This window comes from Tachypleus tridentatus, chromosome 9, assembly GCF_004210375.1.
Source record: "Tachypleus tridentatus isolate NWPU-2018 chromosome 9, ASM421037v1, whole genome shotgun sequence".
NCBI lineage: Eukaryota > Metazoa > Arthropoda > Merostomata > Xiphosura > Limulidae > Tachypleus > Tachypleus tridentatus.
Window position 1 is genome coordinate 81,190,155 of NC_134833.1, and position 217,998 is coordinate 81,408,152.

Consider the following 217,998-nt stretch of genomic DNA (forward strand, 5'->3'; position numbering starts at 1 on the left):
CTGCAATGAAAAGTACACAAGCAAGTAAAGTGATACTAGTTGGATAGGTATTTTAAAATATTTTCAATCCATACTTTGATTGGCAAATTTAGGTTGCTTCATTTACCTATATGAATTGCAATGCCAAGAATTGAAAATCATTTAAAAATCTGTCTAGCTTTTATCATTTTGTGTTCATGTACTTTTTATGGTAACATTTATTTCATCTTGGATCCTTCTTATTAGCAATTCTCTAAGTAACCTGTGATCCCCACTTTCCATTCATTTTTTTCCCTTATATTTATTTGTTCAGCTTTTATATGTTTATGGAATAGACACATCTATAAACTCAGTATAACCATATCTCTGATAGTTATGTTATCTTGTACAATAATTAAAACCACAATCACAAATTTATAAATTTATTGTGGTTTAAATTTTGTTGCAGGATCTCCACTTTATATTGAAATTCATAATTTTTAATAGTCCTGTTCTTTATGATTTATGTTATCTCTTTCTAAAGTATGTATATTTTACCTCTAAAAACTGTGTTGTGCCTATTCATTAATGTGCAGCATCATTTATTGGGTTCATAGGATATTTGAGTATGTACATGATATGTTTACCATTTACATTATACCTGTATATTGTATAAATTTTGACCAAAATATCAAAAGTGGACACCCATATACCAGTCAAGTAAACTGAAGAAATCTTGTAGGGATAGTAAGAGCTATCTTGGTACCAGCTCCACTGATGTTGAAGAAGTTAAGAGTAGAAAAAGATGCTGTTTTAGGAAATGTTGTATTGTTATACAGATGTTAATGACCTTTTCAATGTATTATTAGTATATATGTGCATGTTATATTAGCTTGAGAAATAATTCGTGAGCGTTTTTAAATAATTTCATTCAAGCATTACATGCAAGACTATACAATACTTCAATGCATGAACACATTACACCCAAAACATTTATTATGATACTTTATTTCATGTAATACCTAGGTATATAGTATGCATTGTTGTAAACGAAATTGCAAGAAATTAAATGCGAAAAGCAGATTGTATCGAAAACGCTCGACTTTGTCTACTTGACATTCCATTTAATGAGCTGAAATTGAAAGCAAAAATTAAAGACATGAAAATCAAACACACCATCTATTAGAGCAAAAAATTATCTACCAAATGACATGAAATATTTTGCGAAAGCGTTTCATTTATGAATATATTTTTTAACTTGAAAAAACGCTCACGAATTATTTCTCAACCCAATATTATAACCAGTACTTTAAATGGTTGGTTTTTGGCATAGGAATTTGATAAGGTGATTTTTCCCAGCACACGAGTTTTCTGGAATTCTTGTTGATCCCAACTATTACGTACTACTGTATTTAAAATGTTTATCAATCACTGCACTGAAATTTTAAAAGTTTATATGGTAAAGACACTTAAGCAAATAAACTCTGAAACACTTGAGGTATACTTAGGTGAGTTATAAACCCAGTGTGGTTGAAATTGGGCAAAATAAAGGAGACTGATACAATTGTTTTATTTTGAAACAAAAAAAAACTTTAGTAATATTAATGTCAAATGTTCTCTGACCTTACCTAAAATATCTGGCTTCTCTCTCGTATGTATAAGGTATGTGACAAATCTGATCTTAACAAAAACAGTTAATAGAAACTTTGGCTAAAACCAAACTGAGTTTTGGATTATATTTAATCGTAAACTTCACTAGCATTTCTAATGTCAAGTAGCTCATGTAATTGGCTCTGTCCTCTTAAAGTAAAAGATAACTAGTGTTTTCCAGCATTGTCTTCCCATGTGATTACGTTTGTTAGCCTAAGTATTCAATGCCAGCTCAGTTGTTACAATCATCTGAACAAAACAGTCTTAAAAAGAAAATTAACCTTTAAATGATTGAAGCTAAGCTGTACCGAATATTTTAATATTTTACCTAAATATAAAGATACATTAATTTTGTAAGTGATGAAAGGAAAACAGCCATAGTATCTGCATATTATGTAAAAGTGACTGTTTTTACAAAGTGTGGAGAATTTTTTCTTGTCTTGAACAAGACTGATATGAGAGAAAAAAACATTAATATACTATAATAATTTTAGTTAGTTATTCTCTTGAACTTTCAGTCTTGGAGGGTTTAAAATTTTGTCTTCTCTGGAAGAAATGGACAGTTCGATAATTTGTCCAATGTCATTTACTTAGTATTTGATTTATAAAACACCATGTATTTCTTGCTCTTCTTAATTAGTAAGTTTAAACATTTTTTGTTCAATTTTTTTGCTAGTATGCATTAGTGATCATGTTAACATGTAGCATACAGAAAACAAGTTTAGACTGCATGACCTTTACATTTATGTTACTCGTACCTTGTCCAAAGTCATTCATCTTTAATTGTTCTCACAAAAAGTATTGCTTGTGTTAATGGGTCCTTAAGTATTTCATTTGTGTAAAGACAGAAATATTTCAAAACAAGCTTAAATTTCTTAATTGGAATGATCTATTCACCCTTAGAGATTTAACCCTTTCCAAATGAACATGTAGTAACTAATTCAGGTTTCTCCATGTCGTTTTATTTGCTGCAAATCTTTTTCTCATTTACAGAAAGAAGTGCAGATGTTTTATTTTTGGTGCATCTGTCTGGCTGAACTGTTTTATGCCATATAATTAATAAATTGTTTTGTCTGCTGGTAAATTCTTGTGTCAACTCTTTCTACAATTCAGTGAGGTCAGAATTCAGATTAACTCTGTGCAACAGATTTTCTTCTAAACCTTTTGTTAGAGTAATTACTCTTTAGATATAAGTGTGCCGGAGAATGCTTCAGAGTAAGATTGGAGTTTTCTGTACTTTGAACTTTGTTTCTTAAATTCTGTTACATTCTTGTGGAAACTTAGTTTGAACTTTGTTGAAATTGTAAATGAACTTATGAGCAAGAAATTAACATGATTTCTGAAATGGTATAGCCCAAGAAAAGTTGTTTGTTTGGCATTTTATGATCCAAGCTAACTAGGCTATCTGCGTCTCTTAGGAGAAGTAATTTCTTGCATACAAGTCTTTCAATGGTTATGCCAAAGGCGATGTCCTCAGTCGAAATTTGACCATAAGTTCATGGAGGAAAAAAAACAGCCTGGGATTTTGTGAGCTGTGAATCCAGTTTTACTCATCTTTAATTTCAGCAGAAATAGAAATGAACAACTAAGAATGACTGGTAACTTGCAGGCTGGAATTCTGGTAAAGGAACTGGGAGGTATTTGTAGTGCATTCAGATTGTCATTGATCATTAGTGTAGAAACTGCACTTACGGTCATTATCATTTGTGCCAGAGCTGAATGACAAAGTGTTTACCATGCCAATATGTCAATTAATTGGCAGAGAACAGGGACAATGGGTTTATTGGAATTTTGAAATTCCTAGATATTAATAGAAGCCAGTATCTAAGCAAGTTCTCTGATGTACCAAGGATAAGGAGTTGGTGGAAGTTAATTATCTGTTGGCAGAAAATATTCAGTAATCGAGTTTTTAGTGAACTGTCAAACAGCTTGCCCTGTAGTTTTAATGTTAATTGGACTTACAGCCAAATATTAATCTTGGGAGTCTTATGGAAGTAATATTAAAGCCAAGACTGCCAATATTCACTCGTTCCATCAGCTGTAGCCCTTTCTCAGTCAGGGAGAAACGGTGAAAGTTGAAGCAACCCATAAAGTGCCATTTTTGTTAGATATTAAAAGTCCATTAATATGGCATCATGCTTACCTAGCGCCTCTAACAGAACCACAAAACGCCGAAACCAAGGAAGACTTTCTTGGAGCTAAATTATGTCAAACCATCAAAGAATCCTCAGGTGGCAAATTGTGTTCCTTTGTCAACTTTACAACTATCAGAGATGCTGAAACCAAGACCACCAGTCTATACGAGCGTGGGAGTTTTTGCTAGGTCCATGCAGAATCTCCAAAATTAAGAGGGACCTGGTGAAAGCTGGAGAAATGGATAAGAGGACAACTGAGAGGATATTTTTTTCCAGTTATAAAAATTAAAAATGTAGGAACTTTACTAACGTTTCTATATGTGTGAAACACTATATAAAACTAAAGGTGTTTAACAGAACACGAGAATGGCTGTTTGAAAACATTAATTCCAGTAGTCTAAACTAATACATTAATGAGACATTTACAATGTCTTATGTACTGGGTAATTTTGGTTCCTAAAGCCTTCAATGTTCCTACCATGCGAAGTCGTGTTCCCGAACGTAATAGTGATGCACAATTTACTTATTAATAACCAGATAGCAAAGTAGTGTTCTGCTCTGCATGACCTTAATCATCCAAGCGGGCCAAGTAGTTAAGGCATACGGCTCATAATCTGAGGGTCAAGAGTTCGAATCCATCTCTCACTAAATTTACTCGCTCTCTCGGCCGTAGGAGCGTTATCGGTGATGGTCAATCCCACTATACGTTGGTAAAAGAGTAGCCCAAAAGTTGGTGGTGGGTTGTGATGACTAGCTGTTTTTTTCTAGTCTTACATTGCTAAATTAAGGACGGCTAGAGCAGATAGCACTCGTGTCGCTTTGCACGAAATTCAAAAACCAATCATCCAAGTACAGGAAGTTCTCGATTTACGCGTTTTTGGATTAACGTGATTTTTGAGCGATTTGTGTTTTGTAACGATACAAAAAGAAACATTTGCTCACCGTGTGCTTGAAGGTTTAGCCGATGCAGACGCTTTATTACAACAACACGACGCACTATAGTTGAAGTGTTGTTACAACGGCAGTAGTCAGCTAGTCGCGGGGTACGTTTGGTCATACAACGAAGTCATTAAAATGAATTTATCATGTTTCACATTGAAGTTGATGTTTTCTGTAGATATATCATGTGGTTACCATCAGCATAGGCGGCACTCCTGCAGTATATTAAGACTAGATTAATACAATTCCCACTGAGATTGCACGCATCGTGTATACTTTATCAGAAATAGTGTTTGATTTACGCAACCAATTCCTGGCACGTAACTATAGTGTAAATCGAGAACTACCTGTACTTACAGTAGCTCATCCTTTCTCTTGGGAAGACTGATGTCATCTCCTTCTGTTGATGATTGCTGTCTCTTATGGCAGTAGATATCTTCAACTTGTGTACTTTCTCCAGTGGCATATTCAGTCTTTTTTGTGTCACAGTTAACAATGATCAGTCTGGCGTAGGGTTCTGCTATAATGATTGAAAACAGTGTGGGTATTTTACAGTTTGTTTTGGAATTTCGCACAAAGCTATTCGAGGGCTATCTGTGCTAGCCGTCCCTAATTTAGCAGTGTAAGACTAGAGGGAAGGCAGCTAGTCATCATTACCCACCGCCAACTCTTGGGCTACTCTTTTACCAACGAATAGTGGGATTGACCGTCACATTATACACCCCCACGGCTGGGAGGGCGAGCATGTTTAGCGCGACGCGGGCGCGCACCCGCGACCCTCGGATTACGAGTCGCACGCCTCACGCGCTTGGCCATGCCAGGCCAGGTATTTTACAGAGTCTTCACTACTCGATGAAATGACCTTCAAACTGCAAGTCATCATAGCCTAGTTTACCATGCATGTTGCCTACCTGTTGAAGTGTAAGGTTAGGTATTGCAAGGTACAATACATGCACAACATTGTATGATTTCCACCCGATCACTTAAGAATTAAGATTATTCGTTTACAATAATATCAGCTGAATTGAAAGAGATTTGTAACTTCCACTTTTAAAGCTATTGGACATCATCGCCAAAGCTCTTGGTTTCCATCCTTCCCTTTATACATCGATCATCATTTACTAGTTTAAGTTATTTATGTACATCATTCATTGCACTATGTAACACAAATTTTGTTCCTGGATAGTATGTGTTATTTCTTAATTGCTTATGTTGTAAAAGTACAAAAAATGGTCATTATTCCCTTTAGACTTTGCTTTTGTCATTTGGATAATGAAATTTAGAAATTAACCTATTTTCTATGCAAAAACGGGCAAATTTGCCCATTTTCATTTACATAAGCTCTGAATGAAACAACATATGAGTCAAGATCTTCATGTATTTATACTAAACTTATACAAAAATGAATAAAAAACTTTGGAAGTGAGTAGTTTTTCGAGATTTGCGACTGTAATGTAAATAACTTTCACGTATTGGTCCCCAAATATAGTCTTCCATCATGTTTTTGTTATATGCTCCTTAGTAGCGGCCAGTAAGTCCAGTATATCTTGGTGGAAGCGCTCGCCTTGCTCCTCTGAGTATGTTCCCATGTTCTCCTTGAATTTATCAAGATGAGCGTCAAGAATATGGACTTTAAATGGCATTCTGCCGTAGTTCTTTACCAGAACATCGACCAGTTCCACATAATTTTCGGTCCTGTGATTGCCCAAGAAGCCCCGAACCACTGCGACAAAGCTGTCCCAAGCTTTTTCCCTTTCTACTGATCTTCTTGGGGAATTTTGAGCACTCCAGGATCTTCTTTATTTGTGGTCCAATTTTATGTGCAATGGTTGGAACAACACCTCCTGGAGGTTTACTAGTGGCTCATACTTGATATTGTGCCTCCCCACAGAGAACTTGGTCTGTTGTGGCCAGTGCTAACTGTTGTAGTGCGCTGTATCAGGAATGCCACCATTTTGAAGTCTCCAATAACCTCCTAGCCATTGGGGGGTTATAATGTGATGGTTAATCCCACTATTCGTTGCTAAAAGAGTAGCCCAAGTGTTGACGGTGGGGGTGGTGATGACTAGCTGCCTTCCCTCTAGTCTTATACTGCTAAATTAGGGACGGCTAGTGCAGATAGCTCTCGAGTAGCTTTGCGCGAAATTCAAAACAAACAAACAAATTAATCGTTCACGCACTTCACACTTCCGTTTATCTCTCAACACTTTGCTATTCACATTGTCTTTTTCTTGAATAGCACTATCGTAATGTAGTAATGTCAGTTTCATTGATTAACTGTTGTGTGGAAATATTTCATCACTTCTCTTGCAGTTAATTAAACTTGGTTTTTCGGACACTGGATTTCAAACTCTTCATTTCTGAATTCTAGAACATTCGCATAAATCCTATTAGTTTTTTCTAATAATTTTGATTTACATATTTATTTTATGATCAACGGACCTCGTCAATTCATTGAATTAATTTCATTTTGATATCAAGCTATCATCAATCACTCTACCTCCTAAATAGATGGGTTATCATCACATAATTCAATCACTTCAGTGACCTCTAAATAAGACAACTCTATTGTTGCCTGGCCCTGTTCGGGTTTTATTTTTATTTTTGAATTTACACAACCAATTTAACTTCCATAATGTCATTAAAGCTAATTTTCCACATACTGTGTATAACACTATGCTTACTAGTATTACCACCAAGCATAATGTTACAATTACTGAATTAATCAACTTCTATTTACCAGTCTTACTTCCTTTTGTTGTAGCTCTCAAATGTTCTATGTGTTGTCAACATTCTTTGATACTTAACCCTACCCTCGAACGGGAAAAGTTTCAGATTTCCACTAATATTTTTGATAATCCTTTAAGATCTGAATCTACGTTTATGTTCTGAATTAATTGTGACTCTTTTATAGTCAATAGCTCTTACCAATCAGATACTCTTATACTTAACGGAATTCCTACATATTTAGTTTTACTTCTAAAACTAGAGGGTAATGTAACTCCTTGGTTATAAGTAGAACAATTTCTAGCCAATCTAAGATATCCACTATTCTTTAATTTAATTACTTCGGTTCGATGATCTAACTGATTTATATTTGACTTGGAGCATACTATTGATAAGATAAGTTCATCTTTTACACTAAACAACCAAGTTCCTGGGGTCTTTGTCTTATAGAACTAACATGATTTAGGGATAATTATTCTCTTTTTCACATGATTCAGCTATCTTATCTTTAATTCCTGAACTAGGGTCACGTACTCTAATGGATCCTTCTATGAATTTTACAATGCCTTCTGTTATTTTTACATAAGTATGCTGATCACTTGACACTGCAAGGTGTGGGTTGTTATTTTCCACGGTGGAGCTAATGAATAGTTTAATGCTAATGGTAAGAGTACAATTTTATACAAGTTAAACATTTTATCAGTTGCTTTCAAAGGTATCTCTATAAACATTCTTAGCGTATCCCTCGCTGCGGCTGTCTTCACATCAGCCCAAGCATAATACATATAAATCCTTTTCACTATGTGTAGGAATTACAAATTGTAGGTGCGCAGGCAATTTTCCTTCAACTTCATCTAAAACTTTCTCTAATTTATTTGAAGGTATAAAGTATAAACTCAACTTTCTGCCTGCAGCTACATGCAATGTTTGTACTAATTTAGCTAACTCAGTCCAACTAGACTCGGCATGGCCAGGTGGGTTAAGGCGTTCGACTCGTCGTCTGAGGGTCACGGGTTCGAATCTACGTCGTATCAAACATGCTCGCCCTTTCCGCCGTGGGGGCGCTATAATGTGACGATCAAACCCACTTTTCGTTGGTAAAAAGTAGCCCAAGAGTTAGCGATGAGTTGTGATGACTAGCTGCCTTCCTTATCGTCTTACACTGCTAAATTAGGGACGGCTAGCGCAGATAGTCCTCTTATAGCTTTGCTGAAAATTTAAAACAAACCAAACTAGGTAGTAATGGAGAGAATGGCTCTGAATCGAATGGTAACATATGTTGGCTATTATAACTGATATGACAACAGAAATAACCACAATTATAAGTATTTGTCAAGTACAGACCTACTGAGACCTGGAGAACGAGAAGTTCACAAGTGTTAGGGATTCATATTGTATAGATAAATTGGATACGAAAATATGTAAATCATATAGAAAATCACTTAATCAAGGTATAGTTTTACACTCTGTATCTAAAGACAGTTTTAAAGAATGATTCATAATTGCTCAGGTAGCACTGACTCTTTAAGACCTGCATATGTGGTTGAATTTCTGAACAGTTGAAATCCATAATTTTGTTACTGGAGACTCAATTCTTGACCCTTCTGGCTATCTTTTTTTTATTATCAATTAGCTAGTAATGTTTTCTATTGAAACCTTCAGTTACAAATTGAGTTTCATGAAAAAAATCACCTAGTTAAAATAATCTGAAGTAGCAGCAAACTGTTGGGAAAGATGAGACATTCGCCAATACTGGGGAAACAGGTTCAATTGAAAATACCACTTCTCCAAATATCTTAAACCAATGCAATCTCATGACAACTAGTACTAAATCAATAATGTGTTATTAATCCTTATCCTAATCTGTTTCGTAAATTATTGATATAAAACAGATAATAATTACATTTCATTGTTTGTTTGTTGTGAATTTCGCGCAAAGCTACTCGAGGACTATCTGCACTATTATATTTCATTAACTTAGTCCAGTACATATTATAACAGTTGTTCGAGCAACCTGGTAATATGAATAGCGTCTCAATCACTGCAGTGTCTGTCGTGTAGTAGCAATCAGTTTAATAAACCCTGGTATTGAACGATAGGCTTTGTCAATACAGGATATAGCAAATTTTATGTGGCTGGTATATTTTGATACATTCTTTCTTTCATTTACAAGAACCAAATCATTCCCAACAAAATACATAATATTTTTACTACTACCTATCAGACTGCTTTATTTCGGTAGAAACTAGATTGCATTAAGCTTCACAGGCTGCATTGTTTCATGCTTTTAAACTGTTTCTTTCATTTCACTGTTATTTTATTTAGTTCAGTCTTCACGGGAACGTTTTAGCATATACCACTGGCCCAAATCTTAAGGTCAATGAACATAAAGAAAAAATATGCATTTTGCGTTGTTAGACTCAACCACTTATTTGAGTAGAGCTTCGAAAGATGTAAATAAGAAAAGGGAAAATAAAAAACTTTTAGCATTTAATAGGGAAAATGTGAACACTATGAAATTAGCCTAAATACTGAAACGAAATTTAGTCATTTGTGTTCAAGCATTAATGTTGTCAACATCTCCCACTGACATCTGTGTTACATTGGGTAAAAACATGGCAAAGGCTAAAAAGTTGACAGAGTTTGAACGTGGCAAAATTGTCAAGCTGCAAAAGCAAGGTCTTTCTCAACGTGCCATCGCTGGTGAGATTAGGCGTAGTAAAACTGCTTTTGCAAATTTCTGAAAAGACTTTGAGGGATACGGAACGAAAATTTCGCCGGCACTGAGCAAAATGATTCGACGGGTTGTCTGGCAAGACGCTAGCCGATCGTCGAACCCGATTAAGGCCCTCACGGACGCAGAATGCAGTTCAAGAATAATAAGACGGCATCTACGAGAGAAAGGCTTTAAAAACCGTAAACGTCTTCAAAGGCCACGTCTCCGTCCACTTTTTTACGTTCCTTATTTGGTGCTTCGCAGCAACTTTGCTGTTTCGTGGTGTGGAAATGAGAAAAAATTTAACCTGGATGGTCCAGATGGCTTTCAACGTTACTGGCACGATAAAAATATCCCACTGGAAACATTTACTACACGACACAGTGGAGAAGGTTCCATCATGATCTGGGGTGCTCTCTCCTTCCATGGAACAATGGAGCTTCAGGTTATACAGGAGCGTCAAACAGCAGCTGGCTACATTGGCATGTTGGAGAGAGCATCCTTACTGACTGAAGGCCCTCGTTTGTGTGAAAATGATTGGATCTTTCAGCAGGACAACGCTGCAATCCACAATGCCCGCAGGACAAAGGACTTTTTCAAGGCGAATAACGTGATTCTTTTCTTATTTACATCTTTCGAAGCTCTACTCAAAAAAGTGGTTGAGTCTAACAATGCAAAATGCATATTTTTTCTTTATGTTCATTGGCCTTAATATTTTTGCCAGCAGTGTATGTTTGGGATATATATCGTTGCTTCTACTACTGTTCTTGTATTGTTTTGATAGCAGATTTACTGGGTTATTGTATACTGTTATTTACTCATCCTCTTAGGTGCTTTGAAAAACATTTATCTATTTTTAAAAGATGAAATTATGTTTGTAAACATACTGAATTTTTTTCTTAAAAATACTGTTTTACTTCCCCTTTCTACAAAGTGGTTTCATATTATAGTTGAGTATACAAATTACCTCGATCTTATACTTTAATTTTGAAAACGCTAGGGGGCTATGCTGATATCCTTATCAAAAAGTCTAGTCAGAGGTATATTATTTATATTGGCAGTGAATGTAAGGTTTCTTGCTTTTCGGGAAAGAGTGGCGAAAACCGATGTACTGCAATTTCGGTGAAATCATAACTAACAATTATAATAGACTTATAATACTGTAAAATTTTAGTCTCCGCTATGAAGATGGAAACAGAATTGAAGGTCTTGACACTAAATTGCTGGTAATACTAATAATTAGTAATATTATGTAAAGACTTAACACATGATATGATAAGTTTATATGATACAATAATAATTATTAATATGGTAATATTGATATCTTAGTAAAACTTTTAATGCATATTCTACATTTAAGCAGTTAAAGTGCATTACAAATAAATCGGGTTTAACGACTAAACTTATTGTGAAAATAAATTTGTTGCTGCAACAAATCATGGATAGTACACGATACATCTGATGTAGTTCAAATAGAAGTCTCGATTAGTTGATAAAGATCTGAATTATAAGGTCTGACTAGAGCGATTGCTATCTCTCTGTTTATCTTCATTTTTAATAGTTCCATATCAATATAATAGTAATATTAAATAGTATATGGGGCAGCACTGAATGACTGATGGGTCAGAACAGGTCTCTTTATTTTTAGATTAATGTGTTATTGGTACTTTTCCTTTGTAATGTTAATACTTTTGTACTTTTGACATATATCACTGACAGTACAGCAGCATGACATCTATTAGCAAATTGATTAAAATTAGGTAGTTATATAGAGGATCAGTTTGAATTAACTGTAGTGTTTGAGAATTTCAGATTCTGTTCAAAAATATTTGTCACTTTGGCTGCCATCTTGTGGTTGTCAGGTTTAAAATAAGTAATTAAAATAAAGAATGTTTGACATGTTTTATTACTGTACTGAAGTTTTAGTTCATTTATATGCTGTTTTAGATCATGTATTTTCTCTGCTGCCACAAATGCTACAAGTTTTTACCATATTCCATTCCAATACTACAAAATACTCATCACTCTTACTGTTACCTTTTGTAAATGTTCATGTTGCATTAAATGCTTTATGTGCCATATCTTCATGAAAAGGTAGTGAAAATGTTGGAACAGTAAGTGTACAATGATTCATCTAATTATGTATTGTGTGAACCAAAGTTATAAGTTGAGGAACAATTTAAAGTTATGGTTCTGGCTTTATTTAAACTTTATTTCATCATTTGTGAATTGTAACAAGTTAAAAAAAAAATAGTGTATTTTTTATTATATAAATATTTACATAACATAAATGTTAGACAACAACTTTTGTCTATAAAGGCTGAAAAGTAAAATATTTTAATGTACTCTTTACCGTCAATTCATTTTTTAAACTGCTGGAAAGTATTGACTTCTAGTACTGCCAAAAGTAACTCATTCTTCACGTATCTTGATTCATATGCTGCCTGTCTTTTCAGATATTAAACTGTGGCCTTTCCTATTATTTTTAAAATGTAGCACAAAGAAACTGTTAGCCTGTATCCTATGGTTTCATTGGAAAATGTTGTGAACTTCTGAGAAGATAACTTGCTTCTGCATACAGTTTAGCTATCTTCCTTGTACTCTCGCCCAAGAGACTTGTTCTCATCTGATGCAGTATTCCAACTTTGTTGTTTGCTTTTGATGTCTAATGCTGAGTGACATTTTTGGAGCAACCCTGACTCTACAAATTTTTTGGTATAAGTGTAGAGGGGGTGGTTGAACAAGTTTAATAAACAAAACAGTTGAAATGGTTTTTGTTATCAATGAAGCTCTGGTTGGGGTGATAGCCAAATTCATCTTCGAGAACCCTAATTCACATTCACTGGAAGAAATTGGATTTGAACTCAGAGCATGTTTCAAATGCTGCAGTTTTTCCAGAACTGTAATTTTGATAAAATACTTAAAATTCACAAAACATATCTTTTTCATCTAGTTGAAGTTTTATTGATAATTTTCCCAGCCAATATTTTTTTTAATCAAGCATGCATGCACACTGTGCTGAATTACCATCTTCACTATCAAGCAACCTGCTTTTTATCTTTTTTTCAGGTTCTGTAAAAAGCTCTGATTAATCAGAAAATCTATTTTGCAATCTTTGTTTTGAAGTGAAACTCTTTGGAATTGAAGGTTTTTAGTAGCATATTTATAATATGGGCCTGGCTTCATTTGTCTCTGTCTCAAAATTTGATGAAGAGCTTTTATCTTTTGATCTGCCTTGTCTATATTGTGTCCTTGTAAGTCCAAACTTAATTCAAATAATTTTTGTCTCCTGTTGAATCATGCTTTGCTTCTCCAAAATGTTGTGCTGACTCTTCACAGTTTCTTAAACAGCTAAATCTGACTAGAAACTAGATGATTAAAGTTTGGGCATTTTTTGAAAATTGAATTTCTAACACATTTGTGCACACTTTCAGTTCTTTAATATTTCTAGGTTATGTAATACAAGACAAAGTTTATCAATAAACCCTTTAAATCTGTTGATTGCTGCAACTGATTCAACAGTGTCACTGTGACAGTTCTCATCTGTGAGTAGCAAAGTGTCTCACAATTACAGAAGGAAATTTGTCTTTTATCAGTTTCTTAACTCCACTTTTATTTCGCACCATCATGCACATACCATCACACACTACGTGGAGTAAATAACTTTTCAGGTGCTATTCGTTCATTTTGTAAGACTGAAAACAATTAAGTAAACAATAATAAAAATTATTTTGCACTAACATTTTGAAGTTGGATCAAGTCCAAAAATAAATTCAAAGTCAAGTTTTTTCTGTTATCTGGGACATAGATTTGAACATACAATATTAAGGTACGTTTTGTACTCAAAAAAGTTGATTTGTTGATTAGCAATGAAATTCTACTTTTTGATTTAGTAACTATATTAATTAGTATTTTTTTCATTTCATCATTTATGTGATTCATAATGTTAATACATGGGTTTGTTGAGTAAAGTATATGGCACATGTCAATACAACTTAGATCTTATAAATCTATTTCAGATTCAAAATTTGGAAATGTTAGTTTTTCTTATGTTATTTTATGTGCTGTGTGAAACGTATCTCAGAACACCTGGTATGGATATTAACACTTTTATTGATAAGGAGAGAACAACATTTTGACCTTCTTAGGTCATCTTCAGGTTAAGAAAGAGAAAGTTTCTCTTAATCAGTAATCATTTTTTCACAAGATACTATTTTCAGTCCAAGAGTTCTAATTTTAGAACTCCAAGAATCAGCCAAGTTTCTAATTTTTAATACTTAGGTCAAAGTACATTTTACATAAATTATTTTTTTGATCAGCAGTTCAGCAGCTAGGGCAGTCATTGGCAGATAGCTTGTAGACACTGGATGGACTAAGAACAGAAACTGTAATTGATATTGTTAGTTCCTGTTCTTGGGTTACTTCTTGACTTATTCTAGTTTTCTTACTCACAGAAGGTGAAAAGAAGATTTTAATTCATTTTATTTATATGTTGGAGTGTTTTCTCAAGACATAATAAAAAATGATGTACACTCTTGGTCACAATAAAATCAAAGCACACTAGAAGAGAAACACACCTGCTTCAATCGGTATAACCACCTTTACCAAGCATGTCAGACCAAAGAGACTCATACCCGAGACTTGCAAACAGTGCATATTTTTATTTTGGCAGAGATGGTTCTGTGCAATATTAACGCAACTTGTATATGCAAAAACCGCTCATTTGGGTTGAGAAAATATTTTACGCAGAACAGCGAACAACGTTTCAACTTTCTTCGGTCATCGTCAGGTTTACAAAGAAAGAAAGTGGTAACTGACTGGAAGCTGACCACATGTTTGAAAGGGGTTGTGTAACTGAGTGTCGGAATGTAGAGGGCGATATTAGATGTTTGAATATATAATTTTATTTATTTTATTAATTAATATAGGTATAAAGGCGTTCCTTTATATTGGTTTATTTTGGGTTTAAGTTGTTGTATAAGTAAGGCTTCTTTAATTTTGCATTTGTTTATGTTTGTTTCTTTATTTAGTATTTGAGTGTTTTCTATGGTTATGTTGTGTTTATTTGACTTGCAGTGTTCGAAAACGTGTGAAGGTGACTTTTTATGTTCTTTGAACCTGGTTTCCATTTTCCTACTTGTTTCTCCAATATAGAAGTCGTGGCAGTTATCACATTGTATTTTATAAATAATGTTGGTGTGGTGTTTGTCAGTGTAGTTTTTACATAGTATAGACCTCAGTTTTGTGCCTGGTTTTTGAATAAATTTGGTATTAACTGGAATGTCATATTTTATTACTAGTTTTTGCCAAATGTTGGTTAGTTGTCTGATGATGTCGGGAATATATGGTATGCAGCAGTATATGGTTTTGTGATTTTTTGATTCGTGAGATATATTTACTTTTGTTGGTTGATTTTGCTTTCTGTCTAGGTGTGTGCGTATAATGTTTTCTACAGTTTGTAAAGGAAACTCATTGATGTTGATGAAGTATTGTTTTATTTTGTCTAATTCATTGTTAATTTTATCTGGTAAGCATAGTTTTATGGCTGTGTTTATTTGATTTCTTATCATGTTGAGTTTTTGTTTTGTTTCATGTGCTGAGTCCCAAGGAATGTATAGTTCAGTATGGGTTATTTTTTGGTGGATTTCTGTTTTAAATTGTGTGTCAGTTTTTGTAATTTTGAGGTTAAGAAATGATATTTTTTAATTTTAGTAGTAATTTGTTTAGTTGCGTCTCGTGTGTCTTTGTTAGATTTGTGTGTATTGGTTTAAATTTGTTCGTGTCTGATAGGATGTTCTTCATTTTTTGGATGTATTCATTCGTGTTCATTATGACTATAGCGTTACCTTTATCTGCTTTTAGAATTTTTATGTTTTTGTCTTGTTTTAAGTTTTTAATGGAATTAATGTCTCTTTTTGTAAGATTGTTTTTTAGCTTTCTGTTTTGTGAAATTATGTTGGTGGTTTTGTGAGAAAATTCTTTGAAAAAATCATTTAAGATATTGTTTTTAGGTGTTTCTGGAAAATATAAATTTTTAATTTTACCTGGGAAGTTTGGGTGTTGGATGTCAATAAAATTATCTAAGTTGTCTTCTTTCTGTTGGTTGTTTCCTTGTTTTTGTTTTCTGTAGAAAGTATCACAAGTCTCCTGGCTAGATCTTCTAAACATGTTTTTATTTCTATGGTTAGAATGTACCTAGGTGCTATTGCGAAGTTGAGTCCTTTGTTAAGTAGATGTGTCTCGTCTGTGTTTAATTGTTGGTCGGATCTGTTAATTATGAGGTTAGTCAACGGTTTCTCATGATGTTTTTCTGTTGTTTGCATCTTAGTTTTTCTAGTTTTTGGTTGTGGGAGATCCTTTTTGTCTCTGTCGTTCTTAGTATTGATTTGGTTTATGTTTCGTTGTACAAGTCCGTAAGTCTCTGGTTTAATGCACCATGCCAGTTGATAGTCTAGGTTCATTTTTTGTTTTTGTAAGTCATGTAGTTCTTTGTATTTTGTGTTCAACATGGCTTTAAGTAGTTTTTTCTGTAAATTTTGGATAATGTTTGTGTATTTATTAAAAATTTTTAAAAGTTTTACCTTTACAAAATTACAAGAACCAACACACAATTTAAAACAGAAATCCACCGAAAAGTAACCCATACTGGACTATACATTCCTTGGGACTCAGCACATGATACAAAACAAAAACTCAACATGCTAGAAATCAAATAAACACAGCCATAAAACTATGCTTACCAGATAAAATTAATGATGAATTAGACAAATTACAACAATACTTCATCAACATCAATAAGTTTCCTCCACAAACCGTAGAAAACATTATACACACACACCTAGACAGAAAGCACAATCAACCAACAAAAGTAAATATATCTCACGAATCAAAAAATCACAAAACCATATACTGCTGCATACCATATATTCCCGACATCATCAGACAACTAACCAACATTTGGCAAAAACTAGTAACAAAATATGACATTCCAGTTAATACCAAATTTATTCAAAAACCAGGCACAAAACTAAGGTCTATACTGTGTAAAAACACCACACCAACATTATTTATAAAATACAATGTGATAACTGCCACGACTTCTATATTGGAGAAACAAGTAGGAAAATGGAAACCAGATTCAAAGAACATAAAAAGTCACCTTCACACCTTTTCGAACACTGCAAGTCAAATAAACACAACATAACCATAGAAAACACTCAAATACTAAATAAAGAAACAAACATAAACAAATGCAAAATTAAAGAAGCCTTACTTATACAACAACTTAAACCCAAAATAAACCAATATAAAGGAATGCCTTTATACCTATATTAATTAATAAAATAAATAAAATTATATATTCAAACATCTAACACCGCCCTCTACATTCCGACACTCAGTTACACAACCCCTTTCAAACATGTGGTCAGCTTCCTGTCAGTTACTACTTTCTTTCTTTGTGAAACTGGCGATGACTGAAGACGGTCGAAACATTGTTCGCTCTTCTACGTAAAATATTTTCTCAACCCAAACGAGCCGTTTTTGCATATATATTTCTCTACAAGTGGGTTTTCTCGACATCACTGATTGATGCAACTTGTCTTTGTAAACTTTATGATTTATTTTATTTGAACAAATGTACAGTCCATATCCTCAAACTGGTCAACTTAGCTTGTAGTTACCTGTTTTTCAGTCCCAAGTGGTCTCTTTTGAACTCAGTGTTGTTTCCATCCAAGTCAACTTTCACTTATTGCTGCCCAATTGAAACTTTGTCAAAGTGATGCCACTACAATATATTGACAGTTCGTAACCATAACTAATAGGTATTAAAACCAGGTGATCTTCAGGCTCATTAATTACTTGTTGGTGACTATCTTGCTAGTTTGGAACCCATGAATATCCATCTCTTATTGTTTGCTGACCTCTGGTCACAGTTTTCTGCTGATAAATGGATTCTTCTGCAAGTTCTCTTTCTTGGACTTTCTCTCCACTTTTCTCCCTCTTTATACAATTTCATTTTTTTCCTCCTACTAATTGTGTTTCTTTTTAATGTCTCCAGGAGGCAATTTTGGATCTTTTGGATAAACAAACCATCAAGAGGGCATATACCCTTTTCCAAGTTTTTTTACTGTTATCTCTTTCTGGTTCCCCAAATGACTAGGGATTGGCTTCTGGTAATTGTTTTCTCTCAGTTGTTTTTTGGTTGTTTCACATTTTTGGATGAAAAATTTTGTTTTTCTCACTTGGTCTTTTTTGCCTGAATGTGGATGACTAAGATTGATGCATCAGTTACATTTCTTCACATCCTGATTGCTCTGTCCTTCAGATATTTTTGCACTTCATTTACTAAAGTTTTATGTCCAAGCTCTACCCCTTATATATTCAACCACTTTGTGAGAACCTTCATTTGTCATCTTCGTGGTTTATAGGGTGGTTTGTCAAAGTATCATATTTTTACACACCCATTTAGTATATTATTTTATAGGGACTCTGGCTTTCCTTAGGTCATACACATGTGCTCTCCCTAATTAACATTGTGCACCTAATGGAACCTCATATGATTTATTGCCCTTGATTGTTCACCTACCCAAGGAATTGTCATGGTGGCTTGATCATTCCAATACCACTTCCTTTCCATTTTCCTGTTTGGACCTTTATTTGTTCACTAATGATTCCCTCTCAGGTTGGAGAGCATATCTGAATGATAATATGACTTTACGTCTTTTCACATAGGGTTAGAACTTGTTTTGTGTCAGTGTGCTCAAATTACTTGTTTGTTCACCTGTTTTCTGCCATTTTGTTTTCAGGCTTTGGATCTACTCTTTATCTGATTGTGTATCATTTGCCAGGAGTTATGAATCTTGTGAGGACTGCCTCTTCAGTTGGACTTCATTCTTTCAGTGGAATTGTCTTTCCACCTTCTCTCTGTTGGGCATATCGCACAGAAGCACCTTTTCCACTTTTGCTAAATTCTAGGCTGAATCATCTTTGGTCTCTTGTCCCCATCCTTCAATTCTAGCTATTAGCATTCTTAGCCAGGACTGTTCTCATTTTTTAGTGTATGCTTGCTCTCCTGTTTTCCTACCTTGTCCTCACTTTGATTTGTGATACCCCTTGTTGAGCCCTCCTGGTGGCTCCTCTGTTACTGTTCAGTATGGTTGAGGTGAATGCACACATTATGTGATACTTACATACAATCAAAGCCTGTTCAGTTGAGTCAGTGTGAACACACAGTGTTAATAAATTGTTGAAACTGACATGCACTCCTCTGCAGCCATAATAGGCATATGGGCAGTGGAGCATACGAGTCACCAACTTGAGGATGCTTATGTGTGAAATAGTTAACTTACATAAAGACACCTAATTACAAATCAAATAACTATATACTGTTGAACAGTTCATTTATATTGAAACTTTCAAAGTTGTTTTGTGATAACCCTACTTCTAAATTGAGTTCTTTTTTTTGAAAGTCATGTTCATAAATACTCTTACTTTTATTAATACAGATACAACATTAGTTATAAATTAACATAAGTTCTCTCGGTTATAGTCATTATTATTAGTTATTGTTTGTTAGTTTTTCTCTTTATGGGATTGTTAATCATCAACTGAAGGTTTTTATTTAAAAATCCAAACTTATCATAATTGGTTTTGAAAATTTTGGACTAAAATTTTATTATATCAACATGTATTAAAACATCAAACCTGATCATGCAATGATCACTTTCCCCAAATGTCTCATTTAAAATCTTGTAATTATATCTTCCTTTATGGTTAACAGTGAATCCTAAAATTATATTTTACTTGCTTGGCTTTCTGACCATTTGGCATAGAAAACTGTCCTGTGGATCACTTCAAAAATATCTCCCCCTCAACTATTTTACTTCACACAGTTTCAATCAATCTGCACCATTAAGTCTCCTTTGAACACACTTTTAGGTGTAGCCCAAAAACTTCACATTTTTGTACAATTCTTTTAACTAATGAGCAGTAAAACACACCTCATTTTAAAATGTAACTGAAGCCTTAATTTATATCTTTATAATCACTAAGTTTCAACTTAGTTTATTACCAATATTAACATACAGATTTTTACATGTGATAGTACTATTTTAAATGAAGTCCAGATAATTTTTATCCAAAGTATGTGAAATTCCCTCACCCTTAACCAAATTTAAACAGTCCATAATGGAGTAATTTTGAGCTTCTCCAATCTTTTTTAACTTTCAAAAGCATTTGTATGAATTAGTGTTCATGTATACAGATATATTACTTTTGGTAAATATTCCAATTCTTTATTTCAGGGGTATTGTAGGATTTAGTCGAGATAGAACAAAGAGAATGGCTGCAATTGCATCTCACCTTGCCATCTCTGATTATGATTTTGTATTCCTTCAAGAAGTAAGTGGAGTAGCTGTAATTTTTCATTTATATGCAAGATTTTTTTCTTGGTAATTTTCTGTATAAATAATTAATGGCTAATTATGTTCAATTAAAATAAATTTGTCATATCACAAGTACTTAGATCTCTTAAACTTGAAGGATTTAATATCTTTCTTAGACAAAATATTTCTCTATATTAATTATTTTCCAGTAAAGCAATGAAATCAAATGTGATATAAAACCTGGAAGTGTTTTTAAATATTGAAAAGTATAGGTGACTGAGATACTGATATCTTTCTTTTGACCTGAGAAATTTTAATTATTGCTTGTCATAGTAACAATTTAAATGTTTACAAATATACAAGACTTTGGATCCTTTCTAATTAAAGTTATAGAGTGTGATCATTCTGTTACAATTAACATATTTAGAAAATCCTATTATAATGGAGCTTGTGATGTATACTTCCAAAACTTGGATTGTGGAATCTACTGCACCAACCATCACCAATTATAACTTGGCAGTAGTTTTATAGCTGAGAAATAAATAAAACAATTTCTAGAATAAAATTGTTTCAGATTTAACAAATAAGAAATTATAAAAAAAAGAAAAGAGTAAGTTTCAAATATAAAACTGACAATTTCTTCCGGTTACATTAATATAAAAAAGTTGTAAATTAGTTAAATTTTGATTATTCTAAAGATAAAAATTAATATAGAAAAATAGGTATAAGCAAAATATGAAATTCTACAAATTTAAGGGATCTAAGGGCTTTAACATTACAACTTCATTTAAATTGAACATAATTATCTGATACTTTTGAATAGAAAACAACATGATACTCAGTGGACTAACATTAAAAGTAAGGTTGCTCTCTAGAGGCTTTATACATAACAGGTTTTTAATATGCAAGAATCAGAAGATACAGAACTACTATAAATGATGAATTAGTAATGTTAACTAATGATCTGAGGTAGTCATTAATTTACTGATTTTGTAAATCCACAAGAAACAATGTCTATATGTAGATGCCAAGTTTTACAGTATGATGACTATTAAATTTAAAAGTATCTTATTCAAATTTCAATTACTGGAGAACTTTCTTGTTACTAAAATATACTCATCCGTATGTTTATTGTTATGATGTTTATCCAAAGCACCGAAAAGTTGCTCTGCAGGAATATACAAGCAAGTTATGTGATATTTAATATTTCAGTTGACAACTAGTCATTTTGGTTAAATATCTTTGTTTTTCTTTTATTGAATATAATAAGAGAATAATAATGCTTTAAGCTAATTTCATTTTCTAACTTGAAATAATTATTACCATGATTCCTAACAAAGGTGTAGAAACAGAAAGAATAATTTTTAATGTAAGTGCCTGTATCTTAATTCTGAAAAGATAATTTATTTTTGTACTGCATTGTATGTGTATTTATGAACCATAAGGAAATTGTAGTTGAAATAAGATTCAAATTTTTTCATAGAACATTCTATTTCCCTAGAAACATGAGATGCTTGAAGTAAATTGTTTTGCTATAAAATAAAGTACATCATTACATATTTTATGACAGTTTTCCCAAATTTCAGTATTTATGCTTATTAATGTCAGAAAGTACTGAAATAATTTTATCTTGAAAATTTCTGTGCATAAGATTAAATTACTTGTAAATGTAATATGACATAAATTTTTGAGCTATTAATTAGGATCTGTACTTTCTAAAAAAAGATTCAAAATTATTCATTGTGATTATATCCTGTAGTACAGACTTATTAATTGATTGCATTATGGCAATTGATTATTCTCACTTAGATAGTTCAAGTGATTGAAAATAATAACAGGAAGCACTAATTTCTATTAGTTGATTATTTTTGTGAGCTGGAACACTGATTTATTAAAATGAGAAACTTCGAATTAATTGAAGATAATAATAAATCATAATGACAGCAGTGTATGTTTAATATAAAGTTCGTAAGGACAACAACCAATTGAAAAGGAAAATCTTAACTGTATCTTTCAAAACTATAATAGGCAAGAAACTACTGAAGAAAAAAATCTCTAAAACTGAGCACAAAATATTTTGAAATATTAGAATTTAATAAAGACAACATTGTTTTATGCTTCTTATTCAAGTTTTGAGTATCCATATTGGTAATTTGTTACAATATAATTGTTTGAAGACAAAATATATTACTTCTATTATCCCAGTTGTAATTTTAAGTATGAATTTTGTTTTAACTGTTGTTGAAAATTATAAGTTGTCTATACAAAGTCAAGTAATAATTATAATTCCTGAATTCATTATGTGAGGTATTTTCAAAATATTTGCTGTCCTTGGTATTTCTATATAGCCATTAGAAATTTACAAAATCTTTGCAAAAGGTACTGTCAACAGTTTTTGTTTTTTTTGCTTTGGTTTAAAGTGTACTTTAGAATTCAAGCTAAGATAAGCAGCGATTATATTGATTAGTGTTGCATAAACTGATCATCTAACCAAAATTACTGTTGAATTGATTTATAAAAATTAATATTTCTAGTTTATTACTGTTTTCAATTATTTCAACACCAATTAATCAAAATTGTGATTTAATCTATTCTGAGAAAAACAATTATGTAATTGAAATTAGGGATTCAAGTTGTAATTTTTCATTATCTTAACTATTGAAGTTATTGTAATATTGCAGTTGGTTTTTGTTAAGTGAAAAACTACATATGGATTATTTGTGATCTGCTCCTCTCTTCTTTTTGTTTTAACTTCAAGTTTGTTCAACTTTAATGATTTTAGAGAATGGGGCTCATGATTTTGAGGGTCTCAAGTTAGGTTCCCATTGCAACCTTACTTGTTCACCTTGTCTTTTTGTGGCCAAGCTGATCAATAACACCTCTTGTCTAGTAGTTACAAGGACAAAAGTGTTCAACAGAAATGGTTTGCTCTTGGTGAATGACATTTGTTACTTGAACGTAAACAAAGGTAATTATAGTGATTGTATAATTTCTTTAAGGCAGCCATTTAGCTCTTCAGTACACAGGTGTGCCAGTTTGATATACCTGTTGAATGGTTTGTTTTACTGCATTGTAAAAAAATACTGGATGAAATTGCTTGAAAATTGAGAAAACAAGTAGAACAAAATAAAAAATGTATATTTTTGCATGTCATATTATTTTATTTGTTTTTTGCTTAAAAAATAAAAAAGCATTCATTGTGATCTCAAAAAATAAGTAATAGTTTATTTATTTGATAAATATTTATTAAACTAAATATTGTTTGCTCTAAAGATATTTATTACTTCATAACTGGCCGTTATTGTTTACAAGTGAGTCAAGAACCACTGTTTTATTATGTTATATGTTGAATTGGATGATTAGTGGAATTTGATGATTGATCATCAGGTTTCTCAGTCATTCTTGCATGAAACTTTGATGGAAGAATTTGAAATAGTAATAATTGAGAAGACTTATTTTGATTAGTTGATTAAGGTAGACAATCTTTAATTAATTGGAAATGAGAAATCATAATGTTAATGCTTTGATTAGTTTAATCTTAATAATTATTGAAATTGGTAACAATTAGAAATGCTAATCTTAAACAGTTGATTAAATGTATGACATTAATACATTTAATTGTAATTTTAATTATTTAGTGCAACACTAATTGATTTAATCAATATTCAGAGTTACAGTCAGTTATATTGATTAATTGCATTAGTCACACAGCTCCAATAAAACATTTGAAATTTTATATTTATTTATATTTCTACTATTTCACATTTGTTTTCAGTGATTTTCTTTGCCCATTCAAGATGTTTGTTAAGCTGATAGTCTTGTGTAAATATGGTCTAAGAAACAGTGGCCTTGAGGGCACTGTTTAATTTGATATTGTTGAGTGCAAAGTGATCTAAGCCAAACAATTCCCTGTCTTATCTTGTTTGAAAAAAACAAAAACACATTTGTTTTGAATGATTTATGAAGTACTTTGTGTTACCTACAAGTAATATTAAGATTCAGTTCTTTTAGACACAAATTAAGTGAAATGCACTAACTAACATCAGTTTACAAAATAATGGTTAACTACCTAACTAGTTTTGGCATACCATGTAAATCATCAATATATGCTTTAAAATTTTTTACTTTATTTGAATTAAGATAAACAGTGGCTTATTGTAAAGGCATTTCTTTTTCTGTAATAGTATATGTTGTGATAAAGTATTTGTGATCTTTGAAACAAAAATTTAAAAAGTAATTGTGATAGTGTGTGTGTTTTTCTTATAACAAAGCCACATTGGGCTATCTGCTGAATTGTGGTAGAAGTATGCACAAAAATCTTCTAGCAACATATCATTAAGTTAAACTTTTATCGGTTTGTTTCAGTTTCTACATGACTCTTTACATGATTGAAATAAGAGAGGTCAAATATTCATTATATGTTTCAACTAATAGCTCATTAAGTTATTTATGAAAGCTGAGATATAGGCAATTGCACCAACCATGACAATTGATTAGAAGGTACAGTGATTAGTTAAAACCTATAAAACTATACTTATATTGAAGTTACAAGGTTAAAATTAACATTTTGTTTAAAACTATAGTGACTTTCCTCTCAGGGACTATGAAACCTGTTATTTCAGAAAAGAATTAGGTAATTCACAAACAGAAAATCAAAATTTATAGTTCTTAGAAGTTTATGCATAAAATTAAGCAGATATTTTCTGTAGAATAAATTTCAGTTTTGAAATGCAATAGATTCTTCTTGAGCAAACATCACTTTAAGGAGATCACTCCCACATTATAGGCAAAATATTAGTCCTGACCGGTTGTCTGTCTTTATCATTATAAAATAATTCTCCAGGCTGACTGGACTTATATTCCATACTTTTAATGAAAATAATGGACAGTTTAAACAATATAGAAGGTATTATTCTTGTAAAGAAGACACATTAGTGCTTACTGAAATTATAGTATGTTCCACCATTGATGAAATTCTTCTATATGTTTGTAACCCATTTTGCCTACCTATTATTATGTTAGCATAATTTGCTTTCTTACTCAAGATATTGGTGAATTTGATAAATGCATCTTAGAAGCTCTTCCCCTCTCTGATATTTAAGATTGGTAATCAACTTTAGATGGCTTATGGATATAGGTGTATAACAAATTGAAAGAATAAGCTATCCCCTACATACATCTTAAAAGTCAGTTTGTTTGGAGTAAACCATTAATTGGTGGAATTGCTTGTTCTATGATGATCATGTTTCAGTGATTCAAGTGTTAGAGGAATTGTTTACCTTGTTTACAGCTTACTTAAAAACTTAGATAAATCAAAGTAGTTTAGTGACATTATCCTAGTGACTGGTGTATATTTTGTGTTCTAAAAAGCATGTTTGAAAACCAAATGAAATACAGGGTGTTCAGAAAGTCACTGTGCAGTTTTGAAAGCAGCGATAACAGCATTCATTCAGTCTATTTGAATCCAGCAACTGATAGCGATGTTTAGAAACAAAATAAGAAGGATCCAAGTCTGTATTGATACCAACAAGGGTCACTTTCAACATTGTTTATAATTGTCATTCATATTTACCTCCTGTATTCTATATTGAAACATGTTTGTTAATAAATACATTTGTTCAGTGACTTTCCAAACACCCTGTATTTTATCTTGGACACGAAAATTAGCAAGAATCCACAAGATTTACAGTGTAATGTCTAAAATTTTTACTTAAATGCAAAAAAAGTTCAAGTATGTAGTAAGTGCTACATATCTTTGTTATTAAGTGTATGTTTCCATTATTGCTGTAAATTTTTGAACAAAGTAGTAAACTCTTCTCAGCTATGTGTAATAAAACTCCAGCAGAATGTCCAGAATTTCATAAACTTGCATACTTGATCACTCTGTAAAAGATACTGAGCAATTACTTGATGTTTAAATTTTCTGTGATTTATTGCTTTTGATGCAAGAGTTACTGCTTAAATGGATACAGAGTACAAAAATATAACCATAACTTAAATGAAGTACATATGAAACACTTGGTGTTCATTTAGAAGTAGTTATTGTTAGCATAAAAATCACCTCTATTACATTAATTTCTGCCTCGGAGATCAACAGTCATGACAGGTGCTGTTGTTTTTAGTGTTATTAGGAACATCTGAACATTGCAAAGTAATATCAGATAAAATATTTATGTGCATATATGTTTGTTTAACTATATGCTGTACCGTGAAACACACACAAATGTCTGTATCTTGCCATGGTTTTGGGGTATATTTTGAATGTACATGAATGGTAAATTTTTATTTTTTATAATCAAGGGAATATGACATCAAGGTTCCTGTGGGGTTTTGAATTCTTCTTTTTTTATCATTGGATTTTAAGGAGAACTACATTTATCCATTTTATAAAAGTTAACCAGAAAAACAACAAAAAACATGCATCCAAACAAACTTACTATGAGAGGTCACCCACATGGAAGTGCTGTTGCAGCAGATCTTGATTACAAATGCATGCAATAAAATACATTTGTCTCATTGCTTTAGTCGAACATATGCATGGCATCACTGGCTAACATAACTTTGGATGTACATGTACATCTTGTGGAAGAGAATGTTAACTCAGAGTGATTTAGTAAAGGCTTTGAAAATTTGATAGGTTGTTAGTGAAAATACTTTATTAAAAATTCTGTATTTTTTTTGTATGATAGACTTGAAACATTACTCAAAATTTGCCAAATATTGTGAAGACGCAGTAAATCCAGAACTATAGTGAACATTATTATGTTTAGCTTCATAGATGTGGGATCAGCCAATTTTACGGAACCTGTGAATGGATGGTTAATTAAACTTAGTTCTGCTATAATAAAGGGGTTTTTCCCATGCGTAGTCTTTCATTCATAAATAAATGTAAAGGAAGTGGACAAAAAAAAAGTGCTCCCCTTTAAAAAATTATATTAATATGTTGTATCTTTTAGTAGATAACAGAAAAATGTGTAAAATTGTGTGTTTTTAGAATGCATTTGCCATCTATTCAGATATCTTAAATCTTAATTTTAACACTTGGTTTTGTAAATACCTGAAATTTTCATGATTTTAGTTACATTTTCTCATTAAAAGTTTTGCATCTGTTGTTGATTCTTAAATCTTATTCCAATTAGCCTACAAAATGATCAAACAAGTTTCTCTGTAATTATAGATTTGTTAGAAATAAGGTAATTGATGTTATGGAATGGCCTGGTCAATCACCTGATATCAATACAATTGAAAATGTATGGGATGAGGCAAACCAATTAACAAAAGATGAATTTTTTTGAAGTACTCAAAGAAGGATGGCATTCAGTCACTTGGGAATATCTGCACAAACTTGTTGAAAGCATGCCATGTTGATCTGAAGCAGTACTGAAATCCAGGGAAATGCTGACTAAATATTAACTTGTGAAACTGGTTTGTGTTATTTTGTTTCATTTTTATGTTCTATTAGTGCATGTATGTTACATATATGCTACATGGGTCCTCCTTTGTTTCCAGATATCACCCAGGCAACTTCTAAGTCGGTTGAACCTGTACAAAATGACAAGGATTTTGATTGTCTTTTTTCACCTTCAGAGTTTGCCATTCCTTCTTATTCACAGCCTGAGGAAACAACTAGTTCTAATTAAGCCTTTACAGATTGTGTGTCTCAGGTTTGTGATATTTAATCCCTCTCCCCTGTCTTTTTTTCACATCATCCTTCCTTATTGCATGAACAAGCTTCCCAACCATTCTTAGTTTTTCTTTGCTCCCCTGATATTTGGAGGAGAGAAGACAAATGTCCTTTCTTACCATAGTGTAGACTATATGTTTAGATCAATAGTTATTAGGTTCCTTGTTACTTATTTAGGAGACAGCTCCCAAATCAAATGTTAGTCTTACCCATCCCCAGTGCTCTTGCTTTTGTCTTATCCTGAGGGGTTTTCTGGATATACCCTTACATTTTCTTTGCCACTTTAGCCTGCATTTTATCTTCTGCTCTGGCATTACATCCCTGGTTTCTTTGTTGTTGGGATCTTATTGGTCAGGATTCAATTTTGGTTCAGATCAATTTACCCTCAATGTATCTCATGGATTTATGCTGGTACCTTTTCTGAAAGTATCGAGCCTTGGATGGCATCAGTCTGCCAACATTTCATCCTTATGATTATTTTAGTCCATTTGTCTTTGTCAGATCTTTGTGCTCTCTATTCCAGTTTCCAGTTTTTTCCCCTTAACATCTCTTACATGTTCCATCTGATAGGGGTACTTCCTCTAGTTGTTTTCCTTTATGATGTACCTCCGTTGCTTTCAGCACCTGTGACTAACCTGTGGTCTTGGGTTCAATGGGGGATCAGCTGTTCAAGTTTCTTCCTTGCTGGTTTTCATTCTTCAATGACCAAAGGGTGGTACTGATTCTGTAAGAATAATTTGTTATCCAGTTTCTCCTTATCCCATTTCCTTTCCTCCTTGAGATCCTGTGATCTGCCAGCTTCTGTCAGAACCATTCAAGAATTGATTTTGCACTGGACAGTCAAACTTGTTCCCCACTTTTCTGGGATCTTAAGGATGTGGTTGTCCATGATTGTATTGGACCCTCTTGGCTGTGCAAAACTATCTGCCATGGTCCAGTGATCTGTATTTTCGTATAACATGTCGTGCTAGGTTCTTTCAATTTAAATGTGGATTGTCTTTTGTGTCCCAACCAAATCTATCCAATGGGAGTGGGCATCAGTTCCACTCAATCTCATGGATCTTTGCCATCAATGGAGTTTTTCTCAAGTGGATGCTTTAACAACAGATCTCAATACCAAGTTGCCCCTCTTTTGGTTATCTGTATCACATCCACAGGCTTTGGCAGTTAATACCTTTAGTCAGGATTGATTACACAAGTACCTTTATGTGAATCATCTTGTTAGGTCCTTCTCATTGCTCCCTATTGACCAGCTCAACCTTGGCTTCTAAGGTTGCAATGATTGCTTTTATCTCTCTTCACACAAGTACCTTTATGTGAATTCTCTTGTTTGGTCCTCCTTATTGCTCCCTATTGACCAGCTCAACCTTGGCTCCTAAGGTTACAAAGATTACTCCTATCCCTCTTCTACTTTCTCCCTCCCTTTTTCTTCAATCTCAAAGCCTAGCTTTTGTCCAGTCCTTGGCAAGGTGACCAGGTTTCACATGTCAAGCTGCTTCCTTGGAAGCTAGTTCCATATGGCTGTTTTCCATGGAAGTATACTAATACAAGTGAAAAGTCTTCTGATATTTGCCTACAAACATAGAATTTCCTGCTGATAAGCCTAATGTGGTGGGATTTCTCACTTGGCTGTTGGACTATGGGACTTTGTTTTCCCTTCTATCTGGAAATTTGGCAGCCTTATTCCATACCTTTAATTTTTCTCAATATCATGAGGTTTTTACTTTCTCTGCTCTTACTATTCTGCTTCAGTCCTTCCAGCTACATTGCACTTCCAGTCATCCTACCCTTCCAGATTGGGACATTAATGAGGTCCTACATCCCCTTACTTTTGCCTTCATTTGAACAGCTTTTCTCATATTGTTTGTTTTATCTGCTTCTTAAAATATATTTCATTCTTTTATTAGCCTGTGAGTGGTTGGATTTGTTTGCCATTGATATTTCACATATCCTTTATTACCCTACCTGTCTTCTCCTTTACCCAGATCATTAATTTTTCATGAGAACCTTGGGAGCTTTGGAGCATTGTTCCTCCTTTTCTCCTGTTTCTCTTCTCTCTCTATCCTATCTACACCCTCAAATGGATCTGGATAGGCTTCTATGTCCTTCACTGTTATATAGTATATGCTACTAATATCTTTCTGGGTACATGTTCCTGACTTTTTATTCCATGGCAATGCTCCTCTATTCATGATTTTTCACCTTCTACCCTTACCAGTTTGGTCCACTTTTTGGTTCAATTGTTATATTCGTTCTTACCTTCTTCAGCCTATACCTTATTCCAGGTATTCTTCTATCAGAGGAGTGGTTCTCAACCTTTTCTGACTTGCAGCACACTACGACAATCTGAATATTTTCATGGCACACCTGGAAAGCCTTAATGATTTTTTTAGGTACACATTATATGGCAAGCGTTAAAAGCCTTAGAACAAAAATCACGGCCAAAACAAGCGATAATAATGTCATTGTGCATCACATTTAGATACACGTAACACAGAAGAGTTAACTTAAAATGCCTTAGAACAAAAATCATGGCCAGAAAAAGTGATATTAATGTCATTGTGCATCACGTTTAGATACACGTAACACAGAAGAGTTAACTTAAAAAGTCTTAAAACGAAAATCACGGCCAAAGCAAGTGATATTAATGTCATCTGCACATTGACAATACTATCGTTTGCTTTGGCCATGTCATTTTAAAGCTTTTTAACAATTTTGTGGTATAGCAGAAAAATCAAAATTTTTATTTTTACATATGTTTTCAATGTGATGCTTGTGCCTGCTTTTAAGAGCAAATCAAATTGAAGTGAGGCTCTTACATAGACAAAGAGGCTCACATTTCATCATTGACTGTAAGAAGCCTCTCTCTCTTTCTAGCTTTAATTTCAGTCAATGCTGAAAATCCAATTTCACAAAACCACGAAGATTCAAATGAAAGCAGAACTTCAACTGCTTTTGAACTGATTGCAGGATATGAATTTTTAATGGAGATCTAAAACTCATCCAAGCTCTTTTCGAGGAACAATGACTGATAAAATTTGTTTCGTAAATCAATGAGCTGTTCTTCCTCCTCAGTTGTAAGATTTGTTGTCTTGTTGATTCTGAATGGATAGGTCACCCAGTTATATTCGTTGACAGCAAGTGACGGGAAGTAATGTTTTAGTGCGGATTGTAGGTCGCTTAATGTGTTCAAAATTTGAGGGACAGTTTTCTTCCTTGACGGACAATCGTTAACAGAAGGAAAACATTCAAGGACTCCTTTCACTATAGTTCTGAAAACATATTTCCAATAAATACCACCTCATCACATGATCCCAGCCATCCTTCCCATTTCTAGTGCACATCTTACTTGTCTTATCAAAGAATGAAGATTCATGAGGGGTAATTGCTACCTATTAATGTGTATCATCCCTTCTCCATGTTGATGGAGGAGGGTTTTTCTGCTTAATAAACATCATAATGCTTTGGCACAAGTTTACATGAAATCACGTGATATTAGGTTGGAGTTTTCATAAAGCTAGTGACTTGCAAATAAATTTTTTTAGCAGATAGTGCAGAAGAGATAAGGAAGATAGCTAAATTGTGTACAGAAGAGAATCTATTGGAAATACATTTTTAGGTAAGAAAATGTTAACTTTGTGAATAGAAGTACATATAGTGGTGAGTGATCACTTTTGTAAATTCACCTGACAAGAGTCCAGTAATGTTATATGAACCCACGATGTTGGTAATAAAACTTCCACATATAATTTGCAGTAACACTTTGTAGTAGTTGCATTACTGATATATCTTGTAGTATTTGATTAATAAAAGCAAGTTACCATTTAAAGTACAAGTATTTAATATCTCGGAGATATTTTGCTACATACCTTGGCCACATTTATTTAGTAATGAATAACATGGACGAATGTAGTTGAAATATTTAGCAATTTTTTTTATTAGTAACAAATTATGATTTATATGGTGTTACTTTTACTGATGCGTAATAATGTTTCTCAAATGGTCACAGTTGTGTATACTCTATAATTGTATGTTATATGATTTACTAACCCCAATAAAACATTTTGCTTGATAATGTAACATTCTGTTGTATTTGGTAAATTACCATGGTTTTCAGCTGTTGTTCTTTCTTCATGCTTATTGTACTTTGCACTTTTAGGGAATATTTTATTACAATTATAATAATTCTAAGAATTAAACATGTTATACATTACATTTATTTCAATTTTAATTGTCTTTATACTTTTATGTCTTAATCTATGCCTTCTATATAAACTCGGGTAGGTAAGCAGGTATATTTTTCACCCACTTATTCAAGTATTTGTTAGCTTTTAAATTTTTAGGCATTGCTTTTATTTAACATATAAGTGATAGTAATGAAACTGTTAAAAAAAACAACTGAAGTGATAAATAGAGGTTATAGCGTAAACTCTCTTAATGAACTGTGGAAAGTGTATCCTTAATGTAAGGACTTAGTTTTTCATTGCTCTGAATATATATCAGAAATTGGAGAGCCTTGTTCTGTAAAAACATTTTTGTGAATACCATGTGTGTAAAACAGTCTGCATATAAAGGAAATATTAAATATTCACATTTTTCTTCATGTTCTTCCTGAACTTGTATTTGTATTACCTGTCATCCAAATACTTTAGTCTGTAACATTCAAAAAGCATTAAAATATTAAAATGAGCAGATGTATTATATGTATAATACATGTACATGTAATTGAAAACATTTTTAGAGATATATTTGTAACAGGTCTGGAGCCAAGATGATTATCAAATGATTAGCAAGAAAGTTTCTGAAGTTCTACCATATTCATTTTATTTTCACAGGTAATGAATTACCATTGAATATTCTTACTTAATTGATAATTCCTTTACATAGTTTGATATAAAATGTAATAATAATAAATTTTCTAAATATTTTCCATTTGCCAACACTTTTAGAAGTAGATCTAAATAGAAAATAATTTTTTGGTTATCTTAATGTATTTTTTACATGCTACTTCAAACATAAAACATGATAAATTAATTGTATTCTTGTTTCAGAAAAAAAAAACATATTAGAGCAGCAGACTAAATCACTTAAGATTGGCAATTTCTCAAGTGGTAAATTTAACACAATTCACAAAGAGGAAATTTTTATTTTCTGCCTCTTACTACATGACATTATGCTGTGAATGGTTGAGTATGTTATATTAGAACAGTTTTGGATTTGCAATCCACTAAGTCGTATGAAAACCACAGCCAATATGAAGTTTCATGGAAACTATGTATCAGAGCTACATTGACAGTGTTTAATATTTTGTTGGTAGTTTGATGCTACTAAAAATTGATGGACTTTGAGAATGGAATGTAATGGCCATTTTTGTTACACTATTTATGCTCTCAGATCATGAAGATGCATTTAAATTAGGGATTCCTAACTTACAAGTTGAGGATATTCCTCATGCTTAATAACATTGGAAAACAAAAGAATATGGATCAACAGATTAGTGTAGTATTTGGTAATAGGTTAGAATCCATAAACACACAGATCAGTGGTAAAAGGCATTCATGTGCTACAGGCAACATGATGAAGATAGATTTCATTCTGAAAGAGCATAAGAACTTCGGATGTACAACAAATCCATTCAAATGTTACATACTTAAAGCAGCTTAAGTGTACACTAGATATTAATGACATTCTGTCTAAAGATGTACTGGTCAAATTGCTGGACAAAGCTAATTTGAATATTTGTACAACAGTTTCTGGATATCTATTCTAATACAGTAATTGGATTATGGAAATTTTGCAGGGAAGAGCCTTTCCTAGGATGCAACAGACACATTACTACTGTTTTTGTTGTGTCCAAGCTGGCCTGATGAGTTTTGGGTTGAGTGAAATACATCATCATCATTGGAATACTATTGATATATGCTCTTTAATTCTTGAAAATCCCCAGGGAAAAGGGAAAGAATGCAGTGTTAAAACATATCGACCAAATGCTAATGTTTATGGAAAAGTACAAGTGATTTAATACCTGTTTTCTTTCTTCACTTCTGTTTTTCTTTCCTTCATTGTTCTAGTTAAATATAATTCAACATGACCTTTCAGAGTCAGTGCTAATTTTCCAGATATTTGAGTTTATCTTTTGAACACTAGTATACTTGAATACCATGTTGGCTTATTAGATTGAAACTTTTATAAGTTTTTAATTTTACACATTGTTTTATCAATGGTTTTTCTAATCTTTTTTGAACTTTTTTCATTAATTACTGTATTTATGCCTTTTAAAAGTTTTGTATTTGAAGCTTTTAGTATTTTCTATAATATTAAATCTGTCTTATTTCCAGCTGACTTTCTTGTGTAACTTTTTTGTTAGTTGAACCAAAAACATGTTTTTTATTCTTATACTGTTTCTTCATTTTTTGTGTTATTTTGACAGCCATATTTTAATGTCAAACTTCTAATTTAAAAACTTCATTACTCCTAGTTTTTAAAGTTGCCAATGGTTCTGTTATATGTATTCTAAAATATACTTACCATCTGCTAACAGTATAGATATTCTTCAACATCAGTTTTGCCTATCTAATCATTGGTCTTGCATTCTTCATTCTTATTATCTTTTTAAACACCTCACTTAGATTATCACACTTTCTTGACAAAGTATTTATCATGGGATTTCTCTGAAGTGTTACACATTGCCGAGTAAAATGTAATTTCAAAGAAACTCAACAATATATAAATATGTGTGTGTATGTATATGAACCTAAATTAGATGTTATATTTGAGGGTATGAATTCTAATATTACTGTTGTCATAAATGTTATTTGGTGTCTCTCCATGGTGGTGGGGAAGGTATTTTTGGTTGGAGTTGTTCATGTTTTAATCTGCTGATAGATTGAGACATTCAATTGGCTTGGGGTGTTGGTTTTTTTTCTTAGGGCTTCTGAAATTGCCTCTTTTGTTGATCATTGGCAGGATTTGGATTGTTTTCTGACACTTCACTACAAAGGCTCCTCACAAGTCCAGTTTGGATCCTAGTCCTTTCCTTGTATTAATCACGTGGATTTGCAAGATTATGGGGCTTTTCCTTGTTCCTCTTTGAGTCTAGTCTTCCCTTGTTGTGGGAGGACTAGTTAGTTTTTTCTCCTCCATAATTTTTCTGCTTCAGGCTGGAAAATTTACTGTTTTCTTATGTGATGGGTAGATGTTGTATCCTCCTTGTCTTCTTGCTTGCCTTGGTTTTCCACCTCCTGATGAAAGTATATATGGCTGCAGACATAATGATTTCAGAAGTTGAAGTCGTTGGCATGTTTGTAAGGCTTTTTGTTTCCCTTTAGATCCTGTTTTGTCCTTTCTTTCTAAGTCTCTGGCACATAGGAATGGGATACATCCATCTCTGCATTTCTTTGGTTGTCTATTTCTCACCTCTGCAGTTGACTGTAATCTCAGAATTTGGTTTGGCTTATCAGGCATGAAAGTGTTATGTGACCCACTTTACCTCCATTTGTGGTGATTATCTTCACTTTCAATGTTTTCAATGCAACTCTTCAGTTTTCCTTTATCTCCCCTTTTACTTAGAGGTAGATTCCCAAGCATCAATTTTTCATCTTTTGGTTTTTTTAAGTGAGGTATGTTTTGAATCTCAGCAGATTCAGCACATTTGTTTTTTATGGTCATTTCATTTATCCAATGGGGGGAAGTCTTTTTACAGGCTGATATTCAGACTTCTTTCAGTGCTTTTTCTTTTACATTCCTTACATGCTTGAACAGCTTTCTTCTGGGCCTTATTTCCTAACCCATGACTGTTTTTTACAAAATCTGCTGGAGATAATAAGGAGGAGGAGCTATTTTTGTTACAATCTTATTTCTAATTTCCAGTTTCCTTTACATCTTACTTTCACTTGATCTATCTTTGTGACAGGTGTGCTTCTCTCAATCCACTTCCACACTAGCAACCAGTTTGATTATTCTTATTACTGATTGCAACAGTCCTTATAGAAATGAGGTGTTCTATAAGACTATCTATGTGCTTACCAAATGGTATTACTATATTATAATGGACTGTCATTTGTGTACTATCATGAGTAAAACTAAAGGGGATTTTGCCTACCCATGTGAATCATTGGACTGAATAAATGAGAGTTGTCTACTTTTAAAGCTTTAGGGAACTTGATTCATGTATTGCACTCCTCCTCAGGGCTTCCCAATGTGCATTACCCTCTCTGCTCCAGATCTTACCACACTTTGTTTCCAGTCACTGAGATAATGGACAGAGTCTTTTCCTACAGAGTGTTAGAATTTGTTCTTCCACTCTTGGAGAAGAAGGCAAAGTTGGGGTCTTCTTGCACTCATCTGTGGATGTTTTTCCTAGATATTGGTAGAATAGGTGCCACCCTATGCAAGAGCCTACTTTTAATTCTGGTTCAGATTTGACATGAAGCTATCTGGTTGGGGGTGCATGACCCTTCTCTTTGATCAATGCTGGTTTTGTATATTGTTAATGGAAGGAAATTCACTATCTCCTCATAATTTTGTATGAGAAGTGGTCCCACCCTAGGTCCTTGATTGAGCACAGGTTTTACATCCTTTCATAAATTCCAGAGGCAAACAGAATATTTCTTATCCACTTGGCTGGGGAGAGAGGATGGGTTTATAATACTAGACTGGATGAATTTTGTTCCTTTGGTTTAATACAGCGTGCATGATCCTGTCATTCTGAACCTGGGATGTTGCCTTTTGGACTTGTTTAGATGGAGAAAGTTTGTTCCCTTCTTCCATACTTTCTTGTCATGATTGCAGTGGTGTGAAAAACATCACTGTTTGGCTTCAGGTAGGGATCCAAAACACAAGTATATATCTATAGCATTGCAGTCCAATAGCCTTAGCCCCCCTCGGTGTGGATTTCTAGATATGGTGAGGGGACTTCCCAGAGAAGGTTCTGTTCTTTCAGTTTACCTCCTCTAGGATCTAAACCTCTACTCATATGTTTGCTGTGCATGGTGACCTGTGAAGGGGAGGAGAGGATCCTGGTGGTTGAGGGGTCCAACCCTAACACACCACTTTTGCCTTGATTTTCTGTAGATGGGCAGCCTTGGGGTGGCTCCCTTGGGTCAGTCGGCTGGTTCACTTGGGCTAGAGTCAACCAAGTACCAGTGATGGATGTTCTCAACAGATGTTGTAGACATTGTATTTGATGCTGGTGCATCCCCTCATAGGGTTCCATGGTGGGTGGGGGTCAGTGGGCACCAAAATTTCCTTTTTTTTATTATGGATCCTCCAAATAAAAACTTAGAATAGTGAAAAAACAGTACATAGGTAAACTACCATGTCTTGAAGATTCTGAGCAGTGATCTTTAACATCTGTAACACCTGTTCATCATTTTCTTATACTACATTCTCTTTCAGATGAACCTTTAGAGCAGGTGTCTCCCTTTTTCATTCAGAAGAGACTAGAGGGACTTGTTGGCTCTCCAAAGTCAGTAAAGCGATCTAGTAACGTATTGGTGGAAACATCCACATCTCAACACAGTGAACTCTTTATGCATTCAAAGGCAATTGGGGATATACCTATTGAGGTTACACCTCATGCTACTTTGAATTCATCATGAAGAGTTATTGTTGAAAGGGATTTGAAGAACATCCCTGAGTCAGAGATTCTCCCTGGTTTCTCCACTCGAGTTTCTGCAGTGAGGTGTATCTCCACTCACAGAGATGGAATTATGATGCTGACCAATATCCTCATTCTGACATTTACATCACTGTATCCACCTGCTACCATGAAGGCAGGTTATCTTAATTACAGGGTGCAGTCATACATTTCAAATCCTCTCGGATGTTTCCAGTGTCAGCAATTTGGTCACTCAAAGACGTCACGTCATGGTTTCTTGACACGCTTGTTGCAGTGGCAAGGAACATGATGCCTTAGAGTGTGAAACAGACCCTCATTGCATCAATTACAATGGCTCTCACCTGTCCTACTTTGTTCTTGCCCTAAATGGTTGGAAGAAAAAGAGGTGCAGTATTTGAAAACAATCCATAACATTACTTATCCTGAGACTCTAAAGTTGCTGTCCACCACTTCATCTCAGACATATGCTGCTGCACTTCATTCCACTACTACAGTGGGAATGCAGACAGATCTCTCTCTGCCTCCAAAAGAATCATTCTTAAAACAAGTGAAAAGTCATTTGACCTGCATGGTTAAAAAAGTTGATGAATTAATTTCAATACCCATCTCTGTCCCTTCCATACATTCCAATGAATTTCAAGACCCACTTCTTTTGGTTCCAGGTACAGGCATTTTTTTGGATACATCATCTTCTTCCACCCCAAGATGCAAAACATTCATTTGTTCACGTCCTCAGTCACTGCAATCCTCTTCCAACAGCAAGGACCTGCCCAGTTGAACCAGGGCAGAATCCGTGAAGGTCAATATACTTCCCTCAAATAAAGACAGTAAAGAAAAAAAAGACATGGCCCTAAACAGAAGGATTATCCACCTAATTTACCTACACATAAGTAAAAGTTGCCACAATAGAACTGTTGAAGTTTACATGCTAATCTGGATGATATCAAAGCACTGATTGCTTCCTACCATCCTGTATGTCTTTCCTTACAGGAAACATTTCTGAAACCTGCTGAAACAGTCACCTTCTAGCAGTTTTCTTTGTACAGAAATGACAGGCTTTGTGATAGACAAGTGCATGGAGGGATGGCACTGTTGGTTGATCAGCATGTACCCTCCCTGTCTTTGCCACTCGACATACCCTTGGAGGCCATAGCCATCCTTGTTTCCTTGGGTCATACCATCACTGTTTGTTCTCTCTACCTGTTGCCTGGAGAGACATATGATCAATCAGCCTTGATTCTCTTATTGAACAGTTGTCGTCTCCCTTTTTAATCCTGGGGGTCTTTAATGGACATCATCCCCTCTGGGGAAGTGCTGATATTGGTAGGAGGGGTCGCTCTGTAGAGCATACTCTCTCTGTTCACAACCTTTCTTTTTCAGTACTGATTCTTCAACTTATTTTCATGCACCTAGTCAGTCCTTTACTGCTATTGATCTCTCAATTTTGTTCCCCTTCATTCTTCTTCCATTTTTCATGGAGGGTTCACAATAATCCATGAGGCAGTGATCATTTTCCTATTATTTTGAGAGAGACTGGCTGTGGAAGGGGATGCAGTAACCAAGACCCCTTAATTTCAACCCTGAGTTGTGGAATCTTGGCTACCTGGTTGGGGCTCATACACTCTTGATACAAAAATTCATTTCTGGGTGAAAAGCATACCTGTTCTGGATGTAGTATAGTTCTCTCATTTGTGTACCACTTTTATCTTGATACACCAATGTTCTATGCTGATAATTTCTCTATGAATTCTTGCTATATTGTTAGCAGATTGTAAGTATGTTTTGGAAGATAACATTTTCCTAAACTGAAAATGTATTTCCAGTAATACTTGCTTTCATTGACACTTTCTCACCATGTCTCCCTACTAAGAGCCAGTGTAAGTCTAGGAAAAGTGATTACATCAATTAAGTGAGGTGCTTGTATACAGTACTGGAATAAAAGGCACACCAACAAGGATGGAAAAATTTGCAAATTAGATATTACTAAGGGCTTAAAAGACGAGCATTAAAGACTGGAGCATGCAAGACCAATGTTTAGATAGGTAAAGCCAGTGTCTAATAACAGTTATATTGTCAGTAGAGGTATTATAAGAAATGTGTTTTCAGTTTATGGAAATGTTAACTTTGAGAAGTAGATTTTTTTACCTATGAGATAGGACTTGTTTACATACATGGGAAAATTGAGAAGGATAATCCAATATCAATTTGATGAATTTATTAAACTTGTTTGTATATTGATTGCTATATTAGTTTGTTTTAATGAGCTTAAGATATAGATTTGCTCATTGTGTGAAACATTTTCTCTCTCTTTCACTATATTTTCTTGTATTCTGAGTTTTAGTGTTGAAGGTACCCATAAGTGAAACAAAATTTTGAACTGTAATTCTTTGTACCTTTTGAAGTCCCAGTGTTCATATTCTAAAGTAAATCATGATATAAATTGAAAGATAAATAATTTTGGAATCTTATATATTTTTAAAACATGTTTTAGTATTTGATGAATTATCTAATTTACTTTTCTTCCAGTGGAGTTGTAGGAAGTGGAGTTTGTATCTTATCAAGAAGCCGTATTATTGATACAGGGAGCCATGCTTTTAGTCTTAATGGATATGCTCACAAGATACAACATGGTGATTGGTTTGGAGGCAAGGTTGTGGGTTTGTGCAAGGTGCTTCATCGTGGAATTCGTATAAATCTGTATGTCACACACGTAAGTATTTTGTATGTTATTCACTCATATTTTCATAACTTATTTTTTTTTGAAAATTACATTTTGAGTATTATGATAAGCAATCTAGGTAGTGAAAAATTACAGCTTGTAATTGCTGTATTAAGAATTATTTTATATAATAATAAGTAATCATTTTAGCTTATGGAGTTTTAATTTTTATAAACCACTGGTTTTCAAACTTTATGAATCCATGGAATCCTCTCTATTTCATTCATTCTGTTACAGTACATCAACTTTTTTTAAAAACCTATTCTGTAATATTATTGTTAATATAAAATTGAAACTAAAAAATAATAAAACTGAATGTCAAATGACTTAAAAGTTTTAAAAAATACATTTGGTCCTTGATGGGTTAACACTCAGTAATTGAAAAAAAACTGCTATTATTTGTTATTTTTGTATAGAACCCCCAATGATCTTTTGCAAAATCTTGAACTTACAGGGAAATCGGTTTGGAAACTGCTACTATGACTCATTATACATGCATGTAAAAATATACATCTTTATTACAGTTTCATGCTGAATACAATAAACTACATGACCAATATTTGGCCCATCGAATTGCCCAAGCTTTTGAGTTTAGCCAGTTTGTTCAGCTGACCAGTGAAACTGCTGATTTGACCATTATGGCAGGAGACTTTAATACTGAACCTGAAGATCTTCCATATAGAATTATTCTTAACAACACTGATTCTCAAGACACATTTTTAATGCAACCTACTATTAGTGTAAGTATTAGCTACAATCATTAAGCACTTACTTTCAAAAGCCAACTCTTTAGCTATTAGTATCAGAAAATTTTTGTGATTAGCCTACACCCAGGTGAAATCAGCACAAGTAACACTGGGAAATATTTGTTGTGTTAGTGTGTATGGTCTACATTCCAAAGTATACATTTACTGCTGTCATTCCTTGAGAATATAAAGATTTATGTCTTGTTCCTTGCAAGATTTTCCTTCTCTGATTTAATGTTATAGCCCTTCATTGCTACATTTTTATTGTGATGTCACATTATAGTATGGTGTGAGCATTTGGTAATGAAGTTCAGCTATGAAGGTTGCTTGAGGTAACAGCTAAATACCTGTGGATAAAGCAGATTATAAACAGTGTGTGTGTATGTGTGTTAATGTAAAGAAATTAAAGTTGTCTGAGGAGTAATTTGTGGTTTTTTGAGATACTGATTATCTTGAGCTCCTGTGGATGTAAGTGAAGAAATCTAATTGAATGTTTAGAAGCAGGAGTTTATTTTAAGGTGTTTTCTTTATTCCTGAAAAAAATTGTGTTAAACCATATCCCTTTTGGAAGCTACAGAAAGTTTTATCTTTTACAAGACCTTAAATAAGCTCAGTTAGGTTTAGCAAGTATGACAGGCAACAGCTAAATATTTCATTGACTCAAATCCTTGTTTATTGAATATTATTAAATCAATTGTATCCAAACAATGTGTACATGTTAAATAATTTATTATGTTGTACAATGAATCTATATTTAATACTTATAAACTGAGCTTAGCCAAGAATATTGTTTGTAAAAATAACAGAATCTGTCTTGACAAAGGGAATTTTGCACAGTGAGGTCCCACTTCATATGATAAGTCTTCTCCAGTTTTTAATGCATTTGTCATAATTTATACTTGGAAAACAACTACTGCAATTTGAAGAATAAAGTATCAAAGAAATATAAATATTCCAGTGAATATTAATTGAGTTTAAACTGACTTGATGTGAAAATGGAAATTTCTGTTGAACAATAAAAATAATTTAAATTCAAACATAAAATGAAGTATTTTTAATATGTTTTCCTTAAAGTGTTTAAAAACAGTTTTTTTTAAAAAATTTAAAAACCTAAAAAATGTTAGATATTAAGTCAAATAGTACATTTAAAAAAAATAGAAACTGCAGTATTTAATTCTAAGTTTTATGCAATTTTAAGTATTTCTTTTGTGAGAAGGAAATCAGTAAAGGGATATCATGGTAATTCCACAAAAACTGTGTGTTGTGAGACATACAAAAATGTCTAAAATAACACCTGACCATGACTGGAGAATTCAGTTGTGGAAACAACATGAAAATAATAATACACGTAATTAAGATGAGAATAATAGTACGAATAATTGTGCTATTAGTAAAGGGATATTGGTGACAATCATGTGATCTAGTGCTGAAAAAATACCATCAACATTGCAATTAATTCCACTTATTACTGCTGAGGTCTATCACTTTGTAGCAAATGAGTGAGTTTACCTTCATTGCATCAGTTCTTTACATTGAATATTGTAATAGGAAAAATGTATAAATAACTATTATGGTGCAGTACATGGATTCCAGTGATTATGAATGGTATAAGTAGTTGTTAACATGAAGGTGAAATGTTTTATAACTGTTCTTGTGGGTTGAAACACTTTTATATGTGATATCTTTTGAAACTTTTTGATAAGATTCTACATGTAATGCTAAGTACTATCTAAGATCCTGCATGCATTGTTGAACAGGTCATATAATTGTTTAAAATTGTTTTTGTCTTATGTGTGGGGGAAAGAGTAGAAATAGTAAGTAGATGTTGGTCTTAGATATAAATGATATTCATGGCAAAAAGGAGTAAATTATCTTACTTTCCAACGATATTAAAGTTTTCAGTAAAACTGATACTTTTATTAATCTGTACAACTTATGATTGTGTAATAATTTTACCTGGGAATGTTTATCAACGTTATGTCCAATGGTGTTGCCAGACCAGTTAGCTGATAATTTGAATACAGGTAGAAGAGCTATTGTTCATTTATAACTCTCATGATATTTTAAATTATTTCAACAGTACAATAGATAAAGTTTAAAATTGTTTTTCATGATTTTTTTAAAACAGGATTCCAAGGTCTGTATTGCAACTTGTGGCCACCCAAGGAATACTTACACATCCAAACAGGAATTAAGTGATGCTCCACAGGGCATACGGATTGACTATGTTTTTCTTAAACATGGGAAAGGTAATTTTTTATTTTATCAAATAAAGCCAAGAAATTATCCATTGTTATATGTGCACAGTTTTGAGAAGCCTACACTGAAAGGAAAGAAAATAAGTTCAAGTTTTGTGAAGTTATATTTGACATCTTAGAAACAAACTGACACTTTTCAATTATATTGTGTATGGTTATTGTTATGAAGAAAATTTCCAGTTGTTTTGATAAGTTAATGCCATTTTATTAAGGCATGGTCTATTGGTTAGTGTATCTGACTGAGAACAACAACAAAACAAAGTCCAAGAATTCATAGCCACAAAAATTTACTTGTACCTCAGGGACTTGAACATGCTATAAAGGTGATAGTCAAACACAAAAACAACTGTGTCTGGTCAGATGAGAGTTGTTGACCAAGGGTTAGCATTAAGTGCTATAGATTAACTGCCTTTCTTCAAGGTTTATTCCCAAGTTAGGAATGATGGCACAATAACTAATCCTTCTCATGGCTTTATGTGAAGGTTCTAAAAATGATTAAGAACTTTGATGTAGATGTTAAATAATCTTGTAAAGCTTGAAGCTACATTCAATATTTTAACTACTTTTTATCAACCTAAATGAATAAACTTAGTATCAAAACATATTTTAATAAGGCAGATTTTAATATTATCCAAATTCTTAATTTTATAAGGAAATATTTTTAAAATTCTCAATTTTCTCTAATATGAGAATTGACATTTGCTTTCCAGATCTTTCTTCTTCACCAATTTATTTATCACCCCTCTGAGAAATATGGAATTAAATATCATTTACTAATTATAATATAAACATTACTCAGGCAAAGCATAATTTTTAAAATCTTTAATTTTATTCATTAAGTCACAAGTTAGAAAATCAGACCCATGCCACACCCACCTCCTATATCCTCTATTTTACAAATTGCCAATAGTTCTTTCTTACGTTTTATGCTATGTTATTTAATGCTGGTAGAAAGACATAGTTTTAGTTTATCAAATTACATTACATTATGACTGTTTCTGTAAAACAAATTGTCTGTTTTCTAGTTCAGTTTCAAATTTATTTTAACAGGAATCATATTGGCTAGCTTTCCCAGGTTTTGCAAGACTTATCTCATAGTGTGAGATTCAGAAAAATTATAATAATTATAAGGCATTTTGTGCTTTTTGTGTGTTGTTATTCAGGTGTCTTAAGTGCATTATTTAATTAAATACAAAATTTAATGTAGTAGTATAAGTATGAAAAAGTAGGCTTGAGTTTCATTGTAGTCAACAGCTAAAAAAGAAAAAAGACCCAGGTAAGTACTATATTTCCTGTTTACATGTGTATTCTTTATTTATTATAATAATAATAAAAGTAACTAAAATATAAAAATAAGGAAGTTGTTAGGTTAGATTAAGTAAGATAAAGGAATAAAAAGAAATTATTTACAAGTTATGCATGCCAAGAAGCTTGTGCATTACATAATTCAATTTGAGAAGGTGAGTTACATGTTCTCTGAGTGATTTATAACTTGTGTGACAGGGTTATTTGTTAGAAATGGTTCAAAGGGCAATAAAACAATGAACCTTTAGTGGAAACAAATTAAATCAATACTAGAAACTTCAGGGAGATAAAAAACAGATAAAATATCTTTTTTTCTGAAGAAAAGTATATTTGTGTAGGTGGTTATGCAAATAAAATTAGACAGTTTGTAGATAAAGAAAAATATTTATCATCTTAACATGAAAATCACTTAGTGCTCTGAGCAGTTAGAACTTTGACCCCATATATTCTTCCAGAAACATTTAATAAAATTACTTCATTAAAAGGTGAAATGTTGTGCAAATACACAAAACATATTAGAATTATAGTATGGAAACTAAGGGTCAGTTTAGGGTTACGAACTTGGCTGAATTGGCCTACCTCTTTAGTGAGAGAGTTAAGGGACACTGATGCAGTTATGTTAAATGCAATATTAAATGTAGTGGTAAGCAGTATTGTAAATAAGAGTATACCCTAAACAAAATCTGTAATTGTACAGGTTATAATAATAATAAATAACAAATGTTAATAAGTAAGTATATGTATTTTACTTACTACTTTCCTTGTGTTAAAAAAAAAAGTTATATAATCATTTCTACATTCACAGTTAATTCAGACTGGTTATGAAAATGTACTTATTTAAAAGAACAATATTACAGTAAAATTCTATTTTAGGTGTAGAAACTAAATGCTTCTCTTGTGAAACACCTCTGGAAAAAATTCCTGATGGAACAGTTTCTTACTCTGATCATGAAGCTGTGGTTGTAAAACTACTTGTCACTAAATCAGCTTTCTGTGAGTATGGTGTTTCTTAAAGATATAAAAGTAATAATTAATCATGGCTTCTATGAGAGAGAAGTTTTATTATAAATCAGTAACTTTTCATAAAAAGGAATGGCCTAGTAATAATTAAATTAGTCATTGGTTTGTTATCCTGATAAACAAAACTGGAAAATAATTATCAAAGGATATAGGTTTTAAAATACTGTAATTTTCATGTGCTTGTAGCTTTGAGTGTACAGTTACTTCTTCAGGCATCTACTCATAAGTTTTTTATCCTCTTATTTCACTTATGTGGCAAAGTCAACATGTTACAATTTATATCCAGTTTATACACTTTATCTTGCTAACCTTAATGCAGTATGAAAGAACATTTTTTTAAATTCTCATGACAAAAAGTCATAACATTCATACAGCTGTTATAGATAAAATAATGGAAGTCTGTCTTTTAAAACCTTATTGTGGGTTAGACTACAGTATATCACTTCATTTTTGGTTATGTTAGTTCTGTTCAGCTGATGCTGTCTTGATGAAATGTATGTTTAGGTTTAATTTTTCTTGATAATTGTAAATATTTATTTCATTAGCTTCTTTTTCACATGCAACTGAACGTAACAAACCTTAAGTTTCATGTCATACCAAAACCTAACTTTTACTCTTGGCAGGCTACTCTGTAATATTCTAAATTTAAAACAAAAGTTTCTTCACATTAAAAAAATAAGCTTTTAATAACTAAAGATAATCCTTTTATATATATTTATGTTGTTGCTACATATCTTTCAAAAAACGTAAAAGATTGCCCTAACTGGTGTCAGGTTATAATCCACAGCATAAAATATCAAATATTTCATTTTTAGTCAAAAACACTGTGAGACAAAAAATAAAATAACGTATAAAAGGTGATCATGGGTTATTATTAATGAATTAACTAAAGCAGAGTTTGAAATTCCATAGAAGCTTCTTCAACAAAACTTTCTTATATTTGTTTTTTAGCTCAAGCTATGTATCATCCTATCATTAGAAATGCATATTTTAAGAAGGGCAAAAAATTTCCATCCAGTAAATAGATGAGTCACTAAGGAATCAACAATTTGTAATTTTATGAAGCTAAAATATTTATCAATAAACGGTTTCAGATTTGCCGATGCAAAAATCTTCAATTTGAAACAAGATGCATTGTTCGTAATCAGTTACATTCAACAAAGAGCAATTTAAAATGTGGGTCTAATATTACAGTAAGTTACTGATGATTTTTGTGAAAGTTTTTCTTTTATGCTCTTTAATGTAATGAAATTTGTTTAATAAAGTAATCAAACTAATAATGTATTAAATCCATGTACTTAATATTATGGTATTTTGTTTATTATAATGACTTGTCAGTCTGTACATCATAACACATTGTTACCTTAGGTTCATGAATAGCTAAGCTGAAAACTGTCAGTTATGATTAAATTACAAGACTGAAGTTTATATAAATAACTTGAGAATAGCAGTTTATAAATATTGCATCATTATATAATTGTGCAGTCATTGGGAAACAAAAGATACATATGTACACTTAATAATGATTAATATACTTCATTTATTTGTACTTAGTATTTTGAATTTTTTTATTTCTGTGTCACATTTTGACTGTAACTTCTGAAATTTCCTTTTTTAGTTGAGGAGCCTGAAGTGAATAATGCTGCTCGAATTACTGTTCTAGAAGAAGCTGGCTACCTTCTTAATGCTAGTCTTGTATGTCTCAGGAAAAATTGCATCTTCTACTTCATGTTGTCTTGTTTCCTGTTATGCCTACTATTGCTCAGTACTCCATTCAACCTTCCCTATGGACTGAATGCAGTCATGATATTTTCAAGAATAGTGCTATCCATAGGTTTAGGATTTTGTCTTTGGATGTGCAGTGTGATGAATAATATGGAACAAAAGGCTCTTCTGGGTGCATGCAATAGTATACAGGTGCTCCTAGCCTCACTAAAAGAGGATCGTGGAATTGAGTTTGATACAATGGACTTGAAGAATCCAACCAAGTATCAAACTGAATCTAGCTAACTGTATACCTGTCTTAATTTTTAGGCTTACTGATTCATTAAATAAATATACTTAAATGTGATTAAAAAAGAATCAGTGCAATTTTCAGCTTGCATTCCACAATTATTCTTAATGTTAATTAAAATTAGTGTAGAAGGAATTCCGGCAGAATGTTTCAGTTTGGTAGATTTAACAGTTAATATATTGAATTTTTGGGTGGTACGTAGTATATGAATAAGTAGTGCTGATATATTTATAAATGTTAAGTATAAGTTTTAAAGACCTTGTAACTTGTGTAGGCAGTTACATGTAGAGTGTCAAGTGCTTTTGGTTCCCCAACACTTCTTCATTGTTACTTTGTTACCAGGATCTTGTATTTGACAATATTGAGCTTCTTTAATTTTTTTTATGATGTGAAAGTTGTATAACTCTGTCTTAAAAGGACAGGGTTCTATTTTCCACATTTATGCAGATGCTTTTCCTTCAAGGAAGCTTAGTTTTGTTGCTAATGCTATTCTGAAACCCTTAAAATTTGGGTGAAATAACCACTTTAAAAAAAAGCTTTTGACACTCTGATTTTATTTCATAAATGGTTATTCATAAACACTATATCAACAAAAAACAGTTCTTTCAAAAAAGTTATTACCATTATTTAGGTAATATGGACACTGTGTTTTATAGGCAAGTAAAATATATTTTTATTAACATAATGAATAATTTAGTTCATTTTCTCAGTTTCTTTTGTGGTTAACACACAAATCCTCACTGTTGAAAAGGACTTAGCATTCTGTTATTTACTGTTCATTCAGCTAAGGAATTTTCAGTGTTTGAGTTTATATAATATCAATAACAGGAACATTAATTTTTCATATGACCTTGAACGTAAGAAGTTACTCCAGCAAAGGAAATTTTGAATATTTTTATATAGAATTCACTGTTTAAAAGAAAGTATAGCACCTTACAATATATTCTAATTGGATTTATGGTTTTTACAAGTAAAAGTATTTACAAGGATAAACTAAAAAGTATTAGGTTAAAGGATTTAATTTTTGTAAATATTTTTTTAACTCCCCTTGTGAAATATGTAAAGCTGTTTTTAATAAACCACGTGCACTTCCACCGTATGTGTCACACACACGCATTACATTATTCAAAAGCCAATAAATTTAAGTGGGGACCAGTTTATTTTCAACTAACATATAACTCTTTGGTTGCAAGTTTAACAGGGATGAGATAGGGCAACTAGAAAAATTTTGAAAATTAAAAGCTATAGTGTATTTTTCTGTCTTTTTTGCAAATATATTTTAATACATGAAGCATGTGAATTTGACAGTAAATTACCCGAATTTGGTTTAGTCATTTAACAGTGATATGTGCTTTTTAGTAGTTTCATGTATCAAAACTGGGGAGAAAGTCTTTAAAGTATAGTTTATAAGTTTGCTGCATATTGTTTATAAAGCTTTTCCATGTAAATAATCTTTTAAATGAATTATTTTAGTTTTGACTTCACTGCATGTGGCTGATTCCCAGAAATAAGGGTTGAATGTGGTCCAGTTGTTAATGAATGAAACTGTGGATCTGAATTTATTTGGTTTAAGATGTATTACTGCTAAAAAGAAAAAGAAACTGTATTCTGCACTTTAGTGTAATGGCTGTGTTATAAGGGTAGCTGCCAAAACTTTCTACTTGTATACGACAAAAGTAGTCCAGGAGTTGTTAGTGGGTGGCATAGACTAACTGCATTCCTTCTAGTCTAGCATTTCAAAATTATGGGCAGATAGTGCAGATCATCCTTCAGTAATTCTGTGCAAAGTTTAACACATGAGCCCAATAAGAAATGCAATTTCCAGTTTTTTCTTCATCCATTCCCACTTTAATTTTAACCAAACTGTCAACTTTTCTACCCTTTGTTCCATCAGCTTCTCTGTAATATTTGCCATTTTTAAAATTCATTTCATATTTGAATTAAACTATGTGCAGATTTTCGAAGAATATTTTGCAAGAAAAATTAAATGAATGTCTTTTTGAAAGATTAGGAAAATGCATATTAACTGGATTCTGACTGAAAACTGGGATAGTTATATGCAGAATATCAAAACAGATAATATGTGGTTATGAAGGGTATAATTGTAAAGGCATTTGTTGAAGGAAGCTCAACTTTGAGCCATGTTTTATTTTTAAATTGTTGTTGGAACAGTACAGGTAATAAAATACTACCTCCTTAACCATTATCACTGGAATGGTGTGTGTGAGTTGTGCTCTTGAACAATACTGGACAGTATTAAAAAGTTGGAACTTTGCTAGTTAGCAAAACAATTGAATCCTTATTCAAACAAACTAGACTTTGAAATATATTACTCAGATTGCAACATTAAACCACTTTGCTTGCTAGGTTTTCTTCTATAAGGACATCTTTTATATTAATGGGAGTGACCTGTTACATAGTAGTGAGAAACTTGACATAAGTAGATACAATTGTGCAAAATTTCTTCATTTTTGGTTCTTGTTTATTGTTTTATTTGTAGATGAATAATTTTTATGGACCTTGTGTAATGGTTCTTCCTTAAAGATGGACAAAGTATGATAGAACCCTTCTAGAAACAACAATATTGGCATTTAAATGATATACTTAATTATGGTCATTATACACCTTTTATATCTAATAAAACACTATAGATAACCTAGAGGTTAATTCTTAATAAAATTTGCATATAATTGAGCTAATGTTTTCCAGCTTTAATTTTACACAACACTATCTCATACCTAACCACTATGTCATGCCATACGTTGAATTCTTCTAATGGTTGCTTCTGTCTGTATGTGTAAAAATGAGGGAGTGATCTTGGTGTTTTAAACACTTGCAAAGCACCAGATACTGAACTATATAAAAGAATACTTCAAGCTAAGAGAATAAAAACTTGGTTAAAATATATTGTTTTCATTGCATACCTTAGAGCAGGAGTTCCCAACCTTTTGCTACTCGCGACATGAAAATGTAATTGATGAAATAAAATTAATGTTATCCCAAGCTACTTCTAACAAGGCTACGACTCCCCTGCCAAGGCTTCGCGACCCACCAGTTGGGAACCCCTGCCTTAGAGTTAAAGATTGGATTTTATGCATCAAAACGTTTCAAAATTGAATTATGATTAAACTTTGTTGAGTATTTCAATTATCACTAGTTATAGTCTCAGTTAATAAGTTTAGTAGTCAAAATCAAAGCAAATAAAACTGTCATGTGTAATTTAAACTTGCAAATAGGCCATCAAGTTTAAATATTATTAAAAAGAAATTCTAACAAACTTAAGGAAGTAATTTGGAAAGGGTTAAGTTTTGTAAAATCTCCAGTAATTACATTGTATTTATATATAATAGTTAGAGAAGCCTTACTGTTTCAGGTGTGAAGTTTAAAGAAGTTACAGTTGGCAGAAACAAACAAACAAAGCCCGAGTTATACCATCAAGTTGTTAGTTAAAATCTTTACATGGTTGTTATTTGTTTAAAGCTATTCTGCATATTAACTTCATGTATGTGTGAACATCTTTTGCAGATTTTATAATGTAAGTTCTAGATAATTAAGCCAACACTGATTTCAGTTATTATTAAATATAGTAAGTTACTTAAGTTATTTTAATTAAACTGTAAAAAATGGAATATGTTTTTGTAATATATTGTTAAATATAAATATATATACACATTCTGAAATACACAGGTTGTTGAAATTAATATTCTAAATGTAATACATTAGTAGATTTTACTAAACATTTATATTTCAACAAACAGTTTTCTTTATGATAGAATTTGCTGTCATGGGTTCTAAACTAATAATGTAAACTGGTGAAGGACAATGAGGTAGGTATATATTTATAGTAAGTAATAAACTTGTTTCTATTTAAACCTAATCATGTTTTTTTTTAAATTTACACATTTGAATGGATATAAGATAATATCTAACCTTTGAAGCAACTTTTGTGTTGAAAGGAATTCATTCTTTATTGTTAAGTTTTAATACAAGTAATGCATTCAAATAATTACAACAGTATGAAGGATTTAGTATATCTTGTTTTGTCCTAAACATTGTGATGAACCAAATAAGGTTGTTTATTAGATTTCTCTGTATGCTTCCGGAATATTGATGTCAAAATGCATATTTATACTTTTAATATTTAGAAATAATTTATGGGTGTGAAATAATTTTTAAAATGATCTCACTGAATGGATATAATTGAGGTTAAAAATGCAAGTTCAATAATTCATAACTAAGGAGCTATGTGGCATCACAATGTAATAAATGTGTCATGTAGTAGTGATTCCATATTTAAACTTTTTTTTGTGTTAGTAGTACAATGTTTAAGTAGCATGTATTCAATTAAATGGAATTCTTGCTCAGTGAACATGAAGTTTGTCTTGAAAAAAATACTGAAATTTGCTTAAAACTTGGACAAAATTTCATTTGTTGACAAATAAATTGTTTCCAACATACATGGTTATTTTTGCAGTAGTTTGTCTGTCATATCTGTAGGATTATTAAGTTTTTTTCACCCACTTGGTATGAATGTAATGTCCTTAAGTTACTGGTATACTCATTTGATCCTATTTCACTAAATCAAACTCCAGTTCCTGAGAAGGAAGTTCTGAGAAACTGTTGTGTTTGAATATGCAAGTCCCATCAGTTTAGTTATATATGTAACTTGAAGTCCATTTATTTCACTCTAAATGATTAACTATTTTAAGTGCGAGAAGGGCAGTGTGTACAATCAAACATTTTTATATATTACTCTATCATAAAGTATGATAGTGGTTCATAATAGGGAATGCAAGGAATTGCACAATAATACTAATGGGAATGTTCAGGGAAAAAGCACCTTAAACAGTAAAGATGAGCTCAAACAACACAAACCTTTTTTGTTGGCTGTAGACATATAAAATAAAAATCGTGCATGATAGACTTGCAAAGAAAAGAAAAATCTACTGAAAATGGCCTGTTTTTAATGTTACTATTTTCTTGCTAGCCTGCAACAAAAACTGCTTGGTCTGTTGTATCCAAACCTTTTGTAGAATACAAAATAAGATGTCATGAGTGTTATAGGGGTATTGAAAAGTCAATTTGTTTGTGTTTTACATAAGCTAAAAACACACAATTCTTACATTTATGATATCATTACCCTTAATGGTAACTTTTAAATATCTGGTGTTCCTTTTAAAAGCTTAAGTACAGGGTGAAAAAGAAATTCAGTAATAGATGAACATTAGATGAATGTAACATTGAGATACTAAATGTTTTGTGCACTGTACAGTCAATGTATCTAGGGAACCAGTCCCTATATTATACAAGAAATGAAACTGTATCAGCTAGCTACTAGTTATGTTTATTATTATTATTGCAGTGTAATTCTACGTAACAGCACAGAGCCAAAATATAAGTTTTTAGTTTGAGAAAATAATGTCTACAGTACGTCCAGCCTTGTTTACTTACTTTTATTCATTTTACAATTTTTATTTCTAGGTTTTTAAGTTGCCAGTTTTTTACTTCTAATAACAGTTTTAGGCATCAATGCATGGGAGGTAATCATCCAAGCATTATTAAACAAGGTGGTGCCAAACAGTCAATTGGTAAGTTCAAATTGCTGTCAAGATGGAACAATATATATTGGCAGTGTGAAGGTTTGAATGTCAATATTGTTGCTGAAACTTTTTCTTTTGTTATTTTTAGGTGTTAGTTTCCCAAGGACAGGACCTTGAATGACTTCAGTGATATTTTTGCAACACATCACCTCAATCCACACCATTAATAGTTATGTTTTTCTACACCTTATTTTTCTCACAAAAGGTTCAGGTTTTTCTAACATTTTCTTTTGTACAAATAACCAATGCTTTTAGTGAGAAGTAAGATGCAGTTTAATTAATTTTGAAGTGAGAAATGTTTAGATATGTAAAGAGAACTATTTGCCAATAATATGCAAAGTCAGAGTTTGAAAAATCAGAAACAGTACAGTGATGGGGAGAAAAACCAGGTGAGATGCTAAAATAATTGTTTGGCATTTCTCTTGAACTTAGTATGTAAAAGTCACTGGATTCTACTTCTGATAAAAGGAAATAAAAAGAAATAAAAGATAAATAAACATACCTAAATAAATATTTGTTGTTGTTTTCTTGGTAGCACTATTTACTGCTTCCAACATTGCACAAAATAAAAACTGTTTATTTATGTGTGTTGCTTTACTTTTTATAACCTTGTATTCAATTTTTTTAATGCTCAGTCTTGTTTAACAACAGTCATTAAAGAGCCTTCCAGTGACACAGTGGCATGTTTGCAGACTTAGTGCTAGAAACCAGGTTTTGATAACCATGGTGGGCAGAACAAAGGCTCAGTTTTGTGAACCAAGTAATGTGAAAAACTTTTATAAAGCATCTACAGCTGAGAGTGTGGAGCATACTCATTGATATATCAAACCTTGAACTCTTCAATCTACAACTCAGCATAGTTTAGCTGTGTGCTTAACAAAATACAAATAGAAACACAATAATTGTATTTCTAACTGGTCTGATGACAAATGTTCTTGATGAAAGCCCTTTCTATATTTATGCTATTATCAAAGGATTGAACTTTTCTCAATATTTATTTCTCTCTTTTCTGAGAAGAGTGATTGTTAGTATCCGTAATCCTGGTTTACTTAGTGGTACTTTAAGATTTTTTTTCTTTGTTTTGTGATGGTTTAAGTCCAAAGGCTATGATGTGATTATTTAAGCCTCTTCCCTTCCACGACTTCTGTTTACTGTCTTTGTCAAGATTATCATCCCTTTAATGTGTCATCTTTGTTTCTAATCACTTGTCAATAATGATAGCATTTCAAATGCAGACTTTTACCTGCTCAAGGTTGTGCTTGCCTATTTAGCGACATGATGCCTTTTTTTAAATTATTTTTCAAATCCTTATTTTTATCCACCATTAGTGACAGAAGAGTTGGGCAGTGATTCCAAGGTTTTCTGGATGTATACCACTGTTGTGGAAGACCCTCTGAGCAAAGTCAAGGTTTAATATGTAAACATTAATGATACATATGTAAAACTTAAATGTCTTCCAAAAAAATATATTCATCTGTAGATTTTATAACACTAACCCGGAAGATGATTTAGGAAGGTTGAAACATTGTTCCCTCCTTATCAATAAAAGTATTAATACCCATACCAGCCATTCTGAGATGCATTGTTATTTCAAGCGGGTTTCTTGTCATCAAGAACTATTAACATGTTTGTTCTAGAAATTGGAACCATTTTCTCATCCCTCAGTATATATTTAGTTATGTATGGCATGCATGTATTGTAATAATGATAGCATGACTAAAATATTTAGTGATTAAATGTTTAAATATATAACAAGGTTTCTAAACCCAACTAATATTTTACTGAACACTTATGAATAATGTGATGTTGAAATGTGCACATGTTTGTTCTGGATGAGACTTGGTTATCTGCTTCATTTTAATATAGTTGTAGCCCAAAACATAAGCTTTAGTTTTGTATATGCACTACATGAAATAAAAATAAATAGGTACTTAAATGTCTGTGCAAAAGCACAATTATTTCTTTGTTCAAATTGTGTAGGTTATCAACTGGTGTTCAAAGTGATATTTTGAGTTTGAAAAAAAAAAAAGTGGCTCCTATTACTATTTCATGTCATTTTTGATCTTACCCATTAAGTTGTTTATAGACCACAAAGAAAATAATAAGTATTTATATTAAGCTAGCCTATTACCCATGGCACCAGTGCTCACTTGGAGTGCCAGCAAATAGGAGGGATGACAGTGCACAGTGGCCATGAGTGATTTGTAGCCTTGTGTAGTAATCTCTGTTTATTTTTTTTTTCCAAAGAGAGAAACATGCTAAATACTCTGTAAATGTTGAATCTGTGTGTGACCTCTTCACCTTTGTTTTGCTCCACTATGTGCAGCAAATTCAGCTGTACAGTTTGTTTCTGTACATTTGATTGGAGAAAAATAAAGGATAGGAAATGCACACAAAATAGGAAAATTGTGACCCCTGTTGTGAATCCACATGCATGCAGTATAAAAATTTTGCATAGTTTGAGGTACACATTACGTAATAAAGTTTTTCCAGTATCGTATACAAGTTTAATTATTATGTGATAAATAGTATTCCAAACGAATTTACTGTTATAATACACTTTAATTAGTAACATTGCAAATAGTCCACAACCAAGTACAAATTGCAGTGACAAACCTCAAATTTTTTAAGTTTAAACAAAAAGTAGTATATTCTACATAATTTGTTCTTTTATCAAACGTGTTGCTCACTGTATAAATACACTAGCTGTATGATGGAAGTTTCATTAAAGTTATAAACACAGCTGATATTACATAGCCTTCAAAATGTTATAGCTATAAGGAAATTTAACTAGAAGTTTACCTTTACTAAACTGTTAAACATCTTTCCTATACTTACATTGTAAGATAAAATGTGACCATGTGATAGTTTGGATGAAAAACATTTAAGTCAATCAAACAGTAACTTAAAAATCCTAATAATAAATGGTAAGGAATGTGATAGCACACAAATTATAATAGGAATGTAATTTGTGATTAACAAAGCAAAAGGTAGAACTAGATATTGTTTAGATCAAGATTTAAACTTAATATGTAATAGCAGATATTACTTGGTTTCATTTAACCATATCATGACAGGTGAGAACCTTTCAGGTATTTAGTATTTCTCAAATTTGATATGTATACCTTTTATTTAACAATACTTTGATTGGGCCTGGTGGTTAAGGTAATCAAATCTCCATCACACTAAACATGCTCGTCCTTTCAGCTGTGGGAATGTTATAATGTAATGGCCAATCCCACTATTCATTGGTAAAAAAGTATCTCAAGAGTTGGCAGTGGGTGGTGATGACTAGCTGCCTTCCCTCTAGTCTCACAATGCTAAATTAGGGACAGCTAACCCAAATAGCCCTCGTGTAGCATATGCGAATTTCAAAATCAAAACAAACGGTACTTTGGAATTGATATTTTATCATGTGGAATACACAATATACCTGCATATTGTTTTTAGAATTATCCTGCCCATCTTTTATTTGCTAAGAAACTGTCATCCCTTGAGGATACAACTAATGAAGTTTTATTCGTTTTATGTGTGAACATTTATTATTGCAGGCAGCTGTAAAAGAAGTGGGACCAACTATGAAAATAGCTACAGCAACTGGACTGAGCAAAATTATAAACTATTTCTGTTAAAAAGAATACAATTACAAGAGAAACTGATTAGGACTGCAGTGGAATTAATCACAGGTTGGAGAAGCTGTTTATAGTTTCTCAAATCTATATTCTGTTTTTGGAAATGATTATGTAAAATTATGACAATCTTCTGTAGCAAGAGCAGCAACTAAAATCCTTATGTATTGAATATTATTGTTAAATTTATGGTATTCATGCAGAGCACATAAATAATGTATAATTTATTATACATACAGTAAACTCTCATTGTTTCGAAGTCGCTAGAACCGAATATATCACTTGTATCGAAGTTGTTGACTGGTCCGGCCAACTGTCCATATAAATAGATAGTAACAAAAGCCCCTTGAACCGAACTGCATGTATCGAAGTGTCGGCTTGTAACGATGTATAATTATAGTCCCTAGGGTGTGAAAAGCATCAATATTACATCCTTTGTATCGAACCAGGTATGAAGATATTTATTTTTCTCTTCTTCCCTAAATTAATTGTCACCGCTGCCGACGCACGCCACACCGCTAGCAAGTGCAATTAGTCAGTCTCCCACAAGAACAATGTGTGGTGCCACCATCAAAATCTTACACTTGAGAAATAGCGGACTGCAGCTGGGGTAGTATATTAGCCTAGCAATGTTTTTACAACAATTATGGTCAATACACTTTAAACCCCTGCCCGCCCCAACTCACCCGCCCTCCCAGCAAAAATTAGCTTAAATATAAAATTTTCAGATTATGGCTTGAGTAGATTATGCCTAGGCAGCCTGCATGCTGTGGCCTATAAAAGGCTAATCACAGTCAAATTAAACAGATCATTAATCATTGATCATGGCGAAGCGCAAGCTTGTATCGATAGAAACTAAAATTGCAGCAATAGAAGAAGTTGAAAAAGTTAAAACAAAACAGAAATAGCAAAAGCATTTGATGTGCCTCTGAACACTTTGTCAACATGGTTGAAAAATAAAGAGGCCATATTGTCTTCTCGAGACAACTTTTGTCCCAATAGAAAACACATGCGAACTGCAAAACATTCTGACCTAGAAGCGGCATTGCTTCTGTGGTTCAAAAATGCTAGATCAGAGAATGTTCCTATCTCTGGGCCTGTTATGCAAGCAAAGGCAAAAAAACTTGCTGATCAAATGGGAATCACTGACTTTTGCATGAGTGATGGGTGGTTAACCCGATTCAAAAAAAGACACAACATTCAATTTCGTAAGATCTGTGATGAGTCTGGTAGTGTAGAACCAGAGCAAACAAACCAGTAGACATCAACAACACTGCCACGCCTGCTAGAAAACTACAGCCCACGGGATGTCTTCAACGCAGATGAGTCTGGCTTATTCTTTAAACTTCTGCCAGACAAGTCTCTTGTTATCAAGGGAGACTCCTGTCACGGCGGGAAGCGAGCGAAGGAGCGGCTGTCTGTTTTGGAATGCGCCAATATGGACGGCACCGAAAAGCTTCCTTTACTTGTCATAGGTGAGTGTCAAAAGCAGGTAAAAATATTTTCCTGTGTTTTCTATAGATGTTGTTATTTTATGATTTTCTTCAGATTATTGACATGTAAATGTTTCATTTTTAATTTCAGGACATTAACCATGTACATTTTCTTTCTTTTTTTTTAGGAAAGGCAGCAAAACCGCGTTGCTTCAAAGACGTCAAAACCCTGCCAACACCATACAAAGCCAACAAGCGAGCTTGGATGACATCACATCTATTCACCGAGTGGCTGAGAGAACTTGACCGAAAGTGTGTGCTGCAGCAAAGAAAGGTCCTTATGATAATTGGCAACTGCCCCACCCACTCCAACCCCACTGAACTTAAGGCCATCAAGCTGGTGTTCCTGCCTTCCAATACCACAAGCAAGACACAGCCCATGGACCAAGGCATCATCGCCAATCTAAAACATCATTACCGCACCCTCCTGCTACAGCATCTTATTGATTCAATAGACAATAAAAGTGTTTTCACTGTGACTGTGCTTGAAGCCATGCGACTGCTACGCTCTGCCTGGTCATTGGTAAAGCAATCAGACATAGCCAATTGCTTCAGAACTTGTGGCTTCTCCTCTCCAGAGCCCGCAGAAAACAGTGAGGACCCCGAGGATGACATACCATTGGCCCAGCTCTTGACACGGCTGAATGACAATGGGTTTACGGTGGATGGCACAGCAGAGGACTACGAGACTGCTGATAATGATCTGATCACTAGCGCGCCCCTGACAGACAGTGATATTGTGGCCATGGTGCAAAATAAACAGACACCAGAAAATGACAGTGAAAGTGAAGATGACAACAATGAGGAACCCCCCCATCCCAACACATTCTGCAGCTTCAGAGATATCTTGAACACCAGGCTAACGCAGGACAGTTTATCTCTCAATTAAACATGATGGAGCATTTTGTGACCAAGTGCCAGAGGGACAGCATTGTGCAATATTTCAAGTGACTCCAGTTAGACGTTCTTGCTGGTGTTTGTATCCTGTACATTATAATTGCATATGTCTATATTATGAATGTTATTTTTTTTTTTGACAAGTGCTGTTAATTGTCCTTTTGAATTTCATTAAATGTGTTTTAAGTGTTTACACACGTGTGACTTCTGAGTCTTTAATCCAATTACCGGTACTGCAACAGCCGTCAGTTATAGGGCCTACCATTACCAGACTTGGCTAGTGAATGAAAAAAAAATCCTTTTCAACGAACAATTCTCTTTGGTCCCTACAACTTTGTTACAACAAGAGTTTACTGTACTTAGATTTTTGACCTGACAAGTTTGAAAGTGGAGGTTTTCCATCAATAAATCTGCTTATGTAGTGCTTTCTATGATTTATAATAATGAATAGTGACTAGAGAAGAAAGATGACTGAATATATGAAATGGAATGTTAATGTTTTTTCTTAATGTTGTAATATAAATTATACTAAAATTTTTTAAGCCAAGTTTGGTTAAGTATTTCCACTGCAAGACTAAAAAAATCCATTAATATTAATGATGTCCCATCCAACTTTGGAATTGGTTAGATTCTAAAATGTTTAACTGCAGATATGAGTGAAATATTATGTTGATTATAAACCACAAATTGACCACATTTTTTTTTTACATTAAAATGTATTCATGTAACTCTGTTGTTTGAGAATAAGTAAATTTCCATACACTTCAAAAAAGTTACCTGCTATTTCTGATCACTAACAGGGAAATACAAATTTATCTACCTCACTCACTATTTCTATAATAGCATTATTAAAGTCATGTTTTTAAATGTACATTTTTACTAAGGTGCAAGGTTGAAATGAACTAGTATTAAAGTAATGCATAGGTATAAAAATGTGATTTACTATGATGAAAAACTAAAATGTCACTGGAAATGTATTTTCAAACACAAGGATAAAGAAGGTAGTTGTTAGAAAAGAAATTCAATCTTGACTTGCAGACTAGGTGAACCTAAGATTCTTATTTCAACAACAACGTAATATAAACAGGTGGTTCTTAAGTTAAAACTGTGTTTTACTAGTTTACAAGTGGCAATATAACGTTATTTACACATACAGATTTTTTTGTTAATGTGCCCTGAAAGTGACAAAGACAAATTCAGAGTTGGTTCCAATGACAAAACTGTCCATTTTCGTTTCAACAACTTTGCCAAGAGAAGTGGATTTCTACACATGTTTTCAGCTGATCCATTATTATCACACAGTTCTTTTGAAATTACCTTCTGAGTGACTACATTTGCAGCAAGTAGTGTGTTTCTTAGTTTGGTTTCAGTTAAGGTGACATTTTCTGATAGCATTTCTGAGTCATTCATCTGAAAAGAATGCTGTATACTGTTACACATTTGTGATGGATGTTTTTAAAGATTGCTAAATAACTTTTATCCAGCTCTTGAACATACTTAAATAAACAAACAAATTTCTTGCTTTTATAGTACAGTTGACTAATCTACATTGTTTAATTTTTTTTCCCCTCCGAAGATTGAAATACTTATGGAGTGATAATATAAACAGTTTATTTAAACTCAAACAACTGTACAACTATTATAGTAGGTAAATAAAGTATAATATAACTATATTTTATGGTAACTCACTCTTTTATTAAGATGTTCCCTGCATTTAAAAAGACCTGGACCATCTGACACATAAACTCCTGTCCATTTCTCCCCAGTGGTGTTCTCGCAAGGAGCCGACTGATTGTGCATCCTACTCAAGTTACCTGAACCTTTATTGTTGATGTTTAGATTCTTTTCTGCCATGATCGAAGATGAAGAAATTAAAGTCTTGCCAACCTGTTCTGCACCTTTCATGAGTTTCAGCAGTTTCACCTTGGTACAAAAAAACAACAAAGATTAAGTTCCTCAATTACAAGGAACTAGTGCTAGCATCTATTTATGTAACAATAATTTTTTATATTCTCACTCCCACTTTTTTTTGTTACAGCTTTCACTGGCAATTATGATTAACATCTACAGAAGCATTACATAAGAAGTGTCTTTATTAATGGCATTTGTATGACTTGATATTGCCCAAATCTATTTTATTTTAGTACAACTGAAATACATACTGTATCTACTAACCATCCTTGTTCCTAGGCTGAAAAAAAGACAAAGTCACAGATAAGTTATATTTACTAGCAATGTAGAAGGTAAAAATCTTTCACATGGAGATTACAAGAAAAAACTATCTTTACTTTCTAGATAAATATGAAAAAATATATTTTTATTTTATATTTCTCTGGAGTGTAAATGTAGTTTTTAACTTTCACACAAATAGGCTAAGTCTTAGATTTCACTTTATTGTAACTTGTTATTCCAGAAATAAGAAAATTTAAATTTTCAATTAGTTGTGTTATGGACACTACTGTCTTGTAAAATCTGATATATTTACATTTCAACTCTTTCAAAAATACTCTTTTTGAATGGAGCCCCTAAAATATTAGAATCAACAGTCTACAATTCTTACAATATTTTGTATGTTTTAATAATATGATATTCTGCACAAATACTAGAATGTAGTGGAAGTCTGACTGTAAATACCATTACTTCATCTAATGTTTTTATCTTTTCAATTTACTGATGGCTTTATCGCTTAATTATATACTCTTCAAAAAAAGAAACGCAAAAGGCAAAATTTGAGACAAATTGTTAACAAGTTTATTCCGGGTAGTTCTGTATGACATGTGTGAAACTTTGCACATTCGCTGCTGAACATCCAAAGTCTGCAAAGGCGAAGTCCACACTCACTAAGTGAAGTTTAACGTCACTCAACGTCAATAACGAGTATGCCCCCGTGAGCATCAATAACTGCTTGGCATCTCCTGCCCATGGAAGCGATGAGATGACAAATCACATCCTGTGGAATGGCTGTCCACTCAGCCTGCAAAGCTGCTGCAAGTCGAGGTTGTTGCCGTTGCAGATGTCGGTCCAACTCGCCCCAAAGATGTTCAATGGGGTTTAAATCTGGTGATCTGGAGGGCCGGGGAAGAACGTTGATGTTGTGGTGTCTCAAGAAGACAGTGGTGAGTCGGGCTGTGTGAGGACGGGCATTGTCATGTTGAAAACGTCGTTGACGTTCACCATGATGGGTTGTACATGGGGCCTAAGAATCTCGTAGACAGTTGCGTACAGTCTGATTGGAAATCCTACACAGCCCTGGTATGGTTGAGGCAGTAGACGTCGCATTGGTGGTCCTATCCCGAAGGTGACATAACCGGATGTAGCGATCTTGTGCGGGCATGGTCACACGAGGTCTGCCAGATCGTGGACGGTCACTAGTTGATCCATGTTGTTGGTGACGATTCCATAGTCATGTGATGGTGCTTGGGTGGACATTCACAGCTCTGGCAACATCTGATCGAGATTCGCCTGCTTCCAAGTGACCAATGGCGTTGTTGCGTTGTGCTTCAGTCAGTCTTGGCGTAACTGTATTGCGTGTCGGTGGCTTAACACTGAGCTATGGAAACTGAGAACCCGTCACTTTTATAGGGATTTTTCACATGTTGCACTTGCAGAACATGCAGATCTTTCAAACAAATTTATTGGACACGCATGCGTTTTAGCAAAAAATCCGATGTTTTCCTCCGTTTTCAAAGTGCACAACTTTTATTGTCATTTTGGTCTGACAATCAGTGCCTTAACACGTGTAACATCACACAGTCTGAGCTTGTAACGTTATTACATATATTTCTATTTAAAATATAAAAATATCCCTTTTGCGTTTCTTTTTTTTGAAGAGTATATACACATTAATCTTTTTCATTCAAGAAAAGATTACTTTCACTCAGAAGTGAAATAATATAAGTGTATAATATACACTCAGAAGTGTATAATAATATAACTCTATTGTAATTATAAAACTAGTTATCTTCCAATATTTCCATTAACACTTAACCAACAAAATTAATTAAATATTTTTGTCACAGCTAATCAGATCTATAGCTTCAAACTTTTTCCTAATGAAAAAGCAAGAAAGGTAAGATTCCATATTATTCACCTAGAAATGCTAATGACCCCAGATCCTGCATCACTGTTGTTCATTTATTTATGGTAGTATTGCTGTTAACAAACATGGTTCTTAAAGAAAGTTAAGATTTAAACTTTTGTTGTTGCTCTTTTTCCAAAACTAAACTATGCTGAGTTGTAGATTGAAGAGTCCAAGGTTTGATATATCAATGAGTATGCTCCATACTCTCAGCTGTAGATGCATTATAAAAGTTTTTCACATTACTTGGTTCACAAAACTGAGCCTTTGTTATAGCAAGAGCTGGCTGTTTGCTCTATCTGGTCACTAATCCAAAAATAGGTAAAGCTGCATCTAACCTGCCTTTATTCCATATGCATATAAGGTGCCATTCATATTAAAAAATAACAAAACTGAATCAAAACAATGAATAACACCACAAATAAAACAGCTTATTAACAAAAGTACAAATGTAATATGCTCTTGATGTAAAACTACCATGTTAAAAGATGAGCTCTTGAAGCACATATTTATCTACTTGTCACAATAAATACAATTACTGATGGAATAGGAAATAGTTAAAAATGGAAATGTTTTAACAAAAACTACAGTTAATTTACCTGAACATCTATAGCATCAAACTGCCATTTCCATTTGGCATTGTAAAGAAACTGACGGTGGTCAAAACGATTATCATCAGGGCTGTAGCTTTCAGCATGGTACGATGGAGTTAAAACAGTCATTTTATGACGATTAATGGCATAATGACGGAAGAAAAACTTGACTTTCTCTGCAACCTTTCACAAAGATATTTTACCCATCATTAAAGAAAATATTTAAATAGCTGTAACATAAATTGGTGAAGGAACTACAACATTTCTATTTTGAATAGTTTATAACCATGAATATCTAAAAAACAAATTATGTATTTGTTGATCATAATTTAAAATAAGTAATATTTAAATGCATTTTTAAAATGGGTGAAAAATTTTCAGAAAAAGCAATTCCACTCCATCATTAAAATAAAGAAATGTAATGTGATGCCAGATCACTGAAAAACTTCCCACAATTTTTAGATAGATATTATAGTAATTTTTCCTACACAATTCATGTGGTGACACATTATACTTTTTGTTTGTTTATTAGGATTTAAAGAAAGCCTAAGAATGATGTTTTTACAGATAGAAATATTCCTCGTTGGAAGCACAAAGATTAGTTTTCCAATTTGCAATAAAAAAAAAAAAGAACATGATGTCATATGTGATTGCATTGATATACTAATAGCACTACACATTTATGACTGACGAGATTCTATTTGTAAGTTAAAAAAGTAACATTCATAAAATTTGGACATTATGAATATCTTTTAGGTATATATTAACAAGTTGGCAGTAAAATGTGCATACTCAGTCATATGAAAGATTGTGACCGGACTTGCAGATTTAAAATGCCATTATTTTTTTTAAACTTCCATCATATCTTCTGAACAACCACACAACAGTTCTGGAAGATTTACCACCATTAATATCAAATTCAAACCTCAAATTCACATGTAGTAATTTTGTTTTTTATTATAGTGTTATCTAGTATTATATCACACTTCATGAATTATTTAGTCCACAATCAAACAGTGTAAGAAAAATCACAATAACAATACATATGGCAAAATTAGCTCTGTTACCTCAGCTGGTGTAAGTTTGTCCTTCCATAAATGAATCAGTTTACAAAACATAGAATATGGTCCACAACCATTCTGCTTCCTCAAACGTCCATACATGCTTAGTTCAGCATATGTCATCCCCATGTCTTCCTAGAATTACAAAAACAAACTAAGACACTGCACATTTTTATGATGTATTTTAATGTGATGATCTACCTTACTTTGAAACATATAAATTAAAGGTGAATAAATGTATCACAGAATTTCCATTTACAGATATACTGCTGGACTGTTTTCTTTTTCTATGTATCAACAGAAACATTTTGTGAAGTTAAAAAGTCAATAAACTTAAAACTTGAAGCACATATTAACTTGTAAATTATTATATTATACCAAGCTAGGATTCTGACAAACCTCATCTGTTTGTGCCAGTTTTCCTTTTGACAGAGGTTCTAGTTCTGCTGTAGGAGGAGCCTCGAGAATACTGAAACATGTAAAAAAATAGGGTAAAACAAACCAAATTTGCTCAATCTAAGTGTAGGCAAATAAATGCTGCTGAATTTAGGATATATATGGTATGATGCATAACACTACTTTTTATTTATTTAGGTTTGCTTTAACAGAAACCAAACCAGACAATTCTGTTGTTGTTTAGGATCTGTTGAAACACTAAAATTTATTTTATCAGAAATCTAAAAACATGATTAAAGTTTACACTTTCAAGTAAATTTAGAAAATTAAAAAAAAAAGTTACAACAGAGAATATCTATCTAACCCAACTGTTAGGCAATGAAAAAACCCATCATCATTTGAGTTGAACATGCCTGTTCATATGGATATGACAGGTTGCAATATATATATCACTGAAAGTTAAACTGTTCAGAAATTAATGTGTGCTGCAGACACATAACAGCCAAGTATCTGATCGATCAAAAGTTCTGACCAGATGAAACGCTTAAATGATCTACAACAAATTGATACAACTCTGGTTCAGTTATATATCACTTTTCTTGCTTCTCCATGTACTTAATTCACACATGCTTTCATTGAGACATAAAAAAGTAAAGAGTAAATACTATGAATGTAAGCTCTGAAACCTTAAAATTTAGTATTTGTTCTTTGGGGATCCTGCCCTTCTTTTAGATATAAAATTATCATCTTTGAAAGTATGTGAAACTTCTTGTTTCTGTTTATTACACGTATAACAGTGGTGTAATTATGACAGCTATCAGCTAAATATAGCATTTTGTTGTTGTTTTGTTATCTATTGTGTGATGATGCAATTAAACTGTCCAAGGGTGTAAAAAATAAAACAAAAATGTGCAAGTTTATTTCTTTCGTAAAATGCTAACCGTGTAAATGTATGTAACATTTAATCTTTCAGCTATGACATTAGTACAAGTATAGTATGATGCATTAAAAACAGCATCTTCAATGTCTCATCATGTTGAATGGGGGTTTGAGAACATTCTGAAGATAGTCAGTGTCCACTCTCTTCTGAAAGAATTAACATGGAGAGAACAATGCACTTTAACCTTATGATTACAAACATTCCTGTAATGCACGTCATAAAATTTTACTTTGCTACATTAAAAATCTAACTCAGCAATCTTACTCTGAACATATATCGATTAAAATTAGCATTAAAATTTACATTACAGTTTTAATTATTTTATTTCAAAAGAACCTTGAAGAAAAATTCTTAAACTTCAGAAACTTCACAAATTTTTAACTTTTGGACTTTGTAACTTCAAAACAATTATACTAAACCTTAGAGGAAAAAAGAAATACATTTCTTGGAATTTTTGACAGATGCCATGCCTACTTTCTACACGTAGAGATGCAATTTCTCAGCCAGTTATGCTTGGTTTTCAACCAATAGAAAGACCACATTTTAAAATATCAAATATTATCTCCTAACACTTAGTTTAAAACTGTCACAAATAATTCTACAAGGAATTCATCAAATGATCTTAGCATTGTTGTTGCTTTTATCCTAGCTAGCTCTTCAGCATTGTTTTGCAACTATACATAGGTTAGTTGCATAAACATTTACATTTTCTTTATGTTTTAGTTTTATATTTTATTTATTTATGTCTCAGTTATACTTTAAAATGCATATTAGATAGGTTTAAACATTTTTTTAAAATATCATCCAAACTGCCTCAATTTATCCAGCTCAGTTTATTAGTAGGCAAATGTTTCAATGTTCTGATGAAGGCTAGAGTGTTGCTGCCTAAAATATCCTGACAATGCTTGTTGATGTGTGTTACAATAAATTCAAATGGAAAATAAAATATCAAAAATGAACTATATGTGTGAAAGTAAAAACTTACAATTAAGAATATAACAGAAAGAATATTTTCAAGATGATAACATCCAAAACATTCAGAGGTTCAAGTTCAAATGACTAAATTACAAAAATAACATATATTTATTTAAAGTAATTAATTAAAACAATATGATGTAACATGTCTCATTTCAAAATAAGGTAAATATCCCCCAATTTTATACCCATGAAAACCAACTTCTTCAACTTCAATTTTATATAGTATATTTAAAATAAATTTCATTATATATGGAAAGTGGCTTTTAATCACTTTAAACTTTAAAGACTTAGGTAGCTGTATCTAAGCAAGCAGAGGGTTCAATGAAAGTTAGTTAGCATCATTATAATAGAGTTATATCACAAGACCACTTTTAACAAATTCCTGTTGAAGTAGCCAGAATAATGCAAGTAAATTGGCCAAAACAACCCCATAAACAAATAAACCATCTGATCAAATGAAAAGAAACAGATTTCCAGTAACAAAATGAAGACAATCGATTCAAATAATTTAAAATGTATTTCTTCTGGTAAAACAAATGCAACACATTTGTACAGAAAAAAAATATCAGTGTTACAATTGGGAAATTTCATTGGCTAAACCTCTTAATTAGTCAAGAGGCTAGTATCTCACTGGCTGATTATAAATCTAATTACATGTTTCATTATCAAAAATTTATGATGAAAATAATGAAGGTGTAACCAATAATCCAGCAGTTAATAAAGAATAGTTTTGTCATTTGTAGACTTCAATTTTCTTCTTGAACAATGGTTTACAACTACAGTAGTCCTCATGCAAGACAAAAATTCACACTAAAGTCTTAACTTATGCTTCTTCAAATGTACATTAAACAACGTTCAAAGTTACCTTAATTGATAAAAAACATTTGTTCAGTATATGAAAAGAAGTGAACAAAAATAAGTTAGTAGATACAGATTATTGGAAACTTTTTGTTTCTTATTATTATATTTAAAAATTTCATATAAATACAAATTGATAAATTTTGTAGGTTATTTATCTCATTAAACAAAGTGTAATTTCAAAACTGAAATATAACAAATTAAGGAATAATTTGAAAAAAATCAAAAAATCACTCACTCATTAACTGCTGGTAGCTTAAACTTTTCTTTAGCAAAATTCAAAAACCTCTTCAAATCTGTTTTACTTATACCACCAATTGGATTTATATCTGCACTGGAGCAGTCATACTTTGTCATATAGCCTCGCAACCTGTAGAAATATTAGAGGGGTTTGTTAGCCAGTTGTGGCAGTTCCATCTAGAGACAGAACATGTAATGGAAAAGTTATCAAATTACTAGCCAAAGTATAGAAGAACTTAGTGGATATGAATATATATTAAAAAATATTCTCCATATGTAAGAACAATTACAACATTAATATAATGAATATATATTAAAAAATATTCTCCATATGTAAGAACAGTTACAACATTAATAGCCACTATGATAGAGCACTTAATGCATATAAATAAAATAAAAAAACAAAAGAAAACATTTTCCACATGTAAACATTGTTATTAGATTACTAGCTACTTGTTGCAGGCCCTTAATGAATATAAACAGATATATATAAACACAAAATTTTCTATATGTAAAAACAGATATTAATTGTGCAACAGATTTACCACATTTATTATACCTATGCTTGTTTCTATAGTTTTCTTTTTGCATGTGGTGTATATTGTTAACTGTGTATTGTGCAAGTTCTGCCTATTCTCAAAACTTGTAGAGAAATCTTCAAAGGAAGAAGCAACAATATTTGTTTACAAAAACACATTAGATTTTTGTTGCCAAGTGAACTTTGCTGAAGGTTCTAGATTCACATTACTTGTATAAAAACAATGCACCAAAGGAAAAATATTACTGGACAACTACAGTCAATAAGCTATAGGCTTAGGAAGCTAAAACTGTGATTACCATCTATTATTTGGAAAACTACAGAATTTGACCAGGAACATTATAGATTTCAAACATTACAAACATTTCAGCTTCAGTGAATTACTTCAGACATTACTGTTTCCACAAGGACTTTAAATATTCTTCGATAAGAAGTGAACTTCTATCCAGTGTAAGGCTAGCCAAGAAAGACATCATTGGTTTATGTAAGGTGCAACAGTATCAACCGAGAACTAATATGCTCGTCATGGACTTGGCTCATTGATAGAATATCCAGTTTTAGACTATATATAAGACTCAGTGTTGTCTGTAAGTTTGTAAAACTGTTGTATATAAACTATCATTTGTAATAATTAATAGTAATAACCATTATCATAAATTGTATTATTTCTATGTTTGTACATTAAAATAAATAGCTGTGTTAAAAAAAAGAAATTGTATCTATCAATCTTGATGGCAAATAACATAAATTTAATACATATTAGCACTTAATTAACTAATAAATTCAAATCCAAATTTTGATCATTTGAAATAGTTGTATGTATCATATATAACGTAATAAATCAGAGGAGACTCATCTGAAATAAATAATAATAATATGTAAATATTACTAAATCTCTTACATTTTATATATAATTTACTGCAATAATTTTTCCAGATTATTAATAGATATACTTCTAACAAAAAATAATTTATTTCTTACCCTTCATCAACATTAGCTGATCCTAGAACAAGTAAGCCTCCTGGTTTTCCTCTAGCCCATAACATTAACTGGGCAAACAAATAGGCTAAAACCATTCTGATTCGTGCCTGTGGCCAAAAGAAAATAGAAAATTGCAATCTTAATTGCAAATTCTACATTATTATTTCTATACATTATTTATAAATTACAACATTCTATTTTTTCTCTTAAATATACTTGTTTTTTTAAGTCAATGACATTCACACAATAACCTATTTCAATAAATTTTTCTACTTGTGGAAAGTGTTTAATGCATATTGTGTATTTTATATAGATACTATACAAGGAGTGTTTAATGCATATTGTGTATTTTATATAGATACTATACAAGGAGTGTTTAATGCATATTGTGTATTTTATTTAGATACTATACAAGGCCTGGCATGGCCAGGTGCTTAGGGAGCTCAACTCATAATCTGAGGATGACAGATTCGAATCCCTGTCACACCATATATGCTTGCTCTTTCAGCTATGGGGGCACTATAATGTGACAGTCAATCCCACTATTTGTTGGTAATAGAGTAACCCAAGAGTTGGCGGTGGTTGTTGATGACTAGCTGCTTTCCCTTTAGTTTTACACTACCAAATTAGTGAACAGATATCCCTCTTGTTGCTTTGTGTGAAATTCAAAAAACAAGCAAACATACTATAGAAAACACTTGTAGTCTGTAGATTATCCATTAGACATCAAAATGCAGATTTTAGTTCCATCTAAAATCATAATTTGTAAAAACACAAACAAAAAAGAAACAGTTACCTGGACATTTTGAAGAGCAAGGTTTTCTCGGGTGCTCCCCCCATGTGTTACAAAATGGGGTACTTGGCCTGTAACAGCAGTAAAAATACCTAAAATAGCTCCAACTGCAGCATCAATTGCTATTCCCATATGGTAACTGTAAATTTACAAGGAGATATAAACAATAGATCTGAAAAATGCAATATTTCACACAGGTAGTGATTGAATTATATAGTTCTTTTATATTCAGTTTCATGAAGTCTGTCTCTTTCTATATATAAACATCTTTGCTCATCTAATGTTAAACTTGTTGTTTTGCTTTTATAATTGTACAAAGAAAAAAACTGGATTAGCGTAATAGTAGTAAGTTAGTGATATGAACAATTTTAAAAGATCTTTTGATATTTAATGCCAACAATAGGTGATATTATTTTAGTTTTATAATTCCGTTTTTCTCTGCAGAAAACAGCTACTATGAAGTAAATAAGCCAATGATCAACTCCAAAAGTATAAAATATATTACAGACAATTTATTCATAAACCTTCCAATTTGATTAGCTAAATCTTTTGCTCTGGCTCGTGTCTCTCGAGAAGAATTTTCACTGCCCATGTAGCAGGTTACAAAAATTCGGTTACAGAGCTCTCGGGGCTCTTCTGGAACATAATGTACATCACCAACAATTCGTTGAGTATCTTCTAAAACTTCTTTATCTGCAAAATTTTTATTTAAATTTAAGTACTCTTTATACCAAGATTGAATAACCACGGTTAAAATGTTAACATTTTACTCCATTAATTTTGTTAACAGTGACAGTGATAGTTATATAAAAAAGTTTCTCTGTGAGAAAAATCTCTACATTACTATTATCACTTAAGAGCATGACCATTAATCTAAAATGCTATGGAAAATTATATATCCAGAATTTTTTTCCATTACTTTGTATTTTATAAATAGCTAAAAAAGCTAAGCAGAAATTAATACACTTAAATGACACTGGATATTGCAGATAATAGTATGATTCATATATTATGTAATCCTTTTTATTTTTCACTCAGAAAATTACTATTACTAACAAATTATTGTTAGCTACACATTATTACATCATATATAAACAGTCTATAATTATTATAATATCTAATTTCAGATTAATTTTTCAAGTCATCACAATATCAGAAGTTAATAGCTGTGTTTTTTCAATGAACAAGTATTGAATTTTCTTCTTTATATTAATAATTTTTAAACTTCTAATAGCTTTAAATAGCACTATGTTTTGGCAGTTATACAACATAAATACCCATTCACATGTACGTTCAAAACAGTGTCACGACCTGTTTAACATACTCCGATAACTTGACAGTAACAATACAAAGTTAGAATGTAATGATTTCAGTAACATTTTCAACAAAAACAAACAAATAAGATTTAAAGTGATCAGTTTCTTTAAAATAATATAAAAGAAAGATTTAAACATATTCTACTAAATCAAATCTTTGGTTAAGGATACAGTTTCATCACATTTAAAATGATTTAATAATAAAAGAATAACTTTCAAATACAAGTTACAAGATAAAATAAACAAATATATACATTTTATTATGTAACTGTGAGAAAAGCAAAGTTAATTGTTATTATGTTTTTATGAATTTTAGACTGGATTTAAAGTATGTTATTGCACCACTATGCAATATGACAACACAACAGATATAACCACATTTCATACCCATTAGTACAATTCAGCATGCAACAGCTTAGCCACTGAGGTGAAAACAAAAAGGTTTTATTATGTCTTGATAAACCTAAAAAGTATATATCCAAGTAACTCCCATAGCTGATATGAAGTTAATGGAATAAAGCCAAAACACTGAATAGTTACTAGGGGTGTCTGCACATATCACTATAAATTTATATATTTTAACATTCAGAAATGATTTAGCATTGCAGTATTAAATGTAAAAACATATACTTTGGTCCAGAATTAATAGTACAAGTAGACAACAAAAGAATATACCTCCATCTTTAACTGCAGCACACACAAGACGGGCCATAGAATGAACAATTATTGCTACACTAGAGCTATCAATGCCACCACTTAGTGGGAGAAAGTAACCTCCTTGTCCACTTCGTCTCAAATAGTCCCACAGCCAGCATGCAGGACCTAAACTGTTATCAAAGAAGCAAATTAATTTATACATTAAACAGTATAAAAACTATTAAGTTCTAACTGTTAATTATTAATTTTATAAGACAGAAACATAGGTATTCTTCCATTTTTTAGTATGTGTCATCAACTTCTTGTCATTCTTTGTGTAACTTTTACTAAATATGTTGATTTACCATTAATTCTTCAGTAACACTTATTTAATATTCTTAATACTCTTATCACCTTTGTTTCACACCATTTTAGGAAATTATCATAACCTAAGCTTTGAAAATGCACTATAAATTCAGTTAAGGAAAACTAATAGCTCTAGCAGCAGACTGTCTTTAAAATTTATGCCACGGATTGTCATCTTTTATTCTGAATGGCTAAGTGTTTTTTGTTTGTTTTTTAAAACCTATGTTCAAGTTACATTATCTATTTAAACATCTGAATAAACTTTTTATCACTCTTTCATATTTGTTTCATTTATTATACCTACAAAAACTAGAAAGTGTATTGCATTAGTATCTATATTTTTTACTAAGTTGATATCTTATACTAAAACTAATCAATATTTACAAACTGATTTTTGTTAATAAAGTAGCATGTATATTACAATTTCAATTTAGTTTTTTACATATGCAGTCAATAATGTTAATTAGCCTACCAACAGAAAGTATTCCATATTGTAACACGATTTCATTACAGTCACATGACAAAATGATGTAATTGTGTTACTAACGTTTATAACGTAGTGCAATTACTTTTTTTGACTAAGGCAAAAGCCAAAAACTTGAAAATAAAGTATTTTTATTTATTCTTTTTTAATAATTTATCTTTAATTACTGTAATGTCCGTTTGATGACACTTATTTGGATCAGTTTAATTTTTGTGTGGGGCAGCATCATGTGATTTGTATAAAAGCAGCTAACCAAGAGACAGTAATAGAATATTATTAGTCAGCTAGAATCAATGTGCCGTAGGCCTTGGAAACTATAATCGTGATTAATGCCTATTAATCAGGAAAGTACAGGATCTGACCAGGAATGATTATAGATTTAGAACTAACTTTGGACATTAGTATTTCTATGAGGACTTTAGATATTGTTGATGCAGAAAACTTTGGATGCTTCAAGCTTAGCCGACTGTCAAAAGAAGTGTACAGGTGTATAAACAAAGAATTAATTTGCTCTCCAAGAACATAGATAAAAGATTCAGTTCTAGGCCAGACATAAGACTCTGTATTGTTTGTACATTTGTAAAACTGTTGTATATAAACCATCATTTGTAATAACTACTAGTCATAACTGTTATTATAAATCATTTCATTTTTTGTTTATATATTAAATTTTGTTGGCAAATATCATAAAGTTAATACATATTAATATTTAATTCATTTCTAAATTAAAATTTAAATTCTCAGTTATTTAAAATCTTAATGTATGTAACATAGTAAAATGGAGACTCGTCTGAGATAAATTATAAATGTAACAGTGGGCAAACATGAAGAATGAAAAATATCCAGATAGACCCAGGAATGTACATAACAACAGGGTAGTGCAACTTGAATACTAAATAAAGTTAAGAAAAGATGATAACAAAAAACTAAGGTGTTCCTTATCCTACTTACAGTTATGAGATCACTGTGAAGAATAGCTGTCTCATCTGTGACATAGTGAATGGCACATAAGGATGTGCAAAAAAAAAAGAAAAAAAGGCATCATCGGTCACCAGATGGCATGCTCTGTTCACTTCCAGAGGGCGCCACCCTCCCATAAAGCATTAGTACAGAGGATGGAATTTTGATCAGGGCAATCATAAGAGTATATATAATATGTGAAAACTCCAATTTGAGGAATCTATCAAACAGAATCCCATATTATATTTTTTTAAGTAGTTGAATAACTCCTTAAACCCCAAATTATTGTTAAAAAGAACGTTGGACCCCACATGGTAACTAAGCATGTAATAGGGAATTCACCTGGCTTGAAGAACCATATCCAAAAGCAAATGGTGTCAAAGACAATGTAAAGATGCAGAATGTGTGTAAAATTTTAATTTTCTCAGCACCAAACATAGTGATAACAAGTTCATAACTAAACATCAACAGAATCATTAACTTCCACTTTTAGCCAACTTTAAAAAATAATCAATTTCAATGTGAGCTATTTTATATGAAAATGTTTATAAGTTTATAATATAATTTTGATCGTTTAACACCAGTCTCATAAGAACCTTATAAAAATACTAATTCACTGAAATACAAAATAACTGACACATGTGACTTTGTACATAAACAATTTGAAAAAGAAAAAGTTCTTAACTGGAAAAATGCTTTTAAAATAAGTATTGTAAATTATATTATTTGTGATTATCTAAATGGTATAAAGATGCCTAAACAGAATACCTAAAACTTACTCAGCAGAAAACTACCTTAGTACTACCACAAACAGGCAACTTTAAATAAAAATAAACTCATGGGTTGTAATTTTGATCTTATTCACAAGTTGATTTAAGACTGTTAAATCTTAATGTAACAACTTTCCAGGCTTAAAAACTGAACATTTGTAATCAGAATTTCAAAATTTACATATGGGTATAAATGTTATACCAGATACACTACTAGGACATCAAACTTGGATAAAAAACTGTGTGAATTTAAAATCAACATAATTTTCACCACTAAAAGCCACGTTCTAATAAATGTAAATAATCTATACAGTAAAGGATTACTTGAAGTCCTTGTAAAAGCAAATAATGAATAGACACTGAGCATAAGGGAAAGTCTACTGATTAACAGCTTTCAAACAAAGTTACATAATTGAAACAGAGGAGTTTATTTATTATCTTTAGTTAAAAGCCTGACAGGATTCTCAAGCAATTCAATGAAAAAAGCATTTAAATCACATAATAATATAACCAAGTAAGTAATTCAGTAAAAATATGTTTACCTAATTTCTTCTTTGATACAGTTACTATGATGTACAGCAGTATATATGTTGAAGGCTTTGACATAAAAATGGTAAACTTGCATTTTTGTAACAAAGCACAAACAAAAATTGTATATAGTAGTAACCTTATCTCTTCTTCTGGTGTATGGTATTCCCATGTGATAGGTTGATAGGATGGAATAGCTATATCATCGTCTCTGGACAAAGAGAATTCAACTTTGATACGTGGATAACTCTCTGACATAGCTCCCTGCCACATACAAGATAAAAAACAACAATTTAAAATGCATCTTAAAATTGTTGGTACACAGAGTATCAATAAGTGATATCCTTACAAAAGAACTAATACACTAATAATATCTTGTTATTAAATACAAGAGTTACAAATGTATACCTGAAATAACAGAAATTATGTTCAGAAGATTAGAATAAAGATACTGAAAAAAATTGCAATCATTATACTAGCATTTTGATAACAGCCAATGATACTATTAGTTATAAAATTATGTTTACTGAAAAAGCTAAGATGAATAGGATAATTCTCACTTATTCTGAATCAAGTTCCATTTGACAGTAATTATAGTTGACTGATGCAAAACTGACATTCTTTTTTTTAACATTTCAAGGTAAGGGTACATGTATATAATAATCTTAGTTTCAGTTTCTCACTTAACATATACATTGACGATATATGTTTTGAAATATTTAAAGTTGTAATTTTCCTACACTGAAAATACATTTTTGATAGGTACTTCCTCTGCTTTGAAGATTTGCTTTTCCCATTTTGTGCTGCCCTCTATATGCAAATTTTTTTATGCGAATAAAATATTCCAACATGTTTCTCAAGAAAATTATCATTAGTAGTCTCTAAACCAATAGGAGAGTACTACTATCACATGAAACATGATTTCCTCTACGTGCCACTACTGAATCATCACTTCGAAGTTTGTCAAAAGACGTAAGCACCAGAAGATTGTGGGAAGGAAGGTGGAACTGTGAGTGGAGAAAGTATCAAATAAATGTTCAGAATAGGAAAATTAAAACTTCTGATTAGGTACTTCACCCAGCTTAGAAGATTAGCTAGAATCCATATTAAAAAGGGGGGAGGGAACTGGCAAGAGAGAAGAACAGATGTACACCCCTAAAGCATCTGAAAGATACATTTCTAAGGAGAAACAGATTAGAAGACTGAAAGAGGGCCAAGGCACCACTTCTAAACCAGGTATCTTTTCACCATAATCAGCTAGGAACAAACATGTCAGAAAAGGAAAGGAGTATATCCAAATGGGAAGAAAAGTCAGGAAAATTATCCTAACTGGAATAAATAGATGAAAACTCAATCCCATTAAAGAAAAGTGGGTAATCAAGGATGTGTTCTATGGTGCGTAATGGTATTTCAACTACATCCAAAACCTTCTTGCTGGGTACTGACATCTACATGAGGTTGGGATGAGAATCATACCAACCTCACCTAAAGTCCTACAATCACAGATGTGAGGAAAACACTAACTCACAGGCATAATATAAAATTAGCAATGAACCAAAGATCTGGGAATGTGTCATCTGGAATCCAAGAGAAGTTTATCACATGTAATCAATTCCCACAACTGTGAGAGTGATCTGGAACATCCAAAAGTCAGTAACATCCCCATCAACAGAGGGAACAAGGAAGTGCACAGGACAGAAATGGAAACATCCCATATATACTCTCCATGACTTACTATACAGAATTAAAAATCAAGGGAGAAAGTTGGACAACTCCAAACATGTGTGAGGACTTAAGTTGATTGGTTCACTTGATATCCAAAAGCAGCTCATAGGATAATGACACCCATGCAAGGATAGTATGAGGGTATACAATCAAAGGGGAGAACTGCACTGAGACATCTCACTCTGTGATATGTGCTTCTCAATCTGGGGGATAGTATGTCTTGTACACCTGCAGAACATCATTGTTACTCTGAACTGAATGGTTATAGTCTTCTATGTGGAACTCATCCAGCAAGATGCCTCCATAGTCAATCATGCCAGCAGTTTGGAACTGGGAAGTGTGAAGGGCTCCCACACTCAACTACAAAAAAAGGGAAGAAAATAGTGTTGGAGTGTTCAAAGGAATGGCTAAATCTGCATCAATTCAATGGGTGATCATGAAACCCTATTTTGAAAACCATACCAATTTATTCTATAAAGACATGGCAGGGATGGACAGCTTTCTGCTTTACCCATGATGTCTATGGATGATACAGTCTGAGAAAGACCTATTTATTAACGAATTGTCACACAAGGTTATTGACCATCCAGTGATCTTGTGAAACACCTCATCATGAAGGAGAGCATGCGGAGCCATGGAGTGAGTGAATCAACACTGCATAAAGTGCAGATTTGTTTGTGTATGTAAAGAATACTTAGTCAGGCACCACTTACTAAAGAGTTGGATCCAAGATATGAAATTCAAAGTAATGGTCCATGAACTATAAATAAGCATGAACAAAAAGTTACCTAGTGTCATAGCCACACTAAAGTATAGCCACATACCTGTAAGTGAAACCATGAGGAAGCAAAACTGTGATGTAACATAAGTAATGGGAGTTGAATGTCTGATGAGTAGTCCACATGCTCAACTGCAGAATCTTCTTCAAATGCTGACAAAGACAAGAAACAAGTGAAAAGGTGTGGTTGCAGATTTGATGGGAGGTAACACAGAACAAAGCCCATTGGTAAAGAGACAAAGAGGAATAAGCTGACTGAATTAAATAATGAACCCTGAGACAAAAAGAACTGTCATGGGATAAAGAGACTGAAACAGAAGCCCCTAAAGACAGCTGTGTGGGCAATATAACAACAAAGAGCATGCACTGAGCATAGAAGTCTATTTGGATCAGGACAAGGATAGAGATGTAAAGCAGAGGGAAGAGAAATGAGCAAAGTGAAGAAGTCATAGTTGTGAACCACCAGGGTTTTGAAAGGAAGTAACAATCAGCATAAAGGAGAAGATAGATTTGGTGGTACAGTGTGCAATTGATGCTGATGCCATTCACAGGCCAAGAGGAGAATGAAATATGCCTTAAGAGATAGGCGAAACAAACAGCATGAGAAAATGGGCTCAAACAAAGTTAAATTAAGAGAATCGAGTACCATGTTAATGTGTAAATCCAGAAGTACCAGATGCACAGGTTGCTGATGTAACTGGAAAGAATGGATCAAAATAACAAGAACAAAGGGAAAAAAAAGACCCCATGCTAATTAGAAAAACAGAGAGTATGGGTTATGGCTGAGCCACCACCTGATAGGAATATGAAACATTCAGTGTAAACCTAAATATTGGGGAATGGGGAAAAAACTAAGCATAATTTAAAGGCAGAATCATGTAATCAGAAAGAATGTGGGTCACAGGAAATAAAAGCAATAGATAAAACATCACATACCCAAGAAACAAAATCAGAGAGCTGACAAGGGCCTAACAAAATCCTCAGGTAGGATTTGGAAAGGCATGGTTAACTTGGGAGGAGGTAGGACGAACAATCAAAATCCTGATCAGCCAGGCTTGAAAGAGGGGCAAGAGCACAAAAAACACACTGTCCAATATAATGTTCAATCTCCATGCCAACAAAAGGTAATAACTCCTACAATGGCTCACACCTGTGACTTGAATTATGGTGCCAGACAAGTGAGATGTAACCAAACTTTGAAGTGATGGTTCAGTACTGGTGCACAGAGGGAGTCACACGCATCATGCGATAGCAGTGCTCTCTTATTGGTGGAGAGATGATGCATGAGAGACATACTGAAATTTTTTTATTCCAATAGGGTCATCCAGAAGATTTGTGGCAAGTGTTATAAAAAGGGGTAACTTATAGAGGGCTGCACAAAACAGGAAAAGCTAACACCCAGTCTTTTAAAGCTAATCTTGTTAAAGATTATCTGTATCCAAATAAAACTTTTAGTACTAATTTTATATTTTCATTTTACTGATATAATTACCAGAAGTACTAGCAGGAAGGTCAGTAAAAGTAAACACATCTATGTGATAGAAGTCCATTTTTAAAATGCATACTTGAAAGCTGAATGAATTATTTTTGAACAATGAACATAATGAGAAACAAGAGGAAATCATCAAAAGCTGCAACACTTCAAACTGTTTTAGGCAAAATTAAAGTAAATTAATCTACAAGACCTTTTTTATTTTTATTAACAATATTTCTGTACACCAGGAATAACAAGCATGGAAAGCACTTATGCCTGGACCAATTTTATTACTACTAACCTACCCTCAAATTGAAATTCTTTCATGCAGAATTAGAGTAAATTAATCTATGAGACCTTGAGTGAGGTGAAATACATCAATTTAAAAAGTTAGATTTCTAGGTTCAAAACTGTAATTAGATATTAAATTGGTCAAGAGATGATAGAGCTACGAGTTAAAAGTTTGTACTTGATAAATAAAAACAAAACTCAGAACCATTCTATGAGCTACTATGCTGCAGTTAAACAGTATTTTTACTAAACTGTGCATCCAAGTGCAAAAGGCCTCAAGGTTAAAATATGTTATAAATTTCTTGGTTTTAAATTACATATTTATTTATATTTTAACAAATTAACTAAAATGTAAAAAATTGAAAACTTATTACATTAGATAAACGTAAATGAAAAGCAGAAACAAATTTCTCTTTCAGATACACACATAAGTAGCTTTCATGTGTTGTAACTCAATACTTTGTTCACCCTAAGCATTCACCAACTGATTTTTTTCTAATAGTTGAGGCCAAAATAAATTAGACATTATTACATAGTGCAGCATAACCCTGAAATCAAGGGAAAATATAGTAATAAATTAATTATTTGAAAAGACAAACATAGAGTTTGTCTTTTGCATTTATTCTAATGTTATAAAAAAAGAATTGTCTATTCTTCTGTTTCTTTGAAATGAAAAATAAACCGAGCAAAGTGTTTTGCAAAAACCAATAAAGACAGATTCTATTTAGAAATGTTTAAGCAATGTGAAACACTTAACCAAAGAACAGTACTTTTCCATTGATCTTTAAAAAAATTTAGAACACAAATCAATTATATCAGTCTATTAAACTACAAACAATATAAGCAATCTTATAATGTTAAGCTAGATAGTAGTAGAAATCTAATCAACTAATAAAAATACTTGTTTTAACTTAATCTGATATGAAGCAACCTACAAAGTTACATAGCCACTAATGTAATAATTACAGACATGTGATTTGATTCCTATATTTTATGTACAGCTTTTTTCCCCTTCCATTCATGATACTATTGTCAACAGGCATGTATTAATAATAATTTGATAATAAATATTTCTGCAGTTCATCTAGAACATATGCTTGTAGAGTAAAACTAATTATAATGTTTATCAACAGTATCTTTACTAGAAACACAGCTGAGGTCAATAACAAGCATAACATTTATCAGCTTAATAATCTGTGACGACAAGAAAACCCACTTCCAGAGTAAAATATATGTGTAAAAAGAGGTAACTGACCAATAGCTGACCACAAGTTTAAAGGAGGTTGTGTAATTGAGTGTAGGAATGTAGAGGGCATGCTTAGATGTTTGATTATATTTATTAATATACGTATAAGGTATTCCTTTGTGAACCTAATGATGACCGAAAAAGGTTGAAATGTTGTTCGCTCCTCTACATAAAAAATTTTCTCAACCCATACCAGCCATATTTACATATGTTAATCAGCTTAGTTAATGTAAAACAACATAATATGCTAAACAGCTAATATTAACTAAAACAAATGATCATATATTTGTTTTGCATAATTAAGTTCATATAATCATTGAATAATTACCATGAGAGTTCGACTTCGAATACTGTTCCTGTACATACGTACATCTTCAAGATCTAGCACTGCAGTAGCAACTTCCTGTGGCACAAAAAATTTTTGTTTTTGTTTTTCATTATTGTGACAGAACAACTTCAGAAAAATGTGCTGTATTTATTTTATCATATTTTTTACAATATTACCAAATGAAAAAAACATTTTAATATCAATTTAAAAACCATTACAGGTCTACAATCCTGTATCTGAAGTTCAGAAATTTGAAAAGCTCCAAAAACCAAAGTTCTTTTAGTGGAGTGTCAGTATAACAGCTGATCCAACTCCACACCCACTTGACCCACGTCACTCAGGTGTGATGTGGCAGTGTGGTCCAGCCGCTCAGCAGTCTGACAGGCGCATCAGTTGTGCCTCAGCGCTCTGACTGGTCACATGTGTGTCTGCTGTTTGCTGATATTTTTTTCTTGCTTTTTAGTTTGTGACTTTATGTTTAATTTCACTGTGAAAATGATTATGGGTTGCTGCCCTGGACCCTACTGGGGTGATACATTTGTTTTAAAATCCCAAAAATTCTAAATTCTGAAACACAACTGGCCCCAAGGGTTTCTGAAAAGGGATTGTAGACCTGTAATACAAAAAATTTAAACTTATAATTCTTAGATCACAAATACTTGGATTCTATCCTAAGATTATAAAATGAAATACTTTTACTATGAACAACAACTGTTTGAGAGTATCTTAATAGTATAGTTCTTATAATTTAATCAATAACAGAAGCTTGAGCTCATCCATTAGCCAATAATAAACTGCTAGAACTTACCACTTCCTCAAGACCAAACTGTTTTGTTCTGACAACAATATCACCATTAATGGCAATGTGTGAACATCCTTGATAATATACTCTTTCTCCATCACATCCCCTCAAGTTGGAAAACAGATAGATTCCACCACACTGAAAAATAAACATGACACATTATTATCAACACATCTTTTGAGACTGTGTCAAAGCAGTATTATTCATTACATATGGTTGATTGCTTTGTTTGTTTCTAACATCTGCAAAAAAGTTACACAAGAGCTACTAAACACAGCTGTCCCTAATTTTGAAGTGATATACTAGAGGGGAAAACAGTTAGTCAACAACACCAATTTCTGAACCATGGAAACTATTCCAGTGGTGGGATTTGACCATCACTCTTATAATGCACATACAAACCTACAAGTGTGCATGGTTATGTTGTATCGACAGAATGTAAGTCATGGACCCTTGGAACCAAAATCCAAGAAGCTAACCATCAGACAATGACCAGCTTTACATACATACGTATTATGTCTCTCAAATGATAAATAAATTCAATTTCATTTTTGTCATGAATTTTGTCCAGTTATATTTCTAGCATCAGTTGGCAAAATTATCCTTTAGTTCATCATTATTAAATGTAATTGGATTGCAGAAGTGTGTACTTTACACAGGAGATTTGTTGCAAATAAGATATGAAAATGTCAGTTACTTTACTACCTCAATTTTCAATAAAACAGACTGAAGGATAAATATTATGTTCTTTGACTATGTACACCCGTTCCTCAGGAGATTACTTCTTGAAAATGCTTGTTTTCTAGATTATATTATTCCTTGCCACATTAGTGCAACTGTCTGTTTAATATATAATATTTCCTCAAAAGTTAATAACATATTCTAGAAATTATTAGATGTGGTTAATCCCCCTACTCACCCCATTTCATTGATCCACTGTACTAACAAAATGCTCTAACACTACATTCTTTAATTGGTTCTTTAAGGTTATTTAAAAAAAAAAGAAGAGTGTATAACAATATGTCAGTCATGCCATGTCCACTAGCAATAATGTCTTTTGCTCAATATCAAATCTCACTAGGATAGGTGGGATGCAACACAGCAGTGGTAAGAAAACTATTTACATAAAAACTTTCAGTTTAAAAAATTCCATATCATTTTATTCAGCTGTTTTATCACTATTTTCATGTAACCTTTTTAAAATTTTGTTGTGAGACACTATTTTGAAATAAACATCATATTAATATCTTTATTTTGATGGCTGCATTAGTTACCACTTATTGCTACAAATCAATAAAAATGCAGCAAAAACTGACAAATATTTTAAAAGTGACCTGCAACCTGACCTGTCACAATCACAATTGAGATCCTTGGTCAAAATGCATTTACTTCTAATAGATACACTTTATTTTTAATAAATTAAAATTTCTTTTATGTATGTGCATTGTTTGAATATGATAAGTTTAATAATATTATTATTCAATAAATATGAAATTGAATGACTATAATATTTTGCAACTGTGTATTCTACTGATAATAATAAACCTAATAAAGCTTATCTGATATTTTGTCCTAGAACAAAAATTATGTAGCTTTGAAACAGTTATATTCTAACACAAAAACATTTTCAAGAATGAAAATAACATTTAAAGAAACTACAGAAGATTTCCAGAACTGTTGCTTTCCAAAGTCTCATAAACTTTTCATGACGCATTGCATTATTCTACTCTGTGCGAGCTAGGTTTTGTTACTTTCCCACATAATCATACTTCTCATGCTACTTTATTCACTTTATATTGACCTGACTAATTTATAGTCTGTTCAATCTAATAGTATTTAAACTTTGCCTATTGCTATTTTATAAGAACTACATTAAGTTCTGACCACACACTGTGATGTGGTAAAAAAGTTGTAATAACAGGTCACCCTAATAAAAAATCAGAGAAAGAGAAGGAAAATAATGTGAAGAACAAGACCCAGAGAACTGTATTTTCAAGGGATAATAGCTTCTTAGCAAATATAAACCCATGCTCTAAGAAGGGAAGAGAAATTCTCAAAAATCAATAGGTATGTTGTTTTTCTATACAAATTACACTAAATGAATATTAAAAAATTATAAAATATCAATTCTAAAATATTTTTAGAAAACAATTGTTGAAATATAGTTAGAATTATTATTTTTACATAAATTTTGAAAATATACAGGCTTACATTTAAAAGGTGACCACTGATTTGGAAAGGGTTAATGAGATAAGTTGCTAAGAATAGTTTTACAGTTTCTCACCTTTAGCGTACTTGATTTTATAAGATCTACCAGAATATTAGACTTTCTCAGTTCATGATAACAACCACTTCCATTAACAATAATCTCAGCTCCATCTAGTGACTGTGGTATGTGAGAACTGTTAAAAAAAAAAAAAGAATAGAAACTTAGCATGAAAAAACAAAGAGTATTTTTTGAAAGTCTGATGTTCTACCATTCTGAATATTTGCACAAAGCTATACATGGCTGTCCATGCTAGCTGTTTCTAATTTTGAAATCATAGACTAGAGGAAAGGCAGCTGATCAGTAGTATCTGCTACCAGCGATTGGGTTACTCTAATCAAATAGTGGAATTGGACTGACACTTTAATAACATGCTTATGAACCAAAATTACAGTTACAATTTTGTGGCAATTGGATGTGAATTAAAGACCTTTATATTCACAGTCCAGTTCTCAAACCATCAGACAATATTGAACCCTTAAAGAATTTTTTTAAATTTAATTAAAGCAGTTAAAACAATTTATCCAAAAGCTTTAACACACACTTAATCACCTAATAACAATTATTCCTTAAAGACCACAGGATAAAAATCAACACTCAATAAAACATATGGTATCTGACTTAAGCACACATCAATGCACAAAAAATAAGCATGACTACCATAACACCTATAACTCGTTTAACAACGTTGTAACACTGAATGGATGGTGCACACTATTAACTGGAATAAAATGATAGCTGTTAGTTCTTTAAGTACTATGATTGTGTGGTACTGTATGGTTAGTGGCACCCAGTTACAAGGTAAACTATCATAGCCTGACTGATAACTATAGTACAGAAAAAAAAGCCTTCTGAGTAGTGACTTGTGGGAGGCAAAATACAGACATGTAATACCAATTTTACACACTTCAAAAATGAAAAAACTAAGATAAATGTAAGAACAAAAAAAGTCCACACTTTAGGTGGCTTTTGTAAGTTTTGTTAGGCATATTGATTTCTAATGCTTTGCCAACTTCTGGTATTTAAGCTGTAATGTTTCAAAAGATTAACAAACTTTAAAATCTTGTTTAAATAACTACATCTTTGTTTGCTAAAATCATCCAAGTTCAACTTAAAACTACCAATAAATTGACTTTTAAAGTAAAAAGTGACTAAAACATAATAATGAAAAAACATATATTAAGTTTTTAAAATTTACCTTGAAGGATTCCAAAGTTCTTCACATATTTCAAAACCTATGCATGTATCTCGAGTAGACAGTAGTCCATCACCAAATGGCACTGTTTTCTGAAAAACATTACAGAAACACTTTTCTTTTCTATACGTAAACATATGAAACACTCTACATTATAGACTTCTTTTGGTATTGAGCCTAGACTAAAAAAATATCAGAAAAAGATGTGAAACATCTAAACTGCACTTTGTTAGCTTGCTTATCAATATATATATATATAAAAATAATATTTTTCTGATCAGGTATCTGCTAATTTATTACTGGCCAACATGTGTTATTTCAAGATCCTTGACTAATAGGAAGAAGCAATTCAAGGCTATCTGTTAAGGTTGTTTCACTTTAAACTGTGTATGATATCTAATGTTAGAAATGCACTTTACAATGTAATCAGTTACACAAGCATTGCCTTCTGTTGGAATATTGACATTGGACAGTAACACAGGTTATTAAGCACTTTTTTTCTTGTCACACAACATTGTAAAACTTAAAAATGACAAACATTAAAATATCTACACTGACTAGATTTTATTTTCAATTGACCATACAGCTAAAGAGGTGATGTTTAGCAAATAAGCAAGAAAACATTTTTTTAACAGATCCCTCACAAGCCAATGAGGAAATTTTTATTTAAACAAAAACAAAATAACTACCCAATCCTGTTTTTCTCAATTTGAAGTGAATTTTTTTTAAATTTTAAATGACTGAAAAGGTGATTGAAATCCACCAGGGCAACACAAGTTTAAAGCTTAATGACTAAGCCTAAGAAGCAAGGAAATGTCTGAACGACATTCAGAGGCATTTAGGAACTGTTTAGAACCACCTTGGTAATACAATATTAAGCCTGTAGCCACTTTCAAAGTGTTCTTTTCTGCTCATCCTATTGCGGACTACTGTGATGTTTCAACCTTCCATACTGAAACATAGGTGAAATCTTTCATATCTCAGTTGAAAACTGAACATAAAAAGATGATATTAATAGCATAAAAGTTTTGTCTATTTCTTAATTAATGATGCTGAGATTGTGGCTTTATTGACGTATACTGAATTTACTCCTAGCAGATAGACCTTAGTACCAGCTAGTATGGAGATTTGAGGATGCTGTATTTCACTTAAAAATGTATCAGTTAACAAATGCAAACTTTTCTCAAAATTTCCTTTAAAAGATACATCCAAAATCATCACCTCTAGGAGTTTCTGCATTGAACTTTTAATACTCGACAAAATGTAGTGTTAAGACACCCCATGGCTTCTGAGAGGCATGTTAAAAATATACCAATTTAAAAACAACTTATAGGAAAGCATAAAAATGTGAAAGCTTGATATCAGTAAGCTATTAATTATAGATACACAAAAGTAAGTAATATGATATAATCTGTAAAACATTCTTATGCCACTATAAGTGCAAACAAACAAGAGGTAACAGACTATCATAGTTTTTACCAATTACAACTATCAGTGTATTAAATGACCTTAAAAATTTACTAAAATAAGTGTCTTAACTAGACAAATTTAGACATACTTGTATAGACTGTTTTTAAATAATGATTTTGTTTAGATAAGTTATGGTTTACCATGAAATACTTGGTGATCATTTTGGAGATATTTAGATGCTTTCAACAGTCGACTGAATGAAAAATAAGTTTTGAACTTTGTTTTGTAAAAGCTCTCTAATAATATCAGTCATACTTGTTTTGGATCATTAAGTATGAAGGACTTAATGTACATGCCTAGCATAAAAAAATTTAAGAAGCATCTAGTTTTCAGATGAAAATCAAGTGTTTATTTATTCTATATAATAAAATAAATGTTGCATGCTTAAGTGGTAATGATGATGAATAAGAATTCTGTGACACAACTGTGGTTATACATACAAAGTTGTGCTACCTTATTAACTGCTGCAATTTTAAAAGCTTGGTCATTATACACATTTTATTATTTTTATTGTTCATTTATATAGCTTTCAATATATATGCCTTGATTTGAAACTCTTTTTTTTGGAGCTGTTACCCTAAACAGTCTATTTCAATAATGTAGGGAATAAGTTATCTCTTTCGGTATGGGGTAAGGTTTTATGACCAACCACATGACCTCTTTGTACTCATTTAAAGTCTTTACAGATTTAATATTTTTAACTTTCAACATAGTGTGTTGTTGTTTGTTTTTTGAGTTTCGCACAAAGCTACTCGAGGGAAGGCAGCTAGTCATCACCACTCACCGTCAACTTTTGGGCTACTCTTTTACCAACGAATAGTGGGATTGACCATCACATTATAGCAACCCCTTGGCTGAAAGGGCAAGCATGTTTGGCACAACGGGGACGTGAACCCGCGACCCTCAGATTACGAGTCGCATGCCTTAAAATGTTAAGCCATGCTGGGCCACCAACATAGTGTGCATATCTTCACAAAATTTGGCAATATTTCACTTAATGTTATAAGTATTTAACATATAAAAAAAACATATTTTTTAGTTAAATATTTCTAACAAAATGAAATAAAGATTTGTCCATAAATATATTGAGCATTTGTTTTGAATAATCCACATGCAAAATCTTTTTCATGGTAAAATCACAAAGAATTTTTATTTTAAAAATCTTAAACTTCCTTTGTGTAATTCCCTATGACCTCTTAAAACATTTCAAACATGTTTTTTTCCAGTAAAACTTGATTGTTTATATCTTATTTTCTCTACCCTAGCTCAAAACAGGAATAATAAATTTGACCTACCTCATAACCACCAAAATTAAATCAATATAAATCTAAATTATCCTTTTTTTTCTTTCTATAATGGCATCACATTGCAATATAAAACCACATTTGTTTATTCTAATTACATTCAAGTTTGTAGCCATATACATCTGTTTATAATTGAATTTTATTACTTTATTGCCCTTGGTATCATCACTAACTACTGATCTTGTGCTTATAATGAGCTACTACAACTAATACAAGTAGCCTACGTGCGTGCCTTGTAAAAAAATTTTTTTATTATTATTTAGTTTACTTAATTTAATCTCAAGTAACTTAAAAAATCCTTATTTTTACATTTTAGTTGCCTTTAAATTATACATAAAGAATAAATATGAAATAAAATACTTCTCAAATCCTCTTTTTTCTTGTTCTCGGTTGCTGAAGAGAGTTAACCTTAATTTTTTATACTTCTCATAGTATTGCAATTAATTTTTATTTAATTAAATAATGCTCTAAACAATATAGACTAATAATATGCCAAAGTAGATAAATCCCCCTATCTCTCAAACATTTCTGGCTTTCTGACTCTGTTACAGTAGTTGTTACAAATTCATCGAAGCTAGCCATTAACTTTCTCAAGGGAACACTGTTTGTACTCCAAGCGAACTTGACATTTAACCATTCAGAACATAATTTTATACAAAATGTTATTTGATAGATGAAAACCTTGCATTTATATTGATTATAGGCAATATATGATTAAACATAAGAGTGTTCTCTTAACAAATTATGAAAGAAAGGATTTGACAGGTAGGTGTTACAGTAGATGTCTGATTTCCAATTCAACAGTCCTGTAACCAAACAAAGTTGAAGACTATAATAAATGTGGTTTATCTGAGCAATCACTATTTTATAGAGAGTAATTTATGTTTAAATTTGTACTTTTTCAAGGGGTGGTGGATAAAATAAGGATGATGACATGCTAAGAAAAAATGTGTCACACTAGGGAAAAATTTCAGAATTTTTAAAAGTATTGCCTTGTAGAATTAAGAATTTAAAACTTATAGACTGTTAAAATATGGATTATTGGCTAAGACTTTGTTTAATTGGTATAACATAAACAAAAAGTAGTTTACTAAAATTTTGAATATAAGACACTAAAACTTTGAGTCATGCACATTAAACATTACCTGGGTGTTAGGGTTAAAATGTATTATTAGTTTTAAGTATTCTGTGAGTATGACACACAATAGTTAAGATTATACTTAGAATTAAAACTTTCACTTTGTTGAAAAATGATATACATCATTTATTTTCAGTATGTTACCATAGTACTCTTTAGAGTTATTCCAAGAAAAATTAGGTTCATAAAATTGCTAAGTTTAGTTTTTGAGAGTATTTATGACAGCTAAAGTAAGTGTTAGTCCTAAAATAAATGATTAAATAAACAGATCACAATAAGTTTAAATCAGTATTCCTATGTTTATATCCTGTTCTGTGTCACTTATCAGCTTCAGTGGGGAAGAAACCAGAACAGTTACTGTATTCTCCTGTGTACAGATGAACAGAATCTTGAAGATTTATTCTTTCTATTCTACTTTAAACCACAAACTAATCTTTGTTTTTATAATGTGCAATAACAGTAAGGTCCACATACTGCATCATACTATAAAATGTTTTTCTACCTTTTACAGCTATCAGAGTATTAAGCATAAAAATTTACTGAGATAACTCATTTCCCACATTAAAAACATTGAACACCTCATTAGTAACTGGTGGAATTTATGACACAGTTGAAAGAATTTTTGTTTAAGTTTAGAAAATGTGTTTAAAAAAAACTGATGTAATATTACAAAATAATTTAGTGATACATAATTTTACAAAATTTTGCTGTAACACTTTACCTGTTTAGTAATTTCCTGTATCATTCGAGGAAGGAAATGATCCTCTAAATGGCGATGTTTGTGCCAAGCACTAAACCAACGAGTTTCTCTATAGTTTCCATCATCACAGAGAATCATTTTGGGACGGATAAGAAGAATTTTGCTATTTTGTTCAAAATTTAAAAAAAAAATTTGACAAAGATTAAATACTGTCACGTATTTGAGTTGACACTGGACTACAAGAAATCCAGTTACATCTATCATGATATACTTTACAAAAAAAATAAATAAACTGGAAATCAGAAAAACCCACTGTTCTTGGTTTTGATCATGTTGATAAAATATCACACTACTTAAAATTTGTTGTGCTTTGTTTTGTTGTTTTGAAATGGTTCCCATACTACTATAAAAATATCGTAGACATGTACAAATTTTTTCATAATGTGTCTAAAACATAATCTTGTTAGGTCACTTTCTTCTCATCAAAGATAAAAAAAACAAAAAGTAAAAACCATTTACAACAATTTTCAAAAATAGGAGAAACTGAAATATGTGTAATAGTCTCGTTATTGATGTTTTACACCACTAATTAAAGATAATGTTGAAAATAAGAGGAAGCAAATGTAAGAAAGATATTATGAACTTTTAGTAATTTGTACTGAGAAACTTTCACATATATATACTTATCCTCAAAAATGACACCAAAAGAAATTTTCATTTCATATACCTTCAAACTATTCACTTTACAACAAAAGTACAATGTAATTATAAAAATAAATTTTCTGACCTACCTATTTAGAAACACCACCCGACAGTTATAGGTCACATTCTTATGCATCATGGGCCTGTAAAAAGTCAGTGTATACACTTTATAAAACAATATTTAAATCATCAAATGTATGTAAAAATAGTAGATCTATATTGTGTACCTACACAGATAATAACTGAAACTAAAACTGATTTTGCTAGTGACAAACCAGCTTTTCAAGGCCAACATTTTTTAACTGTCCATTATTTCAACCCATGGCGTGATAGAATCCTTATATGTTCAGTCTCTTACAAACAGCAGTATTTACAATATCTTGATGAGGATTCAAAAATGAATCATTCCAGAAAGGTTAATGTTATTCTTATTAGACAAAAAAGAGGTCTAGGGTAACCAGAGCAGACTTGTGACTGAACCCAAAACCATATGAGCCAACATAGAGAAGTTAATTTATAAATATAAAGTAAAATGATGTAGCAATGAAACATGCTTCAAATTTTCTAGATGTGGTTATGAATGTGATGTTTTAAGTGTAGCAATTAAGCTAAATTGTGGGTCAAGGTTGGATGAGGGAAGAATGTTTTTCTGAAGATATTTCAATCTATTTGACATAGCTGGATATTCATTAATTGATTAGTGCTTGGCAATGAAATATATAACAATAGTATCATTATCTTCAATAAATGAAAATGGAATCATATGTGAGAAATCATCAGTTTTAATATCTTGTGAAAATATTAGCAAAGTAAATCCTGAAGATGAAGTTTTGAAGTTGAAGCAGATGCATGATATATTATAAGATGATTTACCTAACAATTCTCAAATTAAAAGTATCATACTTCCAATGATGAATAAATATAAGAACAGTGGTAAGGTACTGCCATAATTTAATCCACAAAGATTTCATCATGTCATATTTTCATTAATATTTAGTTGCCCTATGCTTCATTCATTGAGACCCATCAAAATAACCATAAATCTCTGGTTTCTGCAATGACCCTTCTGTTTTATATCCTAGGCAGAGTACTAAAAGATACTGAGCAGCAGTCTTATATAGCAGCTGTTAATTTAACAAAATAACCTAAAACATGCTCCTGTCAATTTTCAGCACTTCATGTTGGAGTACTACTCATAAAATGGTAATTTCAGAAATACCTTACAAAACACTTTGATTTAGAATGATCTTTTAAAGACTAAACCACCAAGACTAAAAGTACCTTGACAATAATGTGATAATAACCAAAGAAACCTTACATGCCTACATCCACAATAATGTCATTACAAGCTGGATTTTTTAACAGTTCTGCAAGAACTTCCCAGGAGTGAAGAAAGGTGTCACTTTCATGAAAGTGGTCATTACAGCCATAGCCTCTGAAAATATATGTTAAAAAATTCAAATTCACACAAAATTATCATAAAATTGAAGGATCTAAATGTTTATTATTTTAATCAGTTCTTTTATAACTGGTTCATTACATTATTTATATTTGTAATATTTTACTTTTCACATACATTTTGTGATTTTAATATCAATTTTTTCTCACATAAAACATTATAGTCTTGAGGTATACATATTTTTCAAGAAAATAGGAAAAAACAGGAGAGAAAAGCACAGAAGAGAGTCCAAAGGAACATTCACAATGGAGACAGCTCAATGAATGGCTACAAAACCCTATTTTGAATTGTAAACCAAAGCTGATTTATTCAATCTAAGGAAATGCATGGATGGGTAGCAAGCTCTTTCTATTTTACCTATGAAACCTATGGGTTAGTATGGTCTGGAACAGGAATACTTATGAAACAAAGATATCATGAGGAATAACCTACAAGTGATCTTATGGAACCCTCATTTCTACTTTATATAAATTTATGTAACAGTGTGCATTTTATGACCATAGAAATTATGCAAGTAAAGTCAGTATGGTCTAACAGTGTGGGTTTTAGTACAATTCTAAGTGGCTGAAGTATACATGGACAGGCACAACTCACTACAGAGTGAGATCCTGATCAAAAGATGGGACAGGCCCCTGAAAAATAATATATATAATAAAAGAAAAAAAGCTTACCCAGTTACAGTCTCATGAACAGTGAAGGATAGTGACAGGTAAAAGAATGTATCCTGACAAGGAAGAAACAGCCACCTAAAGCAGATAATGGGAGATAAACATATGAGGTGTAGTCCCAGTGCTTGAAAGACAAAGTACCTGCAATAGACATTGGGTTGAGATGCAGGTAAAAGGTAAGGTACCTGAACAGAGTGAAGATACCAGGAATTGATTATGGGAAGAAGGAGACAAAGAATAAAAGGCCAGCCAAACCACCCCCTGAGCCCAATGGCTAAGGGAGGAAGGGTTGATTGATTTAGTGTTTTATGGCACAAAGCAGCTAGGCTATCTGTGCCAAAAGTCTGGTAAAAAGGTAAAAATAAGTTAAATGTAGTAAAATACAGAAAAGGAAATGAAGGTAAAACAAAACATCATCGAAAAACAGAAAAAGCATAAAACCAATGTTGACACCTAGTTTACAATGGTAAGAGAGAAAGCAGAGTAAAAGAAGTTGTAAAGTACTTACTCTAGCAAAATGGTAATGATCATAACCCACCAGGAAGACTAACAGATAAGTTCAAGAACCACCGTCAGTCACCTGAAGTTGGTCTTTCCAGTCATGGTTGCGGGTTATGTGTCATAGCAACCATTATCAAAATGTAAAATAGAAGGTTTAAAAGACATATAGCAAAATCGTAATAATGAGTAGCCAAATGTCCAGTAAAAAGTTAAAAGTAAAGTAGATGTAGTAAAATTTGTAAAAGTAAACGAGGGTAAAAACAAAACAGCAATTAAAAATAGAAAATTGCATAAAACCGATGTTGACATCCAATCTAGAAAGTTGTAAAGAACTTCTGTAGCAGAATGGTAATGATCATAACCTGCCAGGAAGATTAGCAAGCAAGTACCAGAACCACCGTCAGTCGCCTGAAGTTGGTCTTTCCAGTCCTGGTTCCAGTTTATGTGTCATTATGGCCAATACCAAAGGGTAAAGTAAGAAAAGTTTAAAAGACATGCAGCAAAATTGGAATAACAACTTGCCAGGATGACTAACGGGTAGTTCAAACAGCAGCGTTAGTCACCTGAAGTTGGCCTTTCCAGTCCTGGTGTCAAGTTATTTAATGTTCTGGCCATTTTTCAATGTCAAATTGAACTAGAGAGAATGAAACTGTGAAAAGGGAACCACAATTAAAAAGGTGTAATGAATAAATATGCAACACTTAAATGAGATTAAAAAAATTAATGGCCATTAAAAAACTAAAAACTTTATCAAGGTGGACAGTGTTACCATCACCAATAACACTGTCCAATGTTACAGATAAACCCTGGGAAAAAACATGTTTTTTAGTGCCATCCTTGAGAATCGTAACAATGGCAAGAAAGTAAAATGTGGCTGATAGTGATTTGAGTGATACACAAACTACACACTGGTGCATCAGTTCCAGATAAAAGAAAACGATGAGTTAAAAAACTGTGACCAATGCATCGTATAGTTAGAACAACTTCCTCCTTCCAAACTTTACGGAAGCTAGATGGCCAAAGCCCAATATAGGGTTTTATTTGAAAAAGCTTGTTGTCGCGTTGCTCACTCCAAGTGAACTGCCAGCTGGCATGGAGCCAAGCCTTGAATACAAGACCATAGTCCATGTACGGAATAGGCACAGTGGTGATAGTGCCCGAGCAGATAGATTTAGCTGCCATGTCTGTAAGCTTGTTCCTGCAAATACCAACATGGCCTGGATAGAAGTAGCAGTTAATGAGAAATGGGCCAGTCGGTTTTGAATATCAGCGAGAACAGGGTGTGAGCCAACATGTAGGGATTCCAGGGCCAGTACAGAACTGAGCGAGTCAGTATAAATAGTGCAGTTGGAGTACTGCTGAACTTCAGTATGATCCAGGGCAAAAGATATGGCATACAGTTCAGCAGTGAACACAGAAGCTGTAGAGGGGAGTTTGCGCGCAACCACCAAACCGCAGCAAACCATAGCAGAGCCCACTGAATTACCTGATTTGGAACCATCTGTATAAATGGGAACAGAACGATTGTTTGAAAGATGTTCATTAAATAAATGACAATACTTCCAATCTGGAGTATCTGCCCATTTCAGATAACTGAAAGTAAGGTCACATTTGGGGGCTGTAATAAGCCATGGTGGGATGGGCTGACCTGTGGAATCTACAATGTTATCCAAGGACAGACCCAAGCCATCCAATTGCGCCTGGATGCAAAGGCCAAACGGAGCAATGGCAGACCGTCTGTTCTGAAAAAGTACGGCCCACCAAGGAAGGAAAACACATCCCCAGGTGGGATGCTTTGGTAAGGAACAAAGTTTCGAAGAATATAGTAAAGATAGTTGCAAACGGCAAAGGTGCAAAGAAGGTTCACGAGATTCTGTGTATAAACTCTGAACTGGGGTAGTGTGGAAAGCCCCAGTGCAGAGTCGAAGTCCTTGGTGATGAATGGGGTCCAGCAACTTTAAGGCCGAGGGCCTGGCATAGACATAGACCATTGATCCATAATCAAGTTTTGATCGAATAAGAGCACGATATACCTTTAACATAGAACATCGATCTGCTCCCCAACTGGTAGTAGAGAGGACACAAAGGATGTTCAGTGCTCTTGTGCATTGGACCCATAGCTGCTTTAAGTGTGGTATAAAGGTCAGCTTACAGTCAAAGATAAGCCCCAAGAACTTGGTCTCAGGGAACACTGGCAGCAAAACTTCACCGATATGAAGTTCAGGATCAGGGTGAATACCCCGTTGGTGGCAAAAGTGCGTGCAAACGGTTTTAGAGAGAGAGAAATTAAAGCCGTTCGCCATAGTCCACTTCAGTACAAGATTGAGGGCAGTTTGTAGTTGCTGCTCAATATATCTCATGTTCGACGACTGACAGGAGATGTGAAAGTCGAACCCACACAAACTTGGAATCTCCTGTCCATTAAAAATTTTTTAATAAACATGGGTAAATGGCCATGTAACCCATATGTATGAAGGTCTCGCAAAACGCCATACCTCCATGTTGTGTCATAAGCCTTCTCAATGTCAAAGAATATTTATACAAGATGTTGGCATTTGAGAAAGGCTTCTTTGATTGATGTTTCAAGTCAAATTAAGTGGTCTGTAGGGGAGTGCTGTCGTCAGAACCCACACTGGGTGAGCAAGAGGAGGTTGTTTTATTCGTGGAACCAAACAAGACGAGCATTAACCATCCTTTCTAAGGTCTTACAGAGACAACTCGTCAAAGCAATTGGACGGTAGTTTGAAGAAATCTTTCCCTGGCTTAGAGAAATGTAAAATAATAGCCTGGCACCAGGCATCAAGAAAAACATTCTCCTGCCAGATCTGGTTAAAGACAATTCGAAGGACATCAAGAGAAGCAGGAGATAGAGGGTGCAGCATGTCATAGTGTACATCATCAGGTCCAACAGATGTACTGCCAGACCGATGAAGGGCCATTTTCAGTTCCACCAGTGTAAAGGGACAATTATCTTCAAAGAGACAGTCAGTTCAAAAAGAAAGAGGTGAATGCCCTGCCCGAGTCTTGATGGCCAAAAAGGTGGAGGAACAAGCAGAAGTGCTAGATACCTGACAAAAGCTTTCACCTAGAGTATCAGCGATGCTCCGGACATCAACCACCTCCTGACCAGATCGAGAGGGGGACAGAATTGTAGTGCCCACTGACCTTTCGATTCCTGTCCCATATGACCTTGGAACTTGTGGTAGAAGATATGCTAGTTGTGAACTTAATCCAAGATTCCTTCTGGTTCTGACGTCTTACCCACCTAGCATGTGCATGGGCCCGTTGGAAAGCGACACGGTTCGAAAGTGTGGGATATCTACGAAAAGTATCCCAGGCCCGTTTTTGAGCCTTCCGTGCTAAGTTTCCACCACAGACAAAAATAACGTGGAAAACGTGTTGAGGTTTTCGGAATACACTGAGCAGTTGCTTGTATAATACAGCCAGTTGCCACTGCTACACAGTCATCTATTGATGACTGATTCACGATGGCAGAATCAAGTTCCGCAAGAGCAGTGAAAGTGGAGCAATCTGCCTGATCCAGCTTCCACCAGGGCACGCGGGTAGGATGGCATCAACCAAGGCCAGTCTCTCTCAAAAGTATAGGAAAATGATCACTGCCAAGTGGATTATTGCCAACCCTCCATGAAAAATGGGAGAATAATGAAGGAGAGCAAACTGAGAAATCAATAGCAGTAAAGGATTGACTAGGTGCATGAAAATAAGTTGAAGAACCAGTATTGAAAAGAGAAAGATTGTGATCAGAGAGCATATGCTCTACAAAGCGACCCCTCCCATCAATAACAGCACTTCTCCAGAGGGGATGATGTCCATTAAAGTTCCCCAGGATTAGAAATGGAGACAGCAACTGTTCAATGAGAGCATCAAGGTCTGATTGATCATATGTCTCTCCAGGGGACAGGTAGAGAGAACAAAGAGTGATGGTATGACCCAAGGAAACAAGGATGGCTACGGCCTCCAAGGGTGTGTTGAGTGACAAAGACAGGGTGGGCACATGCTGATCAACCAATAGTGCCACCCCTCCATGTACTCGTCCATCACACAGCCTGTCATTTCTGTACAGAGAAAACTGCTGAATGGAAACTGTATCAGCAGGTTTTAGAAATGTTTCTTGTAAGGAAGGACATACAGGATGGTAGGAAGCAATCAGTGTTTTGATATCATCCAGAATAGAACGTAAACCTCGACAGTTCCATTGTATCAAGGTGGCCATTTTTAATGGCGGGTAGGCAAAGTGGCTGGAGAACCTTTCTGTTTATAACCATGTCTTTTTTCCTTACTGTCCTTAGTCAGAGAAGGTCTATCAACCTCCATGGATCCTGCCCTGGGTCGGTTGGGCAGGTCTTTGTTATTGGAAGGGGATTCCAGTGACTGAGGATGCAAACAAATGATTGTTTTGCTTCTTGAGGTGGGAGAAAAAGATGTATGAGAAGAAATGCCTTATTTGAAACTGAAGGACGTGGATCTTGAGGTTTGTTGGAATGTATGGGAGGAACAGAAATGGGTGTGGAAGTCAATTCATCAACCTTTTTAACCATGGAGGTCAAAAGGCTTTTCATTTGTTTTGAAAATGATTCTCTTGGAGGCACAGAGAGATCTGTCTGCACTCCCACTGTAGTTGTGGAATGAAGTGCAGCAGCATATGTCCGAGATAGAGTGGCGGGCAGCAATTTCCGATCCTCAGGATAACTAATGTTATGAGTCCTTTTCAAATGCTGCACCTCTTTTTCCTCCAACCATTTTGGGCAAGAACGAAAGTAGGAAGGGTGAGAACCATTGTAGTTGATGCAATGTGGGTCCATGTCACATTCATAGGCATCGTAGTCCTTGCCACCACAACGAGCACATGTCAGGGAACCACGACATGATGTCTTTGAGTGGCCGAACCTCTGACATTGGAAACATCGGAGAGGGTTTGGAATGTATGGCCGTACCCTGCAAATTAGATAACCTGCCTTGATGGTGGCAGGTGCACGTGATGATGTAAGTGTCAAAACGAGGGTATTTGTTGGCAGTGTAACTCCATCTTTGCGAGTGGAGATGCGCCTCACTGCAGAAACTCCTTGAGTGGAAAGACCAGCGAGAATCTTTGACTTGGGGACATTCTTCAAATCCCTCTCAACAATAACTCCTCCTGATGAATTCAAGGTAGCATGAGGGGTAACCTCAATAGGTATATCCCCAATTGCTGTTGAATTCAAGAGGAGTTCACTGTGATGGGTTGTGGATGTTTCAACTAATATGTCTCCAGATCGAAGCTTCTTTACTGACTTTGGAGAGCCAGCAAGACCCTCTAGTCCCTTCTGAATAAAAAGGGGGACAATTGCCCTAAAGGTTTTTCTGAAAGAGAATGTAATAAAAGAAAATGAGGTACATGTGTTACAAATGTGGAAGATTGCTGCTCAGAGTCTTCAAGACGTGGTCGCTTACCTATTGACTGTTTTTTCACTATTTTATTTAAATTTTTTGAACGAGGATTCATAGGAAAAAAGAAAAATTTCAGTACCCACTAACCCCACCCACCATGGAGCCCTACAAGGGGACGCACTGCAATGTCATGCAAGGACAATGCAGCAACGCCAGGGTTTTGTGAGCACTATACCCAAACACCAGCATCAAACACAATGTCCACAACACCTGTTGAGAACTTCCAACACTGGTACTTGGTTGACTCTAGCCCAAGTGGATCAGCCGATTGACCCAAAGGGGGCCACCCAAAGGTTGCCCGTCTACAGGAATTCAAGGCCAAAGTGGTGTGTTAGGGTTGGACCCCTCAACCACCAGGATCCTCTCCTTCCCTTCACGGGCCACCACGCACGGCAAACACGTGGGTGGATGTTTAGGTCCCAGAGAAGTTAACCAGACAGAACAGAACCTTCCCTGGGAGGTCCCCTCACCACGTACATGAATCCACACCAAGGGGGGGAGGAAGAGAAAGTAAATCATGAACAGAAAGGTGATGCAAGGGAATGGAACTGTTGGAAATGGAGTCAATGGAAAGAAGCCCTGAAAGAATGAAGCAATCAAGAGCAAGTACAGGACAAAGATCATCATCTAAACCTTACTGAGAATAAAAGGGTAAGATGACAAGAAATAAAAATGACAAAACAAACATTCTACATGAACCCCTAATAATGTAGATGATTTAAACTAACCCAGAACAAAGTGAACATACTAAGGCAAAAAAAAACAAAAAATAGATTTGTGCTGACGAGGAAGGTTCGGTTAGAAAGACCCAACTTACAGTGATGTGATTGATCAAAATCACCTTTGGAAGAAGACTGATGGAATGAGAAAAACTATAGTTATGAACTGGATATAATACTGCCTGAACATATCACCAATCAGATCAAGTGGATGATGAACCAGAGACCAAAAACAAAAGAAGTAACTTCTTATCAAGGAAGGAGTCAAATGCTTCCTGTGGAAGAACAGAACCACTGAAAATTTGAAGATCAAGATGCCATTCCTTGTAAGAAAGTGCATCAGAACTGAAAAGGTAATTTGCAATGAGGATGAAAGCACCCAGAACACAATACAACAACAGACATGTGTTAAGTGTGTGAATTCTAAAAGGGAGATCTACTTTCTTTTCAATAGTCTTCTGAAACTTCCTACTAATTGACCCATGAATCCCAACTTTGGAGATGAGAACTAGGGAAAGGAAACAAATTAGGGCAACTGAGAGGAATGGGTAAACCCAATAACTTGGAGAATATGTTCAACCATCAATGCAAAGAGGGAAGGAAGAAAGTAAATAAGAGAATCCAAAGGAACCCTATCAAATCTAAAAGCTATGAATTGTACAGCACCTCCTGAAAAGATCATATATGTATCAGACCAAAAAGGAGGAGTGTTTCCACAGAAGTTGCATCCCCCAGTGCATTAGACCTTGCTAGTAGTAAGACTGTGAACCATACACATTTCCTGTAGAAGAGTTAATAGGGTAAGACAAGGGTTGAAAACTAGGTGATGGATAAAATGTATAGGATTAAAAGAGACTGCTACTCATACAAGTCCATAAAACTAGGAATAAACTCTGCTTGATGGTTAGGCAAGGCAAATTGAACCAAAACTTGTACAGGGTGAGACATGCAAGTACCCTTTCCCAAAAGAGACAAAAATGCTCATCATAAAAGGGGAAAAGTATACTGTTAAATGTGTCAAAAAAAAAGACTGAGGTGGGCCTAGCCGATTCTATAATAAAGGCCTGGAAAGAAAAACCATAATTACATAGAGGAAAACTGACAAAAAATAGATCATCCTAAATGGATTCAACACTGTAGGATTAAGGCAAGCAATACTGGAAGGAGATAGAGCAGTCCCAGCCTTTAGGGGTCTTCACAAATGAAATGAATTGTAAAAAAATATAAAATATTAAAAAGTATGAAAATGAAATAGTCAATATAATGTGAAGTTAAGCAAGTGTTTAATGAAATAACCATATGTACAAGATATTACGTGTTGAAGGAAAGAAGATATTTAACCTTATTATTGCTTTACCCACTAGATGAACTAGAGTTAAACCAAAACTAACAAACAGTTGTTAAGCCTAATTGAATTGTGCAGGAAAAAGTACTAAACTCTAATTTAAAAATCCGATCTAAAAACAGCACGTATAATATGATGCTATCAACAGGATCCAACAAATCATAGCAATATACAAATTGGTGGGAAGGCCTGGATTTGTAACACCATCCCATCCTGACAAAATGTATCTATTGCCCAAGCTTGAAGGTGAGATACTGAATACCAAATTGACAGTAGTTGCATGTTCCAAGGAGTATCCAATGCACAAATCATCAGTGTTTCCAATCCAACAAAAAACCTCATGATACACCATCTATTATTTCAGGAGAATCTGTGTGGGTTGCGACAACTGACCTGCCACTGAAGTCATTTCCCATGGAGCTTAGCAAGCTAGTAGGGTGAAATAATAGAAGTGATCCCAAGAAAGAAGATTCAAGGTTTGAAAACAAAGTGCCCCCTTGACAGAAAATTCAAGACGTTGCTGTGGGATTGTCAGAGTGAAATCTGATAATTTTGTTCTTAACAAGTCAAAACCATGAGACAATACCTTTGGAACATCATGCTAACAATGGTCCCAAATTACCATCAATGGACATAGTAATCCTGAGAGTCTTCCAACAAAGTTTAGAGAAATAATAAATAATTCAGCACCATATATAAGGTAAGGCAAATCCTAGAAAGTTAGTTACAGATTAACTACAGATGCTGCTTTATAACCACAAATTTTTAGAAGCAGATGTATTCTGTGAGAGTTGGATATGCTTACACATGGTGGTGGTAGGCTAAATCATGCAGCTTTCACAACTGCTGCAGACAAGACATAGTTCTCTCTACATGTAACTGAGCAGAAATCTTCCTAGCATGAACCACAATATCAGTGGTTAAAGAGAAACTATGAATTTCTTCCCAGGCCTTTCATCCATCAAGGAAGGTACTGGCTCCAAAGCAACTGGGAAAAGAGCCAAAGCACAACATACTCAACAGAGCCATTGGACAAAGGAAGCTGAGAGAATCAATTCCAAAGTGGCCACTGAGAAGCCAACAGAATAAAGGAACGTACAGGAAAAAAAGAATCTAAATTTTCTACAGAATATCCAAATATCAGACATCAGATGTGGGATAGAAAAGCAATGATCAGCCTCTGTACCAGAAATAATAATTTGGGAATTAATTTTCTATTTTCCAAAAATCAGTCAGGTAACATGAAGAAAGTTCAAAGTATCTCTGGTGATCATTGTACAAGACACCCATGACAGATATCACCAAGGGTAATTAAGTGAGAGAATAAAAGCCTGAAGCAAGCAACAAAAATTCAAATTAGTGTTAACATGGACAAAGGAAGGAAACCTTCATAGCTGAGTAGCAGCTGTAGTGTGAGAGGAGGGAAGATTTAGAATATAAGACACAGATATATCCAGAGTTTTGTGGAGAGATGAGAAGAGTCTAACTAGACCTATGTTAGCAATATTTGTAAATTTACATTAATGTCACTGTAGCACTGTTAAATATGGAGGAAAAACAAGAATGCCTGAACTCTTCCTTTAGATACACACACCCATTTATATAAATATTTATATAAAATTAAAAACTACTACTTAATTTCTTTAAAAATATATACAGTCACAAAACAGAAGTAGAACATAACACAATGTAAAAGAAAACAGTAAATTTACACTTAATTTAATGTTATAGTCACCATAGAGCTGGCAGTGGGTGATCCCACCCAACTGCAATCCCTTTGATTAGTTATATTTCCATGACATTAATTGATTAATTGCAGCTTGTAAATAACTAATTCATTTACCAGATCTAATATGCTATCACAGTGGAAATGCTTTTCAAACAAAATCCATTACAACTTTTGTAATGTAATCCTGTAACAATGGTAGGAACTCTTAACATGTTTGTTACAAACCTGGGAAAAAAGCAAGATAAGTTTATCAAAACTTAATAAGTACCGTGATTGGTTGGTAAATTCTGCACCTCAGATAAAAGTGAAAAAAGCCCATGCAAAACAACTAATTTGTTCTTGGAGGAAAGAAGAGGGAGGATAATGACTGATCATACTGAGATCCTTGAGGCTCTAATATTCACCAGGGACACCCATTGAAAAGCCCAAACATGTAGGTTAATAAGGGCCAATAATGAGGCTAAAAGCTTGTTAAGTGCCAAGATCAGACTACTGAAATAAAGGTTATAAAGAAGCAAAAGGGTCTCTAAAAGATAAAGAAGCATTACCTTCTGAAGTAAAATTAACCACAGAATTCCTCAAGAAAAAGACTGCACAAAATATGAATACCAGAGCTTATGTAAGATCTCCTGCCACACGCACAACAAATCATGTGGAAGGTGAGAGAGCGCAGAGTTATTGGTAAGTGTTGCTTGTTCTGAAATGTGTAAGGAACATTGAAAATCTTGAGCCATAAGTTTGTTCATAGCATAAGAGTAAACTGAACAAGAAAACATCTACAATATTTCAGAGGCAAGACTACTTGACTTGAATCAAAAGGTAAATTTTTCTCATTTCAAATCATATATAGAGAATAATACTACCAACAGATGCATAAGCAACTATTCTAAAAAGAACCATTAACCCTTTCACAACAGATCAGGATTCAAAGGCTTGTACATGTGGCCGAATTCAACTCTTTCCATTTTTTTGAAACAGTCCCTTACATATACACTTAGTTTAATACATGACATGTAAATAACCAATCAACAGCTCAGAATGTTCCCATAGTGGTTTTCTCTGTTATTTTAATCTTTGAAAATGCTATAGCATTCTTTTGATTCACGTTTTCAATGAAGTAATGTCTTTAGTTTGCTCGAAGTTTCACATTTTTTAAGATTTAAATAAATCTTAATTACTACACTTAATAAATCATAATGGAGTTCTGTGGTATCAGTGTAGTTATTTAAGATTTTTTTTGGATATTCAACTGTATGTACAAAACCTAAAAAAAAATTTTTTTATATCCTCCACATGCGAAATTTTAAAAGGTTTAGTAACCTATGTCCAGGAATAACTGAATACATAGGCCATTGCAAGAAGAGATAATTGTGTGCTTTAATTCTTGATTTATTATTCTATATTTTAAGAGAAATAAGTTTAATAATTTACTTCTAAATAGTAATGATATATGCATACATATATAAGATATAATAATTGAAATGTGACTGTATATTACTAGTCCACTAAAACACAGCCAAAACAGGGAAGTATAAAGGTCAGTTTTACATTACTGGATGAGTGATATGAGTACATGTGCACTGCATCAACTCAAGCTATGTAATGTTAGGTAAGTATGACTGGAATGTCAGTGTAATACAAAATAATAAATATATATGTTCATATGTAGCATTATGAAATTTAAGCTACTTAACTAAACATTTGTATTTTCATGTTATAATATGCAATCATTCTAGCATGGAAAAAACATAACTTATATTTATTTCCTAATTTCTTTTATAATAATTATGAGGTTGGTTAACTGACAGTCCCCACATAATTGGAGTATAGAAAATAACATAAAATATAGTCTTACTGAAAACAAACATTTGAAATGTATTTAGGAGGTTTTACAGATTACACAAATGATATTTGAGATTTTTTGAGCAAAGTACAGTTTTTTAATCATGAGATGAAATTACTTTGCACTCAGACTAATAACAAAACAGACAATTTTCACAAACAAATCTTTAGTAAACATATTTCATTAAAAACCTGATTTTTTGTGTACAAGGTACTTGTGATCTTTACTACAAGTCTACAAAATTTTGTGAAGATAAACATGCTGTATCAAAATTTATAGTGCAAAAACTTAACATGTGGAAATGTGTAGATGAACTCATGTATATTATACTGACCCCATTGTTAAAAGGTTAAATACTTACGTAATTTCCAGTTCAGGTCCAGATCTGTATGCTGCTCCTCTTGCTTTTGCTTCTTTAATACCTATATAAATATTAACTTTAATATCACACTCTTAAATTCACACACATGATAATCTTTCAAGAAACCTATTACTTCCATGCTAAATATGAAAGGTTGGACACAACATGTTCTTGAACAAAGTGTCCAAATATATTTCACAAAAATCTTATGAAGCTAGTGATTAGAGAAATGAGAATTATATTATCAACCATCTAATATCATGTATAGTATGGGAAGAGGAAGTATATAACCAAACATTAAATTAAATATAAATTGTTAGTAAGTAGTAGTATCATGATAACATCAAACACATTAAGTTATGACATAACTCAAGGAATGCTGAGAAAATAATTCACATTACAAAGAAAGTAACTCAGCAGTAACAGAATTATCATAACCAGTTATAACATGCTGTTTCACCTCAGTAATTAAAAATACTTAATCCATTAAATGTCAGAATATTTACAACAAGTAAAATATAAAGTCAAAAAATATGTGAGAATGAGTACCATGTATTCTGAGAAGAGTTTGTTAGAAAGGAAGTCAACAGATAATTGATTGGTTGGTTGGTTTGGTGTTTTATAGCACAAAGCAACAAGGCTTTCTGTACCAAATATCCAGTAAAAAGTTAAAATTGTAGTAAAATTAGTAAAATTCATAAAAGGAAATTAAGGTAAAGCAAAACAAAGTTTAATTTTTGAATTAATAAAACATAAATAGCATTAAAACCAATTTTTACATTTAGTCTACAGCAGTAAGAGAAAAACTACAGTAATACAAGTTGTAAAGGACATTCTGTAGCATAATTGTAATTATCATAACTTGCCAGGAAGACCAACAGGTAAGTTAAAAAAACAGCATTAGTCACCTGAAGTTGGCCTTTCCAGTCCTGGTTCCGAGTTATTTGATGTTATGACCATTCTCAGAAAATAAAGTAATGCAAGTTTTAAAAGACTTGTAGCAAAATTTTAATTATAACTCGCCAGAATGACTATGACTAACAGGTAGTTCAAACAGCAGTGTTAGTCACCTAAAGTTCGCCTTTCCAGTCCTGGTTTCAAGTTATTTTATGTTAAGGCCATTTTCTAATTTCAAATCAAACTAGATGGACTTTGATTCTTAAAAGGGAATCACATTAAAAATGGTCTAATGTATAAATTACAAAACTTAAATAGCATTAAAAAGATTAATGGCCTTCAAAAAAACTAAAAACATTTATAAGGTGGACAGTGTCACTATAACCAATAACACTGTCTAACATTACAGATAAACCTTGCGACAGAACATGTTTAAAACGGTGCCATTGTTGAGAGCCGTAACAACAGCAAGGCAGTAAAATGTGGCTTACTGTGACCTGAGTGTTACACAGACAACACATTGGCACATCAGTCTCAGATAAAAGAAAATTATGGATTAAAAAACTGTGACCAATGCAAAGTCTAGTTCGAACAACTTCCTCTTTCCAATCCTAATGGAAGCAAGACGGACAAAGTCCAATAGAGGGTTTTATTTAGAAAAGCTTGTTTTCATGTTGCTTACTGCAAGTCAACTGTTAACTGGCAGTCAACTGAGCCTTGAATACAGGACCATAGCCCAAGTATAGAATAGGCACAGCAGTGATAGTGCCAGAGAAGATAGATTTGGCTGTGGTGTTAGCGAGCTCAATCCCACAAATACCAACATGGCCTGGTAGCCAGAAAAACTGGATAGAAGTAAATGTTAAAGAGAAATGGGCCAGTCGGTTTTGAATATCAGCAAGAACATAGTGTGAACTAACATGAAGCAATACCAGGGCCAGTAAAGAACTAAGTGAGTCAGTATAAATATTGCAATTTGAGTACTGCTTAGCTTCTATGTGATCCAGGGCAAGATAAATGGTGTACATTCAACAGTAAACACAAAAGCTGTAGAGGGGATTAGCGCACAACCACTGAACCACAATAAAACATGGCAGAGCCTACACAGTCACCTAATTTTGAACCATCTGTATAAATAGGAATGGAAGGATGGTTCGAAAGATGTTCAGCAAATAACAGACAGTATTTCCAGTTGGGAGTGTCTGCTATTCTCAGATGATTTAAAGATACAGCAATGTTATTCAAGGACAGACCCAATTCATCCAACTGCACCTGGATACAAAGGCCAAAAGGAGTAATGACAGATCTTCTGTTCTGAAAAAGTATGGCCCACTAAGGAAGGAAAACACAACCCTAGGTGGGATGCTTTGGTAAAGAACGAAGTTTCAAAGCATATAGTAAAGACAGTTGCAAACACCAGAGGTGCAAAGAAGGTTCACGAGATTCTGTGTATAAACTCTGAACTGGGGTAGTGTGGAAAGCCCCAGTGCAGAGATGAAGTCCTTGATGATTAATGGGGTCCAGCATCTTTAAGGCTGAGGTCCTGGCAGAGCCATAGACCAATGATCTATAGTTGAGTTTCGATCAAGTTGGAGCACAATATATCTTTAGCACAGAACATCAATCTGCTCCCCAAGTGGTGGAAGATGTTCAGTGCTCTTGTACACTTGACCCATAGCTGCTTGATGTGTGGTATAAAGATCAGCCTATGGTCAAAGATAAGCCCCAAGAACTTTGTCAAGGACCACAGGCAGCACAACTTTACGGATACTGAGTTCAGGATCAGGGTGAATACACCATTTGCAAGAAAAGTGCATGCAAACGATTTTAGAGAGAAGAAAGTTTAAACTGTTTGCTGTGGTCCACTTCATTAAACAATTGAGGGTAGTCTGTAGCTGCCACTCAATATACCTCACATTCGATGACTGACATGAGATGTGAAAGTCTTCGACATTGAGCCCGTTTGCAACAGTAAAAGGGAGTTGTTCAGTGATGACATTAATCTTTATACTGAATAGGGTTTTATAGCACTAAAAGAACCACAGCAGAAAAGATTGATGGTGGCAGTATTCCACCATGGATGAGGATATCCTGAAAAATATGTTAAGGTTTTAGGAATATATTGGGCAGCTGCCTATATAATACAGTCAGTTGTTGCTGCCACACAGTCGTCTGCTGATGGTTTACAGATGATGGCAGGATCAAGTTCTGTGAGTGCAGTGGAAGATGGCCAGTTTGCTTGATCTAGCTTCCACTGGGGCACATTGGTTGGGTGGCATCGACCACAGCCAGTCTCTCTCAATATTATAGGAAAATTATCACTGCCTTGTGAATTATTGTCAACCCTCCATGAAAAGTGGGAGAATAGTAAAGAGGAGCAAATTGAGAGATCAATAGCAGCAAAGGACTGACTAGGTGCATGGAAATAAGTATAAGAACTGCTATTGAAAAGAGAAAGGTTGTGATCAGAGAGCATACACTTCAGAGAGCAACCACTACTATCAATATCAGCACTTCCCTCGAGTGGATGATGTCCATTAAAGTCTCCCAAGATGAAAAATGGAGACAACAACTGTTCAATGAGAGCATCAAGGTCTGACTGATCATATGTCTTTCCAGGCAACAGGTAGAGAGAACAAACAGTGATGTTATGACCCAAGGAAACACAGATGGATACGGCCTCCAATGATGTGTTGAGTGGCAAAGACAGGGTGGGCACATGCTGATCAATAAACAGTGCCACCCCTCCATGCACTCATCTATCACACAGCCTGTCATTTCTGTACAAAGAAAACTGCTGACAGGTGACTGTATCAGCAGGTTTCAGAAATGTTTCCTGTAAGGAAAGACATACAGGATGGTAGGAAGCAATCAGTGTTTTGATGTCATCCAGATTAGAACGTAAACCTAGTCAGTTCCATTGTATCAAGGTGGCCCTTTTCATTTATGTGTAGGCGAATTGAATGGAGAGCCCTTCTGTTTATGGCCATGTGTTTTTTCTTTATTGTCTTTATTCAAGGTCTGTTGATCTCCATGGATCCTGTCCTGGGTCGATTGCACAGGTCTTTGTTGTTGGAAGAGGATTCCAGTGACTGAGGACATGAACGAATGATTTTTTTGCAGCTTGGGGTGGGAGAAGAAGAAATACCTGAGAAAAGGCCCATACCTGGAACCAAAGGAAGTGGATCTTGCAATTTGGTAGAATGTATGTCAGGGACAGAGATAGGTGTTGAAGTTGATTCATCAACTTTTTTAACCATGGAGGACAAAAGACTTTTTATTTGTTTGGAGAACGATTCTTTTGGAGGCACAGAGAGATCTGTCTGCACTTCCACTGTAGTTGTGGAACAAAGTGCAGCAGAATACATTCGAGATGAAGTGGTGGACAGCAACGTTTGAACCTCAGGGTAAGTAATGTTATGAATCATTTTCAAATGCTGCACCTCTTTTTCTTCCAACCATTTAGGGCAAGAACAAACATAGGATGGGTGAGAGCCATTGCAATTGATGCAACAAGAGTCCATTTCATACTCATAGGCATCATGGTCCTTGCCACCACAACGAGCATACATCAAGGAACCACGACATTATGTCTTAGAGTGATGGAAGCACTGACACTGGTAACATCTGAGAGGGTTTGGAACGTATGGCTGTACCTAGCAATTAAGATAACCTCCCTTGATGGTAGCAGGTGGACATGGTGATGTAAATATCAGAATAAGGACATTGGTCGGCATCATAATTCCATCTTTGCAAGTGGAGATACGCCTCACTGCAGAAACTCCTTGGGTGGAGAAACAGAGAGAATCTCTGACTCAGGGATGTTCTTCAAATTCCTCTCAACACTAACTCCTCATGATGAATTCATGAACCCCACACCAAGGGGTCCATGAATGACAGTCCACCATTGAGTAAAAGTTACTGATATCTAGAAACACACACAGTGTATATAGCAGTCTTATGAAATACCCCTTCCCTTCAGTGAGCATTATAGTGTAATGAAGTACGTAGTGTAGGTTCTAGGCAAAGCATACCTGACTAGGTAATTCCTGCCACAGAGTGAGATTCTATTACAGCCCAAAAAGAGGAAGTATGTGTCACATGAAATAGAAAGGAGCACATTGAATAAAACAATAAATCAGGATTAGAATGGGAACAGATGGGAGATAAAAGTTAAGGAAATGGGTGTAAGCCAAACCACCTTTACAGGCAGCATATAACTTGGAAAGAAAAGGCCTATTAGAATAAAGGATTACTCAAGATAAACAGTTGAGGATCTGTATACTGTAAATGGAATAAATATCTTACTGACAATCCCAATAATCAATGAGGAAAAGGAAACAGGTGTTGAGAGAGAGATGGTACATGTAATATGTAGACAAACGTTCAACGGTAAGATGGGAAAGGGCATAAAGGGCCACAATAAGATCCAAATCAAGCAAATCAAAGGAATGTAAAGGATGCACGACTCACAAGGTGTAGAAAAGGTAGGAGATGACTAAGGAAGGTGTAACCTTATGAAACTTGAAGAAATTAAAAATTTTAAACAAGACTGCCCACCAACTAGACATGGTCGAAGCAGACAAACCTTTGTCAAACATCCATGTAAAAAATTAAGAAAGATAAGAAATGGAAGGATTGAAAGGATGAAAGCTATGTCGAAAAGACCCTTGGTAAATGGACATAGAAGAAGGTCTGGTGGATTGGGAAAGATGTAACATGTCAAGACAATCCGTGGACTGAGATAATAGACGCAGTAAAGGACTATGCATGCATATGGAGTCTGGACATGTCTGAAAGAACAGTTACCAACTGGAGTTTAAAGCTGGAAATTGTTCATCCAATTATCACAATATTCCATCTTCATACCTGAGGTTGATGGAGTAGAGACCAAAGTAAGGGTGGGGAAGATTGCACCAGTTAGTATGAAGCCACAAGTAAGACTAGAAATGGAGCAGTTTGGAATAAGGATAGAACTCTGAAGAGAAGTTAAATAGTAGGGTAAGAGTAGATGTGATGTCCCTTCCAATTTTAACTGAATGTGTCCACTCTCACAGCTAGTAGATGTGAAACAGGACACCAAAAAGAAAGAAATTTGGTATTCCAGTTAGTGATGAAACAATCAATACAAGGTATTTTTAGCCAAGAATTCACCCACTAAAAGACCAGTGGAGCAAGGGATCACTTTGTGAGTAAAATCTTTTTAAGCTGAATAATCCATAATAAAATTCAGAGTGCCAAAAACATAGTAACTGTGAGCCCAGAAAAGATTATCCAGGGTTTGAAAGTACAGAAAACTTGCTTGGTGATATAAGTGAAATTGTTGGAGTGGGGCATAACTACCCTCCCTACAAGAGACGAAGTAAGCAGGATAAAGTTCAATGCAATACCATAAGTTCAAGAATGTTGAAATGGAAAGAAAATTCCTTGACCAGCAAGAGACTAGAAAGCTCTTAGATGCTCAAGTAAGCACTCCAACCCTCTAAAGATGCATCTTTGAACAGACATAAATCTGGATGAGGTGGAAGAGTTAATCAAGGATCTAAAAAATTCCACTGAAGGGAATGCAAGATTATGACCAATGTAAATGAGAACTTTCAAGGAAACTCACATTCTCAAAAGAAAAATAATCTTTCAAGTTGGGAAAGAAATGTAAAAGGAGGGCTTTGTAGACTGTTTGCTCCTTATCCTAAAGATGAAGAGGAGAATGCTGAGTCTGGCTGAGGTTGGAATTGGAGAAATCCATTCTTACCCATATCAGAAATTCCCCCCATACTGCTTCCTGTGGTCTCTGAATTTTGAACATAAAGAAGTGAGGAGGAGTTAGTAGTCTGTAATGATGATTGAAAAGACCAATCAAATTAAGATCTCTGAAAAAAATTATTACTACATAACAAAACACGCAAGGATCCGAGCTTATTTTATATATGAATTTACAAGTTATTGTTAAAATAGTGGTCAAGAAGTAAAATAAATTATGACAATGTTCAAATATTTTTCACTATCAGCTTCAAAATGTATGTAAAGTTGTTTATCAAAAATTCAACTTTTTATACTCATATTCAACTTTATACTTAAAAAATATTTATAGATACATGCAAAAGCATTAAGGACTTCAATGTAAGCTACTTACAATACCTTCCAAATTTCTAAACTAAAAGAAACATCATACAAAATGTCCTTGAAATTTTATCCAACCAATTATAAGTAATCAATTCAATGCCATGAATTGCACCTTATAAAGAGAAATTTTTTATTATATCAGTTAAAAAAAACACAACAGAATGGTGTAGTTCAAGATGGTTAACTCGTATTATTGATTTGTTATTTGAGATACCATTTAATACCAGTGAGATCTAAATGTTACACCAAATTCAGTAATTTTATGTTTTTGTCTGTTATAGAAGTCAGTGTAAAGAACTGATAAAAATTCACTGTTTCAAAGAAAAATATCTAAGACTACAATAGTACTCAGAAGGATGAATTTCAACATTTAAGGAAATTTTATTTACTCTTACTGTTTGAATCAAAAATAAGCCATGTAGCCACACGTGTAATTTGGTCCATGTGATACATAAATAGTTCAGGAAATGTTTTATTAAAGGCAAAGGGGTTCAATGTGGGCTCCACTAACAATTCTAGTTAGTACTTACTCTTCAGAATTCGAAGATAATTTCCTTCAAAGTCTAAAGCCCACTGATTAAGAGTACAAACTGCAAGAACTACTTTTCTTCCCATTCTCAGCTGCAAGAAAATAAAAACAAAAAAGAAAGTCAAAAACTAAAAATACTTGATGATATTTGAAAGATAGGAAAGATAAATGTTTTTATAAATATATGCATGTATAATATTCATGTTTCTTTTTACCTAAATTTCTAATTATCTTCAACTTTCTATTCAAAGCAAAACTAGTAAAGAAGAAAACTATTAAGTCCATTCTTTAGTTTCATTTCTGGAGGAATTTTCCCACCTCTAGAGACACAATTTGATTAACAAAAATGGCTATGATTCAGAGTCAATATATGTGAGACCTGTTTCTTCCATAGTTTCAGTAAGATTTGGGCAAAGCTCCTTGAACAATCATACTTGAATTAAAATTTGCAGTTTTATTCACTTTAGCTGAACTTTTACTTTCAAACAATCTGTGCTCTGACCAATTAATGACTGTTATGTTTAATCATAATTTACTTTATTGACTCTATACAAGTTTCCATTAATAAATAGTACATGGTAGCATTTAGCTTTTCATCTAAACATGACTGTACTAATTCCCAGTGATATAATATCACACCAGTTAAGGATTATCTTAAAATGCCTGTTAATATAATTTATGTTTATCCTTTCTTATATTATACAAAACATTCACATAATAACAAAACTTGTAAATGTATGTGATTAAATTGTATTTACAAAACCATGCACTATCTTTTGACACTTATAATAAAAAAAAGTATAGTTTATAATAATATCAAAATAATAATAGCATGCCACTATAATGTATTATGAATAAACTCTTAAAAATAAAAATCATAACTAAAAAGAATTCTGACATACTATAAAATAGGGTAAGATATTAACACTATCAAACTGTATTCTTCCTCAGCTTCAGCTACTATATCAGAAATACCATTTTCCTTCTTGGTTCATAATGTTTAGTAATTTTAACTCACCCACTCATACATTAGGTCACCATCTAAGCAAACATGATTGTTATTACTATTTATTTCTGTTAGAAATACATTTTGTTCACAGAACCTTAAAAAAATATAATGCTCATAGATATGGATTTCCTTATAAATTCTGATCATGCATCCTTTCTTAATAACAATTCTAGTCAACACTCGTTATATTCTAATAAGGTAGTAATAAGGTATAGGGTAGTGAAATGTGACAAGTGCATTTGCTTGTTCTACAATATCAATGAAATATTTCCTGAGAAAATTGCTTTATTACATTTTAACTGTTTTCAACTCTTTTGTACTTACAAGTTAACTCTATTGTTAATTCATTTCAGCACTCTCATGTGAAACTGAATTTGTCATATTGTTAAAAATATTTCAATGTAAGGGCCCGGCATGGCCTAGCGCGTAAGGCGTGCGACTCGTAATCCGAGGTTCGCGCCCGCGTCGCGCTAAACATGCTCGCCCTCCCAGCCGTGGGGGTGTATAATGTGACGGTCAATCCCACTATTCGTTGGTAAAGAGTAGCCCAAGAGTTGGCGGTGGGTGGTGATGACTAGCTGCCTTCCCTCTAGTCTTACACTGCTAAATTAGGGACGGCTAGCACAGATAGCCCTCGAGTAGCTTTGTGCGAAATTTCCAAACAAACCAAACCTATTTAAATGTATACAACAAATTATTTGAGTAATATATATATCAGAGACTTGTGTTTCAATTTCACCCTGTTTCTTTCTTAGACACTGTTGTATTACGACAATTAAAACTTATAGTACAATAGCTGAAAACCTTCACTAAAATTATAAATAAAAACATCAATATGGAGCAAAAATCATCTGTTGTCTACCTATTAAATTTACTAGTATATACAGTAAAGGTCGCTTGAAAAAAAAAATGGTGTCAAATAGATCGACTTCAAGCGACGTTCGCGTACAGAATTACGTAGCTGCTAAATAATATCAATTGATTGGTGGAAACCAGGTATAATTTATTGGTCAGTTACATGCCCATCAAAAATATATATGAGTTTATTACCATAACAACAGTTTCGAATGATTGATATTGTTAGGTCTTAAAGATGATCACGCTGAAAATCAACCTCAGAACTTGGACTGTCTGTAAATATTATAATACTTAAATATGCTAAGTTAGTAAATAACTTTAGCACTGGCACTGAAATATTGAACAAATCAATACGGGTAAAATGCACTAATCCGGTGTAGTAACAATATCCGTAAACTACAATAATTATATTACTCACCGTAACTTCTGCAATAAACCTCAAGTATCTGTGTTAGGTGCAAGTATAGCCCTCTATCGATATTCTTGCATAAAATAATATTATTGGAGTGCTACCTCCATACAATTTTCAAACTTCACGCACAAGCGTAATAATAACTCGTAAGGTAGAAATATTTCCAGTTATAATAAAATAAGAAAACTTTTGGTGTAGCTTACGAGTATTGTTTAATAGGAATTGGTATGAAACATAAATATTAAATATTTGTAACTCATTTTCAGGAACCTCTTCGAAGCAATACAATAAAATCTAGATATTAATCCTAGAAATAAACGACCTCATAACACCAAAATGTTATTATTTATTAATTAGATGCACAATGTTTCGATTTACAGCTTCTTCAAGAGCGTTCGTTAAAACATAAACCGAAACTGATAGAATAAAGTTTCAAATTTGAAACTATTTTCTATTTGAAGTTATAACATTCATTTGTATAGGGTGCTTTTGACGTGTTCAGTGAAAATACTAGATAAAAATATAAATATATACAAACGAAAATGATTTTTATATGAAAAATTCAAAGACATGCATAAAAATGAATATCTATAGCCTGGACCTGAAACTATTGCGTTACATTTCAACTTTCCATATTGTCAAGTACCTTGGGATCACTCCTGGAGCATCCGTGAACATGGTGGTGGTTTGATGGCTGATGATTTTCACATAATGAACACTTGCTGTTGCCATGAAAGGGATCTTTTGACGTGATGCAACAAAACTAGTATAGTTTCTTTTTTTAAAAAGAAAGCTGCTCTTTCAGCGTAGGATCTAATGAAGTTTCTTCAGACGAGACTCCATGTTTTTAAAGTTAGACATGGTACTGGTACATTCCTAGCTACATATCAGCTGAACAAGATCTTACGTTACTTTACAGTCACAGGCTTTTTGAGCATAGAGATTAACGAGCTAGTTTAAGACTTAGTAAGTGTTATCAGTAGAGCTTGGCACTGAAGGATCCAAGATTGATGTAGTCTGCTTTCGGTGGCAGTGTTGGTTGCAATTCTTTCATGAATTTGTTTGTGTCTGGAAGATTTAATATGTTTCATACTAGATTTTTTTTTCTATTTTCACCAATGCAATTACTAGACTGTCTAACTTCTATGGTCATGGGATAAACATCAAGATAATCACTGATCAAGAACCACGAATTTGAATAATAAACACGTCATAATTTAAATTCCAATTCAACTAAGCAGTCTTTGATAGGTAACACATTCAGATAACAATTTATGAGACCACAACCTGTTATTTCTCCAGGAAATGTTGTTAATCTACAACACTTGATAATACAAGCAGTGAATGTTTAGCTCTCTATTGCGTGGATGCGTCTATAATTGCGAGATCCACATAACTTCTGTAGAAAAGTACACAACTATATTAACCAGAGTTCTGAGTAAAGTAGACACTGACAATGGTCAGTGAACGTAGATATCTCATGTAAATATAAGTTTCTTTCACTATTATTCAGTTTTAAAGGTTATGCTTCATTTACAGCAGGATAAGAATTAAAAACTTGTTTCAGAGATTGGTTATTGAAAAAAAGAAAGACCAAGTCTTCTAACTTTGAATATTTCGTAACTTGTTTTTCACAACATCAACTTGTCTTCTGACAAAAGTTAAGTATAGTCTAAATAAATATATAAAATCATGCATGATTGTATAAGTAAATCCAAAATTAAATTAACGTAGCCATCTAAAAAGTAATTGTAATGTTGAGGCTAAATACAGAAAAAAAGTTTCTATAATAATTATATTGCTAAGTAAAAAAATAGTTATACATTGGGCTATCTGTGCCAAATACAGGTATTTCAACTCAGTTTTATAAGTCTTAAGATTTACCGTTGGACCACTAGGGAGAGGGCCTGGCATGGCCAGGTGAGTTAAGGCGTTCAACTAGTAATCTGATGGCCGTGGGTTCGAATACCCGTCACACTAAACATGCTTGCCTTTCAGCCATGAGGGTGTTATAATGTGAACGTCAATCCTACTATTTGTCGGTAAAAGAGTAGCCGAAGTGTTGGCGGTGGGTGGATATGACCAGCTTCCTTCCCTCTAGTTTTACACTGCTAAATTAGGTACAGCTAGCGCAGATAGCCCTTGTGTAGCTTTGCGCGAAATTCAAAACAAACTAAACTACTAGGAAGGAAACATAAAAATATTGAAATAAAAAATTCAGTAATATCCTTAGAACTCAGAAGTAGATTAATTTTATAAACTACTATGGTCCAGCATGGCCAGGTGGTTAAGGCACTCGATTCGAATACCTGTCACACCAAACATACTCACCCTTACAACCATGGGGGCAATATAATGTAACGATCAATCCCACTATTCGTTGGTAAAAGAGTAGTCTAAAAGTTGGCGGCGGGTGGTAATGACTAGCTGCCTTCCCTCTAGTGTTACACTGCTAAATTATGGACGGCTGGCGCAGATAGCCCTCGAGTAGCTTTGCGCGAAATTCAAAACAAACCAAACCAAACCAATCTATAAACTAATCTTATTTGCAAATCATAACTACTAGAAAGCAATATGTATACCATTGTTGTAATTTATAGTTTCAATGTTTTAATTATGATTTTGCTAAAGAAAGAGAGAACTCGCCATTACAATGACCTCAATGTTTAGTAAATTAACGAATTTAAAAAATTTGGAATAATCTGGGATTATGTAGAAATAAGAGTATGATATGAGTGTGAATAATCATTGAGGTGTTGAGTCAGTTAAGTGCCAGAAACGTTATTCACTGTTAAAGTGTTATCGCGTTTATCATTAAAAATTTTATTAATCTACTTTTCTTTTGTAAAACCAATTAATATATTATACATTTTAGCTAATAATCCATATTTTATTAATATATAAATTTTAAGTTCTTAATTTTATGCAGCAATATTTTAAAAACTCCTGAATTTTCCCTAATGTGACATATTATCTCCAGGTACATTCTTATTTCTATTTTACAGATTTTTACATGAAAAATTCATAAACATGCATAGAAACGGTTGTTTATAGCCTAGACCTGGGATTACTGGTGTTACATCTCAACTTCCCACGTCGTGACCTGACAAACATGAAACAACTCACAATAAAATTGTCATTGCTTAGACAAGTCATACTTTTTATAGTTTAGTTTTAGAAACACCAAATATAAAATCAACTCGTTCTTGCCACACCCACTTGTCATCCTCTCTTTCTGGATTTGTTAATAGTTCTCTGTTATACTTTTATATTATCTATCTATAACAGTTTGTTTGTTTTGGAATTTCGCACAAAGCTACTCGAGGGCTGTCTGTCCTAGCCGTCCCTAATTTAGCAGTGTAAGACTAGAGGGAAGGGAAGGCAGCTAGTCATCACCACCCACCGCCAACTCTTGGGCTACTCTTTTACCAACGAATAGTGGGATTGACCGTCACATTATACGCCCCCACGGCTAGGAGGGCGAGCATGTTTAGCACGACGCGGGCGCGAACCCGCGAATTACGAGTCGCACACCTTACGCGCTTGGCCATGCCAGGCCTATCTATAACAGAAAGTCAATGTTTTCATCTATTAAATGATGTATGTATAGCGTTGTTTTATGAAAGAAGAATTGTCAATTTCATTGTTAGCACAAGCGTTGATCTAGGAAAGATTAGTTTGGATGAATTTATTGTGGCTCTTGTGGCATAATCCGAAAGCCAGAAATATTGTGCGAGTTACGGAAAAATTGTCTGCATTTTGAATGTCATTAGTCTAAGGGTTTTGGTGCATTATTTAATTAAATAAAAATTACCTAGTGTATTAGTACCATTAATGTAAAAATATCGACAACAGACAACAAGAAAAAAAAAATTGAGGTACGTACCTTATTTCTTGTTTTTCGTGTTTATTCTATATTTATTATAATAAAAATAACTAAAATGTAAAAACATTATGTTAAGCAGCCGTATTACTTTAACCGTTCAAGTTGGGCAATGATAAAGTTGAAGTATGGAATGATTTACATACTGCTTCAACTATATTACAGGCTACTCAGTTGTCAGTTTCAATCAGTTTCCAGACATGCCTGCTTTACTACGGTTTGGTAATGATGTGCTATCTGCGCTAGGGCATACATGTACTCTGTTCAATGTAATTATTATTGCTATTAGAATATAAATGCAGACAAAACATGATAATGCATATCATGAAAACTTGTGTTTACCTTTATGTTGAAAATTAGAAATATATTTTTGTAACATTGTATGTGATTTTAATCAAGTTTAGACGCTGAATTTTTAATGCACTAAAACACTGATTTATTTTAAATAGTCTTGTTATAAACAATAAAATATTGTAAACGATTTATTTAATCTTATTTTATGTCCGCTATTGAGACAACGCCAAATATTTGGATTTTCAACGCTAGAATCAGGGATTCGGTTCTCCTTGGTGAACACGGCAGATAATCAGAAGAAAATGTAAACAATCCTAGATTATGTTGCCTAGTAAACTAGGGGTAAAAATCTCTCATTCCCAAGACATCTTTTTTGAGGGTCACTCCTGTCCCATGGTAATTGGAATTTTGAAACCCCGTTCATTAACAAGAAACTGTAGTAATTATATCATGGTAAAGAATCGACTATCAGTGATGGTTTGATTAAGTATTCATGGTGTTATAGACACTTAGAATTATGCAAGAAACAAATCAGCCGTTGCTGCTGACTTGTTCTTTTACTACAGTAAAGGATTCAATCTGACTATCTTGATCTGGTTTACAAAAGAAACAGACTTGTTAAAATGAAGTGCTCACGAGACTTATGTGGTATCAAAAGGCTTTCTTTTAAAAATTTCCCATTATGAACTTGTTGATGAAATTTTCACAATGATCGCTAAAAACATGTTTTAGAGTGCCTACCCGTTTAACCTTTTTAAGTTATAATTGACCAAGTTCCCATAAGCTTAATGACTCAATTTTTGAGTACAGCCTTATGAATTATTTGGGTATTCATAGGAACAATTTTTTCATTGTAATGCAATGAAGACTATTTCATAGTCATTGCTTTGTTCATCACCAAATTTCTCTGGGGTATCAGGTGCAACTTGTCTCTGAATCTAATCATTTCAGGAGATAATATGCATGAAATAGTTCAGAAAATAGTTAGTAATTTCCTCATGTCATCCCCTAAACAAAGAGGGGTTATAGTATTTCTTCTCAACAACATTGTAAAATAGCAGTGCAGGCAGGGTGGTTGATACGTAGCTAGTTCTCGTGGGATATGTTGTGCCCTTGGTAAAGATTAACAGTAGAATACCACGAGTAAAATAATATGAATCATTCCTGCATTCTTTCTCAACTTTAGTCACAAGACGTGGTATCACAGCATCATCACTGTGCCTTATTATGTCGGAAAGTTCCTGATTCCTCAAATGATTTGCAAGACATAAATGATATTTTAATTTTATACCAGATGATTCCATGGTGAATTATAACCTATCTCCTCCCCCTAGACAACGTGACCATAAACAGTTGCTGTTAATGGCTGGAGTAGTCAATAAATGTCTAGGATAATAGGAAAAAACATTTCAGATTCATTATTGTTTCCTTATTCTCTTGCATTCAGGAGAAAATTAAAAGAGGCCGAGTGTGTGGCAAAGCTTATATTTCTCACAGTCTTCCACCCTGCATTCACTCAATTGGATAACGAATCAGGAACGTGGATATGCTTCCCAACAAGGTTGACGAAAGCCCCTAATATTGGACAAAACATATTTTAATATTTTCCACACTCTCAGATATGTTCTCAGTTTGTATGCATATTTCCTCTTCCATCATAAATTTCTTGGGGTCTCTTAAAGTATCCTTCCATGATTACATTTAACACATTTTACAGTAACTAGAAAAAAAAAAAAGAGTCACGTAGAAAGTAAGCTTTGTAGAAATATAAGTTAGCAATGGCACCAAAATGACACTTAATAATGGTATTTCCAGACTAAACTGGAGCCAACAGATAGGCAATGAATAAAAAAAATAACAGACTTGAAAGAAATCAGTTGAAAAGATGAAAATGGACAAAAGAAAGGAGGGAAAGCCTCGAACAATTGCATACAAAAGAGGATTATACTATACTGGTTGTCTCCTTTGTCATTATGACTAATTGGTAACTGTAATGATTTTTGTACCTCATAAAGGATGAATGGGTCATGTTTTAACTAGACAAGAGACAGAAGAATTGTATATTTTCTTTTATAAAATGACAAAAGGGATGTGGCTGTAGCGTGTAGTACTCATATAGAGGATTTATAAGTAGAAACTTTTAGCATGAGTATATTGGTTTTTATACATATTAATATAACAGATAGGTTTAAAACAAAAACAGTTTCGACTTACCACCTTCACGGGATTTAGTTTTATTCTGATTATTCTGTATTCTGCTTACTACCAAACTTTGAGGGGAACTTAAAAAGAGTTTGAGAAGAAATTCTTTATATATCCTAGGGATGATGTATTGGTGCTATACTGTTCATTTAGACCAAAATACTAATGCAACACCATACAGTCATACGTTATTTACATTAGCGATCATTCACAGTTTTCTTATAAGAAAAGAAAACAATCAGCCAATACTAATTTGCCCAAAATTCTATACTACCCCTTTATTTTAGTAGCACTTATACCTTAGATTAGCAATGACAAATATCTTATCACTACTAGACTAATAATACATAACATAATGTTTTTTGAACAACGTGGGACCTATTGGCCCATCCTTTAAACTATATTAAAAAAATAAATAGAAACTCTTAATCCCAGCCCTTATCATTCATGTACTTTCTTAAACTCACTTAAATTTACTACCTCTACAACATCTGAAGGCAACTCTTTCCGTAGGTCAACCACTCTTTTATAAAAGTGAAACTGTCTTGGCTTAAGATGTTCTCTAGTTCTACTATTAAATATGAAAAAATGATGCATCAACACTATCACTTACCCTTACAATCTTAAACATTTCAATCAGATATTCTCTAACTCTTCCCTTTTCCAGAGTAAACAATTTGAGATATTTTAGCCTTCCCTCTTATGATAACAATTCTAGTAACCGTTTTCTGGTAAGAGCCCAAGACAGAACACAATATTCTAAATGTGGCCTAACCAGTAACATGTACAATAAAATTACTTCTTAGACTTGTATTCAGTATTTCTGTAGATATAACGTAAAATCTATTTGCCCTAGCAATATCACATTGCTTGGATGACTTTATAGTCTGATCGACTTTCACACCAAGATTCCTTTTCTTGATGACGAGAAACCCACTTGAAATAAAAATGTATCTCAAAACGGCTGGTATGGGTAGTAACACTTTTACTGATAAGAAGAGAACAACGTTTCGACCTTTCTAGGTCATTTTCAGGTTTAAGAAGATGACCTAGGAAGGTCAAAACGTTGTTCTCTCCTTATCAGTAAAAGTGTTAATATCCATACCAGCCGTTCTAAGATACAAGATCCCTTTTCTTTATAACACTGTTTAAGGTTACTCCCATCCAAATTATACTTATAATTCAAATTATTATAATTTACATGCATTATTTTGCATTTAATATGATTAAAACCCATCTTACATTTATTTGCCCAATTCACTAAATGATCTAAATTCTTTTGTAAAACTGCAGCATTCTCTTCACAGCTGGCAACACCCAAGACTTTAATATCATCTGCAAATTTGAGTAATTTATTGACAGTTCCTTTATCTATGTTGTTGATGTAAATCAAAAAGAGCAAAGGTTCTGAGACTGAGCCCTGAGATATCCAATTTGTGCCATTAATCCAGTTTTACTGAACTCCATTTGTAACAATCCTTTGTTTACTTTCATCCAGCCACTCTTCTATCCAATTTTCTAACTTATTCCCAACACCTGTAAAGACATTTTTACCAGCCTTTCATGTGGCACCTTGTCAAATTCTTTATGAAACTCCAGATATACCAAATATACACCCTTACCTTCATCTACATAAGCAGTAACCTTTTTGAAAGACATGTGCCCAGCAACGGTCAGTTGTCCACTCTCTTTGTTAACCTGAAGATGACCTAAGAAGATCGAAACGTTGTTCTGTACTTGAATTTAATTAAAGTCTTAATACCCATACCAACTGTCTTTAGAATACAACTTGTCATTTTGCTTGAGTTGCCATGCACAATGTTTGTTTTGTCATCACGAAAACACTCTTCTTGATAAACAGTTAAAAATAATTGGCTATATAAGTTTTGTGTTGTTCAGTTGATTTTTAGATTTTTGAATTTCAGTCTGTATATGTGAATATGTAGTATAAATATCGTTATTTTGTCGTTTTTGCCGATTTCTATAACATTCATAAAAGTATTTAACCTTGCGCAATTTACACATTTTGCTGCGTCTGAGATTGCTTGCAGTCACGAAATTTTCAAATAGGACTTCATATTTAGAATCGACACAATCTATTAATCTAGTTCAAGTGCGAAAGCTAAACAAAATGATGATATAATCTAAGTAAGTTAGATTTTCAAAGAAAATTAGAATATTTTCAATTGTATAAGTATTAAAACCCCTTGCTACGACACCCGTAAATTAATTCAGGCGCAAAAGATTAATTTGAAAGGTCACGAAATTAATGTAATGGTCTCTGTCTCTGTATAATAAAAGTAATTTAACTTGACTTCAGAGTAAATGCATCTGTTCAACCCACAACTCACATAGTGAAACGACGCACCAACAATGAAGACCAAGGATATTTCCATACAAGTGGTAAAGAAGCAGACGTTAAAAGAAGATTACTATAAAATTTTAAAGTCACTGGCTATCCTTTTGGATACGGTGAAGTCCATCATTATAAAGTGGAATGTGTTTCACCCATGTTCACAGTGTGTCTGTTCCTGTTTTTGTATTTCTCTTTCTTATGTGTTTCATTCACTGATTTACATTACTGTTTCTCCCTTCTGCACCTCAGCTTTAAATCTGAAAGGTTATAATGCTAAATATTAGATTCTCATACTCGTGGCAGGCACAGTAAAGGTTGACAATTGTGTAACTGCACTATATGGCCAAAACTATGTGGACACCCGACAATCACACCGATATGTACTTGTTGAACATCTCATTCCAAAACCATGGGGATTAATATGGAGTTGGCTCCCATTTGCTGTTATAACAGCCTCTACTCTTCTGTGAAGGCTTTTCATTAGATTTTGGAACATCACTGCGAGGATTTGTTTCTATTCAGCCGCAAGAGCATTAATGAAGTCGGGCACTGATGTCGGGCGAGAAGGTCTGGCTCTCAGTCAGCGTTTCAATTCATCCCAAAGGTGTTCGATGAGGTTGACTGGCCTACACAGAGCCCTGACACTCTAGAATGTCATTGTATGTTGTAACATTAATATTTCCCTTCACTGGAACTAAAGATCCTAGCCCAAACCATGAAAAACAGCCTCAGACCATTATTCTTCCTCCACAAATATTTACAGTTGGCAGGTAAAGTTCTCCTGGCATCTGCCAAACCAATATTCGTCTGTCACACTGCCAGAAAATGAAGCGTGATTCATCACTCCAGAGAACGCGTTTTTACTGCTCCAGAGTCCAATGGCAGTGTGCTTTACACCACTCCAGCCAACGCTTGGCATTACGCACAATGATCTTAAGCTCGTGTGTGGCCATGGAGACCCATTTCATGAAGCTCCCGACGAACAGTTCTTGTGCTGACATTGCTTCCATAGGTAGTTTGGAACTCAGTAATGAGTGTTGCAACTGCGGACAGACGATTTTTACACACAACGCGTTTCAGCATTCGGCGATCCCGTTCTGTGAGCTTGTGTGGCCTACCTCTTCGTGGCTGAACTGTTGTTGCTCCTAGACATTTCCACTTCACAATAGTATCACTTACAGTTGACTGGGGCAGCTCTATCAGGGCAGAAATTTGACGAAGTGATTTGTTGGAAAGGTGACATCCTATGACAGTGCTAAATTGAAAGTCACTGAGCTTTTCAGCACGACCCATTGTTTGTCTATGGAGACTGAACGGCTGTATGCTTAATTTTATTCACATGTTAGCAATGGATGTTGCTGAAATAGCTGAATCAATTAATTAGAAGGGATGTCCACACACTTTTGGCCATGTAGTGTATCATTGTAAGCTAAGTTTTTGATATTTTAATTTTCATGGTTCTTTATAGAGGGAACTAATCATGATAATTAGATAATAATCTAGATATTTCGTTTAATTACTTGAAACAAAAGTGATATAAATATCAAAGTAAGTAAATGCAAAGTAAGGAGTAATCAATAAATGAATGAATTAGCTTAGTGACAATTAGTAACTCTGTTCCTCAGTAAGCAGCCCGGCATGGCCAAGTGTGTTAAGGCGTTCGACTTGTAATACGAGAATGGCAGGTTCGAATCCCGGTCACACCAAACATGCCCACCCTTTCAGCCATGGGGGCGTTATAATGTGATGTTCAATTCCACTATTCGGTGGTAAAAGTGTAATTGGCAGTGGGTAGTGGATAACCCTTGAGTAGCGTTGCGCGAAATTCAAAAAACAAACAAACAATCCTCAATAAGTAAGTCAATGTGACTGTTATTGATAGTTTTGTTTGTTTTGGAATTTTTCGCGAAGCTACACGAGGGCTATTTGCGTTAGCCGTCTCTAATTTAGCAGCGTAAGACTAGAAGGAAGGCTGATAGTCATCACCATTCAACGCCGACTCTTGAGCTACTTTTTTGTCAACGAATAGTGGGATTGACCGTAACATTATAACGCCTCCACGGCTGACAGGGCGAGCATGTTTGGTGCGACGAGGATTCGAACCCGCGACCCTCAGATTACTAGTCGAACGCCTTAACCTATCTGACCATACCGGGCCGTTATTGATTGATTAGCGAGAAATTTCTGAAAGTACGTTTATTTGTAGACTAAACGCATGTACCATTAGTTTAAGAATTTCTGTTCAAACATTATTTGTAAAGTTAAACTTACAAGTAAACATTATATACGGAAAGAAATGGCTGGATAGAGAAAGTACTATGTAGAGGAGCGTACAAATAAACATTCATTATCGTTATATGGACTGGACTTCACGTTATTTTTATTATATAATTAAAAAAAAAAACTTGCCAAACGACAGAACTCATTATGATAATATTGTTATAAAGTATATATTTTTTTAATATTGTAATTTGATTATTAGCTCAATGATGCCTCAAGTTAAGATCAAGTTAGTCTTAGAATATTTCATAAAATGAATGTAAAATATGGTTGTGATGGTCGAGTGTCTACATACTTTTGGCCATTTAGTGTATGAGTTTTTCCTTTTACAGGCGCGCTTTTTCACATGTAGATTTTTATAGATTTTTAGTCGCTGGAGAGATATTGAAACTATTTTTTCTTACTTTAAGCTATATTAGTGGTAGTGAAAAAGAATAATATATATATGCATAAATAACGAGTAATGTCCAAAACAGATGAAACAAATTTTCTTCATAAAGATTTAAGTCGCAATTTATACTTTGGTATATTGTCTTCTAAATGTTTTTCACTTTCTCTTCATAACCACGTGAACTGAACAAAACTATAATGTTTCCTTAATCAGTTGACATTTAAACAGCTTTTTTTTTTCAGTGTATATAACTTGATATTACTTTCCGAACATTTTTTTAACTTCCATGTTTTGGTATAAGAATCAAAATCTTTCAACAAATATAAAGATTTAACGTTGTTAAAAAGCGTAGGAATTTCTTAATAATTTAACAGTTATTATAAACTGAGTGCAAAAACCTAATTTTTGTACGTTTTATATTAATATTAGTGTATCGATTTTGATGATTTTCAAAAGAGAGTACATTTTGTGAACAATTCTATTTTAGTTTTAAGAAAAATTATTATTTATTTCTGACATATAACTAACGTTCCTGAGTGTCTACGATTGTCTTGCAAGCCTCTTTAGGGCTTGTGAGATTTAAAACCAAAACTATTGTCAAATACGATTGGATTAGATTTCTGACTTGTCCTCTAGCGGTTGTACAAAGAACCTTAAATAGGAACCTCGTGAGTGTTTTGGTCATAAGTGTGATGGTGTATATTGTGAGAGGTGAGTGATACAGTTACTGCAGGTTTAGTCTGGTGTTGTCGGAAACAAAGAAAATAAAATCAAGTTGTTGGTAGGGGTAAACTTAACCTATCTTAATTAGGAGTATGTTACTGTATATTGTTATAACGTATCAAACTTTTTCCACACTCGTTAGGATAATGACAACGTTCGAACTTCATCATAACGTAAACGCAGTGCGTTTTATCATCACGCGCTAAGAGTTGTGACAAGGATGTGTATCTGAATACGTTGAAACAAAACTCGTATCTTTCTAGCTTCGAAAAACACAATATTGCTTGTTTAGCTGTCAAAGAATTGTTAAGTACTTTTAATCTACAGAGTAAAAATGTTTGAGAGTATTGTAGTTGACTTACTGAACAGGTTTCTTGGAGACTATGTTGAAAATTTAGATAGGTCACAGTTAAAACTAGCAATATGGGGAGGAGATATCACTCTGAGGAATCTTGATATTAAGCAGAACGCATTAAATGACTTAGATCTTCCAATAAAAGTTTGTTCTGGACATTTGGGTGAACTTGTTCTTAAGATTCCTTGGAAAAACTTGTATTCTTCTCCAGTTGTTGCCATAATTGATGGATTGTATGTTGTTATTGCTCCCAATGTTGCTCAGAAATATAATTTGGAGAAAGAGAAAAAAATCGCGCAAGAAATGAAGAACAAAGAACTTGAAAGGATAGAGGATGCAAAAGCTAGAGAAGCTGAGAAAAAGAAAGAAAAAAGTGACAAACAGGATACTTTCACTGAAAAGATAATTACACAGATAATACGTAATCTGCAAGTGAAGATTATGAATATTCATATTCGATATGAAGATGATTTCACTAATCCTGCTTGTTCTTTTGCTGTTGGTGTTACACTTCACGGGTTGTTTTTTGAGACTACAGATGAGAGCTGGACACCTTGTGTAGTGCCAGTAGCTGTTAACATGTTTAATAAACTTGTGACTATGGACAGTTTAGGAATATATTGGAACAGCAATGCTGAACTTTTTAGTAAGATGAACTCTGATAACAGGAAAATGGTGATGATAAAAACAATTGCTTCAAAAAATCATAAACCAATAGATAATTGCTACATTCTTGGACCAATAACTCTTACTACAAAAATGACCTTGAATCCCAAACCAGAAACAGATGGATCTAATTTTTGCATTCCAAAAATTCAATTGAATATCATTATTGAGGATATTTCTGTTCTATTGAACAAATTGCAGTATCATCAAGTTTTACAGCTTTTAGACAGTGTAGATCGAATGGCAGTAGCATCAATGTATAGGAAGTACAGACCAGATAAGCCCCATAAAGGAAATGCTAAACTGTGGTGGAAATTTGCTGTTATCTGTATTCTTGAAGAAGATGTACGAAGAAGACGGAGAAATTGGTCATGGGTACACATGCAGGAGCATCGGAAAACTTGTCGGAAATACAAAGGTCTATATAAGCAAAAACTTACGTCTAAGAATCTATCACAAAATATTCAGCAGCAAATTGATGATTGTGAAAATTATTTGGATGTTTTTAATATAACTGTAGTGAGAAGGCAAGCAGAATTGGATATTTCTCGTAATATGAAAAGCAATGCTTCACGTTCAGGAGGCTGGTTTAGCAGTTTGTTTAGTGGGAGTGAGAAAACTCGGAAAGTGAGTGGTGGTGTTGGAAGTGACATTGTTAAGAAGTTTGATGAGACTATGACAGAAAAAGAAAAAGCACAACTGTGTGAAGCAATTGGTTATCAGGAAAATTCCATTGCTGCTGAATATCCTAAAACATTTATTGAAAATAAACTATTTTTTCAGTTGAGTAGGTTTGTTATCTCAGTAAGAGATGATAGTAAAACAAACCAAGACGTACTGAAGGTTGACTTAAACAATGTTTCAGCTACGTTTGAACATAGGCCATCTGCAGAAGCATTCAAACTGGGTATGCAAGTTAAAAGTTTTGCTGTTTATGGATCAGTATTATCAGATGGAAAAATACCACATATGGTTAAGGTTGAAAAATTAAATGACACGGAAGATTTGAAATTGCTTCAAATGATGTTTGAAACAAATCCATTAGATCAAACTTGTGATCAAAGAATAAATGTGTCAACAATGCCATTAGAAATCATATATGATTCTTTCACTATTAACAACTTAGTTGAAGTGTTTAGACCACCACAGACAGTGTCACTTTATCAATTGCAGGCTGTTGCGGCAATGAAGCTAGAAGATTTTAAGGATAAGTCAGCACTTGGCTTACAGCATGCTGTTGAGCAACACAAAAATTTGGACCTCAATGTTAACATCGAGCCTTCCCATATTATAGTTCCAGAAAATGGAGTTTTTGGGAAATATTCAAATATTCTGGTGATAAATCTTGGAAATTTTCAAATGCAGACAGTTAGAGAAACGACAGATTTATTGACAGTAAAAAGTCTTGTCAAAGCAGGGATTACAGAGGAAGAAATTTTGGAAACAATGATGACTAAAGCATATGACAAGTTTCATATTAGTTTACAAAATGTTGGTGTATTGCTTACTAAATCATGCAATGATTGGAAAAAGCAAATAGCCCAAAAAAATCCAAAAAATTGTTTGTTGCAACCTGTCAGTGTGGATGTAAACTTTATGAGGGCAATTGTTACAGATGATCCTCGGATGCCAAAAGTGAAAATCTCGGGAGAACTACCACTTCTTAACGTATCTCTGTCTGATAAGAAATTGAAAGTTCTTATGAGCCTTTTGCAAAGTATTCCTTTTCCTGAAAGTGAACCAGAAGTGGAAAGCAAAAAAGTACCTGTGTTTTTAGCTGCTACTGAAACTGTTCATATTCAAGCAAAAACTTTAAAGCAAGTCACTGGACCAGAATCATTTGTAATATATGAAAATTTTAGTGCAGGTGAAGAGAATGAATCTGAGACAGGTAAAAAAGAACTTGTACAGTTTATAGATCTTCACCTAAATTTTGAGATAAAAAGAATAGTTATTGATCTGTCTCATCAAGTAGATGGAATAGAAAAGCAAATGATAAGCTTCAGATTGTTCACACTTGGTATTAGTGTTTTCATGCGTACCTTTGACATGAGTGTGGATCTTCTTTTAGGTGGAATTTCTCTGGAGCATAAAGAGTATTTCACCCCAGATGAACAAGATCTTTACTTGCTGAATACCCCTGCGACATCAAGTGGATCAGAAAACCTCTTCACACTACAGTATCTGCAAGCTTATAAGAAAGGACCCCTGTTTGATACGCATTACAAGTCCACTATTCAAAGTATTTTTATAAGATTTACACAGTTAGATATAGTTTTACATCGGGATGCTTTACTGGGATTGATCAAGTTTGCATCTGATTTGACATCAGAAATGCAGAATCTTAGACTCATGGATAAAGTGGTAGAAAATAGAACTTGTTCACAAGAGTTATCAGAAGGACCTACACCAATTTTAGAGGAAAAGACAAGGCCATTAAAAAGAAATTTAAAAGATGATGATGTTATTAATTTACAGATTAATGCTAAACTATCTTCTCTTGGAATTTCCATTTGTACAAATAAATTTAATATTACAAATATGCAAATCAGAGGAATGGATGCTCAACTGACTCTTATGAATTCAAAGACAATGTTAACTTCTTGTTTGAAAGAAGTTTTGGTTGTTGATTCATGTCTAAATGCTGTGTATCCAAATATTCTGTCTACTACCAGTGAAGAAGTTTTAAGAGTAGAAGTTGTCACTTTTGATAAAGCAACAGAAGATGAAAAGTACCTGGACATGTCAGCTGTGGATCTGAAGTTGAAAGTATCTCTTGGTGCAATGAAACTAGTCTTTTGAGTAGATACATTTCCAAATTATTAAATTTTATTAGTGAGTTTGAAACAGCAAAAGAGAAAATAGCAGAAGCTAGTGTGGCTGCAGTAGAAGTGGCCAAACATGGCATGGAAGAAGCTTATAGAAAAGCAACAAGAGTTTCATTAGATGTACACATTAAAGCTCCTGTTATATTAATACCACAGAATTTTCATTCTGAAACAGTTCTAATAGCAGATTTGGGAACGTTGAAGTTGTTCAATACATTTGAAATGCTGAATATAAATAGTGATTCTGGGATTCCAGCAATATTTGATAACTTGTGTTTAGAGTTCTCTGACTTAAAGCTTTCAACTGCAGTTGTGAATACTGTGTCTGGAATTATTCTTGCTGAATCTTTGTTACTTGAACCAATTAATTTGAATATAGAGGTAGTTCGCAATCTGTCTATAGGATGGTATAGGGAAGTTCCTGAAATAGCAGTCAAAGGTAATCTTGCTGCAGTGAGAGTGGTTTTGAGCCAAGAAGATATTACCATTATTATGAAGTTGTTGGTTGAAAATCTTGGTGATGCAGAACCAAATATCTCATCTTCAGAAAATTCAGTAAAAGTTGTTGTAGTTGAAAAACATATCACTGGAGAGGAAATTCCTATAAAAGAACATATAGAAGAGAAAGAAAAAGGTTCTGAACTAATAGAATCTGTGTTTAAAAGAATGACATTTGATTTTCAGTTGGACAGTTTCAAGACTTGTTTGTACAAGGGAAGCTCAAACTTATCTTCAGGTCTTTCTGAAAGAAAACCAGAATGTGCATTGGCTCAATTTGAGCTTGTGACCATAGCAATAAAAGGAGAAATATTAAGTGATAGTTCTCTTTTGGTTAATGTAATTCTTGTTAACTGCATCTTGGTTGATAAGCGGTCAACTAGGAAAAAAGGAATCTTCAGATTAATGGAATGCGTTTCAATCAAGAATGATACTGAAAATATGATTGATGTCACCTTCAGACAAGATTCAAATCTTGACAGATATTTGTTTACTAAAATATCAAGTTTCATTCTTGTCCTTAATGTGGATTATTTAATGATGTTAGGAGATTTTTTTGTTAAGGCTATGCCAGAAAATTTGTCACAACAACCTGCAACTGCTGCTGTGCCAGAAACACCAGATGTTACAGATCATGCTAATGCTGGACCTTTTGGATGTACATCTATAAACTTGGATATTAAAGAACCAGATTTAATACTTATTGAAGATATGGAAGATATTAATTCCAATGCTGTTATTTTGAAGTTTAAAATGGATGCTAAAATATTGTTATCACCAAATTCTCAATCAGTATCTGGTGTTATTTCTCATCTTCAACTCTTTACAGCTTGTTTTAACCCTGAATTAAGGGCTAACACAATGTCAGAAATATTAAAACCCTGTGATATTGCCCTTTATTCTTGTTCTCCTAATATGAAAGGTCAACATGTAGATATAAATTTCACAAGCATTTTTCTGAATGTATCACCAAACACTATTTTTATATTCATGAATATTTTGTCTAGTTTAGCTTCACAAAAAAGCTCAAAACAACTGGAAGAAACAAAGTCTTCTGAAGAATATTCAAAGTTGTGGATACCAAAGAAACTTGAAGAATGCTCTTTTTGGTTTTTAAAGAATATTGGTTTTGCTGAGGAAGCTGTAGAGGATGTTAATGTACACACTGAAGATAATGAACAAATGAAAGCTGACTCAGAATTATTCATGTTGAATATGAATACTATAATATTAACAATTGAGAGTGGTGTAGGGAAACAGACTGTTCCTATGGTTTTGATGGAGGCTTCCTTCCAGGCACAAGCTCAAAATTGGAGTTCAAATCTTCATCTTAAGTCAGTTTTTTCAATGGAAGCTGCTTACTTCAATGAAAAACTGGCAATGTGGGAACCACTTGCTGAACCAGTTGAAAATTCAGGGAGATCAAAACCTTGGGAATTACTAATGGAAATAACCAACAATTCTGAATTACCAGAAGCATGTACTGAAGATGAAGAATCCCTAGAAATCTCATTTCAGCCTCCAGTTATGTGTGTCAGTATATGTTCAAATGATGTGCTGGAACTGATGGTCAGTAAGGTTGCTCTAGAGGTCTTAACTCACCTTGGCTATGCTTTTAGTGAAGCGGTTAAACAAGCCCATGAACATAAATATGTACAGCCAGAAGCTCCATATGTTGTGAAAAATCACTTGGGAATTCCAATATCAGTTATTCTAACCAATAACATTTTTCAAGTTGTTGGACAAGACCATTCTGGTTTTAAAGAAGTAATTTTAGAGCCATATAGTTCAGTTTATTTGAAGCACATTGCTTCTGCAAGTGAAGAAAATAGAACTTCAATTCTAATTAAGCAGAATGTCAAATTGGAAGAAGCTCTGTGCATCAAATTTGAAACAGGTATGGTCAACGCTGTACGAAACATCAACATTTCTCACGTTGGCAAACGATATTTTCAGCTACCCCTTAAAACGTATCCAGATGATCAGTGGGGTTTTGTTGTTGATGTGGCTTCACTGCTTGGCTCAAAAGTTATTACGTTTCAAAGTTGCATCACTGTCAGAAATTATTTTGCAAATCCAATAGAGTTATATTACATGAGACCAGGAGGAAATGAGCTTGAAATGTGTGGAGTCTTAGAACCTGAAAAAACGTTTTTTGTTCCTATATATGGAGTGTACACTCCCACTAGTCAGTTTTTTTTTAAACCTCATGAAGGTTCATTTAGTGTTTGTACAGAGCCATTTGTTTGGAAGGATCTAATGAGTGAACCAAGTACATCCAAAATACTACAATGCACAGGCCACAGTAGTGAAAACAGAAACCTTTTTTTCAAAGTGATTGGAAATGTTGAACAAGTTTATTTTGAAAGATCTATGAAGAAGACTTTATTGAGTACATGCTATACACTACATTTACGACCAACTGCATCATTGAGAAACTTGCTTCCGTTCACTATCAGGTATACAATACAAGGAGTGAATGAGGAATTTGTCTTAGAGGAAGGGTTTACTCATGATCTTCTTTCTGCTTATCCTGGTAAAACCTACCTGCAGATTACGTTACCAAGTTATTTGGAACGAAAATGGATGTGTTGTAAAGAAATAAATCACACAATAGATGAGTTGTCTGTTTGGACATTTTCTACAAATGTATTAAGTAGTGAGCTTGTCTTAGATCTTGGCATGCATACTCGAAAATCTGATGGTTATTTAGATATGGAAATCTACTGCCCATTTTGGATGATTAACAAAACAAATCTACTTCTAACTTACAAAGGAGAACAAAATAACACTAATAGCCATCCTGGAAGTCTAAATGCCCCTTTATTGTTTTCATTCAGAGCAAAAAATTTTTTTTCACAAAAGAAAGCTTCTTTAAAAGTAGATGATTCAGAATGGTCAGATGAATTTGCAGTAGATGCTGTGGGAAGTAGTGGTTCAATTGCTGCAAAGGTTAAAGATGGTAAGACCTACTGTTTGGGTGTCCAAATAATGCTTGGTCAAACTAGCTTGCACAAACTTGTTGTTTTCACTCCATTTTATATGTTAATGAATAATAGCAAGTTTGATATTCAGGTTAGAGAGAACCTGAAATCAGCACAATGGTTAACTATTTTGGCTGGTGAGTGTGCTGCTTTTTGGCCTGATCAGAGAAAAAATATGGAAATGTTAGTGAGATTTGCAGACAGTGAAAATCACACTATGCCTTTCTCGTTTAAAGAACCACATTCAAGCCTTCTCAGGTTGGGAGGTTTAAAAAGTGCAATTTATGTAGATTGTCAAGTTGGAGAATCTTCAACTGTGCTAACCTTCTCTGATTACTACGAAGGGTCAGCTCAAGTTCGGCTAATTAATCATACAGATAGTTTTTCTGTAGAATACTTTCAGTATGGTAAAAGTAAAAAAGAAGAGCTGGCAGCACAACACTGTATTCTTTACACCTGGGAAGATCCAATGGGTAAAAAGGAACTGGTTTGGTCATGTGGAAATAAAATCGACATGAGCAACAATCTTATCCAAGATGGAATTGGAGAATTTTTTGCCGACAAAGATTCAAAAATATACTGGGTATCTTTTCTGGATGGTTTACAGCGGACCCTTTTATTTACTGAAGATGTTTCTGTAGCAACTGCTGCACAAGAAGTAGGAGAGCTAGAGCGTATTGAGCAAGAAATCACTGTATCTCTGCAGGGTGTTGGAGTTTCTCTTGTAGACAGTGAGAGAAGATCTGAGATTGTGTACATTAGCTTAACTAATTCAGGAGTGTTGTGGGAACAGCGCAAGCTTGGAAGTCGTAGATTTAAACCTGTGAGTTTGAGTGAAAATGTTATACTAGAAGAAGGATACCAGAAATATTTGCGAGAAACTCGCTTAAGAAGAAAGCTAAAATCAAAGTATTCTCTTGAAGGAAAACTTGAAGTAGATTTTGTTGAATTGATAATGTATAAACCTAAGAAAAGACATATTCGAAGATCTTTTCAGCTTGGTCTTTGGGCTCAGTATAGTTCATCTCCTCATCAACTTCAACTGCATGCAAAGATTAACAAGTTACAAATTGATAATCAACTGATAGATTGTGTTTTTCCTGTAGTTTTTGCTCCAATGCCACTTCCAAAGTCTGTTGCTGCCGATAGAGTTCCCAAACCTTTTACTGAGATCAGTATTATGATGAGAAAAGCAGAACATAGCTCACTCAATCAGTTTAAATATTTTAAAGTATTGGTACAGGAATTCCAAGTGAAAGTAGATCAGAGTTTTTTAAACTCCCTGATATCATTCTTTTCTCCCAAAGAACCAGTTCATATAAATCACAAAGAATTACTTGAGAAAGACAAAGAGGTCATAAAAAAAGATTTGGAAGGTTTTGCAATAACATACTCTTCTCAAGATCAGAAGAATTTTTATGACATCCTTCATTTTTCTCCAATTAAAGTTCATTTAAGTTTTTCCATGACAGGAGGAGGTAAGCATACTAACCAACCAACTGCTATTCAATCTGATTTCATAAATCTTCTTTTACATAGTGTTGGAGTCACAGTTACTGAAGTACAGGATGTAATATTCAGGCTCAATTATTTTGAGAGGCAAAATGCCTTTCTCACTCAAAGACAACTTATTTCTGATGCCACCATGCACTACACAAAACAAGCTCTCAAACAACTGTATATGCTAGTGCTTGGCCTTGATGTAATTGGTAATCCTGTTGGACTTTTGTTAGGAATTACTGAAGGAGTGGGTGACTTCTTTTATGAACCATTTCAAGGGGCAGTACAAGGTCCTGAAGAATTTGCAGAAGGGCTTGCTATAGGTGTTAAAAGTCTTTTAGGACATGCAGTTGGAGGAGCAGCTGGTGCTGTTTCTCGTATCACTGGCACTTTAGGTAAAGGCTTAGCAGCTCTTACAATGGATCAAGAATACCAGAAGAAAAGGCGGCAGCAAATGAACAAGCAGCCTGAAGATGTTGCACAGGGTCTAGCACAAGGTGGAAAAGGTGTTATCATGGGTGTCTTTGAAGGAGTCACTGGAGTGATAACCAAACCAGTGACAGGTGCTAAAGAAGAAGGAATTGGAGGCTTCTTTAAGGGTGTTGGGAAAGGTTTGATTGGTGTTGTTGCTCGTCCAACAGGTGGTGTTATTGATTTTGCTAGTTCAGGACTAGAGGCAGTAAAGAAAGTAACAGAACTTTCTGATGAAGTTAAACGAGCAAGGTGTCCTCGCTACATTCATCCAGACACAATTATTAAACCATATCACCGAAATGAAGCTGAAGGAAACCTACTTTTGCAGGAAACTGAAAAAGGAAGGTTTGTCACAACAGATGAATATGTGGCTCATCTGCCACTTGGGTCTGAAGGCAAGAGTTACTTGTTAGTTACCAGCAGAAGAGTGATGTATATAATTCGAGGGGATGTATTTGGCCAGTGTAATACAGAGTGGGAGATTGTCTGGAGTGATATGAGGGAAACTCCACAAATTATGGAGAAGGGAATCAAATTCATGTTGAAGCAGCCTAGGAAGAAAAAGTTAGGAGGACTGATTAGAAATGAAGAGATGGGAAAGTTAGTTTATATCTCAGATCCAAAACTTTGTGCTTGGATTGTGGGTAAAGTTGAAGAAGCCATGAAGCAATGTATGTAATTTGGAGATGCGTGGATGTGTATCACAAAAATATAATTTTTGAGGCTGTAAAATTGACTGATGTAGTGTCATTTAACTTCAGTTGAACTTACGAATAGGTGCATACACTTCTGTGATTGAAGCAATACTGTATGTTAAGTAGTGGAACTTGTTAAGGTATGGAAAATATCTTTTGATTTAAACTTGAATTGGTGCTAAGCATTTTGTCTTCTAACAGAGAATTTGCAAATCATCTAAGTAGTAGTGAAACATGAGAGATTTAAAAAAAATTTCTGTTACTAAACTGTTATTCCTTAAAAATTCTTGTTGGTTTTAAACTTTCTTGTATATTATGTAAAATGTACTTAATATTGCATATTAGTAAAATATATTTTGTTACATCAAGAAAAATTTAATTTTTTTAAAGAAGTATTAAATATGTATTACAACTAATTGAAACTTAACCTCCATTATGTCTTTCATTTGTTAGTGTAACTTAATATGGTAAGATTTAATTTTTCAGTTGTATGATTTGAATTTGAAAATTGATTTTTGTACTGCATTTCAAGATATGAAAAACTAGGTTTGATATATTTGTTTTAGAAATGTATATTTTGGTCATTATAAATGCTTTTTCTTTTGAAACTGCGTAAATTATTGTTAATTTTTACTATAAAATTTATATTTGATTCCAAAAATTATATTCTAGGGTTAATTTTTTTCAATGAATTATGTAAAAATTTCAAAATATCTTCCAAGTATCTGTTAACTCTTGTAATATTTTGAGTGAATAAAGAAATTTATAGAGGAGTGTATGTGAAATAATTAGATTTATAAAGAAAATGAATTTCACAGAATTGAGTAATACTTTATTTTACTTTTTTTTTTTTTTTTTGTCAAAGGCCTTGACTGAAGCGATTTTATGGGCCAACTTTGCTGTTTTTGAAGTAAGTTAATTGTGAAAGACTATGTGATTGGGTGGTAAGAAAGTTTTCTGTAGTTTGTCTTTATAATTGTAATTTATAATTTAATATTTAAAAAAACTAGAGGGAAGGCATCTTGTTATCACCACTCACTGCCAACTTGAGCTACTGTTTTACCAACAAATAGTGGGAGTAATTATCACATTGTAATGCCTTTACAGCTGAAAGGGCAAGCATGTTTGGTGTGACTGGGATTCAAATCCTTGAGCTGCAGATTGAGAGTTAAGTGTCCTAATCACCTGTCCATGTGGGCTTAAGATATTAGTGCTTTAAAATATTTTGTTTGAAATAGTAGTTATTTAATTATTTTATGATCAAATTGTTTATTTTCAACTGACATAAACACTAATTCATATGCTTCTTTTTTTTTCCCAATAGTTAAAAATGTGTTTCATTCCTTTCATTCTGTGTATATTCTTGGTACTTGGAGAGCATAAACATTGGTTCATTTTACAGAAACAGTTATTTTTATTAAAAATTAAGGACAATACATGTATTTAAATTTTTAGGGAGTCTCATGCAAAACATGTATAAACATTTTGACATGATTTGCTTTGTTATTTATGATCAGTTGAGTTTTGAAGCAAATATGTCTTGCAACAACCCACAGAGGTAGATTTAACATTTATGACTATTGATTTTATGAAGTCAAAGGTATTTGTTTATGCAAATTTAGGTTTTAGGCTTATTATTCCTTTATGTTTTGGTCAATCTAGATGAGACTATATACAAACGGACCGTAGCGAAGGTCCACACAGCTTAAAGTGGATAGATTTGGTACAGTGCCTTTTTTTGTGGTAGTAAAGTAGTTAAAGGTCAAATATTTCTCAGCATTAGGGTTTTTGGATCCACCATTATTTTATCTTTTGAGCAATATAAATGATGCTTTGCACAAAAATGTCATGTAAGACCTACTATGAACCTAGCAACATTGTTTGCATATATAGGTATTGGAAGGGAGTTATTATTAATAGCAGGCCCATGCACAAAATGTTTGAAGGGGGGAGTCTCTAATTTGTGGTATAAAAAAAACAACACATGTGCAAAAAATGCTAATACTATGGGGTCTGGGGGATACCCTTCTGAAAATGGGTAAAAAATAAAATCTGGAACCAAAAATTGATGATATCCAAGGCAAACGTATGCAATCTGTCTGATTTCTCTTGCTATTAATTGTGTTTTGATTTATACAATGCATTAAATTGCATATTCTGTTTTGGAAATGGTCCTATTTTCTAAAATTATGTGTGAAGTTTTTGTCATTCTGAATAAATATTTATGTAGAAAATGACTGTCCCACATATACACTATAAGGTAGCATTTTGATATGCCCCAAAAAATCTCTCACCTACCAGTCTTAAGTGTCCATCCCTTCAAAGCTTATATGTTGTAGTTTATGCCCTTTCCTCTACATTGAATACAGCTCTCTTTAAATCACACCAAACACTCTCGCCCTTTCAGCCATGGGGGCATTATAATAAAGTGACAGTCAACCCAACTATTCGTTGGCAAAAGAGTTAGACCAAGAGTTGGTGGGTGATGATGACTAGGTGTCTTCCCTCTAGTCTCGCACTGCTAAATTAGGGACAACTAGCACAGATAGTTCTGGTGTAGTTTTGCGTGAAATTCAAAATAAACCAAACAAATCTCTCTCTAAATCCGTTATACTTTGAAAATCGTATAGAATAAGGTGAATACATTTCATTTGCTCATGAATGCTGACATTTCTGTTTGATGTATTGACATCTATAAATGTTTGAAAAAATTCTAGCAGATTTGAGTGTAACAAACTGTGTTTTTATTTCATTGATAGCAATGATGCTGATTAACATAATGTGATTAATAGTGTGTTAATAAAGTGATTTGCCCATCCTTGGCCTTTGCCTCTTCACCTGCCACATATTTGTGAAGCTATATAATAAAAGTGAATAAAGTAGGTTTTGGTTTGGTTTGAACTTCGCGCAAAACTACACGTGGTTTATCTGTGCTAGCCGTCCCTAATTTAGCAGTGTAAGACTAGAGGGAAGGCAGCTAGTCATCACCACCCACCGACAACTCTTGGACTACTCTTTTACCAACGAATAGTGGAATTGATAGTACATTATAACGTCCTCACGGCTAAAAGGGCGAGCATGTTTGGTGTTACGGAGATTATAACCCGTGACCTTCGGATTATGAGTCGAATTCTTTAACCACCTGGCCATATCTCGAGTGTGAACAATTCGAAGAAATTAGGTACTCCAGTATTTATTTCATAACTGATAAGACGTACGGTTTTCTTGCTTAGTTCAAGGCCTTCAATTCTAATCTTATTGAACATGAACTGAAACTGACGTCACTATGAAATGCATTCGTACTCCAGTTATAGTTTGTTTCATGACTTTATTTATGAGCAAATAGTTAAATATTTTCTAAGAAATATTAATATTTCGCATAAAATTTGTCCATGTACTATTATTTAAAAAATTGATGTTTGTCATCGAAACCTGGTTCAAGCAGTACGAGTGTGCAAGTATACCGCTGTGCCACTGGGACGCTGAAGAAACAAAACCGGCGTAGTTTATTGAACTATGATTTTTTCGTCTGGAAATACAAAAAAAAGCAAAACAAAAAAGTTCATTTTTTAAACTCGTTCTATTAATAAGAGGGCAAATTCTGTGTGTATAAAAAAAAGGTTGTGAGTTTATGCAATTTTATGAAATAGTTTTATGTAAAATGTTTATATGTTTTATATTTTAAAATATTAATATCTCACCTTAAAGTGCAATAAAAATTCCTTGTATACATAATTAAGATATACTAGAGAAATGCACGTAGTTATCACAAAAAAATAAACCAAATGTCGTTATCAACAACAGTAAAAAAAGTTTTATTTACAGTAACTAGTGAATTTAAGTTCCCGTGAAACAATATAATAATAATTCCACTAAATTCCGGAACGCTGCGGTTTCTGTAACAGGCTGGTTTTTAAGTGAGTAGGTTGTTAGCCTACTGCACAACCCCAATCTGGAGGACAATTTCGCAGCCCACCGAGGGGAATCGAACCCCTGACTTTAGCGTAAATCCGGAGACATACCGCTGTACTAACGGGAGGCAAACAATAAATTAACTTAATTATTGTTTTATAAATTTAAATCTTATTTACCCTGCTTTGATTGTACGAGTCAGTTCGAGTTATCTTTACATTTTCTACAATTACATTATCTACTTTACGAACAAAGGTTATGAACGTCACTGCGTTAACTTGAATACTGGATTAAAACCCTTCAACTATGCTTCTATAAGCACATAATTGGTAAATAGGAAGGATACTTCACTAAAAGTACGTGTTTCATATGAAATTTTGTGTGGAAAAAAAAGTACTCGTCTAAAGATATATTTCTATAAAACAGAGTAAAAAATATCCTAAATAAACCCTCATTATTAATTTTATTTTTTGGCCAAACTGAAAATATAACTTAAGGTTGACATCCGTGTAACCTGTTTTTGTGGATTTCTTAAAGGTGGTTTATTTTTACCTAAGAAAACCACATTATTACCCACGCAACGTCTTGAGGGGAGGGATTATTTAAGTATTGGAACTCTTGCTCTTTTTACACTCATCCAGTCATCTTCAGTGACCTCACCGATGAAAGAATTACCGTATAAGACGTTCATGTTTTTTCCTGAAAAATGTTTCTAAAATTCATCCTGCGTCTAATACGTGAAATTAAAGAAAATATATATCTCAGTTTTGTCCCTATAAGATAAGTTCTGACTAATCTTCTCCCAGACAACTGTAGATTGAAATATACAAATTAGTACAAAATAAACCTTTTAAACAAACCATGCGTAAGGAGTGGGTGCAGGTCTCGGATCATATCTTGCGCCCACAGGAAAAGCGAAGCGGCTCACCATTCCATAGGTATGTGTGTGTGTTTTATTGTAGCAAACTCACATCGGGCTATCTGCTGAGTACACCGAGGCGAATCGAACCCGTGATTTTAGCTTTGTAAATCCCTAGATTTAACCGTTGTACCGTAGGTATGTGACTGGTTGAAACATTTATAGGACGCTGTAAAAATAAAAATAATTGGGAAGGCTTTCAAAAAATGTAAAATTAGTAATTCCCTTGATAGAGCTGAAAATGACGTATTATTCGAAGATAGCGAAAATTCACTATCCACCAGTAGAAGTGATGAAGATTTTGATGGATATTTAGATAATTAAAGCTTTCTCTTAAAGAACAACATCGTTTTTTTTTTGTTTTTTTTGCTCGTTACCTCGCTGTTTTACTGAAAAAGTTTTTACTTGTCAGGCAAATTTTTTATTTAATATGTAGCATATGTGATATTTTCATTGAAGTAAGTTTTTCTTTATACACAGATTTCATGTTTTTGTTCGATGTTATTTAGAATAAACATTAAATGTTTTGAAGCACTAGAATGATTTTTTCGTAAGTATTCCTTTCTAATATATAGGTGCATTTTATTTGCTGTAAAATACACTGGTAATTCAAGTATTTACGTATAACTCTCCCAGTGATAAGTGCTATGACACTTCTTAGGAACGTCGTTATGGTTAACCTCTTCATCACAACCGTTTCTTTCATCAGCAAGAGTATATCTCATCATTGCATTTTCTAGGAGTATTACTGTAGCCGCCTCTTACCCCATTTCTATTGCCCTTTGACTGTGTGAATTTGTTTTCAGAGCCTAACATCAACCAAATGTTGTGTATCATTTCATTAATCTTTTAAGCACCGGTTCCAATAGGATTCTCTAGCAATCAACCTTGCTGGCCCTCCAGATATAATTTATTGCTGGCAACTTGTACATGAAGAGAGAGGTCGAATGATTATCATTTGACTTTTTTGTTTGGCATTCTTTCTCCGATGACTATTTCTAATAGAACAGTGGGCAGCTACAGAACGAGACAAGGCGTGGTCCAGTAGTTAGTGTACTGAAACTGTAAAGCCAATGGTTCCTGATTCAGAACGAATTGTCACAAATTTATGATCACGAGAAAACCCACTTATAGAGAAAAATATATGTGTAAAAACGGCTGGTATGGATAGAGAAAAACTCTATGCAGTGGAACGAACAACGTTTTGACCTTCTTTGGTCATCGTCAGGTTCACAAAGAAAGAAAGAGGTAACTGACTGATAGTTGACCACATGTTTGAAAGAGGTTGTGTAACTAAGTGTAGGAATGTAGAAGGTGTGCTTAGATGTTTGATTACATTTATTAATATAGGTATAAAGGTGTTCCTTTGTATTGGTTTATTTTGGGCTTGAGTTGTTATATAAGTAAGGCTTCTTTAATTTTGGGTTTGTTTCTTTCTTTAGTATTTGGGTGTTTTCTATGGTTATGATTATTTGATTTGCAGTGTTCGAAAACGTGTGAAGGTGACTTTTTGTGTTCTTTGAATCTGTTTCCATTTTTCAACTTGTTTCTCCAATATAAAGTCGTGGGAGTGATCACATTGTTTTTATAAATAATGTTGGTGTGGTGTTTGTCAGTGTAGTTTTTATATAGTATAGACCTTGGTTTTGTGCCTGATTTTTGAACACACTTGGTATTAACTGGAATGTCATATTTTGTTACTAGTTTTTGCCAAATGTTGGTTATTTTTCTGCTGATTTCGGGAATATATGGTATGCAGCAGTATATGGTTTCGTGATTTTTTAATTCGTGGGATATATTTACTCTTGTTCGTTGATTTTGCTTTTTGTCTAAGTGTGTGCGTATAATGTTTTCTACGGTTTGTGGAAGAAACTTGTTGATGTTGATGAAGTATTGTTTTGTCTAATTCGTTGTTAATTTTACCTGGTGAGCATAGTTTTATGGCTGTGTTTATTTGGTTTCTTAGTATGTTGAGTTTTTGTTTTGTGTCGTGTGCTGAGTCCCTAGAAATGTATAGTCCAGTATGGATGATTTTCGATGTATTTTTGTTTTAAATTGTGGATCGGTTCTTGTAATTTTGAGGTTAAGAAATGATATATGATTGCTTTCTTCCTGTTCACATGTGAAGTTAATGTTGGGATGTATAGAGTTAATGTGATTGAAAAAAAATTAAATGTGTGTTCTGTAGATGTGAATCCCGCAATCGTGTCGTCTGTAACTGTTGACCAGCTACATTCACTCTCGTTTATTAGTTCAAGATTAGGGACAACTATGCACAGGTCTTATTTCGTTTATTTCTTGAACAAATGAAACTACAGAGAGAAACATTTATAGTTGAACTGAAACACACCGCTATCGATTTAGTGTGTTCCAAGTTTGTAATGTAAGAAAAATCTAGAAACAACACAAAGAACAACAACAAAATATTACGTATGTTAATTTTGTTTTGTAGGCAAAATAGATAGCCTAGAACTATTTTGCAGTAAAATATGACAAGCTTTGTTAAATGTAGTAAAGTACTGGAACTAACACATTATATATTTAAACATATATATGTGCAGATGCTTATATTTTATTCATTAATTTAGAAAAATACAACAACAGGGCATGGAAATAAAACTGTGCCCAGTTTATGGGCTTGTATGAATATATAAATGTGTAAAGGGGTTAACCATCCTAATTTCTTTTTTATAAAAAAAAAATATTCTGAAATATCAATGCCAGGAAGAAGGAATAAAGGGTAACATTTGAGCCCTATACAGTGTCCATAGAGTATTGACTACAGAAGCATAGGCGTTGTACTAGAAAGTATTATCTTTGTTATAAATGAACCATTTTTAATGAATACTTTATAAAATAATACTTAAACCGGAAAAAAAAATTGGATGATAATTCCTCATTGAATTAAGAATATATATTTAAGTATATAACTTAAAAGCTTTTCAGACATACAATTTATATGGTAATGAAGGTATAATTATGTATTTGTTGTACTCTTGTATGTTTATATAAGCAAAGGAGGTAATAAACATATCCAATGTATACATGACAAATCATCAATTTCCAACACTAAAACGTAATGTGAGATAATGGGTGTGGCTAACCTGAATAATAATTTAGTCGGTGTATGGTATATTATACTGCTTTATGATCGATTGTGTAAAAGGAGCAATTGGTGAGCAATAAAGTGTAATAATTAGGTTATTCAGGTTAAGGTATTTGCTATCATAAGAAATGAAACACAGGAACAGTTTCATTGCTTATTTCAATGTCCACATATTAGGTACCCTCCATCTTGCTGTTCTAATAAACTAATAATTAACATATACATTACAATGACTGCAATTTAGCTATTAACTATCAGTTTTGTAAAACATATCTACATGTTAAAACTCAGAGAAACATATTACACTTTAAACAAAATCTCTAATTGTAAAAAAACAACAAAACAATTAGAGGAGATACAGTTACATGATGTTTTTTGAAATATTAATATATAATTGAAAACCATTCCATAAATATTCAATAATTTCTTTTATATATTTAATTTAATTAATTTGGAATATTTGCTGTACAACACAAGGATTTGTCTAAATAGAAAAATAAACATATCAATTTTTACTGAACTGAAACTAATGATTGACCAAAGTTAAAAAGTTCTACTGAAAATGTAGTTTGTTCACAATGACATGGGAAATTTTGAAACACTAGTAGTTTTTTTTCAGGTGACCATTGCTTCAAAAACTATATAGGTATTTGATGCATTGAAAATTAAATTTAATGTGTCAGAGATCAAAGATCAATGATTTTATACTTTAACCCTGTAGGCATTTTTCCAGAGTTCTAGTGGTTCAAACAAGAAAACCTGTATGTCAAAACCATGTACAATAATTATTAAAATAAATAACATATTGGTTTTTATGATAAAAATTAAAATGCTGAATAGTAGTTACGGATAATGATAAAACTTACATCAATAGTACAGCATTTCTGTTTTATTGTAACAAGTTGAGATTTAGTTTTCCTCATCAAAGTTAAAAATAATATAATAACATGTAAGTTAATACAAAAGTTGGATTCTCATCTTGAGATGCAAATTCAAGAAGCATTGACTTTGACTGCATGAGGATTTCAAATGCCACAGTTACACAAAGCTATAAATTGCTGCTGTTTAAGGTGCAACATTTTGCCATCCTACTAAAGAAATAACTATCTATGGCATCCACATGGAGTGTAGTATATGTAAACACTAATATTTTCTCTAATTAGCATATATTTTATCATATAAAAAACAGCAAGTGTATTTTACCTGGGACAATTTCCAAAACATTTTCTAGCCTTTTACTTTTATAATAAATAAATATTTTAAAGTAAAATACATTATTTTTTACTATTTCTCAGTGTTTTACTAGAGGTTATAGTAATGAAAATCATTGGAAGATTGTGCTTAGTTGTTTGCATGCACACAGTGCTAATATGTTTACTCAAAATATATTCTGAAAATTACTTAACTGACAGTTAAATGACAACTAAAATATAATTTAAAACAATCTGTACAATTTAATTTATATCTACATTAAAAGAAGCCAAATACATATCTAATAAAAGAAAAGTGCATTACCATATAATCAAATAATATTAGCCAGAAAACAATATGTAACTCCTATGGTGCAAATATATAATATTACATAATACAGGGTGTTCGGAAAGTCACTGTGCACTTATATATTTATTAACAGACATGTTTCAATATAGAATACAGGAGGTAAATATGAATGACAATTATAAACAATGTTGAAAGTGACCCCCGTTGGCATCAATACAGGCTTAGATCCTTCTTATTTTGTTTCTAAACATCGCTATCAGTTGCTGGCTTGAAATAAACTGAATGAATGCTGTTATTGCTGCTTTCAAAACTGCACAGTGACTTTCCGAACACCCTGTATATAAATCACATGACCATGAATAACGTTTATTTTATATCTTAGAGTTTTTCAAACCATTACTTGACCATAAGGAATATAGATTTAAGTATTAATACACAAGGATCTAAAGGTCATGACAAAGGAAAAAAAAGGTATTATTCTCCAGAGCTAGCAATTACATAATTTCTGCACATAACTTAAATGATATTTAAGACATGAATGAAGATAGGAGGAAATTAGTAACAATGAAAAAATATTAAATATTTAAAAATAAGATGAAATTAAAAACAATGTTTAACAATATGTATAAAAATTGCTTTAACAAAATTGGTTGCAATTCATAAAATAAGAACAATTGAAACAAGTAGATTACTTTGTTACTGAAGTAAAAATCCTGTCTGGTTTTAAATAACCTACAATAACATTCAAAATATTTAAAATAAAATATATATGTACTGCTATAATGATGAGAAAATAACAGCTGTGACACGAAACAAACTCCAATGCATTATTTATCAAACTGGAAACTCTGATCTGTTTATCGATAGCACACAGAAAATATATATTTTCAGTTGCACTGTACAACATTTCTTTAAATAAGACACATCTTCTGTCTCATTTATTAAATAGTTGTGTCTGTAAAGAACAAAATCACCACTGATGGGTAAGTACATATAAATTTCTGAGAAAGTATTTAAAACAGAAATTTTCATGTTTAGTATACCAAAATGTATGAATCATCTTTTACATACAGTTATATGTATCTACATATGTTTCAAACACTTTATACACAGCTCATACAAAATGATGAATTATCCTACATGAGCTGCTATATGTGCCAACATATTTCAGATACATATTGGGTAAATTAAGATTTATGAATTATATTAAATGTTTCTTACCACATGCATCTGGATTTTTTCTTTAACACCTTCATTTAAGATGTACCAGTAATTATGATTCATCTTACTTCCAGTGATTTGTGTTTACAGTTGCTTTTAAACTATTTATATAAGGTATACTAGATATCATTGTAGATCTCCCATAAATGTTTCTAGTTATGTATGTCATCTTACCAAGAATCATTGTTCATGTTACACAGCCATTTATAAACTATGTTTTATGTAAAATTCTAGTCCTGGCACCAAAGATGGTAATATCTGTTAAGATTAAATTTAGATAGTTAAGTTAGATAAGACTATTTGTTCTTCTTCCAGGAGAATTACAGAATATCTTACTTAGAAAAAAATGGCAGATCAGTTGTTCTTTTAATAATATGTAACTAATCATTCACATGCTAGTTTGGTGTCAAAGCTGGAGATAGCAATGGCAAATGCTTGAAGTCCACACATGGGGTACCTGTAATCCAATGTAAAGATGTTTTCATCCACACGGCCAAACTGCATTATGATGCAGTACGCTGGAAATTACAAAATGTAACTTCAACACTTCTCTACAAAACACATCTGAAAAATGTTAAAATGCAGAAAGGTACAATATATACATAAGACACAAAACTTTCATATTGAAAACTAAAGCATGATACACAACACTGCAGACCATCTTCATTAAACATCATAAAAATAATAATATAAAATGATATTAAAACTAGTAATAGATTAATAAGTGCCTTATGCAGAAAATAAGGCTTCACTCCTATTTACATTGGAATCCCCAAGTATTTAATGCACCAAAGAATTTGCTAGTTTAGGCAGTCACATATGTTTCTTATCCATAATGCTGATCACAAATATTAGGTTGCAAAATAAGTTTTTTTTTTTGTGTTATAAAGAGAATCAAAAATATTATATTAAAAATATCTTGAATATGTAAATAATGGGAGAGTTGTATTGTGTCATAATATACCTTGTGCATTTGGAAATGCTCTACAACTACGATATGGATCAGAAATATTTCCACATGTACATTATTCACTTTATTTTATTGGCCAGCTGCAGAGAGACAGTGAAATGTTAACACTGCATTGGAGTTTTTAAACAGAATCATTATTAACTTTGGAAAATCAACAGCAAGAAGTCTCACTTTTTTTTTTATGCCTGTTTTAGTAAAACTTCTGTTGATCTGTTGTTTTCTTTTCTGTTTAGTAAACAATCAAGTTTTCTCCAGTTTATCCTTAAATAATGTTCTTTCTATCAATCTTTTGTTAAATCCAGTTTCTTTTCTTTGTTTCAAATTGAAATAATTGTGACACTTTAAATATAACAATACAATAGTCTGACTATGTGTACCATCAGCTAATCATTTTCTTCTACTATAACAAATATCGTTTATTTCAACGTCTCCTTTACTTTAACACAAAAAACTCACTACATCAGTACTTCTGTAAAGGTCTGCGAGTTTTTAGTTATTGCAAAAATAAAACGTGTCCTAGGTTAATGTTTGGAATGTCCATACAGTGTACGAGTATTTAAAAAAAAAGTACTCAAATCCACAAAATTTCAACAACAGCTAAAAATTAACTAAAGGTAATGTACTACCTTTAAAGTTTTTTTTTTACTTCATGAAAATGAAAACAGCTAAAATGAAAAATAAATTAATAAAATAAACTAAAATTATATAAATGTTTAAAGACTAGTGAGACTGAAAATTATGGTTTCTGTTCAAAGACATTTTTCAATTGTTTATTCGCTGTTACTATCAAAAAACTAGCTGATAATACATTACTGAAGGTGTGTGTTACAAGGGCATACATAGTAACAACTCATACACTTCAGGTATAACAGAGCAGAAAAATGGAAATTATACAGTACAGGTTTGTTGTTTATTAGAAATAAACATTTATTTATTTCTAATTTCATATGTGGTGTTTATTGGTTGGTTGGTTTGGCATTTTATGGCACAAAGCAACTCGGCTATCTGCATCAAATATCCAGTAAAAAGTTAAAATTGAAATAAAATTATTAAAATTCATAAAAGGAAATTAAAGTAAAACAAGGCAAAATTTAATTTTTCAATTAAAAACATAAATAGCATTAAAACCAATTTTTACACCTAGTCTACAGCAGTAAGAGAGAAACTACAGTGATACAAGATGTAAAGGACTTTCTGTAGCATAACTGTAATTATCATAACTTGCCAGGACGACTAACAGGTAAGTTCAAAAACAGCATTAGTCACCTGAAGTTGACCTTTCCCAGCCCTGGTTTTGAGTTACTTGATTTTATGGCCATTTTCAGAAAGTAAAGTAATGCAAGTTTTAACAGACTTGTAGCAAAATTTTAATTATAACTCGTCAGGATGACTAACAGGTAGTTCAAACGGCAGCATTAGTCATCTGAAGTTCGCCTTTCCAGTCCTGGTTTCAAGTTATTTGATGTTAAGGCCATTTTCTAATTTCAAATCAAACTAGATGGACTTTGATTCTTAAAAGGGAATCACATTAAAAATGGTCTAATGTATAAATTAAAAAACTTAAATAGCATTAAAAAGATTAATGGCCTTTAAAAAGCTAAAAATATTTCTAAGGTGGACAGTGTCACTATAACCAATAACACTGTCTAACATTACGGATAAACCTTGCGACAGAACATGTTTAAAATGGTGCCATTGTTGAGAGCCATAACAACAGCAAGGCAGTAAAATAATCAGTGATGACGAGAAACCCACTTGTTGAGAAATTTAAACCTGAACCTGACGATGACCGAAGAAGGTCGAAACGTTGTTCGCTCTTCTATGTAAAGTGTTTTCTCAGCCCAAACGAGCCGTTTTTGCATATAAAGGCAGTAAAATGTGGCTTACTGTGACCTGAGTGTTACACAGACAACACATTGGCACATCAGTCTCAGATAAAAGAAAACAACGGGTTAAAAACTGTGACCAATGCATAGTCTAGTTAGAACAACTTCCTCTTTCTGATCCTTATGGCAGCAAGACACCCAAAGTCCAATAGAGGGTTTTATTTGGAAAAGTTTGTTTTCACGTTGCTCAATCCAAGTCGACTGCCAACTGGCATGGAGCCGAGCCTTGAATACAGGATCAGAGTCCATGTATGGAATAGGTACAGCAGTGATAATGCCAGAGCAGATAGATTTAGTTGTGATGTTAGCGAGTTTGTTCCCGTGAATACCAATGTGGCCTGGTATTCAGAAAAACTGGATAGAAGTAGATGTTAAAGAGAAATGGGACAGTCAGTTTTGAATATCAGCGAGAATAGGGTGAGAACTAACATGAAGCGATTCCAGGGCCAGTAGAGAACTAAGTGAGTCAGCATTAATAGTACAATTTGAGTACTGCTTAGCTTGTATGTGATCGAGGGCAAGAGAAATGGCGTACAGTTCAACAATGAACACAGAAGCTGTAGAGGGGATTCTGTGCACAACCACCAAACCATAACACAGTCACCTGATTTTAAACCATCTGTATAAATAGGAATAGAAGGATGGTTCAAAAGATATTCAGCAAATAACAGAGAGTATTTCCAATCAGGAGTGTCTGCTTTTCTCAGATGACTTAAAGAGATAGATCACATTTGGGGATGGGGACCATAACAAGCCATAGTGGGATACAGTAATGTTATCCAAGGACAGACCCAATTCATCCAACTGCACCTGGATACAAAGGCCAAAAGGAGTAATGGCAGATCATATGTTCTGAAAAAGCATGGCCCACCAAGGAAGAAAATCACAACCCCAGGTGGTATGGTTTGGTAAGAAATGAAGTTTCGAAGCATATAGTGAACACAGTTGTGAATGGCAGAGGTGCAAAGTAGGCTCATGAGACTCTTTATATAAGCTCTGAACTGGGGAAGTGCAGAAAGCCCCAGTGCAGAGCCAAAGTCCCTGATGGTGAACAGGGTCCAGCATCTTCTAGGGTGAGGTCCTGGCAGAGCTATAGACCAGTAATCCACAGTCTAGTTTTGAACGAATAAGAGTATGATATATCTTTAGCATAGAACATTGATCTGCTCCCCAAGTGGTGGAAGAGAGGACACAAAGGATGTTCAGCACTGTTTTACATTTGACCCATAGCTGCTTGATGTGTGGTAGAAAGGTCAGTTTATGGTCAAAGATAAGCCCCAAAAACTTTGTTTCAGGGACCACAGGCAGCACAACTTGACCGATACAGAGTGAATACCCCATTGGCAGCAAAAGTGCATGCAAATGGTTTTAAAGAGAGAGAAGTTAAAACCGTTTGTTGTGGTCCACTTCAGTGAACGATTGAGGGCAGTCTGTAGTTGCTGCTCAATATACCTTACGTTTGACAACTGACATGAGATGTGAAAGTTGTTGATATAAAGCCTGTTTGTAACAGTAAGAAAGAGTTGTTCAGTGATGGTATTAGTCTTTACACTGAAAAGTGTGACACTCAAAACACAGCACTGAGGGACTCCAAGTTCCTGTAGAAAAGAATGGGAAAGTGTCGATCTCACACAAACTTTGAATTGCTTGTCCATTAAAACATTTTTAACAAAAATGGGCAAATGGCCATGCAACATGAATAAATTGGTCACGCAAAATGTCATACCTCCATGTTGTGTCATAAGCCTTCTTAATGTCAAAGAATATTGATACAAGATGTATGAGAAAGGCTTCTCTGATTGACGTTTCAAGTCGAATCAGATGGTCCACGGTGGAGTGCTGCCCTCAGAACCCACACTGGGTGGGCGAGAGGAGATTGTTTGATATGAGGAACCAAACAAGATGAGCATTAACCATCCTGAGGTCTTACAAAGACAGCTCATCAAAGCAACTGGATGGTAGTTTGAAGGAATCTTGGGATCCTTCACAGGCTTAGAGAAAGGTAGGACAATAGCCTGGTGCCAGGCATCAGGAAAAACATTTTCCTGCCAGATCCGGTTAAAAACAATCAGAAGAATAGAAAGAGAAGCAGGAGATAGATATGTGCAGCATTTCATAGTGTACATCATAAGATCTGAACAACATACTGCCAGACCGATGAAGCGCCAGTTTAAGTTCCATCAGTGTAAAGGGATGATTATAGTTATAGAGACAATCAGTTCGAAAGAAAAGAGGTGATTGCTCTGCCTGAGTCTTCATGGCTAAGAATGTGGAGAAAGAAGCAGAAGTTCTAGATGTCTGGCAAAAGCTTTCACCTAGAGAATCAGCTACTTCCTGACCATCAGAAAGCAAGATCAAGAGAGAGACAGAATTATATTGCCCACTGACCTTTCGAATCTTGTCCCATATGACTTTGGAACTGGTGGTAGAAGATATGCTGGTTGTGAACTTAATCCAAGATTCCTTCTGGCTTTGATGTCTTACCCATCGAGCATGTGCACAGGCCTGCTGGAAAGCAATGAGGTGCGAGAGTGTGTGATACCTACAAAAAGTATCCCAGGCCTGTTTTTGAGCCTTCCATGCCATGTGGCAGGCAGGATTCCATCATGGACGAGGATAACATGGAAAACGTGTCGAGGTTTTAGGAATACAATGAGCAGCTTCCCATATAATACAGTCAGTTACTGCTGTCACACAGTCGTCTATTGATGGCTTACAGACAATGGCAGGATCAAGTTCTGCGAGAACAGTGGAAGAGGGCCAGTTTATTAGATCCGGCTTCCACTGGGGCACCCAGGTCGGGTGGCACTGGCCATGGCCAGTCTCTCTCAAAATTATAGGATAACGATCACTGCCTCGTGGGTTATTGTCAACCCTCCATAAAAAGTGAGAGAATAGTGAAGGGGAGCAAACTTAGAAATCAATAGTAGTAAAGAACTGACTAGGTGCATGAAAATAAGTACAAGAACCAGTATTGAAAAGAGAAAGGTTGTGATCAAAATGTAGATTTTGTGGTTTTCATTTTGTTTTATCTTCTGCTAATTGTAGTTAAGTTTTACACTTAAATATTTTGACAGTAATAGTTTCTCAGCATGAATGAAAATACTTTCAAACTATTATACATATTAATATGTACACACATTGTTATAAAGTAAAAATGTCACTTTGATGTAAGCTTAATTTAATATTCCTTCTGCCCTCTAATGGCTCAACAGTAAGTATATAGGCTTAAGAGGCAATACCAGTTTTGATATCTGTAATTGTAATACTGTGTAGAATACATTAAAAGCAGCAGGATCTAATTAATAAAAAAGAACACTTTTAATCAATAAAAAGCAAACCTCTTTTTTAATGGGTGGGGGTTGAGGTGACTATATGAGTAGCCTATGATACAAATAGGTTAAAAATTCCTAAGAAACAAACAGATCATCTTTTATTCCTATTCAGCTGGCCTTATAAATACTTGTTACCTAAAACTAAATTGAATTTTTGTGTATTAATGCTTTACATAATTTTACATTTTTTTGTTTTACTATAAAGTCTTGCAAGTCCTTGTGTGTCTTTCATTTTAATGCCAAATGTTTTTTCATTCCTAGTAACTCATAGCAAGCAAGGTATGTCTCTTTTATAGTTGTTGGAAATTTTTATGATAGAGGAAAGAAGGGCACTTTGAGGGTATAATGGCAGGAAGACAGGGGTTTCAGCCCACCAACCCAACTCCCTGTGCTCATCATTGCTTTTTACTATGTTAAAAGCAATGACTAAGTAAGTAAAAAACCTGATAAAGTGAAAGCTGTTAAATGCTTCCTAAACTCCAAGTTAAGTATACTTTTGAGTACGTGTGCCTGGTATAATCAGTTTGTTACAAACTTTGCTATAGTTGCTGAACCTTTATATCAGCTGTGAAGAAAGCATATTGGTTGGAAATAGATCCCCAAGGTAAGGATGCATTCAAGATATTAAAGCAGGTTTTATATGAATCCTTGTCTTGCAACTTCCAAGAAAAGATTAACATTATTGTTTGTGTATTGATGCTTCACATATTGGATTAGGAACAATTCTGTGTCAGAAGGGTGTTATAGCATATGCCTGTAGAACAGTAAACTCTGCAGAAAGAAACTAGACCACTACAGAGTTATAACTTACAGCCGTACTCTGAGCTATAGAAAAATTTGAGATATGCCTTGATGAAGAAGAATTTACTGACCATGTTGCCTTGAAATGATCACAGGCAACTCTGAAGTTAACTGGTAGATTGAATGCATTGGTCATTAAAATTGCAGGAATTAATATTCGAGTTACTTCAAAGAAAAAGAAGAGAGAACTGACCTTAAAGAAGGAACTCCAGAACTGGATAATGGTAAGTTATTACCTAAACATTTTGTCATTGTCAATGTTAACACTAGAGAACAGTTGACTACTGAAAACTAAAAAATGATGAATATAGCCATGCACTATTAACTGAAAACTGGACAACCTGATGACTACTATAGCTGCAGAGGCTTTAAGTAAATCTAAGCACTAAGGCTTTAGTGATAATGTTCTTTATTACAGAAAAAAGGGTTACAAGAAATAATGAATTCAGATCAGATATTCCAAAATGTTGAGACAAGTAATGTAAATTGAAATGCAAGATCATATTTTTAGATTTGCATTCAATATTTCTGTAGACACTTATTAAAATTCTATTTGCTCTACCATTAGCCACAGCCACTACTTGAATGGTTTTAGAACCTGACTGACTATTACACCAAGATCCCTTTTCTTTCAAAACAGTGTTAAGGTTATTCCCATCAAAATTATACTTATAATTCAAAGTATGCTAACCCTATATGAATTATCTTGGATTTATTATAATTAAAACCATCTGACATTTATTTGCACATCTCACTAAATGATCTAAATCCTTTTGTAAAGCAGCACCATCCTCTTCACAGCCTGCAACACCAAAGACCTTAATACCATCTGAAAATTTAAATAATTTATTGACTATTCCTTCCTCAAACTTGAGATGTAGTAAGTTGACCAGTTTTGTGGGATTCTTACTTACCATCATTGTCACTAACAATCTGAAAATTCTTCACAGATGGTCGGGTGACACGTCCGTGAAAATTTAGTACGTACGTTTGACTTTCTGGAATTCACAACAAGTTCAAGAGATATAATAAGCATTAGTGACAAAATTTAATTATTTGAAACTCAATAGCATCTTTCTAAACATATGAACACTCAGAAGTATAAAATTAAAATTCAGACAATTGTAAAAATGAGAATAAAATTAAAAATTCATAACATAAAAAATGTGATACAGCATTCCTAAGTGAGAGGTAAATAAAAGTCACAATAAAATATAAAATGACAGTTGTACACTGAATTCTCTTTGATGATTACAAAAATAGCTCTTTAAATATCAAATAAAATTAAGTGCTTGAGAATATATTATTTAAATAGCACAATAATTTCAATATCTTTAGTGAAAAATTTTTTGAAAAACAAACCTGTGGGTGGTATAATTTTAAAGGAACTTTAAACAAACATATGGAAGTTCAATAATAAATTTATTAGATACAGCTTAAATTGTTAGTAAATTACTGAATCTGTTTGAAAACTTGAAGTGGATAAATTGAGAACAATTATGCAGTAAGTGCCACCACTGGTTATACTAATAAATTTAGTTGTACTAATGATCTTGAAAATGCAGTAGGCTAACAACCTACTCACTTAAAAACCAGCCTGTTACAGAAACCACAGCATTTGTGGCTGTATGTTCCTTAAGGAATTTAGTGGCATTATTATTATTATTATAATGATCTTGGAATAACTTACCATTCTTCCATATAGGAGTTTTGTTGTGTAGTTCTAACACGTTTTCAGTATTTCCTCTTTTCCACTTTTCAAATAAAGTTTCAGCATTCTTTAAGTTTTGAAAATAATATATTAGAAAAAAACTGAACACAAAGCCATATTTAATTTTTATTCTTACAGAAAGAAATACTGTTAGATTAATTTTAGTATTAAAAAGAATATAACCAGATATTTAAGATGTAATAAAAATAGTTGGGATATTTTTTATACATGTTTAAAAGAATGGTTTATAGTTAAAAACACGAACACAAAAATACAAGTTTTATATGTTCCCTAGTGGGTTAGCGATAGTTTATGGATTTCTAATGGTAAAATTTGTGCTTTAATTCCTCTTGGTAGATAGAGCTCAGACAGCCCATTCTAGAAAAAGAAAAAAGCTTTAGATATTTCAATTAAATTCTTATATGAGCTAATAACAATTGTTGTAATTATGTTTTAAAACTAAGAATATTTTTTTAAAGTTTCAGCACATTAATTTCTTAAAAAACAAATGGCTTTTAGTTATAAATAATTAAAAAAAAGAAATTGAAAAACAAAGTTCACTTGCAGACATTGGTCTTATCTCTATCCTCTTGTTGTTAGGTAAAATTTGTGGAATAATAACAGTCATTTGCCTTGGACCATTAAATCCCAACACATTTGTTTCCTGTAAGGTAAAAATTACATATTTAAAAATTTTTTTATAAGAGTCTGCTTAACCTGACTCAATATGTAATAACAGAAATAGGCAACTATAATCTTTTTAAAAAAATGTGTATGGTATTTATTATTACCTTAGTTTATTTGAATTTATCAAAAATAGTTTCAATCTTCTACACTTCCAGCTTAAACAGAAATGTTGAAATTCTGGATCTGAACTGTAACACACGTCACTTCTTAAAACTTTTAATAATTAAAAGTATGACTGTTACTTGTGCAACCATATACACATAGTAACATTCTTTAACTCATATATTTTAGTTTAATATTATGTTTATATACGAACTGTATGTCAAACAAATGATGATATTCCTAATCACAATTGTTTTAAGTATACTGAAATAATCTACATAAATACTGTGGAATAAACTATGTAAAAAAATATGATAAAGTGTTTTTTGGTATTTCATTATTTTCATGGCCTGACTGTGGCCTTGATATCAGACTGGGAACCTGAAGGTTCTGAGTTGAAGATTTTCTTTGACTTTCAGCTGTGTAACATTACAATGGTGTCAGTGAATCCTACTATTTTATTAAAAGTGATTACATTGCATCTGATCAATAGATCAAAACTAGAAATGGCTACAGATGATCCACATGGGTCTTCATCTTGGTTATTTAAGTTCACTGTGTACATAAAGTGTCATGCAGGTAAACAACACGCTCAAGGGGTACTGAAGTTTGTTTAGGAAAATTCAAATTATTGAATACTGACATTAACATTATCATTCACTATGTTTTGTGTATAATATTTGTTTACATAACATATCTTATGAGCTATTCTGCAAGTTACTTTTTAATTTGTCCAAAAAATGATTAAAAATGTCTTGAATTATACATGAATATTACTGTACTTTAGTGTAGCAGTAGTAGTTGTAAAATAATATGAAAAAGTCCCTATAGTTAGGTAGAGGTGGATATGCAATTGTAAGTTGATATTAAGGTCTGTACATATAACTGAATAGTAAATAAATGTTTTAAACATCATGCTATCAATTAAGAAAAATCTGTCCTTCAGCCAAAAAATGTAATTCTTTTCATCAAGTGACACCTCCGTAAAAGGTGTAATTACATGATTAATGAAGATGGTTTAGTTTACAGATTAATAAGTAACACTAACTATTAGTCTTAGCACTTTTTATTAGTACTTTATTTTTCGAAACAATAGTTCAAACACTTCAATTTTTACATTCACTGACCTAGATTTCCAGCTCAGTAATGTAATTACTGCAAAAAAAAGAAAGAAACCTAAAACAGTTGCTCCAAGATTATCAAACTACTTCAGGGTTTGATCATTCCTTTGGTGTCACAACCTAATAGTTTTAGGAATGTTTTGAAAATGAAAAACATTACTACAAAGAGAGAAATAGAAATATTGAACAAAGCTTTAGTTAAAAATAATTAGTAAGCTTACATAAACAACGGTTGCAAGTTCACAACGCAGATTCTTTTTGTCATCAAAAAGGCTTGCCTTCTTTGTGTTAATTCCAACATCAAAGAGAGTGAAAGATGTTCCAAAAATATTGGACCTGTTAATTTATTAACATATATATTTATTAATATATTACAATTATATGTAATATTATTGGAATATTACATATTCCAATATGTAAATACTGGAAAATATAAACATTGATCCACACATACACAAACATACACAAAAGTTTTAAATAATATTGCATAGAAAAATGGGTCAAATTCTGTTTCTTTCACTTCCAACAAGGATGTATTTCATTCACAACCAGAAGAAACTGTTTTATTCATTATTATATCAGTTCAATTTCACATGGTTAAGTTTAATTCTTTTGATTTAATTTTATTAGTGGTTCATTTAGGAAGAGTAAAGTTGTCTCAAAATTAGTATGTAGGAATAAAAAACGAACCAATCAAGCAATAACATTGATTACATGGAGATTTTACAGATTGAGCTCTTCCTGGGAAAAGGAAAACGAGGCTCACCTCCTTACACTTTTGGTAGCTGAAGCCCCTTCTTCTATGTGGGGTAAATGTAAACACTATATATATACAGGGTGTCCCAAAATAACGTTTACACTCTTTGACTGTGTATAGCTAATAAACCGTTTCTTTTGTTTCAGATTTGACTTGTGTCCAAGGATAGCGGATAATCAGCTTACAATCGAGCACAAAATATTCATTCTCAAAACTTTTTGGAAAGTCGAAAACAAAGCTGAAGTGCAAAGACGTTTTACTAGAAAGTTCCATATGGATGCGCCATCTCGCCCCAGCATTTCATGCATCATCACCAAGTTTGATGAACACAGAACTCTCCACCATATGAGAAAGGATCGCTCTGGTCAAAATAGATCATCAACAAGTCCAACAAGAGAGCAAGAGGTCATTGATAATATTCTGAATTCTCCAAGAAAATCAGTGCAGTGCGCCAACTGTCTCGTGAAACAGGTATCCCTAAATCCAGCGTTCATCGCATTTTTTCTCTTGATTTCAGTATTAAATCTTTAAATAAATCCTTTGGCTATCATATGTATCTTGTTTCATTGTTAAACTCAATAAACAAGGCAAGTTATAATGATCCAAAGAGTGTAAACGTTATTTTGGGACACCCTGTATTTCTTCAGTTTGGTTTTAAGCCCAAAACCTCTCACGTGTCAAGTAACTGCTCTATTAACTGAGCTAGAGGTTAAGTAACAAAGTATAGTTTTTAACAACTTAAACTACCACATTCTTCTCTCTCACAGACAATGTCTTATCTCTGGGTCAAGTGGTGACCATTAGTTTGGAAGTAGTTTTTCTGTAGTAATTTAATTTTCTTTATTTTTGCAGCCCAGATTTAAACCTGGAATCTCTTACAGGCTAGGCAAGTACTCTACTAACTTCCTAGCAGGACACTTGTAAGAATACATACGTGCTAGTACAGTCTGTTGCCACAAGTTTAATGAATGATAGCTTATCTGCTTCAGCCCTGTTGGTTTGTGCAAGTCAAGTGCATATCAGCAAAATATATAAAAATTGCAGATTTCAGTGACTAGATAATTTTGAAAAACATTAAAATGACTAACAATATTGGCATTTTATTATATCAGTAAACACTCTTTTTGTTAAATGCTCAGTCTACAAATTTTAAAAAAGGTTACCATGCAGAGAGAAATAGAAATATTAAACTCAACTTTAATTAAAAATAAATAGTAAGCTTACATAAAGAACAGTGTTAATTTTCAATGCTTTCTTACATAAAGATATCCATAAACTGTGATATTCTGTTTCAGCAACAACACAAGAGATTTACCTGTAGAAAGACAGCTGTAATACATTGTGGAATATATATATAATTCATGATTAATATTATAAATTGCTTTATTTAGTATTATAATCAGAAATATTATTAATTATTTTTGGAATCTTAGTGGCTAATTATGAGCCAGGTCTAGCTCAAGCTCAAATTCCCAGCCACTCTACGGAAAGTAAATATTTCAAGTATAAGCAGTTATTAAATTCACAAGCACAGCTGTTTCTAAACAGAGAAGTTAAAAATAGTGAATAAGAGCATACTATATTCCAAATATTTCATACATGTTTCTGAGTTATGAATCAATATGCAATACTAGGTAATATTAATTTCTATTCTACATTTACAGTAAGTAACTACATCTGTGGGTGTATGAATCGCATTATGTACAAAAAATGTATACAAGATGAATAGTTTTTCTGCCCATAATGCCCAAAGTGCAACTCATTATTCCTTGAGCCTACCTCAATTTGCCCACAAAATGATCACCTCCTCGTGACATATCAATTGGGTCCACAGATATTAGATAGTTCGAAGTTTTACTTTTTTTTCTCTTCCTCGCCGCAAGCAAGAAAATCTGTAAGTAAAACTTGAGCACTAAGACCATTGGAAATAACTAAATAACCACTCATAAAATGAATATAGTGTAATGACAAACACTATAAGAAGTAAACTATTAGTGACCCTTTAAATTAAGCATGACATGTTTTCTTTTCGAGTACCCTTAAAATAATTCTGTAAGGAAGTTTGTGAAACTTAGCAACAAAAACTTAACATTTTTCAACTCCAAAACTTAAAAACACACCAGGTAGTTTTATTGTCACTTTCATATAAATATAAAACTAACAAATAAAATAAATCAAAAAAACTACTGACATTTTTACACACTGGTGAAAAAAAAATTTTTTTACAATTAATATACTGATAATATCTTCAAATGAAACTAACAAATTTAGTAATAATGAATGTGTTGAATCCAATAAATATGTTTTATTTGATGCATGTGTTTTCTTTTTTTCAGGATTATTTCCTTACAAAATATTCAAACTGTGTATACTTCATTTACATAAATGCTGATGTTATTTTATTTTTGGAGAAATTATGCTTATAGAATTATATCTAATAAATTAAACTGTTGTACTGAAACAGAATTGGAAGGTAACAATTTTACATTCTCCATATGTTACTATTATATCTCTGCAATAAGTTATTAGAATTCAGGTGATTTAGTACCAATTCATGGGTTTAACATCATCAGTGTTGTGATTCTTGGCTAAACGTACAATTGTATAATTTTTACAGGTTTTGAAATTTTTCTGAACCAGACAAGAAAATAAACAAAGAAGTTTATTTTATTTATCAAACATGGAATAAATAGCAAAACAACAAAAATATAAATTAACTGGCTTGAATATCATAAGAAAAAAACAGAGAGAAAAATACTTAGTGAATTTTTCTCAAGTCTCTGATAAGATCGACAACAGCTACAAAAACTAACATGGTTAATTATACATTGCTTACTGAAAGTTACACAAGTCTCCAACCAGATCAGTAACAATGATACGAACTAATATGGTTAATTATACTGTCAGAAGAAACAGAGTTATTGTTATTATCAGAGAATACAATAGTAATTTATGAGATCATGACTGGAAGTACATTTTATGTATATGCAACTGAATCATATTTTATGATTATAGGGAAATTTAATGTTTCTTAACTTGGCATTTTTAATAACTCATTAGGGCAGGTGAAATTTTATAAATTGTTTTATGTTTGAAAAAATAATAGTTGGATACTGTGAAGACACAGCTGAATATTAGTAATTATAATTAAAACTTCTGTCATCAGTGTAGTGTTCCATGCCATACTACAATCTGAATCACAGTGGTTCGAGACAATATCCAAAATCTCGTTTAAATCCAAATCAAACTACCCAAGCTGCAATGTCACTTGAGGGATAGAAATCACCAACTTTATAATTTGCATACTCTTGAAACTAGTTTACAATAGAAGAATTGTTCTATTCCCTGAGGTGTGAACCAATGGTTAGTAACAAATAAAGATCAGGCTGTAATTATTGGACAAAACAAACCTAATCTCTGTTGATATGTGGCTCAAGTAGCAGAATTCAACACTATCAACATTTAATACTAATTATGTACAGATATATATTAGTTTAATTTTGGCTGATGTAAAGCCACAAGTGATATCACAAGTTGCATCAACCCACGGTGTCATTTTACCTTACAACAACTTACTAGTGTCATGACAGTGCATGAACCTAACAGCATCACTAGAGCTTACATAAATCTATTAGCATCATGTAAGTTCATATCAACCTATTACTGTCATCATAACTTACATCAACCTACTTGTGTTACCACAGCTCACACCAACCTGCTAGTGTCATCACAGCTTATAATGCTCAACCACCATATTTAGATGTATATTTAAAATACTGAAGTACAGTATGTTGTATGATAGATATTATTACTTTTTACCTGAGGAATAAACAGTAAATATGAATAATGTACCTTACTATTTGTTGTTTTAATGTATATAGAAGTTTTAATTTGTTTATAAATATTAGTTGACCAATTTTCTCAAATGAATATTTACTTTTTTTCCATCATTTTTTTCTAAATGCAGAAAATATGTAGGGAAAAATCCTCGATCCACTCCTTTGTTATCTCGAGTTATGCGACATCGAACTGTCACTCCCTTGGGGCAGGGCTCATTAACAAATGCAGTTAGATTCTCCAGTGAGTTTTCAAATTTACAGAAATCCTCACTGGGCCCAGAAACTTGTTTGTCTTTTTGACTGTATTTGTAGTTTTTAGATATACTTGACAATGTTGAGGATTTCTGGACCTGTAAAACATTATATTCATGATTAGGAAAAAAAAAAGCTATTCTTTATCAGTGGACAAATAGAACTCATAACTTGTGTAAACTAATTTAGTAAAGGGTAAACAACTTTATATCATTTATTAAGTTTTTTTTGCAGATGAAATGAAATATATGGATTCAAACTGAAAATTAAATGCTTCAGGTGGAAGTGGTAAAATAGAAGAATTGAATAGCATGCATTACAAACAAAAAAAACCTGTTTAATTAGCAATAAACAACACTGGAAAATGTTTTTATTCTTTATTAGATTTAGAGGGAGCAGACTGATTCATGAAAGTAAACTAGTATTAATATATTTTGGGGTACCAGAATAGGCCAGAAGAATTACCAAGAATAACGCATAAATACAATTATGACAAAAAATAAAATCATAAATATGAGTCACAACAAAAGTATATTAAGAGTTATATAAGTAATTGCTAGCTTGTGATGCCATATTTAAAATTTAGATCACAATTTATGAAGGTAATACTTATAATTTTGGCATTTTCAAAGATGTTACCTTCTTAAGAAAATCCTTCTTTACACCAGTTCAAAAGACAAAAGGGAGTGACTACATTGTAAATAAAGCTTGAATATAAAACAGACCGATAGCATTTAAATATACATTCAATAATTGAAATCATATCAAAATAACGTAGTTTGGGGTACTACAAAAATGAACAATTTAAAGAAATCTCTTTATGTAAAATATAGTTATATTTTTTATCACTCTGGTTGAGAAATACTCAAAATTCAAATTAATAAAATAATGCTAAATGCACCAGCTTGGAAATGGCAAATAGCTAACCCTGATACGTACATGAATGTATTTATATACAAATAATTAAATAAATAAGTCAAACATTTAAGTAAATATTAATATAACTAATTATTTATGTTCTCTACGCATTATAACAACTCCACACACCCTTTTATTTAAAACATCTTCTGCAGGTGAAACTTCAGCTGATGGACTGTTTCCAGCCAAATTTTGATTATCATCGAAATATGACAGGGCTATTGAATGAAGATTGGTTGTTGGAAGGTCCGATTCACTTGAAAAAGACTGAATAATTGGAACACTCTCTTCTTCATCATAATTTACTTGAGAAGGCAAGTTTAGACGATCAAGTTTTTTCTTTAGTTCTACAATAAGCAAACAAAAACTGAATTAAACAGTCTTAACAACTACATTTTGTTAGCATTATTACAACTTTATTTCACTGTCTACAGTTGCAATATTCCTATACTGACAATGTGTTTCCTAAAAGTATTTAACTCCTCTCAATAGCTATTTCCGTTCAGTGCTGCCCTCTATATGCACCATTTTGTTTCGCATGCCACAAGCTTTGATCTCCAACGTACCTTACAATCAACTGTTTGTTTGGGTTTAATTTCACGCAAAGCTACAAGAAGGCTATCTGCGCTAGCCGTCCCTAATTTAGCAGTGTAAGACTAGAGGGAAGGCAGCTAGTCATCACCACCCACCGCCAACACTTGGGCTACATTTTTACCAACGAATAGTAAGATTGACCGTCACATTGTAATGCCCCACAGCTGAAAGGGCGAGCATGTTTGGTGTGACGGGGATTCGAACCCTCGGATTACGAGTCGAACGCCTTAACCACCTGGCCATGCTGGGCCTTCATTAAAATTAACGAATGTTTTCTCAATATCATAATAAATACCGAGTAACTTAATGATTAGTTTACGTAATCTGGTTTAACATAGACCGTTCTGCCTTAACCACCTGGCCATGCACAAAGCTGGAAGCACACAATTCTCTAGAATGTCATTGTATCCTGTAGCATTAAGATTTCCCTTCAATGGAACTAAAGAGCCTAGCCCAAACAATGAAAAACAGCGCCAGATCTTAATTCATCATCTACAAAACTTTACAGTTGGCACCATTCATTCAGGCAGGTAGTGTTCTCCTGGCATCTGCCAAACTCAGATTCGCCTGTCAGACTGCCATATAGCAAAGTGTGATTCGTCACTCCAGAGAACGCATTTCCACTGCTCCAGAGTCCAATGGCGATGTGCTTTACAACACTTTAGCCGACGTTTGGCATTGCGCATGGTAATCTTAGGTTTGTGTGCGGCTCTCAGCCATGGAAACCCATTTCATGAAACTTCGGACGAACAGTTATTGTGCTGACGTTGCTTTCAGAGGCAGTTTGGAACTCGGTAGGGAGTGTTGCAATTGTGGACAGACGATTTATACGCGCTACGCGCTTCAGAACTCGGCGGTCGCGTTCTGTGCGCTTGTGTGGCCTATCGCTTCATGGCTGAGCTGTTGTTGCTCCTAGACGTTTCCACTTCACAATAACAGCACTTACAATTGACCAGAGCAGCTCTAGCTGGGCGGAAATTTGACGAACTGACTTGTTGGAAAGGTGGCATCCCATGACAGTGTCACGTTGAAAGTCACTGACATCTTCACTATGACCCATTCTACTGCCAATTTGTGTCTATGAAGATTGCATGGCTGTATACTTATTTGTTTGTAATGGGTGTGGCTGAAATAGCCGTGCCCACTACTTAGAAGAGGTGTCTGCATACTTTTGGCCGTGTAGTGTATATGTACAATTGAAAGCACAATCACAATTTTGGATAACCAAACAATATATACATTTCATTTTTTTATTCTCCTTAAAACGTCCAGTCATCAAACTGTTTGATTGGTTTTTGTCAAAGCTACGAAAATGGGATAGCTTTAGGTCTTTCATCTTCACTTATTCCTTATCACTGGGCTTTAGGCAAATGGCGGAAGGAAGCCACTGGCTCCACCATCAGTGATTCTTTGAGAGCCATTTCGACAGTAGCATTGGACTTTTAAGCAAGTTGACTTACTTCTCAGAAGTTAGCCAGCTGACTACTCTCTACCAATATACCTCTAAAGATGATCAAGGTGAATGATTTTTGTTTTAGATACACTACGTTTATGTTGCACTTTAGGTTAGTTGCCCTTGTTATCTTTTACTTCTATCTTTGTATCACTAAATATTGGGTACATGTATAATTTTCACATACTGCACAGATATTTCCTAGCCATATAATATTGCAAATATATACTTTTCCCTCTAGGTCAATATTAATTATCCATACACTGTAGGGCCTGGCATGGCCTAGCGCGTTAAGGCGTGCGCTTCGTAATCTGAGGGTCGCGGGTTCGCGCCCGAGTCGCGCCAAAACATGCTCGCCCTCCCAGCCGTTATAATGTGACGGTCAATCCCACTATTCGTTGGTAAAAGAGTAGCCCAAGAGTTGGCGGTGGGTGGTGATGACTAGCTGCCTTCCCTTTAGTCTTACACTGCTAAATTAGGGACGGCTAGCACAGATACTCTTGAGTTGCTTTGTGCGAAATTCCAAAACAAACAAACCATACACTGTAATCTGTAGTGAAACTGTCACCTTTCCTCTTGCTGGAATAGCATGACAAACCGCTGTTTATATCAAACTACATCCTTTTGTTATACGTGTAACAATTTTCCAGTTATCATTACCAGAACAGTATGGACAATGCTAGCTGAATAACTAATGTCAAATTAACATGTTTAACGGCTTTTCATTAATAAATGTACTGATTTACGAACTGGTTTCTGTAAGTAATACAGTTCTTATATAAGTTAGGACAGAAAGAATATTTTCGTTCAAGGATATTATACAATTGGTTTATTATTACTAGTTGTTTCTTCAGAGTCTTACATTTTCCATCCTTCTAATACATTCCCTCTTTTTTTCATTCTAACGGCTCTTGTCTACAGTTCATGGTAACATGTAATTAAAACATCTACTTGTGTCATAAGAATTCTTTCTTTCTGGATAAAACTTTAGTAATTAGAGGTTTGTTCAAAGTTTATGAAGAAATGGCCTTTTTAAGTTGTTTACTTCTTTCAGGTTTGAGTAAAAAAATTTCCAATTAATACTTCGAGGTTTCCTCGACTTATATAAGATGGAATTGACCTTTCCACAGTGTTTCTTTTAATAGTTCCATAATTTCAGGAGGGTGCTTTTAGTTTGTTTTTATCTACAAATGATTCAAGTTATGTTGCTAACAGAACAGCTGTCTTTAATCACGTAAGCGTTTTAATGGTCTAAAATGAACAAGCCGTTACAACTAGGGTTTAACCCCAAAGACAAACAATTTATTCCATAATAACAACATTTAGAAATGAATTCAACACTTACTAATAATAATTGATAAACACGTATCTGGCCACGACTTGATGCTCATGTTAATATCCAATATATCATAAATATCAATATTATTTCAGATTATAAAATCAGGAAAAAAGAATTGTAAAGAACATCCAATTTCAAAAACAAGCATAATATTCCAAAAATACCCTTCAGTATTAATAACAACAATATCTAGTGATAATAGGCAATAATTCACTGACTATATCATTTACGAAATACCTCATGATTGTTTCTCTCTGTCTCTGTTAGAGTATTTATTCAAAGTACGTCACGTGTGCACACCTCATGTGACCATAAATTTACACAATATTCTGCTATATAAGTAATATATATAGGTGGCCGGTATGACCAGGTGAGTTAAGGCGTACGACTCGTAATACGAGGGTCGCGGGTTCGTATCTCCGTCGCGTTAAACATTTTAACCGTGGGGGCGTTATAATGTGATGATCAATCCCACTATTCGTTGGTAAAACAGTTAAAAGGATGTCGATTGATCACACCCAGAGTTGGGGGGTGATGACTAGCAGCCTTTCCTCTAGTCTTACACTGCTAAATTAGGGACGGCTAGCGCAGATAGCTCTCGAGAAGCTTTGCGCCAAATTCAAAACAAGCAAACAAATGTACGTACGTCATCAATATGGAAACGGTTGTCAAGTTCAATATACATACATAATTATTCAAAATACAAACGATTACCTTGAAGGTGAGTATGTGTTTTAATGAAACTAAAAATTCATAGATAAAAGGAACTAATCAATGAACGAAGTTTGCTGTCTTATACTCTTCCCCTCTTGAAAAAGGAAGTGATGACATTAATCACTTGGTAAACAGCATTCCATTTTTTTTTTGTATTTTTACTTTTAACTTCCTCTTACAAGAAAAATATAATTTGTTAGATCTTGTATAGCTTCCGATTCTGATTTGGCTTACCGAAAGTGTAACACTTTGAAGACCAGCTAACTTTGAAAATTAACTCTGCGACGTGATTGCAATATCCTTTGAGGAGGAGATAGAGTTAAATCATCAGCAGGATCTGTTGATGGATGAGAAGGGGAGAGAAGCATTATTTCTTATGGGGAACGACCCATTTTATGGTCGGCATTCTTATTTTGTTGCAACTGCCTGGGATAATTATTATCTTATTCACTGTGGAGAGGATTGTCACGAGGAAAATATATACACCTCTTTTTATTAGAAGCATGAAACTGTCATATAACTGCACCTGATCTAGTATATTTTAATTAATACATTTATGTAATTTCGAAATGTCCATTCCACCTCTGAGCGAATTTTACAATAAAATTATTTACTGTGGAAGATAAAGGATGTGTCCTTGATAATATTAAACCACATACTTTAAATGTGTCTAGGCGTCTTTTAAAGTCGTAGGCTTGTTACTGTTGCTTCTGAGCCTTCTGTATGACATATTTTAATTTGGCTGTTCCTTCATCTACAATTTGAGGTGCTGTTGGATATTTTGTCAGTTGGTTCCAAGGAAGAAAGATCTCGCGTCCCAAGTGAAATTTGGCTAGCTGTAGACTCGTAAATAGAAGTTTTAATGGATATAGAAAATTCGTATAAATGATTATACTAAATTCGGTGATTTTTTTTTCAATTTAAGCAGATATAAATTATCATTGTATCTGCAAGACAAATGTTTCTTTCACTCTAAGTTTTTAGCTGGAGTGTTGGTTCATTTCTCATGATTTGTTTCCATATATTTTCATTTATTACTGAATAATTCAACCCGATATCAATATGACCTATTACTTCAAAGCATTAATTTTTAGGGTTAACTATTGCAGATCCGTTTTAGTTGTTGTTAAATAGTTAATGGAGAATTTTACTTTCAAAACTCTCTTTGATCTCTGCTCTTGTTTCAGTACCACTGTCCTTCGTTTCTTTGTTCCCTGTTTGCGTATTTTCTTTTCTTGAGTTTGGTTTGGTTTTTTGGAAATTCGCACAAAGCTACACGAGGGCTATCTGTGCTAGCCGTCCCTAATTTTGCAGTGTAAGACTAGAGGAAAGGCAGCTAGTCATCACCACCCACCGCCAACTCTTGGGCTACTCTTTTACCAACGAATAGTGGGATTGACCGTCACATTATAACGCCCCCACGGCTGGGAGGGCGAGCATGTTTGGCGCGATGCGGGCGCGAACCCGCTACCCTCGGATTACGAAGCGCACGCCTTAACGCGCTAGGCCATGCCAGGCCTTTTTCTTGAGACAATGCATAAGTGCTTTATTCGATTACAAGTATAGCATCGCACAGGTTTATTTCAGTGCAAGATTTTAATCATTTCATTTTAAAAACCTTTCTTATTTATTGTTCCGGTAATGCTGATATTGTTTTGTAAATTTAAGCACGTAAGCAGAAGGTAAAACGAAGTGGCATTTCAAACTGGATAGGAAATTGTGCTTCCATTTTTTATTCTTAATATAATGAACATTAAAAGTACAAAAAATACATTAAGGTATTAATACTGAAAGGACAGATATATATACTGTTTTCAAAAATCCTAATAATAGTGGTTATATAGTTCATCCTAATGCTGAGGAATATACAACATTGGTAGTTTTTCCAAAATTAGATGGGCTTCCCCACCATGACCTTATTCATGTCATACTATATCACTACGTCATGGTTGGTACTAATTGATCAAGAAATGTGGAAACGTATAAGGAACACATACATAAACACATATTGATATTTATTTATATAATTATCCTTATCATTCGAAAGGTCAAAGTTAATATTTTGAAAAAAAGGTGAGTGTAATTATTAAAGGTGAATTTTACAGAAAAAAGAAAACTTTGCAGTCAAAAGAACTACACATACTGATTAATTTTGCAGGTTCACAATTTTTTATAAAAATATGTGCTAATAAATGAAACATAGAACTTTGTGCAGAAAGAGCCCTTTTCGAGCAGCAATCCGAACGTTTTAGTTTTAACGTTTGCCGCTAGTAAAAGTACTGTGACGTAATAGTTGCCAAACAAACCGCCAACGCCAGCGCGTTGAATGTAAATAAACATGGCCAATGCATACGGAGAAACAGACGCGGAGTCTGTTTTGACTTTGTGTTCTGAACAGTGTCGAGTAGCGCCATATCAATTCGAACCTACTCTGAACGAACATAGAACAGTTACTTTTGACACAGATCTGACAAGTTCTAGTGATGAGGACAGTTCTACGAGCGAGAGTAGCGGAACTGTGGGTGATACTGATAGCGCCCAGGCGGGTTGCGAGTCAATCACACCTTCAGTGGAAGAATGGTAAGCCTAAGTCATGACAACAAATATGGTCTGTATTATTTCACTTGCAATTTTAAGCATCTCGAGCCCTGTCTAGTGTTTATAAATTATTGGTATCACAGACTGGGTTTTATTTGTTTATACTTTGCCGACTATGGTAACTAATACTCGGCCCTTTCATAATCATTGTACCTGGTCTTTATGACTCGTAACAAAATGAACTTGAATTATACGTCATAATTCTGTCTATAAAATCAAACTAGATGTAGCAATCTGAATAGTTAATTCAATATTTACCATAGATGTATAATTTATATGACATATTCCTTATATTTGTGCAAGGCGTAGGTGTGGTTTATGCGAGCAGATGCCAACCAGGAGAGAGTGCGTTTGTTGTCGCTCATACGACAAGGTGTCAAACCGATTAAAAGATGAAGGGTGCATTACCCAGACTCGAGGCTTTGATGGAAATTGCCTGAATATCGATGTCTTGGAAGCATCATACTATGAATTTGTTGACTTGAATGATGAGGAGCCAAGTCACGAGTGTGTATTTTTCAAGATGCAGTTAAACCTAAAATAGTATATTTGAGTTTAACCTATAATTAAAAATACTGTTTATTCAAAACTATGATCCTATTTAGTCATCTTAAGTGTATCAATATTTCCAAAGCCCAATGAGATATTTGTTTCAGTTGCACATATTTCTTGTTTTCAAGTTTTTCTACCAATCACCAGTATAATTTTGATTTTAATAATTTTATTTTGGAAGCTGACTGATTTGAAAATATTCTTTTCATATTTATGAAATGGTCATGTATGGATTCAAAACAAGATCTATAGAATTTCAAAATAACTAGGAGAGAAGAGTGACTTTCTACTAAGGTTACAAGTTTGTAATTTTGCATTTTCAGGCTATATAGATATTTAGCTTATCGCAGATTTGTCAGGTGGATATGAAAAAGACTAGAAAAACTGAATAGAGTCATTTTGCCAGCCTGTGTAGTCAGGAAAATTAGGAGTTTGTTCTTTTCGTGATGGCAAGGGATAGCTTCAGAGGAGTGGAACCTGTACGCTGCAGGCTGAGATCAGTCCTCAGTTCTACACGAGGAAAGATGGTGGGGACGATCCTGTCTACTGCCAATGGTTTTTTAAGCCTCAACCTGCCTGGCTTGAAGCCCACGGAATCCAAAACAGTGGGATCCGACACAAAACATAAGCGTTCAAAGTGATCTTGACAAAGCTTTGCATGGTGTGAAGAAGTCCAGTTCTTCCTATTGACTATCCGCATCCACCAGGGGCGTAATGTTTTACACCCGACGGGGGGATGATTTTTGCAACCACTTATGTGGACTGTTCAATTTGCAAATTGGTAATCTCTGATTACATGAACCTGAAAGCTGTAAACATGCAGTCACAGAGTAATCTTGTTGCCACGATACTTGCATGTATACTTAGGCCTACTGACTAGTACTTACGAACTATCGCTTAGATCGAAAAGCTTAGAAGCACGCCTATATTAAAGATGTACATTTTGGCTACTGAAAAAAAGCCTACATCTAAGCCTAATTATGTAATTCGATTGGTAAGAACACGAGAATCACAAGAATAAACACACAATTTGTAGACTTGTGATGCAATAAAACAATTCAACAGACCAAACTGTAGGGTGGGATGATTATATGCACCATACCCCCCACCTAAAGTGAAGGGGAGATGTATACCTCAATCCCCCCAGGATCTACGCCCCTGGCACCCACTGTCGCCACCTTGCCGGTTCCTACTCTTTGCACGGAAACGAAAAGAAGCTTTTGCCTGATGCCGAACCGTTTTTACAACCATAAGCAACGCAGTAAACCATGATATCATAAAACAAACATAAAGTAGCAATATCAAGATAAAAAAGTCTTACAAAGTATGTAATCCGAAAAAAGCACCAATAGATTTACATAAAACACCAGCATTGAAAGGAACAAAATGGTCAGCGCGCAACGAAGCGTGTTTGGCAACTGTTACGTCATAGTTGTAAGACGTCATGGAAACAGCCGAACGATCGAGAGGAAGTTGAGTTTGAGGACCCGCATATTTTGTTTCATTTTTTACTCAAAAACTAAAGTGTTTAAAAATATGGCAACTACACAGGAATTATACCTAACCAAAGTAGAGTTTCTAAGGCAATTATTAAATTTGTTGAAAATTCACCTTTAACTCCAGCTGGCCACATTGCTTGTGAGAAATAAATGGTCTTTAAAATGTTTTAGGCCTAACACCAGCAGTAATGGGACTTCTTTTACACCATTTGAGCTGTAAATCATGACGGGAGTATGTAAAATTTATCATCACAACCCAGGATCAAGTACCTTCGGCATCAAAGAACAGCTTGTTTATTCCAGTAGGGTAGTTCAGAAACCACAAATGTACCATTTTTGTTATTATATAACAGAATTTTACACGAAAACAACCGTCATCATTTGATTGTGTTTCCATGATAACTCTCTTCAAAAGGCCGGTCCTTCTCAACCTACTTACGTAAATATACTTAAATCTCAGCATAACAAATGAGATTTCTTACATGGCACACCTGTGTACGCAAACACGGAAAAGAGAAATCAGATAAACACGCATCAGTGTATGTGAATGTGAAGTATGCTCGCAAAAGTAGCAAAATAACACATCCTTTTTTACGTATAAATACATTTGAAGGTCAGCAGCGAAACCGTAAAAATACTGCTATACTTTTATATGAGGTAAAAACATTCTCCCCAATAGTATCTTTTATTTGTAGCCTAACCGTTTTAATCTTTAGCTCATTATATTTCAGATAGCTATATACTTTGTTTTTATATTTAGCTCGGTGTTTTGATGCAATGTGTTATTCACTATTGTAAATATTCAAACGTGACATAGATACAGTGGACTTTTAAGAGTGCAACATGTACACATATATATGTTTCATCAAGAAGCATAACACTGAATTACTTACCTTAAATGTTTTTATTTTCTTCGGAACTCTAAACAACACAAAATTTCATAGATTGGTAAATTATATAATTTTCGTACTTTGATTTTGAAAAAAATTTAAACGGTTGAACTGAAAAGAAGTACAATACACCACTATAATTACACTGAGCGTCCACTTATAAGTCTAAGAATATAGGATATCTCAGAATTAACAGAAATGTAGTAACCACAGTTATATTTATTATTTTAATGAAAGGTAAAATACACTTGGGGAATAAAGTATGTATCTATGTAAAAACGGCTGGTTTGGGCTGAGAAAATTTTTATGTAGAGGAAAGAACAACGTTTCGACCTTCATTGGTCATCGTCAGGTTCACAGAGAATGAAAGAGGTAACTGGCCGATAGCTGACCACATGTTTGAAGGGGGCTGTGCAACTAAATGTAGGAATATAAAGGGCGTTCTTAGATGGTTGAATATACATATATTTTAATATAGGTATAAAAGTGTTCGTTTGTATTGGTTTATTTTGGGCTTGAGTTGTTGTATAAGTAAGGCTTCTTTAATGTTGTGTTTGTTTATGTTTGTTTCTTTATTTAGTATTTGGGTGTTTTCTATGGTTACGTTGTATTTATTTGATTTGCAGTGTTTGAAAACGTGTGAAGGTGACTTTTTATGTTCTTTGAATCTGGTTTCCATTTTTCTACTTGTTTCGCCAATATAGAAGTCGTGGCAGTTATCACATTGTATTTTATAAATAATGTTGGTGTGGTGTTTGTCAGTGTAGTTTTTACATAGTATAGACCTCGTTGTGTGCCTGATTTTTGAACACACTTGGTATTAACTGGAATGTCATATTTTGTTACTAGTTTTTGCCAAATGTTGGTTATTTTTCTGCTGATTTCGGGAATATATGGTATGCAGCAGTATATGGTTTCATGACTTTTTAATTCGTGGGATATATTTACTCTTGTTCGTTGATTTTGCTTTTTGTCTAAGTGTGTGCGTATAATGATTTCTACGGTTTGTGGTGGAAGCTTATTGATGTTGATGAAGTATTGTTTAATTTTGGTTAATTATATCTATAATGTATCTATCATTTTCATTTCTTCGTTAAAGGCACATTTTGTTCCACGTTTAATCTGAGCCACCAATAAATAACAAGAAACATTATACTTACACAGTGGGTTGTATGCTGGCGGTTTAGTTTTTATTACAACTTAATCATAATTTAATTGCAATCTGTATAATAATTATATGAAAAACAGTAGCATTTGTAATTTCGTATGCTACGCTAGAAGACTCTTTCAATTCGTGTTAGATATTACTCCAATGACAATGTTACACAATTTTTCGGCTTGATTATATAACATTGCTGTCAAACAATATTTCCACTGAAAGTGAAGTGTTTACCTTAGTTTATCTTTGAAACTGTTTATAAAATTAATAATTAACCCTAGAATTATCAATGACGTCAGCTTTTTAAGCAAATTAATTGGCTTGGTGTGTTTTGAATTTCGCGCAAAGCTACACGCAGGCTATCTGCGATAACCGTCCGTAATTTAGCAGTGTAAGACTAGAGGGGAGCCAGCTAGTTATCACCACCCATCGCCAACTCTTGGGCTACTCTTTTACCAACGAATAGTGGGATTGACCGTAACTTATAACGTCCTCACGGCTGAAAGGGCGAGCATGTTTGGTGCGACGGAGATTCGAACTCACGACCCTCAGATTACTAGTGGAGTACATTAACCACCTGGCCATGCCGGGCAGCAAATTAATCTTAAAGCATTTGTGTACCATGTTGGTTCATGACTTTGTTGACTACAGAGTCGCTAACAATATTTTTATTTAAGGGTCAAATGAAAAGATATAAGCAACTACCATCACTTTTTTAATTAATATCAATAGTTGCCGTTGATGTTTCTTGTGTGTTTTACACAGAAAACGAATGATTCAAAATTCAATTTATTTTATCAGTTGTTGTTTTTTTAATTGACTGTTGCAACATATAAAAATTTTACGCGTTAGAATATGTGATGCCCACCGGTAGTGAATGGTATAAAAACATACTGATAAGTTGATGGTTAATTTTTCAATTTGACAATCCTAAAATTCCAATACTCATTGCTGCCTTCAAAACACCAATAATTTACGCATGAAAGGTTAATATTAACTCTAAAATGTCCTTAAATTAAAATATAGCTCGTGCTTAAATACTAAAACTAGGCTAAAACATTTAAGGTAAAGGAAAAACCATTTGTTAGAAGGAACGTTTAACCTTACTAATTTTATGATAACACTTTTCATGGTTTTGTGTTTTGTATGATGATTTTATTAATCAAATTAGTAAATATTTCTAAGTCGTAAGCGACTTATGAATCGATTAACATTTTCTTCAACAAAATTTTAAACTTTAAAGACAGAACTGATCACCTAAACGCTTTTCTATCCGGTGAAGCAGCAAACGTAATTTGAACAGAATTTATATAACCATGAAATCGAATCATTCATGCATACTGCTTTAAAAAAAAAAGACCATTGTGGGCGACCTTTGTCCCCCAGCCTACTGTAACAAATGGATGGATCTCATAACCGAGAATAATGTTTGTTCGATCATGTTGAAGTTTAAAGGGAACCTCATATCATGATCTTCTTGTAATTAATCCCCGTAATGTAACTTAATGAGGCTTCTGGTGTTTAAACTTTGGGTTTGAGCTTTATTTGAAACTTTTCTTTCTTTGTAAGTTTCTGTTTTATTATCTCGTTTCCACACAACCGTGTAATCAACCTTAATTAAAGTTCAAGCAACAGTTTATGTATTTCATTGAGATTCCAACCCATCTTCGTTTTATTGTTTACGCCAATAAAACGTGTTACTATAAAGGAGATAATAAGAGTTTATGGATTTTCGGTCATGGTTGCCAGTCAAAGGGAAACGAAACAAAAACTTCGTATCTTTGGCCTCAGTTATTTGGTTATTTTATCCTTTTTATTGTCTGTTTTTTAATTTCGCACAAAGCTACTCGAGGGCTATCTGTGCTAGCCGTCCATAATTTAGCAGTGTAAGACTAGAGGGAAGGCAGCTAGTCATCACCACCCACCGCCAACACTTGGGCTACCCTTTTACCAACGAATAGTGGGATTGACCGTAACATTATAACGCACCCACGGCTGAAAAGGCGAGCATGTTTGGCGCGACAGGGATGCGAACCCGCGACACTCAGATGACGAGTTGCACGCCTTAACACACTTGGTCATGCCGGGCCAGCTATCCTTTTTAAAAGCAATGTATGGGTTAGATCTACCAAAAACAATTGTGAATCATAACATATGATTTTGATCGTAATGAATAAAAGGGAGGAACGTCAAATTATGTCGTTTAAGGCGTTTGAATACACTAGTATACTGATCTTAGTATAATTTTGTAAAATCCAAACATAAGTTATAGCAGTTATATTGCCAATCGTATATTATTTATAAATGGTTTCTTCTTACCTGGTTGGCTGATAATTTTGAAGTCCTCATTTGCACGAGATTGACTAGCCTTATTCACGAATTTTTGGCCACCACAACGAGGCTGATTGATCCCTTTCACTGATCTCAGATCGTCATCATGTGAACGAAAGTAGCCGGGCGTTTTAATGATTTGTACAACTTCAGCACTTGCATGACATCTGTTGGTAGTTTGCACCGGTTTTAGGATGTTACCATTTCCATCACCTTCTGGCTCTGAAAATGACCGCAAAACTTCTGATGTTGCTGTAGCATCAGGGTTATCCGAGTTCATGGTGTATTGAAGAGGCCCGTCATAGCCTGCATAGATAATCAAAACAAGCTATGGCTATTAACCTTCAAATGGGTTCATGAAATTATGGATAAGGCTATCATAACTTACTTTGTAAGGACCCACTAAGTATACAAAAATATGTCTGCGGACTTATACTGCTAGAAACCAGGTTTCGAGACCGTGATGGGCGAAGCACAGATAACCCATTGTGTAGCTTTGTGCTAATAATAGACAACAACAGGTTAAGAGAATTAATACCAGGTTGAGTTCATAGAGTTTTGAAAAGGACCATTATAACTAGCAATAATCGATTAACGTTTTATTCTAATAACAAATATTTGTAAGTGGAGCTATAGAGTAAAGGAGAAATCTGCCATAATGGGCATGGTCAACGCACGAACAGGGTTTTCTTAATCTGTATCGTTAAAATTAATGAATCATTCTAAATGTATATAGTCTGATAAATATTATTATTGTGAACAGGCCGATAAAATGGGGTTAGAATACTGCCAAACACAATTCATTCACGATACAATAGAAAGACCCGTTGTAAATTTATTCAGAAAGTACTATCAAATGGGTAAATTGTCCGGTCCTGGATATTCAGGAGAGATCGAACAACTTTGTTTACTTGGCCTAATTTGGATGTCTAGTTATATCTGTTTGAGATATTGTTAAGCGTAAAGAACTCTCCGCGCTGTGCCTTCTGCAAAGATCATATCCAAATTTTTAGTGTTATAAGCCCTCAAGCACACCATGGAGCCATACTGAGAGGGGAATATTCAATGATAAGTCTGGAGATATAGAATAATTCAAGGGAAGTAAAAAGGAACTAGTAATCGATTTTACAGTTATATTTAATTTTATACCTTGTTTTAGGTAAAGGGTAGCTGTTTGGGCACCAGTAACATTAGATATGTATATGTTTTTTTCAATTCCGTTGTTAAAGCTACTTTTTATTATATATAACATGATTTATCGGTTTCATGTATACAAGGTTCATTCTGAATGTGTATAAGCCTAGTAAAGACTAATTATATTCTAGTGACCGAGAAAATAGGTTTCGGATAATATCAAAAGTAACTCATTCATCATGTATAAGGCACTTTGCTTGTAATTAAGCACAAAGCTACACAATAGGTTATATGTGCTTTGCTCATCAAGGGTATTTAAAATTCTCTTCTAGTGTTGTAAGTCCGAAAATGTATTAGGCAGACCCATTGTAGCTCGTACAACTTCGTATGACTGGTTCGAATAATTTAATATTAGCTCTTCTGACATCACAGATTTCAAATTTAAACATAAAAATGTGGATATGATTTCATTTGCGAATTGTTACATAAAACAAATCGAATTGGGTTTTGTTTTTTTTATCTAGGTAAAAGCATTCACTACAAAATAGCGACTGGTAAAACAGTTTTAAACATAAACATTTATCACTTACATAGAGCAGCGCTATCACTGATATTCCTATGAATATTGTAGTCAGCCATCAAGGGCTTGACTTCTCGCATAAATCCTCTTTGGTTGTTACTGGATGTTGGTCGAATATCTGAAGCTTGGACCATTCCGAGATATTGTCTCTTCTGTTTCTGTTTTTGCTCTAGAATCTGTTTCTGCAAATTTTATTAACGTACATAAAGTTAACTTAAATGAATAAGAAAATTAAAACATTCAAACAATATTTCTAATGAAAGTATTCGCACAATGAACGAAATGTCCTTCATATATACACTCCATCAAGTCCATGAAAAACTTAAAATTATTCGCATAAAAATTTTATTTTATAAAACTTTAAATAAATTTTCCATTTAAATTTTGACCAAAAATCCGTATATCATTCAAAGTTGAAAAATACATTTCGAAAATTGTGGCATTAGACCAAATGCGCGTTTATGTTTCATCACATTAGAATAACAAACTTACGTAACTTCTTAACTTCATAAATTACAAAATAACGTGTTAAAGCTATATTTGAGCCGCAGTGAATAAGTACTAGTGCAGTTAAACCGAACTATTGTTAGTAGTTATATGTTGGATTGAGTGTTAAAATTAAAAGGAACGTAAAGCAATAAAGGAATTCCATTCCCTTTGCTAAAATAAATATATATTTCGTTCTCCACTCCGTTAACAAAATCTTACACATGGGAAAATGTATCGAAAGAAAGATTTTATTAACGGATTTAGTCAAAATGGAGGCACGTATGCATAGCTGAGTAATACTGGTTATCCTTGTTTGGCCGGGCATGGCCAGGTGGCTAAGGCACTCGACTCGCAATCCGAGGAACGCGGGTTCGAATCCCTATCACACCACACATGCTCGTCCTTTCAGTCGTGGGGGGCGTTATAATTTCCCCCTCGGTGGGCTGAGCAGATAGGCCCCCCGCTAGTACAGCGGTATGTCTCCGGATTTACAACGCTAAAATCAGGGGTTCGATTCCCCTCGGTGGGCTGAGCAGATAGCTCTTTGTGGCTTTGCTATATGAAAAACACACACAACACACACACGCGTTATAATAATGATGGTCAATCCCACTGTTCGTTGATAAAAGAGTAGCCCAAGAGTTGGCGGTGGGTGGTGATGAGTAGCTGCCTCCCTCTAGTTTTGCACTGCTAAATTAGGGACGGCTAGCGCAGATAGCTCTCGAGTAGCTTTGGGCGAAATTCAAAACAAAACAAACTAGTCTACTTGTGCCAAATGTTATATCCATCAAACATTTATTTTTAGTTTGTTCTTAACGTTTGTTTTACTAAAAAAACTATTGTAAACTGTTAATTTTGATCAAGTTAATGACTAACCAACGGTTAAATTAATTCTATATTTATTTAAAAGAGTGTATTATGTATGATTATAGTCTACACTTATTTATTTATAGTTATAAAGCTCTTTGCGTTAAGAAATTACAAGTGGAGCACTTATATGACACAAACTTTATTAGGAACAATTACAACAAAATCTACATCTGTGTCATAAGCTCACATATTAGGAAATGGTCGACTTAATCAAGCAGGTGTTCGTTGATAAAAGAGTAGCCCAAGAGTTGGCGGTGATGATGATGACTAGTTTCTTTCCCTCTTATCTTACACTGCTAAATTAGGGACGGCTAGCGCAGATAGCCCTCGTGTAGCTTTGCGCGAAATTAAAAAGAAACCAAACCAATCTATATAGCAAATGTGAGAATATTTCAATTTAATCTAATAGAAGAAACTGTATCATTAATTCTATAACCTCTTTTAATTTTTTAAATTTTTAACTTAATTTTATGTTTATTATTTTATTATAATAATTATTCTGCACTGTTAGTTAGCTTTTGGATTTAAGCCTCCTGAGCTGGCAGAACCTCGTGAGATATTATTGGGTTTACAGTAGAAAATATTGTTGAAGTGAAAGTGCCAAACTGATAAAATAATGCATTATAATCATTATAAGTAGTATAGTTTGAACTTTGTATTTAATTAGCTATGCTCGTTACTAGGTATGTGTTTTCAGGTAGATTGCTGTGATCATAATTTAATGTGAATAAACTGTTGGTATGGATACCGTATACGTTAAGCAGAATAAGGAAAACGAAGAGTGGTTATCATTAAAAACATATACGAAACCAACAGTAGTCATAGCACGCACTACCTGGATAATGCAGCAAAATATTTACAAAGAGTAAGTTATTAAACTGAGTTTATTATGACACCAGTTCCTCATAGCTAATGTATGTGTCGTAATATAAGAAAGTTGATAGTAATTTAAACTCGCTTTATAGCAAAAGTTAGTAGTTTACAACAAATGAAATCATACTCTAAAAACCAATGAACAGATTATAAATCCACAGTTCCATATAAAGTATGTAGTGAAATATTGTATTTGATGCAGAATATAATGAAATGTTTACTTGAAATACAAGAAACTTCTTGTGCAACATTAAGTGTTAGAAGTTAACTTCTGTCCAAGAAATTTCGTATTGTTGAGAGATGTTAACGTATGTAATTAGTTATAAAGAATAAAAAACGATGCAACATAATCTTTTCGAGACATTATTTTGAGAAAACGAGAAAAAGAAGTGTAAATGATGTTTATTCTCATGTTGGAGAGAGAAAGAAAGCTTGAATCATTAGTGGGAAGGAAAAAAAACCTTTTAAGTTTAGTAGGATCAACTTAAGTGTGAGGGAAAACAATTAGAAAACCTACCTGAGATTAAATTTTCTAAGTTGTTGCTGGTTGGTTAATGGACCTAAAGGTTCTTTGTATTTACTCATATTTTACATCTATGTAGAGACTCAAGAAAATTTATATCCTCACACAATGTTTCTCTTCAACTTTGTTTAAGACTTACAAAATTTACCTTATGATTCATCAGTCATTTTGGTATTCAGTGCAAACCCTTTTCATTTCCCCAAACATTTTGAATCACAAGGGCACGTTTGCTTTCTTTTGTATAGACCAATGAGATTACTGTAAGCATTTTGTTCACAGATATGTAGTTTAGATCCTTGATTTGATTGGTCTGAAGTTTTCTCACCTAAATTACTATATCTTCAGTTTCCTTTGCCACGTTCCTTTTCTGTTTTCATGTTTAGTATGTTTTCCTCTAATGATTTCGTAGTATTAAGAATACTGCTATTTGTTTAGCTCAGATTTTATGTAAATACTCTACAAATACAGTGATTTGTTTAGAAAAAATATGCACGAGCGTTCTTTCAGATACTAAAATAATATCTTCACTTCTCTTACTCCATTGTCCTAGGAACCTTTTAACTTCGAACAATAATGCTGTGTATCATTATCTTTCACAGGTGGCTTTACAGCTGAATAATAGAAAGTTATATGTACTCTGAAGTTATGTCAAGTGTTATTATCGTACAAAGCTATTTTCACGCTTGTCTGTAGTGCTCTCGCCTCTTGGAATCGAAAACACTATTCTATTCCATAGAGTCAAACTATGAGTTCTCACGTGAATGAAAACCTGTGAAAATTCGATTAGAAACGATATGTATCCACTGAATATAATTAATGTATTAATGGAGCAGTTTAATTCACGATGTATTTCTTGTTACAAATCATTGTATATGAATAATTTCTGATTCAAAATAATCATTGTTAAGACACTGGTGATTCAACTTCTCTGAAAAAGTTACTTTCAGCAAAAAATAAACCCCAGTAAAAAGTATGCACCTTTGGGCATTGAAACGTCTATATCTATAGGGCTATATGGCATACTTCTGATCAACTGGCAGACGACGAACTAGATAATTCTGCCACATCTTTCAGTCAGTGTAAACTGAATTTTCTGGTGTTGTATGGTACGTGGAAGTGTTAATGTACACATTCTTGAAATGAGCTCTCTGATGGGTTCTGTGGGAGTTAAAACAGAACTTCTCGTTATTCACTCTATGATGTGCATTACATCCTTCACATTGTAATATCGTATGTCATCATGCATCAGGTAAAGGTCTGATCAGAGTTGCCTGCAAAACGTATAGCTGAGTTCAATACCACAACAATATATCATCGATCAGTAAAACTGCACATCGGAAGTAACATACGTTCTTTTTTATATAGATTCTACCCATGTCATAACCTTCATGAAACTGGATATAACTAACGACATTGTACTAAGCATACTGTTCATCAGGGTATTTGGTAAAACATTGAGTTTTCTAAAATAGTACAAGCGATCCTTGTAGCCAATTCCAGTGATTTCAACAAAAGTTGTTTTGCGGTAGAGTCAATTGAAGGGCTAAAGCAAATTTTCTCAACCGCAAGGGACTGTGTTAAAAAACTTATAAAAATATATCTATCTCATTTTTTTAGTATATTAAAATCTTAAGTATTGTACCGATATCTTGAAATTCAGTATTGTTTAACTAAACTAAATCTTAAACGAAACAAAACTTTTAAATTCGATCACTATTATTGTGAATGATTGTATTTTACTCTTGAATAGTTATCCAGAAGAAAAACTTGTGATAGAACACAAATCTCAATGTCCTACATTTCTTTCATTTTAACACAGTCTCTCACTTAGAAGCCAAAGGAAATGCCTTTGTTCTATGTTAGATATGTTAAAGTAACGCCATTTATTCAGCCATGTGGGAAAAAAGCCCAGACAAACAAATAGAATGAAGGTTTTAAAAAATGCTGTTACTTGTGTATCTTTATCCAATGCAATGCAGTTCTAAAGAATCATAGAAAGTGCAAAAGACGAAATCAGAATTGCTGGACCTTATGAAGTTTAAAATGTAGCCCAAGAGTTGGCGGTGGGTGGTGATGACTATTCTTACACTGCAAAATTAGGGACGGCTAGCACAGATAGCCCTCGAGTAGCTTTGTACGAAATTCAAAACGAAACAAACAAACCCTAATTTATAACCTTTAAAGGTTTTTTTCTCATGATTTGAATACATATATATTTGAGGATACGCTGTTGCTATTCAGAAAATTTGAAACATCTCTATTTAAAATTCCTTATAAACTATACCTGCCATTGAAATTCTTAAACAAAAAATTTTTCTACAGAACTACACACTTGCAATTGTACTTAAAAGTACCAATCAATCTTCAGGGTATGAGTATGGCAGCTGCCAAACACATATAAATATGCCAACATTCCTGCAAGAATCACATTTTCGAAACACTACGGTTTCGGCTGACGTATTTTGCTTTTTCTCGGATAAACGCGTAATTGCAAATTGCACCATATTAAAGATGCACTAACTTGTAAATGTTCGAAATCACGTATAATATAAAGTGTTCTAAAAACTTCTTTTATTGTAATTGTGTACATTCCACGAGTAAGAAGACAAATTATTTGTAGAAAAATTTGATACCTAAAGTAGAAAATCGTTTTATCGTAGGAGTTTACGAGAAAATAACTAACAAGCTAAAAACGTAATTGAATCTATATACTGTCTAAAGTTATTAATTCGATAAACAACTTTAATAATTACTGTATAACATTAAAAGTATCGTACTGATATATTGATCAAAACATTTCCCCATGTTATTTAATAATTACATACTTCAACCTATACGTACATATAAAGCCATGTAATAATAACAAAAATCGTCTAAATAACATTCTTCTCGTAACTAAAAGAAAGATTTACCTTGTAAAAGTTTTGAATTTTAGTCCAGTGGTATCTAACCCTTTCAGCACATGTACCACTTCACAAGAATAAAACTTTTCGACGTTACCGCTACAATAAAAGTTGCATTGCTAAACCAGTGAGCTAAATTATTCATACGAGGAAGGTACAATAAATTTTTGGTATTTATAAACAGTACGTTCATTATAGTTAGCACTCTAACGTTTGAAATGGTTCATACATTAGAAACTCCAATAAAACACAGCAGGCCCCTTTAGTTCATGCTATCAACTAATGAGATTTGACTTTAGCTGATGTTGGACATAAAATAAGAGAGTGTTGTGATGAAAATGACTTAGGTTAAAGACATAACATTGTATTTTGATTATATATTAATGATAATATAGTACTGTGAAAAGTGTCAGTAGAAATTCAAAAATTGAATTTCAGGCTATTTTCAAAGAACAGTGGAAGGTAAGTCACAGGAGAAACATCGAAATTTCATTAATCTTCATATTCAGTACAAAAGAAACTCAATGGAAGTGACTGAGTTCAGCAAACAGTTAAACGTTTGTGTGTTCCCTTTGGTTTTAATGACAGGCATTGCTGCAACATGTTTAATCAAAGTGTCTTTTGGGATTCTACTCCAAATGTCTATAAACCATCCCCATCAAGCTTCATTGGAAATAACTTTTGATTTGTCAAGCCTTGACTATCAAATCCCAGATCTACTCAACTGGGTTGAGATCAGGGCTCTGCTGGGGCCATTGCGTCATTTCAATGACTCCGGTAGTTTCTTCTAAGCTAAATAATTTCTGTATAGGTTGTGGCCATTATATTCTTTATAGTAGAATAATTTACCAATAATACGTACGTAAAACACTAGGTATATCATGACGGATTAGTATCTGATGACACTTACACTACTTCATTATTCCGTCTATTTTGTAGAAAAAACATCCCAAGCCATCACACTGCCTTCCCAACGCTTCAAAGTAGGTGAGATAAGTATCTTATACTTTCATTCCCCAGACGTACAACCCACGCCTTGAACCAAATATTTCAAACTTGGACTCGTCCATCACACCCCTTTCCAATAATCAACAATCCAGTTTTTTACTTTTTAGAAAATTTCAGTCTCTGGACAATGTTTGTAGACCGAAGAAAGTTTTTTAAGTGCTTTAAAACCAAATGCTCCATTATCGTTGAGTATTTCCTGCTAGTGTAGATCTGAACACTTTTCTGACATTTGGCACATGATCGTTTATCTCATGTTTGAGATCAGTGAAAATCTTCCTTCTGTCCCGAAGGCTTCATAAACGAAGATACTTAACATCAGTATCATTAAGTTTAGGTGTTTTGCCTCTTCCTCTCCTATTTCCAAACTTACCTATCTCGGTCTCACGATCTAGGGTGTACTTGTCAGTGTGTTGGGAAGCATATCAGGTTCGCAGCAATTTGTCAGATAGTCCAACCAACATCACGTAAAGCTTTTATGAGAACTCTCTACTTTACTGACAATTCTCTACGCTTTCTGTCCGTGTCATGACAACAAAATTTAATATATAGTGTTAGACACTATTTTTATCTAGCTTTATTTGTGGAGTGCTATTAAATTGATTTCTTCTGACATATAGTGGTACCATAAGCTAGCTTTTTTCTATATATTTAAGGCACTGCATGAGTTATTTCAGATCCTAAATTTGGTCAGTGTATAAATTCGAGCAGATATTATTTATAATTAAGCACAAAGCTACACAATAGAATATCTCTGTTCTATCCACCAAGGGTACTGAAACCCGATTTATAGCGTTGAAATTCCACAGACATTCCGCTGTGCCACTGGAGGGTCATTCAAGCAGAACCCTTATAATTCTTGATGACGAGAAACCCACTTGAAATAAAAGTGTTAATACCCATACCAGCCGTTCTGAGATACAGAACCCTTATAACATGGCCTTGGTACAAGTATATGGGAATTCTAAAGAATGATAAATATTCTCACCCTGACTCATTCAACTGTCAATAAAGATTAGTGAAGCATTATCACAGCGTTGAAATTTACATTCTGTAATGATATGGAAAAAATAGTTTTATAAAATGGAAAGAATGACAAAATATTCTCTTGTCCTAACACTTTTGCACAGTACCGTGCATTTTTATTTTATTTACCGGATACATTAAATTGTGTGGGACTGAAATGTATGGATATTAAGTGTATACAAAACACTTTCTTGTTATTTTGTAGAGGTAATGAATAAATATAAAACACTTTATTGTTATTTTGTAGATTGTTGAATGAATAGAAAACACTTTCTTATTATTTTGTAGATGTGTTGAATGAACAGAAAACACTTTCTTGTTATCTTGTAGATGCATTGAATGAATAGAAAACACTTTCTTGTTATTTTGTTGAGGTAATGAATAAATACGAAACACTTTCTTGTCAGTTTGTAGAGGTAATGAATAAATACGAAACACTTTCTTGTTAGTTTGTAGAGATACCTGTAGTTAACTAATCTTGGTGGAAGTAACCATTTGCAGCCCTTGTTTAACAACAAAATCACTGCATGTACATCTTATCCACTGAAAGGGTTTGATTACCTGAGTCCAAAAGTGTAATTTGATCTCAAATTGGTCAACAGATAACAGAGCTGCGTATAAAAGTTTGGACTTGAAATAAACAACAAACAAACTCAGAACCGTTTTATCAGCTGCTATGTCGCGGTTAAAAATTATCTAAATAATAATTTGTGGCTGTAAAACATTTTAGTTCAGTATTTAGTAATTATTAAACCTGAGAAAGATAATGCTGTACAAATTTAACTATTTCAAATGATAGCACTAATTTTAAGATATTATAATCTGATCCTACAGCACAGAAGAAAAACATTTACAAAATTATTCGTTAAAAACCAAAAGAAAAAAAAAAAAGCTATCTATAACGAAATTAGACTAGTCGGTTCTCATTATGGAATATTTTATGGTTTACCTAAAACACATTAATTAAACTGTCCTGTTAGACCATTTGTGTCATATATGGATACCTTCAATTATGAATTAGCGGGTTTTTAACGGGTTTCTTCAAAGTGTAATTGACTAATGAATTTACGGTACTAAATAATTATGAGTTCTCCAAAGATGTGTCTAAGCTAGCTTTTAACGAACCTGTCTATATTTCTAGTCTATCTAGACATTGAGCCTTTCCATACAAATTTCACCTTGAAGAAAATAATAGAGTTAATAATAACTCGTTTTTCAAAATTCTACTGTTGTTATAAGTTATCACCAAACAGTCTACTATTTTTCAATGGTTGTCATTATGAATAACTTGATGAAGTGTCTGTGGATCTCGAAGTTACACCAGGTTGAGCTAATATGTTTTTATCACGAGAAAAAGGTGGTTAAAAATTGTACCAAACATTTTAAACCTTTATACTACAGAAGACATGTTGATGATACATTTATAGTTTTTAAAAATATACTTGATGTTAGGAAATTTCAAAATTATTTGAACGTTCAAAAACATATCAAATTTAAAATTGAAAAACAAATTCCAAATATTAACTTCTTTAGATACCAATATATGTATTTTAGGGAGAAGTTCTGACATCTTATGTTATCACAAACTAACATTAACCGGAGAATATTTTCATTTGACAGATATTTTACCTTTTGAATTTAAGAAGAATTGAATTTGTAATTAAATTTATCGGACTTATAGTATAGTTCGTTCATTTTCCGGCTTCCGTAAGGAAGTACAAAATATAAAGGATTTTTTATAAAAGAAACTTGTATTCCTGTGTAGTTATTTCATAGTATTGTTAATAATTATTTAAAAGCACTGTTCAGTTATTCTAAACTCAGTAAACGTGTTGAAACTTTTAATGGCAAACATATAATAAATTCGAATAAAAGGATTAGAGCGATATCGAAAAACAAATTTTATCCGTGAATTAAGTTAGAATTTTTTTCAGAACGATGTGTCGTATAGATATATATTTCAAATTTAAAGAAAGGATTCATAAAACGCAGCACTCTTAAAATATCTGTATATTTGCTTGTCCAGAGTGTAGCCATGGCCATGTGGCTCTACAATGTGATATATTTGACCACATACTTGCTACTGGTTTCTTTAAGAGTATCCACTGTTACTTTTATGTCAAAGTGTAAGTTTAAATTATGGACGAAAATGATATTTTTTGTGAAACACATACTGCTAATTTATTTACTGAATTCTTCATTACGCAGGAAATATATTGACGGAAACTTGATGTAGCAACATAAGTTACTGACCTGTTGAGGTATGCTTTGTACCTGAGGTATTCTGACAGAAATTTGATCTTGCAATACAACTTACTGATTTGTTGAGGCATGCTTCACACCTGCGGTATTCTGACAGAAACCTGATCTTGTAACACAACTTACTGATTTGTTGAGGCATGCTTCACACCTGAAGTATTCTGACAGAAACCTGACCTTGTAACACAACTTATTGACTTGTTGAGGCATGCTTCACACCTGCGGTATTCTGACAGAAACCTGACCTTGCAACACAACTTACTGATTTGTTGAGGCATGCTTCACACCTGAGACACTGACAGAAACTTGACCTTGCAACACGACTTTCCAACATATTTGCTGAAACCTATCATATACCTGAGACACTGTTAAAGTATATGTAGCACCTGTTTACACATTTAAAGATCTCGCATTTTTCTTCAGCATTTCCAACACAATGTTTCAAAACAACGCGTTTATAATAGAAGATTCAAAGACATTCATAGTATTAATTTCCCAGATTGTTTATTATAAGGAATTTAAAGTACAATATTTTAGGACGTACATAAGAAACTTCCAAACCAATACTACACTTATACTGTGCATAACACACCAATATTATTGATGCTCGGTGTCTTCGCAGATTACGTTATATATATATATAATTAACACATAAAATAATTTTGAATCAATTTTCAAATTAATTTTACAATTACGAATATTTTTCTGAATTATTGAATGATTATACAGACTGAGAAAAATCGAACTATTCTAAAGTGGTGTAACCTTGTGTAATATTATTCTGATTATAACTGGAAATATCGTTATTCACGAAAATATCCAACTGATAATACAATGCAGCAGGCCCGGCATAGCCAAGTGTGTTAAGGCATTCAACTCCTAATTCGAGGGTTGCGGGTTCGCCCTTTCAGCCGTGGGGTGTTATTATGTGCGATTAATCCGACTATTCGTTGGTAAAAGAGTAGCCCAAGAGTTGGCGGTGGGTGGTAATGACTAGCTACCTTCTCTCTAATCTTACACTGCTAAATTAGGGACGGTTAGTGCTGATAGCCCTCGAGTAGCTTTGCGCAAAAAACAAACAATACAATGCAGTTCAATTACTATAGGCATTAGTTTCATATTTATTGATTTATGACACTAAACACGTTAATCTGTTTTCAAACTTGATTTACTTTAATATTTTATAGTTACTTTTATGATTTGTATACTTAATTTTCATCACAAGTTGTTGTCAGGAACCATTAAAATGAACAATGTTTTTATAATTGCACAATAAATTTTAGAAACAGTGTACACTGTTAAAGTAAGTAACATGCTTATATACTGCACTGTAGTAACGGTGTATGTTATTAAAATTACCAACACGGTTATTTATAGCGTACAGTACACTTCACACAATTTATACCATTCACAGCAAATGTAAGACGAAATTAATTTTAATAGGATAAACGACACTTTTACTCTCCTCGCGCACAATGGACACAATTTAGACAACGTTTCATGTGCTGCATATTACACTTTTAGACACAGCTGACGTAGAAGGCCAGTTAACAAGTGAATATTTTTTGGCTTCCACCCATTTTCGCACTTTTCCACTTTCATACTTCTGTTTTGTTTTTTAATTTTCTCTGAATTGTCCAAGCTCTAGAAAGTTACAGGAATTGGACTTGGAAGCAAAAGTCAAGAAAGAAAAAAGAGAGAGAGAAATAAAAGACTATAGAGGAAAGTTGTTCTTGTGAAACCACACTTAAAACTACAGTTATTTCGTGATACTTTTTATATACTACTCACGATAAGAACTACCAGCGTGAAAAATGTATTGAAGTATTCACGAACAATTGAACTAAGCGATGTGTAAAAATACCTGATTTCTTATTATATCACTGTAGGTATAAAGGATTAAATTTTTAACTTGGCACATACAGTTTAATAGCATGGAACTTGCACGGATGTTCCCTTGTGATTATCTCCCACTGTCTCCGATATTTGTTTGGTAGTTCTTGAATTAAGGACAAAGCTACACAATGGGCGATCTGTGCTCTGTCCCTCACGAGTATCGAAACCCAGTTTCTAGCATTATGAGTCTGCAGACATACCACCGTATCACTGTGGGGCATTCTCCAAAATTTACTCACAAAAAAAACAGATGAAACATTATAAATAATATTTCAATTCAAGAAGGATTGTACCGGTAATATATGCGACTCAGAAGTATGTCTGCAGACTTATAACGCTAAAATTCAGGTTTCGATTCCCGCGGTTGGCAAAACACAGATAGTCCATATTATTATATTATAATTTAATCAACTCTTCTTATGAACTAGTTATGTCCTAAGTGTTTGTCCTACGGAAACTTCGAATCCCCATCACACCAAACGTGCTTGCTATTTCAGCCGTGGGGGCGTTATAATGTTACAGTCAATCCCACTATTAGTTGGTAAAAGAGTAGTCCAAGAGTTAGCGGTGGGTGGTGATGACAAGCTGCATTCCCTCTAGTCTTAAAACGCTAAATTACGGACGGCTTTGCACGAAATTCAAAGCAAATCAAACCTACGGAAACTAAATTTTACTAGAAACATATGGAGAATCGTTAATTTTAATTAGGCTATTGACATGGAACAGAATATTTAAAACTTTTACATTTTCAACCAGCTCAGACCCAGCATGGCCAGGTGGCTAGGGCGCTCAACTCATAGTCTGAGAGTTGAGGGTTCGAATCTCCATCACATCAAAAGTGCTTGCCCTTTCAGACATGGGAGCATTATTATGTGACGGTCAATCCCACTATTCATTGGAAAAAGAGCAGCTCAAAAGTTGGCGGTGGGTGGTGATGACTAGCTGACGTTCCTCTATTTTTTTCACGGCTTAATTAGGGACGGCTAGTGCAGTAGCTTTGTGCGAAATTTAAAACAAACAAAGAAACTCAACCAGTTTATCAATCCTATTCCTAAACGAAACAAGTGCAATTACCAGAGGTTGTCAATAGTTCATTGATCCTCGCAATATCCTGTCCAATGACACACATTTGATTCAAATCAAAATCTTGTATTGTTGAAAGAGAAATAAAAAAATGCCCATTTGCCTGAAAAGTAATTTACGTATGCAGCATAAAGCCGCTTTGAAATTCTCTATGGGCCGTGGGCTCGAATTTAATCAAGTAACATGTTCGCCCTTGTAGCCGTGATGGCGTTATAAGTGACGGTCAATCCAACTATTTGTTGGAAAAGACTAGCCCAAGAGTTTGCTGTGGATGGTGTGTTGAGTAGCTGTCTTTCCTCTAGCGCTTATAGTCTTTGAATAACTTTGCGCGAAATTTAACAAATAAACAAATAGCACGCGAAATGCACAGTTTCGTCAATATATAATCGACCTGTAAATCCTCTCTCTGAAAACACAATAAGATTTGTTTGTTCGTTCATACCAATGCCTCTCCACGCTGTAAATTAATCACAGTATATTTAGATACTACACTACTGAACGACAAATGGCTCGTTCACCTTTGAGTTTCCACCTACGAACTTGTCGACCATTCGTATAAAATCATCTTTAAAGAATACAAGTATAAAACGACACCAGCACAAATCCTGGTGATACACAAAACTCCATAGAATATGTGCAGTTCACTACAGTAAGTCTTCGAACACTAATGCTGAAGGGCCTGGCATGGCCTAGCGCGTTAAGGCGTGCGCTTCGTAATCTGAGGGTCGCGCCAAAACATGCTCGCCCTCCCAGCCGTGGGGGCGTTATAATGTGACGGTCAATCCCACTATTCGTTGGTAAAAGAGTAGCCCAAGAGTTGGCGGTGGGTGGTGATGACTAGCTGTCTTCCCTCTAGTCTTACACTGCTAAATTAGGGACGGCTAGCACAGATAGCCCTCGAGTTGCTTTGTGCGAAATTCCAAAAAAACAAAAAACAAAAACAAACTAATGCCGAATTTCTGAAGTCTATTCTTTGTAATTTGATTAGTTATAACTCCTTCAACTAGCCCGGCATGGCCAGGTGTTTAAGGTACTTAACTTGAAATCAGAGGGTTGCGAGTTCGAATTCCCGTCACACCAAACATGCTCGCCCTTTCAGCCATGGAACGTTATAACGTGACGGTCAATCCAACTATTCGTTGGTAAAAGAATAGCGAAAGAGTTTGCGGTGGGTGGTGATGACTAGCTGCCTTCCCTCTGGTCTTACGCTGCTAAAGTAGGGACGGCTAGCGCAGATAGCCCTCATGTAGCTTTGTGCGAAATTAAAAAAAAAAACACGAACAAACCACTTCATCCTGAAGTTCGCGTCACATCGCGTACATACCGTTGTCTACAACCTTCCCACAACGGAGCATGACTTGTCTCTGAGCTTCTAACATATATACAGCTCTGACAACTTATATTTTCACCCACCATCGATGGTAAATTTTATCTATACAATGTATATATATGTGTTAAAAGTGATCTATTGGATGCATGTATTTATGTTAACAAATTTACCTGAAATTTCACTGGCAGGATCTTTTCGTCCACAGAACGAAGGAAACAAAACAGGTATTAACAGTGTTAACACGGGGGAAGAAGTGCAAAACAAATATATTCGACTTAAACGTTTTGGAACTGTCAAACTAAATCTCTCATGTGGGGATTAAAAGAGTTACGGGAACTCTTAAACATTAGATCCGTAAATTCACATGAAAATGGTATGAACATGCTGGGGAAAGCGTCTACTTTTAGATTTTCTAAGTTTTCGTATAAAGGTTCCAAAAAAAAACGAACGATGTTCGAATGCCACATTGTGTTCTGCCAAAGAAGGCCAGGAAGAATAACCTGTTTTAACTACTCGCATTATCATATAGTACGGTGTTGTCTATCAGTCAGTCAGTAGACAATAAAATGACTTTACACAAGGGACGTCAGTAAAATATGCTCACGCCACGAATCACGATAAAAATTAAGTACTCTGTGGTCTATGAAAAGCAAAGAATAAAAAACATTTGTTATTCCTAATTTTTGTTTTAGTTATTCTTGAAACAAAAGCTTTTCGGAGACTCTCAGAAGTATATCTAGTACAAACCGTCTTTATATACAACATAATATGAAATACAAGCCATTTGTAAGTGTAACATAAGCAACGTCTTCAGCATTAACGCTTAGTATTTTAACACTTATAATACGTCTATTGAACAGTGTGATTTAAACTAAACGTGACGTGACTCTGTTTCTGCCCATCAGGATACAATACATAAGAAGAGATCTCATTCTAACACATAGCCATAAGAACCTTAGTACCTAACGCCACTGTACGCCTTGAAATTAACTAAAATTTCAATGAACAACTCGCTTTCCCAAAATGTGTCAGCACTCTCTCTTACTTATTTACACAATCACTTAGTGGAGATATTTAATTATTTTGAAGCACTAATAATTTTATATACATACATATATATATATATACACGCACAGGATGATGCTTTTGGTGAATATATAACAACTGGAATAAAAATGTTGATTACATATTGGATAATGATAATTATTAACTTACCATTGATAATAGCAACAAAGGCATCATGGTTATTGGCAATTATTCGAACCTCAACTCTGCTACAAAGACGATATGATACAACTTCTTGGAAGACTGTATCAAATACTGGACTGAGGACGAGACTGTTTTGAGAGCGCGTGTCACGTGATGCGCGAGTGAGAAAAGCCAGGAGAATTTGTGCACACATCACAGTTCATGTTACACTGTGAAGAAAGAATAGCAGATTCTTTCAGATGAAAGTATGTTACATGCTTAAAAGTTTATAAGCAAAATATTTGGAAGTCTTAAACAAATAATTTTTAAGAACTTAAATATATTAAAGCAATTTAGGTTTGGTTTGGTTTGATTTGTTTTGAATTTCGCACAAAGCTACTCGAGGGCTATCTGTGCTAGCCGTCCCTAATTCAGCAGTGTAAGACTAGAGGGAAGGCAGCTAGTCATCACCACCCACCGCCAACTCTTGGGCTACTCTTTTACCAACGAATAGTGGGATTGACCGTCACGTTATAACGCCCCCACGGTTGAAAGGGCAAGCATGTTTGGCGCGACGGGGATGTGAACCCGCGACCCTCAGATTACGAGTCGCACGCCTTAACACGCTTGGCCATGCCAGGCCACCTTGAAAAATCCCCATGCGTCTTCCAAAACAAACGTGATTAATTAAGACAAGAAGTTAGCTTAGGGTCAACTTAAAATGTCTTCTCATACAGATCGTATTCTCATTACTTACCAATTAGAAGTATTTTCAATAGCATACAACATTCAATTTAACTTTAGACAAGTTTGAAGTCTTATAACGCTGTAAAAAGTAAGTGTGAAAAGTAAGTTGCGCATTACTTGTTAAATAAAATTAAAATGATTGCAGCTTAAAACTTGCACAAAAAAGACCTGATTTTTTCATATTAAACATGCAGATTAGTTTCCTCAAATAACATTGGTATATGCAAATTATTTATCCTAGTGATAGGAAAGAGCGACTTCATCAGAGTGAAATACACCTTTCTATTCGACCACTTTACCACAGTAGACTTTTCTGAATGATGTATTTTCTGTTATCTCTAACTAATTTGTTATGGAAACTTCCCTATATGACAGATTATCTGTTAAATTGAATTACTTTATTATGGTATATTTCCCTGTATGCTAGATAACTGTTACCTGGAACTATTTTGTTATAACTTCTCTGCATAATGGATTTTATGGTATCTGAATCGGTATATTTCGCCATATATTGGGTTATCTGTAACCTTAAACTACGTTTTGGTAACTTACCTGTATACTGAATTATCTGTTGTCTGAAATGATTTCCCTCCGCTAGTACAGCGGTATGTCTCCGGATTTACAACGCTAAAATCAGGGGTTCGATTCCCCTCGGTGGGCTGAGCAGATAGCCCTTTGTGGCTTTGTTATAAGAAGAACACAAAAACAACAACACTGAAATGATCTTATTTTAGTATACTTTTCTGTATAATGGAACTATATGTTATTTGGAACTACTTTGTTTCAGCACCTTTCCTCTATAATGGGTTTCCTTCTATTTCAATTATTCTATCACTAAAATTGGTCATTTTGCTCTGATAATTTTCTTATGCGACAATCCCAGGTGGCCATTTGTCACTGTCAGTCTTTCTGTATCTGAATGGTTTTTAGCTGAAATACAGAGTAGCTACCGGTTTCTTCATAACAATACCTCCTTTTATTACATCCGCTAACTTGGCAATTAAAATACGGGCGTTGCAGATATTTGGAAACCTTGATTTCTTAACAACTGTTCCTTTCTCACAGCAGATCCAGTGGGTTATACTTTTGAAAAAAAATCAGAATATTATTAAACTCATCTTTTGTTTGGCAACGTTAATTATACGAGACGATATTTGTGTGCATTACTAATGAAAAAAAAAATTAATGCAGAACAAGCAATTACTTTTATACTGATTATTAAGTAAGATTTAATTATAAACTAATAATTATGGGATAAACTGAGCTCGTATTAATACCGTTTAATTCTGTACCTAATGAATTACTATTTATTATCTTGTCGTCTTTCTTGTCGTTATCATTTATCAGCGGATGTAATAATTTTAATCGAAGGGGATTTTATATAGATTGTTGAAGACTGATTTGTTGGTTTTCTTTATGTTAAAGCGGATTTTCGTAGTTCGATAATTTATACCTGCTAACGTTTATTATTACTATCAATCTCCCTTAATTGTATAAATTATAGAATTCAGATGCACATAGAAACCGATAACGCTCTATTTAGAAAATCAAAAACAAAGATTAAACAATCGAACCGAAAAAGGAACAAACAACACGAGTGTGATAAAGGAGCTTGCAACTGACAATATAGTGAAGACAGTAATAGATGTATACCACTTCGTTGATATACAAAACTTCCCTAGTACTAAATGTACTTCCACAGGATCCCTGAAAGTGTTCTGTTTCAAGAGTAAATAAAACTAAAATTAAGAGTAATAAATATGTTTATCTTTTACTTTTGAAGTTCATATGTCATAGTGTAGAAACCTATAAACAGCATAATTCTTTTCATGATTCACGACATGCGTACGTTTTACTAAAGTCACGCCAGCACAGATTGCAACGTTCAACGTCTCTTATGCTACGTCATTTTAGTGTTAATTGACTGACCGACCGACAACACATTACTGTATAGTGGAGCAAGAAGTTAAAGCAAGTGATCCATCTAAGCGGCCTTTGGAACTCTTTCATGGAAAGAAAACTTGGATGTAAATATCAGATAGAAAGAGAAGGAAATATAAGATTGAAATCTAAAATAAATTACACATGATTTAAAGTATTCAAATAATCAAATAACATATATAAAATTTAAATTGTTTAGATAATTATAAATAAGATGTAATATCAATGATATATATATAAATAAAATACTTATAGCAAAAGACAAAGATAGCTAAATAAAACATTTATAACCTAACATATATATATATATACACAAATATGATTGTAATAATAAGAAAATATAACTGTTAGTTTGTGAAACATAATATAGTGAACAATTCTGAAATGACGATGTTATTATTGCTCTTTATTTACTTGTTTAAATTTTATTAATAATTTGGTATTGTTTATATTAAACATAAAGAGATGAATTATGTGTATGTTAAATCTCCATAATGCTATCGTCATGTTAGTAAAGGATTTGATGGCAACAGAAATACAAGTTGCATCACGCTAGGTTGTAATTTGCTTTATTTATTTATTTTTTACGACTATAGTGTATTATATGTATATGTATATATAGTAATGTTTGAAATAGCTCATGTAGCGTCGAATTCGCTATAACAAGATGTTACAGATAATGTTTTTAATAATTAAGCAAATGTTCAAAATACTTACTTTCTAAATTTTCCAAACTTTTTAAACATACCATTCCTTGTTTGTCAAGATACAGTTGAGTTAGGCCTTTCCTTTAACATCTTGTAAAACAATTTTTTCCTGCAATGCTGTTGTTTACGATAAATTTCACTGTGAAAATTTGTATAGTAATTTAATGTAGAAGATATTTTGTTAATGACGACTAGTGAGTTATGAAATTCTATTGTAAAACCCTCAGCCGGTATTTTGCAGTGAAATGAGACTAGAAGTGACACGTAAAATTATGTTATATTAGTGATGCAACTTTACCTAGTAAATACTTTAAGAGTTTGTCATGCCCTCTAGTGGAGTTCTCTTTCATTACTTATCTATAACCAGAAATATGAGTACTAACAACAAATGGGAGAATGAAGATTATAGAAATATCCTATAAAGTTTTATTTATGATGCCATTTCAACATATTTAATATTAGTTTTCAGAGTGGAATTCAAAACGGCTTCAAAAAACAACCACAAAAGTGTGGTGATTTTAAGAATATTTGTCGAAGAATCTGCTGCACAGACAATATAAACCTACTTTGGAAAGTAGGGTAACAGTTAGGTAACAATAAGGAAAGTCCCAGGACTAATGTAAAGATCATGTCATGACTATATTCACGTTTTAGAAAGATAACGTACAACATATGAACCCCCTTTCATGCTCTAACTACTTAATATAAGACAGTGTACATTACAAACAAAGAGCGTAATCTAGTGTAATAGAGCAAAACATGCGTATCTCGCTGTTCATTAGGATTTAGTATTATTTTGATTAGTTTCTAAGCCTAACTTTTTAAGATCGTTATTTGTAGTTAAGCACAGAGCTACACAATTGGATATAAATATCAGATAGAATAAGAAGGAAATGTAAACTTGACACCTAAAAAAATACATATAATGTAAAATAACATATATAAAATCTAAATTGTTCATATAACCATAGTTAAAACGTTTGTAAGCTTATATCACTGGTACGTCATTATACATGTCGCTGTGCTACTTACTGTGTATTGAACAGTGGTGGCGCCAGGATATTTCCGTTGAGGGGTGTTGAGGGGGCTGAGGTAAACTGGAGGGGCTTCCCAAAATGCCATCAATATGAAATATAGATGGTAAGTTATAATAATGTAAATACCAATGTACATTTCAGAAAGGTGTGCTATTTTGAACTGCGTTTTCAATGCAGTTTTTATTGGAAACTCATACTCTGATTAAGAATTCATTATTACAAATAGGACATGTTTTAAAACTGTGGGCATCTAATGGGAGTGAACGGGGGGGTGGCGTGCGGCTGCCATCTGGATCTCGATCAGGCTGAGCCGATCGTTAGCTGTACGCATAGCGTACATCATGGTCAGCGGCTCGGTGATCATACGCTTAAGGTGTTCGAGGCGGGAATCGCGAGCTCCGACAAAGCAAACCCGCGACCTGGATATTGAATGGTCATAGTAGCACCAAAACAAAATGTCTAAATTGCAGTTGACCTTCACAGAAAGGCTGGTTTCTTCATAAGTTCACATTATTCATACAGGCCAAACTGTGATTGTGATATTGTTCTTATTATCATAAGTGTGACAAGCACCTGTTACAATAATGTAACTACTACATTACATTAAATTAGGCACTTCTAAATAGCCCAATGACAATTTCAAAATTCATTCTAGAATTGTTTAGAAATATTATTTGGTCAGTTAACATGTAAGGTTATTATCTAATCATAAGTATAACATTAATTGGATTGTAAGTCACAATTTTAAGTGTATGCCATAATCATCAGTACAATTTTGGATGACTGATACACAATGCAAAATAATCTTACAGAGGACACAACACCGGCTAAATGCTTCATAGTTTTGACCTATACACAATACACTTATACATGCATGCTATGTTTTACTTTTCGATAAAAGATAAATGAAATTATTGGGTAATTACCTTGAAACCTTTGGTTTATCAAGTAAAATCCCTAATGAACTGTTGTAACTTGAAATCAACGTGGTTGTCTAATCTTCGTCAAAGCTCAAGATAGAATGGCATTACACAGGGAGCGACAACACAGCACATGAGTTTCAGTGCATTCATTACATTGCTATGGGACGCATAACACATACTTCCGTCTTAATGAAGACGTTGATGTTAATTGTTAAGCAACAACGACGATTGTGTTTTGCATATTTTATGAATATATGTAGGTAACAGTATTGGGGGGCTGAGAGGGGTCTAAATCCTCCCAAGCCCACCCCCTTGACGCCGCCACTGTTATTGAAACTGTACAGAACAATACTGTGGTAGACTCAGTGCTACATTTGTAAGTTGCTAGTCCGGTTGTTAGGTTGATAATATGTATTTTAAACCCATTCTTAGTATAAAAGTACAACCTATATACTTTTGTTGCTAAGCAACATGACATAAAAGCCGTTGCTGGAACGCATTGTTACCAAAATTCACTGGCTTTTCTATATATCAGAAGTTGTTATACGTTTTTACTATGTGTTTTTTTTTTGCTAGCTTGCCTCATTAAAAATAATTTACCAACGTCTGACTGCCTCGACTGCATTTTTTTACCTCTTTGTTGGACAAGTTTAATTTGACAAAATTTATTTATTTCACTTAGCTTCAAATGTGAGGTAAGGATATACTGTGGGGTGGGAGTGGTAGTAGTTGCCCCGTCATTTTTGACTAGCTATACGTTAGTTCCATAATAGTTAAATGTACTTTATAACATCCCATAATAGTTAAACACTCTATAACATCCCATAATAGTTTTGTTGCTAAGTGACGATTTATATTGCTGATCATTACCAAAAAAAGAGCCTCTTTATTGGTCTTTATTTTGATTAGCTATGAAATTTGAGGCTAGAGTAGAGTATGGGAGCGGGGGGTAGTAGCACTCCCTACACCATTTTAGACAGGCTATATGCTAGTAATAGTTAAAAACTGCTATAACATTCCATAATAGTTAATAACTACTGTAATATCCCATAATAGCTAAAACACTATAGCATTCTATAACAGTTAAAGAAAAACACTATAGCATTCAACAACAGATAAAAACTATTGTATAACATCTAACAATAGTTTAAACAACCATTATAACATTTCATGATATTAAATAATATTAATATTCCATGGCAGTCACATTTCATTTTTATATTGTTTTTAGCATAAAATAATGCGTCTGAACGTGAATAAGTAATAAAATTCAGATGCACACCCTCAGGGTCCACTTAGCATGTGTGTGGAATATCAGGTTACTCTGTTCTTTCATCTTGGAATTATGTCTGTCACACACACAGATCTACAGACACGCCCTTTATTATAAAACACTAGCGAAGGTACTTGGCTTCCCTTGGGATATTAGGTTGATATATTCTAGATGACTATGTAATTATGCATATTCTGGACCTATTTAGTACAAAAGAACAATCAAAAATGTTTGTTTGTTTGCTTGTTTTTGAAATTAGGACGAAGCTTTACGAGAGCTATCTGTGCTAGCCGTCCCTAGTTTAACAGTGTAAGACTAGAGGAAAGGCAGCTAGTCATCACCACCCACCGCCAACTTTTGGGCTACTCTATTACCAACGAAAAGTGGGATTCACCGTCACATTATAACGCCCCCACGGCCGAAATGGCGAACATGTTTGGTTGATGAAGATTCGAACCCGCGACTCTCAGATTACGAGACGAGTGCCTCAACCATCTGGCCATACCGGGCCGTAAAAAATATTTTAAAACTTTTATTTTCCAGAAACATAAGAAAGCCAGAAGGAAAGTACAGTAAATTAAGAATTATTTATTATCAAATAACTTTATCATTGCGGGTTCGCTTAAAATAGGTGCAAAATTTCAGGTTTGTAGGTTTTTGCTCTTAAAGCTATGACTTGTCACACACGGACACGCCCTTTTATTATTATAGATTATTTGTTACAGCTCTCAAAAAGAAATTTTTAATTTATTTCTTGATGTATATTACTTACAAAAGTAAATTCTATTTTAAAAAAAATTACTAAGGTACAAACCCGGATTAAGGCATGGGCTCATCAGGGTCTCACACTAATTAAAGTTCCTCGAGCTATGTATTGCACGTAGAGGTTCTGTCTTAAGGGGCCCTCTACAAGTTGAAAAGCCTACGGCCAATAAAATCCTTAATCCACCCTTGTAAACGTAAATCATTCCACCAATAGAGTTTGTACTCCAATTCTATTATCATAAAGCTAAATATATTTGTAATTTATTTAATATTTTGCTGTAAAATAACGTGGTTGAACAATGCTTAAATGTTTAGCATTCTCATATGCACCGATTTCCCCTAAGTGTATTCGAGCAGGATCCATAGAGTATCAGGAAGTTTGATTAATGATTTACAATTAAGTACACGACTTTTAATGAGTTGGGAAAGAAATATACTGTACATAGTCTGTAACAAAATAGAACAATCTTTATTCATAAACAAGAAGAAATCCTCAACATCCAAGGCACTTGAAAGCATTTTAAGTAGGATTAAAGTAAATTAATCTGTGATAGGTTTTGTATTTTGTTTTCATTTAGCCATAGTTTTGTGCGCCAGCAATACAAAGCGTGGAGCACAAGTACACCCAATTCGATTTTATTACTCATCAGATTCTCTACCAGCATATGCTCAAATTGAATTTTTTCTAGGCAGGAATAGAGTAAATGAACTCATGAAATCTTGGGGGTGGTCAAATACATCAACAGTAAGGGTTTCACCCATTGAGTCTAAAACTGTAATTAAATCTCATATCGGTTAAGAGATGACAAAGCTATGATTTGAAAGTTTGTACTTGAAAATATCTAAAACATTCAGAGCCCTTCTATGAGCCGCTATGCTGTGGCTAAAAAACAATAATAGATAAAATTCACATGAAACCCTGTGTTAAAACATCATAAACTAAAAGATTGTACTTGAAAAGAAACTCGGAGCCATTTTATAAAGCCCTTATGGAGTAACTAACAACACACAATAATAGTTATTGCGTGAGTATAAGAAACAGTTTTCTCTTCTTTCAGAAACTTCCATCTGTTGAATAACTCATACTGACTGAAAAAGTGTTTTTCTTCTCAAAGCACGTGCATTACTAACGTCATGTCGATCATTGCCATCGAAAAACTGGAAAAATCATATCTTAAAGGCATCAACTAGCCCTCCAGTGGAAAATATCACATGTGGATTCTCGTTGAAAATTGTTTGTAAAGTTGAATACACGTTAAAAAGTAGACAATGATATTTTCGCTTTCACTTTAATTATGGTGAAGTAGGGTAAAATGGTCACCTTAACCGTGTTTTTACCAATTAAGATTAATATTATAATAAAAAAAGGTTTCAAAAATAACTTATTTATTATAACGCCCTCACTGCTGAAATCGGATTAGGAGTCGAGCGTCTTAATCACCTGGTCATACCGGGCCTTCTTGGAACTATTGCACGAGAAAAGTGTTCGGATTGTAGTCTTTTTTTTTTTTTAAGTCATACGCAGCTCAATGCATCAAAATTTTCATAAACTGTGATGTTTTTATGCATTAAAAGTGGGGCCCGGCATGGCCAAGGGTGTTAAGGCGTGCGACTCGTAATCTGAGGGTCGCGGGTTTGCATCCCCTTCGCGCCAAACATGCTCGCCCTTTCAGTCGTGGGGGCGTTATAATGTGACGGTCAATCCCACAATTCGTTGGCAAAAGAGTAGCCCAAGGGTTGGCGGTGAATGGTGATGACTAGCTTTCTTTCCTCTAGTCTTACACTGCTAAATTAGGGACGGCTAGCACAGATAGCCCTCGAGTAGCTTTGTGCGAAATTCAAAAAACAAACAAACAAAAACAAAAAACAAACAATTTTACTCGATGACTAGATGCGTTAGCCGTCCCTAATTTTGAAGTAATAGACAAGAGGGAAGAAGCTAGTGAACACCATCCACCGTCAACTCTTTGGCTACTCGAACCAGAGACAGAATGCGAGATCAGTACCCTGAATTACTGGAAATTGCCAATCCTATTTAAAAAACAACAACATTTGCATGATAATGAAGTATTACAACTTGATAATTTTGCGAAAATGTAGTATTCTTTTTCTACAAGTTGAAAAGTTATTAAAATGTTAATTTTATTGTTATCCCAGTGGTAGTACAAGTGGTGGTCAACGTTATAAAGTGATTGTGTGTAAGCAGATAGAACAGATGTGGAAACCGGATAAGTTAAACGGAAATGTAATGTTTAACTGAAATAAACTTTTATTAATATTATTTTATTTTTAAAATTCCCAATACAAAATGACGTGAATTCCATTATCAACCACTGAACCAGAACCGTAAAGCAGTTAGCAGCAAACTATATATTAGACACGCTTAAGGGAATATTACCAATTTCTTAACAAATGTTCTACTGTAGAACATCAGACGTTATTCAGTGTTATGCATAAAATAGAGTAAACATGTGCGGTGTAAAAGATATGTACATTAATCATTAGCAAAAGGAACCCTTAACCATAACAATTTGTGTCTGAAAGTTGACCCTTTGCCTATGTTTTTACTAGTACAACATTTGTGAATAATAATCACTGGTCGTTTGTCAATGTTAGACCTAACTGAAAAGACTATTAATTATTAACAGTTTCTGAAAGGTGTTGATTTCATTTGAATTTTAAGAAGACGTGATATACAAAAATTCCCGAGAAAATACACAGAGCACAAAAGTTAACATATATCCAAATTATAGAGTTTGCTATTCGTAGCTATTCTTATTTCTACGGCTTCTCTTATCTTCTATACCTTTTACAGAATTTGTATTTTTTTTGTAACTGCATTTGATAACAAACATACAAATCTGCCAACCTCACTGTGGTATTAAATAACAAATCTCTTTCTCTTTCAATGCTTCTCTCTTCTGTTTTGATGTACTCTATTTCCTTCATGTTTACTATTAAACATTTTCTTACATATTTATTAAGGAAATTCAATAACCAGCTTTTAGGATTTTTAGCGGCAAGGACGGAACAGATATTCATAAAACACCTTTGTACTTTTTTTCGTATCTCTATGTATAGTGGTCCTTGAATTTATGTATGATTTTCGTTTCGTATAATATATATATATGTATAATGTAAAGTATCTCCGCTGCATTCATTGCGAAATAAAAGATGTAGAATGCAAAGAAAACCTGGATAAGATTCTTCATATACTCCATTAAGTTTATATATATAATATATGTACAGTGCTCTGTAATACAGTGTTCTAAACTTGTGATGGTAGCGAAACGTATATTAGTAGTCATATTGTTTTGTTGGTTAAAAAACAAACAAACCAACAACAGGGCGCGATGTAATTACTTGTCTTAAAGGCTGCAACATCACCAGTATCCTCTTAATATTTGTATATAATGTTTTATGTATGATTTGTAGATCAGTAGTTTCTGTGATAGTACGGTGTAGTAGTTAGCGTACCAGTCTGTAGATCCATAGTTACTGCCCAAAATAAAGACGTGCTCTATAATTTAGGGCCGTGGGTGCATTATAAAGGGGTCAAATCCCACTATTCAATTACAGTAATCCACAAATCGGCGGTGGATGTTGTTGTCTAGTTGCCTTTTCTTTAGTCTGTCACTTCAAAATTTAGAACTACTATTACAGCTAGATCTCGAGATAGCTTTACACAAAATTTAACAAACAACGTTACATCACAGTAACACTGATAGTAATAATTGTTTAGATATTTTTTCTTTACTGGCCCTATACTAGATTCCAGTGAGAACATAATATCATCTGAGCTACATGCCACTGTCGACGAATGCCTTTCGCTGGATGCTAGAGCTTTATCAGGTCAACAGAGCAGATATTTACATAAACCACCTACCTATTAATCAAATCTCACCGATATAAAGCATTATACCACGACAATTGACGCCTTATAAATGAATGCAATAAAAAACGTTATTGAGTGAAATGTCTTGGGCAGCACTGGGTTATCGAGTTGGAATTATTTTATTTTTACTGGAGTAAAGGGGGAGTAAAGTGTGGCATATATACTGTAATATATCTTGATGATGAGAAACCCATTTGAAATAAAAATGTGTTTCAGATCGGCTGTTAACACTCTTATTGATAAGAAGAGAACAACGTTTCGATCTTCCTAGGTCATCTTCATGTTAATTACTAACCTAACATCCACCTGCAACGCCCTCTACAATCCCGTACCCGTTTATACGCTCGTCCGTAAGAAATGTGTCCGTCAACGATCACATTCAAATTCTCTCTTTCTTAACCTGAAGAGGACCTAGGAAGGTCGAAACGTTGTTCTCTCCTCATCAATAACAATGTTAATACTCATAACAGCCGTTCTGAGATATACTGTCATATATCTTTTGATATCGATGTTTGTTTAGGTTAAATTTATATTTAGAAATGTACATAACTTATGCTGTTAAATCTGTATTGCGAAATTCCTGTCTATTAACAAAAGTTGCAGAAAATTCTCTAGTGTAAGAATCAACAATATATGTGTGTACGTAAACAGTAGTGTATCGTCTATATTGTTGTGTGAACTGAAGTTTCGAGAAATTCACTTCACGCCTATAAATATAACCAAGACGATGCACCAAGAGACAGTATGTATTATTGGTTTGCTACAGTTAGTATATTATAGATCTCGGAAGGTATACTTGAGATTAACGCTTGTTAATCAGGAACTTCATTTATTTGACCAGGAATGTTTATAAATTTCGAACATTACAACCAATTAGCTTCAGCGGATTCACATCGGACATTAGTATTTTTATGATGAAAACTCGACGTGTGATCAACGAAGAATACAGAGCTAGCTAGTTTCCTGTTAAGTGAATCATACCTACATCAACTCGAAATTCATTCATTCATCATGAGCCTTCCATAAAACATCAAGGAAGCTTCAGACCAGAAAGGAGACTCGATATTCTTTGTGAGTTTGTAGAACTTTTTTACATAGATCATTATTTGTAATAATCGTTATGACAAATTGTGTTATTGTGTGTATATTAAAATAGTTTTTCTATTATCAAAAAGAAACTGCGCTTATCAGTGTTGTTGACAAGTATCATAAATTGGATAAATATCGACATTTATTTATCTTCTAAATTTAAATTACAATTTAACCCGATTTAAGGCTATTTGAATTGTAATATTTAACAAAAAATTTGTTAATATCATTGTTAATTTTTTTTGTAATATGAATGACATACAAACCACCGACCCTTTCACACATGTTCTACTTTAGAAGAAAAGGAAATACCAAACGCCTACTTTTGATAATCTTCCTTTCCAGGAAGGTCATGCCAAGCACAGTCTACGTTCTTAACTACATTTCTCACACGTATGCACACACAGATATTAATTAGAAAAAAACAGGATTTGTTTTTTTAAAAAATGAGGATGCATTGATGAACAGCAATTAATACCGAAAGCTACAAGGGTGGGTTTTCGTATAACAAACTATCAGCTGAGATACCGTCGGGAATCGAACCTCTGACTTTAGCATTGTAAATGCGTAGACTTACCGGTGTGCCAATGTAAAAATGTACCAACAATAGTAAACAAGAACAGTTACAAAAAACCATAAAGTTGGGGTTTGTCGTCCACCTATCTGTAAACACAACAACTTCAGCTGAACGAAAGGTAGCAAAATTACATAGATCATACATATAAAAATACAAAACAAATAAACAAAAACATATGCATATCTGACGTCTTGTTGTTTTTGTTCGAGACATATTGCATGAATAAGCAATTGACCCCTATCGCTGAGATACAAGGTCGGCAATGAAAATATCATTTATACATAATAATTGACCGTAGAAAATTACCAGTACATGACTGTAGTTTATCTAAAAAAACAGTAGGTGTAAATCAGTTGAAAGTTATGCAATAATTATATACATATAATTATATAACTTCAAGGGGATATTTAAAAAGGATTTGCTTTAATTTGGGAAATAAATAAAATATATTACAATAGAAATCGACTGTTAATCTACCTTATCCGCTCTCTTTGTCAGCTTTATGGAGGCCGCCTTGTTACCAAATCACACCTCTCCATACATTAAAGTTAATCCGCGGTAAATCCGTGAAAAAAGTGATCAATAATTAAAGTATTATTTAAATTCGATAATCCGATATAATGATCACGCAATGGCCCGGATGAGGCTCCTCGGCGGAGCTGTTGGCGACTTCGGCTTTTCAGTCACAAAAGTTTAAGCCGCGGACCACTTAAGCCGCGGTTAAGCAGGTTGACCCCCCAAATACCGCGGCTTAACGGCGCTCCACTGTAGTGTCAAAAAGAGTTAAAAATGGAACTACGACTTTGAAGTCAGAGTCGCAAAACAGACCTTAATGCAAATGATTACTTTTGACTAGAGAGGTTATATGAAAGAAACATAAACTACTTCCAAATCTACAGAGATTACCAGCTAATATTCTCATGTTCACTACATAGATCAAATGCTAATATTTCCGTGTTCACTACCTAGACTGTATGTTAATATACTGAACAGAAACTACTTATAAAGAGGCAGTATACAGTTTAGTGAGATTTTTTTATTTGTTATTTTGAATTTCGCGCAAAGCTACTCGAGGGCTATCTGCGCTAGCCGTCCCTTATTTAGCAGTGTAAGACTGGAGGGAAGGCAGCTAGTCATATCCACCTACCGCCAACTCTTGGACTACTCTTTTACCAACGAATAGTGGGATTGACCGTCACATTATAACGCCCCCACGACTGAAAGGGCGAGCATGTTTGGTACGACTGGAATTCGAACCCGCGACCCTCGGATTATGTGTCGAACGCCTTAACACATTTGGCCATGCCGGTCCTAGTGGGATTTTAACGTTGCTGGTTGGCAGGTTCTTCCTCATAATTAACAGGGCCCTTAACTATGTGTGTGTTTTTTTCTATATGTTACTCTAAATCATCTATTTGTGTATCTACGAGAAAAAATAAACACTTAATGATTTTTGAGCGTTTCAAGGTTATTATTATTACAAGGTTTGATTTCAACAGTTGTTTTATTCCCTCTTGTGCATTTAGCGATGAAAGTAAAATAAAACAAGCGAAAACATTTCTGACATAATAGCAGAGAGACTTGAGGTACCATGCAAAGTGACCATTAGCAGTTAGAACTGTATAAAATAGCAACAAGAGACTTTTCACTGGATACACCAACGAACGTTATATATTACAGCTTTTATTTATGTAAAATAAGCTCGTTTACTTACCAATTACAAAAAACACTTCATAAAAATGTTTCTATGCACGTTATATAGATAACGCTCATTTGTTTAAAAATTTATGTTTTCTGTTAAATTTGCAATATAAAAACAATTTAAGAAAGATTAAAATGTTACCAAAATAATTATATTTCTTTTTTTTAATGTAGGTTATTCATTTCATCTGAAACACTTTTATACAAATTTTAAAGAATATGATTGACAGTAAAAATTTTAGTTGCTAAATGAGCTTTTAATTTGTATAATAACAGTTCACTTAAGTAAATATCACGAGTTTTGAAACCCTGTTTCTAGCGGTGTGAGTCCGGAAACAAACCGTTGAGCCACTGAGAAGGCAAATATATTAGGAAGCAAGTGAAAGTCCGGTGGGAGTGGGAACTTCACTCGGACGACCCGAACTTCCCTGACTATGGGCTTTCACTCTAATTTCATGTTATACTGTAGTAGAGTTTTCGTTTCGAAGGACTGCTGTCGTCTGTTTCCAGGGTTACATTTGTTGTATAAAATGGCAAGATTAAAGCCAAAACTCTATCATGGCGACGTGTCTTACGGTTGTAGATTGTTGAAAGTACAATATTTTGTTTTTATCTTAAAGGACGTTCTATATATATCCTACATCGCCAGCATATAGATATATACATATTTTAAACCTTCTGAAGTCTTTGAGTATTTTTGTATCTTGAGCTAATTTAGAACTCATCTTTACTACAACACATAATTTTATTTAGCCCGTTTCGCTCATATATGGGTGCAAAATGTATCTGAGTTGTTAGTTATCTCCCGCGAGACGGAGTGTATTTTGTATATATTTCCTTCTGAACCGGTTGACGCTGAACATCAGAACCGAGTACTGTAGTGATGAAAACTTAAGTCTTCTTCGTGAGTAGACTGAACTAGTACTGTTTGAACCTCATATTCGATCATATTTAGTAAGTATGGGTCTTATGTGCTAAGCAGAACGACTTGGTTGGTGTTCTTTAGGGTTTTATTACGAAGTAGCAGAGCAAATAAACAACTGATACATAGGCTGAAAATAAACCTTTATGACACGTTATGATCATATAAAAACCGTGTTTTATCTACGTATATTGCATATATGATTTACACGTTTGCTGTAACAGCATTTTATTGAAGATAGCAAAGCATGTATAGTGCGAAAACTATTATTATGTGTTCATACCGAGATAAACTTGCAGAACTTGTAAACAGTTCACAAGTTGTGCTTTGAATGAAATGATCACACAAAGGTGACGTCACAGCTCATAGCGAGACGTTTTAAATTTCAATAACATTCGTATGTTAAAACATTAGGGCCTCAATTAAAAATGTCTAAATCATAAGCAAATAAATAATTAAATAAAGGGAAATGTATTATTTTGGTTTCTTTGCGTGATACTGATGTTTCATTTGCGTGTAACAAGTTTTAAACAACCTCGTATCTTACTGCAATTCGATCAATAATAGCTAGTGCGTTTCTTCTTGGGAGAACTCTATGAAGTTTAGTTTCCAAGCTGTTTCAAGACGATATTTTCATGCTGAAACCACAGATAACCTACATTATTTAACAAAGTTAAGCACGTAACTACAGATAAAATAAAGATACTTCTTTCAACAACAACAAAAAGAAGTGCATAGATAGTATGGAGTATCGACTAAACCTTTTTTGTTGAACGCAAGTATCTGACTTCATTAAGCACATGATAATCTACAACTAAAACAAACATATGGAAATTATGACAACTGATAAGCTCTCCATTTTTTTTTGTGCGGCAAAGCTGAAAAACGATTTGCTATAATAGCTCAGATCTATCACGTGATTTATAGGAAATGAGCTTGTTGGTGAATTTCTAAGATATTTCAGGCTGTTCATTGTTTATGAAGCAATTTATTCTACCCCATTTAATCAATGAAGTTCACTGATGAGATAGATCTGTTGCTTTGCACAGTAGGCATGCCACCATTTAAATTTACATTTTCGTCAATAATATCTTCTGATAATAGATTTGAACAATTAAAGATCTGAATACATTTGGTTTGAGTTTCGAGCAAAGCTAAACGAGGGCTATCTGTGCTAGCCGTCCCTAATTTAGCAGTGTAAGACCAGATGGAATGCAGCTAGTTAGCACCGCCAAGTAATTTTACTTGTAAAGTATCATGTAAATTAGGCTTAGCAGTGACTCGAGTAATCGAGCGAGATTACACCAGATGGTCCTACATACGTCAAGTGTTAATGGTAGCCTTAAATCAGTTTTTTATATAGCTAATTGTATATACATAGTTTTATTTTTAGGCTTTAGTAACATAGTTAATAAATGACTGATATCACCAGGAAAATCATTTGAAATAATTATCAATAATATACCTACTTTGAAATCAATTAAAGAAGTTGGCAATATAGCTTGTTTCTCTAAAGATAACTTTAAACCGAGATAAGAAATATTTCAAAGGCACGTGAACTCTACTTAAAAATGTAAACCTTTTATGGTTAATAAGAATAAAATTGTTACGTTTTTAGGGATTAATCCAAAGTGTGAAAGTTTTATGTTTTTTTTTTTTTAACTTAGTATTTTGTGGTATAAAAACTGTTAACCTTTGGGTAGTTAATAAAATTCTTAGAATTTTTACGGATAACTAAGCAAGCAGAGTTTGAATCAATACTTCTGTCTGTGTCATACAATTATTTATTTCATTGCTTATAGATTAAGGTTTAAAACTAGGATTCATAAATGACATTTGAGTGCTGATATCTAGTAAACATCTAACCTTTTCTTTATCGGTCGTATGTGATATAACTAATGTAAATGCTAAGTTTCTCACAGAATACCGAATTTAGTTGTCAATCAAACCTAACAATATTAGCAAATACATTGAAAATATGTGCTGAGTTTAAAATACAACAACTTCTGGTGGTACTTCTGAGGTGTATCAACATACCTGGCGTTCTATTTTTTGCCGTCGTATCTCAAATGCAGAAGGCACACACTCTTTCTCCATCTTATAGATCAAACACCAGGCAGCGCTGAACCTGATAAAAATAAATTAATTGCCATTTATAAGTTAGTTGCAAATTATAACACAATGTACAGATGGGTGTTTATATTCTATGGACAAATATGTGCATATATAATCACATTGTGCATGTCCTATGACCATACAGATTACAACGTCCTGTCCCTCTTACTGTAATTCATTTGAAGTGTGACGAGTTACAAATGTAGAGGGCAAGTAATTCTGGTTTATTCTAAAGTAAAGTAATGTGTGATTCCAGTAAGATTGCATACTAGAAACAGTGAAGAAAGTTGTCACCATAAGAAATCCAAGAGCGCAACATTTAATTGCAGCTAAAATAGGAACCTCTTCTATAAAGAAAATAAATCACACAAACTTAGATTACAGAAGCAGCACATGGCCGTGTTTACAAGCTTCTCCCAAAGAACACAGCAAGATGGAAAACCACTGTAAAAAATTGTGAAACAATATCTGGCAGTAGAGAAATAGAAGTCTGTTGTCATATTGGATGAAGCATATTCTGCTTAGGTATTTACAAAAATTTAGATAATTTATTACCTTTCAGTCGGTACATTTAAAAAGTAAAGAAGATATTGCGTAAGTTTTTTCTTAGGAGTTATACGGCTGTTGCATGTTACAGCTGTAATGTTAAGTTAAACATCCAGAAAGTTGAGAAAATGCTATTGTGCTGAGACTACTATAGCGCGAAGGAACAATATTTTACATACAGTTTTACTTTCAGTAAACTACCGTCCATTAAGATAAAGCATCTGACTCCAATCCAAAAGTCCACGTCTACCTGCCATTTTCTCCAAAGAGTGAAGGCAGAAACGGAAATTCATGCTACTCAATTCACAAATATCTTTGACGAGCTTTTGTTCCTTTTGAATGATTGACTTTGAAGAGCGTATGCAAAAGAAAGGAACAACAGTTACTTCAGTGTATAACTCAAAAGAAAAATTCCTCCAGTAGAAATTGCGCTACAGAATATTAGTATATAAACAGGACCATCATATAGATTTACTTTTTCTATTTTGGAACTTCTCTGAAGTGTCCACGAAAGTTATTTGGGCAAGGTGTATATAATTCTAAACTGAAAAATTTTTAGCTAGCTTACCTCTAATTTTGAACTGAAAAATTTGAGCTAGCTGCCCATAATTTTGAACTGACAAACCAACTATATCCATCTCCAAATCTTTGACTATTCTAATCGAATAGGGACGCGAGCTGCAGAACCTCATATTCACAGTTCGACACATTAATCATAGGGCTGCAATCAGCCCAAACCGAAAGAAACTAAGTGGAAAGGCAAAGTAATAGATAATGAATTATTTTACAATAATGCACGTTGATTCGTAGTAAACATTTCGTGTAATACAAAAGACCACTGTGGTTAGAAATTTCAGAAATACTTTCGTATTCCTAATTTATCTTGTGGTAAACTATACACAAAAGTATGCACCCTTCTGAAAAACATGGTAAATACACATACACACATACACGTATGTAGAATCAAAGAGGATTAAATATCAGCTCGGATTTGTGTGAGTCTTTGAACTATTTGTTTTCCAATTCAAAGACAACAGTGTTATAATTACCTTAAGCCTTTGATAATACCTTAAGCCTGATATAATTAATTTCTTTGTTTTATTTTAAAGCACAAAGCTACACAATGAGTTACATATGCTCTTTCCAACACGAGAATCGAAACCCGCTTTTTAGCATTATAAGCCTTCGAACTTACCGCTCAGTCGTTTGAGGGCAATATAACAGATTTATTAGAAATAACCTATTTTTTAATATACTATTCTAGTTCATTTAAAACCTAAATAAGTCTCTTTTTGTTTAATACTTCTTTTATCTGTTCATGTAAAAACGGAATATTTATCATAAAAAACTTGTGGATAAAACTAACTGTATAGTGTGTATTTTTTTTATAGCAAAGCTACATCGGGCTATCTGCTGAGTTCACCAAGAGGAATCTAACCTGTTGTAAATCCGTAGACTTACCGCTCTACCAGCGGGAGACGAGCTGTATAGTAACAGCAGAAGGACTACTATTGAAATACCAGATCTTTATTTGTTGTTAATATAACAATCTAAATTTTGTCCACCGTGGGTATAGAAATCTGATTTTTATCATTATAAGCCTTCAGACTTACCGCTGGACTACTACGGGTGGGGGTGGGGCATATTTTACTATGATATGAATATTAACATATACATTGAAAATATTTTAATAATCTAGTTTGCTTCATCACAGTCGAAACTATAGTATGGAATCAATATCTCTTGTATTATAGTATTTTGCTGAACATTATCAAATTTCTCAAACGGGAAAATACTTTCACAAAAGTGCTCCCAGAATTTTGTATTTGTCTAATGAGGAAGTGCCTAAAAAGAAGATCATGAAAACAGTAAGATATGAAAACGAAAAATATTATATACATTTGTTAATAATATGCATTTAATGTCACTTTGGTTTGGTTTGAATTTCGCGCAAAGCTACACGATGGCTATCTTCGCTAGCCGTCCTTAATTTAGCAGTGTAAGACTAGAGGGAAGGCAGCTAGTCATCACCACCCACCGCCAACTCTTGGGCTACTCTTTTACCAACGAATAGTGGGATTGACCGTAACATTATAACGCTCCCACGGCTGAAAGGGCGAGTATGTTTGGTGTGAGAGGGGATTTGAACCCTCGGCCCTCGGATTACGAGTCGAGTGCCTTAATCACTTGGCCATGCTGGGTCTTTTTTAATGTCAGAAACCAGATAAATGAAAAAAAAAAGAGATAGAGAAAACAGATTGTTACAAGAAGTGAATAACAATTGCTGATTATATTTAACAGAGTATTATGTGTACATTCATGCAATACACAGAATTTATTATATGAATCAAAACTTAAAAGAAACTTAATGAAGCTGGTTAGATATAGCAAACTGACTAAAATTACTTATTATAAAATAAAACACAAGTGAACTGTGACCTATAAGGTTTGTTTGTTTGAAGTTAAGCACAAAGCTACATAACTGGCTTTCTGTGGTCAACCCACCTCCGTATCAAAACCCGGTTTCTAACGTAGTAAGTTCGAAGACATACCACAGTGAGAGGACACCTATACGTATTAGAAAGCAATGAATACACCTATTGTTACCAGGTTTCTACGTCTGTAAACACAACAATATTATAAGAAATTCGGCGAGTTTGAGAGATTTTGGTTAGTTTTGAATTCATACACTAAAACAACAATACAAAACTTATCTTCATGAGTGTGAAAATGAAACAAAAGTTACTTTAAAATTCCTAAGCAATATTATTATTAAAATTACCTACAAAGAATACTATCTCAGTGTCATTACTTACAAAACACAGAAAACACAACACTAGTCCTTAGCTTGTAAGATCCACACGGTTTATAAATACGCGAAACGTTAAAATAATTAGAACATTTCAAGTATCATCAGCATTAAATTAATAAAAATTAATTGAACTTAAGAAAAAGAACTAAAAATCTTAAATGCAAACGCACCGTGATCAGGTTAATTCGACTGACTTATCAGTCTTTTCTTGAGCAATAAATGTATAGGTATTTAAGAAGTTATCTGAAGCCACAAAGTCTTAGTCAGATAATTTGTTTCTCTGGGAAGACAACATCGAATGTTTGTTACATAGCAGTGCAAGTACGGCCCAGCATAGTCCGGTGGCTAAGGCACTCGACTCGTAATCTGAGGATTGCGGGTTCGAATCCCCATCGCACCAAACATGCCCGCCCTTTGAACCATGGGGGCGTTATAATGTGATGGTAAAACTATTCATTGGTAAAAGAGTAGCCCAAGAGTTGGCGGTGGGTGGTGATAACTGCTAAATTAGAGACGGCTAGCGCAGATAGCCCTCGTTTACGTTTGTGCGAAATTAAAAACAAACCAAACCATTGCAAGTAAAAGTTGATTATAGCCGTCAAAAATCACTATGTGAAGTTGTCACTCGCGATATGAAATAAATAACTGTTTGTGTAAATTTATGAGAAAAAAACAAACAAACATTTTGTTTACTGTGTTTTGCCTAGTTAAGACACTGCATCTTTCTTTAAAAATGCAATCTAGCTAATGTTGTAATGAGGTGACAAGAAGGGTTAGTAAATAAATATGTACATCGGTGCTAGGACTAAAAATATCTCGACCGTCTGTTTACTGAAACGACATGCAAAGTAACCTGTAAATGTAGAAAAACCTTTGGTCGCTTCTCATGATAAAATATTTTTATGTTTATATCAATCACTAGTGATACCTTATGTGTTGAGGTAAGCTGAAGTATTTTATCAGTCTATTCTAGGATAATAATTGTATAGTTGAGATACAATCTTAAGCATATTACCTTAGAGCACTTTATAGCAATGTAATAGCGATAGCGATTATCAACTTTAAATAATAAAACTACTTCAAACGTGGTTACGTAAATGCTCGTGATTTGAAGAGTGAGATTTTAGAAGTTAGTACTAGTTTGTTGAAATACTCGAAAAAAAATCGTTGTGAAAATACGTGAAGAAATACCTTTTTAAATAAGTATATGTACAAAGAAATTTCTCCAAAAGCTCATTTATTTTCTTGTATGTTTAAATGTTTACTTCCACCAAGCCGTCCAGCGGCACGGAGATAACGCTGGAGGCCTTTAACGATAGAAACAGGTTTCAGTACCTGTGGTAGACATAACACAGATATCTGATTGTGTAGCTTTGTGATTAACTACAAATAATCAACTCCCTCGCTAGTACAGCGGTGTAAGTCTACGGATTTACAACGCTAAAATCAGGGTTGCGAATTTCCCTCGGTGGACTCAGCAGATAGTCCGACGTGGCTATGCTATGAGAAAACATACACACACACACACAAATAATCAAATACTCTTGCCAAAACAGTTATACTACCAATGAATCATAACTTACTTAGTTTAGGGCGAAGTTAACTTTTACCACACTACTTAAAAAACAAAAAACAGAATATTTTTTTCTACAAGTGGGTTTTCTCGTCATCACTGATTAAAAAACAGAATAGTTCCAAAACGGTAATACATTATTTACAGGCAGTTAACACTATTCACATATTCATAAAGATAGAAAACGTCTTAAAAAGAAATCTGAATTTAATATTAAAGAATGTTAAAAAATTACAAGTTGTTAAAAAACAAATGTTTGTTTGTGTTTGAATTTTGCCCAAAGCTACACGAGAGTTAGCTGCGCTAGCCGTTCCTAATTTAGCAATGTAGAACTAGTAGGAAGGCAGCTAGTCATCACCACCTACCGCCAACTCTTGGGCTACTATTTTACCAACGGATAGTGGGATTGATCGTATCATAATAACGCATCCAAGGCTGAAAGGGAGAGCGTGTTTGGTGTGACGTGGATTCGAACCAGCTCTACCACCTGGCCATATCGGGCGCAGAAACAAATGTGGGATGGTTGTTATTCTGAGGTTCTGAAATTGTAAAACTTGGAAGTTAACCTTAGTTAATCCTGATATAAATTTA

The 217,998-nt window shown here is 33.5% G+C and overlaps 5 protein-coding genes and 1 long non-coding RNA gene across 22 annotated transcripts; 3 read left to right on the forward strand and 3 right to left on the reverse strand.

The window, feature by feature from the left end:
- The first annotated feature begins 11,137 nt into the window (after positions 1 to 11,137).
- nSMase (neutral sphingomyelinase) lies at positions 11,138 to 52,334 on the forward strand. 5 transcript variants are annotated; one of them, XM_076455350.1, is made up of 9 exons: positions 11,138 to 11,351; positions 20,430 to 20,526; positions 23,293 to 23,478; positions 32,953 to 33,029; positions 40,340 to 40,523; positions 41,057 to 41,272; positions 43,407 to 43,527; positions 45,715 to 45,834; positions 47,480 to 52,334. In XM_076455350.1, the coding sequence occupies exons 4-9, from the start codon at positions 32,977 to 32,979 to the stop codon at positions 47,869 to 47,871; spliced, it is 1,086 nt and encodes a 361-aa protein (XP_076311465.1). In that variant the 5' UTR covers positions 11,138 to 11,351; positions 20,430 to 20,526; positions 23,293 to 23,478; positions 32,953 to 32,976; the 3' UTR covers positions 47,872 to 52,334. The 5 variants fall into 5 exon arrangements, with proteins under 5 accessions (XP_076311465.1, XP_076311463.1, XP_076311464.1 ...); XM_076455348.1 differs by lacking the exon at positions 23,293 to 23,478; XM_076455349.1 differs by lacking the exons at positions 23,293 to 23,478; positions 45,715 to 45,834.
- On the reverse strand, positions 43,986 to 115,406 carry Nadsyn (NAD synthetase). Of its 5 annotated transcripts, none has more exons than XM_076455346.1 (21): positions 115,111 to 115,345; positions 113,053 to 113,143; positions 105,503 to 105,563; positions 92,748 to 92,864; positions 91,519 to 91,572; positions 90,749 to 90,890; positions 86,119 to 86,207; positions 84,939 to 85,056; positions 82,661 to 82,792; positions 81,853 to 81,927; positions 76,150 to 76,274; positions 72,942 to 73,093; positions 71,475 to 71,643; positions 70,954 to 71,089; positions 70,158 to 70,264; positions 68,637 to 68,768; positions 65,626 to 65,695; positions 65,233 to 65,361; positions 64,172 to 64,348; positions 61,184 to 61,417; positions 43,986 to 44,021 (listed from the first exon to the last, which is right to left on the reverse strand). In XM_076455346.1, the coding sequence occupies exons 1-21, from the start codon at positions 115,111 to 115,113 to the stop codon at positions 44,001 to 44,003; spliced, it is 2,334 nt and encodes a 777-aa protein (XP_076311461.1). In that variant the 5' UTR covers positions 115,114 to 115,345; the 3' UTR covers positions 43,986 to 44,000. The 5 variants fall into 5 exon arrangements, with proteins under 5 accessions (XP_076311461.1, XP_076311459.1, XP_076311458.1 ...); XM_076455344.1 differs by lacking the exon at positions 43,986 to 44,021 and adding an exon at positions 60,258 to 60,904 and having other exon boundaries at positions 115,337 to 115,406; XM_076455343.1 differs by lacking the exon at positions 43,986 to 44,021 and adding an exon at positions 60,258 to 60,904.
- A 9,592-nt stretch (positions 115,407 to 124,998) lies between these two features.
- LOC143227405 (uncharacterized) lies at positions 124,999 to 125,358 on the reverse strand. The gene has a single exon (XM_076458858.1). It carries the CDS (start codon positions 125,356 to 125,358, stop codon positions 124,999 to 125,001), a length of 360 nt encoding a protein of 119 aa, XP_076314973.1.
- Positions 125,359 to 127,401: 2,043 nt separating this feature from the next.
- Positions 127,402 to 160,070, forward strand: LOC143225609 (uncharacterized). Of its 2 annotated transcripts, none has more exons than XR_013013953.1 (3): positions 127,402 to 127,447; positions 138,325 to 138,369; positions 159,634 to 160,070. It is a non-coding gene; the product is annotated as an uncharacterized LOC143225609 (long non-coding RNA). The 2 variants fall into 2 exon arrangements; XR_013013952.1 differs by having other exon boundaries at positions 127,431 to 127,517.
- Positions 127,437 to 138,232, forward strand: LOC143225607 (intermembrane lipid transfer protein Vps13-like). The gene is given in 2 exon segments (XM_076455353.1): positions 127,437 to 131,277; positions 131,280 to 138,232. Coding segments are annotated over 2 exon segments (9,648 nt in total). The 5' UTR covers positions 127,437 to 127,793; the 3' UTR covers positions 137,444 to 138,232.
- On the reverse strand, positions 146,001 to 216,102 carry LOC143225608 (protein king tubby-like). Of its 8 annotated transcripts, none has more exons than XM_076455359.1 (12): positions 215,839 to 216,098; positions 212,399 to 212,489; positions 179,350 to 179,521; positions 177,614 to 177,931; positions 164,626 to 164,843; positions 163,425 to 163,676; positions 161,267 to 161,379; positions 158,952 to 159,066; positions 157,386 to 157,484; positions 156,800 to 156,887; positions 156,024 to 156,107; positions 146,001 to 148,681 (listed from the first exon to the last, which is right to left on the reverse strand). In XM_076455359.1, exons 2-12 carry the CDS (start codon positions 212,456 to 212,458, stop codon positions 148,599 to 148,601), a joined length of 1,602 nt encoding a protein of 533 aa, XP_076311474.1. In that variant the 5' UTR covers positions 212,459 to 212,489; positions 215,839 to 216,098; the 3' UTR covers positions 146,001 to 148,598. The 8 variants fall into 8 exon arrangements, 7 of the variants coding, with proteins under 7 accessions (XP_076311474.1, XP_076311469.1, XP_076311471.1 ...); XM_076455354.1 differs by having other exon boundaries at positions 146,001 to 148,635; positions 215,839 to 216,097; XM_076455356.1 differs by having other exon boundaries at positions 146,001 to 148,635; positions 216,005 to 216,021.
- Between the last annotated feature and the right edge of the window lie 1,896 nt (positions 216,103 to 217,998).

What these genes read in the sequence shown, in the direction of transcription:
- nSMase (XM_076455348.1), top strand. Translation starts at nt 11,308, where the DNA reads ATGAAGATGGAAACAGAATTGAAGGTCTTGACACTAAATTGCTG. An exon ending in TAAATCTGTATGTCACACAC is followed by an intron (nt 40,524 to 41,056) that starts GTAAGTATTTTG and finishes TCTTTATTACAG; the next exon opens with TTTCATGCTGAATACAATAA. An exon ending in TAATGCAACCTACTATTAGT is followed by an intron (nt 41,273 to 43,406) that starts GTAAGTATTAGC and finishes TTTTTAAAACAG; the next exon opens with GATTCCAAGGTCTGTATTGC.
- Nadsyn (XM_076455343.1), bottom strand. An exon ending in TTAGCTAATCAAATTGGAAG is followed by an intron (nt 71,090 to 71,474) that starts GTTTATGAATAA and finishes GTAAATTTACAG; the next exon opens with TTACCATATGGGAATAGCAA. An exon ending in AACTGGCACAAACAGATGAG is followed by an intron (nt 65,362 to 65,625) that starts GTTTGTCAGAAT and finishes TTGTAATTCTAG; the next exon opens with GAAGACATGGGGATGACATA.
- LOC143227405 (XM_076458858.1), bottom strand. Translation starts at nt 125,358, where the DNA reads ATGGGTCGTGCTGAAAAGCTCAGTGACTTTCAATTTAGCACTGTCATA.
- LOC143225608 (XM_076455354.1), bottom strand. Translation starts at nt 212,458, where the DNA reads ATGGAGAAAGAGTGTGTGCCTTCTGCATTTGAGATACGACGGCAAAAA. An exon ending in AAAAAAATGATGGAAAAAAA is followed by an intron (nt 161,380 to 163,424) that starts GTAAATATTCAT and finishes TTTTACTTACAG; the next exon opens with ATTTTCTTGCTTGCGGCGAG. An exon ending in GATTGTTAGTGACAATGATG is followed by an intron (nt 148,636 to 156,023) that starts GTAAGTAAGAAT and finishes TGTAATTTCCAG; the next exon opens with CGTACTGCATCATAATGCAG.